Raw genomic sequence first — 276231 nt, forward strand, 5'->3', positions numbered from 1 at the left:
AATATAATTCAAGTTAACACACTCAACAATCACTTTTCACACTCATTCAATTCCAAACAACTTAATAGACTGATGCTTTCAACATTAAAGCCAGACAACAAAGAGTTAACGACGGTCAGTTCTACGGAACACAAGGACAGAACAGAGAGAGAGAGAGAGAAATAAATGGAAAGGGAGATGGAGAATGACATGCAGGGAGTCCGAAACCAGTGAGAGAGAAACTGAGAACAGAGGGTCAGAAATACTGAGAAGGACAGAGAGCGAAATGGAGACATAGAGAGAGAGAGAGAGAGCTGGAGGTGCAGAGAGAGAATGCAGCAGTGATGTAGATATTGAGAAAGATCCCAGACAAAGAGAGAGATGCAGAGACAGAAAGATGTGGAGGACAGAGATACAAAGTGAGATGTGTTTACAGAATAGAGAGGGGTGACCCGGGACAGCGGGGAGGGAAATGCAGAGATAATCTTGCAGGAAAGGAGAAACAGAGATGGAAAGATTCAGGGATTTGGAAGTGAGTGAGAGAAGAAATGGAGTGAGAGAGAGACAGAGGGTCGGGGTCTGGAGCGGGGACGGGAATCTTAGGGTACTGAGGGAGATAAGGTGGCAGTGCAGAGGGAGGGGGCTCGGAAGAGGGAAGGTTGCCGGGAGGCTGACGGCGATCTTTATTCTTAGGGGGCTGATGGCCTTTCGCAATTTCCTTAAATTTATCTAAACACCGGAGCATGTAAGCATTATCCCATTTACCGTGGCGCTTCTGCGTCTTCCTCGAGGGGGCAAACGGACGTGGGCCGCCCTTCTCAGCGGGACATGGTTTACTTGTCCCCGGGGGCAGCCCTTCTTCCTTATGTTTAGAACTCATCGACCCCATCGTTGGACCCTTTGATCACTTCCTCAGTTCCGAACCGCGGATCTACGATCTGTGGAGAAATGAACAAACTTGCGCTGGCGCAAGGTCACCTTAATTAATTACTATTCCCAAACGTTCTACGGCAGCAGTCTTTCCATCCGTCTTGGCACAGCGTCTTTCCCTAACTTGGGATCAGCCTGTGGACTCAGGTCAGGATCACGCAGTCAGCCGCTTCTATAATTTAGGTTCACTCAGGATCCCGTAATTAAGGGATCCTGCCGACTACGCCAGATTGTTGAAGAAATTTGTTACGCCAGATTGTTGAAGAAATTTGATTGTCAAAGAAATTCTTCGGACTCAGACCTTGAGCATTAACAAATTTTATTGCATGATATCATGGGGTGCACACCTTTCCTAATCACGGTCCGGTGCTACTCCAAAGCACTCCAGAACGCCACGGATTTATATAGTACCACAGATGCCGAGCTGACAGTTTCCCAATTATTTACAAAACCACAAGATAAGCACAGGACGGCCTACGTGACTATACACCATGCAGAATCCGAGGTCAGCTTCGCATAAGGCTGTACCTAACAAGCTATTATTTTCCTTAAGTCAATGCATACTCCAGATACCACATTCGCCCGTTGATAACGTCTGTGTGGGTTGTGGTTTTGCTTAGCAGGTTGCTGCAGACAAACGAGTCAATAAAGCAAAGAGCTGTAGACCCCAATGTCAGCAAAACTGCTACCACAGTTACCGACAGACAAACAAGTTAAATTGGTCGCGGGAAGCCAAATTGTTCCCAATCAAAAAGAACAAAATTTCAATCCAGGTTTTCTTGTGGTTCCGTGTGATTGTATTCTAACGGGGAGAAAGCGGGAATAGGGAAAAGTGCAGATGGGACCCTGATGGAAAACACAGAACAAGCTGTGGCTTTAACTGCAGTAAGAGTACAACCCAGGAAGCTTACTACGGCCAGTGCAGGAAAAGTTAATAAGATTCCTGAAGATTATCAGGGTTTTGTATTTGAAGGGAAAGTACCCCCCATATACCTCGAGTGGGGCAAGCAAGCCCATAGTGATTCTCAGGGACACAGGAGCCACTAGATCCCTTTTACTGGGATAGGATGATCAGCCATGGTCGTATTGAATGGCAGTGCAGGCTTGAAGGGCCGAATGGCCTACTCCTGCTTCAATTTTTCCATGTTTCTATGTCTGCAACTGAAACGAGTTACTCCCCAAGCCAGGGTGAAGTAATTTGGGATAAGTTAAAAGCACTGTCTATGGAGGAGTTGAGAAAAATGGCTGAGCAGTGTGGGATCACGGTACATGGCAAGGCAAGGAAGTCTGAGCTCCGAGGGCTGGTGGCCAGCCAATTTTCCCTTAAATCGGAAGAAGTAAAAACATGGTTAGAAGCAGAATCCGACAGGGCATTGTTAGCAAAGATACAATTAGAACAGAGGAAACTTGAATTTGAGGAAAGAGAGAGGGAGAAAGAAAGAGCCTTCCAGATGGAACGTGAGGAAAAACAAAGACAGAAGAGGGAACGAGAGAGAGAGAGAGGAGTGAGAGAAAGAAAGACAGGAGAAGGAAAGAGAGAGGAGAGAGAGAAAGAAAGAAAATTCCGGAAAGAATCCGAAGAGCAAGAGCTGAAGAGGCTTGAGTTAATTAGGGGACGACAGAGTAACCCGAGTGAATGCATGGCCAATATGGAGGAATATAACACAGGGCTCGGTACAAGATTGCTAAAGCTCACTCAATTAATTCCAAAATTCGATGAGGAAGATGTGGAAGTGTTTTTGTGTCCTTCGAGAAGCTGAAAAGGCAGCTAAAATGGCCAGCTGAGACCTGGTCTCTTTTACTGCAAAGCAAACTAACTGGAAAAGACCACAAGGTTTATTCCCTGATACCAAATGAGAGTTCATCAAATTATGAACTGACCAAAAATGCTATCCTTGGGGCATATGAATTTGTACCTGAAGCCTACTGTCAAAAGTTTAGAACCCTCAGAAAGCAAGCAAATCAAACTTATCTGGAGTTTGAAAGAAGCAAGCAGCTGGCTTTTGACCAGTGACTGGGGACTTTAAAAATACAGCTCAGCTATGAGACGCTGAGAGAAGTAATCCTGTTAGAGGGATTTAAAAACTCTCTCCCATTCTCAATAAAGACCCATGTAGAGGAGCAGCGGGTTCAGCGAACCCGGCAAGCAGCCGTTCTGGCCGATGAGTTTGCTTTAATTTATAAGTCAGTTTCCCAGGGGAGAACCTTTCCTAATCACCCCCACAAATCCAAAAAGGACAAAGGGTGGGAAGGTGATATCTGCCCAGGCAGTAATGGAAGAGAAAGGAAAGCAGGAGATACAGTGGCCCTGTGAGCAAGTGTGAGCCACGGAGACCTGTTTGCTTCCATTGTAATAGAGCAGGGCATTTAAAAACTGATTGCTGGAAACTAAAAGGGAAACCTGGTCGGCTTAATCAGGGCACACCCGCTCAATGCAGACGGGACCCTGATGGAAAACACAGAACAAGCTGTGGCTTTAACTGCAGTAAGAATGCAACCCAGGAAGCTTACTACGGCCAGTGCAGGAAAAGTTATAAGATTCCTGAAGATTATCAGGGTTTTGTATTTGAAGGGAAAGTACCCCCCATATACCTCGAGTGGGGTAAGCAAGCCCATAGTGATTCTCAGGGACACAGGAGCCACTAGGTCCCTTTTACTGGGAAAAGTCCTGACCTTTCCCCCAGAGAGTGCAGTGAACACCAGAATGGTGGGGAATGGTACTGGAGGGCAGTGTATGCCTGTACCTGTACACCGGGTATACCTAGAGTGCGACCTAGTTTTGGGACCATGACCGTAGGGATTGTCCCTAGTTTGCCTGTGGACAGGGTTGACCTGCTCCTAGGTAATGATCTGGTGGGGGTGAAGGTGGTAGCCGCCCCCCGAAGTACTGAGAGAAAGACCACAGAAGGTCTGAGTGACAGGGCAGTGTCGGGAGACGGACCCCTGCAGTTTCCCTGAATGTCTAGTGGATCAGGCCATGATCAAACCAGCTCCCCCAGAGGACACTGCATTGGCACTGCAGGCAGATGACCAGGTCTGTCTGACTGAGACTTTCTTTGGAAAGTTAGGAGACCCAGGGAATGAATTAAATGGATTTTTCCTAGCTGAGGCACAGTGAGCTGACCCAGTATTGTGAGAATTAGCACAGGCTGCCCAGTCTGAAAGTGAAGCAGAGGGTAACATAGAAACATATAAAATAGGAGCAGGAGTAGGCCATTCAGCCCTTCGAGCCTGCTCCACCATTCATTATGATCATGGCTGATCATCCAACTCAGTAACCTGTCCCCGCTTTCACCCCATACCCTTTGATCCCTTTCGCCCCAAGAGCTATATCTAACTCCTTCTTGAAGACATACAATGTTTAGGCCTCAACTGCTTTCTGTGGTAGCGAATTCCACAGGCTCACCACTCTCTGGGTGAAGAAATTTCTCCTCATCTCAGTCCTGAAAGGTTTACCCCGTATCCTTAGACTATGACCCCTGGTTCTGGACTCCCCCACCATCGGGAACATCCTTCCTGCATCTACCCTGTCAAGTCCTGTTAGAATTTTATAGGTTTCTATGAGATCCCCCTTCACTCTTCTGAACTCCAGTGAATATAATCCTAACCGATTCAATCTCTCCTCTTACGTCAGTCCAGCCGTCCCAGGAATCAGTCTGGTAAACCTTCGCTGCACTCCCTCTATTGCAAGATCATCCTTCCTCAGATAAGGAGACCAAAACTGCACACAATATTCCAGGTGTGGCCTCATCAAGGCCCTGTATAGTTGCAGCAAGACATCCCTGCTTCTGTACTCGAAATCAGGGAGTCCCTGATTGCTACTATTTAAAGAATGAGGTACTGATGAGGAAATGGAGTTCTCCTCACAGACCTGAGGGCAAGGAGTGGACAGTAGTTCACCAGTTAGTGATGCTGCAGAGGTACAGGAGAGAAATATTAAGAAGGGCCCACGAGACGAAAGTGGCTGTACATGCTGGTATATGAAAGACCAAAGCCCACATATGACAGCAGTTTAACTGGCCAAAACTCCACAAAGATTTCGTGGAGTACTGCAGGAGTTGCCACATGTGTCAGGTTGAGGGGAAACCCCAACCTACAGTGAAACCTGCACCCCGAAGTCCTGTACTGGTGTTTGGAGAACCCTCCAGCAGAAGGCTGGTGAACTGTAAGGGACCCCCTCCGAGAACAACAGGGAACAGGTAGGCACACGGCTGGCAAAAGTTAAGAAAGAGATGGGGAAACAGTGACCAAGAGGGCAGGTTAAAGGAAGTCCGGGGAAAATCCTGGATGAAACCCCTACTGTGCAGTCAACCAACCCCAGAAAATGTGAAAAGTTAGACCCTACATCCTCCTAAGTGAATGCAGACTCTAGAAGCATCCCACCAGAGTTGCTAACAACATTTACAGGAACCTGCAGAGACACAGAGAGACCTCTTGAGGGCAGAGAAACTGTGAGGATGATGCCTCACCTAGTCGAAGTGTCACAGGAGAATGTAGTTAAGTCTGCACAAATACCTGCAGGTAGGAGTGTCCCAGAGAACAAAGTAACAAAGAATCCTCCCCCACGGTCAGTGGAAAAGGGACCCTGAAGTCAAAAGTCTTTAGAAAGCAGTCCTGGCACCGAGAATAGACCAGTTTTAATAAGCTTAAGATTGGTGAATGAATGGAAATGAATGAGTGAAATGCATGGTTTTTCTTTCTATATCTTATATTTCTCTCAAACTCTGTAATGAAATGCATTGTTTGTCTTCAAATCACATTTCATTCCCTTGGGTGTGGAGGTGTCAGACAAACCCCCAACTGCCAAGACTGAGGCACATGTTATTTCACCACATGAACATTAACACTTAAAAATTGCAAGTTATTGACTGGAAAGACATTTGAATAGTACCAGACAATGTGGAAACAAAGGGAGCCAGTCCCTGTCCCTAATACACAGAAAGAGACCTGGTCAGACCAGTTGGTCATGTGACCACCTGTTGGCCAACTAGGGGAGTTTTAAACTGGAAAAACAGATTTTGAGCTCAGAATGCCGTGTGCTCCTGGACTGAGAACATCTCCTCTCCTGTCTGCCTGCTTCCATCTCCTTCCCACGGAACTGAATCTTGTGAAAACACGTGATATTCAAAGAGAGAAAGGTTTCCTACGTGAACAAGGTTTTAAGAAGACTATTGGGCCCCAACGAAAAGCAAGACTACTGACAAAAGCACCGTAACAAGATATTGCCTCAAACTGTTCCACCTTGCCCTTTCTTCTCTTTTCTGTCCCTATTTGCATGTGTGTATCGCGTGTGCATGTGAGTGTGGGCGCGTCGAATACCTGTTGGCGTGAACCGTATTAGAATTTCAGTTTTTAGTTTTAATAAAACTTCATATTTCTTCTTTAAACCTAAGAAAGCCTGTGTGAATTGGTTTTTTTGTCTTATAACTGGAAAACTGTGAACTAGGATTCACAAAAAGTGAGCTCAAAACACAGTGTGTTTAAAATTAAACCCTGTTACAATCAGACCAGGTGAAGATAGTAACAGACATCTAGACACATTGCTCACCTGGTCGTAACACTTCATTTACTGAGTCTGTCTCCTGTCCATATCCTCGCTGTGGCCCCCCTCGATCTCTCTCTCTGTCTCTGACTTAGAGCCTGTGGGTTTTGGGAGGGGGCGGAGGGTTGGGGGGTGGTGGATGTTCATGTCAGGATAAGTGCAGCCGAGGGACTCGGGTGGGGAGATGGGACCCGGGATGAGGGAGTGCGGTAGAGCTCAGCACAGGATCCAGCAGCCCCGGTGCCTCTGCTTGCCGGCTGCTCAGATGGATGGGGCCGAGTCCCTTCCTGGTCCCCATGTTAGCTGATATTGTTAATCGTTCCCTCTCCTCAGGTATCCAGGTTGGACAACGCAGGGTGAAGGGAAGGGTCTCTCACCTCCGGGTCAGCAGCTTAGGTGTTCCAGCAGCAAAACTGACACTCAGTGCTGAGGGAGTGCTGCACTGCCAGAGGGTCAGTACTGAGGGAGTGCTGCACTGTCAGAGGGTCAGTACTGAGGGAGCGCAGCACTGTCAGAGGGTCAGTACTGAGGGATGCTGCACTGTCAGAGGGTCAGTACTGAAGCAGGGCTGCACTGTCAGAGGGTCAGTGCTGTGGGAATGCTGCACTGTCAGAGGGTCAGTACTGAAGGAGTGCTGCACTGTCAGAGGGTCAGTGCTGTGGGAGTGCTGCACTGTCAGAGGATCAAAGAACGGCTGTCAGCTTAAAGGGTTAATCCTCTGATTGTTTACACAGGGGTGGAGGAAGCTTCTCATAAGCAGACAATTGCATCACTTGATGTAACTTGTTCCCGATCAAAGATGAACCAAATACCATTTTAAACTATCTTCCCATGTCTTGGTATCTTATTAAACTTGGACGAGTATTTTGTTTTATCCATAGGAATTGAAAACAACAAAAATATTGGTAACATTCTCAGTCCAAAGGAAAGCATTCTCGTCAGGACAGGCAGCATTCTGGATTTAACTCCAATTGTTTCCAAACATTTTAGCACTTTTGTTAGAGGTTTCTAACCCAAGATTTCTTTTTTATTTTGTTGCAATCAAGATGAATAAACAGCCAGAATCACTTCAAATATCCCAAATTCCAATTCATAGAACTGAACATTTAAAAAATTCAATACTGCCAATTTGATGTGTGAAAGTCTGAAGATCTAAAGACCCCCACATACCTTGACTTAATAACCAGAATATCACAGTGGCTGCAATGGAAGTCTAGTTTTCACAATTTAACAGGTTAGTTAACCTTAATAATTCCAATTTAATTCAGACTAATATTTAACGAAACACAGAAAAGAACAGCACGTGCATTATGAAAAAGATGACTTAGGTACTTTTTCTTGTTCTTTCTTCAAACACCTTTCCAAATGCTGTAATGAAACTAAAGGAAAAGTTCACTTTCAGAGTTAAACAAAACCTTCAACATTCTTACACCAAAGGGTTAAATTCAGCAGAGTTTCCCACAGCTTGCAAGCTCTGAAACGTTCACTTAAAGAGACAACAATACAACCTTGCAGTCTTTTGCAGTGGAAAAGGGGACAGAATCATTCCCATTTCTCCTTTATTTATTCTTTTCCTCACTGAAACCAATTTTCAATTTCTGGTACAAAAACAAAAAGTGCTGGAAATACTCAGCAGGTCTGACAGTATCTGTGGAGAGAGAAGCCAAGTTAACGTTTCTTGTCAGTGACCTTTCATCAGATGGTCTGAAACGTTAACTCTGCTTCTCTCTCCACAAATGCTGCCAGACCTGCTGAGTATTTCCAGCACTTTTGGTTTTTGTTTCAGATTTCCAGCATCTGCGGTATTTTGCTTTTATTTAAATTTCTGATATTTTCTACTTAACCTCATTTGAAAAAACAGTCAGTAAGACATGTCTTTGATTTACACTGCAAAAAAGCAGTTTCTTTAAAAAAAAATCAGTCTAGTTAAAGTAAAGTGTTTTGAAAGTTCAAATTGGATTTCTACTTCTTAGTGAACATAACTTCAAGGCTTCAAGACTGAAGCTCATCTTTAATGAAAAACATTCTTTGGTGCCTTTCATGGTTGCAAAACTAAATTTTAATCATAATAAATCCACACCTGCACCTTTAACTTAAACTGTAATTCGATTTTTAATATCCCATTTCTGGGTGCACAATCTTAAATTGAAATGAACACACGCAACGATCACATTCACACATAATTCTGTATGTGTGCGTGTGTGCATGTGTGTGTGTATGTGTGTGTGTTTGTATGTGTGTGTGTTTGTATGTGTGTCTGTCAGTGTGTGTGTGTGTGCATGTGTTTGTGTGTGTATGTGTGTTTGTGTGTGCGTGTATGTGTGTGCATGTGTATGTGTGTGTGTATATGTGTGTATTTGTGTATATGTGTGTATTTGTGTATGTGTGTGTGTATGTGTGTGTATTTGTGTGTGTATGTCTGTGTATTTGTGTGTGTATGTTTGTGTGTGTATGTGTGTTTGTGTGTGTGTATATTTGTGTGTATATGTGTGTGTTTATTTGTGTGTGTGTATATGTGTGTGTTTGTATATGTGTCTGTGTGTATATATATGTGTGTGTGTGTGTGTGTGTTGTGTATATTTGTGTGCATATGTGTGTCTGTATTTGTGTGTGTGTCCGTGAGTGTATGTGACAATTTTGCGATAAGGCATATTGATAAATAATAATTGATTTTCTATTTTAAAGCTACAAGAAAACCTGTCACTCTCTGGTTATTTGACAGAGAAAACACAAAGGGGTTAAAATCCTAATAATAAAAAAAACACTTGCTGCAGTCAAGTGGGAGTTGAACAATGGGAAGCACCCACACCCCTCACTTGGTGGCCATAATATAGCCATGAAGTTGAGGCCGTGGGGATACTTGCAGGATGGGTGATAGATCAGTCCAAGCTGTCAGGTGCTGAGGGAACTTCAATCGTTCAAGTACTTGTTCTGGGATCTTCAGTGATACAGTCACCAAATCAGCCCCATGTTGAGATTTCAGAGGAAGAGGTGTTCATTGCAGGAGTCAGGATGTACCAGCAGCTCAACATGATAGGCAGCTCAATCCTCTGGATTTGAACAGACAAGAGGTGACGAGTCTTTGTCAGGAGATGAGGGAGTTGAAGACGAGTCTCTGTCAGGAGGTGAGGGAGTTGAAGACGAGTCATTGTCAGGAGGTGAGGGAGTTGAAGACGAGTCTTTGTCAGGAGGTGAGGGAGTCGAAGACGAGTCTTTGTCAGGAGGTGAGGGAGTTGAAGACGAGTCTCTGTCAGGAGGTGAGGGAGTTGAAGACGAGTGTCTGTCAGGAGGTGAGGGAGTTGAAGACGAGTCACTGTCAGGAGGTGAGGGAGTTGAAGACGAGTCTTTGTCAGGAAGTGAGGGAGTTGAAGACGAGTCTCTGTCAGGAGGTGAGGGAGTTGAAGATGAGTCTTTGTCAGGAGGTGAGGGAGTTGAAGACGAGTCTTTGTCAGGAGGTGAGTGAGTTGAAGACGAGTCTTTGTCAGGAGGTGAGGGAGTTCAAGACGAATCTTTGTCAGGAGGTGAGGGAGTTGAAGACGAGTCTTTGTCAGGAGGTGAGGGAGTTGAAGATGAGTCTTTGTCAGGAGGTGAGGGGATTTGAGGAAAAGAATTTTTACTCAGAGGGTGGTTGGTATCTGGAACACACTGACTGAAGAGGTGGTAGAGGCAGGAACCCTCACAACATTTAAGAAGTATTTAGATGAGCACTTGAAATGCCATAGCATACAAGGCTACGGGCCAAGTGCTGGAAAATGGGATTAGAATAGTTAGGTGCTTGATGGCCCGCACAGACACGATGGGCCGAAGGGCCTGTTTCTGTGTAGTATAAATCCACGACTCTATGACCCCCACCCCAGGGCCGCTCGACCTGGATTGCTGAGCAGAGGGAACAATATCAGCTAACATGGGAGCAGGACGGAACCCAACCCTGTCCATACAAGCAACCGTCAAGCTGAGGCACCAGTGCTGTTGGGTCCTTTGCTGAACCGGGGCACAATCTCTCGCATTGGGTTCCATCTCCCTGCCTCAGCCCCTCTGCTGGGCTTGTCCAGACATTGTCATGCAGGCCCCCACATGCCAGGAATGAGGCACATTAATTTCACCAGATGGACATTAAATTTCAAATTGCTGCTGGAAAGAAGAGAAGGCCTGTGACAAGGGTTTGCCAGGCCCCTGGCTGGAAAGATATTTTTACATATTAACAAACAGTGCGCGGAACACAGGAGCTATCCGCTGCTTCAATATAATCCACAAACAGACGTGGTCAAACCAGTTAGTCACATGACTAACCTGCTTGGCAATCTGGGTTTCTTTCTGAATTTCAGCCTTTGAACTGGCAGAAAGCTGTTTGATCCTGGAAAAAAAGACCTCGCCTCGCTGGCTCGCCACAGCCTTGCCTGTCTGCTCCCATCTCTTTCTTTGGGAACTCCAAAACCCACTGAAGACACATGAACTCCAAGAGAGAAAAGTCTTTGACAGTGAACAAGGTTTGAGAAGAATACTGGACCCCAACGAAAAGCAAGATCTACCGACAAGCAAGAACTCTACAGTGAGCTCGAAGAACCGTAACAACAACTCTTCAGATATTGCCTCAAACTTTTCAACTTAATTTTCTTCTGCTCTTTTCTGTCTCTATTTGCATGTGTGTATCACATGTGCATGCTAGCGTGGGCGCGTTGTGTATCCGTAGGCGTTAACCGAATTATAGTTTAAGTTCAAGTTTAATAAATTTCAACTTTTCTTCTTTAAACCTAAGAAAGCCTGTTTGTGCTGGTTTCTTTGCCTTATAATTGGAAAGCGGTGAACAATGATTCACCAAGCGGGAGCTAAAAACACAGTGTGTTTAAAATTAAACCCTGCTACGGTAAGACCAGGTGAAGGCTGAAAGGGAACCCTAGACCTCTTTCTCACCTGGTCGTGACAACGTGAACACACCCATCCCATCCCCACCGGCTGTCTAAGAGAGAAAGATAGAGGGAGAGATATACCAGAGTGACTGACTGGGCAGAGGGAATGAAAGGGAGATGAGCTCAATAAAGTGTCTCCAAAATTAAACAAAATAAAAATAATCAGTTCACGCAAGAGGATTTCAGTATCTGTAGCATTTTGACTTTTGTAAAAAAAAATCATTCTGAGCAGGGGTGAGGAGCTGAGAATCGAACCAGTGGCGGCAGTGGAGAGACTGTGGCTGCTATTTCCCCTCCTATCCTGCAGGGGGCGCTCTGACTCTCCTCCTGCCCCCTCCCTCCGCACCTGGCCACTGGGGGTATTTTCAGATCCCAGTGATTCCTGATGCCATTCATTTCATGGAAATCGGGGGATAAATCTTCCAATCATGGGCTGGAAACACTGGGACCCGCCTCTGGGCTGCTCTCAGTTGTTTTGTTTGTGGATTAATTGAATCATTGATGTAATCGGATATATCACCAAAATCTTCAACTTCTCTCTGAACTTGGACAGAGTCCAAGTCGAACTTATTAGCGAGAGGCAGCATGGTTTTGTGAAGGGGAGGTCGTGTCTCACTAACTTGATTGAGTTTTTTGAGGAAGTGACGAAGATGTTTGATGAAGGAAGGGCAGTGGCTGTTATTTATATGGACTTCAGTAAAGCCTTTGACAAGGTCCCTCATGGCAGACTGGTACAAAAGGTGAAGTCACACGGGATGAGAGGTGAGCTGGCAAGATGGATACAGAACTGGCTCGGTCATAGAAGACAGAGGGTAGCAGTGGAAGGGTGCTTTTCTGAATGGAGGGATGTGACTAGTGGTGTTCCGCAGGGATCAGTGCTGGGACCTTTGCTGTTTGTAGTATATATAAATGATTTGGAGGAAAATGTAGCTGGTCTGATTAGTAAGTTTGCGGACGACACAAAGGTTGGTGGAGTTGCGGATAGTGATGAGGATTGTCAGAGGATACAGCAGGATATAGATCGGTTGGAGACCTGGGCGGAGAAATGGCAGATGGAGTTTAATCTGGACAAATGTGAGGTAATGCATTTTGGAAAGTCTAATGCAGGTGGGAAGTATACAGTAAATGGCAGAATCCTGAGGAGTATTGACAGGCAGAGAGATCTGGGTCACTTAAAGTGGCAACGCAGGTGGATAAGGTAGTCAAGAAGGCATACAGCATGCTTGCCTTCATCGGTCGGGGCATAGAGTATAAAAATTGGCAAGTCATGCTGCAGCTGCACAGAACTTTAGTTAGGCCACACTTAGAATATTGCGTGCAATTCTGGTCGCCACACTACCAGAGGGACGTGGAGGCTTTGGAGAGGGTACAGAGGAGGTTTACTCGGATGTTGCCTGGTCTGGAGGGCATTAGCTATGAGGAGAGGTTGGATAAACTCGGATTGTTTTCACTGGAATGATGGAGTTGGAGGGGCGACATGATAGAGGTTTACAAAGTTATGAGCGGCATGGACAGAGTGGATAGTCAGAAGCTATTTCCCAGGGTGGAAGAGTCAGTTACTAGGGAACATAGGTTTAAGGTGAGAGGGGCAAAGTTTAGAGGGAATGTGTGAGGCAAGTTCTCTATACAGAGGGTGGTGAGTGCCTGGAACTTGCTGCCAGGGGAGGTGGTGGAAGCAGGTACGATAGCGACGTTTAAGAGGCTTCTTGACAAATGCATGAATAGGATGGGAATAGAGGGATACGGTCCCCAGAAGTGCAGAAGATTATAGTTTAGGCAGGCATCAAGATCGGTGCAGGCTTGGAGGGCCGAATGGCTTGTTCCTATGCTGTACTGTTCTTTGTTCTTTGTTTCACTGTTCTTTGAGTTACTCCATAAATAAATGTGTTTGTGCAGCAACTTAAAACCTGCAGCATATATCCAACATCTTCAAATATATATTCAGAATTGTTGTAATCCCTGGGATCAGTTCCTGTAATCTTATATATTCTTCCAAAATGAAAGTATACGAGAGTATGCTCCTGGCCGGCAGCATGTCAGAATCCATGAGGAAAGGCATCATCACCCTCATCTACAAGCGGAAGAGGGAGAGGGCAGAAATCAGAAATTGGCAGCCCATCTCATTGCTTCATGTTGATTACAAGATTCTGCCTGGCTTCCCGGAGCTGAGGTGCACCAAATGTGTCTTTGCTCTTGGTGTCCCGGAGCTGGGTTGTGTTGGCCATGTCGTTAGGTGTGGCGCCTTGGGGTTGGGGTATGTCGGGCCCATCACAGCTTCCCGTGCCCGGGGGCTTTATCTTCCATCTCCTTTCAGTTCTGCCGTCTCTTTTGAAGGGGCTGTCGTTCCAGCACTTCTTCGTTCAGTGAAAAGGAGCTGCTATAGTCAACACTTGATCTTAGCCAAAAGACCGAGAAGCAATAACCTGCAAACTGCGGTTCTTGTGTGCGTCAGGCCCGGCGTCCGGCCTCTACGTCAAAGTAACCATGGGGTGGGCGAGCTGAGGGTGAAAGAGGGGACGGCAGGCGATCTTTGAGCAAGAGCTCCTTTTGTTGCTGGGCCTTGCAACCAGAAAGGAAAGCACGCGTGCATGCGCAGCCATTCCTTGCGCTTCTGTGCGAGACATTGCATCGAAAAAAAAGCACATGCGACTGGGAGCAAAGGGCAGCCTGCAGCTGCTCGATAATCCAACAGGGGGCAGCATGGGGCCCTGTCGCGACCTCACGGCGCAGATGGAGGCCCGCACAGAAGTTGAGCTCAGCAGCACAGCCAAGCAAAGAAAGCATCTGAAAATGCGACCGAGCAGCAGCGCAGTTGCTTTTCCAAATTCTATTTTTCAGCAGAGTTCTCGCCCCCATGGAGTGGGGAAGCTGCACCGCTCCTGGAGACACTGCAATACCAGGCCGATGCATGGAGTGGACGGAGAAAGCCCCTGTTCCATCTCCCTGTCCCAAAAATCAAAGCTCGGTGGAACGGTAAGCTGCAGGAAGGACATAGAGAGGCTGCAAAGAGATAGAGACAGGTTAAGTAAGTGGGCAACAAGATGGAAAATGGTGTATAATGTCGGGAAATGTGAAGTTGATCACTTCGGTTGTAAAAATAGAAAAGCAGAATTTTTTTCAAAGGTGTGAATCTGCCGAGTGTTGATGTTCAGACAGACTTGGGAATATTTGTCCAAGAAATGCACAAAGTTAACATGGAGCTGCAGCAGGCTATTAGGAAGGCAAATGGCATGTTGGCCTTTATTGCAAGAGGGTTGGAGTACAGGAATAAAGAAGTCTTACTAAAATTGTGCCAATCTTTGCTGAGACCGCACCTGGAATATTGTGTGCAGTTTTGGTCTCCACTTTTAAGAAAGGATATACTTGCACTGGAGGCAGTGCAGCGAAGATTTACTAAATTGGTCCCTGGGATGAGGCGGTGGTCCTATTTTGAGAGGCTGAGTAAATTGGGCCTATATTCTCTGGAGTTTAGAAGAATGAGAGGTGATCTAATTGAGACATACAACATTATGAAAGGGCTTGATAGGGTAGAAGCTGAGGGATTATTTCTGCTGGTCGGGGAATCTAGAACACGGGGGCACAGTCTCAGGATAAGGGGCCGATCATTCAGGACTGAGATGAAGAGAAATTACTGCATTCAAAGAGTTGTGAATCTTTGGAATTCTCTACCCCTGACGGTTGTGGATGCTCCGACATTGTATATATTTAAGGCTGGGATAGATAGATTTTTGGTCTTGTTGGGAATTAAGGGATATGGGAAGCAGGCAGGAAAGTGGAATTGAAGCCCAAGATCAGCCATGATCATATTAAATGGTGCGGATGGACCATATGGTCTATTCCTGCTCCTATTTCTTGTGTTTTTGAGAACAAGTTTATTAAGTTTCATGCAAACTATTGCAATAAATTCAGGCAGTGCTATACATTCTAACGTGGGCGAGATACTTCCTGGATGAGGAAGGCACATTTTTTTATTGCAGCTTTCTCCTTGTTTCTCTCTCTTGCCTTTTCCCTTTGTTTTCTTGTTTCTGGTTCTCTCCACCATGCAGAACTGACCAGTAGTTTCTCTTTTATCCTGGGTCTTATCCAATTAACCTTCTCAAGGTCTTTGCATCCTGTGCCTTCTTATCAACTTGAGAGAGACCTGCTAGACAGTTCTCAGCCAGCTCTTCAAGGACTATTAGCTCCAGGTGCAGTGGGCTTGTTACAGTTTGACATAATTTGCCACAGTGCCTCTGCCTTGGCATCTTTTGTATTATGCCCCATTTTTTCTACTTTTTTATACGACAAGAATTCTTTCGTAGGGTTAAAGGTTTAATAATCTTACAGGTTTTAGAAACAATAATCAGGGAAAAAAATCAACAGACATTTGGAGAGGTTTCAATTAATTAAGGATAGCCAGCACAGATTTGTAAAAGGCAGATCATGCTTGACAAATCGAATTACATTTTTTAATGAAGTAACAGAGACGGTTGATGAAGGAAATGCGGTGAATGTTCTTGAGATGGATTTTAAGAAAGCATTCGATAAGGTACCACCGTGTCCAATTGGATAAAAATGGCTAAAGGAAAGAAAAGAGCAAGTTGTGGTAAATGGTTGTTTTTCACCCTGGAAGATGGTAGACAGTGGTGTTCTCCAAATGTCAGTGCTAGAACCACTGCATTTTTTGCTATATATAAATGACTTGGATCTTGGAATACAGAGTAGAATCTCAAAATTTGTTAATGATACCAAACTTGGAGCTGTGGCAAACAGTGAGGATGATACAAATTGCCTGTAACAATACATAGATAGGCTAGCAGAATGGGCAGACAAGTGGCAAATAGAATCGAATACAGACCAGTGTGAGGTGATGTATTTTGGTAGAAGGGATGGGTGAGCCATTATAGACTTAATGGCCGTGCAATCTAAAGATGTAGGAAGGAACAGAGGGACTTGGGGGTGCATGAGCATCGAAGTTTGAAGGTAGCAGAACATAGGGTTAGCAAAGCATATGGGATCTTGGGTTTCATAAATAGAGGCATTGAGTACAAAAGCAGGAAAGTTATGCTGAACCTTTATAAAGCTCTGGCTAGGCCCCAACTGGAGAACTGTGTCTAGTTCTGGTCACCACACTTTAGGAAGGATGTGAGAATCCTTGAGAGGGTGCAGAGGAGATTTAGCAGAATGGTACCTGGGATGGGGGATTTTAGTTACAAAGTTAGGTTGGAAAAGTTGGGCTTGTTCTCCCTCGAGCAAAGGAGATTGAGGGGAGATTTGATAGAGGTGTACAAGAGCATGACAGGCTTAGGTAAGTTAGACAAGGTAAAACGGTTCCCATTAACTGCTGGTACAAGGTCTAGGGAACGCTGATTGAAGGTTTTGGACAAGAGAGGCAGGTGGAATGTGAGGAAGAAGCTTTTTTTATTCAGCAAGTGGGAATGACCTGGAACTCGCTGCCCACGAGGGCGGTAGAAAGGGAGACACTCAATGATTTCAAAAGTAAATTGTATGGACACTTGAAGGGCTATGGGAATCGAGCAGAGGAGTGAGTCTGACTGGATTGCTCCATGGAACGCCAGTATGGACTGATGGGCTGAATAGCCTCCTTATATCCGGTAAATGACTCTATGGCTCTAATTCATAATCATAAGATCATAAGAACTAGGAGCAGGAGTCGGCCGTCCGGCCCGTCGAGCCTGCTCCGCCATTCAATAAGATCATGGCTGATCTTTTTGTGGACTCAGATCCACTTACCCGCGCTCTCACCGTATCCCTTAATTCCTTTATTGTTCAAAAAGATATCTACCTTAGCTTTAAAGACGTTTACTGAAGAAGCGTCAACTACTTCACTGGGCAAAGAATTCCATAGATTAACAACCCTCTGGGTGAAGAAGTTCCTTCTTAATTCAGTCCTAAATCTGCTCCCTCTAATCTTGAGGCTATGCCCTCTTGTCCTCGCTTCACCTGCCAGTGGAAACATCCTCTCTCCTTGTATCTTATCTATTCCCTTCATGATTTTATATGTTTCTATAAGATCCCCCCTCATTCTTCTGAACTCCAATGAATATAATCCCAACGTCTTGCCACTGGTTTGGGTGGTGGCTTTGGGATGTTTTTTCTTTGTGGTTTTCCTCTGGACCACTTGCCACTGACCTGTTTGTCCATCTGCTGCCTCCTCCTCCATTGATTCTGTCTGTGGAGTCGGGGTTTCCAGGCGCTGGGTAGGTGCTGGGTCGTTGGTTTCAGCTGCCTCTCCTTCCTTCTCAGGTTGAAGTTCCTCACTGAGGAGAAAGTTGCTGGTCTCCTTTCGAACAGCGGACGCCTTCGTCGAACCTTCTCCCGGCCTATCCTTGGACCTTGCCGCCTGAGCATAGCTGAGGCAACGTTTGGGGCAGGTCTTGTAGAGATGGCCTGCCGCACCGCACAAGTTGCAACACTTCGTCTGCTTACAGTCCTTGGTCTGATGGCCTTCCTCCTTGCAGTTCTTGCAAACAACCGTGCTGCAGTTGGCTGCCATGTGACCAGATTTGCCACAGGTGCGGCAAACTCTGGGCTGTCCAGCGTAGACCAAGAAGCCTCGACTTCCCCCGATAGCTAAGCTGGAGGGAGGGTGGATGATGGCTCCACTGGGATCCACCTTCAAGATCACCTTGACCCGCCGCTTGCTGGTCCAGATCCCAGAGGGGTCCTTGACATCAGTACTGCTGCCGGCCACCTCGACGTACCTGGCGAGAAAGGTGAGTTCATCCACCACCGGAACATGGGGGTTGTAGAGGTGAATCGTCACCACCCGGTCCCGTTGTGACGGAAGCGTGAAGAGCGGCTCCGCTGTGAGGATCGACAGTGGCGCCCGGTCCCCTTTCTCCTTGAACGCCTTCAGGAACTTGATGCATCCCGCCACGTTCCGGAACGTCACGTCGAAGTATCCACTGCTGGGGAAATCCTGCAGGCAGAAGACGTCCGTCGCTTGAAATCCGCAGCAATCGAAGAGAATTTTCTTGATGAAGAAGGTGCGATCGACCGGTGCATCTCCTTCCTTGTCCTTCACGACCACTCGAACGGTGTTGCGCACTCCCTGGCCCGAAGCTCGAAAATTGGTTATAGCCATTTTACTCAAAGCTTCCCCAGGATCAAAAGGCAATGATCATGGTCTCTTCTCAATCAAATAAGCACTGATAAGAACAGATTTTTTTTTTTATTTCCAAAATATACTTTATTCATAAAAATCTGTAAAAATTACATTGCCAAACAGTTTCCAAACAGCACCAAAAAATACAAACATTGCAAGGGAGATCAGTTTCCTTCAATACTGTCATGAGTTTCTTCCCAACCCTTCCGTTTCACAATTGTCATGTCAATTACAGTTTTACATTTACAGCAATTGAGAATATTAACAATACAGTTGGAGGGGTTTCCCATTGATCCAGCCCCTCAGTCCAGCTTGGTGGGGGAACCTAACACTGTGGTCTTTCCCCATTGAGCCTTTGCTGCGGCTGCCCCAAGCTTTAGTGCGTCCCTCAGCACGTAGTCCTGGACCTTGGAATGTGCCAGTCTGCAACATTCGGTGGTGGACAACTCTTTGCGCTGGAAGACCAGCAAGTTTCGGGCAACAGTTTTTTTTTTATATTTCCAAAATATACTTTATTCATAAAAATCTGTAAAAATTACATTGACAAACAGTTTCCAAACAGCACGAAAAAATACAAACATTGCAAGGGAGATCAGTTTCTTTCAATAATGTCATGAGTTTCTTCCCAACCCTTCCGTTTCACAATTGTCATGTCAATTACAGTTTTACATTTACAGCAATTGAGAATATTAACGATACAGTTCGAGGGGTTTCCCATGGTTCCAGCCCCTCAGTCCAGCTTGGTGGGGGAACCTTACACTGTGGTCTTTCCCCATTGAGCCTTTGCTGCGGCTGCCCCAAGCTTTAGTGCGTCCCTCAGCACGTAGTCCTGGACCTTGGAATGTGCCAGTCTGCAACATTCGCTGGTGGACAACTCTTTGCGCTGGAAGACTAGCAAGTTTCGGGCAGACTAAAGGGCGTCTTTCACCAAATTGATAGTCCTCCAGCAGCAGTTGATGTTTGTCTCGGTGTGCGTCCCTGGGAACAGCCCGTAGAGCACAGACTCCTGTGTTACAGAGCTGCTTGGGATGAACCTTGACAAAAACCACTGCATCTCTTTCCACACCTGCTTTGCAAAGGCACATTCCAGGAGGAGGTGGGCGACCGTCTCTACCCCACCACAGCCAACGCGGGGGCACTGTGCGGAGGGGGCGAGACTTCGGGTGTGCATGAAGGATCTGACGGGGAGGGCCCTTCTCACCACCAGCCAAGCTACGTCTTGGTGCTTGTTTGAAAGTTCTGGTGATGAGGCATTCCGCCAAATGACTTTGACGGTCTGCTCGGGGAACCATCCGACAGGATCCACCGTTTCCTTTTCCCGTAGGGCCTTGAGGACATTCCGTGCAGACCACTGCCTGATGGACCGGTGGTCAAAGGTGTTTTTCCGCAGAAACTGCTCCACGAAGGATAGGTGGTACGGCGCCGCCCAACTGCATGGTGCGTTCCGCGGCAATGTGACCAGGCCCATCCTTCGCAACACCGGGGACAGATAGAACCTCAGCACGTAGTGACACTTGGAGTTTGCGTACTGGGGATCTACACATAGCTTGATGCAGCCGCACACGAAGGTGGTCATCAGGATGAGGGCCACGTTGGGTACATTTTTCCCGCCCATGTCCAGAGATTTGAACATCGTGTCCCTCCGGACCCGGTCCATTTTAGATCCCCAGACGAAGCGGAAAATGGCTCGGGTGACTGCCACGGCGCAGGAGTGGGGTATGGGCCAGACCTGCGCCACGTAGAGCAACAACGTGAGCGCCTCGCACCTGATGACCAGGTTCTTACCCACAATGGAGAGAGATCGCAGCCCCCACATGCCCAACTTTTGTCGTACCTTGGCTACTCGCTCCTCCCATGTTTTGGTGCACGCCCCGGCACTTCCGAACCATTTCCCCAGCACCTTCAGGTAATCTGACCTGACGGTGAAGGGGACAAAGGATCGGTCAGCCCAGTTCCCAAAGAACATGGCCTCGCTCTTGCCGTGGTTAACTTTGGCTCCCGAGGCCAGTTCGAACTGGTCGCAGATGCTCATCAGTCTGCGCACGGACAGCGGATCCGAGCAGAAGACGGCGACGTCATCCATGTACAGGGAGGTTTTGACCTGAGTGCCTCCGCTGCCTGGGATTGTCACCCCTCTTATGCTCGCATCCTTCCTAATAGACTCAGCAAAGGGTTCAATACAGCAAACAAACAAGACCGGGGACAGAGGACAGCCCTGTCTGACTCCAGATTTGATCGGGAAACTTTCAGATTCCCACCCGTTGATTGACACTGCGCTACTGATGTTTGTGTAGAGCAGTTGGATCCAATTGCAGATTTCCTCCCCAAACCCCATTTTGGAAAGCACGTCCATCATGTAGGTGTGCGATATCCTGTCAAAAGCCTTCTCCTGGTCCAGACTGATGAGGCAGGTGTCCACCCTCCTGTCCTGTACGTAGGCGATCGTATCCCTGAGTAGCGCGAGACTATCAGAGATCTTCCTGCCGGGTACAGTACAGGTCTGATCGGGGTGAATCACCAACTCCAGAGCAGACTTGACTCGACTGGCTATGACTTTGGACAGAATCTTGTAATCAACATTAAGCAGTGAGATGGGCCGCCAATTTCTGATTTCTGCCCTCTCCCCCTTCTGCTTGTAAATGAGGGTGATGATGCCTCTTCTCATGGATTCTGACATGCTGCCGGCCAGGAGCATACTCTCGTATACTTCCAGCAGGTCCGGGCCGACCCAGTCCCACAGGGACGAGTACAACTCGACCGGTAAGCCGTCGCTCCCGGGAGTTTTACTCGTCTCGAAAGACTCGACGGCCTTTGTCAGCTCGTCCAGAATTAGCGGCTTGTCCAGTCTCTCCCTCCTGCTGTCATCTAGGACCTCTGTGATAGATGACAGGAAGGACTGGGAGGCTCTGCTGTCTGTGGGCTTCGCGTCATACAGCCCAGCATAAAAGGATTTGCTGATCCTTAGTATGTCGGACTGCGAAGACGTTACCGAGCCATCTTCTTCCTTCAGGCTGCTGATAACAGAGCTCTCTCTGTGTACCTTTTGGAAGAAGTAATGCGAGCACGTCTCATCCTGCTCGATGGAGCGGACTCTGGACCGGAAGATGATCTTGGAGGCCTCCTTGGCAAAGAGCGAGGCCTGCTGGCTCTTCACCTCTTGGAGGTCCTCCTTGACCTCGACCCCCATTGACTGCAACCGGAGTAGATTTTGCATAATTTTCTGGAGTCGGGACAGTTCCCTCTGTCTCTCTCTCGCCTTCTGAACACCTTTGTGGATGAAGAACCTCTTGATGTTCTCCTTTATCGCTTCCCACCAGTGAACTGGAGACTCAAAGAGGGGTTTCACGGTCCTCCAACCTTTGTAATCCCTTTTGAGTTCCTCAACGTTCTCTGGGGTCAGCAGTGTCGCATTGAGCTTCCACGTCCCTCTGCCAACCCGCTGGTCGTCCTGTAAGTGACAGTCGGCCAGTAAGAGGCAGTGGTCGGAGAAGAACACCGGCTTGACGTCGGTGGATCCGACCGTGACAGCACGGGACACAAACAGGAAGTCAATCCTGGAACGGGCAGACCCGTCCGATCTTGACCATGTGTATCTGCGCTGCGCTCCGTCTGCAGGTTTGCTGAAGACGTCGTGCAGTTTGGCATCCTTAACTGTTTCTACTAGGAATCAGGACGTAGCGTCCAGTTTGCTGTCGTCACTGCCGGATCGTCCAGCCGCATCGATGATGCAGTTGAAGTCACCGCCTAGGATGACCGGCCTGGACGTCGCCAGCAGCAGTGGGAGCTGCTGGAAGACGGTCAGCCGCTCGCTGCGTTGTACCGGGGCGTACACGTTGATCAACCGGAGCGGAGCGTTGTTGTACATCACGTCTGCTACGAGGAGGCGGCCGCCCACCACCTCCTTAACTTCGGAGATGGTGAAGTTACCTCCCCGCAGCAGAATACCCAGGCCGGAGGAACGGCAGTCATTACCCCCCGACCAGATCGATGGCCCGTGGGACCACCATCGCGACCACTGCCTGTAGGTGCTGAGGTGTGGTATTCCACACTCCTGCAGAAACAGTAGGTCAGCTTTGACCTTGGCAAGGTAATCCAAGGTTGAAAAGTTTCGGGCAACAGTTACTACACTTGATCTTAGCCAAAAGGCCGAGAAGCGATGGCTGTAAATCTGCGTTTGCTGCGCGCGTCAGGCCCGGCGTGCGGCCTCTACGTCAAAGTAGCCGCCGGGTGGGCGAGCCTAGGGCGAAAGAGGCGATGGCGGGCGGTCTTTGAGCCAGAGCTCCTTTTGTTGCCGGGCCTTGCAAGCAGAAAGGAAAGCACGCGTGCATGCCACGCGCAGCCATTCCTTGCGCTTCTGCGCGAGGCATTGCGCAGGAAAAAAGACACGCGCGCGCTGGGCAGCAAAGGGCGGCCTGCAACTGCGGGGCAATCCAACAGGGGGCAGCGTAGCGCCCACGGAAAACTGCAGCAAAGTCAGCCGAGCAGCAGCGCCGTCACTATTGCGAATTCTATTTTTGAGCAGGGGTCTCGCCCCCATGGAGGGGGGAAGCTGCACCGCTCCTGGAAACACTGCAATACCAGGTGGATGCATGGAGTGGACGGGGCAAGCCCCTGCTCCATCTCCCTGTCCCAAAAATCAATTTAATATTTGGTCCCCAGATAGGGGACGTATCAGATATTAAACTGATAAGAACAGATTTTTTTTTTTTTTTTATTTCCAAAATATACTTTATTCATAAAAATCTGTAAAAATTACATTGCCAAACAGTTTCCAAACAGCACGAAAAAATACAAACATTGCAAAAGAGATCAGTTTCTTTCAATAATGTCATGAGTTTCTTCCCAACCCTTCCGTTTCACAATTGTCATGTCAATTACAGTTTTACATTTACAGCAATTGAGAATATTAACGATACAGTTCGAGGGGCTTCCCATGGTTCCAGCCCCTCAGTCCAGCTTGGTGGGGGAACCTTACACTGTGGTCTTTCCCCATTGAGCCTTTGCTGCGGCTGCCCCAAGCTTTAGTGCGTCCCTCAGCACGTAGTCCTGGACCTTGGAATGTGCCAGTCTGCAACATTCGGCGGTGGACAACTCTTTGCGCTGGAAGACCAGCAAGTTTCGGGCAGACCAAAGGGCGTCTTTCACCGAATTGATAGTCCTCCAGCAGCAGTTGATGTTTGTCTCGGTGTGCGTCCCTGTGAACAGCCCGCAGAGCACAGACTCCTGTGTTACAGAGCTGCTTGGGATGAAGCTTGACAAAAACCACTGCATCTCTTTCCACACCTGCTTTGCAAAGGCACATTCCAGGAGGAGGTGGGCGACCGTCTCTTCCCCACCACAGCCAACGCGGGGGCACTGTGCGGAGGGGGCGAGACTTCGGGTGTGCATGAAGGATCTGACGGGGAGGGCCCTTCTCACCACCAGCCAAGCTACGTCTTGGTGCTTGTTTGAAAGTTCTGGTGATGAGGCATTCCGCCAAATGACTTTGACGGTCTGCTCGGGGAACCATCCGACAGGATCCACCGTTTCCTTTTCCCGTAGGGCCTTGAGGACATTCCGTGCAGACCACTGCCTGATGGACCGGTGGTCAAAGGTGTTTTCCCGCAGAAACTGCTCCACGAAGGATAGGTGGTACGGCTCCGCCCAACTGCATGGTGCGTTCCGCGGCAATGTGACCAGGCCCATCCTTCGCAACACCGGGGACAGATAGAACCTCAGCACGTAGTGACACTTGGAGTTTGCGTACTGGGGATCTACACATAGCTTGATGCAGCCGCACACGAAGGTGGTCATCAGGATGAGGGCCACGTTGGGTACATTTTTCCCGCCCTTGTCCAGAGATTTGAACATCGTGTCCCTCCGGACCCGGTCCATTTTAGATCCCCAGACGAAGCGGAAAATGGCTCGGGTGACTGCCACGGCGCAGGAGTGGGGTATGGGCCAGACCTGCGCCACGTAGAGCAACAACGTGAGCGCCTCGCACCTGATGACCAGGTTCTTACCCACAATGGAGAGAGATCGCTGCCCCCACATGCCCAACTTTTGTCGTACCTTGGCTACTCGCTCCTCCCAGGTTTTGGTGCACGCCCCGGCACTTCCGAACCATGTCCCCAGCACCTTCAGGTAATCTGACCTGACGGTGAAGGGGACAAAGGATCGGTCAGCCCAGTTCCCAAAGAACATGGCCTCGCTCTTGCCGTGGTTAACTTTGGCTCCCGAGGCCAGATCGAACTGGTCGCAGATGCTCATCAGTCTGCGCACGGACAGCGGATCCGAGCAGAAGACGGCGACGTCATCCATGTACAGGGAGGTTTTGACCTGAGTGCCTCCGCTGCCTGGGATTGTCACCCCTCTTATGCTCGCATCCTTCCTAATAGACTCAGCAAAGGGTTCAATACAGCAAACAAACAAGACCGGGGACAGAGGGCAGCCCTGTCTGACTCCAGATTTGATCGGGAAACTTTCCGATTCCCACCCGTTGATTGAGACTGCGCTACTGATGTTTGTGTCGAGCAGTTGGATCCAATTGCAGATTCCCTCCCCAAACCCCATTTTGGAAAGCACGTCCATCATGTAGGTGTGCGATATCCTGTCAAAAGCCTTCTCCTGGTCCAGGCTGATGAGGCAGGTGTCCACCCTCCTGTCCCGTACGTAGGCGATCGTATCCCTGAGTAGCGCGAGGCTATCAGAAATCTTCCTGCCGGGTACAGTACAGGTCTGATCGGGGTGAATCACCAGCTCCAGAGCAGACTTGACTCGACTGGCTATGACTTTGGACAGAATTTTGTAATCAACATTAAGCAGTGAAATGGCCGCCAATTTCTGATTTCTACCCTCTCCCCCTTCTGCTTGTAAATGAGGGTGATGATGCCTTTTCTCATGGATTCTGACATGCTAATAAGAACAGATACACTTGATCTTAGCCAAAAGGCCGAGAAGCGATGGCCGTAAAACTGCGTTTGCTGCGCGCGTCAGGCCCGGCGTGCGGCCTCTATGTCAAAGTAGCCGCCGGGTGGGCGAGCCTAGGGCGAAAGAGGCGACGGCGGGCGGTCTTTGAGCCAGAGCTCCTTTTGTTGCCGGGCCTTGCAAGCAGAAAGGAAAGCACGCGTGCATGCCACGCGCAGCCATTCCTTGCGCTTCTGCGCGAGGCATTGCGCAGGAAAAAAGACACGCGCGCGCGCTGGGCAGCAAAGGGCGGCCTGCAACTGCGGGGCAATCAAACAGGGGGCAGCGTAGCGCCCACGGAAAACTGCAGCAAAGTCAGCCGAGCAGCAGCGCCGTCACTATTGCGAATTCTATTTTTCAGCAGGGGTCTCGCCCCCATGGAGGGGGGAAGCTGCACCGCTCCTGGAAACACTGCAATACCAGGTGGATGCATGGAGTGGACGGTGCAAGCCCCTGTTCCATCTCCCTATCCCAAAAATCAATTTAATATTTGGTCCCCAGATAGGGGACGTATCAGATATTAAACTAATAAGAACAGATTTTTTTTTTTTTATTTCCAAAATATACTTTATTCATAAAAATCTGTAAAAATTACATTGCCAACCAGTTTCCAAACAGCACGAAAAAATACAAACATTGCAAAAGAGATCAGTTTCTTTCAATAATGTCATGAGTTTCTTCCCAACCCTTCCGTTTCACAATTGTCATGTCAATTACAGTTTTACATTTACAGCAATTGAGAATATTAACGATACAGTTCGAGGGGCTTCCCATGGTTCCAGCCCCTCAGTCCAGCTTGGTGGGGGAACCTTACACTGTGGTCTTTCCCCATTGAGCCTTTGCTGCGGCTGCCCCAAGCTTTAGTGCGTCCCTCAGCACGTAGTCCTGGACCTTGGAATGTGCCAGTCTGCAACATTCGGTGGTGGACAACTCTTTGCGCTGGAAGACCAGCAAGTTTCGGGCAGACCAAAGGGCGTCTTTCACCGAATTGATAGCCCTCCAGCAGCAGTTGATGTTTGTCTCGGTGTGTGTCCCTGGGAACAGCCCGTAGAGCACAGACTCCTGTGTTCCAGAGCTGCTTGGGATGAACCTTGACAAAAACCACTGCATCTCTTTCCACACCTGCTTTGCAAAGGCACATTCCAGGAGGAGGTGGGCGACCGTCTCTTCCCCACCACAGCCAACGCGGGGGCACTGTGCGGAGGGGGCGAGACTTCGGGTGTGCATGAAGGATCTGACGGGGAGGGCCCTTCTCACCACCAGCCAAGCTACGTCTTGGTGCTTGTTTGAAAGTTCTGGTGATGAGGCATTCCGCCAAATGACTTTGACGGTCTGCTCGGGGAACCATCCGACAGGATCCACCGTTTCCTTTTCCCGTAGGGCCTTGAGGACATTCCGTGCAGACCACTGCCTGATGGACCGGTGGTCAAAGGTGTTTTTCCGCAGAAACTGCTCCACGAAGGATAGGTGGTACGGCGCCGCCCAACTGCACGGAGCGTTCCGCGGCAATGTGACCAGGCCCATCCTTCGCAACACCGGGGACAGATAGAACCTCAGCACGTAGTGACACTTGGAGTTTGCGTACTGGGGATCTACACATAGCTTGATGCAGCCGCACACGAAGGTGGTCATCAGGATGAGGGCCACGTTGGGTACATTTTTCCCGCCCATGTCCAGAGATTTGAACATCGTGTCCCTCCGGACCCGGTCCATTTTAGATCCCCAGACGAAGCGGAAAATGGCTCGGGTGACTGCCACGGCGCAGGAGTGGGGTATGGGCCAGACCTGCGCCACGTAGAGCAACAACGTGAGCGCCTCGCACCTGATGACCAGGTTCTTACCCACAATGGAGAGAGATCGCTGCCCCCACATGCCCAACTTTTGTCGTACCTTGGCTACTCGCTCCTCCCATGTTTTGGTGCACGCCCCGGCACTTCCGAATCATTTCCCCAGCACCTTCAGGTAATCTGACCTGACGGTGAAGGGGACAAAGGATCGGTCAGCCCAGTTCCCAAAGAACATGGCCTCGCTCTTGCCGTGGTTAACTTTGGCTCCCGAGGCCAGTTCGAACTGGTCGCAGATGCTCATCAGTCTGCGCACGGACAGCGGATCCGAGCAGAAGACGGCGACGTCATCCATGTACAGGGAGGTTTTGACCTGAGTGCCTCCGCTGCCTGGGATTGTCACCCCTCTTATGCTCGCATCCTTCCTAATAGACTCAGCAAAGGGTTCAATACAGCAAACAAACAAGACCGGGGACAGAGGACAGCCCTGTCTGACTCCAGATTTGATCGGGAAACTTTCAGATTCCCACCCGTTGATTGACACTGCGCTACTGATGTTTGTGTAGAGCAGTTGGATCCAATTGCAGATTCCCTCCCCAAACCCCATTTTGGAAAGCACGTCCATCATGTAGGTGTGCGATATCCTGTCAAAAGCCTTCTCCTGGTCCAGGCTGATAAGGCAGGTGTCCACCCTCCTGTCCCGTACGTAGGCGATCGTATCCCTGAGTAGCTCGAGGCTATCAGAGATCTTCCTGCCGGGTACAGTACAGGTCTGATCGGGGTGAATCACCAGCTCCAGAGCAGACTTGACTCGACTGGCTATGACTTTGGACAGAATCTTGTAATCAACATTAAGCAGTGAGATGGGCCGCCAATTTCTGATTTCTACCCTCTCCCCCTTCTGCTTGTAAATGAGGGTGATGATGCCTTTTCTCATGGATTCTGACATGCTACCGGCCAGGAGCATACTCTCGTATACTTCCAGCAGGTCCGGGCCGACCCAGTCCCACAGGGCCGAGTACAACTCGACCGGTAAGCCGTCGCTCCCGGGAGTTTTACTCGCCTCGAAAGACTCGACGGCCTTTGTCAGCTCGTCCAGAGTTAGCGGCTTGTCCAGTCCCTCCCTCCTGCTGTCATCTAAGACCTCTGTGATAGATGACAGGAAGGACTGGGAGGCTCTGCTGTCTGTGGGCTTCGCGTCATACAGCCCAGCATAAAAGGATTTGCTGATCCTTAGTATGTCGGACTGCGAAGACGTTACCGAGCCATCTTCTTCCTTCAGGCTGCTGATAACAGAGCTCTCTCTGTGTACCTTTTGGAAGAAGTAACGCGAGCACGTCTCATCCTGCTCGATGGAGCGGACTCTGGACCGGAAGATGATCTTGGAGGCCTCCTTGGCAAAGAGCGAGGCCTGCTGGTTCTTCACCTCTTGGAGGTCCTCCTTGACCTCGACCCCCATTGACTGCAACCGGAGTAGATTTTGCATAATTTTCTGGAGTCGGGACAGTTCCCTCTGTCTCTCTCTCGCCTTCTGAACACCTTTGTGGATGAAGAACCTCTTGATGTTCTCCTTAATCGCTTCCCACCAGTGAACTGGAGACTCAAAGAGGGGTTTCACGGTCCTCCAACCATTGTAATCCCTTTTGAGTTCCTCAACGTTCTCTGGGGTCAGCAGTGTCGCATTGAGCTTCCACGTCCCTCTGCCAACCCGCTGGTCGTCCTGTAAGTGACAGTCGGCCAGTAAGAGGCAGTGGTCGGAGAAGAACACCGGCTTGACGTCGGTGGATCCGACCGTGACAGCACGGGACACAAACAGGAAGTCAATCCTGGAACGGGCAGACCCGTCCGATCTTGACCATGTGTATCTGCGCTGCGCTCCGTCTGCAGGTTTGCTGAAGACGTCGTGCAGTTTGGCATCCTTAACTGTTTCTATGAGGAATCTGGACGTAGCGTCCAGTTTGCTGTCGTCACTGCCGGATCGTCCAGCCGCATCGATGATGCAGTTGAAGTCACCGCCTAGGATGACCGGCCTGGACGTCGCCAGCAGCAGTGGGAGCTGCTGGAAGACGGTCAGCCGCTCGCTGCGTTGTACCGGGGCGTACACGTTGATCAACCGGAGCGGAGCGTTGTTGTACATCACGTCTGCTACGAGGAGGCGGCCGCCCACCACCTCCTTAACTTCGGAGATGGTGATGTTACCTCCCCGCAGCAGAATACCCAGGCCGGAGGAACGGCAGTCATTACCCCCCGACCAGATCGATGGCCCGTGGGACCACCATCGCGACCACTGCCTGTAGGTGCTGAGGTGTGGTATTCCACACTCCTGCAGAAACAGTAGGTCAGCTTTGACCTTGGCAAGGTAATCCAAGGTTGAAACACATCGCGTAGTCGATTTAATGCTACGCACATTAATGGAAGCAATTCTTACACCCATTTTTTACTAAAAATTAGTTGTTGCTTCCCATACCATTTGTCCTCGCTAGTCCCAGTCCTTCCCCTTCGGGATGTTCCTGCATACCCATCGTATGCGCAAGCAGTTTCACGTTGGTTGGGCTCAGAAACCCCTCCTGATTTTTCATGCAGGGTTTGTGCCGCTCGGGTGACATCGGGGGGGGTCTTGTAGGCAGAGAGGATTGGGTTGTCCTCAGCTGCTTCCATCTGTTCCTCCTCGAAAACATCACAGCTCCCGGTCTCCCGGAGCTCAGGTGCGCCAGACGTGTCTTTGCTCCCGGTGTCCCGGAGCTGAGATGCGTTGGCCACGTCGTTACGTGTGGGGAATTGGGGTTGGGGCACGCCGGGCCCATCACACTTCCAGTGCCCGGGGGCTGGGACGCTTGATCATCCATCTCGGAGTTCTGCCGCCTCTTTTGAAGGGGCTGTCGTTCCAGCATTTCCCCGTCCAGTGAAGAGGAGTTGTTGCAGTCTGATTCAGAAGAGAGCCTCCTCTTGCCACTGGTTTGGGTGGTGGCTTTGGGATGTTTTTTCTTTGTGGTTTTCCTCTGGACCACTTGCCACTGACCTGTTTGTCCATCTGCTGCCTCCTCCTCCATTGATTCTGTCTGTGGAGGAGGGGTTTCCGGGCGCTGGGTAGGTGCTGGGTCGTTGGTTTCAGCTGCCTCCCCTTCCTTCTCAGGTTGAAGTTCCTCACTGCGGAGAAGGTTGCTGGTCTCCTTTCGAACAGCGGACGCCTTCGTCGAACCTTCGCCCGGCCATTCCTTGGACCTTGCCGCCTGAGCATAGCTGAGACAACGTTTGGGGCAGGTCTTGTAGAGATGGCCTGCCGCACCGCACAAGTTGCAACACTTAGTCTGCTTACAGTCCTTGGTCTGATGGCCTTCCTCCTTGCAGTTCTTGCAAACAACCGTGCTGCAGTTGGCTGCCATGTGACCAGATTTGCCACAGGTGCGACAAACTCTGGTCTGCCCAGCGTAGACCAAGAAGCCTCGACTTCCCCCGAAAGCGAAGCTGGAGGGAGGGTGGATGATGGCTCCACTGGGATCTACCTTCAAGGTCACCTTGACCTGCCGCTTGCTGGTCCAGATCCCAAAGGGGTCCTTGACATCAGTGCTGCTGCCGGCCACCTCGACGTACCTGGCGAGAAAGGTGAGTACATCCACCACCGGAACATGGGGGTTGTAGAGGTGAATCGTCACCACCCGGTCCCGTTGTGACGGAAGCGTGAAGAGCGGCTCCGCTGTGAGGATCGACAGTGGAGCCCGGTCCCCTTTCTCCTTGAACGCCTTCAGGAACTTGATGCATCCCGCCACGTTCCGGAACGTCACGTCGAAGTATCCACTGCTGGGGAAATCCTGCAGGCAGAAGACGTCCGTCGCTTGAAATCCGCAGCAATCGAAGAGAATTTTCTTGATGAAGAAGGTGCGATCGACCGGTGCATCTCCTTCCTTGTCCTTCACGACCACCCGAACGGTGTTGCGCACTCCCTGGCCCGAAGCTCGAAAATTGGTTATCGCCATTTTACTCAAAGCTTCCCCAGGATCAAAAGGCAATGATCATGGTCTCTTCTCAATCAAATAAGCACTGATAAGAACAGATACTACACTTGATCTTAGCCAAAAGGCCGAGAAGCGATGGCCGTAAAACTGCGTTTGCTGCGCGCGTCAGGCCCGGCGTGCGGCCTCTACGTCAAAGTAGCCGCCGGGTGGGCGAGCCGAGGGCGAAAGAGGCGACGGCGGGCGGTCTTTGAGCCAGAGCTCCTTTTGTTGCCGGGCCTTGCAAGCAGAAAGGAAAGCACGCGTGCATGCCACGCGCAGCCATTCCTTGCGCTTCTGAGCGAGGCATTGCGCAGGAAAAAAGACAACCGCGCGCGCTGGGCAGCAAAGGGCGGCCTGCAACTGCGGGGCAATCCAACAGGGGGCAGCGTAGTGCCCACGGAAAACTGCAGCAAAGTCAGCCGAGCAGCAGCGCCGTCACTATTGCGAATTCTATTTTTCAGCAGGGGTCTCGCCCCCATGGAGGGGGGAAGCTGCACCGCTCCTGGAAACACTGCAATACCAGGTGGATGCATGGAGTGGACGGGGCAAGCCCCTGCTCCATCTCCCTGTCCCAAAAATCAATTTAATATTTGGTCCCCAGATAGGGGACGTATCAGATATTAAACTGATAAGAACAGATACTTTTTTTTTTTATTTCCAAAATATACTTTATTCATAAAAATCTGTAAAAATTACATTGCCGAACAGTTTCCAAACAGCACGAAAAAATACAAACATTGCAAAAGAGATCAGTTTCTTTCAATAATGTCATGAGTTTCTTCCCAACCCTTCCGTTTCACAATTGTCATGTCAATTACAGTTTTACATTTACAGCAATTGAGAATATTAACGATACAGTTCGAGGGGCTTCCCATGGTTCCAGCCCCTCAGTCCAGCTTGGTGGGGGAACCTTACACTGTGGTCTTTCCCCATTGAGCCTTTGCTGCGGCTGCCCCAAGCTTTAGTGCGTCCCTCAGCACGTAGTCCTGGACCTTGGAATATGCCAGTCTGCAACATTCGGTGGTGGACAACTCTTTGCGCTGGAAGACCAGCAAGTTTCGGGCAGACCAAAGGGCGTCTTTCACCGAATTGATAGTCCTCCAGCAGCAGTTGATGTTTGTCTCGGTGTGCGTCCCTGGGAACAGCCCGTAGAGCACAGACTCCTGTGTTACAGAGCTGCTTGGGATGAACCTTGACAAAAACCACTGCATCTCTTTCCACACCTGCTTTGCAAAGGCACATTCCAGGAGGAGGTGGGCGACCGTCTCTTCCCCACCACAGCCAACGCGGGGGCACTGTGCGGAGGGGGCGAGACTTCGGGTGTGCATGAAGGATCTGACGGGGAGGGCCCTTCTCACCACCAGCCAAGCTACGTCTTGGTGCTTGTTTGAAAGTTCTGGTGATGAGGCATTCCGCCAAATGACTTTGACGGTCTGCTCGGGGAACCATCCGACAGGATCCACCGTTTCCTTTTCCCGTAGGGCCTTGAGGACATTCCGTGCAGACCACTGCCTGATGGACCGGTGGTCAAAGGTGTTTTTCCGCAGAAACTGCTCCACGAAGGATAGGTGGTACGGCGCCGCCCAACTGCATGGTGCGTTCCGCGGCAATGTGACCAGGCCCATCCTTCGCAACACCGGGGACAGATAGAACCTCAGCACGTAGTGACACTTGGAGTTTGCGTACTGGGGATCTACACATAGCTTGATGCAGCCGCACACGAAGGTGGTCATCAGGATGAGGGCCACGTTGGGTACATTTTTCCCGCCCATGTCCAGAGATTTGAACATCGTGTCCCTCCGGACCCGGTCCATTTTAGATCCCCAGACGAAGCGGAAAATGGCTCGGGTGACTGCCACGGCGCAGGAGTGGGGTATGGGCCAGACGGGCGCCACGTAAAGCAACAACGTGAGCGCCTCGCACCTGATGACCAGGTTCTTACCCACAATGGAGAGAGATCGCTGCCCCCACATGCCCAACTTTTGTCGTACCTTGGCTACTCGCTCCTCCCATGTTTTGGTGCACGCCCCGGCACTTCCGAACCATGTCCCCAGCACCTTCAGGTAATCTGACCTGACGGTGAAGGGGACAAAGGATCGGTCAGCCCAGTTCCCAAAGAACATGGCCTCGCTCTTGCCGTGGTTAACTTTGGCTCCCGAGGCCAGTTCGAACTGGTCGCAGATGCTCATCAGTCTGCGCACGGACAGCGGATCCGAGCAGAAGACGACGACGTCATCCATGTACAGGGAGGTTTTGACCTGAGTGCCTCCGCTGACTGGGATTGTCACCCCTCTTATGCTCGCATCCTTCCTAATAGACTCAGCAAAGGGTTCAAGACAGCAAACAAACAAGACCGGGGACAGAGGACAGCCCTGTCTGACTCCAGATTTGATCGGGAAACTTTCAGATTCCCACCCGTTGATTGACACTGCGCTACTGATGTTTGTGTAGAGCAGTTGGATCCAATTGCAGATTCCCTCCCCAAACCCCATTTTGGAAAGCACGTCCATCATGTAGGTGTGCGATATCCTGTCAAAAGCCTTCTCCTGGTCCAGGCTGATGAGGCAGGTGTCCACCCTCCTGTCCCGTACGTAGGCGATCGTATCCCTGAGTAGCGCGAGACTATCAGAGATCTTCCTGCCGGGTACAGTACAGGTCTGATCGGGGTGAATCACCAACTCCAGAGCAGACTTGACTCGACTGGCTATGACTTTGGACAGAATCTTGTAATCAACATTAAGCAGTGAGATGGGCCGCCAATTTCTGATTTCTGCCCTCTCCCCCTTCTGCTTGTAAATGAGGGTGATGATGCCTTTTCTCATGGTCTCTGACATGCTACCGGCCAGGAGCATACTCTCGTATACTTCCAGCAGGTCCGGGCCGACCCAGTCCCACAGGGCCGAGTACAACTCGACCGGTAAGCCGTCGCTCCCGGGGGTTTTACTCGTCTCGAAAGACTCGACGGCCTTTGTCAGCTCGTCCAGAATTAGCGGCTTGTCCAGTCTCTCCCTCCTGCTGTCATCTAGGACCTCTGTGATAGATGACAGGAAGGACTGGGAGGCTCTGCTGTCTGTGGGCTTCGCGTCATACAGCCCAGCATAAAAGGATTTGCTGATCCTTAGTATGTCAGACTGCGAAGACGTTACCGAGCCATCTTCTTCCTTCAGGCTGCTGATAACAGAGCTCTCTCTGTGTACCTTTTGGAAGAAGTAACGCGAGCACGTCTCATCCTGCTCGATGGAGCGGACTCTGGACCGGAAGATGATCTTGGAGGCCTCCTTGGCAAAGAGCGAGGCCTGCTGGCTCTTCACCTCTTGGAGGTCCTCCTTGACCTCGACCCCCATTGACTGCAACCGGAGTAGATTTTGCATAATTTTCTGGAGTCGGGACAGTTCCCTCTGTCTCTCTCTCGCCTTCTGAACACCTTTGTGGATGAAGAACCTCTTGATGTTCTCCTTTATCGCTTCCCACCAGTGAACTGGAGACTCAAAGAGGGGTTTCACGGTCCTCCAACCTTTGTAATCCTTTTTGAGTTCCTCAACGTTCTCTGGGGTCAGCAGTGTCGCATTGAGCTTCCACGTCCCTCTGCCAACCCGCTGGTCGTCCTGTAAGTGACAGTCGGCCAGTAAGAGGCAGTGGTCGGAGAAGAACACCGGCTTGACGTCGGTGGATCCGACCGTGACAGCACGGGACACAAACAGGAAGTCAATCCTGGAACGGGCAGACCCGTCCGATCTTGACCATGTGTATCTGCGCTGCGCTCCGTCTGCAGGTTTGCTGAAGACGTCGTGCAGTTTGGCATCCTTAACTGTTTCTACTAGGAATCTGGACGTAGCGTCCAGTTTGCTGTCGTCACTGCCGGTTCGTCCAGCCGCATCGATGATGCAGTTGAAGTCACCGCCTAGGATGACCGGCCTGGACGTCGCCAGCAGCAGTGGGAGCTGCTGGAAGACGGTCAGCCGCTCGCTGCGTTGTACCGGGGCGTACACGTTGATCAACCGGAGCGGAGCGTTGTTGTACATCACGTCTGCTACGAGGAGGCGGCCGTCCACCACCTCCTTAACTTCGGAGATGGTGAAGTTACCTCCCCGCAGCAGAATACCCAGGCCGGAGGAACGGCAGTCATTACCCCCCGACCAGATCGATGGCCCGTGGGACCACCATCGCGACCACTGCCTGTAGGTGCTGAGGTGTGGTATTCCACACTCCTGCAGAAACAGTAGGTCAGCTTTGACCTTGGCAAGGTAATCCAAGGTTGAAACCCATCGCGTAGTCGATTTAATGCTACGCACATTAATGGAAGCAATTCTTACACCCATTTTTTACTAAAAATTAGTTGTTGCTTCCCATACCATTTGTCCTCGCTAGTCCCAGTCCTTCCCCTTCGGGAAGTTCCTGCATACCCATCGTATGCGCAAGCAGTTTCACGTTGGTTGGGCTCAGAAACCCCTCCTGATTTTTCATGCAGGGTTTGTGCCGCTCGGGTGACATCGGGGGGGTCTTGTAGGCAGAGAGGATTGGGTTGTCCTCAGCTGCTTCCATCTGTTCCTCCTCGAAAACATCACAGCTCCCGGTCTCCCGGAGCTCAGGTGCGCCAGACGTGTCTTTGCTCCCGGTGTCGCAGAGCTGAGATGCGTTGGCCACGTCGTTACGTGTGGGGAATTGGGGTTGGGGCACGCCGGGCCCATCACAGCTTCCAGTGCCCGGGGGCTGGGATGCTTTCTCATCCATCTCGGAGTTCTGCCGCCTCTTTTGAAGGGGCTGTCGTTCCAGCATTTCCCCGTCCAGTGAAGCGGAGTTGTTGCAGTCTGATTCAGAAGAGAGCCTCCTCTTGCCACTGGTTTGGGTGGTGGCTTTGGGATGTTTTTTCTTTGTGGTTTTCCTCTGGACCACTTGCCACTGACCTGTTTGTCCATCTGCTGCCTCCTCCTCCATTGATTCTGTCTGTGGAGGAGGGGTTTCCGGGCGCTGGGTAGGTGCTGGGTCGTTGGTTTCAGCTGCCTCCCCTTACTTCTCAGGTTGAAGTTCCTCACTGCGGAGAAGGTTGCTGGTCTCCTTTCGAACAGCGGACCCCTTCGTCGAACCTTCGCCCGGCCATTCCTTGGACCTTGCCGCCTGAGCATAGCTGAGACAACGTTTGGGGCAGGTCTTGTAGAAATGGCCTGCCGCACCGCACAAGTTGCAACACTTAGTCTGCTTACAGTCCTTGGTCTGATGGCCTTCCTCCTTGCAGTTCTTGCAAACAACCGTGCTGCAGTTGGCTGCCATGTGACCAGATTTGCATTTGCCACAGGTGCAGCAAACTCTGGGCTGCCCAGCGTAGACCAAGAAGCCTCGACTTCCCCCGATAGCGAAGCTGGAGGGAGGGTGGATGATGGCTCCACTGGGATCTACCTTCAAGGTCACCTTGACCTGCCGCTTGCTGGTCCAGATCCCAAAGGGGTCCTTGACATCAGTGCTGCTGCCGGCCACCTCGACGTACCTGGCGAGAAAGGTGAGTACATCCACCACCAGAACATGGGGGTTGTAGAGGTGAATCGTCACCACCCGGTCCCGTTGTGACGGAAGCGTGAAGAGCGGCTCTGCTGTGAGGATCGACAGTGGCGCCCAGTCCCCTTTCTCCTTGAACGCCTTCAGGAGCTTGATGCATCCCGCCACGTTCCGGAACGTCACGTCGAAGTATCCACTGCTGGGGAAATCCTGCAGGCAGAAGACGTCCGTCGCTTGAAATCCGCAGCAATCGAAGAGAATTTTCTTGATGAAGAAGGTGCGATCGACCGGTGCATCTCCTTCCTTGTCCTTCACGACCACCCGAACGGTGTTGCGCACTCCCTGGCCCGAAGCTCGAAAATTGGTTATAGCCATTTTACTCAAAGCTTCCCCAGGATCAAAAGGCAATGATCATGGTCTCTTCTCAATCAAATAAGCACTGATAAGAACAGATACTACACTTGATCTTAGCCAAAAGGCCGAGAAGCGATGACCGTAAAACTGCGTTTGCTGCTCGCGTCAGGCCCGGCGTGCGGCCTCTACCTCAAAGTAGCCGCCGGGTGGGCGAGCCTAGGGCGAAAGAGGCGACGGCGGGCGGTCTTTGAGCCAGAGCTCGTTTTGTTGCCGGGCCTTGCAAGCAGAAAGGAAAGCACGCGTGCATGCCACACGCAGCCATTCCTTGCGCTTCTGCGCGAGGCATTGCGCAGGAAAAAAGACACGCGCGCGCTGGGCAGCAAAGGGCGGCCTGCAACTGCGGGGCAATCCAACAGGGGGCAGCGTAGCGCCCACGGAAAACTGCAGCAAAGTCAGCCGAGCAGCAGCGCCGTCACTATTGCGAATTCTATTTTTCAGCAGGGGTCTCGCCCCCATGGAGGGGGGAAGCTGCACCGCTCCTGGAAACACTGCAATACCAGGTGGATGCATGGAGTGGACGGGGCAAGCCCCTGTTCCATCTCCCTGTCCCAAAAATCAATTTAATATTTGGTCCCCAGATAGGGGACGTATCAGATATTAAACTGATAAGAACAGATACTTTTTTTTCCAAAATATACTTTATTCATAAAAATCTGTAAAAATTACATTGCCAAACAGTTTCCAAACAGCACGAAAAAATACAAACATTGCAAAAGAGATCAGTTTCTTTCAATAATGTCATGAGTTTCTTCCCAACCCTTCCGTTTCACAATTGTCATGTCAATTACAGTTTTACATTTACAGCAATTGAGAATATTAACGATACAGTTCGAGGGGCTTCCCATGGTTCCAGCCCCTCAGTCCAGCTTGGTGGGGGAACCTTACACTGTGGTCTTTCCCCATTGAGCCTTTGCTGCGGCTGCCCCAAGCTTTAGTGCGTCCCTCAGCACGTAGTCCTGGACCTTGGAATGTGCCAGTCTGCAACATTCGGTGGTGGACAACTCTTTGCGCTGGAAGACCAGCAAGTTTCGGGCAGACCAAAGGGCGTCTTTCACCGAATTGATAGTCCTCCAGCAGCAGTTGATGTTTGTCTCGGTGTGCGTCCCTGGGAACAGCCCGTAGAGCACAGACTCCTGTGTTACAGAGTTGCTTGGGATGAACCTTGACAAAAACCACTGCATCTCTTTCCACACCTGCTTTGCAAAGGCACATTCCAGGAGGAGGTGGGCGACCGTCTCTTCCCCACCACAGCCAACGCGGGGGCACTGTGCGGAGGGGGCGAGACTTCGGGTGTGCATGAAGGATCTGACGGGGAGGGCCCTTCTCACCACCAGCCAAGCTACGTCTTGGTGCTTGTTTGAAAGTTCTGGTGATGAGGCATTCCGCCAAATGACTTTGACGGTCTGCTCGGGGAACCATCCGACAGGATCCACCGTTTCCTTTTCCCGTCGGGCCTTGAGGACATTCTGTGCAGACCACTGCCTGATGGACCGGTGGTCAAAAGTGTTTTTCCGCAGAAACTGCTCCACGAAGGATAGGTGGTACGGCGCCGCCCAACTGCACGGAGCGTTCCGCGGCAATGTGACCAGGCCCATCCTTCGCAACACCGGGGACAGATAGAACCTCAGCACGTAGTGACACTTGGAGTTTGCGTACTGGGGATCTACACATAGCTTGATGCAGCCGCACACGAAGGTGGTCATCAGGATGAGGGCCACATTGGGTACATTTTTCCCGCCCATGTCCAGAGATTTGAACATCGTGTCCCTCCGGACCCGGTCCATTTTAGATCCCCAGACGAAGCGGAAAATGGCTCGGGTGACTGCCACGGCGCAGGAGTGGGGTATGGGCCAGACCTGCGCCACGTAGAGCAACAACATGAGCGCCTCGCACCTGATGACCAGGTTCTTACCCACAATGGAGAGAGATCGCTGCCCCCACATGCCCAACTTTTGTCGTACCTTGGCTACTCGCTCCTCCCATGTTTTGGTGCACGCCCCGGCCCTTCCGAACCATATCCCCAGCACCTTCAGGTAATCTGACCTGACGGTGAAGGGGACAAAGGATCGGTCAGCCCAGTTGCCAAAGAACATGGCCTCGCTCTTGCCGTGGTTAACTTTGGCTCCCGAGGCCAGTTCGAACTGGTCGCAGATGCTCATCAGTCTGCGCACGGACAGCGGATCCGAGCAGAAGACGGCGACGTCATCCATGTACAGGGAGGTTTTGACCTGAGTGCCTCCGCTGCCTGGGATTGTCACCCCTCTTATGCTCGCATCCTTCCTAATAGACTCAGCAAAGGGTTCAATACAGCAAACAAACAAGACCGGGGACAGAGGACAGCCCTGTCTGACTCCAGATTTGATCGGGAAACTTTCAGATTCCCACCCGTTGATTGACACTGCGCTACTGATGTTTGTGTAGAGCAGTTGGATCCAATTGCAGATTCCCTCCCCAAACCCCATTTTGGAAAGCACGTCCATCATGTAGGTGTGCGATATCCTGTCAAAAGCCTTCTCCTGGTCCAGGCTGATGAGGCAGGTGTCCACCCTCCTGTCCCGTACGTAGGCGATCGTATCCCTGAGTAGCGCGAGACTATCAGAGATCTTCCTGCCAGGTACAGTACAGGTCTGATCGGGGTGAATCACCAACTCCAGAGCAGTCTTGACTCGACTGGCTATGACTTTGGACAGAATCTTGTAATCAACATTAAGCAGTGAGATGGGCCGCCAATTTCTGATTTCTGCCCTCTCCCCCTTCTGCTTGGAAATGAGGGTGATGATGCCTTTTCTCATGGTCTCTGACATGCTGCCGGCCAGGAGCATACTCTCGTATACTTCCAGCAGGTCCGGGCCGACCCAGTCCCACAGGGCCGAGTACAACTCGACCGGTAAGCCGTCGCTCCCGGGGGTTTTACTCGTCTCGAAAGACTCGACGGCCTTTGTCAGCTCGTCCAGAATTAGCGGCTTGTCCAGTCTCTCCCTCCTGCTGTCATCTAGGACCTCTGTGATAGATGACAGGAAGGACTGGGAGGCTCTGCTGTCTGTGGGCTTCGCATCATACAGCCCAGCATAAAAGGATTTGCTGATCCTTAGTATGTCGGACTGCGAAGACGTTACCGAGCCATCTTCTTCCTTCAGGCTGCTGATAACAGAGCTCTCTCTGTGTACCTTTTGGAAGAAGTAACGCGAGCACGTCTCATCCTGCTCGATGGAGCGGACTCTGGACCGGAAGATGATCTTGGAGGCCTCCTTGGCAAAGAGCGAGGCCTGCTGGCTCTTCACCTCTTGGAGGTCCTCCTTAACCTCGACCCCCATTGACTGCAACCGGAGTAGATTTTGCATAATTTTCTGGAGTCGGGACAGTTCCCTCTGTCTCTCTCTCGCCTTCTGAACACCTTTGTGGATGAAGAACCTCTTGATGTTCTCCTTTATTGCTTCCCACCAGTGAACTGGAGACTCAAAGAGGGGTTTCACGGTCCTCCAACCTTTGTAATCCCTTTTGAGTTCCTCAACGTTCTCTGGGGTCAGCAGTGTCGCATTGAGCTTCCACGTCCCTCTGCCAACCCGCTGGTCGTCCTGTAAGTGACAGTCGGCCAGTAAGAGGGAGTGGTCGGAGAAGAACACCGGCTTGACGTCGGTGGATCCGACCGTGACAGCACGGGACACAAACAGGAAGTCAATCCTGGAACGGGCAGACCCGTCCGATCTTGACCATGTGTATCTGCGCTGCGCTCCGTCTGCAGGTTTGCTGAAGACGTCGTGCAGTTTGGCATCCTTAACTGTTTCTACTAGGAATCTGGACGTAGCGTCCAGTTTGCTGTCGTCACTGCCGGATCGTCCAGCCGCATCGATGATGCAGTTGAAGTCACCGCCTAGGATGACCGGCCTGGACGTCGCCAGCAGCAGTGGGAGCTGCTGGAAGACGGTCAGCCGCTCGCTGCGTTGTACCGGGGCGTACACGTTGATCAACCGGAGCGGAGCGTTGTTGTACATCACGTCTGCTACGAGGAGGCGGCCGCCCACCACCTCCTTAACTTCGGAGATGGTGAAGTTACCTCCCCGCAGCAGAATACCCAGGCCGGAGGAACGGCAGTCATTACCCCCCGACCAGATCGATGGCCCGTGGGACCACCATCGCGACCACTGCCTGTAGGTGCTGAGGTGTGGTATTCCACACTCCTGCAGAAACAGTAGGTCAGCTTTGACCTTGGCAAGGTAATCCAAGGTTGAAACACATCGCGTAGTAGATTTAATGCTACGCACATTAATGGAAGCAATTCTTACACCCATTTTTTACTAAAAATTAGTTGTTGCTTCCCATACCATTTGTCCTCGCTAGTCCCAGTCCTTCCCCTTCGGGATGTTCCTGCATACCCATCGTATGCGCAAGCAGTTTCACGTTGGTTGGGCTCAGAAACCCCTCCTGATTTTTCATGCAGGGTTTGTGCCGCTCGGGTGACATCGGGGGGGTCTTGTAGGCAGAGAGGATTGGGTTGTCCTCAGCTGCTTCCATCTGTTCCTCCTCGAAAACATCACAGCTCCCGGTCTCCCGGAGCTCAGGTGCGCCAGACGTGTCTTTGCTCCCGGTGTCGCAGAGCTGAGATGCGTTGGCCACTTCGTTACGTGTGGGGCATTGGGGTTGGGGCACGCTGGGCCCATCACAGCTTCCAGTGCCCGGGGCCTGGGATGCTTTATCATCCATCTCGGAGTTCTGCCGCCTCTTTTGAAGGGGCTGTCGTTCCAGCAGTTCCCCGTCCAGTGAAGAGGAGTTGTTGCAGTCTGATTCAGAAGAGAGCCTCCTCTTGCCACTGGTTTGGGTGGTGGCTTTGGGATGTTTTTTCTTTGTGGTTTTCCTCTGGACCACTTGCCACTGACCTGTTTGTCCATCTGCTGCCTCCTCCTCCATTGATTCTGTCTGTGGAGGAGGGGTATCCGGGCGCTGGGTAGGTGCTGGGTCGTTGGTTTCAGCCGCCTCCCCTTCCTTCTCAGGTTGAAGTTCCTCACTGCGGAGAAGGTTGCTGGTCTCCTTTCGAACAGCGGACGCCTTCGTCGAACCTTCTCCCGGCCTTTCCTTGGACCTTGCCGCCTGAGCATAGCTGAGGCAACGTTTGGGGCAGGTCTTGTAGAGATGGCCTGCCGCACCGCACAAGTTGCAACACTTAGTTTGCTTACAGTCCTTGGTCTGATGGCCTTCCTCCTTGCAGTTCTTGCAAACAACCGTGCTGCAGTTGGCTGCCATGTGACCAGATTTGCCACAGGTGCGGCAAACTCTGGGCTGCCCAGCGTAGACCAAGAAGCCTCGACTTCCCCCGATAGCGAAGCTGGAGGGAGGGTGGATGATGGCTCCACTGGGATCTACCTTCAAGGTCACCTTGACCTGCCGCTTGCTGGTCCAGATCCCAAAGGGGTCCTTGACATCAGTGCTGCTGCCGGCCACCTCGACGTACCTGGCGAGAAAGGTGAGTACATCCACCACCGGAACATGGGGGTTGTAGAGGTGAATCGTCACCACCCGGTCCCGTTGTGACGGAAGCGTGAAGAGCGGCTCCGCTGTGAGGATCGACAGTGGCGCCCGGTCCCCTTTCTCCTTGAACGCCTTCAGGAACTTGATGCATCCCGCCACGTTCCGGAACGTCACGTCGAAGTATCCACTGCTGGGGAAATCCTGCAGGCAGAAGACGTCCGTCGCTTGAAATCCGCAGCAATCGAAGAGAATTTTCTTGATGAAGAAGGTGCGATCGACCGGTGCATCTCCTTCCTTGTCCTTCACGACCACCCGAACGGTGTTGCGCACTCCCTGGCCCGAAGCTCAAAAATTGGTTATAGCCATTTTACTCAAAGCTTCCCCAGGATCAAAAGGCAATGATCATGGTCTCTTCTCAATCAAATAAGCACTGATAAGAACAGATACTACACTTGATCTTAGCCAAAAGGCCGAGAAGCGATGGCCGTAAAATTGCGTTTGCTGCGCGCGTCAGGCCCGGCGTGCGGCCTCTACCTCAAAGTAGCCGCCGGGTGGGCGAGCCTAGGGCGAAAGAGGCGACGGCGGGCGGTCTTTGAGCCAGAGCTCCTTTTGTTGCCGGGCCTTGCAAGCAGAAAAGAAAGCACGCGTGCATGCCACGCGCAGCCACTCCTTGCGCTTCTGCGCGAGGCATTGCGCAGGAAAAAAGACACGCGCGCGCTGGGCAGCAAAGGGCGGCCTGCAACTGCGGGGCAATCCAACAGGGGGCAGCGTAGCGCCCACGGAAAACTGCAGCAAAGTCAGCCGAGCAGCAGCGCCGTCACTATTGCGAATTCTATTTTTCAGCAGGGGTCTCGCCCCCATGGAGGGGGGAAGCTGCACCGCTCCTGGAAACACTGCAATACCAGGTGGATGCATGGAGTGGATGGGGCAAGCCCCTGTTCCATCTCCCTGTCCCAAAAATCAATTTAATATTTGGTCCCCAGATAGGGGACGTATCAGATATTAAACTGATAAGAACAGATTTTTTTTTTTTATTTCCAAAATATACTTTATTCATAAAAATCTGTAAAAATTACATTGCCAAACAGTTTCCAAACAGCACCAAAAAATACAAACATTGCAAGGGAGATCAGTTTCCTTCAATACTGTCATGAGTTTCTTCCCAACCCTTCCGTTTCTCAATTGTCATGTCAATTACAGTTTTACATTTACAGCAATTCAGAATATTAACGATACAGTTCGAGGGGTTTCCCATGGATCCAGCCCCTCAGTCTAGCTTGGTGGGGGAACCTTACACTGTGGTCTTTCCCCATTGAGCCTTTGCTGCGGCTGCCCCAAGCTTTAGTGCGTCCCTCAGCACGTAGTCCTGGACCTTGGAATGTGCCAGTCTGCAACATTCGGTGGTGGACAACTCTTTGCGCTGGAAGACCAGCAAGTTTCGGGCAGACCAAAGGGCGTCTTTCACCGAATTGATAGTCCTCCAGCAGCAGTTGATGTTTGTCTCGGTGTGCGTCCCTGGGAACAGCCCGTAGAGCACAGACTCCTGTGTTACAGAGTTGCTTGGGATGAACCTTGACAAAAACCACTGCATCTCTTTCCACACCTGCTTTGCAAAGGCACATTCCAGGAGGAGGTGGGCGACCGTCTCTTCCCCACCACAGCCAACGCGGGGGCACTGTGCGGAGGGGGCGAGACTTCGGGTGTGCATGAAGGATCTGACGGGGAGGGCCCTTCTCACCACCAGCCAAGCTACGTCTTGGTGCTTGTTTGAAAGTTCTGGTGATGAGGCATTCCGCCAAATGACTTTGACGGTCTGCTCGGGGAACCATCCGACAGGATCCACCGTTTCCTTTTCCCGTCGGGCCTTGAGGACATTCTGTGCAGACCACTGCCTGATGGACCGGTGGTCAAAAGTGTTTTTCCGCAGAAACTGCTCCACGAAGGATAGGTGGTACGGCGCCGCCCAACTGCACGGAGCGTTCCGCGGCAATGTGACCAGGCCCATCCTTCGCAACACCGGGGACAGATAGAACCTCAGCACGTAGTGACACTTGGAGTTTGCGTACTGGGGATCTACACATAGCTTGATGCAGCCGCACACGAAGGTGGTCATCAGGATGAGGGCCACATTGGGTACATTTTTCCCGCCCATGTCCAGAGATTTGAACATCGTGTCCCTCCGGACCCGGTCCATTTTAGATCCCCAGACGAAGCGGAAAATGGCTCGGGTGACTGCCACGGCGCAGGAGTGGGGTATGGGCCAGACCTGCGCCACGTAGAGCAACAACATGAGCGCCTCGCACCTGATGACCAGGTTCTTACCCACAATGGAGAGAGATCGCTGCCCCCACATGCCCAACTTTTGTCGTACCTTGGCTACTCGCTCCTCCCATGTTTTGGTGCACGCCCCGGCCCTTCCGAACCATATCCCCAGCACCTTCAGGTAATCTGACCTGACGGTGAAGGGGACAAAGGATCGGTCAGCCCAGTTGCCAAAGAACATGGCCTCGCTCTTGCCGTGGTTAACTTTGGCTCCCGAGGCCAGTTCGAACTGGTCGCAGATGCTCATCAGTCTGCGCACGGACAGCGGATCCGAGCAGAAGACGGCGACGTCATCCATGTACAGGGAGGTTTTGACCTGAGTGCCTCCGCTGCCTGGGATTGTCACCCCTCTTATGCTCGCATCCTTCCTAATAGACTCAGCAAAGGGTTCAATACAGCAAACAAACAAGACCGGGGACAGAGGACAGCCCTGTCTGACTCCAGATTTGATCGGGAAACTTTCAGATTCCCACCCGTTGATTGACACTGCGCTACTGATGTTTGTGTAGAGCAGTTGGATCCAATTGCAGATTCCCTCCCCAAACCCCATTTTGGAAAGCACGTCCATCATGTAGGTGTGCGATATCCTGTCAAAAGCCTTCTCCTGGTCCAGGCTGATGAGGCAGGTGTCCACCCTCCTGTCCCGTACGTAGGCGATCGTATCCCTGAGTAGCGCGAGACTATCAGAGATCTTCCTGCCAGGTACAGTACAGGTCTGATCGGGGTGAATCACCAACTCCAGAGCAGTCTTGACTCGACTGGCTATGACTTTGGACAGAATCTTGTAATCAACATTAAGCAGTGAGATGGGCCGCCAATTTCTGATTTCTGCCCTCTCCCCCTTCTGCTTGGAAATGAGGGTGATGATGCCTTTTCTCATGGTCTCTGACATGCTGCCGGCCAGGAGCATACTCTCGTATACTTCCAGCAGGTCCGGGCCGACCCAGTCCCACAGGGCCGAGTACAACTCGACCGGTAAGCCGTCGCTCCCGGGGGTTTTACTCGTCTCGAAAGACTCGACGGCCTTTGTCAGCTCGTCCAGAATTAGCGGCTTGTCCAGTCTCTCCCTCCTGCTGTCATCTAGGACCTCTGTGATAGATGACAGGAAGGACTGGGAGGCTCTGCTGTCTGTGGGCTTCGCATCATACAGCCCAGCATAAAAGGATTTGCTGATCCTTAGTATGTCGGACTGCGAAGACGTTACCGAGCCATCTTCTTCCTTCAGGCTGCTGATAACAGAGCTCTCTCTGTGTACCTTTTGGAAGAAGTAACGCGAGCACGTCTCATCCTGCTCGATGGAGCGGACTCTGGACCGGAAGATGATCTTGGAGGCCTCCTTGGCAAAGAGCGAGGCCTGCTGGCTCTTCACCTCTTGGAGGTCCTCCTTAACCTCGACCCCCATTGACTGCAACCGGAGTAGATTTTGCATAATTTTCTGGAGTCGGGACAGTTCCCTCTGTCTCTCTCTCGCCTTCTGAACACCTTTGTGGATGAAGAACCTCTTGATGTTCTCCTTTATTGCTTCCCACCAGTGAACTGGAGACTCAAAGAGGGGTTTCACGGTCCTCCAACCTTTGTAATCCCTTTTGAGTTCCTCAACGTTCTCTGGGGTCAGCAGTGTCGCATTGAGCTTCCACGTCCCTCTGCCAACCCGCTGGTCGTCCTGTAAGTGACAGTCGGCCAGTAAGAGGGAGTGGTCGGAGAAGAACACCGGCTTGACGTCGGTGGATCCGACCGTGACAGCACGGGACACAAACAGGAAGTCAATCCTGGAACGGGCAGACCCGTCCGATCTTGACCATGTGTATCTGCGCTGCGCTCCGTCTGCAGGTTTGCTGAAGACGTCGTGCAGTTTGGCATCCTTAACTGTTTCTACTAGGAATCTGGACGTAGCGTCCAGTTTGCTGTCGTCACTGCCGGATCGTCCAGCCGCATCGATGATGCAGTTGAAGTCACCGCCTAGGATGACCGGCCTGGACGTCGCCAGCAGCAGTGGGAGCTGCTGGAAGACGGTCAGCCGCTCGCTGCGTTGTACCGGGGCGTACACGTTGATCAACCGGAGCGGAGCGTTGTTGTACATCACGTCTGCTACGAGGAGGCGGCCGCCCACCACCTCCTTAACTTCGGAGATGGTGAAGTTACCTCCCCGCAGCAGAATACCCAGGCCGGAGGAACGGCAGTCATTACCCCCCGACCAGATCGATGGCCCGTGGGACCACCATCGCGACCACTGCCTGTAGGTGCTGAGGTGTGGTATTCCACACTCCTGCAGAAACAGTAGGTCAGCTTTGACCTTGGCAAGGTAATCCAAGGTTGAAACACATCGCGTAGTAGATTTAATGCTACGCACATTAATGGAAGCAATTCTTACACCCATTTTTTACTAAAAATTAGTTGTTGCTTCCCATACCATTTGTCCTCGCTAGTCCCAGTCCTTCCCCTTCGGGATGTTCCTGCATACCCATCGTATGCGCAAGCAGTTTCACGTTGGTTGGGCTCAGAAACCCCTCCTGATTTTTCATGCAGGGTTTGTGCCGCTCGGGTGACATCGGGGGGGTCTTGTAGGCAGAGAGGATTGGGTTGTCCTCAGCTGCTTCCATCTGTTCCTCCTCGAAAACATCACAGCTCCCGGTCTCCCGGAGCTCAGGTGCGCCAGACGTGTCTTTGCTCCCGGTGTCGCAGAGCTGAGATGCGTTGGCCACTTCGTTACGTGTGGGGCATTGGGGTTGGGGCACGCTGGGCCCATCACAGCTTCCAGTGCCCGGGGCCTGGGATGCTTTATCATCCATCTCGGAGTTCTGCCGCCTCTTTTGAAGGGGCTGTCGTTCCAGCAGTTCCCCGTCCAGTGAAGAGGAGTTGTTGCAGTCTGATTCAGAAGAGAGCCTCCTCTTGCCACTGGTTTGGGTGGTGGCTTTGGGATGTTTTTTCTTTGTGGTTTTCCTCTGGACCACTTGCCACTGACCTGTTTGTCCATCTGCTGCCTCCTCCTCCATTGATTCTGTCTGTGGAGGAGGGGTATCCGGGCGCTGGGTAGGTGCTGGGTCGTTGGTTTCAGCCGCCTCCCCTTCCTTCTCAGGTTGAAGTTCCTCACTGCGGAGAAGGTTGCTGGTCTCCTTTCGAACAGCGGACGCCTTCGTCGAACCTTCTCCCGGCCTTTCCTTGGACCTTGCCGCCTGAGCATAGCTGAGGCAACGTTTGGGGCAGGTCTTGTAGAGATGGCCTGCCGCACCGCGCAAGTTGCAACACTTAGTTTGCTTACAGTCCTTGGTCTGATGGCCTTCCTCCTTGCAGTTCTTGCAAACAACCGTGCTGCAGTTGGCTGCCATGTGACCAGATTTGCCACAGGTGCGGCAAACTCTGGGCTGCCCAGCGTAGACCAAGAAGCCTCGACTTCCCCCGATAGCGAAGCTGGAGGGAGGGTGGATGATGGCTCCACTGGGATCTACCTTCAAGGTCACCTTGACCTGCCGCTTGCTGGTCCAGATCCCAAAGGGGTCCTTGACATCAGTGCTGCTGCCGGCCACCTCGACGTACCTGGCGAGAAAGGTGAGTACATCCACCACCGGAACATGGGGGTTGTAGAGGTGAATCGTCACCACCCGGTCCCGTTGTGACGGAAGCGTGAAGAGCGGCTCCGCTGTGAGGATCGACAGTGGCGCCCGGTCCCCTTTCTCCTTGAACGCCTTCAGGAACTTGATGCATCCCGCCACGTTCCGGAACGTCACGTCGAAGTATCCACTGCTGGGGAAATCCTGCAGGCAGAAGACGTCCGTCGCTTGAAATCCGCAGCAATCGAAGAGAATTTTCTTGATGAAGAAGGTGCGATCGACCGGTGCATCTCCTTCCTTGTCCTTCACGACCACCCGAACGGTGTTGCGCACTCCCTGGCCCGAAGCTCAAAAATTGGTTATAGCCATTTTACTCAAAGCTTCCCCAGGATCAAAAGGCAATGATCATGGTCTCTTCTCAATCAAATAAGCACTGATAAGAACAGATACTACACTTGATCTTAGCCAAAAGGCCGAGAAGCGATGGCCGTAAAATTGCGTTTGCTGCGCGCGTCAGGCCCGGCGTGCGGCCTCTACCTCAAAGTAGCCGCCGGGTGGGCGAGCCTAGGGCGAAAGAGGCGACGGCGGGCGGTCTTTGAGCCAGAGCTCCTTTTGTTGCCGGGCCTTGCAAGCAGAAAAGAAAGCACGCGTGCATGCCACGCGCAGCCACTCCTTGCGCTTCTGCGCGAGGCATTGCGCAGGAAAAAAGACACGCGCGCGCTGGGCAGCAAAGGGCGGCCTGCAACTGCGGGGCAATCCAACAGGGGGCAGCGTAGCGCCCACGGAAAACTGCAGCAAAGTCAGCCGAGCAGCAGCGCCGTCACTATTGCGAATTCTATTTTTCAGCAGGGGTCTCGCCCCCATGGAGGGGGGAAGCTGCACCGCTCCTGGAAACACTGCAATACCAGGTGGATGCATGGAGTGGATGGGGCAAGCCCCTGTTCCATCTCCCTGTCCCAAAAATCAATTTAATATTTGGTCCCCAGATAGGGGACGTATCAGATATTAAACTGATAAGAACAGATTTTTTTTTTTTATTTCCAAAATATACTTTATTCATAAAAATCTGTAAAAATTACATTGCCAAACAGTTTCCAAACAGCACCAAAAAATACAAACATTGCAAGGGAGATCAGTTTCCTTCAATACTGTCATGAGTTTCTTCCCAACCCTTCCGTTTCTCAATTGTCATGTCAATTACAGTTTTACATTTACAGCAATTCAGAATATTAACGATACAGTTCGAGGGGTTTCCCATGGATCCAGCCCCTCAGTCTAGCTTGGTGGGGGAACCTTACACTGTGGTCTTTCCCCATTGAGCCTTTGCTGCGGCTGCCCCAAGCTTTAGTGCGTCCCTCAGCACGTAGTCCTGGACCTTGGAATGTGCCAGTCTGCAACATTCGGTGGTGGACAACTCTTTGCGCTGGAAGACCAGCAAGTTTCGGGCAGACCAAAGGGCGTCTTTCACCGAATTGATAGTCCTCCAGCAGCAGTTGATGTTTGTCTCGGTGTGCGTCCCTGGGAACAGCCCGTAGAGCACAGACTCCTGTGTTACAGAGTTGCTTGGGATGAACCTTGACAAAAACCACTGCATCTCTTTCCACACCTGCTTTGCAAAGGCACATTCCAGGAGGAGGTGGGCGACCGTCTCTTCCCCACCACAGCCAACGCGGGGGCACTGTGCGGAGGGGGCGAGACTTCGGGTGTGCATGAAGGATCTGACGGGGAGGGCCCTTCTCACCACCAGCCAAGCTACGTCTTGGTGCTTGTTTGAAAGTTCTGGTGATGAGGCATTCCGCCAAATGACTTTGACGGTCTGCTCGGGGAACCATCCGACAGGATCCACCGTTTCCTTTTCCCGTCGGGCCTTGAGGACATTCTGTGCAGACCACTGCCTGATGGACCGGTGGTCAAAAGTGTTTTTCCGCAGAAACTGCTCCACGAAGGATAGGTGGTACGGCGCCGCCCAACTGCACGGAGCGTTCCGCGGCAATGTGACCAGGCCCATCCTTCGCAACACCGGGGACAGATAGAACCTCAGCACGTAGTGACACTTGGAGTTTGCGTACTGGGGATCTACACATAGCTTGATGCAGCCGCACACGAAGGTGGTCATCAGGATGAGGGCCACATTGGGTACATTTTTCCCGCCCATGTCCAGAGATTTGAACATCGTGTCCCTCCGGACCCGGTCCATTTTAGATCCCCAGACGAAGCGGAAAATGGCTCGGGTGACTGCCACGGCGCAGGAGTGGGGTATGGGCCAGACCTGCGCCACGTAGAGCAACAACATGAGCGCCTCGCACCTGATGACCAGGTTCTTACCCACAATGGAGAGAGATCGCTGCCCCCACATGCCCAACTTTTGTCGTACCTTGGCTACTCGCTCCTCCCATGTTTTGGTGCACGCCCCGGCCCTTCCGAACCATATCCCCAGCACCTTCAGGTAATCTGACCTGACGGTGAAGGGGACAAAGGATCGGTCAGCCCAGTTGCCAAAGAACATGGCCTCGCTCTTGCCGTGGTTAACTTTGGCTCCCGAGGCCAGTTCGAACTGGTCGCAGATGCTCATCAGTCTGCGCACGGACAGCGGATCCGAGCAGAAGACGGCGACGTCATCCATGTACAGGGAGGTTTTGACCTGAGTGCCTCCGCTGCCTGGGATTGTCACCCCTCTTATGCTCGCATCCTTCCTAATAGACTCAGCAAAGGGTTCAATACAGCAAACAAACAAGACCGGGGACAGAGGACAGCCCTGTCTGACTCCAGATTTGATCGGGAAACTTTCAGATTCCCACCCGTTGATTGACACTGCGCTACTGATGTTTGTGTAGAGCAGTTGGATCCAATTGCAGATTCCCTCCCCAAACCCCATTTTGGAAAGCACGTCCATCATGTAGGTGTGCGATATCCTGTCAAAAGCCTTCTCCTGGTCCAGGCTGATGAGGCAGGTGTCCACCCTCCTGTCCCGTACGTAGGCGATCGTATCCCTGAGTAGCGCGAGACTATCAGAGATCTTCCTGCCAGGTACAGTACAGGTCTGATCGGGGTGAATCACCAACTCCAGAGCAGTCTTGACTCGACTGGCTATGACTTTGGACAGAATCTTGTAATCAACATTAAGCAGTGAGATGGGCCGCCAATTTCTGATTTCTGCCCTCTCCCCCTTCTGCTTGGAAATGAGGGTGATGATGCCTTTTCTCATGGTCTCTGACATGCTGCCGGCCAGGAGCATACTCTCGTATACTTCCAGCAGGTCCGGGCCGACCCAGTCCCACAGGGCCGAGTACAACTCGACCGGTAAGCCGTCGCTCCCGGGGGTTTTACTCGTCTCGAAAGACTCGACGGCCTTTGTCAGCTCGTCCAGAATTAGCGGCTTGTCCAGTCTCTCCCTCCTGCTGTCATCTAGGACCTCTGTGATAGATGACAGGAAGGACTGGGAGGCTCTGCTGTCTGTGGGCTTCGCATCATACAGCCCAGCATAAAAGGATTTGCTGATCCTTAGTATGTCGGACTGCGAAGACGTTACCGAGCCATCTTCTTCCTTCAGGCTGCTGATAACAGAGCTCTCTCTGTGTACCTTTTGGAAGAAGTAACGCGAGCACGTCTCATCCTGCTCGATGGAGCGGACTCTGGACCGGAAGATGATCTTGGAGGCCTCCTTGGCAAAGAGCGAGGCCTGCTGGCTCTTCACCTCTTGGAGGTCCTCCTTAACCTCGACCCCCATTGACTGCAACCGGAGTAGATTTTGCATAATTTTCTGGAGTCGGGACAGTTCCCTCTGTCTCTCTCTCGCCTTCTGAACACCTTTGTGGATGAAGAACCTCTTGATGTTCTCCTTTATTGCTTCCCACCAGTGAACTGGAGACTCAAAGAGGGGTTTCACGGTCCTCCAACCTTTGTAATCCCTTTTGAGTTCCTCAACGTTCTCTGGGGTCAGCAGTGTCGCATTGAGCTTCCACGTCCCTCTGCCAACCCGCTGGTCGTCCTGTAAGTGACAGTCGGCCAGTAAGAGGGAGTGGTCGGAGAAGAACACCGGCTTGACGTCGGTGGATCCGACCGTGACAGCACGGGACACAAACAGGAAGTCAATCCTGGAACGGGCAGACCCGTCCGATCTTGACCATGTGTATCTGCGCTGCGCTCCGTCTGCAGGTTTGCTGAAGACGTCGTGCAGTTTGGCATCCTTAACTGTTTCTACTAGGAATCTGGACGTAGCGTCCAGTTTGCTGTCGTCACTGCCGGATCGTCCAGCCGCATCGATGATGCAGTTGAAGTCACCGCCTAGGATGACCGGCCTGGACGTCGCCAGCAGCAGTGGGAGCTGCTGGAAGACGGTCAGCCGCTCGCTGCGTTGTACCGGGGCGTACACGTTGATCAACCGGAGCGGAGCGTTGTTGTACATCACGTCTGCTACGAGGAGGCGGCCGCCCACCACCTCCTTAACTTCGGAGATGGTGAAGTTACCTCCCCGCAGCAGAATACCCAGGCCGGAGGAACGGCAGTCATTACCCCCCGACCAGATCGATGGCCCGTGGGACCACCATCGCGACCACTGCCTGTAGGTGCTGAGGTGTGGTATTCCACACTCCTGCAGAAACAGTAGGTCAGCTTTGACCTTGGCAAGGTAATCCAAGGTTGAAACACATCGCGTAGTAGATTTAATGCTACGCACATTAATGGAAGCAATTCTTACACCCATTTTTTACTAAAAATTAGTTGTTGCTTCCCATACCATTTGTCCTCGCTAGTCCCAGTCCTTCCCCTTCGGGATGTTCCTGCATACCCATCGTATGCGCAAGCAGTTTCACGTTGGTTGGGCTCAGAAACCCCTCCTGATTTTTCATGCAGGGTTTGTGCCGCTCGGGTGACATCGGGGGGGTCTTGTAGGCAGAGAGGATTGGGTTGTCCTCAGCTGCTTCCATCTGTTCCTCCTCGAAAACATCACAGCTCCCGGTCTCCCGGAGCTCAGGTGCGCCAGACGTGTCTTTGCTCCCGGTGTCGCAGAGCTGAGATGCGTTGGCCACTTCGTTACGTGTGGGGCATTGGGGTTGGGGCACGCTGGGCCCATCACAGCTTCCAGTGCCCGGGGCCTGGGATGCTTTATCATCCATCTCGGAGTTCTGCCGCCTCTTTTGAAGGGGCTGTCGTTCCAGCAGTTCCCCGTCCAGTGAAGAGGAGTTGTTGCAGTCTGATTCAGAAGAGAGCCTCCTCTTGCCACTGGTTTGGGTGGTGGCTTTGGGATGTTTTTTCTTTGTGGTTTTCCTCTGGACCACTTGCCACTGACCTGTTTGTCCATCTGCTGCCTCCTCCTCCATTGATTCTGTCTGTGGAGGAGGGGTATCCGGGCGCTGGGTAGGTGCTGGGTCGTTGGTTTCAGCCGCCTCCCCTTCCTTCTCAGGTTGAAGTTCCTCACTGCGGAGAAGGTTGCTGGTCTCCTTTCGAACAGCGGACGCCTTCGTCGAACCTTCTCCCGGCCTTTCCTTGGACCTTGCCGCCTGAGCATAGCTGAGGCAACGTTTGGGGCAGGTCTTGTAGAGATGGCCTGCCGCACCGCACAAGTTGCAACACTTAGTTTGCTTACAGTCCTTGGTCTGATGGCCTTCCTCCTTGCAGTTCTTGCAAACAACCGTGCTGCAGTTGGCTGCCATGTGACCAGATTTGCCACAGGTGCGGCAAACTCTGGGCTGCCCAGCGTAGACCAAGAAGCCTCGACTTCCCCCGATAGCGAAGCTGGAGGGAGGGTGGATGATGGCTCCACTGGGATCTACCTTCAAGGTCACCTTGACCTGCCGCTTGCTGGTCCAGATCCCAAAGGGGTCCTTGACATCAGTGCTGCTGCCGGCCACCTCGACGTACCTGGCGAGAAAGGTGAGTACATCCACCACCGGAACATGGGGGTTGTAGAGGTGAATCGTCACCACCCGGTCCCGTTGTGACGGAAGCGTGAAGAGCGGCTCCGCTGTGAGGATCGACAGTGGCGCCCGGTCCCCTTTCTCCTTGAACGCCTTCAGGAACTTGATGCATCCCGCCACGTTCCGGAACGTCACGTCGAAGTATCCACTGCTGGGGAAATCCTGCAGGCAGAAGACGTCCGTCGCTTGAAATCCGCAGCAATCGAAGAGAATTTTCTTGATGAAGAAGGTGCGATCGACCGGTGCATCTCCTTCCTTGTCCTTCACGACCACCCGAACGGTGTTGCGCACTCCCTGGCCCGAAGCTCAAAAATTGGTTATAGCCATTTTACTCAAAGCTTCCCCAGGATCAAAAGGCAATGATCATGGTCTCTTCTCAATCAAATAAGCACTGATAAGAACAGATACTACACTTGATCTTAGCCAAAAGGCCGAGAAGCGATGGCCGTAAAATTGCGTTTGCTGCGCGCGTCAGGCCCGGCGTGCGGCCTCTACCTCAAAGTAGCCGCCGGGTGGGCGAGCCTAGGGCGAAAGAGGCGACGGCGGGCGGTCTTTGAGCCAGAGCTCCTTTTGTTGCCGGGCCTTGCAAGCAGAAAAGAAAGCACGCGTGCATGCCACGCGCAGCCACTCCTTGCGCTTCTGCGCGAGGCATTGCGCAGGAAAAAAGACACGCGCGCGCTGGGCAGCAAAGGGCGGCCTGCAACTGCGGGGCAATCCAACAGGGGGCAGCGTAGCGCCCACGGAAAACTGCAGCAAAGTCAGCCGAGCAGCAGCGCCGTCACTATTGCGAATTCTATTTTTCAGCAGGGGTCTCGCCCCCATGGAGGGGGGAAGCTGCACCGCTCCTGGAAACACTGCAATACCAGGTGGATGCATGGAGTGGATGGGGCAAGCCCCTGTTCCATCTCCCTGTCCCAAAAATCAATTTAATATTTGGTCCCCAGATAGGGGACGTATCAGATATTAAACTGATAAGAACAGATTTTTTTTTTTTATTTCCAAAATATACTTTATTCATAAAAATCTGTAAAAATTACATTGCCAAACAGTTTCCAAACAGCACCAAAAAATACAAACATTGCAAGGGAGATCAGTTTCCTTCAATACTGTCATGAGTTTCTTCCCAACCCTTCCGTTTCTCAATTGTCATGTCAATTACAGTTTTACATTTACAGCAATTCAGAATATTAACGATACAGTTCGAGGGGTTTCCCATGGATCCAGCCCCTCAGTCTAGCTTGGTGGGGGAACCTTACACTGTGGTCTTTCCCCATTGAGCCTTTGCTGCGGCTGCCCCAAGCTTTAGTGCGTCCCTCAGCACGTAGTCCTGGACCTTGGAATGTGCCAGTCTGCAACATTCGGTGGTGGACAACTCTTTGCGCTGGAAGACCAGCAAGTTTCGGGCAGACCAAAGGGCGTCTTTCACCGAATTGATAGTCCTCCAGCAGCAGTTGATGTTTGTCTCGGTGTGCGTCCCTGGGAACAGCCCGTAGAGCACAGACTCCTGTGTTACAGAGCTGCTTGGGATGAACCTTGACAAAAACCACTGCATCTCTTTCCACACCTGCTTTGCAAAGGCACATTCCAGGAGGAGGTGGGCGACCGTCTCTTCCCCACCACAGCCAACGCGGGGGCACTGTGCGGAGGGGGCGAGACTTCGGGTGTGCATGAAGGATCTGACGGGGAGGGCCCTTCTCACCACCAGCCAAGCTACGTCTTGGTGCTTGTTTGAAAGTTCTGGTGATGAGGCATTCCGCCAAATGACTTTGACGGTCTGCTCGGGGAACCATCCGACAGGATCCACCGTTTCCTTTTCCCGTAGGGCCTTGAGGACATTCCGTGCAGACCACTGCCTGATGGACCGGTGGTCAAAGGTGTTTTTCCGCAGAAACTGCTCCACGAAGGATAGGTGGTACGGCACGTCCCAACTGCACGGAGCGTTCCGCGGCAATGTGACCAGGCCCATCCTTCGCAACACCGGGGACAGATAGAACCTCAGCACGTAGTGACACTTGGAGTTTGCGTACTGGGGATCGACACATAGCTTGATGCAGCCGCACACGAAGGTGGTCATCAGGATGAGGGCCACGTTGGGTACATTTTTCCCGCCCATGTCCAGATATTTGAACATCGTGTCCCTCCGGACCCGGTCCATTTTAGATCCCCAGACGAAGCGGAAAATGGCTCGGGTGACTGCCACGGCGCAGGAGTGGGGTATGGGCCAGACCTGCGCCACGTAGAGCAACAACGTGAGCGCCTCGCACCTGATGACCAGGTTCTTACCCACAATGGAGAGAGATCGCTGCCCCCACATGCCCAACTTTTGTCGTACCTTGGCTACTCGCTCCTCCCATGTTTTGGTGCACGCCCCGGCCCTTCCGAACCATATCCCCAGCACCTTCAGGTAATCTGACCTGACGGTGAAGGGGACAAAGGATCGGTCAGCCCAGATCCCAAAGAACATGGCCTCGCTCTTGCCGTGGTTAACTTTGGCTCCCGAGGCCAGTTCGAACTGGTCGCAGATGCTCATCAGTCTGCGCACGGACAGCGGATCCGAGCAGAAGACGGCGACGTCATCCATGTACAGGGAGGTTTTGACCTGAGTGCCTCCGCTGCCTGGGATTGTCACCCCTCTTATGCTCGCATCCTTCCTAATAGACTCAGCAAAGGGTTCAATACAGCAAACAAACAAGACCGGGGAAAGAGGACAGCCCTGTCTGACTCCAGATTTGATCGGGAAACTTTCAGATTCCCACCCGTTGATTGAGACTGCGCTACTGATGTTTGTGTAGAGCAGTTGGATCCAATTGCAGATTCCCTCCCCAAACTCCATTTTGAAAAGCACGTCCATCATGTAGGTGTGCGATATCCTGTCAAAAGCCTTCTCCTGGTCCAGGCTGATGAGGCAGGTGTCCACCCTCCTGTCCCGTACGTAGGCGATCGTATCCCTGAGTAGCGCGAGGCTATCAGAGATCTTCCTGCCGGGTACAGTACAGGTCTGATCGGGGTGAATCACCAGCTCCAGAGCAGACTTGACTCGACTGGCTATGACTTTGGACAGAATCCTGTAATCAACATTAAGCAGTGAGATGGGCCGCCAATTTCTGATTTCTACCCTCTCCCCCTTCTGCTTGTAAATGAGGGTGATGATGCCTTTTCTCATGGATTCTGACATGCTACCGGCCAGGAGCATACTCTCGTATACTTCCAGCAGGTCCGGGCCGACCCAGTCCCACAGGGCCGAGTACAACTCGACCGGTAAGCCGTCGCTCCCGGGAGTTTTACTCGCCTCGAAAGACTCGACGGCCTTTGTCAGCTCGTCCAGAGTTAGCGGCTTGTCCAGTCCCTCCCTCCTGCTGTCATCTAAGACCTCTGTGATAGATGACAGGAAGGACTGGGAGGCTCTGCTGTCTGTGGGCTTCGCGTCATACAGCCCAGCATAAAAGGATTTTCTGATCCTTAGTATGTCGGACTGCGAAGACGTTACCGAGCCATCTTCTTCCTTCAGGCTGCTGATAACAGAGCTCTCTCTGTGTACCTTTTGGAAGAAGTAACGCGAGCACGTCTCATCCTGCTCGATGTAGCGGACTCTGGACCGGAAGATGATCTTGGAGGCCTCCTTGGCAAAGAGCGAGGCCTGCTGGCTCTTCACCTCTTGGAGGTCCTCCTTGACCTCGACCCCCATTGACTGCAACCGGAGTAGATTTTGCATAATTTTCTGGAGTCGGGACAGTTCCCTCTGTCTCTCTCTCGCCTTCTGAACACCTTTGTGGATGAAGAACCTCTTGATGTTCTCCTTAATCGCTTCCCACCAGTGAACTGGAGACTCAAAGAGGGGTTTCACGGTCCTCCAACCTTTGTAATCCCTTTTGAGTTCCTCAACGTTCTCTGGGGTCAGCAGTGTCGCATTGAGCTTCCACGTCCCTCTGCCAACCCGCTGGTCGTCCTGTAAGTGACAGTCGGCCAGTAAGAGGCAGTGGTCGGAGAAGAACACCGGCTTGACGTCGGTGGATCCGACCGTGACAGCACGGGACACAAACAGGAAGTCAATCCTGGAACGGGCAGACCCGTCCGATCTTGACCATGTGTATCTGCGCTGCGCTCCGTCTGCAGGTTTGCTGAAGACGTCGTGCAGTTTGGCATCCTTAACTGTTTCTACTAGGAATCTGGACGTAGCGTCCAGTTTGCTGTCGTCACTGCCGGATCGTCCAGCCGCATCGATGATGCAGTTGAAGTCACCGCCTAGGATGACCGGCCTGGACGTCGCCAGCAGCAGTGGGAGCTGCTGGAAGACGGTCAGCCGCTCGCTGCGTTGTACCGGGGCGTACACGTTGATCAACCGGAGCGGAGCGTTGTTGTACATCACGTCTGCTACGAGGAGGCGGCCGCCCACCACCTCCTTAACTTCAGAGATGGTGAAGTTACCTCCCCGCAGCAGAATACCCAGGCCGGAGGAACGGCAGTCATTACCCCCCGACCAGATCGATGGCCCGTGGGACCACCATCGCGACCACTGCCTGTAGGTGCTGAGGTGTGGTATTCCACACTCCTGCAGAAACAGTAGGTCAGCTTTGACCTTGGCAAGGTAATCCAAGGTTGAAACACATCGCGTAGTCGATTTAATGCTACGCACATTAATGGAAGCAATTCTTATACCCATTTTTTACTAAAAATTAGTTGTTGCTTCCCATACCATTTGTCCTCGCTAGTCCCAGTCCTTCCCCTTCGGGATGTTCCTGCATACCCATCGTATGCGCAAGCAGTTTCACGTTGGTTGGGCTCAGAAACCCCTCCTGATTTTTCATGCAGGGTTTGTGCCGCTCGGGTGACATCGGGGGGGTCTTGTAGGCAGAGAGCATTGGGTTGTCCTCAGCTGCTTCCATCTGTTCCTCCACGAAAACATCACAGCTCCCGGTCTCCCGGAGCTCAGGTGCGCCAGACGTGTCTTTGCTCCCGGTGTCCCGGAGCTGAGATGCGTTGGCCACGTCGTTACGTGTGGGGAATTGGGGTTGGGGCACGCCGGGCCCATCACAGCTTCCAGTGCCCGGGGGCTGGGATGCTTTATCATCCATCTCGGAGTTCTGCCGCCTCTTTTGAAGGGGCTGTCGTTCCAGCACTTCCCCATCCAGTGAAGAGGAGTTGTTGCAGTCTGATTCAGAAGAGAGCCTCCTCTTGCCACTGGTTTGGGTGGTGGCTTTGGGATGTTTTTTCTTTGTGGTTTTCCTCTGGACCACTTGCCACTGACCTGTTTGTCCATCTGCTGCCTCCTCCTCCATTGATTCTGTCTGCGGAGGAGGCGTTTCCGGGCACTGGGTAGGTGCTGGGTCGTTGGTTTCAGCCGCCTCCCCTTCCTTCTCAGGTTGAAGTTCCTCACTGCGGAGAAGGTTGCTGGTCTGCTTTCGAACAGCGGACGCCTTCGTCGAACTTTCGCCCGGCCATTCCTTGGACCTTGCCGCCTGAGCATAGCTGAGACAATGTTTGGGGCAGGTCTTGTAGAGATTGCCTGCCGCACCGCACAAGTTGCAACACTTAGTCTGCTTACAGTCCTTGGTCTGATGGCCTTCCTCCTTGCAGTTCTTGCCACCGTGCTGCAGTTGGCTGCCATGTGACCAGATTTGCCACAGGTGCGGCAAACTCTGGACTGCCCAGCATAGAGCAAGAAGCCTCGACTTCCCTCGATAGCGAAGCTGGAGGGAGGGTGGATGATGGCTCCACTGGGATCTACCTTCAAGGTCACCTTGACCTGCCGCTTGCTGGTCCAGATCCCAAAGGGGTCCTTGACATCAGTGCTGCTGCCCGCCACCTCGACGTACCTGGCGAGAAAGGTGAGTACATCCACCACCGGAACATGGGGGTTGTAGAGGTGAATCGTCACCACCCGGTCCCGTTGTGACGGAAGCGTGAAGAGCGGCTCCGCTGTGAGGATCGACAGTGGCGCGCAGTCCCCTTTCTCCTTGAACGCCTTCAGGAACTTGATGCATCCCGCCACGTTCCGGAACGTCACGTCGAAGTATCCACTGCTGGGGAAATCCTGCAGGCAGAAGACGTCCGTGGCTTGAAATCCGCAGCAATCGAAGAGAATTTTCTTGATGAAGAAGGTGCGATCGACCGGTGCATCTCCTTCCTTGTCCTTCACGACCACCCGAACGGTGTTGCGCACTCCCTGGCCCGAAGCTCGAAAATTGGTTATAGCCATTTTACTCAAAGCTTCCCCAGGATCAAAAGGCAATGATCATGGTCTCTTCTCAATCAAATAAGCACTGATAAGAACAGATACTACACTTGATCTTAGCCAAAAGGCCGAGAAGCGATGACCGTAAAACTGCGTTTGCTGCTCGCGTCAGGCCCGGCGTGCGGCCTCTACCTCAAAGTAGCCGCCGGGTGGGCGAGCCTAGGGCGAAAGAGGCGACGGCGGGCGGTCTTTGAGCCAGAGCTCCTTTTGTTGCCGGGCCTTGCAAGCAGAAAGGAAAGCACGCGTGCATGCCACGCGCAGCCATTCCTCGCGCTTCTGCGCGAGGCATTGCGCAGGAAAAAAGACACGCGCGCGCTGGGCAGCAAAGGGCGGCCTGCAACTGCGGGGCAATCCAACAGGGGGCAGCGTAGCGCCCAGGGAAAACTGCAGCAAAGTCAGCCGAGCAGCAGCGCCGTCACGATTGCGAATTCTATTTTTCAGCAGGGGTCTCGCCCCCATGGAGGGGGGAAGCTGCACCGCTCCTGGAAACACTGCAATACCAGGTGGATGCATGGAGTGGACGGGGCAAGCCCCTGATCCATCTCCCTGTCCCAAAAATCAATTTAATATTTGGTCCCCAGATAGGGGACGTATCAGATATTAAACTGATAAGAATAGATACTACACTTGATCTTAGCCAAAAGGCCGAGAAGCGATGGCCCTAAAACTGCGTTTGCTGCGCGCGTCAGGCCCGGCGTGCGGCCTCTACCTCAAAGTAGCCGCCGGGTGGGCGAGCCTAGGGCGAAAGAGGCGACGGCGGGCGGTCTTTGAGCCAGAGCTCCTTTTGTTGCCGGGCCTTGCAAGCAGAAAGGAAAGCACGCGTGCATGCCACGCGCAGCCATTCCTTGCGCTTCTGCGCGAGGCATTGCGCAGGAAAAAAGACACGCGCGCGCTGGGCAGCAAAGGGCGGCCTGCAACTGCGGGGCAATCCAACAGGGGGCAGCGTAGCGCCCACGGAAAACTGCAGCAAAGTCAGCCGAGCAGCAGCGCCATCACTATTGCGAATTCTATTTTTCAGCAGGGGTCTCGCCCCCATGGAGGGGGGAAGCTGCACCGCTCCTGGAAACACTGCAATACCAGGTGGATGCATGGAGTGGACGGGGCAAGCCCCTGTTCCATCTCCCTGTCCCAAAAATCAATTTAATATTTGGTCCCCAGATAGGGGACGTATCAGATATTAAACTGATAAGAACAGATACTACACTTGATCTTAGCCAAAAGGCCGAGAAGCGATGGCCGTAAAACTGCGTTTGCTGCGCGCTTCAGGCCCGGCGTGCGGCCTCTACCTCAAAGTAGCCGCCGGGTGGGCGAGCCGAGGGCGAAAGAGGCGACGGCGGGCGGTCTTTGAGCCAGAGCTCCTTTTGTTGCCGGGCCTTGCAAGCAGAAAGGAAAGCACACGTGCATGCCACGCGCAGCCATTCCTCGCGCTTCTGCGCGAGGCATTGCGCAGGAAAAAAGACACGCGCGCGCTGGGCAGCAAAGGGCGGCCTGCAACTGCGGGGCAATCCAACAGGGGGCAGCGTAGCGCCCAAGGAAAACTGCAGCAAAGTCAGCCGAGCAGCAGCGCCGTCACTATTGCGAATTCTATTTTTCAGCAGGGGTCTCGCCCCCATGGAGGGGAGAAGCTGCACCGCTCCTGGAAACACTGCAATACCAGGTGGATGCATGGAGTAGACGGGGCAAGCCCCTGTTCCATCTCCCTGTCCCAAAAATCAATTTAATATTTGGTCCCCAGATAGGGGACGTATCAGATATTAAACTGATAAGAACAGATACTACACTTGATCTTAGCCAAAAGGCCGAGAAGCGATGGCCGTAAAACTGCGTTTGCTGCGCGCGTCAGGCCCGGCGTGCGGCCTCTCCCTCAAAGTAGCCGCCGGGTGGGCGAGCCTAGGGCGAAAGAGGCGACGGCGGGCGGTCTTTGAGCCAGAGCTCCTTTTGTTGCCGGGCCTTGCAAGCAGAAAGGAAAGCACGCGTGCATGCCACGCGCAGCCATTCCTTGCGCTTCTGCGCGAGGCATTGCGCAGGAAAAAAGACACGCGCGCGCTGGGCAGCAAAGGGCGGCCTGCAACTGCGGGGCAATCCAACAGGGGGCAGCGTAGCGCCCACGGAAAACTGCAGCAAAGTCAGCCGAGCAGCAGCGCCGTCACTATTGCGAATTCTATTTTTCAGCAGGGGTCTCGCCCCCATGGAGGGGGGAAGCTGCACCGCTCCTGGAAACACTGCAATACCAGGTGGATGCATGGAGTGGACGGGGCAAGCCCCTGTTCCATCTCCCTGTCCCAAAAATCAATTTAATATTTGGTCCCCAGATAGGGGACGTATCAGATATTAAACTGATAAGAACAGATACTACACTTGATCTTAGCCAAAAGGCCGAGAAGCGATGGCCGTAAAACTGCGTTTGCTGCGCGCGTCAGGCCCGGCGTGCGGCCTCTCCCTCAAAGTAGCCGCCGGGTGGGCGAGCCTAGGGCGAAAGAGGCGACGGCGGGCGGTCTTTGAGCCAGAGCTCCTTTTGTTGCCGGGCCTTGCAAGCAGAAAGGAAAGCACGCGTGCATGCCACGCGCAGCCATTCCTTGCGCTTCTGCGCGAGGCATTGCGCAGGAAAAAAGACACGCGCGCGCTGGGCAGCAAAGGGCGGCCTGCAACTGCGGGGCAATCCAACAGGGGGCAGCGTAGCGCCCACGGAAAACTGCAGCAAAGTCAGCCGAGCAGCAGCGCCGTCACTATTGCGAATTCTATTTTTCAGCAGGGGTCTCGCCCCCATGGAGGGGGGAAGCTGCACCGCTCCTGGAAACACAGCAATACCAGGTGGATGCATGGAGTGGACGGGGCAAGCCCCTGTTCCATCTCCCTGTCCCAAAAATCAATTTAATATTTGGTCCCCAGATAGGGGACGTATCAGATATTAAACTGATAAGAACAGATACTACACTTGATCTTAGCCAAAAGGCCGAGAAGCGATGGCCGTAAAACTGCGTTTGCTGCTCGCGTCAGGCCCGGCGTGCGGCCTCTACCTCCCCGCCGGGTGGGCGAGCCTAGGGCGAAAGAGGCGACGGCGGGCGGTCTTTGAGCCAGAGCTCCTTTTGTTGCCGGGCCTTGCAAGCAGAAAGGAAAGCACGCGTGTATGCCACGCGCAGCCATTCCTTGCGCTTCTGCGCGAGGCATTGCGCAGGAAAAAAGACACGCGCGCGCTGGGCAGCAAAGGGCGGCCTGCAACTGCGGGGCAATCCAACAGGGGGCAGCGTAGCGCCCACGGAAAACTGCAGCAAAGTCAGCCGAGCAGCAGCGCCGTCACTATTGCGAATTCTATTTTTCAGCAGGGGTCTCACCCCCATGGAGGGGGGAAGCTGCACCGCTCCTGGAAACACTGCAATACCAGGTGGATGCATGGAGTGGACGGGGCAAGCCCCTGTTCCATCTCCCTGTCCCAAAAATCAATTTAATATTTGGTCCCCAGATAGGGGACGTATCAGATATTAAACTGATAAGAACAGATACTACACTTGATCTTAGCCAAAAGGCCGAGAAGCGATGGCCGTAAAACTGCGTTTGCTGCGCGCGTCAGGCCCGGCGTGCGGCCTCTCCCTCAAAGTAGCCGCCGGGTGGGCGAGCCTAGGGCGAAAGAGGCGACGGCGGGCGGTCTTTGAGCCAGAGCTCCTTTTGTTGCCGGGCCTTGCAAGCAGAAAGGAAAGCACGCGTGCATGCCACGCGCAGCCATTCCTTGCGCTTCTGCGCGAGGCATTGCGCAGGAAAAAAGACACGCGTGCGCTGGGCAGCAAAGGGCGGCCTGCAACTGCGGGGCAATCCAACAGGGGGCAGCGTAGCGCCCACGGAAAACTGCAGCAAAGTCAGCCGAGCAGCAGCGCCGTCACTATTGCGAATTCTATTTTTCAGCAGGGGTCTCGCCCCCATGGAGGGGGGAAGCTGCACCGCTCCTGGAAACACTGCAATACCAGGTGGATGCATGGAGTGAACGGGGCAAGCCCCTGTTCCATCTCCCTGTCCCAAAAATCAATTTGATATGTGGTCCCCAGATAGGGGACGTATCAGATATTAAACTGATAAGAACAGATACTACACTTGATCTTAGCCAAAAGGCCGAGAAGCGATGGCCGTAAAACTGCGTTTGCTGCGCGCGTCAGGCCCGGCGTGCGGCCTCTCCCTCAAAGTAGCCGCCGGGTGGGCGAGCCTAGGGCGAAAGAGGCGACGGCGGGCGGTCTTTGAGCCAGAGCTCCTTTTGTTGCCGGGCCTTGCAAGCAGAAAGGAAAGCACGCGTGCATGCCACGCGCAGCCATTCCTTGCGCTTCTGCGCGAGGCATTGCGCAGGAAAAAAGACACGCGCGCGCTGGGCAGCAAAGGGCGGCATGCAACTGCGGGGCAATCCAACAGGGGGCAGCGTAGCGCCCACGGAAAACTGCAGCAAAGTCAGCCGAGCAGCAGCGCCGTCACTATTGCGAATTCTATTTTTCAGCAGGGGTCTCGCCCCCATGGAGGGGGGAAGCTGCACCGCTCCTGGAAACACTGCAATACCAGGTGGATGCATGGAGTGAACGGGGCAAGCCCCTGTTCCATCTCCCTGTCCCAAAAATCAATTTGATATGTGGTCCCCAGATAGGGGACGTATCAGATATTAAACTGATAAGAACAGATACTACACTTGATCTTAGCCAAAAGGCCGAGAAGCGATGGCCGTAAAACTGCGTTTGCTGCGCGCGTCAGGCCCGGCGTGCGGCCTCTACCTCAAAGTAGCCGCCGGGTGGGCGAGCCTAGGGCGAAAGAGGCGACGGCGGGCGGTCTTTGAGCCAGAGCTCCTTTTGTTGCCGGGCCTTGCAAGCAGAAAGGAAAGCACGCGTGCATGCCACGCGCAGCCATTCCTTGCGCTTCTGCGCGAGGCATTGCGCAGGAAAAAAGACACGCGCGCGCTGGGCAGCAAAGGGCGGCCTGCAACTGCGGGGCAATCCAACAGGGGGCAGCGTAGCGCCCACAGAAAACTGCAGCAAAGTCAGCCGAGCAGCAGCGCCGTCACTATAGCGAATTCTATTTTTCAGCAGGGGTCTCGCCCCCATGGAGGGGGGAAGCTGCACCGCTCCTGGAAACACTGCAATACCAGGTGGATGCATGGAGTGAACGGGGCAAGCCCCTGTTCCATCTCCCTGTCCCAAAAATCAATTTAATATTTGGTCCCCTGATAGGGGACGTATCAGATATTAAACTGATAAGAACAGATACTTTTTTTTTTTTATTTCCAAAATATACTTTATTCATAAAAATCTGTAAAAATTACATTGCCAAACAGTTTCCAAACAGCACGAAAAAATACAAACATTGCAAAAGAGATCAGTTTCTTTCAATAATGTCATGAGTTTCTTCCCAACCCTTCCGTTTCACAATTGTCATGTCAATTACAGTTTTACATTTACAGCAATTGAGAATATTAACGATACAGTTCGAGGGGCTTCCCATGGTTCCAGCCCCTCAGTCCAGCTTGGTGGGGAACCTTACACTGTGGTCTTTCCCCATTGAGCCTTTGCTGCGGCTGCCCCAAGCTTTAGTGCGTCCCTCAGCACGTAGTCCTGGACCTTGGAATGTGCCAGTCTGCAACATTCGGTGGTGGACAACTCTTTGCGCTGGAAGACCAGCAAGTTTCGGGCAGACCAAAGGGCGTCTTTCACCGAATTGATAGCCCTCCAGCAGCAGTTGATGTTTGTCTCGGTGTGCGTCCCTGGGAACAGCCCGTAGAGCACAGACTCCTGTGTTACAGAGCTGCTTGGGATGAACCTTGACAAAAACCACTGCATCTCTTTCCACACCTGCTTTGCAAAGGCACATTCCAGGAGGAGGTGGGCGACCGTCTCTTCCCCACCACAGCCAACGCGGGGGCACTGTGCGGAGGGGGCGAGACTTCGGGTGTGCATGAAGGATCTGACGGGGAGGGCCCTTCTCACCACCAGCCAAGCTACGTCTTGGTGCTTGTTTGAAAGTTCTGGTGATGAGGCATTCCGCCAAATGACTTTGACGGTCTGCTCGGGGAACCATCCGACAGGATCCACCGTTTCCTTTTCCCGTAGGGCCTTGAGGACATTCCGTGCAGACCACTGCCTGATGGACCGGTGGTCAAATGTGTTTTTCCGCAGAAACTGCTCCACGAAGGATAGGTGGTACGGCGCCGCCCAACTGCACGGAGCGTTCCGCGGCAATGTGACCAGGCCCATCCTTCGCAACACCGGGGACAGATAGAACCTCAGCACGTAGTGACACTTGGAGTTTGCGTACTGGGGATCGACACATAGCTTGATGCAGCCGCACACGAAGGTGGTCATCAGGATGAGGGCCACGTTGGGTACATTTTTCCCGCCCTTGTCCAGAGATTTGAACATCGTGTCCCTCCGGACCCGGTCCATTTTAGATCCCCAGACGAAGCGGAAAATGGCTCGGGTGACTGCCACGGCGCAGGAGTGGGGTATGGGCCAGACCTGCGCCACGTAGAGCAACAACGTGAGCGCCTCGCACCTGATGACCAGGTTCTTACCCACAATGGAGAGAGACCGCTGCCCCCACATGCCCAACTTTTGTCGTACCTTGGCTACTCGCTCCTCCCATGTTTTGGTGCACGCCCCGGCCCTTCCGAACCATATCCCCAGCACCTTCAGGTAATCTGACCTGACGGTGAAGGGGACAAAGGATCGGTCAGCCCAGTTCCCAAAGAACATGGCCTCGCTCTTGCCGTGGTTAACTTTGGCTCCCGAGGCCAGTTCGAACTGGTCGCAGATGCTCATCAGTCTGCGCACGGACAGCGGATCCGAGCAGAAGACGGCGACGTCATCCATGTACAGGGAGGTTTTGACCTGAGTGCCTCCGCTGCCTGGGATTGTCACCCCTCTTATGCTCGCATCCTTCCTAATAGACTCAGCAAAGGGTTCAATACAGCAAACAAACAAGACCGGGGAAAGAGGACAGCCCTGTCTGACTCCAGATTTGATCGGGAAACTTTCAGATTCCCACCCGTTGATTGACACTGCGCTACTGATGTTTGTGTACAGCAGTTGGATCCAATTGCAGATTCCCTCCCCAAACCCCATTTTGGAAAGCACGTCCATCATGTAGGTGTGCGATATCCTGTCAAAAGCCTTCTCCTGGTCCAGGCTGATGAGGCAGGTGTCCACCCTCCTGTCCCGTACGTAGGCGATCGTATCCCTGAGTAGCGCGAGGCTATCAGAGATCTTCCTGCCGGGTACAGTACAGGTCTGATCGGGGTGAATCACCAACTCCAGAGCAGACTTGACTCGACTGGCTATGACTTTGGACAGAATCTTGTAATCAACATTAAGCAGTGAGATGGGCCGCCAATTTCTGATTTCTGCCCTCTCCCCCTTCTGCTTGTAAATGAGGGTGATGATGCCTTTTCTCATGGTCTCTGACATGCTGCCGGCCAGGAGCATACTCTTGTTAAACTGATAAGAACAGATACTACACTTGATCTTAGCCAAAAGGCCGAGAAGCGATGGCCGTAAAACTGCGTTTGCTGCGCGCGTCAGGCCCGGCGTGCGGCCTCTACCTCAAAGTAGCCGCCGGGTGGGCGAGCCTAGGGCGAAAGAGGCGACGGCGGGCGGTCTTTGAGCCAGAGCTCCTTTTGTTGCCGGGCCTTGCAAGCAGAAAGGAAAGCACGCGTGCATGCCACGCGCAGCCATTCCTCGCGCTTCTGCGCGAGGCATTGTGCAGGAAAAAAGACACGCGTGCGCTGGGCAGCAAAAGGCGGCCTGCAACTGCGGGGCAATCCAACAGGGGGCAGCGTAGCGCCTACGGAAAACTGCAGCAAAGTCAGCCGAGCAGCAGCGCCGTCACTATTGCGAATTCTATTTTTCAGCAGGGGTCTCGCCCCCATGGAGGGGGGAAGCTGCACCGCTCCTGGAAACACTGCAACACCAGGTGGATGCATGGAGTGGACGGGGCAATCCCCTGCTCCATCTCCCTGTCCCAAAAATCAATTTAATATTTGGTCCCCAGATAGGGGACGCATCAGATATTAAACTGATAAGAACAGATTTTTTTTTTTTTTTTTTTTTTTTTTCCCAAAATATACTTTATTCATAAAAATCTGTAAAAATTACATTGCCAAACAGTTTCCAAACAGCACCAAAAAATACAAACATTGCAAAAGAGATCTGTTTCTTTCAATAATGTCATGAGTTTCTTCCCAACCCTTCCGTTTCACAATTGTCATGTCAATTACAGTTTTACATTTACAGCAATTGAGAATATTAACGATACAGTTCGAGGGGCTTCCGATGGTTCCAGCCCCTCAGTCCAGCTTGGTGGGGGATCCTTACACTGTGGTCTTTCCCCATTGAGCCTTTGCTGCGGCTGCCCCAAGCTTTAGTGCGTCCCTCAGCACGTAGTCCTGGACCTTGGAATGTGCCAGTCTGCAACATTCGGTGGTGGACAACTCTTTGCGCTGGAAGACCAGCAAGTTTCGGGCAGACCAAAGGGCGTCTTTCACCGAATTGATAGTCCTCCAGCAGCAGTTGATGTTTGTCTCGGTGTGCGTCCCTGGGAACAGCCCGTAGAGCACAGACTCCTGTGTTACAGAGCTGCTTGGGATGAACCTTGACAAAAACCACTGCATCTCTTTCCACACCTGCTTTGCAAAGGCACATTCCAGGAGGAGGTGGGCGACCGTCTCTTCCCCACCACAGCCAACGCGGGGGCACTGTGCGGAGGGGGCGAGACTTCGGGTGTGCATGAAGGATCTGACGGGGAGGGCCCTTCTCACCACCAGCCAAGCTACGTCTTGGTGCTTGTTTGAAAGTTCTGGTGATGAGGCATTCCGCCAAATGACTTTGACGGTCTGCTCGGGGAACCATCCGACAGGATCCACCGTTTCCTTTTCCCGTAGGGCCTTGAGGATATTCCGTGCAGACCACTGCCTGATGGACCGGTGGTCAAAGGTGTTTTTCCGCAGAAACTGCTCCACGAAGGATAGGTGGTACGGCGCCGCCCAACTGCACGGAGCGTTCCGCGGCAATGTGACCAGGCCCATCCTTCGCAACACCGGGGACAGATAGAACCTCAGCACGTAGTGACACTTGGAGTTTGCGTACTGGGGATCTACACATAGCTTGATGCAGCCGCACACGAAGGTGGTCATCAGGATGAGGGCCACGTTGGGTACATTTTTCCCGCCCTTGTCCAGAGATTTGAACATCGTGTCCCTCTGGACCCGGTCCATTTTAGATCCCCAGACGAAGCGGAAAATGGCTCGGGTGACTGCCACGGCGCAGGAGTGGGGTATGGGCCAGACCTGCGCCACGTAGAGCAACAACGTGAGCGCCTCGCACCTGATGACCAGGTTCTTACCCACAATGGAGAGAGATCGCTGCCCCCACATGCCCAACTTTTGTCGTACCTTGGCTACTCGCTCCTCCCATGTTTTGGTGCACGCCCCGGCACTTCCGAACCATTTCCCCAGCACCTTCAGGTAATCTGACCTGACGCTGAAGGGGACAAAGGATCGGTCAGCCCAGTTCCCAAAGAACATGGCCTCGCTCTTGCCGTGGTTAACTTTGGCTCCCGAGGCCAGTTCGAACTGGTCGCAGATGCTCATCAGTCTGCGCACGGACAGCGGATCCGAGCAGAAGACGGCGACGTCATCCATGTACAGGGAGGTTTTGACCTGAGTGCCTCCGCTGCCTGGGATTGTCACCCCTCTTATGCTCGCATCCTTCCTAATAGACTCAGCAAAGGGTTCAATACAGCAAACAAACAAGACCGGGGACAGAGGACAGCCCTGTCTGACTCCAGATTTGATCGGGAAACTTTCAGATTCCCACCCGTTGATTGACACTGCGCTACTGATGTTTGTGTAGAGCAGTTGGATCCAATTGCAGATTCCCTCCCCAAACCCCATTTTGGAAAGCACGTCCATCATGTAGGTGTGCGATATCCTGTCAAAAGCCTTCTCCTGGTCCAGACTGATGAGGCAGGTGTCCACCCTCCTGTCCCGTACGTAGGCGATCGTATCCCCGAGTAGCGCGAGGCTATCAGAGATCTTCCTGCCGGGTACAGTACAGGTCTGATCGGGGTGAATCACCAGCTCCAGAGCAGACTTGACTCGACTGGCTATGACTTTGGACAGAATCTTGTAATCAACATTAAGCAGTGAGATGGGCCGCCAATTTCTGATTTCTACCCTCTCCCCCTTCTGCTTGTAAATGAGGGTGATGATGCCTTTTCTCATGGATTCTGACATGCTACCGGCCAGGAGCATACTCTCGTATACTTCCAGCAGGTCCGGGCCGACCCAGTCCCACAGGGCCGAGTACAACTCGACCGGTAAGCCGTCGCTCCCGGGAGTTTTACTCGCCTCGAAAGACTCGACGGCCTTTGTCAGCTCGTCCAGAGTTAGCGGCTTGTCCAGTCCCTCCCTCCTGCTGTCATCTAAGACCTCTGTGATAGATGACAGGAAGGACTGGGAGGCTCTGCTGTCTGTGGGCTTCGCGTCATACAGCCCAGCATAAAAGGATTTGCTGATCCTTAGTATGTCGGACTGCGAAGACGTTACCGAGCCATCTTCTTCCTTCAGGCTGCTGATAACAGAGCTCTCTCTGTGTACCTTTTGGAAGAAGTAACGCGAGCACGTCTCATCCTGCTCGATGGAGCGGACTCTGGACCGGAAGATGATCTTGGAGGCCTCCTTGGCAAAGAGCGAGGCCTGCTGGCTCTTCACCTCTTGGAGGTCCTCCTTGACCTCGACCCCCATTGACTGCAACCGGAGTAGATTTTGCATAATTTTCTGGAGTCGGGACAGTTCCCTCTGTCTCTCTCTCGCCTTCTGAACACCTTTGTGGATGAAGAACCTCTTGATGTTCTCCTTTATCGCTTCCCACCAGTGAACTGGAGACTCAAAGAGGGGTTTCACGGTCCTCCAACCTTTGTAATCCCTTTTGAGTTCCTCAACGTTCTCTGGGGTCAGCAGTGTCGCATTGAGCTTCCACGTCCCTCTGCCAACCCGCTGGTCGTCCTGTAAGTGACAGTCGGCCAGTAAGAGGCAGTGGTCGGAGAAGAACACCGGCTTGACGTCGGTGGATCCGACCGTGACAGCACGGGAAACAAACAGGAAGTCAATCCTGGAACGGGCAGACCCGTCCGATCTTGACCATGTGTATCTGCGCTGCGCTCCGTCTGCAGGTTTGCTGAAGACGTCGTGCAGTTTGGCATCCTTAACTGTTTCTATGAGGAATCTGGACGTAGCGTCCAGTTTTCTGTCGTCACTGCCGGATCGTCCAGCCGCATCGATGATGCAGTTGAAGTCACCGCCTAGGATGACCGGCCTGGACGTCGCCAGCAGCAGTGGGAGCTGCTGGAAGACGGTCAGCCGCTCGCTGCGTTGTACCGGGGCGTACACGTTGATCAACCGGAGCGGAGCGTTGTTGTACATCACGTCTGCTACGAGGAGGCGGCCGCCCACCACCTCCTTAACTTCGGAGATGGTGAAGTTACCTCCCCGCAGCAGAATACCCAGGCCGGAGGAACGGCAGTCATTACCCCCCGACCAGATCGATGGCCCGTGGGACCACCATCGCGACCACTGCCTGTAGGTGCTGAGGTGTGGTATTCCACACTCCTGCAGAAACAGTAGGTCAGCTTTGACCTTGGCAAGGTAATCCAAGGTTGAAACACATCGCGTAGTCGATTTAATGCTACGCACATTAATGGAAGCAATTCTTACACCCATTTTTTACTAAAAATTAGTTGTTGCTTCCCATACCATTTGTCCTCGCTAGTCCCAGTCCTTCCCCTTCGGGATGTTCCTGCATACCCATCGTATGCGCAAGCAGTTTCACGTTGGTTGGGCTCAGAAACCCCTCCTGATTTTTCCTGCAGGGTTTGTGCCGCTCGGGTGACATCGGGGGGGTCTTGTAGGCAGAGAGGATTGGGTTGTCCTCAGCTGCTTCCATCTGTTCCTCCTCGAAAACATCACAGCTCCCGGTCTCCCGGAGCTCAGGTGCGCCAGACGTGTCTTTGCTCCCGGTGTCCCGGAGCTGAGATGCGTTGGCCACGTCGTTACGTGTGGGGAATTGGGGTTGGGGCACGCCGGACCCATCACAGCTTCCAGTGCCCGGGGGCTGGGATGCTTGATCATCCATCTCGGAGTTCTGCCGCCTCTTTTGAAGGGGCTGTCGTTCCAGCATTTCCCCGTCCAGTGAAGAGGAGTTGTTGCAGTCTGATTCAGATGAAAGCCTCCTCTTGCCACTGGTTTGGGTGGTGGCTTTGGGATGTTTTTTCTTTGTGGTTTTCCTCTGGACCACTTGCCACTGACCTGTTTGTCCATCTGCTGCCTCCTCCTCCATTGATTCTGTCTGTGGAGGAGGGGTTTCCGGGCGCTGGGTAGGTGCTGGGTCGTTGGTTTCAGCCGCCTCCCCTTCCTTCTCAGGTTGAAGTTCCTCACTGCGGAGAAGGTTGCTGGTCTCCTTTCGAACAGCGGACGCCTTCGTCGAACCTTCGCCCGGCCATTCCTTGGACCTTGCCGCCTGAGCATAGCTGAGACAACGTTTGGGGCAGGTCTTGTAGAGATGGCCTGCCGCACCGCACAAGTTGCAACACTTAGTCTGCTTACAGTCCTTGGTCTGATGGCCTTCCTCCTTGCAGTTCTTGCAAACAACCGTGCTGCAGTTGGCTGCCATGTGACCAGATTTGCCACAGGTGCGACAAACTCTGGGCTGCCCAGCGTAGACCAAGAAGCCTCGACTTCCCCCGATAGCGAAGCTGGAGGGAGGGTGGATGATGGCTCCACTGGGATCTACCTTCAAGGTCACCTTGACCTGCCGCTTGCTGGTCCAGATCCCAAAGGGGTCCTTGACATCAGTGCTGCTGCCGGCCACCTCGACGTACCTGGCGAGAAAGGTGAGTACATCCACCACCGGAACATGGGGGTTGTAGAGGTGAATCGTCACCACCCGGTCCCGTTGTGACGGAAGCGTGAAGAGCGGCTCCGCTGTGAGGATCGACAGTGGAGCCCGGTCCCCTTTCTCCTTGAACGCCTTCAGGAACTTGATGCATCCCGCCACGTTCCGGAACGTCACGTCGAAGTATCCACTGCTGGGGAAATCCTGCAGGCAGAAAACATCCGTCGCTTGAAATCCGCAGCAATCGAAGAGAATTTTCTTGATGAAGAAGGTGCGATCGACCGGTGCATCACCTTCCTTGTCCTTCACGACCACCCGAACGGTGTTGCGCACTCCCTGGCCCGAAGCTTGAAAATTGGTTATAGCCATTTCACTCAAAGCTTCCCCAGGATCAAAAGGTAATGATCATGGTCTCTTCTCAATCAAATAAGCACTGATAAGAACAGATACTACACTTGATCTTAGCCAAAAGGCCGAGAAGCGATGGCCCTAAAACTGCGTTTGCTGCGCGCGTCAGGCCCGGCGTCCGGCCTCTACGTCAAAGTAGCCGCCGGGTGGGCGAGCCTAGGGAGAAAGAGGCGACGGCGGGCGGTCTTTGAGCCAGAGCTCCTTTTGTTGCCGGGCCTTGCAAGCAGAAAGGAAAGCACGCGTGCATGCCACGCGCAGCCATTCCTTGCGCTTCTGCGCGAGGCATTGCGCAGGAATAAAGACAACCGCGCGCGCTGGGCAGCAAAGGGCGGCCTGCAACTGCGGGGCAATCCAACAGGGGGCAGCGTAGCACCCAGGGAAAACTGCAGCAAAGTCAGCCGAGCAGCAGCGCCGTCACTATTGCGAATTCTATTTTTCAGCAGGGGTCTCGCCCCCATGGAGGGGGGAAGCTGCACCGGTCCTGGAAACACTGCAATACCAGGTGGATGCATGGAGTGGACGGGGCAAGCCCCTGCTCCATCTCCCTGTCCCAAAAATCAATTTAATATTTGGTCCCCAGATAGGGGACGCATCAGATATTAAACTGATAAGAACAGATACTACACTTGATCTTAGCCAAAAGGCCGAGAAGCGATGGCCGTAAAACTGCGTTTGCTGCGCGCGTCAGGCCCGGCGTGCGGCCTCTACGTCAAAGTAGCCGCCGGGTGGGCGAGCCTCGGGCGAAAGAGGCGACGGCGGGCGGTCTTTGAGCCAGAGCTCCTTTTGTTGCCGGGCCTTGCAAGCAGAAAGGAAAGCACGCGTGCATGCCACGCGCAGCCATTCCTTGCGCTTCTGCGCGAGGCATTGCGCAGGAATAACGACAACCGCGCGCGCTGGGCAGCAAAGGGCGGCCTGCAACTGCGGGGCAATCCAACAGACGGCAGCGTAGCGCCCACGGAAAACTGCAGCAAAGTCAGCAGCGCCGTCACTATTGCATGCCACGCGCAGCCATTCCTCGCGCTTCTGCGCGAGGCATTGCGCAGGAAAAAAGACACGCGCGCGCTGGGCAGCAAAGGGCGGCATGCAACTGCGGGGCAATCCAACAGGGGGCAGCGTAGCGCCCACGGAAAACTGCAGCAAAGTCAGCCGAGCAGCAGCGCCGTCACTATTGCGAATTCTATTTTTCAGCAGGGGTCTCGCCCCCATGGAGGGGGGAAGCTGCACCGCTCCTGGAAACACTGCAATACCAGGTGGATGCATGGAGTGAACGGGGCAAGCCCCTGTTCCATCTCCCTGTCCCAAAAATCAATTTGATATGTGGTCCCCAGATAGGGGACGTATCAGATATTAAACTGATAAGAACAGATACTACACTTGATCTTAGCCAAAAGGCCGAGAAGCGATGGCCGTAAAACTGCGTTTGCTGCGCGCGTCAGGCCCGGCGTGCGGCCTCTCCCTCAAAGTAGCCGCCGGGTGGGCGAGCCTAGGGCGAAAGAGGCGACGGCGGGCGGTCTTTGAGCCAGAGCTCCTTTTGTTGCCGGGCCTTGCAAGCAGAAAGGAAAGCACGCGTGCATGCCACCCGCAGCCATTCCTTGCGCTTCTGCGCGAGGCATTGCGCAGGAAAAAAGACACGCGCGCGCTGGGCAGCAAAGGGCGGCATGCAACTGCGGGGCAATCCAACAGGGGGCAGCGTAGCGCCCACGGAAAACTGCAGCAAAGTCAGCCGAGCAGCAGCGCCGTCACTATTGCGAATTCTATTTTTCAGCAGGGGTCTCGCCCCCATGGAGGGGGGAAGCTGCACCGCTCCTGGAAACACTGCAATACCAGGTGGATGCATGGAGTGGACGGGGCAAGCCCCTGTTCCATCTCCCTGTCCCAAAAATCAATTTAATATTTGGTCCCCAGATAGGGGACGTATCAGATATTAAACTGATAAGAACAGATACTACACTTGATCTTAGCCAAAAGGCCGAGAAGCGATGGCCGTAAAACTGCGTTTGCTGCGCGCGTCAGGCCCGGCGTGCGGCCTCTACCTCAAAGTAGCCGCCGGGTGGGCGAGCCTAGGGCGAAAGAGGCGACGGCGGGCGGTCTTTGAGCCAGAGCTCCTTTTGTTGCCGGGCCTTGCAAGCAGAAAGGAAAGCACGCGTGCATGCCACGCGCAGCCATTCCTTGCGCTTCTGCGCGAGGCATTGCGCAGGAAAAAAGACACGCGCGCGCTGGGCAGCAAAGGGCGGTCTGCAACTGCGGGGCAATCCAACAGGGGGCAGCGTAGCGCCCACGGAAAACTGCAGCAAAGTCAGCCGAGCAGCAGCGCCGTCACTATTGCGAATTCTATTTTTCAGCAGGGGTCTCACCCCCATGGAGGGGGGAAGCTGCACCGCTCCTGGAAACACTGCAATACCAGGTGGATGCATGGAGTGGACGGGGCAAGCCCCTGTTCCATCTCCCTGTCCCAAAAATCAATTTAATATTTGGTCCCCAGATAGGGGACGTATCAGATATTAAACTGATAAGAACAGATACTACACTTGATCTTAGCCAAAAGGCCGAGAAGCGATGGCCGTAAAACTGCGTTTGCTGCGCGCGTCAGGCCCGGCGTGCGGCCTCTACCTCAAAGTAGCCGCCGGGTGGGCGAGCCTAGGGCGAAAGAGGCGACGGCGGGCGGTCTTTGAGCCAGAGCTCCTTTTGTTGCCGGGCCTTGAAAGCAGAAAGGAAAGCACGCGTGCATGCCACGCGCAGCCATTCCTTGCGCTTCTGCGCGAGGCATTGCGCAGGAAAAAAGACACGCGCGCGCTGGGCAGCAAAGGGCGGCCTGCAACTGCGGGGCAATCCAACAGGGGGCAGCGTAGCGCCCACGGAAAACTGCAGCAAAGTCAGCTGAGCAGCAGCGCCGTCACTATTGCGAATTCTATTTTTCAGCAGGGGTCTCGCCCCCATGGAAGGGGGAAGCTGCACCGCTCCTGGAAACACTGCAATACCAGGTGGATGCATGGAGTGGACGGGGCAAGCCCCTGTTCCATCTCCCTGTCCCAAAAATCAATTTAATATTTGGTCCCCAGATAGGGGACGTATCAGATATTAAACTGATAACAACAGATACTACACTTGATCTTAGCCAAAAGGCCGAGAAGCGATGGCCGTAAAACTGCGTTTGCTGCGCGCGTCAGGCCCGGCGTGCGGCCTCTACCTCAAAGTAGCCGCCGGGTGGGCGAGCCTAGGGCGAAAGAGGCGACGGCGGGCGGTCTTTGAGCCAGAGCTCCTTTTGTTGCCGGGCCTTGCAAGCAGAAAGGAAAGCACGCGTGCATGCCACGCGCAGCCATTCCTTGCGCTTCTGCGCGAGGCATTGCGCAGGAAAAAAGACACGCGCGCGCTGGGCAGCAAAGGGCGGCCTGCAACTGCGGGGCAATCCAACAGGGGGCAGCGTAGCGCCCACAGAAAACTGCAGCAAAGTCAGCCGAGCAGCAGCGCCGTCACTATAGCGAATTCTATTTTTCAGCAGGGGTCTCGCCCCCATGGAGGGGGGAAGCTGCACCGCTCCTGGAAACACTGCAATACCAGGTGGATGCATGGAGTGAACGGGGCAAGCCCCTGTTCCATCTCCCTGTCCCAAAAATCAATTTAATATTTGGTCCCCTGATAGGGGACGTATCAGATATTAAACTGATAAGAACAGATACTTTTTTTTTTTTATTTCCAAAATATACTTTATTCATAAAAATCTGTAAAAATTACATTGCCAAACAGTTTCCAAACAGCACGAAAAAATACAAACATTGCAAAAGAGATCAGTTTCTTTCAATAATGTCATGAGTTTCTTCCCAACCCTTCCGTTTCACAATTGTCATGTCAATTACAGTTTTACATTTACAGCAATTGAGAATATTAACGATACAGTTCGAGGGGCTTCCCATGGTTCCAGCCCCTCAGTCCAGCTTGGTGGGGAACCTTACACTGTGGTCTTTCCCCATTGAGCCTTTGCTGCGGCTGCCCCAAGCTTTAGTGCGTCCCTCAGCACGTAGTCCTGGACCTTGGAATGTGCCAGTCTGCAACATTCGGTGGTGGACAACTCTTTGCGCTGGAAGACCAGCAAGTTTCGGGCAGACCAAAGGGCGTCTTTCACCGAATTGATAGCCCTCCAGCAGCAGTTGATGTTTGTCTCGGTGTGCGTCCCTGGGAACAGCCCGTAGAGCACAGACTCCTGTGTTACAGAGCTGCTTGGGATGAACCTTGACAAAAACCACTGCATCTCTTTCCACACCTGCTTTGCAAAGGCACATTCCAGGAGGAGGTGGGCGACCGTCTCTTCCCCACCACAGCCAACGCGGGGGCACTGTGCGGAGGGGGCGAGACTTCGGGTGTGCATGAAGGATCTGACGGGGAGGGCCCTTCTCACCACCAGCCAAGCTACGTCTTGGTGCTTGTTTGAAAGTTCTGGTGATGAGGCATTCCGCCAAATGACTTTGACGGTCTGCTCGGGGAACCATCCGACAGGATCCACCGTTTCCTTTTCCCGTAGGGCCTTGAGGACATTCCGTGCAGACCACTGCCTGATGGACCGGTGGTCAAATGTGTTTTTCCGCAGAAACTGCTCCACGAAGGATAGGTGGTACGGCGCCGCCCAACTGCACGGAGCGTTCCGCGGCAATGTGACCAGGCCCATCCTTCGCAACACCGGGGACAGATAGAACCTCAGCACGTAGTGACACTTGGAGTTTGCGTACTGGGGATCGACACATAGCTTGATGCAGCCGCACACGAAGGTGGTCATCAGGATGAGGGCCACGTTGGGTACATTTTTCCCGCCCTTGTCCAGAGATTTGAACATCGTGTCCCTCCGGACCCGGTCCATTTTAGATCCCCAGACGAAGCGGAAAATGGCTCGGGTGACTGCCACGGCGCAGGAGTGGGGTATGGGCCAGACCTGCGCCACGTAGAGCAACAACGTGAGCGCCTCGCACCTGATGACCAGGTTCTTACCCACAATGGAGAGAGACCGCTGCCCCCACATGCCCAACTTTTGTCGTACCTTGGCTACTCGCTCCTCCCATGTTTTGGTGCACGCCCCGGCCCTTCCGAACCATATCCCCAGCACCTTCAGGTAATCTGACCTGACGGTGAAGGGGACAAAGGATCGGTCAGCCCAGTTCCCAAAGAACATGGCCTCGCTCTTGCCCTGGTTAACTTTGGCTCCCGAGGCCAGTTCGAACTGGTCGCAGATGCTCATCAGTCTGCGCACGGACAGCGGATCCGAGCAGAAGACGGCGACGTCATCCATGTACAGGGAGGTTTTGACCTGAGTGCCTCCGCTGCCTGGGATTGTCACCCCTCTTATGCTCGCATCCTTCCTAATAGACTCAGCAAAGGGTTCAATACAGCAAACAAACAAGACCGGGGACAGAGGACAGCCCTGTCTGACTCCAGATTTGATCGGGAAACTTTCAGATTCCCACCCGTTGATTGAGACTGCGCTACTGATGTTTGTGTAGAGCAGTTGGATCCAATTGCAGATTCCCTCCCCAAACCCCATTTTGGAAAGCACGTCCATCATGTAGGTGTGCGATATCCTGTCAAAAGCCTTCTCCTGGTCCAGGCTGATGAGGCAGGTGTCCACCCACCTGTCCCGTACGTAGGCGATCGTATCCCTGAGTAGCGCGAGGCTATCAGAGATCTTCCTGCCGGGTACAGTACAGGTCTGATCGGGGTGAATCACCAGCTCCAGAGCAGACTTGACTCGACTGGCTATGACTTTGGACAGAATCTTGTAATCAACATTAAGCAGTGAGATGGGCCGCCAATTTCTGATTTCTACCCTCTCCCCCTTCTGCTTGTAAATGAGGGTGATGATGCCTTTTCTCATGGATTCTGACATGCTACCGGCCAGGAGCATACTCTCGTATACTTCCAGCAGGTCCGGGCCGACCCAGTCCCACAGGGCCGAGTACAACTCGACCGGTAAGCCGTCGCTCCCGGGAGTTTTACTCGCCTCGAAAGACTCGACGGCCTTTGTCAGCTCGTCCAGAGTTAGCGGCTTGTCCAGTCCCTCCCTCCTGCTGTCATCTAAGACCTCTGTGATAGATGACAGGAAGGACTGGGAGGCTCTGCTGTCTGTGGGCTTCGCGTCATACAGCCCAGCATAAAAGGATTTGCTGATCCTTAGTATGTCGGACTGCGAAGACGTTACCGAGCCATCTTCTTCCTTCAGGCTGCTGATAACAGAGCTCTCTCTGTGTACCTTTTGGAAGAAGTAACGCGAGCACGTCTCATCCTGCTCGATGGAGCGGACTCTGGACCGGAAGATGATCTTGGAGGCCTCCTTGGCAAAGAGCGAGGCCTGCTGGCTCTTCACCTCTTGGAGGTCCTCCTTGACCTCGACCCCCATTGACTGCAACCGGAGTAGATTTTGCATAATTTTCTGGAGTCGGGACAGTTCCCTCTGTCTCTCTCTCGCCTTCTGAACACCTTTGTGGATGAAGAACCTCTTGATGTTCTCCTTAATCGCTTCCCACCAGTGAACTGGAGACTCAAAGAGGAGTTTCACGGTCCTCCAACCTTTGTAATCCCTTTTGAGTTCCTCAACGTTCTCTGGGGTCAGCAGTGTCGCATTGAGCTTCCACGTCCCTCTGCCAACCCGCTGGTCGTCCTGTAAGTGACAGTCGGCCAGTAAGAGGCAGTGGTCGGAGAAGAACACCGGCTTGACGTCGGTGGATCCGACCGTGACAGCACGGGACACAAACAGGAAGTCAATCCTGGAACGGGCAGACCCGTCCGATCTTGACCATGTGTATCTGCGCTGCGCTCCGTCTGCAGGTTTGCTGAAGACGTCGTGCAGTTTGGCATCCTTAACTGTTTCTACTAGGAATCTGGACGTAGCGTCCAGTTTGCTGTCGTCACTGCCGGATCGTCCAGCCGCATCGATGATGCAGTTGAAGTCACCGCCTAGGATGACCGGCCTGGACGTCGCCAGCAGCAGTGGGAGCTGCTGGAAGACGGTCAGCCGCTCGCTGCGTTGTACCGGGGCGTACACGTTGATCAACCGGAGCGGAGCGTTGTTGTACATCACGTCTGCTACGAGGAGGCGGCCGCCCACCACCTCCTTAACTTCGGAGATGGTGAAGTTACCTCCCCGCAGCAGAATACCCAGGCCGGAGGAACGGCAGTCATTACCCCCCGACCAGATCGATGGCCCGTGGGACCACCATCGCGACCACTGCCTGTAGGTGCTGAGGTGTGGTATTCCACACTCCTGCAGAAACAGTAGGTCAGCTTTGACCTTGGCAAGGTAATCCAAGGTTGAAACACATCGCGTAGTAGATTTAATGCTACGCACATTAATGGAAGCAATTCTTACACCCATTTTTTACTAAAAATTAGTTGTTGCTTCCCATACCATTTGTCCTCGCTAGTCCCAGTCCTTCCCCTTCGGGATGTTCCTGCATACCCATCGTATGCGCAAGCAGTTTCACGTTGGTTGGGCTCAGAAACCCCTCCTGATTTTTCCTGCAGGGTTTGTGCCGCTCGGGTGACATCGGGGGGGTCTTGTAGGCAGAGAGGATTGGGTTGTCCTCAGCTGCTTCCATCTGTTCCTCCTCGAAAACATCACAGCTCCCGGTCTCCCGGAGCTCAGGTGCGCCTGACGTGTCTTTGCTCCCGGTGTCCTGGAGCTGAGATGCGTTGGCCACGTCGTTACGTGTGGGGCATTGGGGTTGGGGCACGCTGGGCCCATCACAGCTTCCAGTGCCCGGGGGCTGGGATGCTTTATCATCCATCTCGGAGTTCTGCCGCCTCTTTTGAAGGGGCTGTCGTTCCAGCATTTCCCCGTCCAGTGAAGAGGAGTTGTTGCAGTCTGATTCAGAAGAGAGCCTCCTCTTGCCACTGGTTTGGGTGGTGGCTTTGGGATGTTTTTTCTTTGTGGTTCTCCTCTGGACCACTTGCCACTGACCTGTTTGTCCATCTGCTGCCTCCTCCTCCATTGATTCTGTCTCTGGGGGAGGGGTTTCCGGGCGCTGGGTAGGTGCTGGGTCGTTGGTTTCAGCCGCCTCCCCTTCCTTCTCAGGTTGAAGTTCCTCACTGCGGAGAAGGTTGCTGGTCTCCTTTCGAACAGCGGACGCCTTCGTCGAACCTTCGCCCGGCCATTCCTTGGACCTTGCCGCCTGAGCATAGCTTTGACAACGTTTGGGACAGGTCTTGTAGAGATGGCCTGCCGCACCGCACAAGTTGCAACACTTAGTCTGCTTACAGTCCTTGGTCTGATGGCCTTCCTCCTTGCAGTTCTTGCAAACAACCGTGCTGCAGTTGGCTGCCATGAGACCAGATTTGCCACAGGTGCGGCAAACTCTGGGCTGCCCAGCGTAGACCAAGAAGCCTCGACTTCCCCCGATAGCAAAGCTGGAGGGAGGGTGGATGATGGCTCCACTGGGATCTACCTTCAAGGTCACCTTGACCTGCCGCTTGCTGGTCCAGATCCCAAAGGGGTCCTTGACATCAGTGCTGCTGCCGGCCACCTCGACGTACCTGGCGAGAAAGGTGAGTACATCCACCACCGGAACATGGGGGTTGTAGAGGTGAATCGTCACCACCCGGTCCCGTTGTGACGGAAGCGTGAAGAGCGGCTCCGCTGTGAGGATCGACAGTGGCGCCCGGTCCCCTTTCTCCTTGAACGCCTTCAGGAACTTGATGCATCCCGCCACGTTCCAGAACGTCACGTCGAAGTATCCACTGCTGGGGAAATGCTGCAGGCAGAAGACGTCCGTCGCTTGAAATCCGCAGCAATCGAAGAGAATTTTCTTGATGAAGAAGGTGCGATCGACCGGTGCATCTCCTTCCTTGTCCTTCACGACCACCCGAACGGTGTTGCGCACTCCCTGGCCCGAAGCTCGAAAATTGGTTATAGCCGTTTTACTCAAAGCTTCCCCAGGATCAAAAAGCAATGATCATGGTCTCTTCTCAATCAAATAAGAACTGATAAGAACAGATACTACACTTGATCTTAGCCAAAAGGCCGAGAAGCGATGGCCGTAAAACTGCGTTTGCTGCGCGCGTCAGGCCCGGCGTGCGGCCTCTACGTCAAAGTAGCCGCCGGGTGGGCGAGCCTCGGGCGAAAGAGGCGACGGCGGGCGGTCTTTGAGCCAGAGCTCCTTTTGTTGCCGGGCCTTGCATGCAGAAAGGAACGCACGCGTGCATGCCACGCGCAGCCATTCCTTGCGCTTCTGCGCGAGGCATTGCGCAGGAAAAAAGACACGCGCGCGCGCGCTGGGCAGCAAAGGGCGGCCTGCAACTGCGGGGCAATCCAACAGGGGGCAGCGTAGCGCCCACGGAAAACTGCAGCAAAGTCAGCCGAGCAGCAGCGCCGTCACTATTGCGAATTCTATTTTTCAGCAGGGGTCTCGCCCCCATGGAGGGGGGAAGCTGCACCGCTCCTGGAAACACTGCAATACCAGGTGGATGCATGGAGTGGACGGGGCAAGCCCCTGCTCCATCTCCCTGTCCCAAAAATCAATTGAATATTTGGTCCCCAGATAGGGGACGTATCAGATATTAAACTGATAAGAACAGATACTACACTTGATCTTAACCAAAAGGCCGAGAAGCGATGGCCGTAAAACTGCGTTTGCTGCGCGCGTCAGGCCCGGCGTGCGGCCTCTACGTCAAAGTAGCCGCCGGGTGGGCGAGCCTCGGGCGAAAGAGGCGACGGCGGGCGGTCTTTGAGCCAGAGCTCCTTTTGTTGCCGGGCCTTGCAAGCAGAAAGGAAAGCACGCGTGCATGCCACGCGCAGCCATTCCTCGCGCTTCTGCGCGAGGCATTGCGCAGGAACAAAGACACGCGCGCGCGCGCTGGGCAGCAAAGGGCTGCCTGCAACTGCGGGGCAATCCAACAGGGGGCAGCGTAGCGCCCAGGGAAAACTGCAGCAAAGTCAGCCGAGCAGCAGCGCCGTCACTATTGCGAACTCTATTTTTCAGCAGGGGTCTCGCCCCCATGGAGGGGGGAAGCTGCACCGCTCCTGGAAACACTGCAATACCAGGTGGATGCATGGAGTGGACGGGGCAAGCCCCTGCTCCATCTCCCTGTCCCAAAAATCAATTTAATATTTGGTCCCCAGATAGGGGACGTATCAGATATTAAACTGATAAGAACAGATACTTTTTTTTTTTATTTCCAAAATATACTTTATTCATAAAAATCTGTAAAAATTACATTGCCAAACAGTTTCCAAACAGCACGAAAAAATACAAACATTGCAAAAGAGATCAGTTTCTTTCAATAATGTCATGAGTTTCTTCCCAACCCTTCCGTTTCACAATTGTCATGTCAATTACAGTTTTACATTTACAGCAATTGAGAATATTAACGATACAGTTCGAGGGGCTTCCCATGGTTCCAGCCCCTCAGTCCAGCTTGGTGGGGGAACCTTACACTGTGGTCTTTCCCCATTGAGCCTTTGCTGCGGCTGCCCCAAGCTTTAGTGCGTCCCTCAGCACGTAGTCCTGGACCTTGGAATGTGCCAGTCTGCAACATTCGGTGGTGGACAACTCTTTGCGCTGGAAGACCAGCAAGTTTCGGGCAGACCAAAGGGCGTCTTTCACCGAATTGATAGCCCTCCAGCAGCAGTTGATGTTTGTCTCGGTGTGCGTCCCTGGGAACAGCCCGTAGAGCACAGACTCCTGTGTTACAGAGCTGCTGATAAGAACAGATACTACACTTGATCTTAGCCAAAAGGCCGAGAAGCGATGGCCGTAAAACTGCGTTTGCTGCGCGCGTCAGGCCCGGCGTGCGGCCTCTACGTCAAAGTAGCCGCCGGGTGGGCGAGCCTCGGGCGAAAGAGGCGACGGCGGGCAGTCTTTGAGCCAGAGCTCCTTTTGTTGCCGGGCCTTGCAAGCAGAAAGGAAAGCACGCGTGCATGCCACGCGCAGCCATTCCTCGCGCTTCTGCGCGAGGCATTGCGCAGGAACAAAGACACGCGCGCGCGCGCTGGGCAGCAAAGGGCGGCCTGCAACTGCGGGGCAATCCAACAGGGGGCAGCGTAGCGCCCAGGGAAAACTGCAGCAAAGTCAGCCGAGCAGCAGCGCCGTCACTATTGCGAACTCTATTTTTCAGCAGGGGTCTCGCCTCCATGGAGGGGGGGAAGCTGCACCGCTCCTGGAAACACTGCAATACCAGGTGGATGCATGGAGTGGACGGGGCAAGCCCCTGCTCCATCTCCCTGTCCCAAAAATCAATTTAATATTTGGTCCCCAGATAGGGGACGTATCAGATATTAAACTGATAAGAACAGATACTACACTTGATCTTAGCCAAAAGGCCGAGAAGCGATGGCCCTAAAACTGCGTTTGCTGCGCGCGTCAGGCCCGGCGTGCGGCCTCTACGTCAAAGTAGCCGCCGGGTGGGCGAGCCTCGGGCGAAAGAGGCGACGGCGGGCGGTCTTTGAGCCAGAGCTCCTTTTGTTGCCGGGCCTTGCAAGCAGAAAGGAAAGCACGCGTGCATGCCACGCGCAGCCATTCCTCGCGCTTCTGCGCGAGGGCATTGCGCAGGAACAAAGACACGCGCGCGCGCTGGGCAGCAAAGGGCGGCCTGCAACTGCGGGGCAATCCAACAGGGGGCAGCGTAGCGCCCACAGAAAACTGCAGCAAAGTCAGCCGAGCAGCAGCGCCGTCACTATTGCGAACTCTATTTTTCAGCAGGGGTCTCGCCCCCATGGAGGGGGGGAAGCTGCACCGCTCCTGGAAACACTGCAATACCAGGTGGATGCATGGAGTGGACGGGGCAAGCCCCTGCTCCATCTCCCTGTCCCAAAAATCAATTTAATATTTGGTCCCCAGATAGGGGACGTATCACATATTAAACTGATAAGAACAGATTTTTTTTTATTTTTTTTTTTTTATTTCCAAAATATACTTTATTCATAAAAATCTGTAAAAATTACATTGCCAAACAGTTTCCAAACAGCACAAAAAAATACAAACATTGCAAAAGAGATCAGTTTCTTTCAATAATGTCATGAGTTTCTTCCCAACCCTTCCGTTTCACAATTGTCATGTCAATTACAGTTTTACATTTACAGCAATTGAGAATATTAACGATACAGTTCGAGGGGCTTCCCATGGTTCCAGCCCCTCAGTCCAGCTTGGTGGAGGAACCTTACACTGTGGTCTTTCCCCATTGAGCCTTTGCTGCGGCTGCCCCAAGCTTTAGTGCGTCCCTCAGCACGTAGTCCTGGACCTTGGAATGTGCCAGTCTGCAACATTCGGTGGTGGACAACTCTTTGCGCTGGAAGACCAGCAAGTTTCGGGCAGACCAAAGGGCGTCTTTCACCGAATTGATAGTCCTCCAGCAGCAGTTGATGTTTGTCTCGGTGTGCGTCCCTGGGAACAGCCCGTAGAGCACAGACTCCTGTGTTACAGAGCTGCTTGGGATGAACCTTGACAAAAACCACTGCATCTCTTTCCACACCTGCTTTGCAAAGGCACATTCCAGGAGGAGGTGGGCGACCGTCTCTTCCCCACCACAGCCAACGCGGGGGCACTGTGCGGAGGGGGCGAGACTTCGGGTGTGCATGAAGGATCTGACGGGGAGGGCCCTTCTCACCACCAGCCAAGCTACGTCTTGGTGCTTGTTTGAAAGTTCTGGTGATGAGGCATTCCGCCAAATGACTTTGACGGTCTGCTTGGGGAACCATCCGACAGGATCCACCGTTTCCTTTTCCCGTAGGGCCTTGAGGACATTCCGTGCAGACCACTGCCTGATGGACCGGTAGTCAAAGGTGTTTTTCCGCAGAAACTGCTCCACGAAGGATAGGTGGTACGGCACGTCCCAACTGCACGGAGCGTTCCGCGGCAATGTGACCAGGCCCATCCTTCGCAACACCGGGGACAGATAGAACCTCAGCACGTAGTGACACTTGGAGTTTGCGTACTGGGGATCTACACATAGCTTGATGCAGCCGCACACGAAGGTGGTCATCAGGATGAGGGCCACGTTGGGTACATTTTTCCCGCCCTTGTCCAGAGATTTGAACATCGTGTCCCTCTGGACCCGGTCCATTTTAGATCCCCAGACGAAGCGGAAAATGGCTCGGGTGACTGCCACGGCGCAGGAGTGGGGTATGGGCCAGACCTGCGCCACGTAGAGCAACAACGTGAGCGCCTCGCACCTGATGACCAGGTTCTTACCCACAATGGAGAGAGATCGCTGCCCCCACATGCCCAACTTTTGTCGTACCTTGGCTACTCGCTCCTCCCATGTTTTGGTGCACGCCCCGGCACTTCCGAACCATATCCCCAGCACCTTCAGGTAATCTGACCTGACGCTGAAGGGGACAAAGGATCGGTCAGCCCAGTTCCCAAAGAACATGGCCTCGCTCTTGCCGTGGTTAACTTTGGCTCCCGAGGCCAGTTCGAACTGGTCGCAGATGCTCATCAGTCTGCGCACGGACAGCGGATCCGAGCAGAAGACGGCGACGTCATCCATGTACAGGGAGGTTTTGACCTGAGTGCCTCCGCTGCCTGGGATTGTCACCCCTCTTATGCTCGCATCCTTCCTAATAGACTCAGCAAAGGGTTCAATACAGCAAACAAACAAGACCGGGGACAGAGGACAGCCCTGTCTGACTCCAGATTTGATCGGGAAACTTTCAGATTCCCACCCGTTGATTGACACTGCGCTACTGATGTTTGTGTAGAGCAGTTGGATCCAATTGCAGATTCCCTCCCCAAACCCCATTTTGGAAAGCACGTCCATCATGTAGGTGTGCGATATCCTGTCAAAAGCCTTCTCCTGGTCCAGACTGATGAGGCAGGTGTCCACCCTCCTGTCCCGTACGTAGGCGATCGTATCCCTGAGTAGCGCGAGGCTATCAGAGATCTTCCTGCCGGGTACAGTACAGGTCTGATCGGGGTGAATCACCAGCTCCAGAGCAGACTTGACTCGACTGGCTATGACTTTGGACAGAATCTTGTAATCAACATTAAGCAGTGAGATGGGCCGCCAATTTCTGATTTCTACCCTCTCCCCCTTCTGCTTGTAAATGAGGGTGATGATGCCTTTCCTCATGGATTCTGACATGCTACCGGCCAGGAGCATACTCTCGTATACTTCCAGCAGGTCCGGGCCGACCCAGTCCCACAGGGCCGAGTACAACTCGACCGGTAAGCCGTCGCTCCCGGGAGTTTTACTCGCCTCGAAAGACTCGACGGCCTTTGTCAGCTCGTCCAGAGTTAGCGGCTTGTCCAGTCCCTCCCTCCTGCTGTCATCTAAGACCTCTGTGATAGATGACAGGAAGGACTGGGGGGCTCTGCTGTCTGTGGGCTTCGCGTCATACAGCCCAGCATAAAAGGATTTGCTGATCCTTAGTATGTCGGACTGCGAAGACGTTACCGAGCCATCTTCTTCCTTCAGGCTGCTGATAACAGAGCTCTCTCTGTGTACCTTTTGGAAGAAGTAACGCGAGCACGTCTCATCCTGCTCGATGGAGCGGACTCTGGACCGGAAGATGATCTTGGAGGCCTCCTTGGCAAAGAGCGAGGCCTGCTGGCTCTTCACCTCTTGGAGGTCCTCCTTGACCTCGACCCCCATTGACTGCAACCGGAGTAGATTTTGCATAATTTTCTGGAGTCGGGACAGTTCCCTCTGTCTCTCTCTCGCCTTCTGAACACCTTTGTGGATGAAGAACCTCTTGATGTTCTCCTTAATCGCTTCCCACCAGTGAACTGGAGACTCAAAGAGGGGTTTCACGGTCCTCCAACCTTTGTAATCCCTTTTGAGTTCCTCAACGTTCTCTGGGGTCAGCAGTGTCACATTGAGCTTCCACGTCCCTCTGCCAACCCGCTGGTCGTCCTGTAAGTGACAGTCGGCCAGTAAGAGGCAGTGGTCGGAGAAGAACACCGGCTTGACGTCGGTGGATCCGACCGTGACAGCACGGGACACAAACAGGAAGTCAATCCTGGAACGGGCAGACCCGTCCGATCTTGACCATGTGTATCTGCGCTGCGCTCCGTCTGCAGGTTTGCTGAAGACGTCGTGCAGTTTGGCATCCTTAACTGTTTCTATGAGGAATCTGGACGTAGCGTCCAGTTTGCTGTCGTCACTGCCGGATCGTCCAGCCGCATCGATGATGCAGTTGAAGTCACCGCCTAGGATGACCGGCCTGGACGTCGCCAGCAGCAGTGGGAGCTGCTGGAAGACGGTCAGCCGCTCGCTGCGTTGTACCGGGGCGTACACGTTGATCAACCGGAGCGGAGCGTTGTTGTACATCACGTCTGCTACGAGGAGGCGGCCGCCCACCACCTCCTTAACTTCGGAGATGGTGAAGTTACCTCCCCGCAGCAGAATACCCAGGCCGGAGGAACGGCAGTCATTACCCCCCGACCAGATCGATGGCCCGTGGGACCACCATCGCGACCACTGCCTGTAGGTGCTGAGGTGTGGTATTCCACACTCCTGCAGAAACAGTAGGTCAGCTTTGACCTTGGCAAGGTAATCCAAGGTTGAAACACATCGCGTAGTAGATTTAATGCTACGCACATTAATGGAAGCAATTCTTACACCCATTTTTTACTAAAAATTAGTTGTTGCTTCCCATACCATTTGTCCTCGCTAGTCCCAGTCCTTCCCCTTCGGGATGTTCCTGCATACCCATCGTATGCGCAAGCAGTTTTACGTTGGTTGGGCTCAGAAACCCCTCCTGATTTTTCCTGCAGGTTTTGTGCCGCTCGGGTGACATCGGGGGGGTCTTGTAGGCAGAGAGGATTGGGTTGTCCTCAGCTGCTTCCATCTGTTCCTCCTCGAAAACATCACAGCTCCCGGTCTCCCGGAGCTCAGGTGCGCCAGACGTGTCTTTGCTCCCGGTGTCCCGGAGCTGAGATGCGTTGGCCACGTCGTTACGTGTGGGGAATTGGGGTTGGGGCACGCCGGGCCCATCACAGCTTCCAGTGCCCGGGGGCTGGGATGCTTGATCATCCATCTCGGAGTTCTGCCGCCTCTTTTGAAGGGGCTGTCGTTCCAGCATTTCCCCGTCCAGTGAAGAGGAGTTGTTGCAGTCTGATTCAGAAGAAAGCCTCCTCTTGCCACTGGTTTGGGTGGTGGCTTTGGGATGTTTTTTCTTTGTGGTTTTCCTCTGGACCACTTGCCACTGACCTGTTTGTCCATCTGCTGCCTCCTCCTCCATTGATTCTGTCTGTGGAGGAGGGGTTTCCGGGCGCTGGGTAGGTGCTGGGTCGTTGGTTTCAGCCGCCTCCCCTTCCTTCTCAGGTTGAAGTTCCTCACTGCGGAGAAGGTTGCTGGTCTCCTTTCGAACAGCGGACGCCTTCGTCGAACCTTCGCCCGGCCATTCCTTGGACCTTGCCGCCTGAGCATAGCTGAGACAACGTTTGGGGCAGGTCTTGTAGAGATGGCCTGCCGCACCGCACAAGTTGCAACACTTAGTCTGCTTACAGTCCTTGGTCTGATGGCCTTCCTCCTTGCAGTTCTTGCAAACAACCGTGCTGCAGTTGGCTGCCATGTGACCAAATTTGCCACAGGTGCGACAAACTCTGGGCTGCCCAGCGTAGACCAAGAAGCCTCGACTTCCCCCGATAGCGAAGCTGGAGGGAGGGTGGATGATGGCTCCACTGGGATCTACCTTCAAGGTCACCTTGACCTGCCGCTTGCTGGTCCAGATCCCAAAGGGGTCCTTGACATCAGTGCTGCTGCCGGCCACCTCGACGTACCTGGCGAGAAAGGTGAGTACATCCACCACCGGAACATGGGGGTTGTAGAGGTGAATCGTCACCACCCGGTCCCGTTGCGATGGAAGCGTGAAGAGCGGCTCCGCTGTGAGGATCGACAGTGGAGCCCGGTCCCCTTTCTCCTTGAACGCCTTCAGGAACTTGATGCATCCCGCCACGTTCCGGAACGTCACGTCGAAGTATCCACTGCTGGGGAAATCCTGCAGGCAGAAGACATCCGTCGCTTGAAATCCGCAGCAATCGAAGAGAATTTTCTTGATGAAGAAGGTGCGATCGACCGGTGCATCTCCTTCCTTGTCCTTCACGACCACCCGAACGGTGTTGCGCACTCCCTGGCCCGAAGCTCGAAAATTGGTTATAGCCATTTCACTCAAAGCTTCCCCAGGATCAAAAGGCAATGATCATGGTCTTTTCTCAATCAAATAAGCACTGATAAGAACAGATACTTTTTTTTTTTTTTTTTTTATTTCCAAAATATACTTTATTCATAAAAATCTGTAAAAATTACATTGCCAAACAGTTTCCAAACAGCACCAAAAAATACAAACATTGCAAGGGAGATCAGTTTCCTTCAATACTGTCATGAGTTTCTTCCCAACCCTTCCGTTTCTCAATTGTCATGTCAATTACAGTTTTACATTTACAGCAATTCAGAATATTAATGATACAGTTCGAGGGGTTTCCCATGGATCCAGCCCCTCAGTCTAGCTTGGTGGGGGAACCTTACACTGTGGTCTTTCCCCATTGAGCCTTTGCTGCGGCTGCCCCAAGCTTTAGTGCGTCCCTCAGCACGTAGTCCTGGACCTTGGAATGTGCCAGTCTGCAACATTCGGTGGTGGACAACTCTTTGCGCTGGAAGACCAGCAAGTTTCGGGCAGACCAAAGGGCGTCTTTCACCGAATTGATAGTCCTCCAGCAGCAGTTGATGTTTGTCTCGGTGTGCGTCCCTGGGAACAGCCCGTAGAGCACAGACTCCTGTGTTACAGAGCTGCTTGGGACGAACCTTGACAAAAACCACTGCATCTCTTTCCACACCTGCTTTGCAAAGCCACATTCCAGGAGGAGGTGGGCGACCGTCTCTTCCCCACCACAGCCAACGCGGGGGCACTGTGCGGAGGGGGCGAGACTTCGGGTGTGCATGAAGGATCTGACGGGGAGGGCCCTTCTCACCACCAGCCAAGCTACGTCTTGGTGCTTGTTTGAAAGTTCTGGTGATGAGGCATTCCGCCAAATGACTTTGACGGTCTGCTCGGGGAACCATCCGACAGGATCCACCGTTTCCTTTTCCCGTAGGGCCTTGAGGACATTCCGTGCAGACCACTGCCTGATGGACCGGTGGTCAAAGGTGTTTTTCCGCAGAAACTGCTCCACGAAGGATAGGTGGTACGGCACGTCCCAACTGCACGGAGCGTTCCGCGGCAATGTGACCAGGCCCATCCTTCGCAACACCGGGGACAGATAGAACCTCAGCACGTAGTGACACTTGGAGTTTGCGTACTGGGGATCTACACATAGCTTGATGCAGCCGCACACGAAGGTGGTCATCAGGATGAGGGCCACGTTGGGTACATTTTTCCCGCCCATGTCCAGAGATTTGAACATCGTGTCCCTCCGGACCCGGTCCATTTTAGATCCCCAGACGAAGCGGAAAATGGCTCGGGTGACTGCCACGGCGCAGGAGTGGGGTATGGGCCAGACCTGCGCCACGTAGAGCAACAACGTGAGCGCCTCGCACCTGATGACCAGGTTCTTACCCACAATGGAGAGAGATCGCTGCCCCCACATGCCCAACTTTTGTCGTACCTTGGCTACTCGCTCCTCCCATGTTTTGGTGCACGCCCCGGCCCTTCCGAACCATATCCCCAGCACCTTCAGGTAATCTGACCTGACGGTGAAGGGGACAAAGGATCGGTCAGCCCAGTTCCCAAAGAACATGGCCTCGCTCTTGCCGTGGTTAACTTTGGCTCCCGAGGCCAGTTCGAACTGGTCGCAGATGCTCATCAGTCTGCGCACGGACAGCGGATCCGAGCAGAAAACGGCGACGTCATCCATGTACAGGGAGGTTTTGACCTGAGTGCCTCCGCTGCCTGGGATTGTCACCCCTCTTATGCTCGCATCCTTCCTAATAGACTCAGCAAAGGGTTCAAAACAGCAAACAAACAAGACCGGGGACAGAGGACAGCCCTGTCTGACTCCAGATTTGATCGGGAAACTTTCAGATTCCCACCCGTTGATTGACACTGCGCTACTGATGTTTGTGTAGAGCAGTTGGATCCAATTGCAGATTCCCTCCCCAAACCCCATTTTGGAAAGCACGTCCATCATGTAGGTGTGCGATATCCTGTCAAAAGCCTTCTCCTGGTCCAGGCTGATGAGGCAGGTGTCCACCCTCCTGTCCCGTACGTAGGCGATCGTATCCCTGAGTAGCGCGAGGCTATCAGAGATCTTCCTGCCGGGTACAGTACAGGTCTGATCGGGGTGAATCACCAGCTCCAGAGCAGACTTGACTCGACTGGCTATGACTTTGGACAGAATCTTGTAATCAACATTAAGCAGTGAGATGGGCCGCCAATTTCTGATTTCTACCCTCTCCCCCTTCTGCTTGTAAATGAGGGTGATGATGCCTTTTCTCATGGATTCTGACATGCTACCGGCCAGGAGCATACTCTCGTATACTTCCAGCAGGTCCGGGCCGACCCAGTCCCACAGGGCCGAGTACAACTCGACCGGTAAGCCGTCGCTCCCGGGAGTTTTACTCGCCTCGAAAGACTCGACGGCCTTTGTCAGCTCGTCCAGAGTTAGCGGCTTGTCCAGTCCCTCCCTCCTGCTGTCATCTAAGACCTCCGTGATAGATGACAGGAAGGACTGGGAGGCTCTGCTGTCTGTGGGCTTCGCGTCATACAGCCCAGCATAAAAGGATTTGCTGATCCTTAGTATGTCGGACTGCGAAGACGTTACCGAGCCATCTTCTTCCTTCAGGCTGCTGATAACAGAGCTCTCTCTGTGTACCTTTTGGAAGAAGTAACGCGAGCACGTCTCATCCTGCTCGATGGAGCGGACTCTGGACCGGAAGATGATCTTGGAGGCCTCCTTGGCAAAGAGCGAGGCCTGCTGGCTCTTCACCTCTTGGAGGTCCTCCTTGACCTCGACCCCCATTGACTGCAACCGGAGTAGATTTTGCATAATTTTCTGGAGTCGGGACAGTTCCCTCTGTCTCTCTCTCGCCTTCTGAACACCTTTGTGGATGAAGAACCTCTTGATGTTCTCCTTAATCGCTTCCCACCAGTGAACTGGAGACTCAAAGAGGGGTTTCACGGTCCTCCAACCTTTGTAATCCCTTTTGAGTTCCTCAACGTTCTCTGGGGTCAGCAGTGTCGCATTGAGCTTCCACGTCCCTCTGCCAACCCGCTGGTCGTCCTGTAAGTGACAGTCGGCCAGTAAGAGGCAGTGGTCGGAGAAGAACACCGGCTTGACGTCGGTGGATCCGACCGTGACAGCACGGGAAACAAACAGGAAGTCAATCCTGGAACGGGCAGACCCGTCCGATCTTGACCATGTGTATCTGCGCTGCGCTCCGTCTGCAGGTTTGCTGAAGACGTCGTGCAGTTTGGCATCCTTAACTGTTTCTACTAGGAATCTGGACGTAGCGTCCAGTTTGCTGTCGTCACTGCCGGATCGTCCAGCCGCATCGATGATGCAGTTGAAGTCACCGCCGAGGATGACCGGCCTGGACGTCGCCAGCAGCAGTGGGAGCTGCTGGAAGACGGTCAGCCGCTCGCTGCGTTGTACCGGGGCGTACACGTTGATCAACCGGAGCGGAGCGTTGTTGTACATCACGTCTGCTACGAGGAGGCGGCCGCCCACCACCTCCTTAACTTCGGAGATGGTGAAGTTACCTCCCCGCAGCAGAATACCCAGGCCAGAGGAACGGCAGTCATTACCCCCCGACCAGATCGATGGCCCGTGGGACCACCATCGCGACCACTGCCTGTAGGTGCTGAGGTGTGGTATTCCACACTCCTGCAGAAACAGTAGGTCAGCTTTGACCTTGGCAAGGTAATCCAAGGTTGAAACACATCGCGTAGTCGATTTAATGCTACGCACATTAATGGAAGCAATTCTTACACCCATTTTTTACTAAACATTAGTTGTTGCTTCCCATACCATTTGTCCTCGCTAGTCCCAGTCCTTCCCCTTCGGGATGTTCCTGCATACCCATCGTATGCGCAAGCAGTTTCACGTTGGTTGGGCTCAGAAACCCCTCCTGATTTTTCCTGCAGGGTTTGTGCCGCTCGGGTGACATCGGGGGTGTCTTGTAGGCAGAGAGGATTGGGTTGTCCTCAGCTGCTTCCATCTGTTCCTCCTCGAAAACATCACAGCTCCCGGTCTCCCGGAGCTCAGGTGCGCCAGACGTGTCTTTGCTCCCGGTGTCCCGGAGCTGAGATGCGTTGGCCACGTCGTTACGTGTGGGGCATTGGGGTTGGGGCACGCTGGGCCCATCACAGCTTCCAGTGCCCGGGGGCTGGGATGCTTTATCATCCATCTCGGAGTTCTGCCGCCTCTTTTGAAGGGGCTGTCGTTCCAGCATTTCCCCGTCCAGTGAAGAGGAGTTGTTGCAGTCTGATTCAGAAGAGAGCCTCCTCTTGCCACTGGTTTGGGTGGTGGCTTTGGGATGTTTTTTCTTTGTGGTTCTCCTCTGGACCACTTGCCACTGACCTGTTTGTCCATCTGCTGCCTCCTCCTCCATTGATTCTGTCTGTGGGGGAGGGGTTTCCGGGCGCTGGGTAGGTGCTGGGTCGTTGGTTTCAGCCGCCTCCCCTTCCTTCTCAGGTTGAAGTTCCTCACTGCGGAGAAGGTTGCTGGTCTCCTTTCGAACAGCGGACGCCTTCGTCGAACCTTCGCCCGGCCATTCCTTGGACCTTGCCGCCTGAGCATAGCTTTGACAACGTTTGGGACAGGTCTTGTAGAGATGGCCTGCCGCACCGCACAAGTTGCAACACTTAGTCTGCTTACAGTCCTTGGTCTGATGGCCTTCCTCCTTGCAGTTCTTGCAAACAACCGTGCTGCAGTTGGCTGCCATGTGACCAGATTTGCCACAGGTGCGACAAACTCTGGGCTGCCCAGCGTAGACCAAGAAGCCTCGACTTCCCCCGATAGCGAAGCTGGAGGGAGGGTGGATGATGGCTCCACTGGGATCTACCTTCAAGGTCACCTTGACCTGCCGCTTGCTGGTCCAGATCCCAAAGGGGTCCTTGACATCAGTGCTGCTGCCGGCCACCTCGACGTACCTGGCGAGAAAGGTGAGTACATCCACCACCGGAACATGGGGGTTGTAGAGGTGAATCGTCACCACCCGGTCCCGTTGTGACGGAAGCGTGAAGAGCGGCTCCGCTGTGAGGATCGACAGTGGCGCCCGGTCCCCTTTCTCCTTGAACGCCTTCAGGAACTTGATGCATCCCGCCACGTTCCGGAACGTCACGTCGAAGTATCCACTGCTGGGGAAATCCTGCAGGCAGAAGACGTCCGTCGCTTGAAATCCGCAGCAATCGAAGAGAATTTTCTTGATGAAGAAGGTGCGATCGACCGGTGCATCTCCTTCCTTGTCCTTCACGACCACCCGAACGGTGTTGCGCACTCCCTGGCCCGAAGCTCGAAAATTGGTTATAGCCATTTTACTCAAAGCTTCCCCAGGATCAAAAAGCAATGATCATGGTCTCTTCTCAATCAAATAAGCACTGATAAGAACAGATACTACACTTGATCTTAGCCAAAAGGCCGAGAAGCGATGGCCCTAAAACTGCGTTTGCTGCGCGCGTCAGGCCCGGCGTGCGGCCTCTACGTCAAAGTAGCCGCCGGGTGGGCGAGCCTCGGGCGAAAGAGGCGACGGCGGGCGGTCTTTGAGCCAGAGCTCCTTTTGTTGCCGGGCCTTGCAAGCAGAAAGGAAAGCACGCGTGCATGCCACGCGCAGCCATTCCTCGCGCTTCTGCGCGAGGCATTGCGCAGGAACAAAGACACGCGCGCGCGCTGGGCAGCAAAGGGTGGCCTGCAACTGCGGGGCAATCCAACAGGGGGCAGCGTAGCGCCCAGGGAAAACTGCAGCAAAGTCAGCCGAGCAGCAGCGCCGTCACTATTGCGAACTCTATTTTTCAGCAGGGGTCTCGCCCCCATGGAGGGGGGGAAGCTGCACCGCTCCTGGAAACACTGCAATACCAGGTGGATGCATGGAGTGGACGGGGCAAGCCCCTGCTCCATCTCCCTGTCCCAAAAATCAATTTAATATTTGGTCCCCAGATAGGGGACGTATCAGATATTAAACTGATAAGAACAGATTTTTTTTTTTTTTTTTTTTTTATTTCCAAAATATACTTTATTCATAAAAATCTGTAAAAATTACATTGCCAAACAGTTTCCAAACAGCACGAAAAAATACAAACATTGCAAAAGAGATCAGTTTCTTTCAATAATGTCATGAGTTTCTTCCCAACCCTTCCGTTTCACAATTGTCATGTCAATTACAGTTTTACATTTACAGCAATTGAGAATATTAACGATACAGTTCGAGGGGCTTCCCATGGTTCCAGCCCCTCAGTCCAGCTTGGTGGGGGAACCTTACACTGTGGTCTTTCCCCATTGAGCCTTTGCTGCGGCTGCCCCAAGCTTTAGTGCGTCCCTCAGCACGTAGTCCTGGACCTTGGAATGTGCCAGTCTGCAACATTCGGTGGTGGACAACTCTTTGCGCTGGAAGACCAGCAAGTTTCGGGCAGACCAAAGGGCGTCTTTCACCGAATTGATAGTCCTCCAGCAGCAGTTGATGTTTGTCTCGGTGTGCGTCCCTGGGAACAGCCCGTAGAGCACAGACTCCTGTGTTACAGAGCTGCTTGGGATGAACCTTGACAAAACCCACTGCATCTCTTTCCACACCTGCTTTGCAAAGGCACATTCCAGGAGGAGGTGGGCGACCGTCTCTTCCCCACCACAGCCAACGCGGGGGCACTGTGCGGAGGGGGCGAGACTTCGGGTGTGCATGAAGGACCTGACGGGGAGGGCCCTTCTCACCACCAGCCAAGCTACGTCTTGGTGCTTGTTTGAAAGTTCTGGTGATGAGGCATTCCGCCAAATGACTTTGACGGTCTGCTCGGGGAACCATCCGACAGGATCCACCGTTTCCTTTTCCCGTAGGGCCTTGAGGACATTCCGTGCAGACCACTGCCTGATGGACCGGTGGTCAAAGGTGTTTTTCCGCAGAAACTGCTCCACGAAGGATAGGTGGTACGGCGCCGCCCAACTGCACGGTGCGTTCCGCGGCAATGTGACCAGGCCCATCCTTCGCAACACCGGGGACAGATAGAACCTCAGCACGTAGTGACACTTGGAGTTTGCGTACTGGGGATCTACACATAGCTTGATGCAGCCGCACACGAAGGTGGTCATCAGGATGAGGGCCACGTTGGGTACATTTTTCCCGCCCATGTCCAGAGATTTGAACATCGTGTCCCTCCGGACCCGGTCCATTTTAGATCCCCAGACGAAGCGGAAAATGGCTCGGGTGACTGCCACGGCGCAGGAGTGGGGTATGGGCCAGACCTGCGCCACGTAGAGCAACAACGTGAGCGCCTCGCACCTGATGACCAGGTTCTTACCCACAATGGAGAGAGATCGCTGCCCCCACATGCCCAACTTTTGTCGTACCTTGGCTACTCGCTCCTCCCATGTTTTGGTGCACGCCCCGGCACTTCCGAACCATATCCCCAGCACCTTCAGGTAATCTGACCTGACGGTGAAGGGGACAAAGGATCGGTCAGCCCAGTTCCCAAAGAACATGGCCTCGCTCTTGCCGTGGTTAACTTTGGCTCCCGAGGCCAGTTCGAACTGGTCGCAGATGCTCATCAGTCTGCGCACGGACAGCGGATCCGAGCAGAAGACGGCGACGTCATCCATGTACAGGGAGGTTTTGACCTGAGTGCCTCCACTGCCTGGGATTGTCACCCCTCTTATGCTCGCATCCTTCCTAATAGACTCAGCAAAGGGTTCAATACAGCAAACAAACAAGACCGGGGAAAGAGGACAGCCCTGTCTGACTCCAGATTTGATCGGGAAACTTTCAGATTCCCACCCGTTGATTGACACTGCGCTACTGATGTTTGTGTAGAGCAGTTGGATCCAATTGCAGATTCCCTCCCCAAACCCCATTTTGGAAAGCACGTCCATCATGTAGGTGTGCGATATCCTGTCAAAAGCCTTCTCCTGGTCCAGGCTGATGAGGCAGGTGTCCACCCTCCTGTCCCGTACGTAGGCGATCGTATCCCTGAGTAGCGCGAGGCTATCAGAGATCTTCCTGCCGGGTACAGTACAGGTCTGATCGGGGTGAATCACCAGCTCCAGAGCAGACTTGACTCGACTGGCTATGACTTTGGACAGAATCTTGTAATCAACATTAAGCAGTGAGATGGGCCGCCAATTTCTGATTTCTACCCTCTCCCCCTTCTGCTTGTAAATGAGGGTGATGATGCCTTTTCTCATGGATTCTGACATGCTACCGGCCAGGAGCATACTCTCGTATACTTCCAGCAGGTCCGGGCCGACCCAGTCCCACAGGGCCGAGTACAACTCGACCGGTAAGCCATCGCTCCCGGGAGTTTTACTCGCCTCGAAAGACTCGACGGCCTTTGTCAGCTCGTCCAGAGTTAGCGGCTTGTCCAGTCCCTCCCTCCTGCTGTCATCTAAGACCTCTGTGATAGATGACAGGAAGGACTGGGAGGCTCTGCTGTCTGTGGGCTTCGCGTCATACAGCCCAGCATAAAAGGATTTGCTGATCCTTAGTATGTCGGACTGCGAAGACGTTACCGAGCCATCTTCTTCCTTCAGGCTGCTGATAACAGAGCTCTCTCTGTGTACCTTTTGGAAGAAGTAACGCGAGCATGCCTCATCCTGCTCGATGGAGCGGACTCTGGACCGGAAGATGATCTTGGAGGCCTCCTTGGCAAAGAGCGAGGCCTGCTGGCTCTTCACCTCTTGGAGGTCCTCCTTGACCTCGACCCCCATTGACTGCAACCGGAGTAGATTTTGCATAATTTTCTGGAGTCGGGACAGTTCCCTCTGTCTCTCTCTCGCCTTCTGAACACCTTTGTGGATGAAGAACCTCTTGATGTTCTCCTTTATCGCTTCCCACCAGTGAACTGGAGACTCAAAGAGGGGTTTCACGGTCCTCCAACCTTTGTAATCCCTTTTGAGTTCCTCAACGTTCTCTGGGGTCAGCAGTGTCGCATTGAGCTTCCACGTCCCTCTGCCAACCCGCTGGTCGTCCTGTAAGTGACAGTCGGCCAGTAAGAGGCAGTGGTCGGAGAAGAACACCGGCTTGACGTCGGTGGATCCGACCGTGACAGCACGGGAAACAAACAGGAAGTCAATCCTGGAACGGGCAGACCCGTCCGATCTTGACCATGTGTATCTGCGCTGCGCTCCGTCTGCAGGTTTGCTGAAGACGTCGTGCAGTTTGGCATCCTTAACTGTTTCTATGAGGAATCTGGACGTAGCGTCCAGTTTGCTGTCGTCACTGCCGGATCGTCCAGCCGCATCGATGATGCAGTTGAAGTCACCGCCTAGGATGACCGGCCTGGACGTCGCCAGCAGCAGTGGGAGCTGCTGGAAGACGGTCAGCCGCTCGCTGCGTTGTACCGGGGCGTACACGTTGATCAACCGGAGCGGAGCGTTGTTGTACATCACGTCTGCTACGAGGAGGCGGCCGCCCACCACCTCCTTAACTTCGGAGATGGTGAAGTTACCTCCCCGCAGCAGAATACCCAGGCCGGAGGAACGGCAGTCATTACCCCCCGACCAGATCGATGGCCCGTGGGACCACCATCGCGACCACTGCCTGTAGGTGCTGAGGTGTGGTATTCCACACTCCTGCAGAAACAGTAGGTCAGCTTTGACCTTGGCAAGGTAATCCAAGGTTGAAACACATCGCGTAGTCGATTTAATGCTACGCACATTAATGGAAGCAATTCTTACACCCATTTTTTACTAAAAATTAGTTGTTGCTTCCCATACCATTTGTCCTCGCTAGTCCCAGTCCTTCCCCTTCGGGATGTTCCTGCATACCCATCGTATGCGCAAGCAGTTTCACGTTGGTTGGGCTCAGAAACCCCTCCTGATTTTTCCTGCAGGGTTTGTGCCGCTCGGGTGACATCGGGGGGGTCTTGTAGGCAGAGAGGATTGGGTTGTCCTCAGCTGCTTCCATCTGTTCCTCCTCGAAAACATCACAGCTCCCGGTCTCCCGGAGCTCAGGTGCGCCAGACGTGTCTTTGCTCCCGGTGTCCTGGAGCTGAGATGCGTTGGCCACGTCGTTACGTGTGGGGCATTGGGGTTGGGGCACGCTGGGCCCATCACAGCTTCCAGTGCCCGGGGGCTGGGATGCTTTATCATCCATCTCGGAGTTCTGCCGCCTCTTTTGAAGGGGCTGTCGTTCCAGCATTTCCCCGTCCAGTGAAGAGGAGTTGTTGCAGTCTGATTCAGAAGAGAGCCTCCTCTTGCCACTGGTTTGGGTGGTGGCTTTGGGATGTTTTTTCTTTGTGGTTCTCCTCTGGACCACTTGCCACTGACCTGTTTGTCCATCTGCTGCCTCCTCCTCCATTGATTCTGTCTGTGGGGGAGGGGTTTCCGGGCGCTGGGTAGGTGCTGGGTCGTTGGTTTCAGCCGCCTCCCCTTCCTTCTCAGGTTGAAGTTCCTCACTGCGGAGAAGGTTGTTGGTCTCCTTTCGAACAGCGGACGCCTTCGTCGAACCTTCGCCCGGCCATTCCTTGGACCTTGCCGCCTGAGCATAGCTTTGACAACGTTTGGGACAGGTCTTGTAGAGATGGCCTGCCGCACCGCACAAGTTGCAACACTTAGTCTGCTTACAGTCCTTGGTCTGATGGCCTTCCTCCTTGCAGTTCTTGCAAACAACCGTGCTGCAGTTGGCTGCCATGTGACCAGATTTGCCACAGGTGCGACAAACTCTGGGCTGCCCAGCGTAGACCAAGAAGCCTCGACTTCCCCCGATAGCGAAGCTGGAGGGAGGGTGGATGATGGCTCCACTGGGATCTACCTTCAAGGTCACCTTGACCTGCCGCTTGCTGGTCCAGATCCCAAAGGGGTCCTTGACATCAGTGCTGCTGCCGGCCACCTCGACGTACCTGGCGAGAAAGGTGAGTACATCCACCACCGGAACATGGGGGTTGTAGAGGTGAATCGTCACCACCCGGTCCCGTTGTGACGGAAGCGTGAAGAGCGGCTCCGCTGTGAGGATCGACAGTGGTGCCCGGTCCCCTTTCTCCTTGAACGCCTTCAGGAACTTGATGCATCCCGCCACGTTCCGGAACGTCACGTCAAAGTATCCACTGCTGGGGAAATCCTGCAGGCAGAAGACGTCCGTCGCTTGAAATCCGCAGCAATCGAAGAGAATTTTCTTGATGAAGAAGGTGCGATCGACCGGTGCATCTCCTTCCTTGTCCTTCACGACCACCCGAACGGTGTTGCGCACTCCCTGGCCCGAAGCTCGAAAATTGGTTATAGCCATTTTACTCAAAGCTTCCCCAGGATCAAAAAGCAATGATCATGGTCTCTTCTCAATCAAATAAGCACTGATAAGAACAGATTTTTTTTTTTTTTTTTAATTTCCAAAATATACTTTATTCATAAAAATCTGTAAAAATTACATTGCCAAACAGTTTCCAAACAGCACGAAAAAATACAAACATTGCAAAAGAGATCAGTTTCTTTCAATAATGTCATGAGTTTCTTCCCAACCCTTCCGTTTCACAATTGTCATGTCAATTACAGTTTTACATTTACAGCAATTGAGAATATTAACGATACAGTTCGAGGGGCTTCCCATGGTTCCAGCCCCTCAGTCCAGCTTGGTGGGGGAACCTTACACTGTGGTCTTTCCCCATTGAGCCTTTGCTGCGGCTGCCCCAAGCTTTAGTGCGTCCCTCAGCACGTAGTCCTGGACCTTGGAATGTGCCAGTCTGCAACATTCGGTGGTGGACAACTCTTTGCGCTGGAAGACCAGCAAGTTTCGGGCAGACCAAAGGGCGTCTTTCACCGAATTGATAGTCCTCCAGCAGCAGTTGATGTTTGTCTCGGTGTGCGTCCCTGGGAACAGCCCGTAGAGCACAGACTCCTGTGTTACAGAGCTGCTTGGGATGAACCTTGACAAAACCCACTGCATCTCTTTCCACACCTGCTTTGCAAAGGCACATTCCAGGAGGAGGTGGGCGACCGTCTCTTCCCCACTGATAAGAACAGATACTACACTTGATCTTAGCCAAAAGGCCGAGAAGCGATGGCCCTAAAACTGCGTTTGCTGCGCGCGTCAGGCCCGGCGTGCGGCCTCTACGTCAAAGTAGCCGCCGGGTGGGCGAGCCTCGGGCGAAAGAGGCGACGGCGGGCGGTCTTTGAGCCAGAGCTCCTTTTGTTGCCGGGCCTTGCAAGCAGAAAGGAAAGCACGCGTGCATGCCACGCGCAGCCATTCCTCGCGCTTCTGCGCGAGGCATTGCGCAGGAAAAAAGACAACCGCGCGCGCTGGGCAGCAAAGGGCGGCCTGCAACTGCTGGGCAATCCAACAGGGGGCAGCGTAGCGCCCACAGAAAACTGCAGCAAAGTCAGCCGAGCAGCAGCGCCGTCACTATTGCGAACTCTATTTTTCAGCAGGGGTCTCGCCCCCATGGAGGGGGGAAGCTGCACCGCTCCTGGAAACACTGCAATACCAGGTGGATGCATGGAGTGGACGGGGCAAGCCCCTGCTCCATCTCCCTGTCCCAAAAATCAATTTAATATTTGGTCCACAGATAGGGGACGTATCAGATATTAAACTGATAAGAACAGATACTACACTTGATCTTAGCCAAAAGGCCGAGAAGCGATGGCCGTAAAACTGCGTTTGCTGCGCGCGTCAGGCCCGGCGTGCGGCCTCTACGTCAAAGTAGCCGCCGGGTGGGCGAGCCTCGGGCGAAAGAGGCGACGGCGGGCGGTCTTTGAGCCAGAGCTCCTTTTGTTGCCGGGCCTTGCAAGCAGAAAGGAAAGCACGCGTGCATGCCACGCGCAGCCATTCCTCGCGCTTCTGCGCGAGGCATTGCGCAGAAACAAAGACACGCGCGCGCGCGCTGGGCAGCAAAGGGCGGCCTGCAACTGCGGGGCAATCCAACAGGGGGCAGCGTAGCGCCCAGGGAAAACTGCAGCAAAGTCAGCCGAGCAGCAGCGCCGTCACTATTGCGAACTCTATTTTTCAGCAGGAGTCTCGCCCCCATGGAGGGGGGAAGCTGCACCGCTCCTGGAAACACTGCAATACCAGGTGGATGCATGGAGTGGACGGGGCAAGCCCCTGCTCCATCTCCCTGTCCCAAAAATCAATTTAATATTTGGTCCCCAGATAGGGGACGTATCACATATTAAACTGATAAGAACAGATACTACACTTGATCTTAGCCAAAAGGCCGAGAAGCGATGGCCCTAAAACTGCGTTTGCTGCGCGCGTCAGGCCCGGCGTGCGGCCTCTACGTCAAAGTAGCCGCCGGGTGGGCGAGCCTCGGGCGAAAGAGGCGACGGCGGGCGGTCTTTGAGCCAGAGCTCCTTTTGTTGCCGGGCCTTGCAAGCAGAAAGGAAAGCACGCGTGCATGCCACGCGCAGCCATTCCTCGCGCTTCTGCGCGAGGCATTGCGCAGGAACAAAGACACGCGCGCGCGCTGGGCAGCAAAGGGCGGCCTGCAACTGCGGGGCAATCCAACAGGGGGCAGCGTAGCGCCCAGGGAAAACTGCAGCAAAGTCAGCCGAGCAGCAGCGCCGTCACTATTGCGAACTCTATTTTTCAGCAGGGGTCTCGCCCCCATGGAGGGGGGGAAGCTGCACCGCTCCTGGAAACACTGCAATACCAGGTGGATGCATGGAGTGGACGGGGCAAGCCCCTGCTCCATCTCCCTGTCCCAAAAATCAATTTAATATTTGGTCCCCAGATAGGGGACGTATCACATATTTAACTGATAAGAACAGATACTACACTTGATCTTAGCCAAAAGGCCGAGAAGCGATGGCCGTAAAACTGCGTTTGCTGCGCGCGTCAGGCCCGGCGTGCGGCCTCTACGTCAAAGTAGCCGCCGGGTGGGCGAGCCTCGGGCGAAAGAGGCGACGGCGGGCGGTCTTTGAGCCAGAGCTCCTTTTGTTGCCGGGCCTTGCAAGCAGAAAGGAAAGCACGCGTGCATGCCACGCGCAGCCATTCCTCGCGCTTCTGCGCGAGGCATTGCGCAGGAACAAAGACACGCGCGCGCGCTGGGCAGCAAAGGGCGGCCTGCAACTGCGGGGCAATCCAACAGGGGGCAGCGTAGCGCCCAGGGAAAACTGCAGCAAAGTCAGCCGAGCAGCAGCGCCGTCACTATTGCGAATTCTATTTTTCAGCAGGGGTCTCGCCCCCATGGAGGGGGGAAGCTGCACCGCTCCTGGAAACACTGCAATACCAGGTGGATGCATGGAGTGGACGGGGCAAGCCCCTGCTCCATCTCCCTGTCCCAAAAATCAATTTAATATTTGGTCCCCAGATAGGGGACGTATCAGATATTAAACTGATAAGAACAGATACTACACTTGATCTTAGCCAAAAGGCCGAGAAGCGATGGCCCTAAAACTGCGTTTGCTGCGCGCGTCAGGCCCGGCGTGCGGCCTCTACGTCAAAGTAGCCGCCGGGTGGGCGAGCCTCGGGCGAAAGAGGCGACGGCGGGCGGTCTTTGAGCCAGAGCTCCTTTTGTTGCCGGGCCTTGCAAGCAGAAAGGAAAGCACGCGTGCATGCCACGCGCAGCCATTCCTCGCGCTTCTGCGCGAGGGCATTGCGCAGGAACAAAGACACGCGCGCGCTGGGCAGCAAAGGGCGGCCTGCAACTGCGGGGCAATCCAACAGGGGGCAGCGTAGCGCCCACAGAAAACTGCAGCAAAGTCAGCCGAGCAGCAGCGCCGTCACTATTGCGAACTCTATTTTTCAGCAGGGGTCTCGCCCCCATGGAGGGGGGGAAGCTGCACCGCTCCTGGAAACACTGCAATACCAGGTGGATGCATGGAGTGGACGGGGCAAGCCCCTGCTCCATCTCCCTGTCCCAAAAATCAATTTAATATTTGGTCCCCAGATAGGGGACGTATCACATATTAAACTGATAAGGACAGATACTACACTTGATCTTAGCCAAAAGGCCGAGAAGCGATGGCCCTAAAACTGCGTTTGCTGCGCGCGTCAGGCCCAGCGTGCGGCCTCAACGTCAAAGTAGCCGCCGGGTGGGCGAGCCTCGGGCGAAAGAGGCGACGGCGGGCGGTCTTTGAGCCAGAGCTCCTTTTGTTGCCGGGCCTTGCAAGCAGAAAGGAAAGCACGCGTGCATGCCACGCGCAGCCATTCCTCGCGCTTCTGCGCGAGGCATTGCGCAGGAACAAAGACACGCGCGCGCGCTGGGCAGCAAAGGGCGGCCTGCAACTGCGGGGCAATCCAACAGGGGGCAGCGTAGCGCCCAGGGAAAACTGCAGCAAAGTCAGCCGAGCAGCAGCGCCGTCACTATTGCGAACTCTATTTTTCAGCAGGGGTCTCGCCCCCATGGAGGGGGGGAAGCTGCACCGCTCCTGGAAACACTGCAATACCAGGTGGATGCATGGAGTGGACGGGGCAAGCCCCTGCTCCATCTCCCTGTCCCAAAAATCAATTTAATATTTGGTCCCCAGATAGGGGACGTATCACATATTAAACTGATAAGAACAGATACTTTTTTTTTTTTTTTATTTCCAAAATATACTTTATTCATAAAAATCTGTAAAAATTACATTGCCAAACAGTTTCCAAACAGCACCAAAAAATACAAACATTGCAAGGGAGATCAGTTTCCTTCAATACTGTCATGAGTTTCTTCCCAACCCTTCCGTTTCTCAATTGTCATGTCAATTACAGTTTTACATTTACAGCAATTCAGAATATTAATGATACAGTTCGAGGGGTTTCCCATGGATCCAGCCCCTCAGTCTAGCTTGGTGGGGGAACCTTACACTGTGGTCTTTCCCCATTGAGCCTTTGCTGCGGCTGCCCCAAGCTTTAGTGCGTCCCTCAGCACGTAGTCCTGGACCTTGGAATGTGCCAGTCTGCAACATTCGGTGGTGGACAACTCTTTGCGCTGGAAGACCAGCAAGTTTCGGGCAGACCAAAGGGCGTCTTTCACCGAATTGATAGTCCTCCAGCAGCAGTTGATGTTTGTCTCGGTGTGCACAGATACTACACTTGATCTTAGCCAAAAGGCCGAGAAGCGATGGCCCTAAAACTGCGTTTGCTGCGCGCGTCAGGCCCGGCGTGCGGCCTCTACGTCAAAGTAGCCGCCGGGTGGGCGAGCCTCGGGCGAAAGAGGCGACGGCGGGCGGTCTTTGAGCCAGAGCTCCTTTTGTTGCCGGGCCTTGCAAGCAGAAAGGAAAGCACGCGTGCATGCCACGCGCAGCCATTCCTCGCGCTTCTGCGCGAGGCATTGCGCAGGAAAAAAGACAACCGCGCGCGCTGGGCAGCAAAGGGCGGCCTGCAACTGCTGGGCAATCCAACAGGGGGCAGCGTAGCGCCCAAGGAAAACTGCAGCAAAGTCAGCCGAGCAGCAGCGCCGTCACTATTGCGAACTCTATTTTTCAGCAGGGGTCTCGCCCCCATGGAGGGGGGAAGCTGCACCGCTCCTGGAAACACTGCAATACCAGGTGGATGCATGGAGTGGACGGGGCAAGCCCCTGCTCCATCTCCCTGTCCCAAAAATCAATTTAATATTTGGTCCACAGATAGGGGACGTATCAGATATTAAACTGATTTTTTTTTTTATTTCCAAAATATACTTTATTCATAAAAATCTGTAAAAATTACATTGCCAAACAGTTTCCAAACAGCACCAAAAAATACAAACATTGCAAGGGAGATCAGTTTCCTTCAATACTGTCATGAGTTTCTTCCCAACCCTTCCGTTTCTCAATTGTCATGTCAATTACAGTTTTACATTTACAGCAATTCAGAATATTAATGATACAGTTCGAGGGGTTTCCCATGGATCCAGCCCCTCAGTCTAGCTTGGTGGGGGAACCTTACACTGTGGTCTTTCCCCATTGAGCCTTTGCTGCGGCTGCCCCAAGCTTTAGTGCGTCCCTCAGCACGTAGTCCTGGACCTTGGAATGTGCCAGTCTGCAACATTCGGTGGTGGACAACTCTTTGCGCTGGAAGACCAGCAAGTTTCGGGCAGACCAAAGGGCGTCTTTCACCGAATTGATAGTCCTCCAGCAGCAGTTGATGTTTGTCTCGGTGTGCGTCCCTGGGAACAGCCCGTAGAGCACAGACTCCTGTGTTACAGAGCTGCTTGGGACGAACCTTGACAAAAACCACTGCATCTCTTTCCACACCTGCTTTGCAAAGCCACATTCCAGGAGGAGGTGGGCGACCGTCTCTTCCCCACCACAGCCAACGCGGGGGCACTGTGCGGAGGGGGCGAGACTTCGGGTGTGCATGAAGGATCTGACGGGGAGGGCCCTTCTCACCACCAGCCAAGCTACGTCTTGGTGCTTGTTTGAAAGTTCTGGTGATGAGGCATTCCGCCAAATGACTTTGACGGTCTGCTCGGGGAACCATCCGACAGGATCCACCGTTTCCTTTTCCCGTAGGGCCTTGAGGACATTCCGTGCAGACCACTGCCTGATGGACCGGTGGTCAAAGGTGTTTTTCCGCAGAAACTGCTCCACGAAGGATAGGTGGTACGGCACGTCCCAACTGCACGGAGCGTTCCGCGGCAATGTGACCAGGCCCATCCTTCGCAACACCGGGGACAGATAGAACCTCAGCACGTAGTGACACTTGGAGTTTGCGTACTGGGGATCTACACATAGCTTGATGCAGCCGCACACGAAGGTGGTCATCAGGATGAGGGCCACGTTGGGTACATTTTTCCCGCCCATGTCCAGAGATTTGAACATCGTGTCCCTCCGGACCCGGTCCATTTTAGATCCCCAGACGAAGCGGAAAATGGCTCGGGTGACTGCCACGGCGCAGGAGTGGGGTATGGGCCAGACCTGCGCCACGTAGAGCAACAACGTGAGCGCCTCGCACCTGATGACCAGGTTCTTACCCACAATGGAGAGAGATCGCTGCCCCCACATGCCCAACTTTTGTCGTACCTTGGCTACTCGCTCCTCCCATGTTTTGGTGCACGCCCCGGCCCTTCCGAACCATATCCCCAGCACCTTCAGGTAATCTGACCTGACGGTGAAGGGGACAAAGGATCGGTCAGCCCAGTTCCCAAAGAACATGGCCTCGCTCTTGCCGTGGTTAACTTTGGCTCCCGAGGCCAGTTCGAACTGGTCGCAGATGCTCATCAGTCTGCGCACGGACAGCGGATCCGAGCAGAAAACGGCGACGTCATCCATGTACAGGGAGGTTTTGACCTGAGTGCCTCCGCTGCCTGGGATTGTCACCCCTCTTATGCTCGCATCCTTCCTAATAGACTCAGCAAAGGGTTCAAAACAGCAAACAAACAAGACCGGGGACAGAGGACAGCCCTGTCTGACTCCAGATTTGATCGGGAAACTTTCAGATTCCCACCCGTTGATTGACACTGCGCTACTGATGTTTGTGTAGAGCAGTTGGATCCAATTGCAGATTCCCTCCCCAAACCCCATTTTGGAAAGCACGTCCATCATGTAGGTGTGCGATATCCTGTCAAAAGCCTTCTCCTGGTCCAGGCTGATGAGGCAGGTGTCCACCCTCCTGTCCCGTACGTAGGCGATCGTATCCCTGAGTAGCGCGAGGCTATCAGAGATCTTCCTGCCGGGTACAGTACAGGTCTGATCGGGGTGAATCACCAGCTCCAGAGCAGACTTGACTCGACTGGCTATGACTTTGGACAGAATCTTGTAATCAACATTAAGCAGTGAGATGGGCCGCCAATTTCTGATTTCTACCCTCTCCCCCTTCTGCTTGTAAATGAGGGTGATGATGCCTTTTCTCATGGATTCTGACATGCTACCGGCCAGGAGCATACTCTCGTATACTTCCAGCAGGTCCGGGCCGACCCAGTCCCACAGGGCCGAGTACAACTCGACCGGTAAGCCGTCGCTCCCGGGAGTTTTACTCGCCTCGAAAGACTCGACGGCCTTTGTCAGCTCGTCCAGAGTTAGCGGCTTGTCCAGTCCCTCCCTCCTGCTGTCATCTAAGACCTCCGTGATAGATGACAGGAAGGACTGGGAGGCTCTGCTGTCTGTGGGCTTCGCGTCATACAGCCCAGCATAAAAGGATTTGCTGATCCTTAGTATGTCGGACTGCGAAGACGTTACCGAGCCATCTTCTTCCTTCAGGCTGCTGATAACAGAGCTCTCTCTGTGTACCTTTTGGAAGAAGTAACGCGAGCACGTCTCATCCTGCTCGATGGAGCGGACTCTGGACCGGAAGATGATCTTGGAGGCCTCCTTGGCAAAGAGCGAGGCCTGCTGGCTCTTCACCTCTTGGAGGTCCTCCTTGACCTCGACCCCCATTGACTGCAACCGGAGTAGATTTTGCATAATTTTCTGGAGTCGGGACAGTTCCCTCTGTCTCTCTCTCGCCTTCTGAACACCTTTGTGGATGAAGAACCTCTTGATGTTCTCCTTAATCGCTTCCCACCAGTGAACTGGAGACTCAAAGAGGGGTTTCACGGTCCTCCAACCTTTGTAATCCCTTTTGAGTTCCTCAACGTTCTCTGGGGTCAGCAGTGTCGCATTGAGCTTCCACGTCCCTCTGCCAACCCGCTGGTCGTCCTGTAAGTGACAGTCGGCCAGTAAGAGGCAGTGGTCGGAGAAGAACACCGGCTTGACGTCGGTGGATCCGACCGTGACAGCACGGGAAACAAACAGGAAGTCAATCCTGGAACGGGCAGACCCGTCCGATCTTGACCATGTGTATCTGCGCTGCGCTCCGTCTGCAGGTTTGCTGAAGACGTCGTGCAGTTTGGCATCCTTAACTGTTTCTACTAGGAATCTGGACGTAGCGTCCAGTTTGCTGTCGTCACTGCCGGATCGTCCAGCCGCATCGATGATGCAGTTGAAGTCACCGCCGAGGATGACCGGCCTGGACGTCGCCAGCAGCAGTGGGAGCTGCTGGAAGACGGTCAGCCGCTCGCTGCGTTGTACCGGGGCGTACACGTTGATCAACCGGAGCGGAGCGTTGTTGTACATCACGTCTGCTACGAGGAGGCGGCCGCCCACCACCTCCTTAACTTCGGAGATGGTGAAGTTACCTCCCCGCAGCAGAATACCCAGGCCAGAGGAACGGCAGTCATTACCCCCCGACCAGATCGATGGCCCGTGGGACCACCATCGCGACCACTGCCTGTAGGTGCTGAGGTGTGGTATTCCACACTCCTGCAGAAACAGTAGGTCAGCTTTGACCTTGGCAAGGTAATCCAAGGTTGAAACACATCGCGTAGTCGATTTAATGCTACGCACATTAATGGAAGCAATTCTTACACCCATTTTTTACTAAACATTAGTTGTTGCTTCCCATACCATTTGTCCTCGCTAGTCCCAGTCCTTCCCCTTCGGGATGTTCCTGCATACCCATCGTATGCGCAAGCAGTTTCACGTTGGTTGGGCTCAGAAACCCCTCCTGATTTTTCCTGCAGGGTTTGTGCCGCTCGGGTGACATCGGGGGTGTCTTGTAGGCAGAGAGGATTGGGTTGTCCTCAGCTGCTTCCATCTGTTCCTCCTCGAAAACATCACAGCTCCCGGTCTCCCGGAGCTCAGGTGCGCCAGACGTGTCTTTGCTCCCGGTGTCCCGGAGCTGAGATGCGTTGGCCACGTCGTTACGTGTGGGGCATTGGGGTTGGGGCACGCTGGGCCCATCACAGCTTCCAGTGCCCGGGGGCTGGGATGCTTTATCATCCATCTCGGAGTTCTGCCGCCTCTTTTGAAGGGGCTGTCGTTCCAGCATTTCCCCGTCCAGTGAAGAGGAGTTGTTGCAGTCTGATTCAGAAGAGAGCCTCCTCTTGCCACTGGTTTGGGTGGTGGCTTTGGGATGTTTTTTCTTTGTGGTTCTCCTCTGGACCACTTGCCACTGACCTGTTTGTCCATCTGCTGCCTCCTCCTCCATTGATTCTGTCTGTGGGGGAGGGGTTTCCGGGCGCTGGGTAGGTGCTGGGTCGTTGGTTTCAGCCGCCTCCCCTTCCTTCTCAGGTTGAAGTTCCTCACTGCGGAGAAGGTTGCTGGTCTCCTTTCGAACAGCGGACGCCTTCGTCGAACCTTCGCCCGGCCATTCCTTGGACCTTGCCGCCTGAGCATAGCTTTGACAACGTTTGGGACAGGTCTTGTAGAGATGGCCTGCCGCACCGCACAAGTTGCAACACTTAGTCTGCTTACAGTCCTTGGTCTGATGGCCTTCCTCCTTGCAGTTCTTGCAAACAACCGTGCTGCAGTTGGCTGCCATGTGACCAGATTTGCCACAGGTGCGACAAACTCTGGGCTGCCCAGCGTAGACCAAGAAGCCTCGACTTCCCCCGATAGCGAAGCTGGAGGGAGGGTGGATGATGGCTCCACTGGGATCTACCTTCAAGGTCACCTTGACCTGCCGCTTGCTGGTCCAGATCCCAAAGGGGTCCTTGACATCAGTGCTGCTGCCGGCCACCTCGACGTACCTGGCGAGAAAGGTGAGTACATCCACCACCGGAACATGGGGGTTGTAGAGGTGAATCGTCACCACCCGGTCCCGTTGTGACGGAAGCGTGAAGAGCGGCTCCGCTGTGAGGATCGACAGTGGCGCCCGGTCCCCTTTCTCCTTGAACGCCTTCAGGAACTTGATGCATCCCGCCACGTTCCGGAACGTCACGTCGAAGTATCCACTGCTGGGGAAATCCTGCAGGCAGAAGACGTCCGTCGCTTGAAATCCGCAGCAATCGAAGAGAATTTTCTTGATGAAGAAGGTGCGATCGACCGGTGCATCTCCTTCCTTGTCCTTCACGACCACCCGAACGGTGTTGCGCACTCCCTGGCCCGAAGCTCGAAAATTGGTTATAGCCATTTTACTCAAAGCTTCCCCAGGATCAAAAAGCAATGATCATGGTCTCTTCTCAATCAAATAAGCACTGATAAGAACAGATTTTTTTTTTTTTTTTTTTTTTTTTTTTCCAAAATATACTTTATTCATAAAAATCTGTAAAAATTACATTGCCAAACAGTTTCCAAACAGCACGAAAAAATACAAACATTGCAAAAGAGATCAGTTTCTTTCAATAATGTCATGAGTTTCTTCCCAACCCTTCCGTTTCACAATTGTCATGTCAATTACAGTTTTACATTTACAGCAATTGAGAATATTAACGATACAGTTCGAGGGGCTTCCCATGGTTCCAGCCCCTCAGTCCAGCTTGGTGGGGGGACCTTACACTGTGGTCTTTCCCCATTGAGCCTTTGCTGCGGCTGCCCCAAGCTTTAGTGCGTCCCTCAGCACGTAGTCCTGGACCTTGGAATGTGCCAGTCTGCAACATTCGGTGGTGGACAACTCTTTGCGCTGGAAGACCAGCAAGTTTCGGGCAGACCAAAGGGCGTCTTTCACCGAATTGATAGTCCTCCAGCAGCAGTTGATGTTTGTCTCGGTGTGCGTCCCTGGGAACAGCCCGTAGAGCACAGACTCCTGTGTTACAGAGCTGCTTGGGATGAACCTTGACAAAAACCACTGCATCTCTTTCCACACCTGCTTTGCAAAGGCACATTCCAGGAGGAGGTGGGCGACCGTCTCTTCCCCACCACAGCCAACGCGGGGGCACTGTGCGGAGGGGGCGAGACTTCGGGTGTGCATGAAGGATCTGACGGGGAGGGCCCTTCTCACCACCAGCCAAGCTACGTCTTGGTGCTTGTTTGAAAGTTCTGGTGATGAGGCGTTCCGCCAAATGACTTTGACGGTCTGCTCGGGGAACCATCCGACAGGATCCACCGTTTCCTTTTCCCGTAGGGCCTTGAGGACATTCCGTGCAGACCACTGCCTGATGGACCGGTGGTCAAAGGTGTTTTTCCGCAGAAACTGCTCCACGAAGGATAGGTGGTACGGCGCCGCCCAACTGCACGGAGCGTTCCGCGGCAATGTGACCAGGCCCATCCTTCGCAACACCGGGGACAGATAGAACCTCAGCACGTAGTGACACTTGGAGTTTGCGTACTGGGGATCTACACATAGCTTGATGCAGCCGCACACGAAGGTGGTCATCAGGATGAGGGCCACGTTGGGTACATTTTTCCCGCCCATGTCCAGAGATTTGAACATCGTGTCCCTCCGGACCCGGTCCATTTTAGATCCCCAGACGAAGCGGAAAATGGCTCGGGTGACTGCCACGGCGCAGGAGTGGGGTATGGGCCAGACCTGCGCCACGTAGAGCAGCAACGTGAGCGCCTCGCACCTGATGACCAGGTTCTTACCCACAATGGAGAGAGATCGCTGCCCCCACATGTCCAACTTTTGTCGTACCTTGGCTACTCGCTCCTCCCATGTTTTGGTGCACGCCCCGGCCCTTCCGAACCACTGATAAGAACAGATACTACACTTGATCTTAGCCAAAAGGCCGAGAAGCGATGGCCGTAAAACTGCGTTTGCTGCGCGCGTCAGGCCCGGCGTGCGGCCTCTACGTCAAAGTAGCCGCCGGGTGGGCGAGCCTCGGGCAAAAGAGGCGACGGCGGGCGGTCTTTGAGCCAGAGCTCCTTTTGTTGCCGGGCCTTGCAAGCAGAAAGGAAAGCACGCGTGCATGCCACGCGCAGCCATTCCTCGCGCTTCTGCGCGAGGCATTGCGCAGGAACAAAGACACGCGCGCGCGCTGGGCAGCAAAGGGCGGCCTGCAACTGCGGGGCAATCCAACAGGGGGCAGCGTAGCGCCCAGGGAAAACTGCAGCAAAGTCAGCCGAGCAGCAGCGCCGTCACTATTGCGAACTCTATTTTTCAGCAGGGGTCTCGCCTCCATGGAGGGAGGGAAGCTGCACCGCTCCTGGAAACACTGCAATACCAGGTGGATGCATGGAGTGGACGGGGCAAGCCCCTGCTCCATCTCCCTGTCCCAAAAATCAATTTAATATTTGGTCCCCAGATAGGGGACGTATCAGATATTAAACTGATAAGAACAGATTTTTTTTTTTTTTTTTATTTCCAAAATATACTTTATTCATAAAAATCTGTAAAAATTACATTGCCAAACAGTTTCCAAACAGCACCAAAAAATACAAACATTGCAAGGGAGATCAGTTTCCTTCAATACTGTCATGAGTTTCTTCCCAACCCTTCCGTTTCTCAATTGTCATGTCAATTACAGTTTTACATTTACAGCAATTCAGAATATTAACGATACAGTTCGAGGGGTTTCCCATGGATCCAGCCCCTCAGTCCAGCTTGGTGGGGGAACCTTACACTGTGGTCTTTCCCCATTGAGCCTTTGCTGCGGCTGCCCCAAGCTTTAGTGCGTCCCTCAGCACGTAGTCCTGGACCTTGGAATGTGCCAGTCTGCAACATTCGGTGGTGGACAACTCTTTGCGCTGGAAGACCAGCAAGTTTCGGGCAGACCAAAGGGCGTCTTTCACCGAATTGATAGTCCTCCAGCAGCAGTTGATGTTTGTCTCGGTGTGCGTCCCTGGGAACAGCCCGTAGAGCACAGACTCCTGTGTTACAGAGCTGCTTGGGATGAACCTTGACAAAAACCACTGCATCTCTTTCCACACCTGCTTTGCAAAGTCACATTCCAGGAGGAGGTGGGCGACCGTCTCTTCCCCACCACAGCCAACGCGGGGGCACTGTGCGGAGGGGGCGAGACTTCGGGTGTGCATGAAGGATCTGACGGGGAGGGCCCTTCTCACCACCAGCCAAGCTACGTCTTGGTGCTTGTTTGAAAGTTCTGGTGATGAGGCATTCCGCCAAATGACTTTGACGGTCTGCTCGGGGAACCATCCGACAGGATCCACCGTTTCCTTTTCCCGTAGGGCCTTGAGGACATTCCGTGCAGACCACTGCCTGATGGACCGGTGGTCAAAGGTGTTTTTCCGCAGAAACTGCTCCACGAAGGATAGGTGGTACGGCACGTCCCAACTGCACGGAGCGTTCCGCGGCAATGTGACCAGGCCCATCCTTCGCAACACCGGGGACAAGAACAGATACTACACTTGATCTTAGCCAAAAGGCCGAGAAGCGATGGCCCTAAAACTGCGTTTGCTGCGCGCGTCAGGCCCGGCGTGCGGCCTCTACGTCAAAGTAGCCGCCGGGTGGGCGAGCCTCGGGCGAAAGAGGCGACGGCGGGCGGTCTTTGAGCCAGAGCTCCTTTTGTTGCCGGGCCTTGCAAGCAGAAAAGAAAGCACGCGTGCATGCCACGCGCAGCCATTCCTCGCGCTTCTGCGCGAGGCATTGCGCAGGAACAAAGACACGCGCGCGCGCTGGGCAGCAAAGGGCGGCCTGCAACTGCGGGGCAATCCAACAGGGGGCAGCGTAGCGCCCAGGGAAAACTGCAGCAAAGTCAGCCGAGCAGCAGCGCCGTCACTATTGCGAACTCTATTTTTCAGCAGGGGTCTCGCCCCCATGGAGGGGGGGAAGCTGCACCGCTCCTGGAAACACTGCAAAACCAGGTGGATGCATGGAGTGGACGGGGCAAGCCCCTGCTCCATCTCCCTGTCCCAAAAATCAATTTAATATTTGGTCCCCAGATAGGGGACGTATCAGATATTAAACTGATAAGAACAGATTTTTTTTTTTTTTATTTCCAAAATATACTTTATTCATAAAAATCTGTAAAAATTACATTGCCAAACAGTTTCCAAACAGCACCAAAAAATACAAACATTGCAAGGGAGATCAGTTTCCTTCAATACTGTCATGAGTTTCTTCCCAACCCTTCCGTTTCACAATTGTCATGTCAATTACAGTTTTACATTTACAGCAATTCAGAATATTAACGATACAGTTCGAGGGGTTTCCCATGGATCCAGCCCCTCAGTCCAGCTTGGTGGGGGAACCTTACACTGTGGTCTTTCCCCATTGAGCCTTTGCTGCGGCTGCCCCAAGCTTTAGTGCGTCCCTCAGCACGTAGTCCTGGACCTTGGAATGTGCCAGTCTGCAACATTCGGTGGTGGACAACTCTTTGCGCTGGAAGACCAGCAAGTTTCGGGCAGACCAAAGGGCGTCTTTCACCGAATTGATAGTCCTCCAGCAGCAGTTGATGTTTGTCTCGGTGTGCGTCCCTGGGAACAGCCCGTAGAGCACAGACTCCTGTGTTACAGAGCTGCTTGGGATGAACCTTGACAAAAACCACTGCATCTCTTTCCACACCTGCTTTGCAAAGGCACATTCCAGGAGGAGGTGGGCGACCGTCTCTTCCCCACCACAGCCAACGCGGGGGCACTGTGCGGAGGGGGCGAGACTTCGGGTGTGCATGAAGGATCTGACGGGGAGGGCCCTTCTCACCACCAGCCAAGCTACGTCTTGGTGCTTGTTTGAAAGTTCTGGTGATGAGGCATTCCGCCAAATGACTTTGACGGTCTGCTCGGGGAACCATCCGACAGGATCCACCGTTTCCTTTTCCCGTAGGGCCTTGAGGACATTCCGTGCAGACCACTGCCTGATGGACCGGTGGTCAAAGGTGTTTTTCCGCAGAAACTGCTCCACGAAGGATAGGTGGTATGGCGCCGCCCAACTGCACGGAGCGTTCCGCGGCAATGTGACCAGGCCCATCCTTCGCAACACCGGGGACAGATAGAACCTCAGCACGTAGTGACACTTGGAGTTTGCGTACTGGGGATCGACACATAGCTTGATGCAGCCGCACACGAAGGTGGTCATCAGGATGAGGGCCACGTTGGGTACATTTTTCCCGCCCTTGTCCAGAGATTTGAACATCGTGTCCCTCCGGACCCGGTCCATTTTAGATCCCCAGACGAGAACAGATACTACACTTGATCTTAGCCAAAAGGCCGAGAAGCGATGGCCCTAAAACTGCGTTTGCTGCGCGCGTCAGGCCCGGCGTGCGGCCTCTACGTCAAAGTAGCCGCCGGGTGGGCGAGCCTCGGGCGAAAGAGGCGACGGCGGGCGGTCTTTGAGCCAGAGCTCCTTTTGTTGCCGGGCCTTGCAAGCAGAAAGGAAAGCACGCGTGCATGCCACGCGCAGCCATTCCTCGCGCTTCTGCGCGAGGCATTGCGCAGGAACAAAGACACGCGCGCGCGCTGGGCAGCAAAGGGCGGCCTGCAACTGCGGGGCAATCCAACAGGGGGCAGCGTAGCGCCCAGGGAAAACTGCAGCAAAGTCAGCCGAGCAGCAGCGCCGTCACTATTGCGAACTCTATTTTTCAGCAGGGGTCTCGCCCCCATGGAGGGGGGAAGCTGCACCGCTCCTGGAAACACTGCAATACCAGGTGGATGCATGGAGTGGACGGGGCAAGCCCCTGCTCCATCTCCCTGTCCCAAAAATCAATTTAATATTTGGTCCCCAGATAGGGGACGTATCAGATATTAAACTGATAAGAACAGATACCACACTTGATCTTAGCCAAAAGGCCGAGAAGCGATGGCCGTAAAACTGCGTTTGCTGCGCGCGTCAGGCCCGGCGTGCGGCCTCTACGTCAAAGTAGCCGCCGGGTGGGCGAGCCTCGGGCGAAAGAGGCGACGGCGGGCGGTCTTTGAGCCAGAGCTCCTTTTGTTGCCGGGCCTTGCAAGCAGAAAAGAAAGCACGCGTGCATGCCACGCGCAGCCATTCCTCGCGCTTCTGCGCGAGGCATTGCGCAGGAACAAAGACACGCGCGCGCGCTGGGCAGCAAAGGGCGGCCTGCAACTGCGGGGCAATCCAACAGGGGGCAGCGTAGCGCCCAGGGAAAACTGCAGCAAAGTCAGCCGAGCAGCAGCGCCGTCACTATTGCGAACTCTATTTTTCAGCAGGGGTCTCGCCCCCATGGAGGTGGGGAAGCTGCACCGCTCCTGGAAACACTGCAATACCAGGTGGATGCATGGAGTGGACGGGGCAAGCCCCTGCTCCATCTCCCTGTCCCAAAAATCAATTTAATATTTGGTCCCCAGATAGGGGACGTATCAGATATTAAACTGATAAGAACAGATTTTTTTTTTTTTTTTTTTCCCAAAATATACTTTATTCATAAAAATCTGTAAAAATTACATTGCAAACAGTTTCCAAACAGCACGAAAAAATACAAACATTGCAAGGGAGATCAGTTTCCTTCAATACTGTCATGAGTTTCTTCCCAACCCTTCCGTTTCACAATTGTCATGTCAATTACAGTTTTACATTTACAGCAATTCAGAATATTAACGATACAGTTCGAGGGGTTTCCCATGGATCCAGCCCCTCAGTCCAGCTTGGTGGGGGAACCTTACACTGTGGTCTTTCCCCATTGAGCCTTTGCTGCGGCTGCCCCAAGCTTTAGTGCGTCCCTCAGCACGTAGTCCTGGACCTTGGAATGTGCCAGTCTGCAACATTCGGTGGTGGACAACTCTTTGCGCTGGAAGACCAGCAAGTTTCGGGCAGACCAAAGGGCGTCTTTCACCGAATTGATAGTCCTCCAGCAGCAGTTGATGTTTGTCTCGGTGTGCGTCCCTGGGAACAGCCCGTAGAGCACAGACTCCTGTGTTACAGAGCTGCTTGGGATGAACCTTGACAAAAACCACTGCATCTCTTTCCACACCTGCTTTGCAAAGGCACATTCCAGGAGGAGGTGGGCGACCGTCTCTTCCCCACCACAGCCAACGCGGGGGCACTGTGCGGAGGGGGCGAGACTTCGGGTGTGCATGAAGGATCTGACGGGGAGGGCCCTTCTCACCACCAGCCAAGCTACGTCTTGGTGCTTGTTTGAAAGTTCTGGTGATGAGGCATTCCGCCAAATGACTTTGACGGTCTGCTCGGGGAACCATCCGACAGGATCCACCGTTTCCTTTTCCCGTAGGGCCTTGAGGACATTCCGTGCAGACCACTGCCTGATGGACCGGTGGTCAAAGGTGTTTTTCCGCAGAAACTGCTCCACGAAGGATAGGTGGTACGGCGCCGCCCAACTGCACGGAGCGTTCCGCGGCAATGTGACCAGGCCCATCCTTCGCAACACCGGGGACAGATAGAACCTCAGCACGTAGTGACACTTGGAGTTTGCGTACTGGGGATCTACACATAGCTTGATGCAGCCGCACACGAAGGTGGTCATCAGGATGAGGGCCACGTTGGGTACATTTTTCCCGCCCATGTCCAGAGATTTGAACATCGTGTCCCTCCGGACCCGGTCCATTTTAGATCCCCAGACGAAGCGGAAAATGGCTCGGGTGACTGCCACGGCGCAGGAGTGGGGTATGGGCCAGACCTGCGCCACGTAGAGCAACAACGTGAGCGCCTCGCACCTGATGACCAGGTTCTTACCCACAATGGAGAGAGATCGCTGCCCCCACATGTCCAACTTTTGTCGTACCTTGGCTACTCGCTCCTCCCATGTTTTGGTGCACGCCCCGGCCCTTCCGAACCATATCCCCAGCACCTTCAGGTAATCTGACCTGACGGTGAAGGGGACAAAGGATCGTTCAGCCCAGTTCCCAAAGAACATGGCCTCGCTCTTGCCGTGGTTAACTTTGGCTCCCGAGGCCAGTTCGAACTGGTCGCAGATGCTCATCAGTCTGCGCACGGACAGCGGATCCGAGCAGAAGACGGCGACGTCATCCATGTACAGGGAGGTTTTGACCTGAGTGCCTCCGCTGCCTGGGATTGTCACCCCTCTTATGCTCGCATCCTTCCTAATAGACTCAGCAAAGGGTTCAATACAGCAAACAAACAAGACCGGGGAAAGAGGACAGCCCTGTCTGACTCCAGATTTGATCGGGAAACTTTCAGATTCCCACCCGTTGATTGAGACTGCGCTACTGATGTTTGTGTAGAGCAGTTGGATCCAATTGCAGATTCCCTCCCCAAACCCCATTTTGGAAAGCACGTCCATCATGTAGGTGTGCGATATCCTGTCAAAAGCCTTCTCCTGGTCCAGGCTGATGAGGCAGGTGTCCACCCTCCTGTCCCGTACGTAGGCGATCGTATCCCTGAGTAGCGCGAGGCTATCAGAGATCTTCCTGCCGGGTACAGTACAGGTCTGATCGGGGTGAATCACCAGCTCCAGAGCAGACTTGACTCGACTGGCTATGACTTTGGACAGAATCTTGTAATCAACATTAAGCAGTGAGATGGGCCGCCAATTTCTGATTTCTACCCTCTCCCCCTTCTGCTTGTAAATGAGGGTGATGATGCCTTTTCTCATGGATTCTGACATGCTACCGGCCAGGAGCATACTCTCGTATACTTCCAGCAGGTCCGGGCCGACCCAGTCCCACAGGGCCGAGTACAACTCGACCGGTAAGCCGTCGCTCCCGGGAGTTTTACTCGCCTCGAAAGACTCGACGGCCTTTGTCAGCTCGTCCAGAGTTAGCGGCTTGTCCAGTCCCTCCCTCCTGCTGTCATCTAAGACCTCTGTGATAGATGACAGGAAGGACTGGGAGGCTCTGCTGTCTGTGGGCTTCGCGTCATACAGCCCAGCATAAAAGGATTTGCTGATCCTTAGTATGTCGGACTGCGAAGACGTTACCGAGCCATCTTCTTCCTTCAGGCTGCTGATAACAGAGCTCTCTCTGTGTACCTTTTGGAAGAAGTAACGCGAGCACGTCTCATCCTGCTCGATGGAGCGGACTCTGGACCGGAAGATGATCTTGGAGGCCTCCTTGGCAAAGAGCGAGGCCTGCTGGCTCTTCACCTCTTGGAGGTCCTCCTTGACCTCGACCCCCATTGACTGCAACCGGAGTAGATTTTGCATAATTTTCTGGAGTCGGGACAGTTCCCTCTGTCTCTCTCTCGCCTTCTGAACACCTTTGTGGATGAAGAACCTCTTGATGTTCTCCTTTATCGCTTCCCACCAGTGAACTGGAGACTCAAAGAGGGGTTTCACGGTCCTCCAACCTTTGTAATCCCTTTTGAGTTCCTCAACGTTCTCTGGGGTCAGCAGTGTCGCATTGAGCTTCCACGTCCCTCTGCCAACCCGCTGGTCGTCCTGTAAGTGACAGTCGGCCAGTAAGAGGCAGTGGTCGGAGAAGAACACCGGCTTGACGTCGGTGGATCCGACCGTGACAGCACGGGAAACAAACAGGAAGTCAATCCTGGAACGGGCAGACCCGTCCGATCTTGACCATGTGTATCTGCGCTGCGCTCCGTCTGCAGGTTTGCTGAAGACGTCGTGCAGTTTGGCATCCTTAACTGTTTCTATGAGGAATCTGGACGTAGCGTCCAGTTTTCTGTCGTCACTGCCGGATCGTCCAGCCGCATCGATGATGCAGTTGAAGTCACCGCCTAGGATGACCGGCCTGGACGTCGCCAGCAGCAGTGGGAGCTGCTGGAAGACGGTCAGCCGCTCGCTGCGTTGTACCGGGGCGTACACGTTGATCAACCGGAGCGGAGCGTTGTTGTACATCACGTCTGCTACGAGGAGGCGGCCGCCCACCACCTCCTTAACTTCGGAGATGGTGAAGTTACCTCCCCGCAGCAGAATACCCAGGCCGGAGGAACGGCAGTCATTACCCCCCGACCAGATCGATGGCCCGTGGGACCACCATCGCGACCACTGCCTGTAGGTGCTGAGGTGTGGTATTCCACACTCCTGCAGAAACAGTAGGTCAGCTTTGACCTTGGCAAGGTAATCCAAGGTTGAAACACATCGCGTAGTCGATTTAATGCTACGCACATTAATGGAAGCAATTCTTACACCCATTTTTTACTAAAAATTAGTTGTTGCTTCCCATACCATTTGTCCTCGCTAGTCCCAGTCCTTCCCCTTCGGGATGTTCCTGCATACCCATCGTATGCGCAAGCAGTTTCACGTTGGTTGGGCTCAGAAACCCCTCCTGATTTTTCCTGCAGGGTTTGTGCCGCTCGGGTGACATCGGGGGGGTCTTGTAGGCAGAGAGGATTGGGTTGTCCTCAGCTGCTTCCATCTGTTCCTCCTCGAAAACATCACAGCTCCCGGTCTCCCGGAGCTCAGGTGCGCCAGACGTGTCTTTGCTCCCGGTGTCCCGGAGCTGAGATGCGTTGGCCACGTCGTTACGTGTGGGGAATTGGGGTTGGGGCACGCCGGACCCATCACAGCTTCCAGTGCCCGGGGGCTGGGATGCTTGATCATCCATCTCGGAGTTCTGCCGCCTCTTTTGAAGGGGCTGTCGTTCCAGCATTTCCCCGTCCAGTGAAGAGGAGTTGTTGCAGTCTGATTCAGATGAAAGCCTCCTCTTGCCACTGGTTTGGGTGGTGGCTTTGGGATGTTTTTTCTTTGTGGTTTTCCTCTGGACCACTTGCCACTGACCTGTTTGTCCATCTGCTGCCTCCTCCTCCATTGATTCTGTCTGTGGAGGAGGGGTTTCCGGGCGCTGGGTAGGTGCTGGGTCGTTGGTTTCAGCCGCCTCCCCTTCCTTCTCAGGTTGAAGTTCCTCACTGCGGAGAAGGTTGCTGGTCTCCTTTCGAACAGCGGACCCCTTCGTCGAACCTTCGCCCGGCCATTCCTTGGACCTTGCCGCCTGAGCATAGCTGAGACAACGTTTGGGGCAGGTCTTGTAGAGATGGCCTGCCGCACCGCACAAGTTGCAACACTTAGTCTGCTTACAGTCCTTGGTCTGATGGCCTTCCTCCTTGCAGTTCTTGCAAACAACCGTGCTGCAGTTGGCTGCCATGTGACCAGATTTGCCACAGGTGCGACAAACTCTGGGCTGCCCAGCGTAGACCAAGAAGCCTCGACTTCCCCCGATAGCGAAGCTGGAGGGAGGGTGGATGATGGCTCCACTGGGATCTACCTTCAAGGTCACCTTGACCTGCCGCTTGCTGGTCCAGATCCCAAAGGGGTCCTTGACATCAGTGCTGCTGCCGGCCACCTCGACGTACCTGGCGAGAAAGGTGAGTACATCCACCACCGGAACATGGGGGTTGTAGAGGTGAATCGTCACCACCCGGTCCCGTTGTGACGGAAGCGTGAAGAGCGGCTCCGCTGTGAGGATCGACAGTGGAGCCCGGTCCCCTTTCTCCTTGAACGCCTTCAGGAACTTGATGCATCCCGCCACGTTCCGGAACGTCACGTCGAAGTATCCACTGCTGGGGAAATCCTGCAGGCAGAAAACATCCGTCGCTTGAAATCCGCAGCAATCGAAGAGAATTTTCTTGATGAAGAAGGTGCGATCGACCGGTGCATCACCTTCCTTGTCCTTCACGACCACCCGAACGGTGTTGCGCACTCCCTGGCCCGAAGCTTGAAAATTGGTTATAGCCATTTCACTCAAAGCTTCCCCAGGATCAAAAAGCAATGATCATGGTCTCTTCTCAATCAAATAAGCACTGATAAGAACAGATACTACACTTGATCTTAGCCAAAAGGCCGAGAAGCGATGGCCCTAAAACTGCGTTTGCTGCGCGCGTCAGGCCCGGCGTGCGGCCTCTACGTCAAAGTAGCCGCCGGGTGGGCGAGCCTCGGGCGAAAGAGGCGACGGCGGGCGGTCTTTGAGCCAGAGCTCCTTTTGTTGCCGGGCCTTGCAAGCAGAAAGGAAAGCACGCGTGCATGCCACGCGCAGCCATTCCTCGCGCTTCTGCGCGAGGCATTGCGCAGGAACAAAGACACGCGCGCGCGCTGGGCAGCAAAGGGCGGCCTGCAACTGCGGGGCAATCCAACAGGGGGCAGCGTAGCGCCCAGGGAAAACTGCAGCAAAGTCAGCCGAGCAGCAGCGCCGTCACTATTGCGAACTCTATTTTTCAGCAGGGGTCTCGCCCCCATGGAGGGGGGGAAAGCTGCACCGCTCCTGGAAACACTGCAATACCAGGTGGATGCATGGAGTGGACGGGGCAAGCCCCTGCTCCATCTCCCTGTCCCAAAAATCAATTTAATATTTGGTCCCCAGATAGGGGACGTATCAGATATTAAACTGATAAGAACAGATACTACACTTGATCTTAGCCAAAAGGCCGAGAAGCGATGGCCGTAAAACTGCGTTTGCTGCGCGCGTCAGGCCCGGCGTGCGGCCTCTACGTCAAAGTAGCCGCCGGGTAGGCGAGCCTCGGGCGAAAGAGGCGACGGCGGGCGGTCTTTGAGCCAGAGCTCCTTTTGTTGCCGGGCCTTGCAAGCAGAAAGGAAAGCACGCGTGCATGCCACGCGCAGCCATTCCTCGCGCTTCTGCGCGAGGCATTGCGCAGGAACAAAGACACGCGCGCGCGCTGGGCAGCAAAGGGCGGCCTGCAACTGCGGGGCAATCCAACAGGGGGCAGCATAGCGCCCAGGGAAAACTGCAGCAAAGTCAGCCGAGCAGCAGCGCCGTCACTATTGCGAACTCTATTTTTCAGCAGGGGTCTCGCCCCCATGGAGGGGGGAAGCTGCACCGCTCCTGGAAACACTGCAATACCAGGTGGATGCATGGAGTGGACGGGGCAAGCCCCTGCTCCATCTCCCTGTCCCAAAAATCAATTTAATATTTGGTCCCCAGATAGGGGACGTATCAGATATTAAACTGATAAGAACAGATACTACACTTGATCTTAGCCAAAAGGCCGAGAAGCGATGGCCGTAAAACTGCGTTTGCTGCGCGCGTCAGGCCCGGCGTGCGGCCTCTACGTCAAAGTAGCCGCCGAGTGGGCGAGCCTCGGGCGAAAGAGGCGACGGCGGGCGGTCTTTGAGCCAGAGCTCCTTTTGTTGCCGGGCCTTGCAAGCAGAAAGGAAAGCACGCGTGCATGCCACGCGCAGCCATTCCTCGCGCTTCTGCGCGAGGCATTGCGCAGGAACAAAGACACGCGCGCGCGCGCTGGGCAGCAAAGGGCGGCCTGCAACTGCGGGGCAATCCAACAGGGGGCAGCGTAGCGCCCAGGGAAAACTGCAGCAAAGTCAGCCGAGCAGCAGCGCCGTCACTATTGCGAACTCTATTTTTCAGCAGGAGTCTCGCCCCCATGGAGGGGGGAAGCTCCTGGAAACACTGCAATACCAGGTGGATGCATGGAGTGGACGGGGCAAGCCCCTGCTCCATCTCCCTGTCCCAAAAATCAATTTAATATTTGGTCCCCAGATAGGGGACGTATCAGATATTAAACTGATAAGAACAGATACTACACTTGATCTTAGCCAAAAGGCCGAGAAGCGATGGCCCTAAAACTGCGTTTGCTGCGCGCGTCAGGCCCGGCGTGCGGCCTCTACGTCAAAGTAGCCGCCGGGTGGGCGAGCCTCGGGCGAAAGAGGCGACGGCGGGCGGTCTTTGAGCCAGAGCTCCTTTTGTTGCCGGGCCTTGCAAGCAGAAAGGAAAGCACGCGTGCATGCCACGCGCAGCCATTCCTCGCGCTTCTGCGCGAGGCATTGCGCAGGAACAAAGACACGCGCGCGCGCTGGGCAGCAAAGGGCGGCCTGCAACTGCGGGGCAATCCAACAGGGGGCAGCGTAGCGCCCAGGGAAAACTGCAGCAAAGTCAGCCGAGCAGCAGCGCCGTCACTATTGCGAACTCTATTTTTCAGCAGGGGTCTCGCCCCCATGGAGGGGGGGAAAGCTGCACCGCTCCTGGAAACACTGCAATACCAGGTGGATGCATGGAGTGGACGGGGCAAGCCCCTGCTCCATCTCCCTGTCCCAAAAATCAATTTAATATTTGGTCCCCAGATAGGGGACGTATCAGATATTAAACTGATAAGAACAGATACTTTTTTTTTTTTTTTTTATTTCCAAAATATACTTTATTCATAAAAATCTGTAAAAATTACATTGCCAAACAGTTTCCAAACAGCACCAAAAAATACAAACATTGCAAGGGAGATCAGTTTCCTTCAATACTGTCATGAGTTTCTTCCCAACCCTTCCGTTTCTCAATTGTCATGTCAATTACAGTTTTACATTTACAGCAATTCAGAATATTAATGATACAGTTCGAGGGGTTTCCCATGGATCCAGCCCCTCAGTCTAGCTTGGTGGGGGAACCTTACACTGTGGTCTTTCCCCATTGAGCCTTTGCTGCGGCTGCCCCAAGCTTTAGTGCGTCCCTCAGCACGTAGTCCTGGACCTTGGAATGTGCCAGTCTGCAACATTCGGTGGTGGACAACTCTTTGCGCTGGAAGACCAGCAAGTTTCGGGCAGACCAAAGGGCGTCTTTCACCGAATTGATAGTCCTCCAGCAGCAGTTGATGTTTGTCTCGGTGTGCGTCCCTGGGAACAGCCCGTAGAGCACAGACTCCTGTGTTACAGAGCTGCTTGGGATGAACCTTGACAAAAACCACTGCATCTCTTTCCACACCTGCTTTGCAAAGGCACATTCCAGGAGGAGGTGGGCGACCGTCTCTTCCCCACCACAGCCAACGCGGGGGCACTGTGCGGAGGGGGCGAGACTTCGGGTGTGCATGAAGGATCTGACGGGGAGGGCCCTTCTCACCACCAGCCAAGCTACGTCTTGGTGCTTGTTTGAAAGTTCTGGTGATGAGGCATTCCGCCAAATGACTTTGACGGTCTGCTCGGGGAACCATCCGACAGGATCCACCGTTTCCTTTTCCCGTAGGGCCTTGAGGACATTCCGTGCAGACCACTGCCTGATGGACCGGTGGTCAAAGGTGTTTTTCCGCAGAAACTGCTCCACGAAGGATAGGTGGTACGGCACGTCCCAACTGCACGGAGCGTTCCGCGGCAATGTGACCAGGCCCATCCTTCGCAACACCGGGGACAGATAGAACCTCAGCACGTAGTGACACTTGGAGTTTGCGTACTGGGGATCTACACATAGCTTGATGCAGCCGCACACGAAGGTGGTCATCAGGATGAGGGCCACGTTGGGTACATTTTTCCCGCCCATGTCCAGAGATTTGAACATCGTGTCCCTCCGGACCCGGTCCATTTTAGATCCCCAGACGAAGCGGAAAATGGCTCGGGTGACTGCCACGGCGCAGGAGTGGGGTATGGGCCAGACCTGCGCCACGTAGAGCAACAACGTGAGCGCCTCGCACCTGATGACCAGGTTCTTACCCACAATGGAGAGAGATCGCTGCCCCCACATGCCCAACTTTTGTCGTACCTTGGCTACTCGCTCCTCCCATGTTTTGGTGCACGCCCCGGCCCTTCCGAACCATATCCCCAGCACCTTCAGGTAATCTGACCTGACGGTGAAGGGGACAAAGGATCGGTCAGCCCAGTTCCCAAAGAACATGGCCTCGCTCTTGCCGTGGTTAACTTTGGCTCCCGAGGCCAGTTCGAACTGGTCGCAGATGCTCATCAGTCTGCGCACGGACAGCGGATCCGAGCAGAAGACGGCGACGTCATCCATGTACAGGGAGGTTTTGACCTGAGTGCCTCCGCTGCCTGGGATTGTCACCCCTCTTATGCTCGCATCCTTCCTAATAGACTCAGCAAAGGGTTCAATACAGCAAACAAACAAGACCGGGGACAGAGGACAGCCCTGTCTGACTCCAGATTTGATCGGGAAACTTTCAGATTCCCACCCGTTGATTGACACTGCGCTACTGATGTTTGTGTAGAGCAGTTGGATCCAATTGCAGATTCCCTCCCCAAACCCCATTTTGGAAAGCACGTCCATCATGTAGGTGTGCGATATCCTGTCAAAAGCCTTCTCCTGGTCCAGGCTGATGAGGCAGGTGTCCACCCTCCTGTCCCGTACGTAGGCGATCGTATCCCTGAGTAGCGCGAGGCTATCAGAGATCTTCCTGCCGGGTACAGTACAGGTCTGATCGGGGTGAATCACCAGCTCCAGAGCAGACTTGACTCGACTGGCTATGACTTTGGACAGAATCTTGTAATCAACATTAAGCAGTGAGATGGGCCGCCAATTTCTGATTTCTACCCTCTCCCCCTTCTGCTTGTAAATGAGGGTGATGATGCCTTTTCTCATGGTCTCTGACATGCTGCCGGCCAGGAGCATACTCTCGTATACTTCCAGCAGGTCCGGGCCGACCCAGTCCCACAGGGCCGAGTACAACTCGACCGGTAAGCCGTCGCTCCCGGGAGTTTTACTCGCCTCGAAAGACTCGACGGCCTTTGTCAGCTCGTCCAGAGTTAGCGGCTTGTCCAGTCCCTCCCTCCTGCTGTCATCTAAGACCTCCGTGATAGATGACAGGAAGGACTGGGAGGCTCTGCTGTCTGTGGGCTTCGCGTCATACAGCCCAGCATAAAAGGATTTGCTGATCCTTAGTATGTCGGACTGCGAAGACGTTACCGAGCCATCTTCTTCCTTCAGGCTGCTGATAACAGAGCTCTCTCTGTGTACCTTTTGGAAGAAGTAACGCGAGCACGTCTCATCCTGCTCGATGGAGCGGACTCTGGACCGGAAGATGATCTTGGAGGCCTCCTTGGCAAAGAGCGAGGCCTGCTGGCTCTTCACCTCTTGGAGGTCCTCCTTGACCTCGACCCCCATTGACTGCAACCGGAGTAGATTTTGCATAATTTTCTGGAGTCGGGACAGTTCCCTCTGTCTCTCTCTCGCCTTCTGAACACCTTTGTGGATGAAGAACCTCTTGATGTTCTCCTTAATCGCTTCCCACCAGTGAACTGGAGACTCAAAGAGGGGTTTCACGGTCCTCCAACCTTTGTAATCCCTTTTGAGTTCCTCAACGTTCTCTGGGGTCAGCAGTGTCGCATTGAGCTTCCACGTCCCTCTGCCAACCCGCTGGTCGTCCTGTAAGTGACAGTCGGCCAGTAAGAGGCAGTGGTCGGAGAAGAACACCGGCTTGACGTCGGTGGATCCGACCGTGACAGCACGGGACACAAACAGGAAGTCAATCCTGGAACGGGCAGACCCGTCCGATCTTGACCATGTGTATCTGCGCTGCGCTCCGTCTGCAGGTTTGCTGAAGACGTCGTGCAGTTTGGCATCCTTAACTGTTTCTACTAGGAATCTGGACGTAGCGTCCAGTTTGCTGTCGTCACTGCCGGATCGTCCAGCCGCATCGATGATGCAGTTGAAGTCACCGCCGAGGATGACCGGCCTGGACGTCGCCAGCAGCAGTGGGAGCTGCTGGAAGACGGTCAGCCGCTCGCTGCGTTGTACCGGGGCGTACACGTTGATCAACCGGAGCGGAGCGTTGTTGTACATCACGTCTGCTACGAGGAGGCGGCCGCCCACCACCTCCTTAACTTCGGAGATGGTGAAGTTACCTCCCCGCAGCAGAATACCCAGGCCAGAGGAACGGCAGTCATTACCCCCCGACCAGATCGATGGCCCGTGGGACCACCATCGCGACCACTGCCTGTAGGTGCTGAGGTGTGGTATTCCACACTCCTGCAGAAACAGTAGGTCAGCTTTGACCTTGGCAAGGTAATCCAAGGTTGAAACACATCGCGTAGTCGATTTAATGCTACGCACATTAATGGAAGCAATTCTTACACCCATTTTTTACTAAACATTAGTTGTTGCTTCCCATACCATTTGTCCTCGCTAGTCCCAGTCCTTCCCCTTCGGGATGTTCCTGCATACCCATCGTATGCGCAAGCAGTTTCACGTTGGTTGGGCTCAGAAACCCCTCCTGATTTTTCCTGCAGGGTTTGTGCCGCTCGGGTGACATCGGGGGGGTCTTGTAGGCAGAGAGGATTGGGTTGTCCTCAGCTGCTTCCATCTGTTCCTCCTCGAAAACATCACAGCTCCCGGTCTCCCGGAGCTCAGGTGCGCCAGACGTGTCTTTGCTCCCGGTGTCCCGGAGCTGAGATGCGTTGGCCACGTCGTTACGTGTGGGGCATTGGGGTTGGGGCACGCTGGGCCCATCACAGCTTCCAGTGCCCGGGGGCTGGGATGCTTTATCATCCATCTCGGAGTTCTGCCGCCTCTTTTGAAGGGGCTGTCGTTCCAGCATTTCCCCGTCCAGTGAAGAGGAGTTGTTGCAGTCTGATTCAGAAGAGAGCCTCCTCTTGCCACTGGTTTGGGTGGTGGCTTTGGGATGTTTTTTCTTTGTGGTTCTCCTCTGGACCACTTGCCACTGACCTGTTTGTCCATCTGCTGCCTCCTCCTCCATTGATTCTGTCTGTGGGGGAGGGGTTTCCGGGCGCTGGGTAGGTGCTGGGTCGTTGGTTTCAGCCGCCTCCCCTTCCTTCTCAGGTTGAAGTTCCTCACTGCGGAGAAGGTTGCTGGTCTCCTTTCGAACAGCGGACGCCTTCGTCAAACCTTCGCCCGGCCATTCCTTGGACCTTGCCGCCTGAGCATAGCTTTGACAACGTTTGGGACAGGTCTTGTAGAGATGGCCTGCCGCACCGCACAAGTTGCAACACTTAGTCTGCTTACAGTCCTTGGTCTGATGGCCTTCCTCCTTGCAGTTCTTGCAAACAACCGTGCTGCAGTTGGCTGCCATGTGACCAGATTTGCCACAGGTGCGACAAACTCTGGGCTGCCCAGCGTAGACCAAGAAGCCTCGACTTCCCCCGATAGCGAAGCTGGAGGGAGGGTGGATGATGGCTCCACTGGGATCTACCTTCAAGGTCACCTTGACCTGCCGCTTGCTGGTCCAGATCCCAAAGGGGTCCTTGACATCAGTGCTGCTGCCGGCCACCTCGACGTACCTGGCGAGAAAGGTGAGTACATCCACCACCGGAACATGGGGGTTGTAGAGGTGAATCGTCACCACCCGGTCCCGTTGTGACGGAAGCGTGAAGAGCGGCTCCGCTGTGAGGATCGACAGTGGCGCCCGGTCCCCTTTCTCCTTGAACGCCTTCAGGAACTTGATGCATCCCGCCACGTTCCGGAACGTCACGTCGAAGTATCCACTGCTGGGGAAATCCTGCAGGCAGAAGACGTCCGTCGCTTGAAATCCGCAGCAATCGAAGAGAATTTTCTTGATGAAGAAGGTGCGATCGACCGGTGCATCTCCTTCCTTGTCCTTCACGACCACCCGAACGGTGTTGCGCACTCCCTGGCCCGAAGCTCGAAAATTGGTTATAGCCATTTTACTCAAAGCTTCCCCAGGATCAAAAAGCAATGATCATGGTCTCTTCTCAATCAAATAAGCACTGATAAGAACAGATACTACACTTGATCTTAGCCAAAAGGCCGAGAAGCGATGGCCGTAAAACTGCGTTTGCTGCGCGCGTCAGGCCCGGCGTGCGGCCTCTACGTCAAAGTAGCCGCCGGGTGGGCGAGCCTCGGGCGAAAGAGGCGACGGCGGGCGGTCTTTGAGCCAGAGCTCCTTTTGTTGCCGGGCCTTGCAAGCAGAAAGGAAAGCACGCGTGCATGCCACGCGCAGCCATTCCTCGCGCTTCTGCGCGAGGCATTGCGCAGGAACAAAGACACGCGCGCGCGCTGGGCAGCAAAGGGCGGCCTGCAACTGCGGGGCAATCCAACAGGGGGCAGCATAGCGCCCAGGGAAAACTGCAGCAAAGTCAGCCGAGCAGCAGCGCCGTCACTATTGCGAACTCTATTTTTCAGCAGGGGTCTCGCCCCCATGGAGGGGGGAAGCTGCACCGCTCCTGGAAACACTGCAATACCAGGTGGATGCATGGAGTGGACGGGGCAAGCCCCTGCTCCATCTCCCTGTCCCAAAAATCAATTTAATATTTGGTCCCCAGATAGGGGACGTATCAGATATTAAACTGATAAGAACAGATTTTTTTTTTTTTTTTTTTTTTTTTTTATTTCCAAAATATACTTTATTCATAAAAATCTGTAAAAATTACATTGCCAAACAGTTTCCAAACAGCACCAAAAAATACAAACATTGCAAGGGAGATCAGTTTCCTTCAATACTGTCATGAGTTTCTTCCCAACCCTTCCGTTTCTCAATTGTCATGTCAATTACAGTTTTACATTTACAGCAATTCAGAATATTAACGATACAGTTCGAGGGGTTTCCCATGGATCCAGCCCCTCAGTCTAGCTTGGTGGGGGAACCTTACACTGTGGTCTTTCCCCATTGAGCCTTTGCTGCGGCTGCCCCAAGCTTTAGTGCGTCCCTCAGCACGTAGTCCTGGACCTTGGAATGTGCCAGTCTGCAACATTCGGTGGTGGACAACTCTTTGCGCTGGAAGACCAGCAAGTTTCGGGCAGACCAAAGGGCGTCTTTCACCGAATTGATAGTCCTCCAGCAGCAGTTGATGTTTGTCTCGGTGTGCGTCCCTGGGAACAGCCCGTAGAGCACAGACTCCTGTGTTACAGAGCTGCTTGGGATGAACCTTGACAAAAACCACTGCATCTCTTTCCACACCTGCTTTGCAAAGGCACATTCCAGGAGGAGGTGGGCGACCGTCTCTTCCCCACCACAGCCAACGCGGGGGCACTGTGCGGAGGGGGCGAGACTTCGGGTGTGCATGAAGGATCTGACGGGGAGGGCCCTTCTCACCACCAGCCAAGCTACGTCTTGGTGCTTGTTTGAAAGTTCTGGTGATGAGGCATTCCGCCAAATGACTTTGACGGTCTGCTCGGGGAACCATCCGACAGGATCCACCGTTTCCTTTTCCCGTAGGGCCTTGAGGACATTCCATGCAGACCACTGCCTGATGGACCGGTGGTCAAAGGAGTTTTTCCGCAGAAACTGCTCCACGAAGGATAGGTGGTACGGCACGTCCCAACTGCACGGAGCGTTCCGCGGCAATGTGACCAGGCCCATCCTTCGCAACACCGGGGACAGATAGAACCTCAGCACGTAGTGACACTTGGAGTTTGCGTACTGGGGATCTACACATAGCTTGATGCAGCCGCACACGAAGGTGGTCATCAGGATGAGGGCCACGTTGGGTACATTTTTCCCGCCCATGTCCAGAGATTTGAACATCGTGTCCCTCCGGACCCGGTCCATTTTAGATCCCCAGACGAAGCGGAAAATGGCTCGGGTGACTGCCACGGCGCAGGAGTGGGGTATGGGCCAGACCTGCGCCACGTAGAGCAACAACGTGAGCGCCTCGCACCTGATGACCAGGTTCTTACCCACAATGGAGAGAGATCGCTGCCCCCACATGCCCAACTTTTGTCGTACCTTGGCTACTCGCTCCTCCCATGTTTTGGTGCACGCCCCGGCCCTTCCGAACCATATCCCCAGCACCTTCAGGTAATCTGACCTGACGGTGAAGGGGACAAAGGATCGGTCAGCCCAGTTCCCAAAGAACATGGCCTCGCTCTTGCCGTGGTTAACTTTGGCTCCCGAGGCCAGTTCGAACTGGTCGCAGATGCTCATCAGTCTGCGCACGGACAGCGGATCCGAGCAGAAGACGGCGACGTCATCCATGTACAGGGAGGTTTTGACCTGAGTGCCTCCGCTGCCTGGGATTGTCACCCCTCTTATGCTCGCATCCTTCCTAATAGACTCAGCAAAGGGTTCAATACAGCAAACAAACAAGACCGGGGACAGAGGACAGCCCTGTCTGACTCCAGATTTGATCGGGAAACTTTCAGATTCCCACCCGTTGATTGACACGGCGCTACTGATGTTTGTGTTAAACTGATAAGAACAGATACTACACTTGATCTTAGCCAAAAGGCCGAGAAGCGATGGCCGTAAAACTGCGTTTGCTGCGCGCGTCAGGCCCGGCGTGCGGCCTCTACGTCAAAGTAGCCGCCGAGTGGGCGAGCCTCGGGCGAAAGAGGCGACGGCGGGCGGTCTTTGAGCCAGAGCTCCTTTTGTTGCCGGGCCTTGCAAGCAGAAAGGAAAGCACGCGTGCATGCCACGCGCAGCCATTCCTCGCGCTTCTGCGCGAGGCATTGCGCAGGAACAAAGACACGCGCGCGCGCGCTGGGCAGCAAAGGGCGGCCTGCAACTGCGGGGCAATCCAACAGGGGGCAGCGTAGCGCCCAGGGAAAACTGCAGCAAAGTCAGCCGAGCAGCAGCGCCGTCACTATTGCGAACTCTATTTTTCAGCAGGAGTCTCGCCCCCATGGAGGGGGGAAGCTCCTGGAAACACTGCAATACCAGGTGGATGCATGGAGTGGACGGGGCAAGCCCCTGCTCCATCTCCCTGTCCCAAAAATCAATTTAATATTTGGTCCCCAGATAGGGGACGTATCAGATATTAAACTGATAAGAACAGATACTACACTTGATCTTAGCCAAAAGGCCGAGAAGCGATGGCCCTAAAACTGCGTTTGCTGCGCGCGTCAGGCCCGGCGTGCGGCCTCTACGTCAAAGTAGCCGCCGGGTGGGCGAGCCTCGGGCGAAAGAGGCGACGGCGGGCGGTCTTTGAGCCAGAGCTCCTTTTGTTGCCGGGCCTTGCAAGCAGAAAGGAAAGCACGCGTGCATGCCACGCGCAGCCATTCCTCGCGCTTCTGCGCGAGGCATTGCGCAGGAACAAAGACACGCGCGCGCGCTGGGCAGCAAAGGGCGGCCTGCAACTGCGGGGCAATCCAACAGGGGGCAGCGTAGCGCCCAGGGAAAACTGCAGCAAAGTCAGCCGAGCAGCAGCGCCGTCACTATTGCGAACTCTATTTTCCAGCAGGGGTCTCGCCCCCATGGAGGGGGGGAAAGCTGCACCGCTCCTGGAAACACTGCAATACCAGGTGGATGCATGGAGTGGACGGGGCAAGCCCCTGCTCCATCTCCCTGTCCCAAAAATCAATTTAATATTTGGTCCCCAGATAGGGGACGTATCAGATATTAAACTGATAAGAACAGATACTACACTTGATCTTAGCCAAAAGGCCGAGAAGCGATGGCCGTAAAACTGCGTTTGCTGCGCGCGTCAGGCCCGGCGTGCGGCCTCTACGTCAAAGTAGCCGCCGGGTGGGCGAGCCTCGGGCGAAAGAGGCGACGGCGGGCGGTCTTTGAGCCAGAGCTCCTTTTGTTGCCGGGCCTTGCAAGCAGAAAGGAAAGCACGCGTGCATGCCACGCGCAGCCATTCCTCGCGCTTCTGCGCGAGGCATTGCGCAGGAACAAAGACACGCGCGCGCGCTGGGCAGCAAAGGGCGGCCTGCAACTGCGGGGCAATCCAACAGGGGGCAGCGTAGCGCCCAGGGAAAACTGCAGCAAAGTCAGCCGAGCAGCAGCGCCGTCACTATTGCGAACTCTATTTTTCAGCAGGGGTCTCGCCCCCATGGAGGGGGGGAAAGCTGCACCGCTCCTGGAAACACTGCAATACCAGGTGGATGCATGGAGTGGACGGGGCAAGCCCCTGCTCCATCTCCCTGTCCCAAAAATCAATTTAATATTTGGTCCCCAGATAGGGGACGTATCAGATATTAAACTGATAAGAACAGATACTACACTTGATCTTAGCCAAAAGGCCGAGAAGCGATGGCCGTAAAACTGCGTTTGCTGCGCGCGTCAGGCCCGGCGTGCGGCCTCTACGTCAAAGTAGCCGCCGGGTGGGCGAGCCTCGGGCGAAAGAGGCGACGGCGGGCGGTCTTTGAGCCAGAGCTCCTTTTGTTGCCGGGCCTTGCAAGCAGAAAGGAAAGCACGCGTGCATGCCACGCGCAGCCATTCCTCGCGCTTCTGCGCGAGGCATTGCGCAGGAACAAAGACACGCGCGCGCGCTGGGCAGCAAAGGGCGGCCTGCAACTGCGGGGCAATCCAACAGGGGGCAGCATAGCGCCCAGGGAAAACTGCAGCAAAGTCAGCCGAGCAGCAGCGCCGTCACTATTGCGAACTCTATTTTTCAGCAGGGGTCTCGCCCCCATGGAGGGGGGAAGCTGCACCGCTCCTGGAAACACTGCAATACCAGGTGGATGCATGGAGTGGACGGGGCAAGCCCCTGCTCCATCTCCCTGTCCCAAAAATCAATTTAATATTTGGTCCCCAGATAGGGGACGTATCAGATATTAAACTGATAAGAACAGATACTACACTTGATCTTAGCCAAAAGGCCGAGAAGCGATGGCCCTAAAACTGCGTTTGCTGCGCGCGTCAGGCCCGGCGTGCGGCCTCTACGTCAAAGTAGCCGCCGAGTGGGCGAGCCTCGGGCGAAAGAGGCGACGGCGGGCGGTCTTTGAGCCAGAGCTCCTTTTGTTGCCGGGCCTTGCAAGCAGAAAGGAAAGCACGCGTGCATGCCACGCGCAGCCATTCCTCGCGCTTCTGCGCGAGGCATTGCGCAGGAACAAAGACACGCGCGCGCGCGCTGGGCAGCAAAGGGCAGCCTGCAACTGCGGGGCAATCCAACAGGGGGCAGCGTAGCGCCCAGGGAAAACTGCAGCAAAGTCAGCCGAGCAGCAGCGCCGTCACTATTGCGAACTCTATTTTTCAGCAGGAGTCTCGCCCCCATGGAGGGGGGAAGCTCCTGGAAACACTGCAGTACCAGGTGGATGCATGGAGTGGACGGGGCAAGCCCCTGCTCCATCTCCCTGTCCCAAAAATCAATTTAATATTTGGTCCCCAGATAGGGGACGTATCAGATATTAAACTGATAAGAACAGATACTACACTTGATCTTAGCCAAAAGGCCGAGAAGCGATGGCCGTAAAACTGCGTTTGCTGCGCGCGTCAGGCCCGGCGTGCGGCCTCTACGTCAAAGTAGCCGCCGGGTGGGCGAGCCTCGGGCGAAAGAGGCGACGGCGGGCGGTCTTTGAGCCAGAGCTCCTTTTGTTGCCGGGCCTTGCAAGCAGAAAGGAAAGCACGCGTGCATGCCACGCGCAGCCATTCCTCGCGCTTCTGCGCGAGGCATTGCGCAGGAACAAAGACACGCGCGCGCGCGCTGGGCAGCAAAGGGCGGCCTGCAACTGCGGGGCAATCCAACAGGGGGCAGCGTAGCGCCCAGGGAAAACTGCAGCAAAGTCAGCCGAGCAGCAGCGCCGTCACTATTGCGAACTCTATTTTTCAGCAGGGGTCTCGCCCCCATGGAGGGGGGGAAAGCTGCACCGCTCCTGGAAACACTGCAATACCAGGTGGATGCATGGAGTGGACGGGGCAAGCCCCTGCTCCATCTCCCTGTCCCAAAAATCAATTTAATATTTGGTCCCCAGATAGGGGACGTATCAGATATTAAACTGATAAGAACAGATACTACACTTGATCTTAGCCAAAAGGCCGAGAAGCGATGGCCGTAAAACTGCGTTTGCTGCGCGCGTCAGGCCCGGCGTGCGGCCTCTACGTCAAAGTAGCCGCCGGGTGGGCGAGCCTCGGGCGAAAGAGGCGACGGCGGGCGGTCTTTGAGCCAGAGCTCCTTTTGTTGCCGGGCCTTGCAAGCAGAAAGGAAAGCACGCGTGCATGCCACGCGCAGCCATTCCTCGCGCTTCTGCGCGAGGCATTGCGCAGGAACAAAGACACGCGCGCGCGCTGGGCAGCAAAGGGCGGCCTGCAACTGCGGGGCAATCCAACAGGGGGCAGCGTAGCGCCCAGGGAAAACTGCAGCAAAGTCAGCCGAGCAGCAGCGCCGTCACTATTGCGAACTCTATTTTTCAGCAGGGGTCTCGCCCCCATGGAGGGGGGGAAAGCTGCACCGCTCCTGGAAACACTGCAATACCAGGTGGATGCATGGAGTGGACGGGGCAAGCCCCTGCTCCATCTCCCTGTCCCAAAAATCAATTTAATATTTGGTCCCCAGATAGGGGACGTATCAGATATTAAACTGATAAGAACAGATTTTTTTTTTTTTTTTTTTTTATTTCCAAAATATACTTTATTCATAAAAATCTGTAAAAATTACATTGCCAAACAGTTTCCAAACAGCACCAAAAAATACAAACATTGCAAGGGAGATCAGTTTCCTTCAATACTGTCATGAGTTTCTTCCCAACCCTTCCGTTTCACAATTGTCATGTCAATTACAGTTTTACATTTACAGCAATTCAGAATATTAACGATACAGTTCGAGGGGTTTCCCATGGATCCAGCCCCTCAGTCCAGCTTGGTGGGGGAACCTTACACTGTGGTCTTTCCCCATTGAGCCTTTGCTGCGGCTGCCCCAAGCTTTAGTGCGTCCCTCAGCACGTAGTCCTGGACCTTGGAATGTGCCAGTCTGCAACATTCGGCGGTGGACAACTCTTTGCGCTGGAAGACCAGCAAGTTTCGGGCAGACCAAAGGGCGTCTTTCACCGAATTGATAGTCCTCCAGCAGCAGTTGATGTTTGTCTCGGTGTGCGTCCCTGGGAACAGCCCGTAGAGCACAGACTCCTGTGTTACAGAGCTGCTTGGGATGAACCTTGACAAAAACCACTGCATCTCTTTCCACACCTGCTTTGCAAAGGCACATTCCAGGAGGAGGTGGGCGACCGTCTCTTCCCCACCACAGCCAACGCGGGGGCACTGTGCGGAGGGGGCGAGACTTCGGGTGTGCATGAAGGATCTGACGGGGAGGGCCCTTCTCACCACCAGCCAAGCTACGTCTTGGTGCTTGTTTGAAAGTTCTGGTGATGAGGCATTCCGCCAAATGACTTTGACGGTCTGCTCGGGGAACCATCCGACAGGATCCACCGTTTCCTTTTCCCGTAGGGCCTTGAGGACATTCCGTGCAGACCACTGCCTGATGGACCGGTGGTCAAAGGTGTTTTTCCGCAGAAACTGCTCCACGAAGGATAGGTGGTACGGCGCCGCCCAACTGCACGGAGCGTTCCGCGGCAATGTGACCAGGCCCATCCTTCGCAACACCGGGGACAGATAGAACCTCAGCACGTAGTGACACTTGGAGTTTGCGTACTGGGGATCTACACATAGCTTGATGCAGCCGCACACGAAGGTGGTCATCAGGATGAGGGCCACGTTGGGTACATTTTTCCCGCCCATGTCCAGAGATTTGAACATCGTGTCCCTCCGGACCCGGTCCGTTCTTATCTGTTCTTATTAAACTGATAAGAACAGATACTACACTTGATCTTAGCCAAAAGGCCGAGAAGCGATGGCCCTAAAACTGCGTTTGCTGCGCGCGTCAGGCCCGGCGTGCGGCCTCTACGTCAAAGTAGCCGCCGGGTGGGCGAGCCTCGGGCGAAAGAGGCGACGGCGGGCGGTCTTTGAGCCAGAGCTCCTTTTGTTGCCGGGCCTTGCAAGCAGAAAAGAAAGCACGCGTGCATGCCACGCGCAGCCATTCCTCGCGCTTCTGCGCGAGGCATTGCGCAGGAACAAAGACACGCGCGCGCGCTGGGCAGCAAAGGGCGGCCTGCAACTGCGGGGCAATCCAACAGGGGGCAGCGTAGCGCCCAGGGAAAACTGCAGCAAAGTCAGCCGAGCAGCAGCGCCGTCACTATTGCGAACTCTATTTTTCAGCAGGGGTCTCGCCCCCATGGAGGGGGGGAAGCTGCACCGCTCCTGGAAACACTGCAATACCAGGTGGATGCATGGAGTGGACGGGGCAAGCCCCTGCTCCATCTCCCTGTCCCAAAAATCAATTTAATATTTGGTCCCCAGATAGGGGACGTATCAGATATTAAACTGATAAGAACAGATTTTTTTTATTTCCAAAATATACTTTATTCATAAAAATCTGTAAAAATTACATTGCCAAACAGTTTCCAAACAGCACCAAAAAATACAAACATTGCAAGGGAGATCAGTTTCCTTCAATACTGTCATGAGTTTCTTCCCAACCCTTCCGTTTCTCAATTGTCATGTCAATTACAGTTTTACATTTACAGCAATTCAGAATATTAACGATACAGTTCGAGGGGTTTCCCATGGATCCAGCCCCTCAGTCTAGCTTGGTGGGGGAACCTTACACTGTGGTCTTTCCCCATTGAGCCTTTGCTGCGGCTGCCCCAAGCTTTAGTGCGTCCCTCAGCACGTAGTCCTGGACCTTGGAATGTGCCAGTCTGCAACATTCGGCGGTGGACAACTCTTTGCGCTGGAAGACCAGCAAGTTTCGGGCAGACCAAAGGGCGTCTTTCACCGAATTGATAGCCCTCCAGCAGCAGTTGATGTTTGTCTCGGTGTGCGTCCCTGGGAACAGCCCGTAGAGCACAGACTCCTGTGTTACAGAGCTGCTTGGGATGAACCTTGACAAAAACCACTGCATCTCTTTCCACACCTGCTTTGCAAAGGCACATTCCAGGAGGAGGTGGGCGACCGTCTCTTCCCCACCACAGCCAACGCGGGGGCACTGTGCGGAGGGGGCGAGACTTCGGGTGTGCATGAAGGATCTGACGGGGAGGGCCCTTCTCACCACCAGCCAAGCTACGTCTTGGTGCTTGTTTGAAAGTTCTGGTGATGAGGCATTCCGCCAAATGACTTTGACGGTCTGCTCGGGGAACCATCCGACAGGATCCACCGTTTCCTTTTCCCGTAGGGCCTTGAGGACATTCCGTGCAGACCACTGCCTGATGGACCGGTGGTCAAAGGTGTTTTTCCGCAGAAACTGCTCCACGAAGGATAGGTGGTACGGCGCCGCCCAACTGCACGGAGCGTTCCGCGGCAATGTGACCAGGCCCATCCTTCGCAACACCGGGGACAGATAGAACCTCAGCACGTAGTGACACTTGGAGTTTGCGTACTGGGGATCTACACATAGCTTGATGCAGCCGCACACGAAGGTGGTCATCAGGATGAGGGCCACGTTGGGTACATTTTTCCCGCCCTTGTCCAGAGATTTGAACATCGTGTCCCTCCGGACCCGGTCCATTTTAGATCCCCAGACGAAGCGGAAAATGGCTCGGGTGACTGCCCCGGCGCAGGAGTGGGGTATGGGCCAGACCTGCGCCACGTAGAGCAACAACGTGAGCGCCTCGCACCTGATGACCAGGTTCTTACCCACAATGGAGAGAGACCGCTGCCCCCACATGCCCAACTTTTGTCGTACCTTGGCTACTCGCTCCTCCCATGTTTTGGTGCACGCCCCGGCCCTTCCGAACCATATCCCCAGCACCTTCAGGTAATCTGACCTGACGGTGAAGGGGACAAAGGATCGGTCAGCCCAGTTCCCAAAGAACATGGCCTCGCTCTTGCCGTGGTTAACTTTGGCTCCCGAGGCCAGTTCGAACTGGTCGCAGATGCTCATCAGTCTGCGCACGGACAGCGGATCCGAGCAGAAGACGGCGACGTCATCCATGTACAGGGAGGTTTTGACCTGAGTGCCTCCGCTGCCTGGGATTGTCACCCCTCTTATGCTCGCATCCTTCCTAATAGACTCAGCAAAGGGTTCAATACAGCAAACAAACAAGACCGGGGAAAGAGGACAGCCCTGTCTGACTCCAGATTTGATCGGGAAACTTTCAGATTCCCACCCGTTGATTGACACTGCGCTACTGATGTTTGTGTAGAGCAGTTGGATCCAATTGCAGATTCCCTCCCCAAACCCCATTTTGGAAAGCACGTCCATCATGTAGGTGTGCGATATCCTGTCAAAAGCCTTCTCCTGGTCCAGGCTGATGAGGCAGGTGTCCACCCTCCTGTCCCGTACGTAGGCGATCGTATCCCTGAGTAGCGCGAGGCTATCAGAGATCTTCCTGCCGGGTACAGTACAGGTCTGATCGGGGTGAATCACCAGCTCCAGAGCAGACTTGACTCGACTGGCTATGACTTTGGACAGAATCTTGTAATCAACATTAAGCAGTGAGATGGGCCGCCAATTTCTGATTTCTACCCTCTCCCCCTTCTGCTTGTAAATGAGGGTGATGATGCCTTTTCTCATGGATTCTGACATGCTACCGGCCAGGAGCATACTCTCGTATACTTCCAGCAGGTCCGGGCCGACCCAGTCCCACAGGGCCGAGTACAACTCGACCGGTAAGCCGTCGCTCCCGGGAGTTTTACTCGCCTCGAAAGACTCGACGGCCTTTGTCAGCTCGTCCAGAGTTAGCGGCTTGTCCAGTCCCTCCCTCCTGCTGTCATCTAAGACCTCTGTGATAGATGACGGGAAGGACTGGGAGGCTCTGCTGTCTGTGGGCTTCGCGTCATACAGCCCAGCATAAAAGGATTTGCTGATCCTTAGTATGTCGGACTGCGAAGACGTTACCGAGCCATCTTCTTCCTTCAGGCTGCTGATAACAGAGCTCTCTCTGTGTACCTTTTGGAAGAAGTAACGCGAGCACGTCTCATCCTGCTCGATGGAGCGGACTCTGGACCGGAAGATGATCTTGGAGGCCTCCTTGGCAAAGAGCGAGGCCTGCTGGCTCTTCACCTCTTGGAGGTCCTCCTTGACCTCGACCCCCATTGACTGCAACCGGAGTAGATTTTGCATAATTTTCTGGAGTCGGGACAGTTCCCTCTGTCTCTCTCTCGCCTTCTGAACACCTTTGTGGATGAAGAACCTCTTGATGTTCTCCTTAATCGCTTCCCACCAGTGAACTGGAGACTCAAAGAGGGGTTTCACGGTCCTCCAACCATTGTAATCCCTTTTGAGTTCCTCAACGTTCTCTGGGGTCAGCAGTGTCGCATTGAGCTTCCACGTCCCTCTGCCAACCCGCTGGTCGTCCTGTAAGTGACAGTCGGCCAGTAAGAGGCAGTGGTCGGAGAAGAACACCGGCTTGACGTCGGTGGATCCGACCGTGACAGCACGGGAAACAAACAGGAAGTCAATCCTGGAACGGGCAGACCCGTCCGATCTTGACCATGTGTATCTGCGCTGCGCTCCGTCTGCAGGTTTGCTGAAGACGTCGTGCAGTTTGGCATCCTTAACTGTTTCTATGAGGAATCTGGACGTAGCGTCCAGTTTTCTGTCGTCACTGCCGGATCGTCCAGCCGCATCGATGATGCAGTTGAAGTCACCGCCTAGGATGACCGGCCTGGACGTCGCCAGCAGCCGTGGGAGCTGCTGGAAGACGGTCAGCCGCTCGCTGCGTTGTACCGGGGCGTACACGTTGATCAACCGGAGCGGAGCGTTGTTGTACATCACGTCTGCTACGAGGAGGCGGCCGCCCACCACCTCCTTAACTTCGGAGATGGTGAAGTTACCTCCCCGCAGCAGAATACCCAGGCCGGAGGAACGGCAGTCATTACCCCCCGACCAGATCGATGGCCCGTGGGACCACCATCGCGACCACTGCCTGTAGGTGCTGAGGTGTGGTATTCCACACTCCTGCAGAAACAGTAGGTCAGCTTTGACCTTGGCAAGGTAATCCAAGGTTGAAACACATCGCGTAGTCGATTTAATGCTACGCACATTAATGGAAGCAATTCTTACACCCATTTTTAACTAAAAATTAGTTGTTGCTTCCCATACCATTTGTCCTCGCTAGTCCCAGTCCTTCCCCTTCGGGATGTTCCTGCATACCCATCGTATGCGCAAGCAGTTTCACGTTGGTTGGGCTCAGAAACCCCTCCTGATTTTTCATGCAGGGTTTGTGCCGCTCGGGTGACATCGGGGGGGTCTTGTAGGCAGAGAGGATTGGGTTGTCCTCAGCTGCTTCCATCTGTTCCTCCTCGAAAACATCACAGCTCCCGGTCTCCCGGAGCTCAGGTGCGCCAGACGTGTCTTTGCTCCCGGTGTCCCGGAGCTGAGATGCGTTGGCCACGTCGTTACGTGTGGGGAATTGGGGTTGGGGCACGCCGGGCCCATCACAGCTTCCAGTGCCCGGGGGCTGGGATGCTTGATCATCCATCTCGGAGTTCTGCCGCCTCTTTTGAAGGGGCTGTCGTTCCAGCATTTCCCCGTCCAGTGAAGAGGAGTTGTTGCAGTCTGATTCAGAAGAAAGCCTCCTCTTGCCACTGGTTTGGGTGGTGGCTTTGGGATGTTTTTTCTTTGTGGTTTTCCTCTGGACCACTTGCCACTGACCTGTTTGTCCATCTGCTGCCTCCTCCTCCATTGATTCTGTCTGTGGAGGAGGGGTTTCCGGGCGCTGGGTAGGTGCTGGGTCGTTGGTTTCAGCCGCCTCCCCTTCCTTCTCAGGTTGAAGTTCCTCACTGCGGAGAAGGTTGCTGGTCTCCTTTCGAACAGCGGACGCCTTCGTCGAACCTTCGCCCTGCCATTCCTTGGACCTTGCCGCCTGAGCATAGCTGAGACAACGTTTGGGGCAGGTCTTGTAGAGATGGCCTGCCGCACCGCACAAGTTGCAACACTTAGTCTGCTTACAGTCCTTGGTCTGATGGCCTTCCTCCTTGCAGTTCTTGCAAACAACCGTGCTGCAGTTGGCTGCCATGTGACCAGATTTGCCACAGGTGCGACAAACTCTGGGCTGCCCAGCGTAGACCAAGAAGCCTCGACTTCCCCCGATAGCGAAGCTGGAGGGAGGGTGGATGATGGCTCCACTGGGATCTACCTTCAAGGTCACCTTGACCTGCCGCTTGCTGGTCCAGATCCCAAAGGGGTCCTTGACATCAGTGCTGCTGCCGGCCACCTCGACGTACCTGGCGAGAAAGGTGAGTACATCCACCACCGGAACATGGGGGTTGTAGAGGTGAATCGTCACCACCCGGTCCCGTTGTGACGGAAGCGTGAAGAGCGGCTCCGCTGTGAGGATCGACAGTGGAGCCCGGTCCCCTTTCTCCTTGAACGCCTTCAGGAACTTGATGCATCCCGCCACGTTCCGGAACGTCACGTCGAAGTATCCACTGCTGGGGAAATCCTGCAGGCAGAAGACATCCGTCGCTTGAAATCCACAACAATCGAAGAGAATTTTCTTGATGAAGAAGGTGCGATCGACCGGTGCATCTCCTTCCTTGTCCTTCACGACCACCCGAACGGTGTTGCGCACTCCCTGGCCCGAAGCTCGAAAATTGGTTATAGCCATTTTACTCAAAGCTTCCCCAGGATCAAAAGGCAATGATCATGGTCTCTTCTCAATCAAATAAGCACTGATAAGAACAGATACTACACTTGATCTTAGCCAAAAGGCCGAGAAGCGATGGCCGTAAAACTGCGTTTGCTGCGCGCGTCAGGCCCGGCGTGCGGCCTCTACGTCAAAGTAGCCGCCGGGTGGGCGAGCCTCGGGCGAAAGAGGCGACGGCGGGCGGTCTTTGAGCCAGAGCTCCTTTTGTTGCCGGGCCTTGCAAGCAGAAAGGAAAGCACGCGTGCATGCCACGCGCAGCCATTCCTCGCGCTTCTGCGCGAGGCATTGCGCAGGAAAAAAGACAACCGCGCGCGTTGGGCAGCAAAGGGCGGCCTGCAACTGCTGGGCAATCCAACAGGGGGCAGCGTAGCGCCCAAGGAAAACTGCAGCAAAGTCAGCCGAGCAGCAGCGCCGTCACTATTGCGAACTCTATTTTTCAGCAGGGGTCTCGCCCCCATGGAGGGGGGAAGCTGCACCGCTCCTGGAAACACTGCAATACCAGGTGGATGCATGGAGTGGACGGGGCAAGCCCCTGCTCCATCTCCCTGTCCCAAAAATCAATTTAATATTTGGTCCACAGATAGGGGACGTATCAGATATTAAACTGATAAGAACAGATTTTTTTTTTTTTTTTTTTTTATTTCCAAAATATACTTTATTCATAAAAATCTGTAAAAATTACATTGCCAAACAGTTTCCAAACAGCACCAAAAAATACAAACATTGCAAGGGAGATCAGTTTCCTTCAATACTGTCATGAGTTTCTTCCCAACCCTTCCGTTTCTCAATTGTCATGTCAATTACAGTTTTACATTTACAGCAATTCAGAATATTAACGATACAGTTCGAGGGGTTTCCCATGGATCCAGCCCCTCAGTCCAGCTTGGTGGGGGAACCTTACACTGTGGTCTTTCCCCATTGAGCCTTTGCTGCGGCTGCCCCAAGCTTTAGTGCGTCCCTCAGCACGTAGTCCTGGACCTTGGAATGTGCCAGTCTGCAACCTTCGGTGGTGGACAACTCTTTGCGCTGGAAGACCAGCAAGTTTCGGGCAGACCAAAGGGCGTCTTTCACCGAATTGATAGTCCTCCAGCAGCAGTTGATGTTTGTCTCGGTGTGCGTCCCTGGGAACAGCCCGTAGAGCACAGACTCCTGTGTTACAGAGCTGCTTGGGATGAACCTTGACAAAAACCACTGCATCTCTTTCCACACCTGCTTTGCAAAGGCACATTCCAGGAGGAGGTGGGCGACCGTCTCTTCCCCACCACAGCCAACGCGGGGGCACTGTGCGGAGGGGGCGAGACTTCGGGTGTGCATGAAGGATCTGACGGGGAGGGCCCTTCTCACCACCAGCCAAGCTACGTCTTGGTGCTTGTTTGAAAGTTCTGGTGATGAGGCATTCCGCCAAATGACTTTGACGGTCTGCTCGGGGAACCATCCGACAGGATCCACCGTTTCCTTTTCCCGTAGGGCCTTGAGGACATTCCGTGCAGACCACTGCCTGATGGACCGGTGGTCAAAGGTGTATTTCCGCAGAAACTGCTCCACGAAGGATAGGTGGTACGGCACGTCCCAACTGCACGGAGCGTTCCGCGGCAATGTGACCAGGCCCATCCTCCGCAACACCGGGGACAGATAGAACCTCAGCACGTAGTGACACTTGGAGTTTGCGTACTGGGGATCTACACATAGCTTGATGCAGCCGCACACGAAGGTGGTCATCAGGATGAGGGCCACGTTGGGTACATTTTTCCCGCCCATGTCCAGAGATTTGAACATCGTGTCCCTCCGGACCCGGTCCATTTTAGATCCCCAGACGAAGCGGAAAATGGCTCGGGTGACTGCCACGGCGCAGGAGTGGGGTATGGGCCAGACCTGCGCCACGTAGAGCAACAACGTGAGCGCCTCGCACCTGATGACCAGGTTCTTACCCACAATGGAGAGAGATCGCTGCCCCCACATGCCCAACTTTTGTCGTACCTTGGCTACTCGCTCCTCCCATGTTTTGGTGCACGCCCCGGCCCTTCCGAACCATATCCCCAGCACCTTCAGGTAATCTGACCTGACGGTGAAGGGGACAAAGGATCGGTCAGCCCAGTTCCCAAAGAACATGGCCTCGCTCTTGCCGTGGTTAACTTTGGCTCCCGAGGCCAGTTCGAACTGGTCGCAGATGCTCATCAGTCTGCGCACGGACAGCGGATCCGAGCAGAAGACGGCGACGTCATCCATGTACAGGGAGGTTTTGACCTGAGTGCCTCCGCTGCCTGGGATTGTCACCCCTCCTATGCTCGCATCCTTCCTAATAGACTCAGCAAAGGGTTCAATACAGCAAACAAACAAGACCGGGGACAGAGGACAGCCCTGTCTGACTCCAGATTTGATCGGGAAACTTTCAGATTCCCACCCGTTGATTGACACTGCGCTACTGATGTTTGTGTAGAGCAGTTGGATCCAATTGCAGATTCCCTCCCCAAACCCCATTTTGGAAAGCACGTCCATCATGTAGGTGTGCGATATCCTGTCAAAAGCCTTCTCCTGGTCCAGGCTGATGAGGCAGGTGTCCACCCTCCTGTCCCGTACGTAGGCGATCGTATCCCTGAGTAGCGCGAGGCTATCAGAGATCTTCCTGCCGGGTACAGTACAGGTCTGATCGGGGTGAATCACCAGCTCCAGAGCAGACTTGACTCGACTGGCTATGACTTTGGACAGAATCTTGTAATCAACATTAAGCAGTGAGATGGGCCGCCAATTTCTGATTTCTACCCTCTCCCCCTTCTGCTTGTAAATGAGGGTGATGATGCCTTTTCTCATGGATTCTGACATGCTACCGGCCAGGAGCATACTCTCGTATACTTCCAGCAGGTCCGGGCCGACCCAGTCCCACAGGGCCGAGTACAACTCGACCGGTAAGCCGTCGCTCCCGGGAGTTTTACTCGCCTCGAAAGACTCGACGGCCTTTGTCAGCTCGTCCAGAGTTAGCGGCTTGTCCAGTCCCTCCCTCCTGCTGTCATCTAAGACCTCTGTGATAGATGACAGGAAGGACTGGGAGGCTCTGCTGTCTGTGGGCTTCGCGTCATACAGCCCAGCATAAAAGGATTTGCTGATCCTTAGTATGTCGGACTGCGAAGACGTTACCGAGCCATCTTCTTCCTTCAGGCTGCTGATAACAGAGCTCTCTCTGTGTACCTTTTGGAAGAAGTAACGCGAGCACGTCTCATCCTGCTCGATGGAGCGGACTCTGGACCGGAAGATGATCTTGGAGGCCTCCTTGGCAAAGAGCGAGGCCTGCTGGCTCTTCACCTCTTGGAGGTCCTCCTTGACCTCGACCCCCATTGACTGCAACCGGAGTAGATTTTGCATAATTTTCTGGAGTCGGGACAGTTCCCTCTGTCTCTCTCTCGCCTTCTGAACACCTTTGTGGATGAAGAACCTCTTGATGTTCTCCTTAATCGCTTCCCACCAGTGAACTGGAGACTCAAAGAGGGGTTTCACGGTCCTCCAACCTTTGTAATCCCTTTTGAGTTCCTCAACGTTCTCTGGGGTCAGCAGTGTCGCATTGAGCTTCCACGTCCCTCTGCCAACCCGCTGGTCGTCCTGTAAGTGACAGTCGGCCAGTAAGAGGCAGTGGTCGGAGAAGAACACCGGCTTGACGTCGGTGGATCCGACCGTGACAGCACGGGACACAAACAGGAAGTCAATCCTGGAACGGGCAGACCCGTCCGATCTTGACCATGTGTATCTGCGCTGCGCTCCGTCTGCAGGTTTGCTGAAGACGTCGTGCAGTTTGGCATCCTTAACTGTTTCTACTAGGAATCTGGACGTAGCGTCCAGTTTGCTGTCGTCACTGCCGGATCGTCCAGCCGCATCGATGATGCAGTTGAAGTCACCGCCTAGGATGACCGGCCTGGACGTCGCCAGCAGCAGTGGGAGCTGCTGGAAGACGGTCAGCCGCTCGCTGCGTTGTACCGGGGCGTACACGTTGATCAACCGGAGCGGAGCGTTGTTGTACATCACGTCTGCTACGAGGAGGCGGCCGCCCACCACCTCCTTAACTTCGGAGATGGTGAAGTTACCTCCCCGCAGCAGAATACCCAGGCCGGAGGAACGGCAGTCATTACCCCCCGACCAGATCGATGGCCCGTGGGACCACCATCGCGACCACTGCCTGTAGGTGCTGAGGTGTGGTATTCCACACTCCTGCAGAAACAGTAGGTCAGCTTTGACCTTGGCAAGGTAATCCAAGGTTGAAACACATCGCGTAGTAGATTTAATGCTACGCACATTAATGGAAGCAATTCTTACACCCATTTTTTACTAAAAATTAGTTGTTGCTTCCCATACCATTTGTCCTCGCTAGTCCCAGTCCTTCCCCTTCGGGATGTTCCTGCATACCCATCGTATGCGCAAGCAGTTTCACGTTGGTTGGGCTCAGAAACCCCTCCTGATTTTTCCTGCAGGGTTTGTGCCGCTCGGGTGACATCGGGGGGGTCTTGTAGGCAGAGAGGATTGGGTTGTCCTCAGCTGCTTCCATCTGTTCCTCCTCGAAAACATCACAGCTCCCGGTCTCCCGGAGCTCAGGTGCGCCAGACGTGTCTTTGCTCCCGGTGTCCTGGAGCTGAGATGCGTTGGCCACGTCGTTACGTGTGGGGCATTGGGGTTGGGGCACGCTGGGCCCATCACAGCTTCCAGTGCCCGGGGGCTGGGATGCTTTATCATCCATCTCGGAGTTCTGCCGCCTCTTTTGAAGGGGCTGTCGTTCCAGCATTTCCCCGTCCAGTGAAGAGGAGTTGTTGCAGTCTGATTCAGAAGAGAGCCTCCTCTTGCCACTGGTTTGGGTGGTGGCTTTGGGATGTTTTTTCTTTGTGGTTCTCCTCTGGACCACTTGCCACTGACCTGTTTGTCCATCTGCTGCCTCCTCCTCCATTGATTCTGTCTGTGGGGGAGGGGTTTCCGGGCGCTGGGTAGGTGCTGGGTCGTTGGTTTCAGCCGCCTCCCCTTCCTTCTCAGGTTGAAGTTCCTCACTGCGGAGAAGGTTGCTGGTCTCCTTTCGAACAGCGGACGCCTTCGTCGAACCTTCGCCCGGACATTCCTTGGACCTTGCCGCCTGAGCATAGCTTTGACAACGTTTGGGACAGGTCTTGTAGAGATGGCCTGCCGCACCGCACAAGTTGCAACACTTAGTCTGCTTACAGTCCTTGGTCTGATGGCCTTCCTCCTTGCAGTTCTTGCAAACAACCGTGCTGCAGTTGGCTGCCATGTGACCAGATTTGCCACAGGTGCGACAAACTCTGGGCTGCCCAGCGTAGACCAAGAAGCCTCGACTTCCCCCGATAGCGAAGCTGGAGGGAGGGTGGATGATGGCTCCACTGGGATCTACCTTCAAGGTCACCTTGACCTGCCGCTTGCTGGTCCAGATCCCAAAGGGGTCCTTGACATCAGTGCTGCTGCCGGCCACCTCGACGTACCTGGCGAGAAAGGTGAGTACATCCACCACCGGAACATGGGGGTTGTAGAGGTGAATCGTCACCACCCGGTCCCGTTGTGACGGAAGCGTGAAGAGCGGCTCCGCTGTGAGGATCGACAGTGGCGCCCGGTCCCCTTTCTCCTTGAACGCCTTCAGGAACTTGATGCATCCCGCCACGTTCCGGAACGTCACGTCGAAGTATCCACTGCTGGGGAAATCCTGCAGGCAGAAGACGTCCGTCGCTTGAAATCCGCAGCAATCGAAGAGAATTTTCTTGATGAAGAAGGTGCGATCGACCGGTGCATCACCTTCCTTGTCCTTCACGACCACCCGAACGGTGTTGCGCACTCCCTGGCCCGAAGCTCGAAAATTGGTTATAGCCATTTCACTCAAAGCTTCCCCAGGATCAAAAGGCAATGATCATGGTCTCTTCTCAATCAAATAAGCACTGATAAGAACAGATACTACACTTGATCTTAGCCAAAAGGCCGAGAAGCGATGGCCGTAAAACTGCGTTTGCTGCGCGCGTCAGGCCCGGCGTGCGGCCTCTACGTCAAAGTAGCCGCCGGGTGGGCGAGCCTCGGGCGAAAGAGGCGACGGCGGGCGGTCTTTGAGCCAGAGCTCCTTTTGTTGCCGGGCCTTGCAAGCAGAAAGGAAAGCACGCGTGCATGCCACGCGCAGCCATTCCTCGCGCTTCTGCGCGAGGCATTGCGCAGGAACAAAGACACGCGCGCGCGCTGGGCAGCAAAGGGCGGCCTGCAACTGCGGGGCAATCCAACAGGGGGCAGCGTAGCGCCCAGGGAAAACTGCAGCAAAGTCAGCCGAGCAGCAGCGCCGTCACTATTGCGAACTCTATTTTTCAGCAGGAGTCTCGCCCCCATGGAGGGGGGAAGCTGCACCGCTCCTGGAAACACTGCAATACCAGGTGGATGCATGGAGTGGACGGGGCAAGCCCCTGCTCCATCTCCCTGTCCCAAAAATCAATTTAATATTTGGTCCCCAGATAGGGGACGTATCAGATATTAAACTGATAAGAACAGATTTTTTTTTTTTTTTATTTCCAAAATATACTTTATTCATAAAAATCTGTAAAAATTACATTGCCAAACAGTTTCCAAACAGCACGAAAAAATACAAACATTGCAAAAGAGATCAGTTTCTTTCAATAATGTCATGAGTTTCTTCCCAACCCTTCCGTTTCACAATTGTCATGTCAATTACAGTTTTACATTTACAGCAATTGAGAATATTAACGATACAGTTCGAGGGGCTTCCCATGGTTCCAGCCCCTCAGTCCAGCTTGGTGGGGGAACCTTACACTGTGGTCTTTCCCCATTGAGCCTTTGCTGCGGCTGCCCCAAGCTTTAGTGCGTCCCTCAGCACGTAGTCCTGGACCTTGGAATGTGCCAGTCTGCCACATTCGGTGGTGGACAACTCTTTGCGCTGGAAGACCAGCAAGTTTCGGGCAGACCAAAGGGCGTCTTTCACCGAATTGATAGTCCTCCAGCAGCAGTTGATGTTTGTCTCGGTGTGCGTCCCTGGGAACAGCCCGTAGAGCACAGACTCCTGTGTTACAGAGCTGCTTGGGATGAACCTTGACAAAAACCACTGCATCTCTTTCCACACCTGCTTTGCAAAGGCACATTCCAGGAGGAGGTGGGCGACCGTCTCTTCCCCACCACAGCCAACGCGGGGGCACTGTGCGGAGGGGGCGAGACTTCGGGTGTGCATGAAGGACCTGACGGGGAGGGCCCTTCTCACCACCAGCCAAGCTACGTCTTGGTGCTTGTTTGAAAGTTCTGGTGATGAGGCATTCCGCCAAATGACTTTGACGGTCTGCTCGGGGAACCATCCGACAGGATCCACCGTTTCCTTTCCCCGTAGGGCCTTGAGGACATTCCGTGCAGACCACTGCCTGATGGACCGGTGGTCAAAGGTGTTTTTCCGCAGAAACTGCTCCACGAAGGATAGGTGGTACGGCGCCGCCCAACTGCACGGTGCGTTCCGCGGCAATGTGACCAGGCCCATCCTTCGCAACACCGGGGACAGATAGAACCTCAGCACGTAGTGACACTTGGAGTTTGCGTACTGGGGATCTACACATAGCTTGATGCAGCCGCACACGAAGGTGGTCATCAGGATGAGGGTCACGTTGGGTACATTTTTCCCGCCCATGTCCAGAGATTTGAACATCGTGTCCCTCCGGACCCGGTCCATTTTAGATCCCCAGACGAAGCGGAAAATGGCTCGGGTGACTGCCACGGCGCAGGAGTGGGGTATGGGCCAGACCTGCGCCACGTAGAGCAACAACGTGAGCGCCTCGCACCTGATGACCAGGTTCTTACCCACAATGGAGAGAGATCGCTGCCCCCACATTCCCAACTTTTGTCGTACCTTGGCTACTCGCTCCTCCCATGTTTTGGTGCACGCCCCGGCACTTCCGAACCATATCCCCAGCACCTTCAGGTAATCTGACCTGACGGTGAAGGGGACAAAGGATCGGTCAGCCCAGTTCCCAAAGAACATGGCCTCGCTCTTGCCGTGGTTAACTTTGGCTCCCGAGGCCAGTTCGAACTGGTCGCAGATGCTCATCAGTCTGCGCACGGACAGCGGATCCGAGCAGAAGACGGCGACGTCATCCATGTACAGGGAGGTTTTGACCTGAGTGCCTCCGCTGCCTGGGATTGTCACCCCTCTTATGCTCGCATCCTTCCTAATAGACTCAGCAAAGGGTTCAATACAGCAAACAAACAAGACCGGGGAAAGAGGACAGCCCTGTCTGACTCCAGATTTGATCGGGAAACTTTCAGATTCCCACCCGTTGATTGACACTGCGCTACTGATGTTTGTGTAGAGCAGTTGGATCCAATTGCAGATTCCCTCCCCAAACCCCATTTTGGAAAGCACGTCCATCATGTAGGTGTGCGATATCCTGTCAAAAGCCTTCTCCTGGTCCAGGCTGATGAGGCAGGTGTCCACCCTCCTGTCCCGTACGTAGGCGATCGTATCCCTGAGTAGCGCGAGGCTATCAGAGATCTTCCTGCCGGGTACAGTACAGGTCTGATCGGGGTGAATCACCAGCTCCAGAGCAGACTTGACTCGACTGGCTATGACTTTGGACAGAATCTTGTAATCAACATTAAGCAGTGAGATGGGCCGCCAATTTCTGATTTCTACCCTCTCCCCCTTCTGCTTGTAAATGAGGGTGATGATGCCTTTTCTCATGGATTCTGACATGCTACCGGCCAGGAGCATACTCTCGTATACTTCCAGCAGGTCCGGGCCGACCCAGTCCCACAGGGCCGAGTACAACTCGACCGGTAAGCCATCGCTCCCGGGAGTTTTACTCGCCTCGAAAGACTCGACGGCCTTTGTCAGCTCGTCCAGAGTTAGCGGCTTGTCCAGTCCCTCCCTCCTGCTGTCATCTAAGACCTCTGTGATAGATGACAGGAAGGACTGGGAGGCTCTGCTGTCTGTGGGCTTCGCGTCATACAGCCCAGCATAAAAGGATTTGCTGATCCTTAGTATGTCGGACTGCGAAGACGTTACCGAGCCATCTTCTTCCTTCAGGCTGCTGATAACAGAGCTCTCTCTGTGTACCTTTTGGAAGAAGTAACGCGAGCACGTCTCATCCTGCTCGATGGAGCGGACTCTGGACCGGAAGATGATCTTGGAGGCCTCCTTGGCAAAGAGCGAGGCCTGCTGGCTCTTCACCTCTTGGAGGTCCTCCTTGACCTCGACCCCCATTGACTGCAACCGGAGTAGATTTTGCATAATTTCCTGGAGTCGGGACAGTTCCCTCTGTCTCTCTCTCGCCTTCTGAACACCTTTGTGGATGAAGAACCTCTTGATGTTCTCCTTAATCGCTTCCCACCAGTGAACTGGAGACTCAAAGAGGGGTTTCACGGTCCTCCAACCATTGTAATCCCTTTTGAGTTCCTCAACGTTCTCTGGGGTCAGCAGTGTCGCATTGAGCTTCCACGTCCCTCTGCCAACCCGCTGGTCGTCCTGTAAGTGACAGTCGGCCAGTAAGAGGCAGTGGTCGGAGAAGAACACCGGCTTGACGTCGGTGGATCCGACCGTGACAGCACGGGAAACAAACAGGAAGTCAATCCTGGAACGGGCAGACCCGTCCGATCTTGACCATGTGTATCTGCGCTGCGCTCCGTCTGCAGGTTTGCTGAAGACGTCGTGCAGTTTGGCATCCTTAACTGTTTCTACTAGGAATCTGGACGTAGCGTCCAGTTTGCTGTCGTCACTGCCGGATCGTCCAGCCGCATCGATGATGCAGTTGAAGTCACCGCCTAGGATGACCGGCCTGGACGTCGCCAGCAGCAGTGGGAGCTGCTGGAAGACGGTCAGCCGCTCGCTGCGTTGTACCGGGGCGTACACGTTGATCAACCGGAGCGGAGCGTTGTTGTACATCACGTCTGCTACGAGGAGGCGGCCGCCCACCACCTCCTTAACTTCGGAGATGGTGAAGTTACCTCCCCGCAGCAGAATACCCAGGCCGGAGGAACGGCAGTCATTACCCCCCGACCAGATCGATGGCCCGTGGGACCACCATCGCGACCACTGCCTGTAGGTGCTGAGGTGTGGTATTCCACACTCCTGCAGAAACAGTAGGTCAGCTTTGACCTTGGCAAGGTAATCCAAGGTTGAAACACATCGCGTAGTAGATTTAATGCTACGCACATTAATGGAAGCAATTCTTACACCCATTTTTTACTAAAAATTAGTTGTTGCTTCCCATACCATTTGTCCTCGCTAGTCCCAGTCCTTCCCCTTCGGGATGTTCCTGCATACCCATCGTATGCGCAAGCAGTTTCACGTTGGTTGGGCTCAGAAACCCCTCCTGATTTTTCCTGCAGGGTTTGTGCCGCTCGGGTGACATCGGGGGGGTCTTGTAGGCAGAGAGGATTGGGTTGTCCTCAGCTGCTTCCATCTGTTCCTCCTCGAAAACATCACAGCTCCCGGTCTCCCGGAGCTCAGGTGCGCCTGACGTGTCTTTGCTCCCGGTGTCCTGGAGCTGAGATGCGTTGGCCACGTCGTTACGTGTGGGGCATTGGGGTTGGGGCACGCTGGGCCCATCACAGCTTCCAGTGCCCGGGGGCTGGGATGCTTTATCATCCATCTCGGAGTTCTGCCGCCTCTTTTGAAGGGGCTGTCGTTCCAGCATTTCCCCGTCCAGTGAAGAGGAGTTGTTGCAGTCTGATTCAGAAGAGAGCCTCCTCTTGCCACTGGTTTGGGTGGTGGCTTTGGGATGTTTTTTCTTTGTGGTTCTCCTCTGGACCACTTGCCACTGACCTGTTTGTCCATCTGCTGCCTCCTCCTCCATTGATTCTGTCTCTGGGGGAGGGGTTTCCGGGCGCTGGGTAGGTGCTGGGTCGTTGGTTTCAGCCGCCTCCCCTTCCTTCTCAGGTTGAAGTTCCTCACTGCGGAGAAGGTTGCTGGTCTCCTTTCGAACAGCGGACGCCTTCGTCGAACCTTCGCCCGGCCATTCCTTGGACCTTGCCGCCTGAGCATAGCTTTGACAACGTTTGGGACAGGTCTTGTAGAGATGGCCTGCCGCACCGCACAAGTTGCAACACTTAGTCTGCTTACAGTCCTTGGTCTGATGGCCTTCCTCCTTGCAGTTCTTGCAAACAACCGTGCTGCAGTTGGCTGCCATGTGACCAGATTTGCCACAGGTGCGGCAAACTCTGGGCTGCCCAGCGTAGACCAAGAAGCCTCGACTTCCCCCGATAGCGAAGCTGGAGGGAGGGTGGATGATGGCTCCACTGGGATCTACCTTCAAGGTCACCTTGACCTGCCGCTTGCTGGTCCAGATCCCAAAGGGGTCCTTGACATCAGTGCTGCTGCCGGCCACCTCGACGTACCTGGCGAGAAAGGTGAGTACATCCACCACCGGAACATGGGGGTTGTAGAGGTGAATCGTCACCACCCGGTCCCGTTGTGACGGAAGCGTGAAGAGCGGTTCCGCTGTGAGGATCGACAGTGGCGCCCGGTCCCCTTTCTCCTTGAACGCCTTCAGGAACTTGATGCATCCCGCCACGTTCCGGAACGTCACGTCAAAGTATCCACTGCTGGGGAAATCCTGCAGGCAGAAGACGTCCGTCGCTTGAAATCCGCAGCAATCGAAGAGAATTTTCTTGATGAAGAAGGTGCGATCGACCGGTGCATCTCCTTCCTTGTCCTTCACGACCACCCGAACGGTGTTGCGCACTCCCTGGCCCGAAGCTCGAAAATTGGTTATAGCCATTTTACTCAAAGCTTCCCCAGGATCAAAAGGCAATGATCATGGTCTCTTCTCAATCAAATAAGCACTGATAAGAACAGATTTTTTTTTTTTTTTTTTTTTTTTTATTTCCAAAATATACTTTATTCATAAAAATCTGTAAAAATTACATTGCCAAACAGTTTCCAAACAGCACGAAAAAATACAAACATTGCAAAAGAGATCAGTTTCTTTCAATAATGTCATGAGTTTCTTCCCAACCCTTCCGTTTCACAATTGTCATGTCAATTACAGTTTTACATTTACAGCAATTGAGAATATTAACGATACAGTTCGAGGGGCTTCCCATGGTTCCAGCCCCTCAGTCTAGCTTGGTGGGGGAACCTTACACTGTGGTCTTTCCCCATTGAGCCTTTGCTGCGGCTGCCCCAAGCTTTAGTGCGTCCCTCAGCACGTAGTCCTGGACCTTGGAATGTGCCAGTCTGCAACATTCGGTGGTGGACAACTCTTTGCGCTGGAAGACCAGCAAGTTTCGGGCAGACCAAAGGGCGTCTTTCACCGAATTGATAGCCCTCCAGCAGCAGTTGATGTTTGTCTCGGTGTGCGTCCCTGGGAACAGCCCGTAGAGCACAGACTCCTGTGTTACAGAGCTGCTTGGGATGAACCTTGACAAAAACCACTGCATCTCTTTCCACACCTGCTTTGCAAAGGCACATTCCAGGAGGAGGTGGGCGACCGTCTCTTCCCCACCACAGCCAACGCGGGGGCACTGTGCGGAGGGGGCGAGACTTCGGGTGTGCATGAAGGATCTGACGGGGAGGGCCCTTCTCACCACCAGCCAAGCTACGTCTTGGTGCTTGTTTGAAAGTTCTGGTGATGAGGCATTCCGCCAAATGACTTTGACGGTCTGCTCGGGGAACCATCCGACAGGATCTACCGTTTCCTTTTCCCGTAGGGCCTTGAGGACATTCCGTGCAGACCACTGCCTGATGGACCGGTGGTCAAATGTGTTTTTCCGCAGAAACTGCTCCACGAAGGATAGGTGGTACGGCGCCGCCCAACTGCACGGAGCGTTCCGCGGCAATGTGACCAGGCCCATCCTTCGCAACACCGGGGACAGATAGAACCTCAGCACGTAGTGACACTTGGAGTTTGCGTACTGGGGATCGACACATAGCTTGATGCAGCCGCACACGAAGGTGGTCATCAGGATGAGGGCCACGTTGGGTACATTTTTCCCGCCCTTGTCCAGAGATTTGAACATCGTGTCCCTCCGGACCCGGTCCATTTTAGATCCCCAGACGAAGCGGAAAATGGCTCGGGTGACTGCCACGGCGCAGGAGTGGGGTATGGGCCAGACCTGCGCCACGTAGAGCAACAACGTGAGCGCCTCGCACCTGATGACCAGGTTCTTACCCACAATGGAGAGAGACCGCTGCCCCCACATGCCCAACTTTTGTCGTACCTTGGCTACTCGCTCCTCCCATGTTTTGGTGCACGCCCCGGCCCTTCCGAACCATATCCCCAGCACCTTCAGGTAATCTGACCTGACGGTGAAGGGGACAAAGGATCGGTCAGCCCAGTTCCCAAAGAACATGGCCTCGCTCTTGCCCTGGTTAACTTTGGCTCCCGAGGCCAGTTCGAACTGGTCGCAGATGCTCATCAGTCTGCGCACGGACAGCGGATCCGAGCAGAAGACGGCGACGTCATCCATGTACAGGGAGGTTTTGACCTGAGTGCCTCCGCTGCCTGGGATTGTCACCCCTCTTATGCTCGCATCCTTCCTAATAGACTCAGCAAAGGGTTCAATACAGCAAACAAACAAGACCGGGGACAGAGGACAGCCCTGTCTGACTCCAGATTTGATCGGGAAACTTTCAGATTCCCACCCGTTGATTGAGACTGCGCTACTGATGTTTGTGTAGAGCAGTTGGATCCAATTGCAGATTCCCTCCCCAAACCCCATTTTGGAAAGCACGTCCATCATGTAGGTGTGCGATATCCTGTCAAAAGCCTTCTCCTGGTCCAGGCTGATGAGGCAGGTGTCCACCCTCCTGTCCCGTACGTAGGCGATCGTATCCCTGAGTAGCGCGAGGCTATCAGAGATCTTCCTGCCGGGTACAGTACAGGTCTGATCGGGGTGAATCACCAGCTCCAGAGCAGACTTGACTCGACTGGCTATGACTTTGGACAGAATCTTGTAATCAACATTAAGCAGTGAGATGGGCCGCCAATTTCTGATTTCTACCCTCTCCCCCTTCTGCTTGTAAATGAGGGTGATGATGCCTTTTCTCATGGATTCTGACATGCTACCGGCCAGGAGCATACTCTCGTATACTTCCAGCAGGTCCGGGCCGACCCAGTCCCACAGGGCCGAGTACAACTCGACCGGTAAGCCGTCGCTCCCGGGAGTTTTACTCGCCTCGAAAGACTCGACGGCCTTTGTCAGCTCGTCCAGAGTTAGCGGCTTGTCCAGTCCCTCCCTCCTGCTGTCATCTAAGACCTCTGTGATAGATGACAGGAAGGACTGGGAGGCTCTGCTGTCTGTGGGCTTCGCGTCATACAGCCCAGCATAAAAGGATTTGCTGATCCTTAGTATGTCGGACTGCGAAGACGTTACCGAGCCACCTTCTTCCTTCAGGCTGCTGATAACAGAGCTCTCTCTGTGTACCTTTTGGAAGAAGTAACGCGAGCACGTCTCATCCTGCTCGATGGAGCGGACTCTGGACCGGAAGATGATCTTGGAGGCCTCCTTGGCAAAGAGCGAGGCCTGCTGGCTCTTCACCTCTTGGAGGTCCTCCTTGACCTCGACCCCCATTGACTGCAACCGGAGTAGATTTTGCATAATTTTCTGGAGTCGGGACAGTTCCCTCTGTCTCTCTCTCGCCTTCTGAACACCTTTGTGGATGAAGAACCTCTTGATGTTCTCCTTAATCGCTTCCCACCAGTGAACTGGAGACTCAAAGAGGGGTTTCACGGTCCTCCAACCTTTGTAATCCCTTTTGAGTTCCTCAACGTTCTCTGGGGTCAGCAGTGTCGCATTGAGCTTCCACGTCCCTCTGCCAACCCGCTGGTCGTCCTGTAAGTGACAGTCGGCCAGTAAGAGGCAGTGGTCGGAGAAGAACACCGGCTTGACGTCGGTGGATCCGACCGTGACAGCACGGGACACAAACAGGAAGTCAATCCTGGAACGGGCAGACCCGTCCGATCTTGACCATGTGTATCTGCGCTGCGCTCCGTCTGCAGGTTTGCTGAAGACGTCGTGCAGTTTGGCATCCTTAACTGTTTCTACTAGGAATCTGGACGTAGCGTCCAGTTTGCTGTCGTCACTGCCGGATCGTCCAGCCGCATCGATGATGCAGTTGAAGTCACCGCCTAGGATGACCGGCCTGGACGTCGCCAGCAGCAGTGGGAGCTGCTGGAAGACGGTCAGCCGCTCGCTGCGTTGTACCGGGGCGTACACGTTGATCAACCGGAGCGGAGCGTTGTTGTACATCACGTCTGCTACGAGGAGGCGGCCGCCCACCACCTCCTTAACTTCGGAGATGGTGAAGTTACCTCCCCGCAGCAGAATACCCAGGCCGGAGGAACGGCAGTCATTACCCCCCGACCAGATCGATGGCCCGTGGGACCACCATCGCGACCACTGCCTGTAGGTGCTGAGGTGTGGTATTCCACACTCCTGCAGAAACAGTAGGTCAGCTTTGACCTTGGCAAGGTAATCCAAGGTTGAAACACATCGCGTAGTAGATTTAATGCTACGCACATTAATGGAAGCAATTCTTACACCCATTTTTTACTAAAAATTAGTTGTTGCTTCCCATACCATTTGTCCTCGCTAGTCCCAGTCCTTCCCCTTCGGGATGTTCCTGCATACCCATCGTATGCGCAAGCAGTTTCACGTTGGTTGGGCTCAGAAACCCCTCCTGATTTTTCCTGCAGGGTTTGTGCCGCTCGGGTGACATCGGGGGGGTCTTGTAGGCAGAGAGGATTGGGTTGTCCTCAGCTGCTTCCATCTGTTCCTCCTCGAAAACATCACAGCTCCCGGTCTCCCGGAGCTCAGGTGCGCCTGACGTGTCTTTGCTCCCGGTGTCCTGGAGCTGAGATGCGTTGGCCACGTCGTTACGTGTGGGGCATTGGGGTTGGGGCACGCTGGGCCCATCACAGCTTCCAGTGCCCGGGGGCTGGGATGCTTTATCATCCATCTCGGAGTTCTGCCGCCTCTTTTGAAGGGGCTGTCGTTCCAGCATTTCCCCGTCCAGTGAAGAGGAGTTGTTGCAGTCTGATTCAGAAGAGAGCCTCCTCTTGCCACTGGTTTGGGTGGTGGCTTTGGGATGTTTTTTCTTTGTGGTTCTCCTCTGGACCACTTGCCACTGACCTGTTTGTCCATCTGCTGCCTCCTCCTCCATTGATTCTGTCTCTGGGGGAGGGGTTTCCGGGCGCTGGGTAGGTGCTGGGTCGTTGGTTTCAGCCGCCTCCCCTTCCTTCTCAGGTTGAAGTTCCTCACTGCGGAGAAGGTTGCTGGTCTCCTTTCGAACAGCGGACGCCTTCGTCGAACCTTCGCCCGGCCATTCCTTGGACCTTGCCGCCTGAGCATAGCTTTGACAACGTTTGGGACAGGTCTTGTAGAGATGGCCTGCCGCACCGCACAAGTTGCAACACTTAGTCTGCTTACAGTCCTTGGTCTGATGGCCTTCCTCCTTGCAGTTCTTGCAAACAACCGTGCTGCAGTTGGCTGCCATGTGACCAGATTTGCCACAGGTGCGGCAAACTCTGGGCTGCCCAGCGTAGACCAAGAAGCCTCGACTTCCCCCGATAGCGAAGCTGGAGGGAGGGTGGATGATGGCTCCACTGGGATCTACCTTCAAGGTCACCTTGACCTGCCGCTTGCTGGTCCAGATCCCAAAGGGGTCCTTGACATCAGTGCTGCTGCCGGCCACCTCGACGTACCTGGCGAGAAAGGTGAGTACATCCACCACCGGAACATGGGGGTTGTAGAGGTGAATCGTCACCACCCGGTCCCGTTGTGACGGAAGCGTGAAGAGCGGCTCCGCTGTGAGGATCGACAGTGGCGCCCGGTCCCCTTTCTCCTTGAACGCCTTCAGGAACTTGATGCATCCCGCCACGTTCCGGAACGTCACGTCGAAGTATCCACTGCTGGGGAAATCCTGCAGGCAGAAGACGTCCGTCGCTTGAAATCCGCAGCAATCGAATAGAATTTTCTTGATGAAGAAGGTGCGATCGACCGGTGCATCTCCTTCCTTGTCCTTCACGACCACCCGAACGGTGTTGCGCACTCCCTGGCCCGAAGCTCGAAAATTGGTTATAGCCATTTTACTCAAAGCTTCCCCAGGATCAAAAAGCAATGATCATGGTCTCTTCTCAATCAAATAAGCACTGATAAGAACAGATACTACACTTGATCTTAGCCAAAAGGCCGAGAAGCGATGGCCCTAAAACTGCGTTTGCTGCGCGCGTCAGGCCCGGCGTGCGGCCTCTACGTCAAAGTAGCCGCCGGGTGGGCGAGCCTCGGGCGAAAGAGGCGACGGCGGGCGGTCTTTGAGCCAGAGCTCCTTTTGTTGCCGGGCCTTACAAGCAGAAAGGAAAGCACGCGTGCATGCCACGCGCAGCCATTCCTCGCGCTTCTGCGCGAGGCATTGCGCAGGAACAAAGACACGCGCGCGCGCTGGGCAGCAAAGGGCGGCCTGCAACTGCGGGGCAATCCAACAGGGGGCAGCGTAGCGCCCAGGGAAAACTGCAGCAAAGTCAGCCGAGCAGCAGCGCCGTCACTATTGCGAACTCTATTTTTCAGCAGGGGTCTCGCCCCCATGGAGGGGGGGAAGCTGCACCGCTCCTGGAAACACTGCAATACCAGGTGGATGCATGGAGTGGACGGGGCAAGCCCCTGCTCCATCTCCCTGTCCCAAAAATCAATTTAATATTTGGTCCCCAGATAGGGGACGTATCAGATATTAAACTGATAAGAACAGATACTACACTTGATCTTAGCCAAAAGGCCGAGAAGCGATGGCCCTAAAACTGCGTTTGCTGCGCGCGTCAGGCCCGGCGTGCGGCCTCTACGTCAAAGTAGCCGCCGGGTGGGCGAGCCTCGGGCGAAAGAGGCGACGGCGGGCGGTCTTTGAGCCAGAGCTCCTTTTGTTGCCGGGCCTTGCAAGCAGAAAGGAAAGCACGCGTGCATGCCACGCGCAGCCATTCCTCGCGCTTCTGCGCGAGGCATTGCGCAGGAACAAAGACACGCGCGCGCGCGCTGGGCAGCAAAGGGCGGCCTGCAACTGCGGGGCAATCCAACAGGGGGCAGCGTAGCGCCCAGGGAAAACTGCAGCAAAGTCAGCCGAGCAGCAGCGCCGTCACTATTGCGAACTCTATTTTTCAGCAGGGGTCTCGCCCCCATGGAGGGGGGGAAGCTGCACCGCTCCTGGAAACACTGCAATACCAGGTGGATGCATGGAGTGGACGGGGCAAGCCCCTGCTCCATCTCCCTGTCCCAAAAATCAATTTAATATTTGGTCCCCAGATAGGGGACGTATCAGATATTAAACTGATAAGAACAGATTTTTTTTTTTTTATTTCCAAAATATACTTTATTCATAAAAATCTGTAAAAATTACATTGCCAAACAGTTTCCAAACAGCACCAAAAAATACAAACATTGCAAGGGAGATCAGTTTCCTTCAATACTGTCATGAGTTTCTTCCCAACCCTTCCGTTTCTCAATTGTCATGTCAATTACAGTTTTACATTTACAGCAATTCAGAATATTAACGATACAGTTCGAGGGGTTTCCCATGGATCCAGCCCCTCAGTCTAGCTTGGTGGGGGAACCTTACACTGTGGTCTTTCCCCATTGAGCCTTTGCTGCGGCTGCCCCAAGCTTTAGTGCGTCCCTCAGCACGTAGTCCTGGACCTTGGAATGTGCCAGTCTGCAACATTCGGTGGTGGACAACTCTTTGCGCTGGAAGACCAGCAAGTTTCGGGCAGACCAAAGGGCGTCTTTCACCGAATTGATAGTCCTCCAGCAGCAGTTGATGTTTGTCTCGGTGTGCGTCCCTGGGAACAGCCCGTAGAGCACAGACTCCTGTGTTACAGAGCTGCTTGGGATGAACCTTGACAAAAACCACTGCATCTCTTTCCACACCTGCTTTGCAAAGGCACATTCCAGGAGGAGGTGGGCGACCGTCTCTTCCCCACCACAGCCAACGCGGGGGCACTGTGCGGAGGGGGCGAGACTTCGGGTGTGCATGAAGGATCTGACGGGGAGGGCCCTTCTCACCACCAGCCAAGCTACGTCTTGGTGCTTGTTTGAAAGTTCTGGTGATGAGGCATTCCGCCAAATGACTTTGACGGTCTGCTCGGGGAACCATCCGACAGGATCCACCGTTTCCTTTTCCCGTAGGGCCTTGAGGACATTCCGTGCAGACCACTGCCTGATGGACCGGTGGTCAAAGGTGTTTTTCCGCAGAAACTGCTCCACGAAGGATAGGTGGTACGGCACGTCCCAACTGCACGGAGCGTTCCGCGGCAATGTGACCAGGCCCATCCTTCGCAACACCGGGGACAGATAGAACCTCAGCACGTAGTGACACTTGGAGTTTGCGTACTGGGGATCGACACATAGCTTGATGCAGCCGCACACGAAGGTGGTCATCAGGATGAGGGCCACGTTGGGTACATTTCTCCCGCCCATGTCCAGAGATTTGAACATCGTGTCCCTCCGGACCCGGTCCATTTTAGATCCCCAGACGAAGCGGAAAATGGCTCGGGTGACTGCCACGGCGCAGGAGTGGGGTATGGGCCAGACCTGCGCCACGTAGAGCAACAACGTGAGCGCCTCGCACCTGATGACCAGGTTCTTACCCACAATGGAGAGAGATCGCTGCCCCCACATGCCCAACTTTTGTCGTACCTTGGCTACTCGCTCCTCCCATGTTTTGGTGCACGCCCCGGCCCTTCCGAACCATATCCCCAGCACCTTCAGGTAATCTGACCTGACGGTGAAGGGGACAAAGGATCGGTCAGCCCAGTTCCCAAAGAACATGGCCTCGCTCTTGCCGTGGTTAACTTTGGCTCCCGAGGCCAGTTCGAACTGGTCGCAGATGCTCATCAGTCTGCGCACGGACAGCGGATCCGAGCAGAAGACGGCGACGTCATCCATGTACAGGGAGGTTTTGACCTGAGTGCCTCCGCTGCCTGGGATTGTCACCCCTCTTATGCTCGCATCCTTCCTAATAGACTCAGCAAAGGGTTCAATACAGCAAACAAACAAGACCGGGGACAGAGGACAGCCCTGTCTGACTCCAGATTTGATCGGGAAACTTTCAGATTCCCACCCGTTGATTGACACTGCGCTACTGATGTTTGTGTAGAGCAGTTGGATCCAATTGCAGATTCCCTCCCCAAACCCCATTTTGGAAAGCACGTCCATCATGTAGGTGTGCGATATCCTGTCAAAAGCCTTCTCCTGGTCCAGGCTGATGAGGCAGGTGTCCACCCTCCTGTCCCGTACGTAGGCGATCGTATCCCTGAGTAGCGCGAGGCTATCAGAGATCTTCCTGCCGGGTACAGTACAGGTCTGATCGGGGTGAATCACCAGCTCCAGAGCAGACTTGACTCGACTGGCTATGACTTTGGACAGAATCTTGTAATCAACATTAAGCAGTGAGATGGGCCGCCAATTTCTGATTTCTACCCTCTCCCCCTTCTGCTTGTAAATGAGGGTGATGATGCCTTTTCTCATGGATTCTGACATGCTACCGGCCAGGAGCATACTCTCGTATACTTCCAGCAGGTCCGGGCCGACCCAGTCCCACAGGGCCGAGTACAACTCGACCGGTAAGCCGTCGCTCCCGGGAGTTTTACTCGCCTCGAAAGACTCGACGGCCTTTGTCAGCTCGTCCAGAGTTAGCGGCTTGTCCAGTCCCTCCCTCCTGCTGTCATCTAAGACCTCTGTGATAGATGACAGGAAGGACTGGGAGGCTCTGCTGTCTGTGGGCTTCGCGTCATACAGCCCAGCATAAAAGGATTTGCTGATCCTTAGTATGTCGGACTGCGAAGACGTTACCGAGCCATCTTCTTCCTTCAGGCTGCTGATAACAGAGCTCTCTCTGTGTACCTTTTGGAAGAAGTAACGCGAGCACGTCTCATCCTGCTCGATGGAGCGGACTCTGGACCGGAAGATGATCTTGGAGGCCTCCTTGGCAAAGAGCGAGGCCTGCTGGCTCTTCACCTCTTGGAGGTCCTCCTTGACCTCGACCCCCATTGACTGCAACCGGAGTAGATTTTGCATAATTTTCTGGAGTCGGGACAGTTCCCTCTGTCTCTCTCTCGCCTTCTGAACACCTTTGTGGATGAAGAACCTCTTGATGTTCTCCTTGATCGCTTCCCACCAGTGAACTGGAGACTCAAAGAGGGGTTTCACGGTCCTCCAACCTTTGTAATCCCTTTTGAGTTCCTCAACGTTCTCTGGGGTCAGCAGTGTCGCATTGAGCTTCCACGTCCCTCTGCCAACCCGCTGGTCGTCCTGTAAGTGACAGTCGGCCAGTAAGAGGCAGTGGTCGGAGAAGAACACCGGCTTGACGTCGGTGGATCCGACCGTGACAGCACGGGACAGAAACAGGAAGTCAATCCTGGAACGGGCAGACCCGTCCGATCTTGACCATGTGTATCTGCGCTGCGCTCCGTCTGCAGGTTTGCTGAAGACGTCGTGCAGTTTGGCATCCTTAACTGTTTCTACTAGGAATCTGGACGTAGCGTCCAGTTTGCTGTCGTCACTGCCGGATCGTCCAGCCGCATCGATGATGCAGTTGAAGTCACCGCCTAGGATGACCGGCCTGGACGTCGCCAGCAGCAGTGGGAGCTGCTGGAAGACGGTCAGCCGCTCGCTGCGTTGTACCGGGGCGTACACGTTGATCAACCGGAGCGGAGCGTTGTTGTACATCACGTCTGCTACGAGGAGGCGGCCGCCCACCACCTCCTTAACTTCGGAGATGGTGAAGTTACCTCCCCGCAGCAGAATACCCAGGCCGGAGGAACGGCAGTCATTACCCCCCGACCAGATCGATGGCCCGTGGGACCACCATCGCGACCACTGCCTGTAGGTGCTGAGGTGTGGTATTCCACACTCCTGCAGAAACAGTAGGTCAGCTTTGACCTTGGCAAGGTAATCCAAGGTTGAAACACATCGCGTAGTCGATTTAATGCTACGCACATTAATGGAAGCAATTCTTACACCCATTTTTTACTAAAAATTAGTTGTTGCTTCCCATACCATTTGTCCTCGCTAGTCCCAGTCCTTCCCCTTCGGGATGTTCCTGCATACCCATCGTATGCGCAAGCAGTTTCACGTTGGTTGGGCTCAGAAACCCCTCCTGATTTTTCCTGCAGGGTTTGTGCCGCTCGGGTGACATCGGGGGGGTCTTGTAGGCAGAGAGGATTGGGTTGTCCTCAGCTGCTTCCATCTGTTCCTCCTCGAAAACATCACAGCTCCCGGTCTCCCGGAGCTCAGGTGCGCCAGACGTGTCTTTGCTCCCGGTGTCCTGGAGCTGAGATGCGTTGGCCACGTCGTTACGTGTGGGGCATTGGGGTTGGGGCACGCTGGGCCCATCACAGCTTCCAGTGCCCGGGGGCTGGGATGCTTTATCATCCATCTCGGAGTTCTGCCGCCTCTTTTGAAGGGGCTGTCGTTCCAGCATTTCCCCGTCCAGTGAAGAGGAGTTGTTGCAGTCTGATTCAGAAGAGAGCCTCCTCTTGCCACTGGTTTGGGTGGTGGCTTTGGGATGTTTTTTCTTTGTGGTTCTCCTCTGGACCACTTGCCACTGACCTGTTTGTCCATCTGCTGCCTCCTCCTCCATTGATTCTGTCTGTGGGGGAGGGGTTTCCGGGCGCTGGGTAGGTGCTGGGTCGTTGGTTTCAGCCGCCTCCCCTTCCTTCTCAGGTTGAAGTTCCTCACTGCGGAGAAGGTTGCTGGTCTCCTTTCGAACAGCGGACGCCTTCGTCGAACCTTCGCCCGGCCATTCCTTGGACCTTGCCGCCTGAGCATAGCTTTGACAACGTTTGGGACAGGTCTTGTAGAGATGGCCTGCCGCACCGCACAAGTTGCAACACTTAGTCTGCTTACAGTCCTTGGTCTGATGGCCTTCCTCCTTGCAGTTCTTGCAAACAACCGTGTTGCAGTTGGCTGCCATGTGACCAGATTTGCCACAGGTGCGACAAACTCTGGGCTGCCCAGCGTAGACCAAGAAGCCTCGACTTCCCCCGATAGCGAAGCTGGAGGGAGGGTGGATGATGGCTCCACTGGGATCTACCTTCAAGGTCACCTTGACCTGCCGCTTGCTGGTCCAGATCCCAAAGGGGTCCTTGACATCAGTGCTGCTGCCGGCCACCTCGACGTACCTGGCGAGAAAGGTGAGTACATCCACCACCGGAACATGGGGGTTGTAGAGGTGAATCGTCACCACCCGGTCCCGTTGTGACGGAAGCGTGAAGAGCGGCTCCGCTGTGAGGATCGACAGTGGCGCCCGGTCCCCTTTCTCCTTGAACGCCTTCAGGAACTTGATGCATCCCGCCACGTTCCGGAACGTCACGTCGAAGTATCCACTGCTGGGGAAATCCTGCAGGCAGAAGACGTCCGTCGCTTGAAATCCGCAGCAATCGAAGAGAATTTTCTTGATGAAGAAGGTGCGATCGACCGGTGCATCTCCTTCCTTGTCCTTCACGACCACCCGAACGGTGTTGCGCACTCCCTGGCCCGAAGCTCGAAAATTGGTTATAGCCATTTCACTCAAAGCTTCCCCAGGATCAAAAGGCAATGATCATGGTCTCTTCTCAATCAAATAAGCACTGATAAGAACAGATACTACACTTGATCGTAGCCAAAAGGCCGAGAAGCGATGGCCCTAAAACTGCGTTTGCTGCGCGCGTCAGGCCCGGCGTGCGGCCTCTACGTCAAAGTAGCCGCCGGGTGGGCGAGCCTCGGGCAAAAGAGGCGACGGCTGGCGGTCTTTGAGCCAGAGCTCCTTTTGTTGCCGGGCCTTGCAAGCAGAAAGGAAAGCACGCGTGCATGCCACGCGCAGCCATTCCTCGCGCTTCTGCGCGAGGCATTGCGCAGGAACAAAGACACGCGCGCGCGCGCTGGGCAGCAAAGGGCGGCCTGCAACTGCGGGGCAATCCAACAGGGGGCAGCGTAGCGCCCAGGGAAAACTGCAGCAAAGTCAGCCGAGCAGCAGCGCCGTCACTATTGCGAACTCTATTTTTCAGCAGGAGTCTCGCCCCCATGGAGGGGGGAAGCTGCACCGCTCCTGGAAACACTGCAATACCAGGTGGATGCATGGAGTGGACGGGGCAAGCCCCTGCTCCATCTCCCTGTCCCAAAAATCAATTTAATATTTGGTCCCCAGATAGGGGACGTATCAGATATTAAACTGATAAGAACAGATTTTTTTTTTTTTTTTTTATTTCCAAAATATACTTTATTCATAAAAATCTGTAAAAATTACATTGCCAAACAGTTTCCAAACAGCACCAAAAAATACAAACATTGCAAGGGAGATCAGTTTCCTTCAATACTATCATGAGTTTCTTCCCAACCCTTCTGTTTCACAATTGTCATGTCAATTACAGTTTTACATTGACAGCAATTCAGAATATTAACGAAACAGTTCGAGGGGTTTCCCATGGATCCAGCCCCTCAGTCTAGCTTGGTGGGGGAACCTTACACTGTGGTCTTTCCCCATTGAGCCTTTGCTGCGGCTGCCCCAAGCTTTAGTGCGTCCCTCAGCACGTAGTCCTGGACCTTGGAATGTGCCAGTCTGCAACATTCGGTGGTGGACAACTCTTTGCGCTGGAAGACCAGCAAGTTTCGGGCAGACCAAAGGGCGTCTTTCACCGAATTGATAGTCCTCCAGCAGCAGTTGATGTTTGTCTCGGTGTGCGTCCCTGGGAACAGCCCGTAGAGCATAGACTCCTGTGTTACAGAGCTGCTTGGGATGAACCTTGACAAAAACCACTGCATCTCTTTCCACACCTGCTTTGCAAAGGCACATTCCAGGAGGAGGTGGGCGACCGTCTCTTCCCCACCACAGCCAACGCGGGGGCACTGTGCGGAGGGGGCGAGACTTCGGGTGTGCATGAAGGATCTGACGGGGAGGGCCCTTCTCACCACCAGCCAAGCTACGTCTTGGTGCTTGTTTGAAAGTTCTGGTGATGAGGCATTCCGCCAAATGACTTTGACGGTCTGCTCGGGGAACCATCCGACAGGATCCACCGTTTCCTTTTCCTGTAGGGCCTTGAGGACATTCCGTGCAGACCACTGCCTGATGGACCAGTGGTCAAAGGTGTTTTTCCGCAGAAACTGCTCCACGAAGGATAGGTGGTACGGCACGTCCCAACTGCACGGAGCGTTCCGCGGCAATGTGACCAGGCCCATCCTTCGCAACACCGGGGACAGATAGAACCTCAGCACGTAGTGACACTTGGAGTTTGCGTACTGGGGATCTACACATAGCTTGATGCAGCCGCACACGAAGGTGGTCATCAGGATGAGGGCCACGTTGGGTACATTTTTCCCGCCCTTGTCCAGAGATTTGAACATCGTGTCCCTCCGGACCCGGTCCATTTTAGATCCCCAGACGAAGCGGAAAATGGCTCGGGTGACTGCCACGGCGCAGGAGTGGGGTATGGGCCAGACCTGCGCCACGTAGAGCAACAACGTGAGCGCCTCGCACCTGATGACCAGGTTCTTACCCACAATGGAGAGAGACCGCTGCCCCCACATGCCCAACTTTTGTCGTACCTTGGCTACTCGCTCCTCCCATGTTTTGGTGCACGCCCCGGCCCTTCCGAACCATATCCCCAGCACCTTCAGGTAATCTGACCTGACGGTGAAGGGGACAAAGGATCGGTCAGCCCAGTTCCCAAAGAACATGGCCTCGCTCTTGCCGTGGTTAACTTTGGCTCCCGAGGCCAGTTCGAACTGGTCGCAGATGCTCATCAGTCTGCGCACGGACAGCGGATCCGAGCAGAAGACGGCGACGTCATCCATGTACAGGGAGGTTTTGACCTGAGTGCCTCCGCTGCCTGGGATTGTCACCCCTCTTATGCTCGCATCCTTCCTAATAGACTCAGCAAAGGGTTCAATACAGCAAACAAACAAGACCGGGGACAGAGGACAGCCCTGTCTGACTCCAGATTTGATCGGGAAACTTTCAGATTCCCACCCGTTGATTGACACTGCGCTACTGATGTTTGTGTAGAGCAGTTGGATCCAATTGCAGATTCCCTCCCCAAACCCCATTTTGGAAAGCACGTCCATCATGTAGGTGTGCGATATCCTGTCAAAAGCCTTCTCCTGGTCCAGGCTGATGAGGCAGGTGTCCACCCTCCTGTCCCGTACGTAGGCGATCGTATCCCTGAGTAGCGCGAGGCTATCAGAGATCTTCCTGCCGGGTACAGTACAGGTCTGATCGGGGTGAATCACCAGCTCCAGAGCAGACTTGACTCGACTGGCTATGACTTTGGACAGAATCTTGTAATCAACATTAAGCAGTGAGATGGGCCGCCAATTTCTGATTTCTACCCTCTCCCCCTTCTGCTTGTAAATGAGGGTGATGATGCCTTTTCTCATGGATTCTGACATGCTACCGGCCAGGAGCATACTCTCGTATACTTCCAGCAGGTCCGGGCCGACCCAGTCCCACAGGGCCGAGTACAACTCGACCGGTAAGCCGTCGCTCCCGGGAGTTTTACTCGCCTCGAAAGACTCGACGGCCTTTGTCAGCTCGTCCAGAGTTAGCGGCTTGTCCAGTCCCTCCCTCCTGCTGTCATCTATGACCTCTGTGATAGATGACAGGAAGGACTGGGAGGCTCTGCTGTCTGTGGGCTTCGCGTCATACAGCCCAGCATAAAAGGATTTGCTGATCCTTAGTATGTCGGACTGCGAAGACGTTACCGAGCCATCTTCTTCCTTCAGGCTGCTGATAACAGAGCTCTCTCTGTGTACCTTTTGGAAGAAGTAACGCGAGCACGTCTCATCCTGCTCGATGGAGCGGACTCTGGACCGGAAGATGATCTTGGAGGCCTCCTTGGCAAAGAGCGAGGCCTGCTGGCTCTTCACCTCTTGGAGGTCCTCCTTGACCTCGACCCCCATTGACTGCAACCGGAGTAGATTTTGCATAATTTTCTGGAGTCGGGACAGTTCCCTCTGTCTCTCTCTCGCCTTCTGAACACCTTTGTGGATGAAGAACCTCTTGATGTTCTCCTTAATCGCTTCCCACCAGTGAACTGGAGACTCAAAGAGGGGTTTCACGGTCCTCCAACCTTTGTAATCCCTTTTGAGTTCCTCAACGTTCTCTGGGGTCAGCAGTGTCGCATTGAGCTTCCACGTCCCTCTGCCAACCCGCTGGTCGTCCTGTAAGTGACAGTCGGCCAGTAAGAGGCAGTGGTCGGAGAAGAACACCGGCTTGACGTCGGTGGATCCGACCGTGACAGCACGGGAAACAAACAGGAAGTCAATCCTGGAACGGGCAGACCCGTCCGATCTTGACCATGTGTATCTGCGCTGCGCTCCGTCTGCAGGTTTGCTGAAGACGTCGTGCAGTTTGGCATCCTTAACTGTTTCTATGAGGAATCTGGACGTAGCGTCCAGTTTTCTGTCGTCACTGCCGGATCGTCCAGCCGCATCGATGATGCAGTTGAAGTCACCGCCTAGGATGACCGGCCTGGACGTCGCCAGCAGCAGTGGGAGCTGCTGGAAGACGGTCAGCCGCTCGCTGCGTTGTACCGGGGCGTACACGTTGATCAACCGGAGCGGAGCGTTGTTGTACATCACGTCTGCTACGAGGAGGCGGCCGCCCACCACCTCCTTAACTTCGGAGATGGTGAAGTTACCTCCCCGCAGCAGAATACCCAGGCCGGAGGAACGGCAGTCATTACCCCCCGACCAGATCGATGGCCCGTGGGACCACCATCGCGACCACTGCCTGTAGGTGCTGAGGTGTGGTATTCCACACTCCTGCAGAAACAGTAGGTCAGCTTTGACCTTGGCAAGGTAATCCAAGGTTGAAACACATCGCGTAGTCGATTTAATGCTACGCACATTAATGGAAGCAATTCTTACACCCATTTTTAACTAAAAATTAGTTGTTGCTTCCCATACCATTTGTCCTCGCTAGTCCCAGTCCTTCCCCTTCGGGATGTTCCTGCATACCCATCGTATGCGCAAGCAGTTTCACGTTGGTTGGGCTCAGAAACCCCTCCTGATTTTTCCTGCAGGGTTTGTGCCGCTCGGGTGACATCGGGGGGGTCTTGTAGGCAGAGAGGATTGGGTTGTCCTCAGCTGCTTCCATCTGTTCCTCCTCGAAAACATCACAGCTCCCGGTCTCCCGGAGCTCAGGTGCGCCAGACGTGTCTTTGCTCCCGGTGTCCTGGAGCTGAGATGCGTTGGCCACGTCGTTACGTGTGGGGCATTGGGGTTGGGGCACGCTGGGCCCATCACAGCTTCCAGTGCCCGGGGGCTGGGATGCTTTATCATCCATCTCGGAGTTCTGCCGCCTCTTTTGAAGGGGCTGTCGTTCCAGCATTTCCCCGTCCAGTGAAGAGGAGTTGTTGCAGTCTGATTCAGAAGAGAGCCTCCTCTTGCCACTGGTTTGGGTGGTGGCTTTGGGATGTTTTTTCTTTGTGGTTCTCCTCTGGACCACTTGCCACTGACCTGTTTGTCCATCTGCTGCCTCCTCCTCCATTGATTCTGTCTGTGGGGGAGGGGTTTCCGGGCGCTGGGTAGGTGCTGGGTCGTTGGTTTCAGCCGCCTCCCCTTCCTTCTCAGGTTGAAGTTCCTCACTGCGGAGAAGGTTGTTGGTCTCCTTTCGAACAGCGGACGCCTTCGTCGAACCTTCGCCCGGCCATTCCTTGGACCTTGCCGCCTGAGCATAGCTTTGACAACGTTTGGGACAGGTCTTGTAGAGATGGCCTGCCGCACCGCACAAGTTGCAACACTTAGTCTGCTTACAGTCCTTGGTCTGATGGCCTTCCTCCTTGCAGTTCTTGCAAACAACCGTGCTGCAGTTGGCTGCCATGTGACCAGATTTGCCACAGGTGCGACAAACTCTGGGCTGCCCAGCGTAGACCAAGAAGCCTCGACTTCCCCCGATAGCGAAGCTGGAGGGAGGGTGGATGATGGCTCCACTGGGATCTACCTTCAAGGTCACCTTGACCTGCCGCTTGCTGGTCCAGATCCCAAAGGGGTCCTTGACATCAGTGCTGCTGCCGGCCACCTCGACGTACCTGGCGAGAAAGGTGAGTACATCCACCACCGGAACATGGGGGTTGTAGAGGTGAATCGTCACCACCCGGTCCCGTTGTGACGGAAGCGTGAAGAGCGGCTCCGCTGTGAGGATCGACAGTGGTGCCCGGTCCCCTTTCTCCTTGAACGCCTTCAGGAACTTGATGCATCCCGCCACGTTCCGGAACGTCACGTCAAAGTATCCACTGCTGGGGAAATCCTGCAGGCAGAAGACGTCCGTCGCTTGAAATCCGCAGCAATCGAAGAGAATTTTCTTGATGAAGAAGGTGCGATCGACCGGTGCATCTCCTTCCTTGTCCTTCACGACCACCCGAACGGTGTTGCGCACTCCCTGGCCCGAAGCTCGAAAATTGGTTATAGCCATTTTACTCAAAGCTTCCCCAGGATCAAAAAGCAATGATCATGGTCTCTTCTCAATCAAATAAGCACTGATAAGAACAGATACTACACTTGATCTTAGCCAAAAGGCCGAGAAGCGATGGCCCTAAAACTGCGTTTGCTGCGCGCGTCAGGCCCGGCGTGCGGCCTCTACGTCAAAGTAGCCGCCGGGTGGGCGAGCCTCGGGCGAAAGAGGCGACGGCGGGCGGTCTTTGAGCCAGAGCTCCTTTTGTTGCCGGGCCTTGCAAGCAGAAAGGAAAGCACGCGTGCATGCCACGCGCAGCCATTCCTCGCGCTTCTGCGCGAGGGCATTGCGCAGGAACAAAGACACGCGCGCGCGCTGGGCAGCAAAGGGCGGCCTGCAACTGCGGGGCAATCCAACAGGGGGCAGCGTAGCGCCCACAGAAAACTGCAGCAAAGTCAGCCGAGCAGCAGCGCCGTCACTATTGCGAACTCTATTTTTCAGCAGGGGTCTCGCCCCCATGGAGGGGGGGAAGCTGCACCGCTCCTGGAAACACTGCAATACCAGGTGGATGCATGGAGTGGACGGGGCAAGCCCCTGCTCCATCTCCCTGTCCCAAAAATCAATTTAATATTTGGTCCCCAGATAGGGGACGTATCACATATTAAACTGATAAGAACAGATACTACACTTGATCTTAGCCAAAAGGCCGAGAAGCGATGGCCCTAAAACTGCGTTTGCTGCGCGCGTCAGGCCCGGCGTGCGGCCTCTACGTCAAAGTAGCCGCCGGGTGGGCGAGCCTCGGGCGAAAGAGGCGACGGCGGGCGGTCTTTGAGCCAGAGCTCCTTTTGTTGCCGGGCCTTGCAAGCAGAAAGGAAAGCACGCGTGCATGCCACGCGCAGCCATTCCTCGCGCTTCTGCGCGAGGCATTGCGCAGGAACAAAGACACGCGCGCGCGCTGGGCAGCAAAGGGCAGCCTGCAACTGCGGGGCAATCCAACAGGGGGCAGCGTAGCGCCCAGGGAAAACTGCAGCAAAGTCAGCCGAGCAGCAGCGCCGTCACTATTGCGAACTCTATTTTTCAGCAGGGGTCTCGCCCCCATGGAGGGTGGGAAGCTGCACCGCTCCTGGAAACACTGCAATACCAGGTGGATGCATGGAGTGGACGGGGCAAGCCCCTGCTCCATCTCCCTGTCCCAAAAATCAATTTAATATTTGGTCCCCAGATAGGGGACGTATCAGATATTAAACTGATAAGAACAGATACTACACTTGATCTTAGCCAAAAGGCCGAGAAGCGATGGCCCTAAAACTGCGTTTGCTGCGCGCGTCAGGCCCGGCGTGCGGCCTCTACGTCAAAGTAGCCGCCGGGTGGGCGAGCCTCGGGCGAAAGAGGCGACGGCGGGCGGTCTTTGAGCCAGAGCTCCTTTTGTTGCCGGGCCTTGCAAGCAGAAAGGAAAGCACGCGTGCATGCCACGCGCAGCCATTCCTCGCGCTTCTGCGCGAGGCATTGCGCAGGAAAAAAGACAACCGCGCGCGCTGGGCAGCAAAGGGCGGCCTGCAACTGCTGGGCAATCCAACAGGGGGCAGCGTAGCGCCCAAGGAAAACTGCAGCAAAGTCAGCCGAGCAGCAGCGCCGTCACTATTGCGAACTCTATTTTTCAGCAGGGGTCTCGCCCCCATGGAGGGGGGAAGCTGCACCGCTCCTGGAAACACTGCAATACCAGGTGGATGCATGGAGTGGACGGGGCAAGCCCCTGCTCCATCTCCCTGTCCCAAAAATCAATTTAATATTTGGTCCCCAGATAGGGGACGTATCAGATATTAAACTGATAAGAACAGATACTACACTTGATCTTAGCCAAAAGGCCGAGAAGCGATGGCCCTAAAACTGCGTTTGCTGCGCGCGTCAGGCCCGGCGTGCGGCCTCTACGTCAAAGTAGCCGCCGGGTGGGCGAGCCTCGGGCGAAAGAGGCGACGGCGGGCGGTCTTTGAGCCAGAGCTCCTTTTGTTGCCGGGCCTTGCAAGCAGAAAGGAAAGCACGCGTGCATGCCACGCGCAGCCATTCCTCGCGCTTCTGCGCGAGGCATTGCGCAGGAACAAAGACACGCGCGCGCGCGCTGGGCAGCAAAGGGCGGCCTGCAACTGCGGGGCAATCCAACAGGGGGCAGCGTAGCGCCCAGGGAAAACTGCAGCAAAGTCAGCCGAGCAGCAGCGCCGTCACTATTGCGAACTCTATTTTTCAGCAGGGGTCTCGCCCCCATGGAGGGGGGGAAGCTGCACCGCTCCTGGAAACACTGCAATACCAGGTGGATGCATGGAGTGGACGGGGCAAGCCCCTGCTCCATCTCCCTGTCCCAAAAATCAATTTAATATTTGGTCCCCAGATAGGGGACGTATCAGATATTAAACTGATAAGAACAGATACTACACTTGATCGTAGCCAAAAGGCCGAGAAGCGATGGCCCTAAAACTGCGTTTGCTGCGCGCGTCAGGCCCGGCGTGCGGCCTCTACGTCAAAGTAGCCGCCGGGTGGGCGAGCCTCGGGCAAAAGAGGCGACGGCTGGCGGTCTTTGAGCCAGAGCTCCTTTTGTTGCCGGGCCTTGCAAGCAGAAAGGAAAGCACGCGTGCATGCCACGCGCAGCCATTCCTCGCGCTTCTGCGCGAGGCATTGCGCAGGAACAAAGACACGCGCGCGCGCGCTGGGCAGCAAAGGGCGGCCTGCAACTGCGGGGCAATCCAACAGGGGGCAGCGTAGCGCCCAGGGAAAACTGCAGCAAAGTCAGCCGAGCAGCAGCGCCGTCACTATTGCGAACTCTATTTTTCAGCAGGAGTCTCGCCCCCATGGAGGGGGGAAGCTGCACCGCTCCTGGAAACACTGCAATACCAGGTGGATGCATGGAGTGGACGGGGCAAGCCCCTGCTCCATCTCCCTGTCCCAAAAATCAATTTAATATTTGGTCCCCAGATAGGGGACGTATCAGATATTAAACTGATAAGAACAGATTTTTTTTTTTTTTTTTTATTTCCAAAATATACTTTATTCATAAAAATCTGTAAAAATTACATTGCCAAACAGTTTCCAAACAGCACCAAAAAATACAAACATTGCAAGGGAGATCAGTTTCCTTCAATACTATCATGAGTTTCTTCCCAACCCTTCTGTTTCACAATTGTCATGTCAATTACAGTTTTACATTGACAGCAATTCAGAATATTAACGAAACAGTTCGAGGGGTTTCCCATGGATCCAGCCCCTCAGTCTAGCTTGGTGGGGGAACCTTACACTGTGGTCTTTCCCCATTGAGCCTTTGCTGCGGCTGCCCCAAGCTTTAGTGCGTCCCTCAGCACGTAGTCCTGGACCTTGGAATGTGCCAGTCTGCAACATTCGGTGGTGGACAACTCTTTGCGCTGGAAGACCAGCAAGTTTCGGGCAGACCAAAGGGCGTCTTTCACCGAATTGATAGTCCTCCAGCAGCAGTTGATGTTTGTCTCGGTGTGCGTCCCTGGGAACAGCCCGTAGAGCATAGACTCCTGTGTTACAGAGCTGCTTGGGATGAACCTTGACAAAAACCACTGCATCTCTTTCCACACCTGCTTTGCAAAGGCACATTCCAGGAGGAGGTGGGCGACCGTCTCTTCCCCACCACAGCCAACGCGGGGGCACTGTGCGGAGGGGGCGAGACTTCGGGTGTGCATGAAGGATCTGACGGGGAGGGCCCTTCTCACCACCAGCCAAGCTACGTCTTGGTGCTTGTTTGAAAGTTCTGGTGATGAGGCATTCCGCCAAATGACTTTGACGGTCTGCTCGGGGAACCATCCGACAGGATCCACCGTTTCCTTTTCCCGTAGGGCCTTGAGGACATTCCGTGCAGACCACTGCCTGATGGACCAGTGGTCAAAGGTGTTTTTCCGCAGAAACTGCTCCACGAAGGATAGGTGGTACGGCGCCGCCCAACTGCACGGAGCGTTCCGCGGCAATGTGACCAGGCCCATCCTTCGCAACACCGGGGACAGATAGAACCTCAGCACGTAGTGACACTTGGAGTTTGCGTACTGGGGATCTACACATAGCTTGATGCAGCCGCACACGAAGGTGGTCATCAGGATGAGGGCCACGTTGGGTACATTTTTCCCGCCCTTGTCCAGAGATTTGAACATCGTGTCCCTCCGGACCCGGTCCATTTTAGATCCCCAGACGAAGCGGAAAATGGCTCGGGTGACTGCCACGGCGCAGGAGTGGGGTATGGGCCAGACCTGCGCCACGTAGAGCAACAACGTGAGCGCCTCGCACCTGATGACCAGGTTCTTACCCACAATGGAGAGAGACCGCTGCCCCCACATGCCCAACTTTTGTCGTACCTTGGCTACTCGCTCCTCCCATGTTTTGGTGCACGCCCCGGCCCTTCCGAACCATATCCCCAGCACCTTCAGGTAATCTGACCTGACGGTGAAGGGGACAAAGGATCGGTCAGCCCAGTTCCCAAAGAACATGGCCTCGCTCTTGCCGTGGTTAACTTTGGCTCCCGAGGCCAGTTCGAACTGGTCGCAGATGCTCATCAGTCTGCGCACGGACAGCGGATCCGAGCAGAAGACGGCGACGTCATCCATGTACAGGGAGGTTTTGACCTGAGTGCCTCCGCTGCCTGGGATTGTCACCCCTCTTATGCTCGCATCCTTCCTAATAGACTCAGCAAAGGGTTCAATACAGCAAACAAACAAGACCGGGGACAGAGGACAGCCCTGTCTGACTCCAGATTTGATCGGGAAACTTTCAGATTCCCACCCGTTGATTGACACTGCGCTACTGATGTTTGTGTAGAGCAGTTGGATCCAATTGCAGATTCCCTCCCCAAACCCCATTTTGGAAAGCACGTCCATCATGTAGGTGTGCGATATCCTGTCAAAAGCCTTCTCCTGGTCCAGGCTGATGAGGCAGGTGTCCACCCTCCTGTCCCGTACGTAGGCGATCGTATCCCTGAGTAGCGCGAGGCTATCAGAGATCTTCCTGCCGGGTACAGTACAGGTCTGATCGGGGTGAATCACCAGCTCCAGAGCAGACTTGACTCGACTGGCTATGACTTTGGACAGAATCTTGTAATCAACATTAAGCAGTGAGATGGGCCGCCAATTTCTGATTTCTACCCTCTCCCCCTTCTGCTTGTAAATGAGGGTGATGATGCCTTTTCTCATGGATTCTGACATGCTACCGGCCAGGAGCATACTCTCGTATACTTCCAGCAGGTCCGGGCCGACCCAGTCCCACAGGGCCGAGTACAACTCGACCGGTAAGCCGTCGCTCCCGGGAGTTTTACTCGCCTCGAAAGACTCGACGGCCTTTGTCAGCTCGTCCAGAGTTAGCGGCTTGTCCAGTCCCTCCCTCCTGCTGTCATCTAAGACCTCTGTGATAGATGACAGGAAGGACTGGGAGGCTCTGCTGTCTGTGGGCTTCGCGTCATACAGCCCAGCATAAAAGGATTTGCTGATCCTTAGTATGTCGGACTGCGAAGACGTTACCGAGCCATCTTCTTCCTTCAGGCTGCTGATAACAGAGCTCTCTCTGTGTACCTTTTGGAAGAAGTAACGCGAGCACGTCTCATCCTGCTCGATGGAGCGGACTCTGGACCGGAAGATGATCTTGGAGGCCTCCTTGGCAAAGAGCGAGGCCTGCTGGCTCTTCACCTCTTGGAGGTCCTCCTTGACCTCGACCCCCATTGACTGCAACCGGAGTAGATTTTGCATAATTTTCTGGAGTCGGGACAGTTCCCTCTGTCTCTCTCTCGCCTTCTGAACACCTTTGTGGATGAAGAACCTCTTGATGTTCTCCTTAATCGCTTCCCACCAGTGAACTGGAGACTCAAAGAGGGGTTTCACGGTCCTCCAACCTTTGTAATCCCTTTTGAGTTCCTCAACGTTCTCTGGGGTCAGCAGTGTCGCATTGAGCTTCCACGTCCCTCTGCCAACCCGCTGGTCGTCCTGTAAGTGACAGTCGGCCAGTAAGAGGCAGTGGTCGGAGAAGAACACCGGCTTGACGTCGGTGGATCCGACCGTGACAGCACGGGAAACAAACAGGAAGTCAATCCTGGAACGGGCAGACCCGTCCGATCTTGACCATGTGTATCTGCGCTGCGCTCCGTCTGCAGGTTTGCTGAAGACGTCGTGCAGTTTGGCATCCTTAACTGTTTCTATGAGGAATCTGGACGTAGCGTCCAGTTTTCTGTCGTCACTGCCGGATCGTCCAGCCGCATCGATGATGCAGTTGAAGTCACCGCCTAGGATGACCGGCCTGGACGTCGCCAGCAGCAGTGGGAGCTGCTGGAAGACGGTCAGCCGCTCGCTGCGTTGTACCGGGGCGTACACGTTGATCAACCGGAGCGGAGCGTTGTTGTACATCACGTCTGCTACGAGGAGGCGGCCGCCCACCACCTCCTTAACTTCGGAGATGGTGAAGTTACCTCCCCGCAGCAGAATACCCAGGCCGGAGGAACGGCAGTCATTACCCCCCGACCAGATCGATGGCCCGTGGGACCACCATCGCGACCACTGCCTGTAGGTGCTGAGGTGTGGTATTCCACACTCCTGCAGAAACAGTAGGTCAGCTTTGACCTTGGCAAGGTAATCCAAGGTTGAAACACATCGCGTAGTCGATTTAATGCTACGCACATTAATGGAAGCAATTCTTACACCCATTTTTAACTAAAAATTAGTTGTTGCTTCCCATACCATTTGTCCTCGCTAGTCCCAGTCCTTCCCCTTCGGGATGTTCCTGCATACCCATCGTATGCGCAAGCAGTTTCACGTTGGTTGGGCTCAGAAACCCCTCCTGATTTTTCCTGCAGGGTTTGTGCCGCTCGGGTGACATCGGGGGGGTCTTGTAGGCAGAGAGGATTGGGTTGTCCTCAGCTGCTTCCATCTGTTCCTCCTCGAAAACATCACAGCTCCCGGTCTCCCGGAGCTCAGGTGCGCCAGACGTGTCTTTGCTCCCGGTGTCCTGGAGCTGAGATGCGTTGGCCACGTCGTTACGTGTGGGGCATTGGGGTTGGGGCACGCTGGGCCCATCACAGCTTCCAGTGCCCGGGGGCTGGGATGCTTTATCATCCATCTCGGAGTTCTGCCGCCTCTTTTGAAGGGGCTGTCGTTCCAGCATTTCCCCGTCCAGTGAAGAGGAGTTGTTGCAGTCTGATTCAGAAGAGAGCCTCCTCTTGCCACTGGTTTGGGTGGTGGCTTTGGGATGTTTTTTCTTTGTGGTTCTCCTCTGGACCACTTGCCACTGACCTGTTTGTCCATCTGCTGCCTCCTCCTCCATTGATTCTGTCTGTGGGGGAGGGGTTTCCGGGCGCTGGGTAGGTGCTGGGTCGTTGGTTTCAGCCGCCTCCCCTTCCTTCTCAGGTTGAAGTTCCTCACTGCGGAGAAGGTTGTTGGTCTCCTTTCGAACAGCGGACGCCTTCGTCGAACCTTCGCCCGGCCATTCCTTGGACCTTGCCGCCTGAGCATAGCTTTGACAACGTTTGGGACAGGTCTTGTAGAGATGGCCTGCCGCACCGCACAAGTTGCAACACTTAGTCTGCTTACAGTCCTTGGTCTGATGGCCTTCCTCCTTGCAGTTCTTGCAAACAACCGTGCTGCAGTTGGCTGCCATGTGACCAGATTTGCCACAGGTGCGACAAACTCTGGGCTGCCCAGCGTAGACCAAGAAGCCTCGACTTCCCCCGATAGCGAAGCTGGAGGGAGGGTGGATGATGGCTCCACTGGGATCTACCTTCAAGGTCACCTTGACCTGCCGCTTGCTGGTCCAGATCCCAAAGGGGTCCTTGACATCAGTGCTGCTGCCGGCCACCTCGACGTACCTGGCGAGAAAGGTGAGTACATCCACCACCGGAACATGGGGGTTGTAGAGGTGAATCGTCACCACCCGGTCCCGTTGTGACGGAAGCGTGAAGAGCGGCTCCGCTGTGAGGATCGACAGTGGTGCCCGGTCCCCTTTCTCCTTGAACGCCTTCAGGAACTTGATGCATCCCGCCACGTTCCGGAACGTCACGTCAAAGTATCCACTGCTGGGGAAATCCTGCAGGCAGAAGACGTCCGTCGCTTGAAATCCGCAGCAATCGAAGAGAATTTTCTTGATGAAGAAGGTGCGATCGACCGGTGCATCTCCTTCCTTGTCCTTCACGACCACCCGAACGGTGTTGCGCACTCCCTGGCCCGAAGCTCGAAAATTGGTTATAGCCATTTTACTCAAAGCTTCCCCAGGATCAAAAAGCAATGATCATGGTCTCTTCTCAATCAAATAAGCACTGATAAGAACAGATACTACACTTGATCTTAGCCAAAAGGCCGAGAAGCGATGGCCCTAAAACTGCGTTTGCTGCGCGCGTCAGGCCCGGCGTGCGGCCTCTACGTCAAAGTAGCCGCCGGGTGGGCGAGCCTCGGGCGAAAGAGGCGACGGCGGGCGGTCTTTGAGCCAGAGCTCCTTTTGTTGCCGGGCCTTGCAAGCAGAAAAGAAAGCACGCGTGCATGCCACGCGCAGCCATTCCTCGCGCTTCTGCGCGAGGCATTGCGCAGGAACAAAGACACGCGCGCGCGCTGGGCAGCAAAGGGCGGCCTGCAACTGCGGGGCAATCCAACAGGGGGCAGCGTAGCGCCCAAGGAAAACTGCAGCAAAGTCAGCCGAGCAGCAGCGCCGTCACTATTGCGAACTCTATTTTTCAGCAGGGGTCTCGCCCCCATGGAGGGGGGAAGCTGCACCGCTCCTGGAAACACTGCAATACCAGGTGGATGCATGGAGTGGACGGGGCAAGCCCCTGCTCCATCTCCCTGTCCCAAAAATCAATTTAATATTTGGTCCACAGATAGGGGACGTATCAGATATTAAACTGATAAGAACAGATACTACACTTGATCTTAGCCAAAAGGCCGAGAAGCGATGGCCGTAAAACTGCGTTTGCTGCGCGCGTCAGGCCCGGCGTGCGGCCTCTACGTCAAAGTAGCCGCCGGGTGTGCGAGCCTCGGGCGAAAGAGGCGACGGCGGGCGGTCTTTGAGCCAGAGCTCCTTTTGTTGCCGGGCCTTGCAAGCAGAAAGGAAAGCACGCGTGCATGCCACGCGCAGCCATTCCTCGCGCTTCTGCGCGAGGCATTGCGCAGGAACAAAGACACGCGCGCGCGCGCTGGGCAGCAAAGGGCGGCCTGCAACTGCGGGGCAATCCAACAGGGGGCAGCGTAGCGCCCAGGGAAAACTGCAGCAAAGTCAGCCGAGCAGCAGCGCCGTCACTATTGCGAACTCTATTTTTCAGCAGGAGTCTCGCCCCCATGGAGGGGGGAAGCTGCACCGCTCCTGGAAACACTGCAATACCAGGTGGATGCATGGAGTGGACGGGGCAAGCCCCTGCTCCATCTCCCTGTCCCAAAAATCAATTTAATATTTGGTCCCCAGATAGGGGACGTATCAGATATTAAACTGATAAGAACAGATACTACACTTGATCTTAGCCAAAAGGCCGAGAAGCGATGGCCCTAAAACTGCGTTTGCTGCGCGCGTCAGGCCCGGCGTGCGGCCTCTACGTCAAAGTAGCCGCCGGGTGGGCGAGCCTCGGGCGAAAGAGGCGACGGCGGGCGGTCTTTGAGCCAGAGCTCCTTTTGTTGCCGGGCCTTGCAAGCAGAAAAGAAAGCACGCGTGCATGCCACGCGCAGCCATTCCTCGCGCTTCTGCGCGAGGCATTGCGCAGGAACAAAGACACGCGCGCGCGCTGGGCAGCAAAGGGCGGCCTGCAACTGCGGGGCAATCCAACAGGGGGCAGCGTAGCGCCCAGGGAAAACTGCAGCAAAGTCAGCCGAGCAGCAGCGCCGTCACTATTGCGAACTCTATTTTTCAGCAGGGGTCTCGCCCCCATGGAGGGGGGGAAGCTGCACCGCTCCTGGAAACACTGCAATACCAGGTGGATGCATGGAGTGGACGGGGCAAGCCCCTGCTCCATCTCCCTGTCCCAAAAATCAATTTAATATTTGGTCCCCAGATAGGGGACGTATCAGATATTAAACTGATAAGAACAGATACTACACTTGATCTTAGCCAAAAGGCCGAGAAGCGATGGCCCTAAAACTGCGTTTGCTGCGCGCGTCAGGCCCGGCGTGCGGCCTCTACGTCAAAGTAGCCGCCGGGTGGGCGAGCCTCGGGCGAAAGAGGCGACGGCGGGCGGTCTTTGAGCCAGAGCTCCTTTTGTTGCCGGGCCTTGCAAGCAGAAAGGAAAGCACGCGTGCATGCCACGCGCAGCCATTCCTCGCGCTTCTGCGCGAGGCATTGCGCAGGAAAAAAGACAACCGCGCGCGCTGGGCAGCAAAGGGCGGCCTGCAACTGCTGGGCAATCCAACAGGGGGCAGCGTAGCGCCCAAGGAAAACTGCAGCAAAGTCAGCCGAGCAGCAGCGCCGTCACTATTGCGAACTCTATTTTTCAGCAGGGGTCTCGCCCCCATGGAGGGGGGAAGCTGCACCGCTCCTGGAAACACTGCAATACCAGGTGGATGCATGGAGTGGACGGGGCAAGCCCCTGCTCCATCTCCCTGTCCCAAAAATCAATTTAATATTTGGTCCACAGATAGGGGACGTATCAGATATTAAACTGATAAGAACAGATACTACACTTGATCTTAGCCAAAAGGCCGAGAAGCGATGGCCGTAAAACTGCGTTTGCTGCGCGCGTCAGGCCCGGCGTGCGGCCTCTACGTCAAAGTAGCCGCCGGGTGGGCGAGCCTCGGGCGAAAGAGGCGACGGCGGGCGGTCTTTGAGCCAGAGCTCCTTTTGTTGCCGGGCCTTGCAAGCAGAAAGGAAAGCACGCGTGCATGCCACGCGCAGCCATTCCTCGCGCTTCTGCGCGAGGCATTGCGCAGGAACAAAGACACGCGCGCGCGCTGGGCAGCAAAGGGCGGCCTGCAACTGCGGGGCAATCCAACAGGGGGCAGCGTAGCGCCCAAGGAAAACTGCAGCAAAGTCAGCCGAGCAGCAGCGCCATCACTATTGCGAACTCTATTTTTCAGCAGGGGTCTCGCCCCCATGGAGGGGGGAAGCTGCACCGCTCCTGGAAACACTGCAATACCAGGTGGATGCATGGAGTGGACGGGGCAAGCCCCTGCTCCATCTCCCTGTCCCAAAAATCAATTTAATATTTGGTCCCCAGATAGGGGACGTATCAGATATTAAACTGATAAGAACAGATACTTTTTTTTTTTTTTTTATTTCCAAAATATACTTTATTCATAAAAATCTGTAAAAATTACATTGCCAAACAGTTTCCAAACAGCACCAAAAAATACAAACATTGCAAGGGAGATCAGTTTCCTTCAATACTGTCATGAGTTTCTTCCCAACCCTTCCGTTTCACAATTGTCATGTCAATTACAGTTTTACATTTACAGCAATTCAGAATATTAACGATACAGTTCGAGGGGTTTCCCATGGATCCAGCCCCTCAGTCTAGCTTGGTGGGGGAACCTTACACTGTGGTCTTTCCCCATTGAGCCTTTGCTGCGGCTGCCCCAAGCTTTAGTGCGTCCCTCAGCACGTAGTCCTGGACCTTGGAATGTGCCAGTCTGCAACATTCGGTGGTGGACAACTCTTTGCGCTGGAAGACCAGCAAGTTTCGGGCAGACCAAAGGGCGTCTTTCACCGAATTGATAGTCCTCCAGCAGCAGTTGATGTTTGTCTCGGTGTGCGTCCCTGGGAACAGCCCGTAGAGCACAGACTCCTGTGTTACAGAGCTGCTTGGGATGAACCTTGACAAAAACCACTGCATCTCTTTCCACACCTGCTTTGCAAAGGCACATTCCAGGAGGAGGTGGGCGACCGTCTCTTCCCCACCACAGCCAACGCGGGGGCACTGTGCGGAGGGGGCGAGACTTCGGGTGTGCATGAAGGATCTGACGGGGAGGGCCCTTCTCACCACCAGCCAAGCTACGTCTTGGTGCTTGTTTGAAAGTTCTGGTGATGAGGCATTCCGCCAAATGACTTTGACGGTCTGCTCGGGGAACCATCCGACAGGATCCACCGTTTCCTTTTCCCGTAGGGCCTTGAGGACATTCCGTGCAGACCACTGCCTGATGGACCGGTGGTCAAAGGTGTTTTTCCGCAGAAACTGCTCCACGAAGGATAGGTGGTACGGCACGTCCCAACTGCACGGAGCGTTCCGCGGCCATGTGACCAGGCCCATCCTTCGCAACACCGGGGACAGATAGAACCTCAGCACGTAGTGACACTTGGAGTTTGCGTACTGGGGATCTACACATAGCTTGATGCAGCCGCACACGAAGGTGGTCATCAGGATGAGGGCCACGTTGGGTACATTTTTCCCGCCCATGTCCAGAGATTTGAACATCGTGTCCCTCCGGACCCGGTCCATTTTAGATCCCCAGACGAAGCGGAAAATGGCTCGGGTGACTGCCACGGCGCAGGAGTGGGGTATGGGCCAGACCTGCGCCACGTAGAGCAACAACGTGAGCGCCTCGCACCTGATGACCAGGTTCTTACCCACAATGGAGAGAGATCGCTGCCCCCACATGCCCAACTTTTGTCGTACCTTGGCTACTCGCTCCTCCCATGTTTTGGTGCACGCCCCGGCCCTTCCGAACCATATCCCCAGCACCTTCAGGTAATCTGACCTGACGGTGAAGGGGACAAAGGATCGGTCAGCCCAGTTCCCAAAGAACCTGGCCTCGCTCTTGCCGTGGTTAACTTTGGCTCCCGAGGCCAGTTCGAACTGGTCGCAGATGCTCATCAGTCTGCGCACGGACAGCGGATCCGAGCAGAAAACGGCGACGTCATCCATGTACAGGGAGGTTTTGACCTGAGTGCCTCCGCTGCCTGGGATTGTCACCCCTCTTATGCTCGCATCCTTCCTAATAGACTCAGCAAAGGGTTCAATACAGCAAACAAACAAGACCGGGGACAGAGGACAGCCCTGTCTGACTCCAGATTTGATCGGGAAACTTTCAGATTCCCACCCGTTGATTGACACTGCGCTACTGATGTTTGTGTAGAGCAGTTGGATCCAATTGCAGATTCCCTCCCCAAACCCCATTTTGGAAAGCACGTCCATCATGTAGGTGTGCGATATCCTGTCAAAAGCCTTCTCCTGGTCCAGGCTGATGAGGCAGGTGTCCACCCTCCTGTCCCGTACGTAGGCGATCGTATCCCTGAGTAGCGCGAGACTATCAGAGATCTTCCTGCCGGGTACAGTACAGGTCTGATCGGGGTGAATCACCAACTCCAGAGCAGACTTGACTCGACTGGCTATGACTTTGGACAGAATCTTGTAATCAACATTAAGCAGTGAGATGGGCCGCCAATTTCTGATTTCTACCCTCTCCCCCTTCTGCTTGTAAATGAGGGTGATGATGCCTTTTCTCATGGATTCTGACATGCTACCGGCCAGGAGCATACTCTCGTATACTTCCAGCAGGTCCGGGCCGACCCAGTCCCACAGGGCCGAGTACAACTCGACCGGTAAGCCGTCGCTCCCGGGAGTTTTACTCGCCTCGAAAGACTCGACAGCCTTTGTCAGCTCGTCCAGAGTTAGCGGCTTGTCCAGTCCCTCCCTCCTGCTGTCATCTAAGACCTCTGTGATAGATGACAGGAAGGACTGGGAGGCTCTGCTGTCTGTGGGCTTCGCGTCATACAGCCCAGCATAAAAGGATTTGCTGATCCTTAGTATGTCGGACTGCGAAGACGTTACCGAGCCATCTTCTTCCTTCAGGCTGCTGATAACAGAGCTCTCTCTGTGTACCTTTTGGAAGAAAATAAGAACAGATACTACACTTGATCTTAGCCAAAAGGCCGAGAAGCGATGGCCGTAAAACTGCGTTTGCTGCGCGCGTCAGGCCCGGCGTGCGGCCTCTACGTCAAAGTAGCCGCCGGGTGGGCGAGCCTCGGGCGAAAGAGGCGACGGCGGGCGGTCTTTGAGCCAGAGCTCCTTTTGTTGCCGGGCCTTGCAAGCAGAAAGGAAAGCACGCGTGCATGCCACGCGCAGCCATTCCTCGTGCTTCTGCGCGAGGCATTGCGCAGGAACAAAGACACGCGCGCGCGCGCTGGGCAGCAAAGGGCGGCCTGCAACTGCGGGGCAATCCAACAGGGGGCAGCGTAGCGCCCAGGGAAAACTGCAGCAAAGTCAGCCGAGCAGCAGCGCCGTCACTATTGCGAACTCTATTTTTCAGCAGGAGTCTCGCCCCCATGGAGGGGGGAAGCTGCACCGCTCCTGGAAACACTGCAATACCAGGTGGATGCATGGAGTGGACGGGGCAAGCCCCTGCTCCATCTCCCTGTCCCAAAAATCAATTTAATATTTGGTCCCCAGATAGGGGACGTATCAGATATTAAACTGATAAGAACAGATACTACACTTGATCATAGCCAAAAGGCCGAGAAGCGATGGCCGTAAAACTGCGTTTGCTGCGCGCGTCAGGCCCGGCGTGCGGCCTCTACGTCAAAGTAGCCGCCGGGTGGGCGAGCCTCGGGCGAAAGAGGCGACGGCGGGCGGTCTTTGAGCCAGAGCTCCTTTTGTTGCCGGGCCTTGCAAGCAGAAAGGAAAGCACGCGTGCATGCCACGCGCAGCCATTCCTCGCGCTTCTGCGCGAGGCATTGTGCAGGAACAAAGACACGCGCGCGCGCGCTGGGCAGCAAAGGGCGGCCTGCAACTGCGGGGCAATCCAACAGGGGGCAGCGTAGCGCCCAGGGAAAACTGCAGCAAAGTCAGCCGAGCAGCAGCGCCGTCACTATTGCGAACTCTATTTTTCAGCAGGGGTCTCGCCCCCATGGAGGGGGGGAAGCTGCACCGCTCCTGGAAACACTGCAATACCAGGTGGATGCATGGAGTGGACGGGGCAAGCCCCTGCTCCATCTCCCTGTCCCAAAAATCAATTTAATATTTGGTCCCCAGATAGGGGACGTATCAGATATTAAACTGATAAGAACAGATACTACACTTGATCTTAGCCAAAAGGCCGAGAAGCGATGGCCGTAAAACAGCGTTTGCTGCGCGCGTCAGGCCCGGCGTGCGGCCTCTACGTCAAAGTAGCCGCCGGGTGGGCGAGCCTCGGGCGAAAGAGGCGACGGCGGGCGGTCTTTGAGCCAGAGCTCCTTTTGTTGCCGGGCCTTGCAAGCAGAAAGGAAAGCACGCGTGCATGCCACGCGCAGCCATTCCTCGCGCTTCTGCGCGAGGCATTGCGCAGGAACAAAGACACGTGCGCGCGCGCTGGGCAGCAAAGGGCGGCCTGCAACTGCGGGGCAATCCAACAGGGGGCAGCGTAGCGCCCACGGAAAACTGCAGCAAAGTCAGCCGAGCAGCAGCGCCGTCACTATTGCGAACTCTATTTTTCAGCAGGGGTCTCGCCCCCATGGAGGGGGGGAAGCTGCACCGCTCCTGGAAACACTGCAATACCAGGTGGATGCATGGAGTGGACGGGGCAAGCCCCTGCTCCATCTCCCTGTCCCAAAAATCAATTTAATATTTGGTCCCCAGATAGGGGACGTATCAGATATTAAACTGATAAGAACAGATACTACACTTGATCTTAGCCAAAAGGCCGAGAAGCGATGGCCGTAAAACTGCGTTTGCTGCGCGCGTCAGGCCCGGCGTGCGGCCTCTACGTCAAAGTAGCCGCCGGGTGGGCGAGCCTCGGGCGAAAGAGGCGACGGCGGGCGGTCTTTGAGCCAGAGCTCCTTTTGTTGCCGGGCCTTGCAAGCAGAAAGGAAAGCACGCGTGCATGCCACGCGCAGCCATTCCTCGCGCTTCTGCGCGAGGCATTGCGCAGGAACAAAGACACGCGCGCGCGCTGGGCAGCAAAGGGCGGCCTGCAACTGCGGGGCAATCCAACAGGGGGCAGCGTAGCGCCCAGGGAAAACTGCAGCAAAGTCAGCCGAGCAGCAGCGCCGTCACTATTGCGAACTCTATTTTTCAGCAGGGGTCTCGCCCCCATGGAGGGGGGAAGCTGCACCGCTCCTGGAAACACTGCAATACCAGGTGGATGCATGGAGTGGACGGGGCAAGCCCCTGCTCCATCTCCCTGTCCCAAAAATCAATTTAATATTTGGTCCCCAGATAGGGGACGTATCAGATATTAAACTGATTTTTTTTTTTTCCAAAATATACTTTATTCATAAAAATCTGTAAAAATTACATTGCCAAACAGTTTCCAACCAGCACGAAAAAATACAAACATTGCAAAAGAGATCAGTTTCTTTCAATAATGTTTCTTCCCAACCCTTCCGTTTCACAATTGTCATGTCAATTACAGTTTTACATTTACAGCAATTGAGAATATTAACGATACAGTTCGAGGGGCTTCCCATGGTTCCAGCCCCTCAGTCCAGCTTGGTGGGGGAACCTTACACTGTGGTCTTTTCCCATTGAGCCTTTGCTGCGGCTGCCCCAAGCTTTAGTGCGTCCCTCAGCACGTAGTCCTGGACCTTGGAATGTGCCAGTCTGCAACATTCGGTGGTGGACAACTCTTTGCGCTGGAAGACCAGCAAGTTTCGGGCAGACCAAAGGGCGTCTTTCACCGAATTGATAGTCCTCCAGCAGCAGTTGATGTTTGTCTCGGTGTGCGTCCCTGGGAACAGCCCGTAGAGCACAGACTCCTGTGTTACAGAGCTGCTTGGGATGAACCTTGACAAAAACCACTGCATCTCTTTCCACACCTGCTTTGCAAAGGCACATTCCAGGAGGAGGTGGGCGACCGTCTCTTCCCCACCACAGCCAACGCGGGGGCACTGTGCGGAGGGGGCGAGACTTCGGGTGTGCATGAAGGATCTGACGGGGAGGTCCCTTCTCACCACCAGCCAAGCTACGTCTTGGTGCTTGTTTGAAAGTTCTGGTGATGAGGCATTCCGCCAAATGACTTTGACGGTCTGCTCGGGGAACCATCCGACAGGATCCATCGTTTCCTTTTCCCGTAGGGCCTTGAGGACATTCCGTGCAGACCACTGCCTGATGGACCGGTGGTCAAAGGTGTTTCATTAAACTGATAAGAACAGATACTACACTTGATCTTAGCCAAAAGGCCGAGAAGCGATGGCCGTAAAACAGCGTTTGCTGCGCGCGTCAGGCCCGGCGTGCGGCCTCTACGTCAAAGTAGCCGCCGGGTGGGCGAGCCTCGGGCGAAAGAGGCGACGGCGGGCGGTCTTTGAGCCAGAGCTCCTTTTGTTGCCGGGCCTTGCAAGCAGAAAGGAAAGCACGCGTGCATGCCACGCGCAGCCATTCCTCGCGCTTCTGCGCGAGGCATTGCGCAGGAACAAAGACACGTGCGCGCGCGCTGGGCAGCAAAGGGCGGCCTGCAACTGCGGGGCAATCCAACAGGGGGCAGCGTAGCGCCCACGGAAAACTGCAGCAAAGTCAGCCGAGCAGCAGCGCCGTCACTATTGCGAACTCTATTTTTCAGCAGGGGTCTCGCCCCCATGGAGGGGGGGAAGCTGCACCGCTCCTGGAAACACTGCAATACCAGGTGGATGCATGGAGTGGACGGGGCAAGCCCCTGCTCCATCTCCCTGTCCCAAAAATCAATTTAATATTTGGTCCCCAGATAGGGGACGTATCAGATATTAAACTGATAAGAACAGATACTACACTTGATCTTAGCCAAAAGGCCGAGAAGCGATGGCCGTAAAACTGCGTTTGCTGCGCGCGTCAGGCCCGGCGTGCGGCCTCTACGTCAAAGTAGCCGCCGGGTGGGCGAGCCTCGGGCGAAAGAGGCGACGGCGGGCGGTCTTTGAGCCAGAGCTCCTTTTGTTGCCGGGCCTTGCAAGCAGAAAGGAAAGCACGCGTGCATGCCACGCGCAGCCATTCCTCGCGCTTCTGCGCGAGGCATTGCGCAGGAACAAAGACACGTGCGCGCGCGCTGGGCAGCAAAGGGCGGCCTGCAACTGCGGGGCAATCCAACAGGGGGCAGCGTAGCGCCCAGGGAAAACTGCAGCAAAGTCAGCCGAGCAGCAGCGCCGTCACTATTGCGAACTCTATTTTTCAGCAGGGGTCTCGCCCCCATGGAGGGGGGGAAGCTGCACCGCTCCTGGAAACACTGCAATACCAGGTGGATGCATGGAGTGGACGGGGCAAGCCCCTGCTCCATCTCCCTGTCCCAAAAATCAATTTAATATTTGGTCCCCAGATAGGGGACGTATCAGATATTAAACTGATAAGAACAGATACTACACTTGATCTTAGCCAAAAGGCCGAGAAGCGATGGCCGTAAAACAGCGTTTGCTGCGCGCGTCAGGCCCGGCGTGCGGCCTCTACGTCAAAGTAGCCGCCGGGTGGGCGAGCCTCGGGCGAAAGAGGCGACGGCGGGCGGTCTTTGAGCCAGAGCTCCTTTTGTTGCCGGGCCTTGCAAGCAGAAAGGAAAGCACGCGTGCATGCCACGCGCAGCCATTCCTCGCGCTTCTGCGCGAGGCATTGCGCAGGAACAAAGACACGTGCGCGCGCGCTGGGCAGCAAAGGGCGGCCTGCAACTGCGGGGCAATCCAACAGGGGGCAGCGTAGCGCCCACGGAAAACTGCAGCAAAGTCAGCCGAGCAGCAGCGCCGTCACTATTGCGAACTCTATTTTTCAGCAGGGGTCTCGCCCCCATGGAGGGGGGGAAGCTGCACCGCTCCTGGAAACACTGCAATACCAGGTGGATGCATGGAGTGGACGGGGCAAGCCCCTGCTCCATCTCCCTGTCCCAAAAATCAATTTAATATTTGGTCCCCAGATAGGGGACGTATCAGATATTAAACTGATAAGAACAGATACTACACTTGATCTTAGCCAAAAGGCCGAGAAGCGATGGCCGTAAAACTGCGTTTGCTGCGCGCGTCAGGCCCGGCGTGCGGCCTCTACGTCAAAGTAGCCGCCGGGTGGGCGAGCCTCGGGCGAAAGAGGCGACGGCGGGCGGTCTTTGAGCCAGAGCTCCTTTTGTTGCCGGGCCTTGCAAGCAGAAAGGAAAGCACGCGTGCATGCCACGCGCAGCCATTCCTCGCGCTTCTGCGCGAGGCATTGCGCAGGAACAAAGACACGCGCGCGCGCTGGGCAGCAAAGGGCGGCCTGCAACTGCGGGGCAATCCAACAGGGGGCAGCGTAGCGCCCAGGGAAAACTGCAGCAAAGTCAGCCGAGCAGCAGCGCCGTCACTATTGCGAACTCTATTTTTCAGCAGGGGTCTCGCCCCCATGGAGGGGGGAAGCTGCACCGCTCCTGGAAACACTGCAATACCAGGTGGATGCATGGAGTGGACGGGGCAAGCCCCTGCTCCATCTCCCTGTCCCAAAAATCAATTTAATATTTGGTCCCCAGATAGGGGACGTATCAGATATTAAACTGATTTTTTTTTTTTCCAAAATATACTTTATTCATAAAAATCTGTAAAAATTACATTGCCAAACAGTTTCCAACCAGCACGAAAAAATACAAACATTGCAAAAGAGATCAGTTTCTTTCAATAATGTTTCTTCCCAACCCTTCCGTTTCACAATTGTCATGTCAATTACAGTTTTACATTTACAGCAATTGAGAATATTAACGATACAGTTCGAGGGGCTTCCCATGGTTCCAGCCCCTCAGTCCAGCTTGGTGGGGGAACCTTACACTGTGGTCTTTTCCCATTGAGCCTTTGCTGCGGCTGCCCCAAGCTTTAGTGCGTCCCTCAGCACGTAGTCCTGGACCTTGGAATGTGCCAGTCTGCAACATTCGGTGGTGGACAACTCTTTGCGCTGGAAGACCAGCAAGTTTCGGGCAGACCAAAGGGCGTCTTTCACCGAATTGATAGTCCTCCAGCAGCAGTTGATGTTTGTCTCGGTGTGCGTCCCTGGGAACAGCCCGTAGAGCACAGACTCCTGTGTTACAGAGCTGCTTGGGATGAACCTTGACAAAAACCACTGCATCTCTTTCCACACCTGCTTTGCAAAGGCACATTCCAGGAGGAGGTGGGCGACCGTCTCTTCCCCACCACAGCCAACGCGGGGGCACTGTGCGGAGGGGGCGAGACTTCGGGTGTGCATGAAGGATCTGACGGGGAGGTCCCTTCTCACCACCAGCCAAGCTACGTCTTGGTGCTTGTTTGAAAGTTCTGGTGATGAGGCATTCCGCCAAATGACTTTGACGGTCTGCTCGGGGAACCATCCGACAGGATCCATCGTTTCCTTTTCCCGTAGGGCCTTGAGGACATTCCGTGCAGACCACTGCCTGATGGACCGGTGGTCAAAGGTGTTTCATTAAACTGATAAGAACAGATACTACACTTGATCTTAGCCAAAAGGCCGAGAAGCGATGGCCGTAAAACTGCGTTTGCTGCGCGCGTCAGGCCCGGCGTGCGGCCTCTACGTCAAAGTAGCCGCCGGGTGGGCGAGCCTCGGGCGAAAGAGGCGACGGCGGGCGGTCTTTGAGCCAGAGCTCCTTTTGTTGCCGGGCCTTGCAAGCAGAAAGGAAAGCACGCGTGCATGCCACGCGCAGCCATTCCTCGCGCTTCTGCGCGAGGCATTGCGCAGGAAAAAAGACACGCGCGCGCGCGCTGGGCAGCAAAGGGCGGCCTGCAACTGGGGGGCAATCCAACAGGGGGCAGCGTAGCACCCACAGAAAACTGCAGCAAAGTCAGCCGAGCAGCAGCGCCGTCATTATTGCGAATTCTATTTTTCAGCAGGGGTCTCGCCCCCATGGAGGGGGGAAGCTGCACCGCTCCTGGAAACACTGCAATACCAGGTGGATGCATGGAGTGGACGGGGCAAGCCCCTGCTCCATCTCCCTGTCCCAAAAATCAATTTAATATTTGGTCCCCAGATAGGGGACATATCAGATATTAAACTGATAAGAACAGATACTACACTTGATCTTAGCCAAAAGGCCGAGAAGCGATGGCCGTAAAACTGCGTTTGCTGCGTGCGTCAGGCCCGGCGTGCGGCCTCTACGTCAAAGTAGCCGCCGGGTGGGCGAGCCTCGGGCGAAAGAGGCGACGGCGGGCGGTCTTTGAGCCAGAGCTCCTTTTGTTGCCGGGCCTTGCAAGCAGAAAGGAAAGCACGCGTGCATGCCACGCGCAGCCATTCCTCGCGCTTCTGCGCGAGGCATTGCGCAGGAACAAAGACACGCGCGCGCGCTGGGCAGCAAAGGGCGCCCTGCAACTGCGGGGCAATCCAACAGGGGGCAGCGTAGCGCCCAGGGAAAACTGCAGCAAAGTCAGCCGAGCAGCAGCGCCGTCACTATTGCGAACTCTATTTTTCAGCAGGGGTCTCGCCCCCATGGAGGGGGAAAGCTGCACCGCTCCTGGAAACACTGCAATACCAGGTGGATGCATGGAGTGGACGGGGCAAGCCCCTGTCTCATCACCCTCCGCCCTTCAGGAAATCCCAAAGACCCTTTCATCACACTCCCCACGCCAGGAATTCCCAAAGACCCTTTCATCACGCTCCCCCCCGGCATGAAATCCCAAAGATCCTCTCATCAGCCTCCGCCCCAGGAAATACCAAAGACCCTTTCATCACCCTCCCCCCCTTCAGGAAATCCCAAAGAGCCTTTCATTACCCTTCCCCCTCATGAAATCCCGAAGACCCTTTCATCACCCTCACCCCCCACCCCCCGCCAGGAAATCCCAAAGACCCTTTCATCACCCTCACCCTGCCAGGAAATGCTATAGAAACTTTCATCATCCTCCCCCCCAGGAAATCCCAAACAGCCTTTCATCACCCTCCCCCGCCCAGGAAATCCCAAAGATCCACTCATCACCCTCCCCCCCAGAAAATCACAAAGACCCTTTCATCACCCTCCCCCCCTGGAAATCCCAAAGACACTTTCATCACCATCCTCCCCAGGAAATCCCAGAGAACCTTTCATCACCCTCCCCCCCAGGAAATCCCAAAGACCCACTCATCACCCTCCCCCCCAGAAAATCACAAAGACCCTTTCATCACCCTCCCCACCCCAGGAAATCCCACAGAATCTTTCATTACCCTCGCCCCCAGGAAATCCCAAAGAATTTTCATCACCCTCCCCCGCAGGAAATCCCAAAGACCCTCTCATCACCCTCCCCCCGCAGGAAATACCAAAGACCCTTTCATCACACTCCCCACGCAAGGAAATCCCAAAGACCCTTTCATCACGCTCCCCCCCGGCATGAAATCCCAAAGACCCTTTCATCAGCCTCCCCCCCAGGAAATACCAAAGACCCTGTCATCACCCTCCCCCAATTCAGGAAATCCCAAAGACCCTTTCATCATGCTCCCCCCCCAAGGAAATCCCAAAGACCCTTTCATCACCCTCCCCCCAAGGAAATCCCAAAGGCCCTTTCATCACCCTCACCCCCAGGAAATCCCAAAGACCCTTTCGTCACCCTCCCTCCGAGGAAATCCCAAGGAACCTTTCATCACCCTCCCCACCCCAGAAAATCACAAAGACCCTTTCATCACCCTCCCCCCTCAAGGAAATCCCAAAGACACATTCATCACCCACCCCCCCAGGAAATCCAAGAGACCCTTTCTTCACCCTCCCCCCCAGGAAATTCAAAAGAACCTTTCAACACCCTCCCTCCCAAGGAAATTCCAAAGACACATTCATCACCCTCCCCCCAGGAAATCCCAAAGACCCTTGCATCACCCTCCCTCCCTGGAAATCCCAAAGACCCTTTCATCACCCTCCACCCCTTCAGGAAATCCCAAAGACCCTTTCATCACCCTCCCCCCTCATGAAATCCCGAAGACCCTTTCATCACCCTCCCCCCCAGCCAGGAAATCCCAAAGACCCTTTCATCACCCTCACCCCGCCAGGAAATGCGATAGAAACTTTCATCATCCTCCCCTGCAGGAAATCCCAAAGAGCCTTTCCTCACCCTCCCCCACCCAGGAAATCCCAAAGAGCCTTTCATCACCCTTCCCCACCCAGGAAATCACAAAGACCCTTTCTTCACAATCCCCCCCAGGAAATCCCAAAGACCCTTTCATCCCCCTCGCCCCCCAGGTAATCCCAAAGACCCTTTCATCACCCTCCCCCCAGGAAATCCCAAAGACCCTTTTATCACCCTCTCCCGAAGGAAATCCCAAACATCCACTCATCAGCCTCCCCCTCCAGGAAATTCCAAAGACCCTTTCATCACCCTCCCCGCCCAAGGAAATCCCAAAGACACATTCATCACCCTCCCCCCCAGGAAATCCAAGAGACCCTTTCTTCACCCTCCCCACCCCACAAAATACCAAAGACCGGCCATCAGCCATCACTCATCAGCCTCCCCCTCCAGGAAATCCCAAAGAACCTTTCATCAACCTCCAACCCCAGGAAGTCCCAAAGACCCTTTCATCATCCTTCCACCCAAGAAATCCCAAAGACCCTTTCATCACACTCCCCGACAGGAAATCCCAAAGACCCTGTCATCACCCACCCCACCAAGGAAATCCCAAACACCCTTCCATCAACCTCTCCCACAGGAAATCCCAAAGACCCTTTCATCATGCTCCCCTACAGGAAATCCCAAAGACCCTGTCATCAACCACCCCACCAAGGAAATCCCAAACACCCTTTCATCAACCTCTCCCACAGGAAATCCCAAAGACCCTTTCATCATGCTCCCCCCCCAAGGAAATTCCAAAGAACCTTTCATCACCCTCCCCCCCGAGGAAATCCCAAGGAACCTTTCATCACCATCACCCCCAAGGAAATCCCAAAGGCACTTTCATCACCCTCCCCCCCAGGAAACCCCAAAGACCCTTTCATCACCCTCCCCCCCAGGAAATCCCAAAGACCCTTTCGTCACACTCCCCCCGAGGAAATCCCAAGGAACCTTTCATCACCCTCCCCACCCCAGGAAATCCCACAGAATCTTTCATTACCCTCGCCCCCAGGAAATCCCAAAGAATTTTCATCACCCTCACCCGCAGGAAATCCCAAAGACCCTCTCATCACCCTCCCCCCGCAGGAAATACCAAAGACCCTTTCATCACACTCCCCACGCAAGGAAATCCCAAAGACCCTTTCATCACGCTCCCCCCCGGCATGAAATCCCAAAGACCCTTTTATCAGCCTCCCCCCCAGGAAATACCAAAGCCCCTGTCATCACCCTCCCCCAATTCAGGAAATCCCAAAGACCCTTTCATCATGCTCCCCCCCCCAAGGAAATCCCAAACACCCTTTCATCACCCTCCCCCCAAGGAAATTCCAAAGACACTTTCATCACCCTCCCCCCGAGGAAATCCCAAGGAACCTTTCATCACCATCACCCCCAAGGAAATCCCAAAGGCACTTTCATCACCCTCACCCCCAGGAAATCCCAAAGACCCTTTCGTCACCCTCCCTCCGAGGAAATCCCAAGGAACCTTTCATCACGCTCCCCACCCCAGGAAATGACAAAGACCCTTTCATCACCCTCCCCCCCAAGGAAATCACAAAGACCCTTTCTTCACCCTCCCCCCCAGGAAATCCCAAAGACCCTTTCATCCCCCTCGCCCCCCAGGTAATCCCAAAGACCCTTTCATCACCCTCCCCCCAGGAAATCCCAAAGACCCTTTTATCACCCTCTCCCGAAGGAAATCCCAAACATCCACTCATTAGCCTCCCCCTCCAGGAAATTCTAAAGACCCTTTCATCACCCTCCCCGCCCAAGGAAATCCCAAAGACACATTCATCACCCTCCCCCCCAGGAAATCCAAGAGACCCTTTCTTCACCCTCCCCACCCCACAAAATACCAAAGACCAGCCATCAGCCATCACTCATCAGCCTCCCCCTCCAGGAAATCCCAAAGAACCTTTCATCAACCTCCAACCCCAGGAAATCCCAAAGAATCTTTGATTACCCTCGCCCCCAGGAAATCCCAAAGAATTTTCATCACCCTCCCCCGCAGGAAATCCCAAAGACCCTTTCATCACACACCCCCCATCTGGAAATCCCAAAGACCCTCTCATCACCCTCCCAAACTCCAGGAAATCACAAAGACCCTTTCTTCACCCTCCCCCCCAGGAAATCCCAAAGACCCTTTCATCCCCCTCGCCCCCCAGGTAATCCCAAAGACCCTTTCATCATCCTCCCCCCAGGAAATCCCAAAGACCCTTTTATCACCCTCTCCCGAAGGAAATCCCAAATATCCACTCATCAGCCTCCCCTCCAGGAAATTCCAAAGACCCTTTCATCACCCTCCCCGCCCAAGGAAATCCCAAAGACACATTCATCACCCTCCCCCCCAGGAAATCCAAGAGACCCTTTCTTCACCCTCCCCACCCCACAAAATACCAAAGACCAGCCATCAGCCATCACTCATCAGCCTCCCCCTCCAGGAAATCCCAAAGAACCTTTCATCAACCTCCAACCCCAGGAAATCCCAAAGAATCTTTGATTACCCTCGCCCCCAGGAAATCCCAAAGAACTTTCATCACCCTTCCCGCAGGAAATCCCAAAGACCCTTTCATCACACACCCCCCGCCTGGAAATCCCAAAGACCCTTTCATCACCCTCCCCAACTCCAGGAAATCCCAAAGATCCTTTCTTCGCCCTGCCACCCTTCAGAAAATCCCAAAGACCCTTTCATCACCCTCCTGCACAGGAAATCGCAAAGACCCACTCATCACCCTCCACCCCGCAGGAAATCCCAAAGACACTTTCACCACCCTCCCCCACAGGAAATCACAATGACCCTTTCATCATCCTCTACCCCAGGAAATCCCAAAGACCCTTTCATCACCCTCCCCCACAGAAAATCCCAATGACCCTTTCATCAACCTCCCCCGCCATGAAATACCAAAGAGCCTTTCATCAACCTCCCCACCAAGGAAATTCCAAAGACCCTTTCATCAGCCTCCCCCACAGGAAATCCCAAAGACCCTTTCATCACCCTCCCCCCCAGGAAATACCAAAGAATTTTCATCACCCTCCCCCGCAGGAAATCCCAAAGACACTGTCATCACCATCCGTTGCAGGAAATGCCAAAGACCCTCTCATCACACTCCCCCCCGCCAGGTAATCCCAAAGACCCTTTCATCACCATCACCCCCAAGGAAATCCCAAAGGCACTTTCATCACCCTCCCCCCAAGGAAATCCCAAAGACCCTTTCATCACCCTCCCCCCCCAGGAAATCCCAAAGACCCTTTTGTCACCCTCCCCCCGAGGAAATCCCAAGGAACCTTTCATCACCCTCCCCACCCCAGGAAATCCCACAGAATCTTTCATTACCCTCGCCCCCAGGAAATCAAAAAGAATTTTCATCACCCTCCCCCGCAGGAAATCCCAAAGATCCTCTCATCAGCCTCCCCCCCAGGAAACACCAAAGACCCTTTCATCACCCTCCACCCCTTCAGGAAATCCCAAAGACCCTTTCATCACCCTCCCCCCTCATGAAATCCCGAAGACCCTTTCATCACCCTCCCCCCCAGCCAGGAAATCCCAAAGACCCTTTCATCACCCTCACCCCGCCAGGAAATGCTATAGAAACTTTCATCATCCTCCCCTGCAGGAAATCCCACAGAGCCTTTCATCACCCTCCCCCACCCAGGAAATCCCAAAGAGCATTTCATCACCCTCCCCCACCCAGGAAATCACAGACCCTTTCTTCACCCTCCCCCCCAGGAAATCCCAAAGACCCATTCATCCCCCTCGCCCCCCAGGTAATCCCAAAGACCCTTTCATCACACTCCCCACAGGAAATCCCAAAGACCCTTTTATCACCCTCCCCCGAAGGAAATCACAAACATCCACTCATCAGCCTCCCCCTCCAGGAAATTCCAAAGACCCTTTCATCACCCTCCCCGCCCAAGGAAATCCCAAAGACACATTCATCACCCTCCCCCCCAGGAAATCCAGGAGACCCTTTCTTCACCCTCCCCACCCCACAAAATACCAAAGACCAGCCATCAGCCATCACTCATCAGCCTCCCCCTCCAGGAAATCCCAAAGAACCTTTCATCAACCTCCAACCCCAGGAAATCCCAAAGAATCTTTGATTACCCTCGCCCCCAGGAAATCCCAAAGAATTTTCATCACCCTTCCCGCAGGAAATCCCAAAGACCCTTTCATCACACACACCCCGCCTGGAAATCCCAAAGACCCTTTCATCACCCTCCCCAACTCCAGGAAATCCCAAAGACCCTTTCTTCGCCCTGCCACCCTTCAGAAAATCCCAAAGACCCTTTCATCACCTTCCCCCGCAGGAAATCCCAAAGACCATTTTATCACCCTCCCCCCCAGGAAATCCCAAAGACCCTTTCATCACCCTCCCCGCCAGGAAATCCCAAAGACCATTTCATCACCCTCAACCACCCCCCAGGAAATCCCAAAGACCCTCTCATCATCCTCCCCCCCAGGAAATCCCAAAGACCGTCTCATCACCCTCCCGCCCAGAAAATCCCAAAGACCCTTTCATCACCCACCCACAAAGGAAATCGCAAAGCCCCTTTCATCACCCTCCTGCACAGGAAATCCCAAAGACCCACTCATCACACTCCACCCCGCAGGAAATCCCAAAGACACTTTCACCACCCTCCCCCACAGGAAATCCCAAAGACCCTTTCATCACCAACCCCCCCCAAGGAAATCCCAATGACCCTTTCATCATCCTCCACCCCAGGAAATCCCAAAGACCCTTTCATCACCCTCCCCCACAGAAAATCCCAATGACCCTTTCATCAACCTCCCCCGCCATGAAATACCAAAGAGCCTTTCATCATCCTCCCCACCAAGGAAATTCCAAAGACCCTTTCATCAGCCTCCCCCACAGGAAATCCCAAAGACCCTTTCATCACACTCCCCCCGCCTGGAAATCCCAAAGACCCTTTCATCACGCTCCCCCACAGAAAATCCCAAAGACCCTTTCATCACCCTCCCCTACAGGAAATCCCAAAGACCCTGTCATCACCCACCTCACCAAGGAAATCCCAAACACCCTTTCATCAACCTCTCAAACAGGAAATCCCAAAGACCCTTTCATCACCCTCCCCCACAGAAAATCCCAAAGACCCTTTCATCAACCTCCCCCCCCATGAAATACCAAAGAACCTTTCATCAACCTCCCCACCAAGGAAATTCCTAAGACCCTTTCATCAGCCTCCCCCACAGGAAATCCCAAAGACCCTTTCATCACACTCCCCCCGCCTGGAAATCCCAAAGACCCTTTCATCACACTCCCCCACAGAAAATCCCAAAGACCCTTTCATCACCCTCCCCTACAGGAAATCCCAAAGACCCTGTCATCACCCACCCCACCAAGGAAATCCCAAACACCCTTTCATCAACCTCTCCCACAGGAAATCCCAAAGACCCTTTCATCATGCTCCCCACCAAGGAAATCCCAAAGACCCTTTCATCACCCTCCCTCCAAGGAAATTCCAAAGAACCTTTCATCACCCTCCCCCCGAGGAAATCCCAAGGAACCTTTCATCACCATCACCCCCAAGGAAATCCCAAAGGCACTTTCATCACCCTCCCCCCCAGGAAATACCAAAGACCCTTTCATCACCCTCCCCCTCTTCAGGAAATCCCAAAGACCCTTTCATCACCCTCCCCCCCTTCAGGAAATCCCAAAGACCCTTACATCACCCTCCCCCCTCATGAAATCCCGAAGACCCTTTCATCACCCTCCCCCCCCCCCGGACAGGAAATCCCAAAGACCCTTTCATCACCCTCCCCTACAGGAAATCCCAAAGACCCTGTCATCACCCACCCCACCAAGGAAATCCCAAACACCCTTTCATCAACCTCTCCCACAGGAAATCCCAAAGACCCTTTCATCATGCTCCCCCCCAAGGAAATCCCAAAGACCCTTTCATCACCCTCCCCCCAAGGAAATTCCAAAGAACCTTTCATCACCCTCCCCCCGAGGAAATCCCAAGGAACCTTTCATCACCATCACCCCCAAGGAAATCCCAAAGGCACTTTCATCACCCTCCCCCCTCATGAAATCACGAAGACCCTTTCATCACCCTCCGCCCCCCGGACAGGAAATCCCAAAGACCCTTTCATCACCCTCACCCCACCAGGAAATGCAATAGAAACTTTCATCATCCTCCCCCGCAGGAAATCCCAAAGAGCCTTTCATCACCCTCCCCCACCCAGGAAATCCCAAAGACCCTTTCATCACCCTCCCCCACAGAAAATCCCAAAGACCCTTTCATCAACCTCCCCACCAAGGAAATTCCAAAGACCCTTTCATCAGCCTCCCCCACAGGAAATCCCAAAGACCCTTTCATCACACTCCCCCCGCCTGGAAATCCCAAAGACCCTTTCATCACACTCCCCCACAGAAAATCCCAAAGACCCTTTCATCACCCTCCCCTACAGGAAATCCCAAAGACCCTGTCATCACCCACCCCACCAAGGAAATCCCAAACACCCTTTCATCAACCTCTCCCACAGGAAATCCCAAAGACCCTTTCATCATGCTCCCCCCCAAGGAAATCCCAAAGACCCTTTCATCACCCTCCCCCCAAGGAAATTCCAAAGAACCTTTCATCACCCTCCCCCCGAGGAAATCCCAAGGAACCTTTCATCACCATCACCCCCAAGGAAATCCCAAAGGCACTTTCATCACCCTCCCCCCCAGGAAATACCAAAGACCCTTTCATCACCCTCCCCCTCTTCAGGAAATCCCAAAGACCCTTTCATCACCCTCCCCCCTCATGAAATCACGAAGACCCTTTCATCACCCTCCCCCCCAGCCAGGAAATCCCAAAGACCCTTTCATCACCCTCACCCCACCAGGAAATGCAATAGAAACTTTCATCATCCTCCCCCGCAGGAAATCCCAAAGAGCCTTTCATCACCCTCCCCCACCCAGGAAATCCCAAAGACCCTTTCATCACCCTCCCCCACAGAAAATCCCAAAGACCCTTTCATCAACCTCCCCACCAAGGAAATTGCAAAGACCCTTTCATCAGCCTCCCCCACAGGAAATCCCAAAGACCCTTTCATCACACTCCCCCCGCCTGGAAATCCCAAAGACCCTTTCATCACACTCCCCCACAGAAAATCCCAAAGACCCTTTCATCACCCTCCCCTACAGGAAATCCCAAAGACCCTGTCATCACCCACCCCACCAAGGAAATCCCAAACACCCTTTCATCAACCTCTCCCACAGGAAATCCCAAAGACCCTTTCATCACCCTCCCCCACCTTCAGGAAATCCCAAAGACCCTTTCATCACCCTCCCCCCCATCAGGAAATCCCAAAGACCCTTTCATCACCCTCCCCCCTCATGAAATCCCGAAGACCCTTTCATCACCCTCCCGCCCCCGGCCAGGAAATCCCAAAGACCCTTTCATCACCCTCCCCCCCTTCAGGAAATCCCAAAGACCCTTTAATCACCCTCCCCCCTCATGAAATCCCGAAGACCCTTTCATCACCCTCCCCCCCGCCCGGCCAGCAAACCACAAAGACCCTTTCATCACCCTCACCCCCAGGAAATCCCAAAGACCCTTTCATCACCCTCCCCCCCAGCAAATCACAAAGACCCTTTCATCACCCTCCCCCCCAGGAAATCCCAAAGACCCTTTCATCACCATCCCCCCCAGGAAATCCCATAGAACCATTCATCACCCTCCCCCCAGGAAATCCCAAAGACCCTTTTATCACCCTCTCCCGCAGGAAATCCCAAATATCCACTCATCAGCCTCCCTCTCCAGGAAATTGCAAAGACCCTTTCATCACCCTCCCCCCCAGGAAATCCAAGAGACCCTTTCTTCACCCTCCCCCCCAGGAAATTCCAAAGAACCTTTCAACACCCTCCCTCCCAAGGAAATTCCAAAGACACATTCATCACCCTCCCACCAGGAAATCCCAAAGACCCTTTCATCACCCTCCCTCCCAGGAAATTCCAAAGACCCTTTCATCACCCTTTAACACAGGAAATCCCAAAGACCCTTTCATCACCCTCCCCCCCAGGAAATACCAAACAATTTTCATCACCCTCCCCCGCAGGAAATCCCAAAGACACTGTCATCACCCTCCGTCGCAGGAAATGCCAAAGACCCTCTCATCACACTACCCCCCGCCAGGTAATCCCAAAGACCCTTTCATCATCCTCCCCCCCGCAAGGAAATCCCAAATATCCACTCATCAGCCTCCCCGCCACGAAATCCCAAAGACCCTTTCATCACCCTCCCCCCCCAGCCAGGAAATCCCAAAGACCCTTTCATCACCCTCACCCCACCACGAAATGCTATAGAAACTTTCATCATCCTCCCCCGCAGGAAATCCCAAAGAGCCTTTCATCACCCTCCCCCACCCAGGAAATCCCAAAGACCCTTTCTTCACCCTCCCTCCCAGGAAATCCCAAAGACCCTTTCATCCCCCTCGCCCCCCAGGTAATCCCAAAGACCCTTTCATCACCCTTCCCCCCCCGCCCAGGAAATCCCAAAGACCCTCTCATCACCCTGCCCCCTCCCCAGGAAATCCCAAAGACTCTTTCTTCACCCTCCCCCACAGGAAATCCCAAATATCCACTCATCAGCCTCTTCGCCATGAGATCCCAAAGACCCTTTCATCACCATCACCCCCAAGGAAATCCCAAAGGCACTTTCATCACCCTCCCCCACAGGAAATCCCAAAGACCCTTTCATCACCCTCCCCCCCAGGAAATCCCAAAGACCCTTTTGTCACCCTCCCCCACGAGGAAATCCCAAGGAACCTTTCATCACCCTCCCCACCCCAGGAAATCCCACAGAATCTTTCATTACCCTCGCCCTCAGGAAATCCCACAGAATCTTTCATTACCCTCGCCCCCAGGAAATCCCAAAGAATTGTCATCACCCTCCCCCCCCAGGAAATACCAAACTCCCTTTCATCACACTCCCCACGCCAGGAAATCCCAAAGATCCTTTCATCACGCTCCCCCCCGGCATGAAATCCCAAAGATCCTCTCATCAGCCTCCCCCCCAGGAAATACCAAAGACCCTTTCATCACCCTCCCCCATCATGAATTCCCGAAGACCCTTTCATCACCCTCCCCCCCCAGCGAGGAAATCCCAAAGACCCTTTCATCACCCTCACCCCGCAAGGAAATGCGATAGAAACTTTCATCATCCTCCCCCCCAGGTAATCCTAAAGAGCCTTTCATCACCCTCCCCCGCCCAGGAAATCCCAAAGACCCACTCATCACCCTCCCCCCGAGAAAATCACAAAGACCCTTTCATCACCCTCCCCCTCTTCAGGAAATCCCAAAGACCCTTTCATCACCCTCCCCCCCTTCAGGAAATCCCAAAGACCCTTACATCACCCTCCCCCCTCATGAAATCCCGAAGACCCTTTCATCACCCTCCCCCCCCCCGGACAGGAAATCCCAAAGACCCTTTCATCACCCTCCCCCCTCATGAAATCCCAAAGACCCTGTCATCACCCACCCCACCAAGGAAATCCCAAACACCCTTTCATCAACCTCTCCCACAGGAAATCCCAAAGACCCTTTCATCATGCTCCCCCCCAAGGAAATCCCAAAGACCCTTTCATCACCCTCCTCCCAAGGAAATTCCAAAGAACCTTTCATCACCCTCCCCCCGAGGAAATCCCAAGGAACCTTTCATGACCATCACCCCCAAGGAAATCCCAAAGGCACTTTCATCACCCTCCCACTCTTCAGGAAATCCCAAAGACCCTTTCATCACCCTCCCCCCCATCAGGAAATCCCAAAGACCCTTTCATCACCCTCCCCCCTCATGAAATCACGAAGACCCTTTCATCACCCTCCCCCCCATCAGGAAATCCCAAAGACCCTTTCATCACCCTCCCCCCTCATGAAATCACGAAGACCCTTTCATCACCCTCCCCCCCCCGGACAGGAAATCCCAAAGACCCTTTCATCACCCTCACCCCACCAGGAAATGCAATAGAAACTTTCATCATCCTCCCCCGCAGGAAATCCCAAAGAGCCTTTCATCACCCTCCCCCACCCAGGAAATCCCAAAGACCCTTTCATCACCCTCCCCCACAGAAAATCCCAAAGACCCTTTCATCAACCTCCCCACCAAGGAAATTCCAAAGACCCTTTCATCAGCCTCCCCCACAGGAAATCCCAAAGACCCTTTCATCACACTCCCCCCGCCTGGAAATCCCAAAGACCCTTTCATTACACTCCCCCACAGAAAATCCCAAAGACCCTTTCATCACCCTCCCCTACAGGAAATCCCAAAGACCCTGTCATCACCCACCCCACCAAGGAAATCCCAAACACCCTTTCATCAACCTCTCCCACAGGAAATCCCAAAGACCCTTTCATCATGCTCCCCCCCAAGGAAATCCCAAAGACCCTTTCATCACCCTCCCCCCAAGGAAATTCCAAAGAACCTTTCATCACCCTCCCCCCGAGGAAATCCCAAGGAACCTTTCATCACCATCACCCCCAAGGAAATCCCAAAGGCACTTTCATCACCCTCCCCCCCAGGAAATACCAAAGACCCTTTCATCACCCTCCCACTCTTCAGGAAATCCCAAAGACCCTTTCATCACCCTCCCCCCTCATGAAATCACGAAGACCCTTTCATCACCCTCCCCCCCAGCCAGGAAATCCCAAAGACCCTTTCATCACCCTCACCCCACCAGGAAATGCAATAGAAACTTTCATCATCCTCCCCCGCAGGAAATCCCAAAGAGCCTTTCATCACCCTCCCCCACCCAGGAAATCCCAAAGACCCTTTCATCACCCTCCCCCACAGAAAATCCCAAAGACCCTTTCATCAACCTCCCGACCAAGGAAATTGCAAAGACCCTTTCATCAGCCTCCCCCACAGGAAATCCCAAAGACCCTTTCATCACACTCCCCCCGCCTGGAAATCCCAAAGACCCTTTCATCACACTCCCCCACAGAAAATCCCAAAGACCCTTTCATCACCCTCCCCTACAGGAAATCCCAAAGACCCTGTCATCACCCACCCCACCAAGGAAATCCCAAACACCCTTTCATCAACCTCTCCCACAGGAAATCCCAAAGACCCTTTCATCACCCTCCCCCACCTTCAGGAAATCCCAAAGACCCTTTCATCACCCTCCCCCCCATCAGGAAATCCCAAAGACCCTTTCATCACCCTCCTCCCTCATGAAATCCCGAAGACCCTTTCATCACCCTCCCGCCCACGGCCAGGAAATCCCAAAGACCCTTTCATCACCCTCCCCCCCTTCAGGAAATCCCAAAGACCCTTTAATCACCCTCCCCCCTCATGAAATCCCGAAGACCCTTTCATCACCCTCCCCCCCCCCGGCCAGCAAACCACAAAGACCCTTTCATCACCCTCACCCCCAGGAAATCCCAAAGACCCTTTCATCACCCTCCCCCCCAGGAAATCCCATGGAACCATTCATCACCCTCCCCCCAGGAAATCCCAAAGACCCTTTTATCACCCTCTCCCGCAGGAAATCCCAAATATCCACTCATCAGCCTCCCTTTCCAGGAAATTCCAAAGACCCTTTCATCACCCTCCCCCCACAAGGAAATCCCAAAGACACATTCATCATCCTCCCCACCAGGAAATCCAAGAGATCCTTTCTTCACCCTCCACCCGAGGAAATTCCAAAGAACCTTTCAACACCCTCCCTCCCAAGGAAATTCCAAAGACACATTCATCACCCTCCCCCCAGGAAATCCCAAGGACCCTTTCATCACCCTCCCCACCCCAGGAAATCTCACAGAATCTTTCATTACCCTCGCCCCCAGGAAATCCCAAAGAATTGTCATCACCCTCCCCCCCCCAGGAAATACCAAACACCCTTTCATCACACTCCCCACGCCAGGAAATCCCAAAGACCCTTTCATCTCGCTCCCCCCCGGCATGAAATCCCAAAGATCCTCTCATCAGCCTCCCCCCCAGGAAATACCAAAGACCCTTTCATCACCCTCCCCCATCATGAATTCCCGAAGACCCTTTCATCACCCTCCCCCCCCAGCCTGGAAATCCCAAAGACCCTTTCATCACCCTCACCCCGCAAGGAAATGCGATAGAAACTTTCATCATCCTCCCCCCCAGGAAATCCTAAAGAGCCTTTCATCACCCTCCCCCGCCCAGGAAATCCCAAAGACCCACTCATCACCCTCCCCCCCAGAAAATCACAAAGACCCTTTCATCACCCTCACCCCCAGGAAATCCCAAAGACCCTTTCATCACCCTCCCCCCCAGCAAATCACAAAGATCCTTTCATCACCCTCCCCCCCAGGAAATCCCATGGAACCATTCATCACCCTCCCCCCAGGAAATCCCAAAGACCCTTTTATCACCCTCTCCCGCAGGAAATCCCAAATATCCACTCATCAGCCTCCCTTTCCAGGAAATTCCAAAGACCCTTTCATCACCCTCCCCCCACAAGGAAATCCCAAAGACACATTCATCATCCTCCCCACCAGGAAATCCAAGAGATCCTTTCTTCACCCTCCCCCCGAGGAAATTCCAAAGAACCTTTCAACACCCTCCCTCCCAAGGAAATTCCAAAGACACATTCATCACCCTCCCCCCAGGAAATCCCAAAGACCCTTTCATCACCCTCCCTCCCAGGAAATCCCAAAGACCCTTTCATCACCCTTTAACGCAGGAAATCCCAAAGACCCTTTCATCACCCTCCCCGCCAAGGAAATCCCAAAGACCCTTTCATCACCCTCCCCCCCAGGAAATACCAAAGAATTTTCATCACCCTCCCCCGCAGGAAATCCCAAAGACACTGTCATCACCCTCCGTCGCAGGAAATGCCAAAGACCCTCTCATCACACTCCCCCCCGCCAGGTAATCCCAAAGACCCTTTCATCACCCTCCCCCCCGCAAGGAAATCCCAAATATCCACTCATCAGCCTCCCCGCCACGAGATCCCAAAGACCCTTTCATCACCATCACCCCCAAGGAAATCCCAAAGGCACTTTCATCACCCTCCCCCACAGGAAATCCCAAAGACCCTTTCATCACCCTTTAACGCAGGAAATCCCAAAGACCCTTTCATCACCCTCCCCCCGAGGAAATCCCAAGGAACCTTTCATCACCCTCCCCACCCCAGGAAATCCCACAGAATCTTTCATTACCCTCGCCCCCAGGAAATCCCAAAGAATTTTCATCACCCTCCCCCGCAGGAAATCCCAAAGACCCTCTCATCACCCTCCCCCCCCCACAAAATAAGACCCTCTCATCACCCTCCCCCCCCCCCAAAATACCAAAGACCCTTTCTTCACGCTCCCCCCCGGCAGGAAATCCCAAAGATCCTCTCATCAGCATCCCCCCCCAGGAAATATCAAAGACCCTTTCATCACCCTCCACCCCTTCAGGAAATCCCAAAGACCCTTTCATCACCCTCCCCCCTCATGAAATCCCGAAGACCCTTTCATCACCCTCCCCCGCAGCCAGGAAATCCCAAAGACCCTTTCATCACCCTCACCCCGCCAGGAAATGCTATAGAAACTTTCATCATCATCCCCCGCAGGAAATCCCAAAGAGCCTTTCATCACCCTCCCCCACCCAGGAAATCCCAAAGACCCTCTCATCACCCTCCGCCCCAGAAAATCACAAAGACCCTTTCTTCACCCTCCCCCCCAGGAAATCCCAAAGACCCTTTCATCCCCCTCGCCCCCCAGGTAATCCCAAAGACCCTTTCATCAACCTTCCCCACCGCCCAGGAAATCCCAAAGACCGTTTCATCACCCACCGCCCCAGGAAATCCCAAAGACCCTCTCATCACCCTTCCCCCTCCCCAGGAAATCCCAAAGACCCTTTCATCACCCTCCCCCCCAGGAAATCCCAAAGACCATTTCATCACCCTCCCCCCCTTCCAGTAAATGCCAAAGACCCATTCATCAACCTCCCCACCAAGGAAATCCCAAAGACCCTTTCATCAACCTCCCCCGCAGGAAATCCCAAAGACCCTTTCATCAACCTCCCCCACCATGAAATACCAAAGACACTTTCATCAACCTCCCCACCAAGGAAATCCCAAAGACCCTTTCATCACCCTCCCCCCCCAGGAAATCCCAAAGACCCTTTTGTCACCCTCCCCCCCGAGGAAATCCCAAGGAACCTTTCATCACCCTCCCCACCCCAGGAAATCCCACAGAATCTTTCATTACCCTCGCCCTCAGGAAATCCCACAGAATCTTTCATTACCCTCGCCCCCAGGAAATCCCAAAGAATTGTCATCACCCTCCCCCCCCAAGGAAATACCAAACACCCTTTCATCACACTCCCCACGCCAGGAAATCCCAAAGACCCTTTCATCTCGCTCCCCCCCGGCATGAAATCCCAAAGATCCTCTCATCAGCCTCCCCCCCAGGAAATACCAAAGACCCTTTCATCACCCTCCCCCATCATGAATTCCCGAAGACCCTTTCATCACCCTCCCCCCCCAGCCTGGAAATCCCAAAGACCCTTTCATCACCCTCACCCCGCAAGGAAATGCGATAGAAACTTTCATCATCCTCCCCCCCAGGAAATCCTAAAGAGCCTTTCATCACCCTCCCCCGCCCAGGAAATCCCAAAGACCCACTCATCACCCTCCCCCCCAGAAAATCACAAAGACCCTTTCATCACCCTCACCCCCAGGAAATCCCAAAGACCCTTTCATCACCCTCCCCCCCAGCAAATCACAAAGATCCTTTCATCACCCTCCCCCCCAGGAAATCCCATGGAACCATTCATCACCCTCCCCCCAGGAAATCCCAAAGACCCTTTTATCACCCTCTCCCGCAGGAAATCCCAAATATCCACTCATCAGCCTCCCTTTCCAGGAAATTCCAAAGACCCTTTCATCACCCTCCCCCCACAAGGAAATCCCAAAGACACATTCATCATCCTCCCCACCAGGAAATCCAAGAGATCCTTTCTTCACCCTCCCCCCGAGGAAATTCCAAAGAACCTTTCAACACCCTCCCTCCCAAGGAAATTCCAAAGACACATTCATCACCCTCCCCCCAGGAAATCCCAAAGACCCTTTCATCACCCTCCCTCCCAGGAAATCCCAAAGACCCTTTCATCACCCTTTAACGCAGGAAATCCCAAAGACCCTTTCATCACCCTCCCCGCCAAGGAAATCCCAAAGACCCTTTCATCACCCTCCCCCCCAGGAAATACCAAAGAATTTTCATCACCCTCCCCCGCAGGAAATCCCAAAGACACTGTCATCACCCTCCGTCGCAGGAAATGCCAAAGACCCTCTCATCACACTCCCCCCCGCCAGGTAATCCCAAAGACCCTTTCATCACCCTCCCCCCCGCAAGGAAATCCCAAATATCCACTCATCAGCCTCCCCGCCACGAGATCCCAAAGACCCTTTCATCACCATCACCCCCAAGGAAATCCCAAAGGCACTTTCATCACCCTCCCCCACAGTAAATCCCAAAGACCCTTTCATCACCCTTTAACGCAGGAAATCCCAAAGACCCTTTCATCACCCTCCCCCCGAGGAAATCCCAAGGAACCTTTCATCACCCTCCCCACCCCAGGAAATCCCACAGAATCTTTCATTACCCTCGCCCCCAGGAAATCCCAAAGAATTTTCATCACCCTCCCCCGCAGGAAATCCCAAAGACCCTCTCATCACCCTCCCCCCCCCACAAAATAAGACCCTCTCATCACCCTCCCCCCCCCACAAAATACCAAAGACCCTTTCTTCACGCTCCCCCCCGGCAGGAAATCCCAAAGATCCTCTCATCAGCATCCCCCCCCAGGAAATATCAAAGACCCTTTCATCACCCTCCACCCCTTCAGGAAATCCCAAAGACCCTTTCATCACCCTCCCCCCTCATGAAATCCCGAAGACCCTTTCATCACCCTCCCCCGCAGCCAGGAAATCCCAAAGACCCTTTCATCACCCTCACCCCGCCAGGAAATGCTATAGAAACTTTCATCATCATCCCCCGCAGGAAATCCCAAAGAGCCTTTCATCACCCTCCCCCACCCAGGAAATCCCAAAGACCCTCTCATCACCCTCCGCCCCAGAAAATCACAAAGACCCTTTCTTCACCCTCCCCCCCAGGAAATCCCAAAGACCCTTTCATCCCCCTCGCCCCCCAGGTAATCCCAAAGACCCTTTCATCAACCTTCCCCACCGCCCAGGAAATCCCAAAGACCGTTTCATCACCCACCGCCCCAGGAAATCCCAAAGACCCTCTCATCACCCTTCCCCCTCCCCAGGAAATCCCAAAGACCCTTTCATCACCCTCCCCCCCAGGAAATCCCAAAGACCATTTCATCACCCTCCCCCCCTTCCAGTAAATGCCAAAGACACATTCATCAACCTCCCCACCAAGGAAATCCCAAAGACCCTTTCATCAACCTCCCCCGCAGGAAATCCCAAAGACCCTTTCATCAACCTCCCCCACCATGAAATACCAAAGACACTTTCATCAACCTCCCCACCAAGGAAATCCCAAAGACCCTTTCATCACCCTCCCCCCCCAGGAAATCCCAAAGACCCTTTTGTCACCCTCCCCCCCGAGGAAATCCCAAGGAACCTTTCATCACCCTCCCCACCCCAGGAAATCCCACAGAATCTTTCATTACCCTCGCCCTCAGGAAATCCCACAGAATCTTTCATTACCCTCGCCCCCAGGAAATCCCAAAGAATTGTCATCACCCTCCCCCCCCCAGGAAATACCAAACACCCTTTCATCACACTCCCCCCCAGGAAATCCCAAAGACCATTTCATCACCCTCCCCCCCTTCCAGTACATGCCAAAGACCCATTCATCAACCTCCCCCACCATGAAATACCAAAGACACTTTCATCAACCTCCCCACCAAGGAAATCCCAAAGACCCTTTCATCACCCTCCCCCCCCAGGAAATCCCAAAGAATCTTTGATTACCCTCGCCGCCAGGAAATCCCAAAGAATTTTGATCACCATCACCCGCAGGAAATCCCAAAGACCCTTTCATCACACACCCCCCGCCTGGAAATCCCAAAGACCCTCTCATCACCCTCCCCCCTCCCCAGCAAATCACAAAGATCCTTTCATCACCCTCCCCCCCAGGAAATCCCATGGAACCATTCATCACCCTCCCCCCAGGAAATCCCAAAGACCCTTTTATCACCCTCTCCCGCAGGAAATCCCAAATATCCACTCATCAGCCTCCCTTTCCAGGAAATTCCAAAGACCCTTTCATCACCCTCCCCCCACAAGGAAATCCCAAAGACACATTCATCATCCTCCCCACCAGGAAATCCAAGAGATCCTTTCTTCACCCTCCCCCCGAGGAAATTCCAAAGAACCTTTCAACACCCTCCCTCCCAAGGAAATTCCAAAGACACATTCATCACCCTCCCCCCAGGAAATCCCAAGGAACCTTTCATCACCCTCCCCACCCCAGGAAATCTCACAGAATCTTTCAGTACCCTCGCCCCCAGGAAATCCCAAAGACCCTTTCATCACCCTCCCTCCCAGGAAATCCCAAAGACCCTTTCATCACCCTTTAACGCAGTAAATCCCAAAGACCCTTTCATCACTCTCCCCCCCAGGAAATACCAAAGAATTTTCATCACCCTCCCCCGCAGGAAATCCCAAAGACACTGTCATCACCCTCCGTCGCAGGAAATGCCAAAGACCCTCTCATCACACTCCCCCCCGCAAGGAAATCCCAAATATCCACTCATCAGCCTCCCCGCCACGAGATCCCAAAGACCCTTTCATCACCATCGCCCCCAAGGAAATCCCAAAGGCACTTTCATCACCCTCCCCCACAGGAAATCCCAAAGACCCTTTCATCACCCTCCCCCCAAGGAAATCCCAAAGACCCTTTTGTCACCCTCCCCCCGAGGAAATCCCAAGGAACCTTTCATCACCCTCCCCACCCCAGGAAATCCCACAGAATCTTTCATTACCCTCGCCCCCAGGAAATCCCAAAGAATTTTCATCACCCTCCCCCGCAGGAAATCCCAAAGACCCTCTCATCACCCTCCCCCCCCCACAAAATAAGACCCTCTCATCACCCTCCCCCCCCCACAAAATACCAAAGACCCTTTCATCACGCTCCCCCCCGGCATGAAATCCCAAAGATCCTCTCATCAGCCTCCCCCCCAGGAAATACCAAAGACCCTTTCATCACCCTCCCCCATCATGAATTCCCGAAGACCCTTTCATCACCCTCCCCCCCCAGCCTGGAAATCCCAAAGACCCTTTCATCACCCTCACCCCGCAAGGAAATGCGATAGAGACTTTCATCATCCTCCCCCCCAGGAAATCCTAAAGAGCCTTTCATCACCCTCCCCCGCCCAGGAAATCCCAAAGACCCACTCATCACCCTCCCCCCCAGAAAATCACAAAGACCCTTTCATCACCCTCACCCCCAGGAAATCCCAAAGACCCTTTCATCACCCTCCCCCCCAGCAAATCACAAAGATCCTTTCATCACCCTCCCCCCCAGGAAATCCCATGGAACCATTCATCACCCTCCCCCCAGGAAATCCCAAAGACCCTTTTATCACCCTCTCCCGCAGGAAATCCCAAATATCCACTCATCAGCCTCCCTTTCCAGGAAATTCCAAAGACCCTTTCATCACCCTCCCCCCACAAGGAAATCCCAAAGACACATTCATCATCCTCCCCACCAGGAAATCCAAGAGATCCTTTCTTCACCCTCCCCCCGAGGAAATTCCAAAGAACCTTTCAACACCCTCCCTCCCAAGGAAATTCCAAAGACACATTCATCACCCTCCCCCCAGGAAATCCCAAAGACCCTTTCATCACCCTCCCTCCCAGGAAATCCCAAAGACCCTTTCATCACCCTTTAACGCAGGAAATCCCAAAGACCCTTTCATCACCCTCCCCGCCAAGGAAATCCCAAAGACCCTTTCATCACCCTCCCCCCCAGGAAATACCAAAGAATTTTCATCACCCTCCCCCGCAGGAAATCCCAAAGACACTGTCATCACCCTCCGTCGCAGGAAATGCCAAAGACCCTCTCATCACACTCCCCCCCGCCAGGTAATCCCAAAGACCCTTTCATCACCCTCCCCCCCGCAAGGAAATCCCAAATATCCACTCATCAGCCTCCCCGCCACGAGATCCCAAAGACCCTTTCATCACCATCACCCCCAAGGAAATCCCAAAGGCACTTTCATCACCCTCCCCCACAGGAAATCCCAAAGACCCTTTCATCACCCTTTAACGCAGGAAATCCCAAAGACCCTTTCATCACCCTCCCCCCGAGGAAATCCCAAGGAACCTTTCATCACCCTCCCCACCCCAGGAAATCCCACAGAATCTTTCATTACCCTCGCCCCCAGGAAATCCCAAAGAATTTTCATCACCCTCCCCCGCAGGAAATCCCAAAGACCCTCTCATCACCCTCCCCCCCCCACAAAATAAGACCCTCTCATCACCCTCCCCCCCCCACAAAATACCAAAGACCCTTTCTTCACGCTCCCCCCCGGCAGGAAATCCCAAAGATCCTCTCATCAGCATCCCCCCCAGGAAATATCAAAGACCCTTTCATCACCCTCCACCCCTTCAGGAAATCCCAAAGACCCTTTCATCACCCTCCCCCCTCATGAAATCCCGAAGACCCTTTCATCACCCTCCCCCGCAGCCAGGAAATCCCAAAGACCCTTTCATCACCCTCACCCCGCCAGGAAATGCTATAGAAACTTTCATCATCATCCCCCGCAGGAAATCCCAAAGAGCCTTTCATCACCCTCCCCCACCCAGGAAATCCCAAAGACCCTCTCATCACCCTCCGCCCCAGAAAATCACAAAGACCCTTTCTTCACCCTCCCCCCCAGGAAATCCCAAAGACCCTTTCATCCCCCTCGCCCCCCAGGTAATCCCAAAGACCCTTTCATCAACCTTCCCCACCGCCCAGGAAATCCCAAAGACCGTTTCATCACCCACCGCCCCAGGAAATCCCAAAGACCCTCTCATCACCCTTCCCCCTCCCCAGGAAATCCCAAAGACCCTTTCATCACCCTCCCCCCCAGGAAATCCCAAAGACCATTTCATCACCCTCCCCCCCTTCCAGTAAATGCCAAAGACCCATTCATCAACCTCCCCACCAAGGAAATCCCAAAGACCCTTTCATCAACCTCCCCCGCAGGAAATCCCAAAGACCCTTTCATCAACCTCCCCCACCATGAAATACCAAAGACACTTTCATCAACCTCCCCACCAAGGAAATCCCAAAGACCCTTTCATCACCCTCCCCCCCCAGGAAATCCCAAAGACCCTTTTGTCACCCTCCCCCCCGAGGAAATCCCAAGGAACCTTTCATCACCCTCCCCACCCCAGGAAATCCCACAGAATCTTTCATTACCCTCGCCCTCAGGAAATCCCACAGAATCTTTCATTACCCTCGCCCCCAGGAAATCCCAAAGAATTGTCATCACCCTCCCCCCCCCAGGAAATACCAAACACCCTTTCATCACACTGCCCCCCAGGAAATCCCAAAGACCATTTCATCACCCTCCCCCCCTTCCAGTACATGCCAAAGACCCATTCATCAACCTCCCCCACCATGAAATACCAAAGACACTTTCATCAACCTCCCCACCAAGGAAATCCCAAAGACCCTTTCATCACCCTCCCCCCCCAGGAAATCCCAAAGAATCTTTGATTACCCTCGCCGCCAGGAAATCCCAAAGAATTTTGATCACCATCACCCGCAGGAAATCCCAAAGACCCTTTCATCACACACCCCCCGCCTGGAAATCCCAAAGACCCTCTCATCACCCTCCCCCCTCCCCAGCAAATCACAAAGATCCTTTCATCACCCTCCCCCCCAGGAAATCCCATGGAACCATTCATCACCCTCCCCCCAGGAAATCCCAAAGACCCTTTTATCACCCTCTCCCGCAGGAAATCCCAAATATCCACTCATCAGCCTCCCTTTCCAGGAAATTCCAAAGACCCTTTCATCACCCTCCCCCCACAAGGAAATCCCAAAGACACATTCATCATCCTCCCCACCAGGAAATCCAAGAGATCCTTTCTTCACCCTCCCCCCGAGGAAATTCCAAAGAACCTTTCAACACCCTCCCTCCCAAGGAAATTCCAAAGACACATTCATCACCCTCCCCCCAGGAAATCCCAAGGAACCTTTCATCACCCTCCCCACCCCAGGAAATCTCACAGAATCTTTCAGTACCCTCGCCCCCAGGAAATCCCAAAGACCCTTTCATCACCCTCCCTCCCAGGAAATCCCAAAGACCCTTTCATCACCCTTTAACGCAGTAAATCCCAAAGACCCTTTCATCACCCTCCCCCCCAGGAAATACCAAAGAATTTTCATCACCCTCCCCCGCAGGAAATCCCAAAGACACTGTCATCACCCTCCGTCGCAGGAAATGCCAAAGACCCTCTCATCACACTCCCCCCCGCAAGGAAATCCCAAATATCCACTCATCAGCCTCCCCGCCACGAGATCCCAAAGACCCTTTCATCACCATCGCCCCCAAGGAAATCCCAAAGGCACTTTCATCACCCTCCCCCACAGGAAATCCCAAAGACCCTTTCATCACCCTCCCCCCAAGGAAATCCCAAAGACCCTTTTGTCACCCTCCCCCCGAGGAAATCCCAAGGAACCTTTCATCACCCTCCCCACCCCAGGAAATCCCACAGAATCTTTCATTACCCTCGCCCCCAGGAAATCCCAAAGAATTTTCATCACCCTCCCCCGCAGGAAATCCCAAAGACCCTCTCATCTCCCTCCCCCCCCCACAAAATAAGACCCTCTCATCACCCTCCACCCCCCCCACAAAATACCAAAGACCCTTTCATCACGCTCCCCCCCGGCAGGAAATCCCAAAGATCCTCTCATCAGCATCCCCCCCAGGAAATATCAAAGACCCTTTCATCACCCTCCACCCCTTCAGGAAATCCCAAAGACCCTTTCATCACCCTCCCCCCTCATGAAATCCCGAAGACCCTTTCATCACCCTCCCCCGCAGCCAGGAAATCCCAAAGACCCTTTCATCACCCTCACCCCGCCAGGAAATGCTATAGAAACTTTCATCATCATCCCCCGCAGGAAATCCCAAAGAGCCTTTCATCACCCTCCCCCACCCAGGAAATCCCAAAGACCCTCTCATCACCCTCCGCCCCAGAAAATCACAAAGACCCTTTTTTCACCCTCCCCCCCAGGAAATCCCAAAGACCCTTTCATCCCCCTCGCCCCCCAGGTAATCCCAAAGACCCTTTCATCAACCTTCCCCACCGCCCAGGAAATCCCAAAGACCGTTTCATCACCAACCGCCCCAGGAAATCCCAAAGACCCTCTCATCACCCTTCCCCCTCCCCAGGAAATCCCAAAGACCCTTTCATCACCCTCCCCCCCAGGAAATCCCAAAGACCATTTCATCACCCTCCCCCCCTTCCAGTAAATGCCAAAGACCCATTCATCAACCTCCCCACCAAGGAAATCCCAAAGACCCTTTCATCAACCTCCCCCGCAGGAAATCCCAAAGACCCTTTCATCAACCTCCCCCACCATGAAATACCAAAGACCCTTTCATCAACCTCCCCACCAAGGAAATCCCAAAGACCCTTTCATCACCCTCCCCCCCCAGGAAATCCCAAAGAATCTTGGATTACCCTCGCCGCCAGGAAATCCCAAAGAATTTTGATCACCATCCCCCGCAGGAAATCCCAAAGACCCTTTCATCACACACCCCCCGCCTGGAAATCCCAAAGACCCTCTCATCACCCTCCCCCCTCCCCAGGAAATCCCAAAGACCATTTTATCACCCTCCCCGCCAGGAAATCCCAAAGACCCTTTCATCACCCTCTCCCCAAGGAAATACCAAAGACCCTTTCATCACCCTCCCCCACCAGGAGATCCCAAAGACCCTTTCATCACCCTCCCCCACCAGGAAATCCCAAAGAACCTTTCATCAACTTCCACCGCCAGGAAATCCCAAATAATCTTTGATTACCCTCGCCCCCAGGAAATCCCAAATAATCTTTGATTACCCTCGCCCCCAGGAAATCCCAAAGAATTTTCATCACCCTCCCCCGCAGGAAATCCCAAAGACCCTTTCATCACACACCTCCCGCCTGGAAATCCCAAAGACCCTTTCATCACCCTCCCCAACTCCAGGAAATCCCAAAGACCCCTTCTTCGCCCTGCCACCCTTCAGAAAATCCCAAAGACCCTTTCATCACCCTCCCCGACCCGAGGAAATCCCAAAGACCCTTTCATCTCCCTCCACCCCACCAGGATATCCCAAAGACCCTTTCATCACCCTCTCCCCAGGAAATTCCAAAGACCGTTTCATCACCCTCCCCGCCAGGAAATCCCAAAGACCATTTCATCACCCTCAACCACCCCCCAGGAAATCCCAAAGACCCTCTCATCATCCTCCCCCCCAGGAAATGCCAAAGACCGTCTCATCACCCTCCCGCCCAGAAAATCCCAAAGACCCTTTCATCTCCCTCCCACAAAGGAAATCGCAAAGCCCCTTTCATCAGCCTCCTGCACAGGAAATCGCAAAGACCCACTCATCACCCTCCACCCCCCAGGAAATCCCAAAGACACTTTCACCACCCTCCCCCACAGGAAATCCCAAAGACCCTTTCATCACCAACACCCCCAAGGAAATCCCAATGACCCTTTCATCATCCTCCACCCCAGGAAATCTCAAAGACCCTTTCATCACCCTCCCCCACAGAAAATCCCAAAGACCCTTTCATCAACCTCCCCCCCCCATGAAATACCAAAGACCCTTTCATCAACCTCCCCACCAAGGAAATTTCAAAGACCCTTTCATCAGCCTCCCCCACAGGAAATCCCAAAGACCCTTTCATCACCCTCCCCCCGCCTGGAAATCCCAAAGACACTTTCATCACCCTCCCTACCCCAGGAAATCCCAAAGACCCTTTCATCACCCTCCTCAATGCCAGGAAATCCCAAAGACCCTATCCTCACCCTCCCCCCCTTCAAGAAATCCCAAAGACACTTTCATCACCCTCCCTTCCACAGGAAATCCCAAAGACCCTTTCATCACCCTCCCCAACGCCAGGAAATCCCAACGATCCTTTCATCACCCTCCCTGCCCCAGGAAATCCCAAAGACCCTTTCATCACCCTCCTCAATGCCAGGAAATCCCAAAGACCCTATCCTCACCCTTCCCCCCCTTCAAGAAATCCCAAAGACCCTTTCATCAGCCTCCCCCACAGGAAATCCCAAAGACCCTTTCATCAGCCTCCGCTCCCGCCAGGAAATCCCAAAGACACTTTCATCACCCTCCCTGCCCCAGGAAATCCCAAAGACCCTTTCATCACCCTCCTCAATGCCAGGAAATCCCAAAGACCCTATCCTCACCCTCCCCCCCTTCAAGAAATCCCAAAGACACTTTCATCACCCTCCCTTCCACAGGAAATCCCAAAGACCCTTTCATCACCCTCCCCAACGCCCCAGGAAATCCCAACGATCCTTTCATCACCCTCCCCCCCACCCCACAGGAAATCCCAAAGACCATTTCATCACGCTCCCCCCTTCCAGTAAATGCCAAAGACCCATTCATCAACCTCCCCACCAAGGAAATCCCAAAGACCCTTTCATCAACCTCCCCCACCAGGAGATCCCAAGGACCCTTTCATCAACCTCCCCCACCATGAAATACCAAAGACCCTTTCATCAACCTCCCCACCAAGGAAATCCCAAAGACCCTTTCATCACCCTCCCCCCCCAGGAAATCCCAAAGAATCTTTGATTACCCTCGCCGCCAGGAAATCCCAAAGAATTTTGATCACCATCCCCCGCAGGAAATCCCAAAGACCCTTTCATCACACACCCCCCGCCTGGAAATCCCAAAGACCCTCTCATCATCCTCCCCCCTCCCCAGGAAATCCCAAAGACCATTTTATCACCCTCCCCGCCAGGAAATCCCAAAGACCCTTTCATCACCCTCTCCCCAAGGAAATACCAAAGACCCTTTCATCACCCTCCCCCACCAGGAGATCCCAAAGACCCTTTCATCACCCTCCCCCACCAGGAAATCCCAAAGAACCTTTCATCAACTTCCACCGCCAGGAAATCCCAAAGAATCTTTGATTACCCTCGCCCCCAGGAAATCCCAAAGAATTTTCATCACCCTCCCCCGCAGGAAATCCCAAAGACCCTTTCATCACACACCTCCCGCCTGGAAATCCCAAAGACCCTTTCATCACCCTCCCCAACTCCAGGAAATCCCAAAGACCCTTTCTTCGCCCTGCCACCCTTCAGAAAATCCCAAAGACCCTTTCATCACCCTCCCCGACCCGAGGAAATCCCAAAGACCCTTTCATCTCCCTCCACCCCACCAGGAAATCCCAAAGACCCTTTCATCACCCTCTCCCCAGGAAATTCCAAAGACCGTTTCATCACCCTCCCCGCCAGGAAATCCCAAAGACCATTTCATCACCCTCAACCACCCCCCAGGAAATCCCAAAGACCCTCTCATCATCCTCCCCCCCAGGAAATGCCAAAGACCGTCTCATCACCCTCCCGCCCAGAAAATCCCAAAGACCCATTCATCTCCCTCCCACAAAGGAAATCGCAAAGCCCCTTTCATCAGCCTCCTGCACAGGAAATCGCAAAGACCCACTCATCACCCTCCACCCCCCAGGAAATCCCAAAGACACTTTCACCACCCTCCCCCACAGGAAATCCCAAAGACCCTTTCATCACCAACCCACCCAAGGAAATCCCAATGACCCTTTCATCATCCTCCACCCCAGGAAATCTCAAAGACCCTTTCATCACCCTCCCCCACAGAAAATCCCAAAGACCCTTTCATCAACCTCCCCCCCCATGAAATACCAAAGACCCTTTCATCAACCTCCCCACCAAGGAAATTCCAAAGACCCTTTCATCAGCCTCCCCCACAGGAAATCCCAAAGACCCTTTCATCACCCTCCCCCCGCCTGGAAATCCCAAAGACCCTTTCATCAGCCTCCGCTCCCGCCAGGAAATCCCAAAGACACTTTCATCACCCTCCCTGCCCCAGGAAATCCCAAAGACCCTTTCATCACCCTCCTCAATGCCAGGAAATCCCAAAGACCCTATCCTCACCCTCCCCCCCTTCAAGAAATCCCAAAGACACTTTCATCACCCTCCCTTTCACAGGAAATCCCAAAGACCCTTTCATCACCCTCCCCAACGCCAGGAAATCCCAACGATCCTTTCATCACCCTCCCCCCCACCCCACAGGAAATCCCAAAGACCATTTCATCACCCTCCCCCCTTCCAGTAAATGCCAAAGACCCATTCATCAACCTCCCCACCAAGGAAATCCCAAAGACCCTTTCATCAACCTCCCCCGCAGGAAATCCCAAAGACCCCTTCATCAACCTCCCCCACCATGAAATACCAAAGTCCCTTTCATGAACCTCCCCACCAAGGAAATCCCAAAGACCCTTTCATCACCCTCCCCCCGCAGGAAATCCCAAAGAATCTTTGATTACCCTCGCTGCCAGGAAATCCCAAAGAATTTTCATCACCATCCCCCGCAGGAAATCCCAAAGACCCTTTCATCACACACCCCCCGCCTGGAAATCCCAAAGACCCTTTCATCACCCTCCCCAACGCCAGGAAATCCCAACGATCCTTTCATCACCCTCCCCCCCACCCCACAGGAAATCCCAAAGACCATTTCATCACCCTCCCCCCTTCCAGTAAATGCCAAAGACCCATTCATCAACCTCCCCACCAAGGAAATCCCAAAGACCCTTTCATCAACCTCCCCCGCAGGAAATCCCAAAGTCCCCTTCATCAACCTCCCCCACCATGAAATACCAAAGTCCCTTTCATCAACCTCCCCACCAAGGAAATCCCAAAGACCCTTTCATCACCCTCCCCCCCCAGGAAATCCCAAAGAATCTTTGATTACCCTCGCTGCCAGGAAATCCCAAAGAATTTTCATCACCATCCCCCGCAGGAAATCCCAAAGACCCTTTCATCACACACCCCCCGCCTGGAAATCCCAAAGACCCTCTCATCACCCTCCCCAACTCCAGGAAATCCCAAAGACCCTTTCTTCGCCCTGCCACCCTTCAGAAAATCCCAAAGACCCTTTCATCACCCTCCACCCAGGAAATCCCAAAGACCCTTTCTTCACCCTCCCCGCCAGGAAATCCCAAAGACCATTTCATCACCCCCAACCACCCCCCAGGAAATCCCAAAGACCCTCTCATCATCCTCCCCCCCAGGAAATCCCAAAGACCGTCTCATCAACCTCCCGCCCAGAAAATCCCTAAGACCCTTTCATCACCCTCCCACAAAGGAAATCGCAAAGCCCCTTTCATCACCCTCCTGCACAGGAAATCGCAAAGACCCACTCATCACCCTCCACCCCCCAGGAAATCCCAAAGACACTTTCACCACCCTCCCCCACAGGAAATCCCAAAGACCCTTTCATCACCAACCCCCCCAAGGAAATCCCAATGACCCTTTCATCATCCTCCACCCCAGGAAATCCCAAACACCCTTCCATCACCCTCCCCCACAGAAAATCCCAAAGACCCTTTCATCAACCTCCCCCCCCATGAAATACCAAAGACCCTTTCATCATGCTCCCACCCAAGGAAATCCCAAAGACCCTTTCATCACCCTCCCCCCAAGGCAATTCCAAAGACCCTTTCATCACCCTCCCCCCGAGGAAATCCCAAGGAACCTTTCATCACCATCACCCCCAAGGAAATCCCAAAGGCACTTTCATCACCCTCCCCCCCAGGAAATCCCAAAGACCCTTTCATCACCCTCCCCCCCAGGAATTCCCAAAGACCCTTTCGTCACCCTCCCCCTCAGGAAATCCCAAAGACACTGTCATCACCCTCCGTCGCAGGAAATGCCAAAGACCCTTTCGTCACCCTCCCCCCGAGGAAATCCCAAAGACTCTTACATCACCCTCCCCCACAGGAAATCCCAAAGGCACTTTCATCACCCTCCCCCCCAGGAAATCCCAAAGACCCTTTCATCACTCTCCCCCCAGCAAGGAAATCCCAAATATCCACTCATCAGCCTCCCCCCCACGAAATCCCAAAGACCCTTTCATCACCCTCCCCCCAGGAAATTCCAAAGACCCTTTCAACACCCTCCCCACCCCCAGGAAATCCCAAAGACCCTCTCATCACCAGCCCCCCCAGAAAATCCCAAAGACCCTTTCATCACCCTCCCCTCAGGAAATCCCAAAGACCCTTTCTTCTTTTTCTATTCATTCATGGGATGTTGGCGTCGCTGGCCAAGCCAGCATTTATTGCCCATCCCTAATTGCCCTGACTGAGTGGCTTGCTTGGCCATTTCAGAGGGCATGTAAGAGCCAACCACATTGCTGTGGGTCTGGAGTCACATGTAGGCCAGACCAGGGAAGGACAGCAGATTTCCTTCCCTAAAGGACATTAGTGAACCAGATGGGTTTTTACAACAATCGACAATGGTTTCATGGCCATCATTAGACGAGCTTTAATTCCAGATTTATTAATTGAATTCAAATTCCACCTTCTGCTGTGGTGTGTTTTGAACCCATGTCCCCAGAGCAATACCCTGGGTCTCTGGGTTACTAGTCCAGTGACAATACCACTACGCCACAGCCTCGCCATCACCCTCCCACCACAGGAAGTCCCAAAGACGCTTTCATCACACTCCAATCCCTCTCCCAGGAAATGCCAAAGACCCTTTCATCACCCTCCCCACCAAGGAAATTCCAAAAACCCTTACATCACCCTCCCCCACAGGAAATCCCAAAAACCCTTACATCACCCTCCCCCACAGGAAATCCCAAAGACCCTTACATCACCCACCACCCCAGGAAATCCCAAAGACCCTCTCATCATCCTCCCACCCAGGAAATCCCAAAGACCCTTTCATCACCCTCCCCCACAAGGAAATCCCAAAGACCCTTTCATCACCCTCCCCCACAGGAAATCCCAAAGACCCTTTCATCACCCTCCCCCCCAAGGAAATCCCAAAGACCCTTTCATCACCCTCCCCCACAGGAAATCCCAAAGACCCTTTCATCACCCTCCCCCACAGGAAATCCCAAAGACCCTTTCAACACCCACCCCCCCAGGAAATCCCAAAGACCATTTCATCATCCTTCCACCCAGGAAATCCCAAAGACCTTTTCAGAACCCTACCCCAAAGGAAATTCCAAAGACCCTTACATCACCCACCCCCCAGGAAATTCCAAACACCCTTTCATCACCCTTCCAACAAGTAAATCCCTAAGACTATTTCATCACCCTCACCCCCAAAGAAATCTCAAAGACCCTTTCATCACCCTCCCCCACAGGAAATCCCAAAGACCCTTTCATCAACATTTCACCCAGGAAATCCGAAAGACCCTTTCATCACCCTCCCCCCCCCAGGAAATCCCAAATACCCTTTCATCACCCTCCCCCCAGGAAGTCCCAAAGACACATTCATCACTCTCCCCCCCCAGGAAATCCAAGAGACCCTTTTTTGACCCTCAACCCCCCACCCAGGAAATCCCAAAGCCCCTTTCATCACCATCACCCCCAAGGAAATCCCAAAGGCACTTTCATCACCCTCCCCCACAGGAAATCCCAAAGACCCTTTCATCACCCTCCCCCAGAGGAAATCCCAAAGACCCTTTCAACACCTAACCCCCCAGGAAATCCCAAAGACCCACTCATCATCCTCCCACCCAGGAAATCCCAAAGACCCTTTCATCACCCTCCCCCACAGGAAATCCCAAAGACCCTTTCAACACCCACCCCCACAGGGAATCCCAAAGACCCTTTCATCATCCTTCCACCCAGGAAATTCCAAAGACCCTTTCACCACCCTTCCAACAAGTAAATCCCAAAGACCCTTTCAACACCCACCCCCACAGGGAATCCCAAAGACCCTTTCATCACCCTCCCCCACAGGAAATCCCAAAGACCCTTTCATCAACATTCCACCCAGGAAATCCAAAAGACCCTTTCATCACCTCCCCCACAAGGAAGTCCCAAAGACCCTTTCATCTCCGTCGCCCCCAGGAAATCCAAGAGACACTTTCATCACCCTGCCCCCCAAGGAAATTCCAAAGACCCTTTCATCACCCTCTCCACCAGGAAATCCCAAAGACCCTTTCATCACCCTCCCACAAAGGAAATTCAAAAGACCCTTTCAACAACCTCCCCCACAAAGAAATCCCAAAGACCCTTTCATCACCATCCCCCCCAAGAAATCTCAAAGACCCTTTCATCACCCTCCCCAACCCCCAGGAAATCCCAAAGAATTTTCATCACCCTCTCCCGCAGGAAATCCCAAATATCCACTCATCAGCCTCCCCCTCCAGGAAATTCCAAAGACCCTTTCATCACCCTCCCCCCCACAAGGAAATCCCAAAGACACATTCATCACCCTCCCCCCCCAGGAAATCCAAGAGACCCTTTTTTCACCCTCCCCCACCCCCAGGAAATCCCAAAGCCCCTTTCATCACCCTCCCCGACCAGGAAATCCCAAAGACCATTTCATCATCCTCCCCCCACAGGAAATCCAAAAGACCCTTTCATCACCCTCCCCCCCAGGAAATCCCAAAGACCCTTTCATTACCCACCCCCCCCAGGAAATCCCAACGACCCTATCGTCACCCTCCCCCTCCAGGAAATTCCAAAGACCCTTTCATCATCCTCCACCCCCCAAGGAAATCCCAAAGACACATTCATCACCCTCCCCGCCCAGGAAATCCAAGAGACCCTTTTTTCATCCTCCCCCCCCAGGAAATCCCAAAGCCCCTTTCATCACCCTCCAACACAGGATTTCCCAAAGACCCTTTCATCACCCACCCCCACAGGAAATCCCAAAGACCTTTTCAACACCCAACCCCCCAGGAAATCCCAAAGACCCTTTCAACACCCACCCCCACAGGGAATCCCAAAGACCCTTTCATCATCCTTCCACCCAGGAAATCCCAAAGACCTTTTCATCACCCTCCCCCCAGGAAATTCCAAAGACCCTTTCATCACCCTTCCAGCAAGCAAATCCCAAAGACTATTTCATCACCCTCACCCCCAAAGAAATGTCAAAGCCCCTTTCATCACCCTCCCCCACAGGAAGTCCCAAAGACCCTCTCATCAACATTTCACCCAGGAAATCCGAAAGACCCTTTCATCACCCTCCCCCACAGGAAATCCCAAAGACACTTTCATCAACATTCCACCCAGGAAATCCCAAAGACCCTTTCATCACTCTCCAACCCCCCTCCCATTAAATCCCAAAGACCCTTTCATCATACTCCCCCCCAGGAAAACCCAAAGACCCTTTCATCATCCTCCCCCCCCAGGAAATCCCAAAGAACCATTCATCACCCTCCCCCCACCCCAGGAAATCCCAAAGAACCTTTCATCACCCTCCCCCCCAGGAAATCCCAAAGACCCTTTCATTACCCTCCGCCCGCCAGGAAATCCAAAAGACCCTTTCATCACCCTCCCCTCCGCCTGGAAATCCCAAAGAAACTTTCATCATCCTCCCCCCCAGGAAATCCCAAAGAGCATTTCATCACCATCCCCGCCCCACAAAATCCCAAAGACACTCTCATCAACCTCCCCCCACAAGGATTCCCAAAGACCCATTCATCACCTGCCCCCCAGGAAATCCCAAAGAACCTTTTATCACCCTCACTCCCAGGAAATCCCAAAGACCCTTTCATCACCCTCCCCCACCCCCAGGAAATCCCAAAGAGACTTTCATCACCCTCCCCACCCCTGGAAATCCCAAAGACCCTTTCATCACCCACCCCTCAGGAAATCCCAAAGAGCCTTTCATCACCCTACCGCCACAGGAAATCCCAAAGACCCTGACATCACCCTTCCCCGCCCCCCCAGGAAATCCCAAAGACCCTTACATCACCCTTCCCCCCAGTAAATCCCAAAGACCCTTTCATCACCATCCCCCGCAGAAAATCCCAAAGACCCTTTCATCACCCTCCCCCCCAGGAAATCCCAAAGACTATTTTATCACCCTCCCCCCAAGGAAATCCCAAAGACCCTTTCATCACCCTCCCCCGACAGGAGATCCCAAAGACCCTTTCATCACTCTCCAACCCCCCTCCCATTAAATCCCAAAGACCCTTTCATCACCATACCCCCCAGTAAATCCCAAAGACCCTTACATCACCCTCCCCGCCCCACAAAATCCCAAAGACACTCTCATCACCCTCCCCCCGCAAGGAATCCCAAAGACCCATTCATCACCTTCCCCTCAGCAAATCCCAAAGAACCTTTTATCACCCTCCCTCCCAGGAAATCCCAAAGACCCTTTCATCACCCTCCCCCACCCCCAGGAAATCCCAAAGAGACTTTCATCACCCTCCAACCCCCTCCCAGGAAATGTCTAAGACCGTTTCATCACCCTCCCTCCGAGGAAATCCCAAAAACCCTTTCATCACCCTCCCCCCAGGAAATCCCAAAGACCTTTAAATCACCCTCACCCCGAGGAAATCACGAAGATCCTTTAATCACACTCACCTCCCAGGAAATCCCAAAGACCATTTCATCACCCTCCCCACAAGGGAATCTCGAAGTCCCTTTCATCACCCTCCCCCCCCCCCAGCAAATCCCAAAGACCCTTTCATCACCCTCCCCTCAGGAAATCCCAAAGACACTCGCATCACCCTCCCCACCCAGGAAATCCCAAAGACCCTTTCATCACCCTCCCCTCAGGAAATCACAAAACCCTTTCATCACCCTCCCCCCACAGGAAATCCCAAAGACCCTTTCATCACTCTCCGCCCTCCCTCCCAGGAAATCCCAAAGACCCTTTCATCACCCTCCCCCCAGGAAATCCCAAAGACCCTTACATCACGCTCCCCCTCAGGAAATCCCAAAGACCCTTTCATCACCCTCCCCTCCCAGGAAATCCCAACGACCATTTCATCGCCCTCCCCCCCAGGAAATCCCAAAGATCCTTTGATCACCCTCCCCCACTTCAGGAAATCCCAAAGACCCTTTCATCACCTTCCCCCCAGGAAATCCCAAAGAGCCTTTCATCACCCTCCCCTCAGGAAATCCCAAAGAGCCTATCATCACCCTGCCCCCACAGGAAATCACAAAGATACTTTCATCACCCTCCCCTCAGGAAATCCCAAAGAGCCTTACATCACCCACCCCCCACAGGAAATCCCAAAGGCCCTTTCATCACCCCCCACAACACCCCCCATGAAATCCCGAAGACCCTTTCATCAACCTCCCCACCAGGAAATCCCAAAGACCCTTTTATCACCCTCATCTAAAGAAATCCAAAAGAGCCTTTCATCACCCTCCACCCCCACTCCCAGGAAATCCCAAAGACCCTTTCATGACCCTCCACCCCCACACCCAGGAAATCCCAAAGACCCTTTCATCACTCTCCCCCCCAGGTAATCCCAAAGATCCTTTCATCACCCTCCCCTCCCAGGAAATCCCAAAGACCCTTCATCACCCTCGCCCCCAGGAAATCCCAAAGACCCTTTCATCACCCCACCCCCAGGAAATTCCAAAGACCCTTTCATCACCCTCCCCCAGGAAATCCCAAAGACCCTTTCATCACCCTCACCCCAGGAAATCCCAAAGACACTTTCATCACCTCCCCAGGAAATCCCAAAGACTCTTTCATCACCCTCCCTCCCAGGAACTCCCAAAGATCCTTTCTTCACCCTCCCCACCCCAGGAAAATTCAAAGACCCTTTCATCACCCACCCCCCCAGGAAATCCCAAAGACCCTTTCATCACCCTCCCATCCAGGAAATCCCAAAGAACCTTTCATCACCCTCCCCAACAGGAAATCCCAAAGACCCTTTCATCACCCTCCCCCTCCAGGAAATCCCAAAGACACTTTCATCAACCTCCACCCCGAGGAAATCCCAAAGAACCTTTCATCACCCTCCCCACAGGAAATCCCAAAGACTATTTTATCACCCTCCCCCCAAGGAAATCCCAAAGACCCTTTCATCACCCTCCCCCGACAGGAGATCACAAAGACCCTTTCATCACTCTCCAACCCCCCTCCCATTAAATCCCAAAGACCCTTTCATCACCATACCCCCCAGTAAATCCCAAAGACCCTTACATCACCCTCCCCGCCCCACAAAATCCCAAAGACACTCTCATCACCCTCCCCCCCAGGAAATCCCAAAGACTATTTTATCACCCTCCCCCCAAGGAAATCCCAAAGACCCTTTCATCACCCTCCCCCGACAGGAGATCCCAAAGACCCTTTCATCACTCTCCAACCCCCCTCCCATTAAATCCCAAAGACCCTTTCATCACCATACCCCCCAGTAAATCCCAAAGACCCTTACATCACCCTCCCCGCCCCACAAAATCCCAAAGACACTCTCATCACCCTCCGCCCGCAAGGAATCCCAAAGACCCATTCATCACCTTCCCCCCAGGAAATCCCAAAGAACCTTTTATCACCCTCCCTCCCAGGAAATCCCAAAGACCCTTTCATCACCCTCCCCCACCCCCAGGAAATCCCAAAGAGACTTTCATCACCCTCCAACCCCCTCCCAGGAAATGTCTAAGACCGTTTCATCACCCTCCCTCCGAGGAAATCCCAAAGACCCTTTCATCACCCTCCCCCCCAGGAAATCCCAAAGACCTTTAAATCACCCTCACCCCGAGGAAATCACGAAGATCCTTTAATCACACTCACCTCCCAGGAAATCCCAAAGACCATTTCATCACCCTCCCCACAAGGGAATCTCGAAGTCCCTTTCATCACCCTCCCCCCCCCCCAGCAAATCCCAAAGACCCTTTCATCACCCTCCCCTCAGGAAATCCCAAAGACACTCGCATCACCCTCCACACCCAGGAAATCCCAAAGACCCTTTCATCACCCTCCCCTCAGGAAATCACAAAACCCTTTCATCACCCTCCCCCCACAGGAAATCCCAAAGACCCTTTCATCACTCTCCGCCCTCCCTCCCAGGAAATCCCAAAGACCCTTTCATCACCCTCCCCCCCAGGAAATCCCAAAGACCCTTACATCACGCTCCCCCTCAGGAAATCCCAAAGACCCTTTCATCACCCTCCCCTCCCAGGAAATCCCAACGACCATTTCATCGCCCTCCCCCCCAGGAAATCCCAAAGATCCTTTGATCACCCTCCCCCACTTCAGGAAATCCCAAAGACCCTTTCATCACCTTCCCCCCAGGAAATCCCAAAGAGCCTTTCATCACCCTCCCCTCAGGAAATCCCAAAGAGCCTATCATCACCCTGCCCCCACAGGAAATCACAAAGATACTTTCATCACCCTCCCCTCAGGAAATCCCAAAGAGCCTTACATCACCCACCCCCCACAGGAAATCCCAAAGGCCCTTTCATCACCCCCCACAACACCCCCCATGAAATCCCGAAGACCCTTTCATCAACCTCCCCACCAGGAAATCCCAAAGACCCTTTTATCACCCTCATCTAAAGAAATCCAAAAGGGCCTTTCATCACCCTCCACCCCCACTCCCAGGAAATCCCAAAGACCCTTTCATGACCCTCCACCCCCACTCCCAGGAAATCCCAAAGACCCTTTCATCACCCTCCCCCCCAGGTAATCCCAAAGATCCTTTCATCACCCTCCCCTCCCAGGAAATCCCAAAGACCCTTCATCACCCTCGCCCCCAGGAAATCCCAAAGACCCTTTCATCACCCCACCCCCAGGAAATTCCAAAGACCCTTTCATCACCCTCCCCCAGGAAATCCCAAAGACCCTTTCATCACCCTCAACCCAGGAAATCCCAAAGACACTTTCATCACCTCCCCAGGAAATCCCAAAGACCCTTTCATCACCCTCCCTCCCAGGAACTCCCAAAGATCCTTTCTTCACCCTCCCCACCCCAGGAAAATTCAAAGACCCTTTCATCACCCACCCCCCCAGGAAATCCCAAAGACCCTTTCATCACCCTCCCATCCAGGAAATCCCAAGGAACCTTTCATCACCCTCCCCAACAGGAAATCCCAAAGACCCTTTCATCACCCTCCCCCTCCAGGAAATCCCAAAGACACTTTCATCAACCTCCACCCCAAGGAAATCCCAAAGAACCTTTCATCACCCTCCCCACAGGAAATCCCAAAGACTATTTTATCACCCTCCCCCCAAGGAAATCCCAAAGACCCTTTCATCACCCTCCCCCGACAGGAGATCCCAAAGACCCTTTCATCACTCTCCAACCCCCCTCCCATTAAATCCCAAAGACCCTTTCATCACCATACCCCCCAGTAAATCCCAAAGACCCTTACATCACCCTCCCCGCCCCACAAAATCCCAAAGACACTCTCATCACCCTCCCCCCCAGGAAATCCCAAAGACTATTTTATCACCCTCCCCCCAAGGAAATCCCAAAGACCCTTTCATCACCCTCCCCCGACAGGAGATCCCAAAGACCCTTTCATCACTCTCCAACCCCCCTCCCATTAAATCCCAAAGACCCTTTCATCACCATACCCCCCCAGTAAATCCCAAAGACCCTTACATCACCCTCCCCGCCCCACAAAATCCCAAAGACACTCTCATCACCCTCCCCCCGCAAGGAATCCCAAAGACCCATTCATCACCTTCCCCCCAGGAAATCCCAAAGAACCTTTTATCACCCTCCCTCCCAGGAAATCCCAAAGACCCTTTCATCACCCTCCCCCACCCCCAGGAAATCCCAAAGAGACTTTCATCACCCTCCAACCCCCTCCCAGGAAATGTCTAAGACCGTTTCATCACCCTCCCTCCGAGGAAATCCCAAAGACCCTTTCATCACCCTCCCCCCCAGGAAATCCCAAAGACCTTTAAATCACCCTCACCCCGAGGAAATCACGAAGATCCTTTAATCACACTCACCTCCCAGGAAATCCCAAAGACCATTTCATCACCCTCCCCCCAAGAGAATCTCGAAGTCCCTTTCATCACCCTCCACCCCCCCCAGCAAATCCCAAAGACCCTTTCATCACCCTCCCCTCAGGAAATCCCAAAGACACTCGCATCACCCTCCCCACCCAGGAAATCCCAAAGACCCTTTCATCACCCTCCCCTCAGGAAATCACAAAACCCTTTCATCACCCTCCCCCCACAGGAAATCCCAAAGACCCTTTCATCACTCTCCGCCCTCCCTCCCAGGAAATCCCAAAGACCCTTTCATCACCCTCCCCCCCAGGAAATCCCAAAGACCCTTACATCACGCTCCCCCTCAGGAAATCCCAAAGACCCTTTCATCACCCTCCCCTCCCAGGAAATCCCAACGACCATTTCATCGCCCTCCACCCCAGGAAATCCCAAAGATCCTTTGATCACCCTCCCCCACTTCAGGAAATCCCAAAGACCCTTTCATCACCTTCCCCCCAGGAAATCCCAAAGAGCCTTTCATCACCCTCCCCTCTGGAAATCCCAAAGAGCCTATCATCACCCTGCCCCCACAGGAAATCACAAAGATACTTTCATCACCCTCCCCTCAGGAAATCCCAAAGAGCCTTACATCACCCACCCCCCACAGGAAATCCCAAAGGCCCTTTCATCACCCCCCACAACACCCCCCATGAAATCCCGAAGACCCTTTCATCAACCTCCCCACCAGGAAATCCCAAAGACCCTTTTATCACCCTCATCTAAAGAAATCCAAAAGAGCCTTTCATCACCCTCCACCCCCACTCCCAGGAAATCCCAAAGACCCTTTCATGACCCTCCACCCCCACTCCCAGGAAATCCCAAAGACCCTTTCATCACCCTCCCCCCCAGGTAATCCCAAAGATCCTTTCATCACCCTCCCCTCCCAGGAAATCCCAAAGACCCTTCATCACCCTCGCCCCCAGGAAATCCCAAAGACCCTTTCATCACCCCACCCCCAGGAAATTCCAAAGACCCTTTCATCACCCTCCCCCAGGAAATCCCAAAGACCCTTTCATCACCCTCACCCCAGGAAATCCCAAAGACACTTTCATCACCTCCCCAGGAAATCCCAAAGACCCTTTCATCACCCTCCCTCCCAGGAACTCCCAAAGATCCTTTCTTCACCCTCCCCACCCCACGAAAATTCAAAGACCCTTTCATCACCCACCCCCCCAGGAAATCCCAAAGACCCTTTCATCACCCTCCCCAACAGGAAATCCCAAAGACCCTTTCATCACCCTCCCCCTCCAGGAAATCCCAAAGACACTTTCATCAACCTCCACCCCGAGGAAATCCCAAAGAACCTTTCATCACCCTCCCCACAGAAAATTCCAAAGAGCCTTTCATCACTCTCCCCCCACAGCAAATCCCAAAGACCCTTTCATCACCCTCCACCCCCACTCCCAGGAAATCCCTAAGACCCTTTCATTACCCTCCCCCGCAGCAAATCCCAAAGACCCTTTCATCACCCTCTCCCCCCCGGAAATCCCAAGGATCCTTTCATCACCCTCACCGCCAGGAAATCCCAAAGATCCTTGATTCACACTCTCCTCCCAGGAGTTCCCAAAGACCATTTCTTCACCCTCCACCCCAGGAACTCCCAAAGATCCTTTCTTCACCCTCCCCTCCCCGGAAAGTTCAAAGACCCTTTCATCACCTTCCCCCCCCAGGAAATCCCAAAGACCCGATCATGACCCTCCGCCCCCAGGAAATCCCAAAGACCCTTTCATCACCCTCCACCCCAGGAAATCCCAAAGACCCTTTCATCACCCTCCCCAACAGGAAATCCCAAAGACCCTCATATCACCATCCCCCCCCCAAGGAAATACCAAAGTCCCTTTCATCACCATCCCCCCCCTGGAAATCCCAAGACCCTTTCATCACTCTCCCCCTCAGGAAATCCCAAAGATCCTTTCATCACCCTCCCCTCAAGGGAAATCCCAAAGAACATTTCATCACCCTCCCCCCACAGGAAATCCCAAAGATCCTTTCATCACCCTCCCCCCCCCTTCTGGAAATCCTAAAGACCCTTTCATCACCCTCCCCCACCAGGAAATCCCAAAGACCCTATCATCACCCTCCCCCCCACCAGGATATCTCAAAGAAAATTGCATCATCCTCACCCCCAGGAAATCCCAAAGACACTCTCATCACACTCCCCCCAGGAAATCTCAAAGGCCCTTTCATTACCCTCGCCCCAGGAAATCCCAAAGACCTTTTCATCACACTCCCCTACCCCCAGCAAATCCCAAAGACCCTTTCATCATCCTCCCCGCCAGGAAATCAAAAGAACCTTCCATCACCCTCCCCCTCCAGGAAATCCCAAAGACCCTTTCATCACCCTCCCCCCAGGAAATCCCAAAGACCCTTTCATCACTCGCCCCCACAGGAAATCCCAAAGAGCCATCCATCACCCTCCCCCTCCAGGAAGTCCCAAAGACCCTTTCATCACCCTTCCCTCAAGGAAATCCCAAAGACCCTTTCATCACCCTCCCACTCCAGGAAATCCCAAAGACACTCGCATCACCCTCCACCCCCAGGAAATCCCAAGGACCCTTTCATCATCCTCCCCCCCCCATGAAATCAAAAGAACCTTCCATCACCCTCCCCCTCCAGGAAATCCCAAAGACCCTTTCATCACCCTCCCCCCAGGAAATCCCAAAGACCCTTTCATCACCCTGACCCACAAGAAATCCCAACGTCCCTTTCATCACGCTCCCCCACTTTAGGAAATCCAGGAGACCCTTTCATCACCCCCCCCCCGCCAGGAAATCCCAAAGACCCTATCATCACCATCCCCCCCGCCTGGAAATCCCAAAGAAACTTTCATCATCCTCCCCCCCAGGAAATCCCAAGGAGCGTTTCATCGCCCTCCCCGCCCCACAAAATCCCAAAGACACTCTCATCACCCTCCCCCGGCAAGGAATCCCAAAGACCCATTCATCACCTTCCCCCCAGGAAATCCCAAAGAACCTTTTATCACCCTCCCTCCCAGGAAATCCCAAAGACCCTTTCATCACCCTCCCCCACCCCCAGGAAATCCCAAAGAGACTTTCATCACCCTCCAACCCCCTCCCAGGAAATGTCTAAGACCGTTTCATCACCCTCCCTCCGAGGAAATCCCAAAGACTCTTTCATCACCCTCCCCCCCAGGAAATCCCGAAGATCCTTTAATCACACTCACCTCCCAGGAAATCCCAAAGACCCTTTCATCATCCTCCCCGCCAGGAAATCAAAAGAACCTTCCATCACCCTCCCCCTCCAGGAAATCCCAAAGACCCTTTCATCACCCTCCCCCCAGGAAATCCCAAAGACCCTTTCATCACCCTCCTCTCACCCCCAGCAAATCCCAAAGACCCTTTCATCATCCTCCCCCACAGGAAATCCCAAAGAACCTTCCATCACCCTCCCCCTCCAGGAAGTCCCAAAGACCCTTTCATCACCCTTCCCTCAAGGAAATCCCAAAGACCCTTTCATCACCTTCCCACTCCAGGAAATCCCAAAGACACTCGCATCACCCTCCACCCCCAGGAAATCCCAAGGACCCTTTCATCATCCTCCCCCCCCATGAAATCAAAAGAACCTTCCATCACCCTCCCCCTCCAGGACATCCCAAAGACCCTTTCATCACCCTCCCCCCAGGAAATCCCAAGGACCCTTTCATCACCCTCCCCTCACCGCCAGCAAATCCCAAAGACCCTTTCATCATCCTCCCCCACAAGAAATCCCAACGTCCCTTTCATCACGCTCCCCCCCTTTAGGAAATCCAGAAGACCCTTTCATCACCCTCCCCCCCGCCAGGAAATCCCAAAGACCCGATCATCACCCTCCCCCCCGCCTGGAAATCCAAAAGAAACTTTCATCATCCTCCCCCCCAGGAAATCCCAAAGAGCGTTTCATCGCCCTCCCCGCCCCACAAAATCCCAAAGACACCCTCATCACCCTCCCCCCGCAAGGAATCCCAAAGACCCATTCATCACCTTCCCCCCAGGAAATCCCAAAGAACCTTTTATCACCCTCCTTCCCAGGAAATCCCAAAGACCCTTTCATCACCCTCCCCCACCCCCAGGAAATCCCAAAGAGACTTTCATCACCCTCCAACCCCCTCCCAGGAAATGTCCAAGACCGTTTCATCACCCTCCCTCCGAGGAAATCCCAAAGACCTTTTCATCACCCTCCCCCCAAGGGAATCTTGAAGCCCCTTTCATCACCCTCCCCCCCCCCAGCAAATCCCAAAGACCCTTTCATCACCCTCCCCTCAGGAAATCCCAAAGACACTCGCATCACCCTCCCCACCCAGGAAATCCGAAAGACCCTTTCATCACCCTCCCCTCAGGAAATCCCAAAACCCTTTCATCACCCTCCCCCCTCAGGAAATCCCAAAGACCCTTTCATCACTCTCCGCCCTCCCTCCCTGGAAATCCCAAAGACCCTTTCATCACCCTCCCCCCCAGGAAATCCCAAAGACCCTGACATCACGCTCCCCCTCAGGAAATCCCAAAGACCCTTTCATCACCCTCCCCTCCCAGGAAATCCCAACGACCATTTCATCGCCCTCCCCCCCAGGAAATCCCAAAGATCCTTTGATCACCCTCCCCCACTTCAGGAAATCCCAAAGACCCTTTCATCGCCTTCCCCCCAGGAAATCCCAAAGAGCCTTTCATCACCATCCCCTCAGGAAATCCCAAAGAGCCTATCATCACCCTGCCCCCACAGGAAATCACAAAGATACTTTCATCACCCTCCCCTCAGGAAATCCCAAAGAGTCTTTCATCACCCATCCCCCACAGGAAATCCCAAAGGCCCTTTCATCACCCCCCACAACACCCCCCATGAAATCCCGAAGACCCTTTCAACAACCTCCCCACCAGGAAATCCCAAAGACCCTTTCATCACCCTCCCCCCACAGGAAATCCCAAAGACCCTTTCAACACCCTCACCCCCAGGAAATCCCAAAGATCCTTTAATCACACTCCCCTCCCAGGAAATCCCCAATACCATTTCATCACCCTCCCCCCCAAGGAAATCCCAAAGACCCTTTCATCACCCTCCCCTCCCCAGTAAATCCCAAAGACCCTTTCATCACCCTCATCTAAAGAAATCCAAAAGAGCCTTTCATCACCCTCCACCCCCACTCCCAGGAAATCCCAAAGACCCTTTCATCATCCTCCACCCCCACTCCCAGGAAATCCCAAAGACCCTTTCATCACCCTCCCACTCCAGGAAATCCCAAAGACACTCGCATCACCCTCCACTCCCAGGAAATCCCAAAGACCCTTTCATCACCCTCCCCTCACCCCCAGCAAATCCCAAAGACCCTTTCATCATCCTCCCCCCCCATGAAATCAAAAGAACCTTCCATCACCCTCCCCCTCCAGGAAATCCCAAAGACCCTTTCATCACCCTCCCCCCAGGAAATCCCAAAGACCCTTTCATCACCCTCCCCTCACCCCCAGCAAATCCCAAAGACCCTTTCATCATCCTCCCCCACAAGAAATCCCAACGTCCCTTTCATCACGCTCCCCCCCTTTAGGAAATCCAGAAGACCCTTTCATCACCCCCCCACCGGGAAATCCCAAAGACCCTTTCATCACCCTCCCCCCCACCAGGAAATCCCAAAGACCCTATCATCACCCTCCCCCTCGCCTGGAAATCCCAAAGAAACTTTCATCATCCTCCCCCCCAGGAAATCCCAAAGAGCGTTTCATCGCCATCCCCGCCCCACAAAATCCCAAAGACACTCTCATCACCCTCACCCCGCAAGGAATCCCAAAGACCCATTCATCACCTTCCCCCCAGGAAATCCCAAAGAACCTTTTATCACCCTCCCTCCCAGGAAATCCCAAAGACCCTTTCATCACCCACCCCTCAGGAAATCCCAAAGAGCCTTTCATCACCCTACCGCCACAGGAAATCCCAAAGACCCTTACATCACCCTCCAACCCCCTCCAAGGAAATGTCTAAGACCGTTTCATCACCCTCCCCCCCAGGAAATCCCAAAGACCTTTTCATCACCCTCACCCCGAGGAAATCCCGAAGATCCTTTAATCACACTCACCTCCCAGGAAATCCCAAAGACCATTTCATCACCCTCCCCCCAAGGGAATCCCAAAGACCCTTTCATCACCCTCCCCACCGCAGCAAATCCCAAAGACCCTTTCATCATCCTCCCCCACAAGAAATCCCAACGTCCCTTTCATCACCCTCCCCCCACAGGAAATCCCAAAGACCCTTACATCACGCTCCCCCTCAGGAAATCCAAAAGTGCCTTTCATCACCCTCCACCCCCACTCCCAGGAAATCCCAAAGACCCTTTCATCACCCTCCACCCCCACTCCCAGGAAATCCCAAAGGCGCTTTCATCACCCTCCCCCCCAGGTAATCCCGAAGATCATTTCATCACCCTCCCCTCCCAGAAAATCCCAAAGACCCTTTCATCACCCTCGCCCCCAGGAAATCCCAAAGACCCTTACATCACGCTCCCCTCCCAGGAAATCCCAACGACCATTTCATCGCCCTCCCCCCCAGTAAATCCCAAAGATCCTTTGATCACCCTCCCCCACTTCAGGAAATTCCAAAGACCCTTTCATCACGCTCCCCCCATCCCCGCGAGGAAATCCCAAAGTCCCTTTCATCATCCTACCTCCCGCCAGGAAATTTGAAAGAAACTTTCATCGTCCTCCCCACCAGGAATTCTAAAAGAGCCTTTCAACGCCCTGCACCCTCTCACCCCACGAATTCCCAAAGACACTCTCATCACCATCCCCCCCCAGGAAATCCCAAAGACCCATTCATCACCCTCCCCCCCAGGATATCCCAAAGAACCTTTCATCACACTCCCCCACCCCCAGGAAATCCCAAAGAGCCTTTCATCTCCCTCCCCCCAACAGGAAATCCCAAAGACCCTTTCATCACTCTCCGCCCACCCTCTCAGGAAATCCCAAAGACCCTTTCATTACCCTCTCCCCCGCAGGAAATCCCAAAGAAACATTCATCACCCTCCCCTCAGGAAATCCCAAAGAACCTTTCATCACCCACCCCCCACAGGAAATCCCAAAGGTCCTATCATCACCCCCCACAACACCCCCCATGAAATCCCGAAGACCCTTTCATCAACCTCCCCCCCAGGAAATCCCAAAGACCCTTTCATCACCCTCCCCCCACAGGAAATCCCAAAGACCCTTTCATCACCCTCCCCTCAAGGAAATCCCAAAGACCCTTTCATCACCCACCACCCCCAGGAAATCCCAAAGACCCTTTCATCATCCTCCCCCCAATGAAATCAAAAGAACCTTCCATCACCCTCCCCCTCCAGGAAATCCCAAAGACCCTTTCATCACCCTCCCCCCAGGAAATCCCAAAGACCCTTTCATCACCCTCCCCTCACCCCCAGCAAATCCCAAAGACCCTTTCATCATCCTCCCCCACAAGAAATCCCAACGTCCCTTTCATCACGCTCCCCCCCTTTAGGAAATCCAGAAGACCCTTTCATCACCCCCCCCCCCACCGGGAAATCCCAAAGACCCTTTCATCACCCTCCCCCCCTCCAGGAAATCCAAAAGACCCTTTCATCACCCTGCCCCCCCCCCGCCTGGAAATCCCAAAGAAACTTTCATCATCCTCCCCCCCAGGAAATCCCAAAGAGCGTTTCATCACCCTCCCCGCCCCACAAAATCCCAAAGACACTCTCATCACCCTCCCCCCGCAAGGAATCCCAAAGACCCATTCATCACCTTCCCCCCAGTAAATCCCAAAGAACCTTTTATCACCCTCCCTCCCAGGAAATCCCAAAGAGCCTTTCATCACCCTACCGCCACAGGAAATCCCAAAGACCCTTACATCACCCTCCAACCCCCTCCCAGGAAATCCCAAAGACCATTTCATCACCCTCCCCCCAAGGGAATCCCAAAGTCCCTTTCATCACCCTCCCCACCCCAGCAAATCACAAAGACCCTTTCATCACCCTCCCCTCAGGAAATCCCAAAGAAACTCGCATCACCCTCCCCACCCAGGAAATCCCAAAGACCCTTTCATCACCCTCCCCTCAGGAAATCCCAAAGACCCTTTCATCACCCTCCCCCCACAGGAAATCCCGAAGACCCTTACATCACGCTCCCCCTCAGGAAATCCCAAAGACCCTTTCATCACCCTCCCCTCCCAGGAAATCCCAACGACCATTTCATCGCCCTCCCCCCCAGTAAATCCCAAAGATCCTTTGATCACCCTCCCCCTCTTCAGGAAATTCCAAAGACCCTTTCATCACGCTCCCCCCACCCCCGCGAGGAAATCCCAAAGTCCCTTTCATCATCCTACCTCCCGCCAGGAAATTTGAAAGAAACTTTCATCGTCCTCCCCACCAAGAATTCTAAAAGAGCCTTTCAACGCCCTGCACCCCCTCACCCCACGAATTCCCAAAGACACTCTCATCACCATCCCCCCCCAGGAAATCCCAAAGACCCATTCATCACCCTCCCCCCCGGGATATCCCAAAGAACCTTTCATCACACTCCCCCACCCCCAGGAAATCCCAAAGAGCCTTTCATCTCCCTCCCCCCAACAGGAAATCCCAAAGACCCTTTCATCACTCTCCGCCCACCCTCTCAGGAAATCCCAAAGACCCTTTCATTACCCTCTCCCCCGCAGGAAATCCCAAAGAAACATTCATCACCTACCCCCCAGGAAATCCCAAAGAGCCTTTCATCACCCTCCCCTCAGGAAATCCCAAAGAGCCTTTCATCACCCACCCCCCACAGGAAATCCCAAAGGCCCGATCATCACCCCCCACAACACCCACCATGAAATCCCGAAGACCCTTTCATCAACCTCCCCCCCAGGAAATCCCAAAGACCCTTTCATCACCCTCCCCCCACAGGAAATCCCAAAGACCCTTTCATCACCCTCACTCCCAGGAAATCCCAAAGATCCTTGAATCACACTCCCCTCCCAGGAAATCCCAAATACCATTTCATCACCCTCCCCCGCCAGGAAATCCCAAAGACCCTTTCATCACACTCCCCTCCCCAGTAAATCCCAAACACCCTTTCATCACCCTCCCCTAAGGAAATCCAAAAGAGCCTTTCATCACCCTCCACCCCCACTCCCAGGAAATCCCAAAGACCCTTTCATCACCCTCCACCCCCACTCCCAGGAAATCCCAAAGACGCTTTCATCACCCTCCCCCCCAGGTAATCCCAAAGATCATTTCATCAATCTCCCCTCCCAGAAAATCCCAAAGACCCTTTCATCACCCTTGCTCCCAGGAATTCCCAAAGACCCTTTCATCACCCCACCCCCAGGAAATTCCAAAGACCCTTTCATCACCCTCCCCCAGGAAATCCCAAAGACCCTTTCATCACCCACACCCCAGGAAATCCCAAAGACACTTTCATCACCCTCGCCTAAGAAATCCCAAAGACCCTTTCATCACCCTCACCCCAGGAAATCCCAAAGACACTTTCATCACCCCCCCAGGAAATCCCAAAGACCCTTTCATCACCCTCCCTCCCAGGAACTCCCAAAGATCCTTTCTTCACCCTCCCCACCCCAGGAAAATCCAAAGACCCTTTCATCACCCACCCCCCCAGGAAATCCCAAAGACCCATTCAGCTCACTCCCCCCGCCAGGAAATCCCAAAGATCCTTTCATCAGCCTCCCCGCCAGGAAATCCCAACGTCCCTTTCATCACCCTCCCCCCCTTTAGGAAATCCAGAAGACCCTTTCATCACACCCCCCACCGGGAAATCCCAAAGACCCTTTCATCACCCTCTCCCCCGCAGGAAATCCCAAAGAAACATTCATCACCCTCCCCTCAGGAAATCCCAAAGAACCTTTCATCACCCACCCCCCACAGGAAATCCCAAAGGTCCTATCATCACCCCCCACAACACCCCCCATGAAATCCCGAAGACCCTTTCATCAACCTCCCCCCCAGGAAATCCCAAAGACCCTTTCATCACCCTCCCCCCACAGGAAATCCCAAAGACCCTTTCATCACCCTCCCCTCAAGGAAATCCCAAAGACCCTTTCATCACCCACCACCCCCAGGAAATCCCAAAGACCCTTTCATCATCCTCCCCCCAATGAAATCAAAAGAACCTTCCATCACCCTCCCCCTCCAGGAAATCCCAAAGACCCTTTCATCACCCTCCCCCCAGGAAATCCCAAAGACCCTTTCATCACCCTCCCCTCACCCCCAGCAAATCCCAAAGACCCTTTCATCATCCTCCCCCACAAGAAATCCCAACGTCCCTTTCATCACGCTCCCCCCCTTTAGGAAATCCAGAAGACCCTTTCATCACCCCCCCCACCGGGAAATCCCAAAGACCCTTTCATCACCCACCCCCCCTCCAGGAAATCCAAAAGACCCTTTCATCACCCTCCCCCCCCCCCGCCTGGAAATCCCAAAGAAACTTTCATCATCCTCCCCCCCAGGAAATCCCAAAGAGCGTTTCATCACCCTCCCCGCCCCACAAAATCCCAAAGACACTCTCATCACCCTCCCCCCGCAAGGAATCCCAAAGACCCATTCATCACCTTCCCCCCAGTAAATCCCAAAGAACCTTTTATCACCCTCCCTCCCAGGAAATCCCAAAGAGCCTTTCATCACCCTACCGCCACAGGAAATCCCAAAGACCCTTACATCACCCTCCAACCCCCTCCCAGGAAATCCCAAAGACCATTTCATCACCCTCCCCCCAAGGGAATCCCAAAGTCCCTTTCATCACCCTCCCCACCCCAGCAAATCACAAAGATCCTTTCATCACCCTCCCCTCAGGAAATCCCAAAGAAACTCGCATCACCCTCCCCACCCAGGAAATCCCAAAGACCCTTTCATCACCCTCCCCTCAGGAAATCCCAAAGACCCTTTCATCACCCTCCCCCCACAGGAAATCCCGAAGACCCTTACATCACGCTCCCCCTCAGGAAATCCCAAAGACCCTTTCATCACCCTCCCCTCCCAGGAAATCCCAACGACCATTTCATCGCCCTCCCCCCCAGTAAATCCCAAAGATCCTTTGATCACCCTCCCCCTCTTCAGGAAATTCCAAAGACCCTTTCATCACGCTCCCCCCACCCCCGCGAGGAAATCCCAAAGTCCCTTTCATCATCCTACCTCCCGCCAGGAAATTTGAAAGAAACTTTCATTGTCCTCCCCACCAAGAATTCTAAAAGAGCCTTTCAACGCCCTGCACCCCCTCACCCCACGAATTCCCAAAGACACTCTCATCACCATCCCCCCCCAGGAAATCCCAAAGACCCATTCATCACCCTCCCCCCCGGGATATCCCAAAGAACCTTTCATCACACTCCCCCACCCCCAGGAAATCCCAAAGAGCCTTTCATCTCCCTCCCCCCAACAGGAAATCCCAAAGACCCTTTCATCACTCTCCGCCCACCCTCTCAGGAAATCCCAAAGACCCTTTCATTACCCTCTCCCCCGCAGGAAATCCCAAAGAAACATTCATCACCTACCCCCCAGGAAATCCCAAAGAGCCTTTCATCACCCTCCCCTCAGGAAATCCCAAAGAGCCTTTCATCACCCACCCCCCACAGGAAATCCCAAAGGCCCGTTCATCACCCCCCACAACACCCACCATGAAATCCCGAAGACCCTTTCATCAACCTCCCCCCCAGGAAATCCCAAAGACCCTTTCATCACCCTCCCCCCACAGGAAATCCCAAAGACCCTTTCATCACCCTCACTCCCAGGAAATCCCAAAGATCCTTGAATCACACTCCCCTCCCAGGAAATCCCAAATACCATTTCATCACCCTCCCCCGCCAGGAAATCCCAAAGACCCTTTCATCACACTCCCCTCCCCAGTAAATCCCAAACACCCTTTCATCACCCTCCCCTAAGGAAATCCAAAAGAGCCTTTCATCACCCTCCACCCCCACTCCCAGGAAATCCCAAAGACCCTTTCATCACCCTCCACCCCCACTCCCAGGAAATCCCAAAGACGCTTTCATCACCCTCCCCCCCAGGTAATCCCAAAGATCATTTCATCAATCTCCCCTCCCAGAAAATCCCAAAGACCCTTTCATCACCCTTGCTCCCAGGAATTCCCAAAGACCCTTTCATCACCCCACCCCCAGGAAATTCCAAAGACCCTTTCATCACCCTCCCCCAGGAAATCCCAAAGACCCTTTCATCACCCACACCCCAGGAAATCCCAAAGACACTTTCATCACCCTCGCCTAAGAAATCCCAAAGACCCTTTCATCACCCTCACCCCAGGAAATCCCAAAGACACTTTCATCACCCCCCCAGGAAATCCCAAAGACCCTTTCATCACCCTCCCTCCCAGGAACTCCCAAAGATCCTTTCTTCACCCTCCCCACCCCAGGAAAATCCAAAGACCCTTTCATCACCCACCCCCCCAGGAAATCCCAAAGACCCATTCAGCTCACTCCCCCCGCCAGGAAATCCCAAAGATCCTTTCATCAGCCTCCCCGCCAGGAAATCCCAACGTCCCTTTCATCACCCTCCCCCCCTTTAGGAAATCCAGAAGACCCTTTCATCACACCCCCCACCGGGAAATCCCAAAGACCCTTTCATCACCCTCCCCCCCGAGAGGAAATCCAAAAGACCCTTTCATCACCCTCGCCCCCGCCTGGAAATCCCAAAGAAACATTCATCATCCTCCCCCCCAGGAAATCCCAAAGAGCGTTTCATCACCCTCCCCGCCCCACAAAATCCCAAAGACACTCTCATCACCCTCCGCCCGCAAGGAATCCCAAAGACCCATTCATCACCTTCCCCCCAGTAAATCCCAAAGAACCTTTTATCACCCTCCCTCCCCCAGGAAATCCCAAAGACCCTTTCATCACCCTCCCCCACCCCCAGGAAATCCCAAAGAGACTTTCATCACCCTCCAACCCCCTCCCAGGAAATGTCTAAGACCGTTTCATCACCCTCCCTCCGAGGAAATCACAAAGACCTTTTCATCACCCTCACCCCGAGGAAATCCCGAAGATCCTTTAATCACACTCACCTCCCAGGAAATCCCAAAGACCATTTCATCACCCTCCCCCCAAGGGAATCTCGAAGTCCCTTTCATCACCCTCCCCCCCCCAGCAAATCCCAAAGACCCTTTCATCACCCTCCCCTCAGGAAATCCCAAAACCCTTTCATCACCCTCCCCCCACAGGAAATCCCAAAGACCCTTTCATCACTCTCCGCCCTCCCTCCCAGGAAATCCCAAAGACCCTTTCATCACCCTCCCCCCCCAGGAAATCCCAAAGACCCTTACATCACGCTCCCCCTCAGGAAATCCCAAAGACCCTTTCATCACCCTCCCCTCCCAGGAAATCCCAACGACCATTTCATCAACCTCCCCCCCCAGGAAATCCCAAAGATCCTTTGATCACCCTCCCCCACTTCAGGAAATCCCAAAGACCCTTTCATCACCTTCCCCCCAGGAACTCCCAAAGAGCCTTTCATCACCCTGCCCTCAGGAAATCCAAAAGAGCCCATCATCACCCTGCCCCCACAGGAAATCACAAAGATACTTTCATCACCCTCCCCTCAGGAGATCCCAAAGAGCCTTTCATCACCCTCCCCCCACAGGAAATCCCAAAGACCCTTTCATCACTCTCCGCCCTCCCTCCCAGGAAATCCCAAAGACCCTTTCATCACCCCCCACAAAACCCCCCATGAAATCCCGAAGACCCTTTCATCAACCTCCCCACCAGGAAATCCCAAAGACCCTTTCATCACCCTGCCCCCACAGGAAATCCCAAAGACCCTTTCATCACCCTCACCCCCAGGAAATTCCAAAGATCCTTTCATCACCCTCCACCCCCACTCCCAGGAAATCCCAAAGACCCTTTCATCACCCTCCACCCCCACTCCCAGGAAATCCCAAAGACCCTTTCATCACCCTCCCCCCCAGGTAATCCCAAAGATCCTTTCATCACCCTCCCCTCCCAGGAAATCCCACAGAACCTTCATCACCCTCGACCCCAGGAAATCCCAAAGGCCCTTTCATCACCCCACCCCCAGGAAATCCCAAAGACCCTTTCATCACCCTCCCTCCCAGGAAATCCCAAAGGCCCTTTCATCACCCTCACCCCAGGAAATCCCAAAGACACTTTCATCACCCCCCCAGGAAATCCCAAAGACCCTTTCATCACCCACCCTCCCAGGAACTCCCAAAGATCCTTTCTTCACCCTCCCCACCCCAGGAAAATTCAAAGACCCTTTCATCACCCCCCCCCCCCAGGAAATCCCAAAGACCCTTTCATCACCCTCCCACCCAGGAAATCCCAAAGAACCTTTCATCACCCTCCCCAACAGGAAATTCCAAAGACCCTTCCATCACCCTCCCCCTCCAGGAAATCCCAAAGACGCTTTCATCAACCTCCACCCCCAGGAAATCCCAAAGAGCCTTTCATCACCCTCCCCCCACAGCAAATCCCAAAGACCATTTCATCACCCTCCACCCCCACTCCCAGGAAATCCCTAAGACCCTTTCATCACCCTCCCCCCCAGCAAATACCAAAGACCCTTTCATCACCCTCTCCCCCCCGGAAATCCCAAGGACCCTTTCATCACCCTCACCCCCAGGAAATCCCAAAGATCCTTGATTCACACTCTCCTCCCAGGAAATCCCAAATACCATTTCATCACCCTCCCCCCCCAGGAAATCCCAAAGACCCTTTCATCACCCTCCCCTCCCCAGTAAATCCCAAAGACCCTTTCATCACCCTCATCTAAGGAAATCCAAAAGAGCCTTTCATCACCCTCCACCCCCACTCCCAGGAAATCCCAAAGACCCTTTCATCACCCTCCACCCCCACTCCCAGGAAATCCCAAAGACCCTTTCATCACCCTCCCCCCCAGGTAATCCCAAAGATCCTTTCATCACCCTCCCCTCCCAGGAAATCCCAAAGACCCTTCATCACCCCACCCCCAGGAAATTCCAAAGACCCTTTCATCACCCTCCCCCAGGAAATCCCAAAGACCCTTTCATCACCCACACCCCAGGAAATCCCAAAGACACTTTCATCACCCTCGCCTAAGAAATCCCAAAGACCCTTTCATCACCCTCACCCCAGGAAATCCCAAAGACACTTTCATCACCCCCCCAGGAAATCCCAAAGACCCTTTCATCACCCTCCCTCCCAGGAACTCCCAAAGATCCTTTCTTCACCCTCCCCACCCCAGGAAAATCCAAAGACCCTTTCATCACCCACCCCCCCAGGAAATCCCAAAGACCCATTCAGCTCACTCCCCCCGCCAGGAAATCCCAAAGATCCTTTCATCAGCCTCCCCGCCAGGAAATCCCAACGTCCCTTTCATCACCCTCCCCCCCTTTAGGAAATCCAGAAGACCCTTTCATCACACCCCCCACCGGGAAATCCCAAAGACCCTTTCATCACCCTCCCCCCCGAGAGGAAATCCAAAAGACCCTTTCATCACCCTCGCCCCCGCCTGGAAATCCCAAAGAAACATTCATCATCCTCCCCCCCAGGAAATCCCAAAGAGCGTTTCATCACCCTCCCCGCCCCACAAAATCCCAAAGACACTCTCATCACCCTCCCCCCGCAAGGAATCCCAAAGACCCATTCATCACCTTCCCCCCAGTAAATCCCAAAGAACCTTTTATCACCCTCCCTCCCAGGAAATCCCAAAGACCCTTTCATCACCCTCCCCCACCCCCAGGAAATCCCAAAGAGACTTTCATCACCCTCCAACCCCCTCCCAGGAAATGTCTAAGACCGTTTCATCACCCTCCCTCCGAGGAAATCACAAAGACCTTTTCATCACCCTCACCCCGAGGAAATCCCGAAGATCCTTTAATCACACTCACCTCCCAGGAAATCCCAAAGACCATTTCATCACCCTCCCCCCCAAGGGAATCTCGAAGTCCCTTTCATCACCCTCCCCCCCCCCCCAGCAAATCCCAAAGACCCTTTCATCACCCTCCCCTCAGGAAATCCCAAAACCCTTTCATCACCCTCCCCCCACAGGAAATCCCAAAGACCCTTTCATCACTCTCCGCCCTCCCTCCCAGGAAATCCCAAAGACCCTTTCATCACCCTCCCCCCCCAGGAAATCCCAAAGACCCTTACATCACGCTCCCCCTCAGGAAATCCCAAAGACCCTTTCATCACCCTCCCCTCCCAGGAAATCCCAACGACCATTTCATCAACCTCCCCCCCCAGGAAATCCCAAAGATCCTTTGATCACCCTCCCCCACTTCAGGAAATCCCAAAGACCCTTTCATCACCTTCCCCCCAGGAACTCCCAAAGAGCCTTTCATCACCCTGCCCTCAGGAAATCCAAAAGAGCCCATCATCACCCTGCCCCCACAGGAAATCACAAAGATACTTTCATCACCCTCCCCTCAGGAGATCCCAAAGAGCCTTTCATCACCCTCCCCCCACAGGAAATCCCAAAGACCCTTTCATCACTCTCCGCCCTCCCTCCCAGGAAATCCCAAAGACCCTTTCATCACCCCCCACAAAACCCCCCATGAAATCCCGAAGACCCTTTCATCAACCTCCCCACCAGGAAATCCCAAAGACCCTTTCATCACCCTGCCCCCACAGGAAATCCCAAAGACCCTTTCATCACCCTCACCCCCAGGAAATTCCAAAGATCCTTTAATCACACTCCCCTCCCAGGAAATCCCAAAGACCCTTTCATCACCCTCCACCCCCACTCCCAGGAAATCCCAAAGACCCTTTCATCACCCTCCACCCCCACTCCCAGGAAATCCCAAAGACCCTTTCATCACCCTCCCCCCCAGGTAATCCCAAAGATCCTTTCATCACCCTCCCCTCCCAGGAAATCCCACAGAACCTTCATCACCCTCGACCCCAGGAAATCCCAAAGGCCCTTTCATCACCCCACCCCCAGGAAATCCCAAAGACCCTTTCATCACCCTCCCTCCCAGGAAATCCCAAAGGCCCTTTCATCACCCTCACCCCAGGAAATCCCAAAGACACTTTCATCACCCCCCCAGGAAATCCCAAAGACCCTTTCATCACCCACCCTCCCAGGAACTCCCAAAGATCCTTTCTTCACCCTCCCCACCCCAGGAAAATTCAAAGACCCTTTCATCACCCCCCCCCCCCAGGAAATCCCAAAGACCCTTTCATCACCCTCCCACCCAGGAAATCCCAAAGAACCTTTCATCACCCTCCCCAACAGGAAATTCCAAAGACCCTTTCATCACCCTCCCCCTCCAGGAAATCCCAAAGACGCTTTCATCAACCTCCACCCCCAGGAAATCCCAAAGAGCCTTTCATCACCCTCCCCCCACAGCAAATCCCAAAGACCATTTCATCACCCTCCACCCCCACTCCCAGGAAATCCCTAAGACCCTTTCATCACCCTCCCCCCCAGCAAATACCAAAGACCCTTTCATCACCCTCTCCCCCCCGGAAATCCCAAGGACCCTTTCATCACCCTCACCCCCAGGAAATCCCAAAGATCCTTGATTCACACTCTCCTCCCAGGAAATCCCAAATACCATTTCATCACCCTCCCCCCCCAGGAAATCCCAAAGACCCTTTCATCACCCTCCCCTCCCCAGTAAATCCCAAAGACCCTTTCATCACCCTCATCTAAGGAAATCCAAAAGAGCCTTTCATCACCCTCCACCCCCACTCCCAGGAAATCCCAAAGACCCTTTCATCACCCTCCACCCCCACTCCCAGGAAATCCCAAAGACCCTTTCATCACCCTCCCCCCCAGGTAATCCCAAAGATCCTTTCATCACCCTCCCCTCCCAGGAAATCCCAAAGACCCTTCATCACCCTCGCCCCCAGGAAATCCCAAAGACCCTTTCATCACCCCACCCCCAGGAAATTCCAAAGACCCATTCATCACCCTCCCCCAGGAAATCCCAAAGACCCTTTCATCACCCTCACCCCAGGAAATCCCAAAGCCACTTTCATCACCCCCCCAGGAAATCCCAAAGACCCTTTCATCACCCTCCCTCCCAGGAACTCCCAAAGATCCTTTCTTCACCCTCGCCACCCCAGGAAAATTCAAAGACCCTTTCATCACCCACGCCCCCCAGGAAATCCCAAAGACCCTTTCATCACCCTCCCACCCAGGAAATCCCAAAGAACCTTTCATCACCCTCCCCAACAGGAAATCCCAAAGACCCTTTCATCACCCTCCCCCTCCAGGAAATCCCAAAGACACTTTCATCAACCTCCACCCACAGGAAATCCCAAAGAGCATTTCATCACCCTCCCCCCACAGCAAATCCCAAAGACCCTTTCATCACCCTCCACCCCCACTCCCAGGAAATCCCTAAGACCCTTTCATCACCCTCCCCCCCAGCAAATACGAAAGACCCTTTCATCACCCTCTCCCCCCCCGGAAATCCCAAGGACCCTTTCATCACCCTCACCGCCAGGAACTCCCAAAGATCCTTTCTTCACCCTCCCCTCCACGGAAAGTTCAAAGACCCTTTCATCACCCTCCCCCCCACAGGAAATCCCAAAGACCCTATCATGACCGTCCCCCCCCCCCCCCAGGAAATCCCAAAGACCCTTTCATCACCCTCCACCCCAGGAAATCCCAAAGAACCTTTCATCACCCTCCACAACAGGAAATCCCAAAGACCCTCATATCACCATCTCCCCCCCCAAGAAATACCAAAGTCCCTTTCATCACCCTCCCCCCCAGGAAATCCCAAAGACCCTTACATCACACTTCCCCTCAGGAAATCCCAAACACCCTTTCATCACTCTCCCCCCCTGGAAATCCCAAAGACCCTTTCATCACACCTCCCCCCAAGAAATTTCAAAAACCCTTTCATCACCCTCCCCCACCCCAGGAAATCCCAAAGACCCTTTCATCACTCTCCCCTCCAGGAAATCCCAGAGACCCTTTCATCAACCTCCCCCTCAGGAAATCCCAAAGACCCTTTCATCACCCAACCCCCGAGGAAATCCCAAACACCCCTTCATCATCCTCCCCCCAGGAAATCCCACAGACCCTTTTTAGACCCTCCCTCGTCGCCCAGGAAATCCCAAACACCCTTTAATCACCCTCCCTCTCAGGAAGTCTCAAAGACCCTTTAATCACCCACCCCCTCAGGAATTCCCAAAGACCCTTTCATCACCATCCCACCCAGGAAATCCCAAAGACCCTTACATCACCCACCCCCTCAGGAAATCCCAAAGACCCTTTCATCACCCTCCCTTCCCAGGTAATCCCAAAGACCCTATCATCACCCTACCCTCCCACGGAATCCCAAAGCACCTTACATCACCCTCCCCTCCCAGGAAATCCCAAAGACCCTTTCAACCACCCCCCCCCCCCCGCACCCCAGGAAATCAGAAAGACCCCTTCATCACCCTCCCCCACAGGAAATCCCAGAGACCCATTCATCACCCTCCCCCCCACAAGAAATGCCAAAGACATATTCATCACCCTCCCCACCCCAGGAAATCCCAAAAACCCTTTCATCACCCTCCCCCCTCAGGAAATCCCAAAGACCCCTTCATCACCCTCCCGCCAAGAAATTCCAAAGACCCTTTCATCACCCTCCCCGACCCCAGGATATCCCAAAGACCCTTTCATCACTCTCCCCTCCAGGAAATCCCAAAGACACTTTCATCACCCTCCCCCTCAGGAAATCCCAAAGACCATTTCATCACCCAACCCCCGAGGAAATCCCAAACACCCCTTCATCATCCTCCCCCCAGGAAATCCCAAAGACCCTTTTTAGACCCTCCCTCCCCGTCCGGGAAATCCCAAAGACCCTTTAATCACCCTTCCTCTCAGGAAATCTCAAAGACCCTTTCATCACCCTCCACCCCCAGGAAATCCCAAAGCCCCTTCATCGCCCTCCCCCCCAGGGAATACCAAAGACCCTTTCATCACCCTGCCTCTCAGGAAATCCCAAAGACCCTTTCATCATCCTCCCCCCAGGAAATCCCACAGACCCTTTTTAGACCCTCCCTCCTCGCCCAGGAAATCCCAAAGACCCTTTAATCACCCTCCCTCTCAGGAAATCTCAAAGACCCTTTCATCACCCTCCCCCCACAAGAAATCCCAAAGACCCTTTCATCACTGTCCCCCTCAGGAAATCCCAAAGACCCTTTCATCACCATCCCCCTCAGGAATTCCCAAAGACCCTTTCATCACCCTCACCTCCCAGGAAATCCCAAAGACCCTATCATCACCCTACCCTCCCATGGAATCCCAAAGCCCCTTACATCACCATCCCCTCCCAGGAAATCCCAAAGACCCTTACATCACACACACCCCAGGAAAGCCCAAAGACCCTTTCATCACACTCCCACCAGAAAATCCCAAAGACCCTTTCATCACCCTCCACCCCCAGGAAATCCCAAAGCCCCTTCATCACCCTCCCCCCCCAGGGAATCCCAAAGACCTTTTCATCACCCTGCCTCTCAGGAAATCCCAAAGACCATTTCATCACCCTCCCTTCCCAGGTAATCCCAAAGACCCTACCATCACCCTACCCTCCCACGGAATCCCAAAGCCACTTACATCACCCTCCCCTCCCAGGAAATCCCAAAGACCCTTTCAACCACCACACCCCCCCCGCACCCCAGGAAATCAGAAAGACCCCTTCATCACCCTCCCCCACAGGAAATCCCAAAGACCCATTCATCACCCTCCCCCCCACAAGAAATGCCAAAGACATATTCATCACCCTCCCCACCCCAGGAAATCCCAAAAACCCTTTCATCACCCTCCCCCCTCAGGAAATCCCAAAGACCCCTTCATCACCCTCCCCCCAAGAAATTCCAAAGACCCTTTCATCACCCTCCCCGACCCCAGGATATCCCAAAGACCCTTTCATCACTCTCCCCTCCAGGAAATCCCAAAGACACTTTCATCACCCTCCCCCTCAGGAAATCCCAAAGACCATTTCATCACCCAACCCCCGAGGAAATCCCAAACACCCCTTCATCATCCTCCCCCCAGGAAATCCCAAAGACCCTTTTTAGACCCTCCCTCCCCGTCCGGGAAATCCCAAAGACCCTTTAATCACCCTTCCTCTCAGGAAATCTCAAAGACCCTTTCATCACCCTCCCCCCCAGGAAATCCCAAAGACCCTTTCATCACCCTCCCCCCACAGGAAATCCCAAAGACCCTTTCATCACCCTCCCCCTTCTCCCAGGAAATCCCAAAGACACTTTCATCACACTCACCACCCCAGGAAATCCCAAAGACCCTTTCATCACCCTCCACGCCCAGGAAATCCCAAATACCCTTTCATCACCCTCCCCCCCCAGGAAATCCGAAATACCCCTTCATCACACACCCCCCCCCGGAAATCCCAAAGACCCTTTCATCACCCTCCCCCCAGGAAATCCCAAAGACCCTTTCATCATCCTCCTCCCAGGAAATCCCAAAGACCCTTTCATCACTCTCCCCCTTTGGAAATCCCAAAGACCCTTTCATCAATCTCCCCTCCCAGGAAATCCCATAGACCGTTTCAACACCCTCCCCCCACAGGAAATCCAAAAGACCCCTTCATCACACACCCCCCAGGAAATCCCAAAGACCCTTTCATCACCCTCCCCCCAGGAAATCCCAAAGACCCTTTCATCACCCTCCCACCCAGGAAATCCCAAAGACCCTTACATCACACACCCCCCAGAAAAGCCCAAAGACCCTTTCATCACACTCCCACCAGAAAATCCCAAAGACCCTTTCATCACCCTCCACCCCCAGGAAATCCCAAAGCCCCTTCATCACCCCCCCCCCCCCAGGGAATCCCAAAGACCTTTTCATCACCCTGCCTCTCAGGAAATCCCAAAGACCATTTCATCACCCTCCCTTCCCAGGTAATCCCAAAGACCCTACCATCACCCTACCCTCCCACGGAATCCCAAAGCCATTTACATCACCCTCCCCTCCCAGGAAATCCCAAAGACCCTTTCAACCACCCCCCACCCCGCACCCCAGGAAATCAGAAAGACCCCTTCATCACCCTCCCCCACAGGAAATCCCAAAGACCCATTCATCACCCTCCCCCCCACAAGAAATGCCAAAGACATATTCATCACCCTCCCCACCCCAGGAAATCCCAAAAACCCTTTCATCACCCTCCCCCCTCAGGAAATCCCAAAGACCCCTTCATCACCCTCCCCCCAAGAAATTCCAAAGACCCTTTCATCACCCTCCCCGACCCCAGGATATCCCAAAGACCCTTTCATCACTCTCCCCTCCAGGAAATCCCAAAGACACTTTCATCACCCTCCCCCTCAGGAAATCCCAAAGACCATTTCATCACCCAACCCCCGAGGAAATCCCAAACACCCCTTCATCATCCTCCCCCCAGGAAATCCCAAAGACCCTTTTTAGACCCTCCCTCCCCGTCCGGGAAATCCCAAAGACCCTTTAATCACCCTTCCTCTCAGGAAATCTCAAAGACCCTTTCATCACCCTCCCCCCCAGGAAATCCCAAAGACCCTTTCATCACCCTCCACCCACAGGAAATCCCAAAGACCCTTTCATCACCCTCCCCCTTCTCCCAGGAAATCCCCAAGACACTTTCATCACACTCACCACCCCAGGAAATCCCAAAGACCCTTTCATCACCCTCCACGCCCAGGAAATCCCAAATACCCTTTCATCACCCTCCCCCCCCAGGAAATCCGAAATACCCCTTCATCACACACCCCCCAGGAAATCCCAAAGACCCTTTCATCGCCCTCCCCCCAGGAAATCCCAAAGACCCTTTCATCATCCTCCTCCCAGGAAACCCCAAAGACCCTTTCATCACTCTCCCCCTTTGGAAATCCCAAAGACCCTTTCATCAATCTCCCCTCCCAGGAAATCCCATAGACCGTTTCAACACCCTCCCCCCACAGGAAATCCAAAAGACCCCTTCATCACACACCCCCCAGGAAATCCCAAAGACCCTTTCATCACCCTCCCCCCAGGAAATCCCAAAGACCCTTTCATCACCCTCCCACCCAGGAAATCCCAAAGACCCTTACATCACACACCCCCCAGGAAAGCCCAAAGACCCTTTCATCACACTCCCACCAGAAAATCCCAAAGACCCTTTCATCACCCTCCACCCCCAGGAAATCCCAAAGCCCCTTCATCACCCTCCCCCCCCCAGGGAATCCCAAAGACCTTTTCATCACCCTGCCTCTCAGGAAATCCCAAAGACCCTTTCATCACCCTCCCTTCCCAGGTAATCCCAAAGACCCTATCATCACCCTACCCTCCCACGGAATCCCAAAGCACCTTACATCACCCTCCCCTCCCAGGAAATCCCAAAGACCCTTTCAACCAACCCCACCCGCCCCCCCGCACCCCAGGAAATCAGAAAGACCCCTTCATCACCCTCCCCCACAGGAAATCCCAAAGACCCATTCATCACCCTCCCCCCCACAAGAAATGCCAAAGACATATTCATCACCCTCCCCACCCCAGGAAATCCCAAAAACCCTTTCATCACCCTCCCCCCTCAGGAAATCCCAAAGACCCCTTCATCACCCTCCCCCCAAGAAATTCCAAAGACCCTTTCATCACCCTCCCCGACCCCAGGATATCCCAAAGACCCTTTCATCACTCTCCCCTCCAGGAAATCCCAAAGACACTTTCAGCACCCTCCCCCTCAGGAAATCCCAAAGACCATTTCATCAACCAACCCCCGAGGAAATCCCAAACACCCCTTCATCATCCTCCCCCCAGGAAATCCCAAAGACCCTTTTTAGACCCTCCCTCCCCGTCCGGGAAATCCCAAAGACCCTTTAATCACCCTTCCTCTCAGGAGATCTCAAAGACCCTTTCATCACCCTCCACCCCCAGGAAATCCCAAAGCCCCTTCATCGCCCTCCCCCCCAGGGAATCCCAAAGACCCTTTCATCACCCTGCCTCTCAGGAAATCCCAAAGACCCTTTCATCATCCTCCCCCCAGGAAATCCCACAGACCCTTTTTAGACCCTCCCTCCTCGCCCAGGAAATCCCAAAGACCCTTTAATCACCCTCCCTCTCAGGAAATCTCAAAGACCCTTTCATCACCCTCACCCCACAAGAAATCCCAAAGACCCTTTCATCACTGTCCCCCTCAGGAAATCCCAAAGACCCTTTCATCACCATCCCCCTCAGGAATTCCCAAAGACCCTTTCATCACCCTCACCTCCCAGGAAATCCCAAAGACCCTATCATCACCCTACCCTCCCATGGAATCCCAAAGCCCCTTACATCACCATCCCCTCCCAGGAAATCCCAAAGACCCTTACATCACACACCCCCCAGGAAAGCCCAAAGACCCTTTCATCACACTCCCACCAGAAAATCCCAAAGACCCTTTCATCACCCTCCACCCCCAGGAAATCCCAAAGCCCCTTCATCACCCTCCCCGCCCAGGGAATCCCAAAGACCTTTTCATCACCCTGCGCTTCAGGAAATCCCAAAGACCATTTCATCACCCTCCCTTCCCAGGTAATCCCAAAGACCCTATCATCACCCTACCCTCCCACGGAATCCCAAAGCACCTTACATCACCCTCCCCTCCCAGGAAATCCCAAAGACCCTTTCAACCAACCCCACCCCCCCCCCGCACCCCAGGAAATCAGAAAGACCCCTTCATCACCCTCCCCCACAGGAAATCCCAAAGACCCATTCATCACCCTCCCCCCCACAAGAAATGCCAAAGACATATTCATCACCCTCCCCACCCCAGGAAATCCCAAAAACCCTTTCATCACCCTCCCCCCTCAGGAAATCCCAAAGACCCCTTCATCACCCTCCCCCCAAGAAATTCCAAAGACCCTTTCATCACCCTCCCCGACCCCAGGATATCCCAAAGACCCTTTCATCACTCTCCCCTCCAGGAAATCCCAAAGACACTTTCAGCACCCTCCCCCTCAGGAAATCCCAAAGACCATTTCATCAACCAACCCCCGAGGAAATCCCAAACACCCCTTCATCATCCTCCCCCCAGGAAATCCCAAAGACCCTTTTTAGACCCTCCCTCCCCGTCCGGGAAATCCCAAAGACCCTTTAATCACCCTTCCTCTCAGGAGATCTCAAAGACCCTTTCATCACCCTCCACCCCCAGGAAATCCCAAAGCCCCTTCATCGCCCTCCCCCCCAGGGAATCCCAAAGACCCTTTCATCACCCTGCCTCTCAGGAAATCCCAAAGACCCTTTCATCATCCTCCCCCCAGGAAATCCCACAGACCCTTTTTAGACCCTCCCTCCTCGCCCAGGAAATCCCAAAGACCCTTTAATCACCCTCCCTCTCAGGAAATCTCAAAGACCCTTTCATCACCCTCACCCCACAAGAAATCCCAAAGACCCTTTCATCACTGTCCCCCTCAGGAAATCCCAAAGACCCTTTCATCACCATCCCCCTCAGGAATTCCCAAAGACCCTTTCATCACCCTCACCTCCCAGGAAATCCCAAAGACCCTATCATCACCCTACCCTCCCATGGAATCCCAAAGCCCCTTACATCACCATCCCCTCCCAGGAAATCCCAAAGACCCTTACATCACACACCCCCCAGGAAAGCCCAAAGACCCTTTCATCACACTCCCACCAGAAAATCCCAAAGACCCTTTCATCACCCTCCACCCCCAGGAAATCCCAAAGCCCCTTCATCACCCTCCCCGCCCAGGGAATCCCAAAGACCTTTTCATCACCCTGCGCTTCAGGAAATCCCAAAGACCATTTCATCACCCTCCCTTCCCAGGTAATCCCAAAGACCCTATCATCACCCTCCCCTCCCAGGAAATCCCAAAGACCCTTTCAACCAACCCCCCCCCCCCGCACCCCAGGAAATCAGAAAGACCCCTTCATCATCCTCCCCCACAGGAAATCCCAAAGACCCATTCATCACCCTCCCCCCCACAAGAAATGCCAAAGACATATTCATCACCCTCCCCACCCCAGGAAATCCCAAAAACCCTTTCATCACCCTCCCCCCTCAGGAAATCCCAAAGACCCCTTCATCACCCTCCCCCCAAGAAATTCCAAAGACCCTTTCATCACCCTCCCCGACCCCAGGATATCCCAAAGACACTTTCATCACTCTCCCCTCCAGGAAATCCCTAAGACACTTTCATCACCCTCCCCCTCAGGAAATCCCAAAGACCATTTCATCACCCAACCCCCGAGGAAATCCCAAACACCCCTTCATCATCCTCCCCCCAGGAAATCCCAAAGACCCTTTTTAGACCCACCCTCCCCGTCCGGGAAATCCCAAAGACCCTTTAATCACCCTTCCTCTCAGGAAATCTCAAAGACCCTTTCATCACCCTCCCCCCGAGGAAATCCCAAAGACCCTTTCATCCCCTCCCCCCACAGGAAATCCCAAAGACCCTTTCATCACCCTCCCCCTTCTCCCAGGAAATCCCAAAGACACTTTCATCACACTCACCACCCCAGGAAATCCCAAAGACCCTTTCATCACCCTCCACGCCCAGGAAATCCCAAATACCCTTTCATCACCCTCCCCCCCCAGCAAATCCGAAATACCCCTTCATCACACACCCCCCAGGAAATCCCAAAGACCCTTTCATCACCCTCCCCCCAGGAAATCCCAAAGACCCTTTCATCATCCTCCTCCCAGGAAATCCCAAAGACCCTTTCATCACTCTCCCCCTTTGGAAATCCCAAAGACCCTTTCATCAATCTCCCCACCCAGGAAATCCCATAGACCGTTTCAACACCCTCCCCCCACAGGAAATCCAAAAGACCCCTTCATCACACACCCCCCAGGAAATCCCAAAGACCCTTTCATCACCCTCCCCCCAGGAAATCCCAAAGACCCTTTCATCACCCTCCCACCCAGGAAATCCCAAAGACCTCTTCATCACCCTCCCCACTCAGGAAATCCCAAAGACCCTTTCATCACCCTCCCCCCCAATAAATTCCAAAGACCCTTTCATCACCCTCCCCCCCAGGAAATCCCAAAGTCCCTTTCATCACTCTCCCCTCCAGGAAATCCAAAAGACCCCTTCATCACACACTCCCCAGGAAATCCCAAAGACCCTTTCATCACCCTCCCCCCAGGAAATCCCAAAGACCCTTTCATCATCCTCCTCCCAGGAAATCCCAAAGATCCTTTCCTCACTCTCCCCCTTTGGAAATCCCAAAGACCCTTTCATCAATCTACCCTCCCAGGAAATCCCAAAGACCCTTTCATCTCCCTCCCACCCAGGAAATCCCAAAGACCTCTTCATCTCCCTCCCACCCAGGAAATCCCAAAGACCCTTTCATCACCCTCCCCCTCAATAAATTCCAAAGACCCTTTCATCACCCTCCCCCCCAGGAAATCCCAAAGTCCCTTTCATCACTCTCCCCTCCAGGAAATCCAAAAGACCCCTTCATCACACACCCCCCAGGAAATCCCAAAGACCCTTTCATCACCCTCCCCCCAGGAAATCCCGAAGACCCTTTCATCATCCTCCTCCTAGGAAATCCCAAAGACCCTTTCATCACTCTCCCCCTTTGGAAATCCCAAAGACCCTTTCATCATTCTCCCCTCCCAGGAAATCCCAAAGACCATTTCAACACCCTCCCCCCGCAGGAAATCCGAAAGACCCCTTCATCACACACCACACAGGAAATCCCAAAGATCTTTCAACACCCTCCGCCCAGGCAATCCCAAAGACCCTTTCATCATCCTCCCCCCATCAAATCCCAAAAACCCTTTCATCACTCTCCCCCTTAGGAAATCCCAAAGACCCTTTCATCACCCTCCCCTCCCAGGAAATCCCAAAGACCCTTTCATCACCCTCCCCTCCCAGGAAATCCCAAAGACCCTTTCATCATCCTCCCCCCATCAAATCCCAAAAACCCTTTCATCACTCTCCCCCTTAGGAAATCCCAAAGACCCTTTCATCACCCTCCCCTCCCAGGAAATCCCAAAGACCCTTTCAACACCCTCCCCCCCAGGAAATCCGAAAGACCCCTTCATCACACACCCCCCCCCGGAAATCCCAAAGACCCTTTAATCACTCTCCCCCTTAGGAAATCCCAAAGACCCTTTCATCACCCTCCCCTCCCAGGAAATCCCAAAGACCGTTTCAACACCCTCCCCCCCCAGGAAATCCAAAAGACCCCTTCATCACACACCCCCCAGGAAATCGCAAAGACCCTTTCATCACCCTCCCCGCAGGAAATCCCAAAGACCCTTTCATCTCCCTCCCACCCAGGAAATCCCAAAGACCCTTTCATCTCCCTCCCACCCAGGAAATCCCAAAGATCTCTTCATCACCCTCCCCCCTCAGGAAATCCCAAAGACCCTTTCATCACCCTCCCCCCCAATAAATTCCAAAGACCCTTTCATCACCCTCCCCCCCAGGAAATCCCAAAGTCCCTTTCATCACTCTCCCCTCCAGGAAATCCAAAAGACCCCTTCATCACACACCCCCCAGGAAATCCCAAAGACCCTTTCATCACCCTCCCCCCAGGAAATCCCAAAGACCCTTTCATCATCCTCCTCCCAGGAAATCCCAAAGACCCTTTCATCACTCTCCCCCTTTGGAAATCCCAAAGACCCTTTCATCATTCTCCCCTACCAGGAAATCCCAAAGACCGTTTCAACACCCTCCCCCCCAGGAAATCCGAAAGACCTCTTCATCACACACCACACAGGAAATCCCAAAGATCTTTCAACACCCTCCGCCCAGGCAATCCCAAAGACCCTTTCATCATCCTCCCCCCATCAAATCCCAAAAACCCTTTCATCACCCTCCCCCCTCAGGAAATCCCAAAGACCCCTTCATCACCCTCCCCCCAAGAAATTCCAAAGACCCTTTCATCACCCTCCCCGACCCCAGGATATCCCAAAGACCCTTTCATCACTCTCCCCTCCAGGAAATCCCAAAGACACTTTCATCACCCTCCCCCTCAGGAAATCCCAAAGACCATTTCATCACCCAACCCCCGAGGAAATCCCAAACACCCCTTCATCATCCTCCCCCCAGGAAATCCCAAAGACCCTTTTTAGACCCTCCCTCCCTGTCCGGGAAATCCCAAAGACCCTTTAATCACCCTTCCTCTCAGGAAATCTCAAAGACCCTTTCATCACCCTCCCCCCCAGGAAATCCCAAAGACCCTTTCATCACCCTCCCCCCACAGGAAATCCCAAAGACCCTTTCATCACCCTCCCCCTTCTCCCAGGAAATCCCAAAGACACTTTCATCACACTCACCACCCCAGGAAATCCCAAAGACCCTTTCATCACCCTCCACGCCCAGGAAATCCCAAAGTCCCTTTCAACACCCTCCCCCCCCAGGAAATCCGAAATACCCCTTCATCACACACCCCCCAGGAAATCCCAAAGACCCTTTCATCACCCTCCCCACAGGAAATCCCAAAGACCCTTTCATCATCCTCCTCCCAGGAAATCCCAAAGACCCTTTCATCACTCTCCCACTTTGGAAATCCCAAAGACCCTTTCATCATTCTCCCCTCCCAGGAAATCCCAAAGACCGTTTCAACACCCTCCCCCCACAGGAAATCCGAAAGACCCCTTCATCACACACCACACAGGAAATCCCAAAGATCTTTCAACACCCTCTGCCCAGGCAATCCCAAAGATCCTTTCATCATCCTCCCCCCATCAAATCCCAAAAACCCTTTCATCACTCTCCCCCTTAGGAAATCCCAAAGACCCTTTCATCACCCTCCCCTCCCAGGAAATCCCAAAGACCCTTTCAACACCCTCCCCCCCAGGAAATCCGAAAGACCCCTTCATCACACACACCCCCCCCCGGAAATCCCAAAGACCCTTTCATCACTCCCCCCCTTAGGAAATCCCAAAGACCCTTTCATCACCCTCCCCTCCCAGGAAATCCCAAAGACCGTTTCAACACCCTCCCCCCCCAGGAAATCCAAAAGACCCCTTCATCACACACCCTCCAGGAAATCGCAAAGACCCTTTCATCACACTCCCCGCAGGAAATCCCAAAGACCCTTTCATCTCCCTCCCACCCAGGAAATCCCAAAGACCTCTTCATCACCCTCCCCACTCAGGAAATCCCAAAGACCCTTTCATCACCCTCCCCCCCAATAAATTCCAAAGACCCTTTCATCACCCTCACCCCCAGGAAATCCCAAAGTCCCTTTCATCACTCTCCCCTCCAGGAAATCCAAAAGACCCCTTCATCACACACCCCCCAGGAAATCCCAAAGACCCTTTCATCACCCTCCCCCCAGGAAATCCCGAAGACCCTTTCATCATCCTCCTCCCAGGAAATCCCAAAGACCCTTTCATCACTCTCCCCCTTTGGAAATCCCAAAGACCCTTTCATCATTCTCCCCTCCCAGGAAATCCCAAAGACCGTTTCAACACCCTCCCCCCCAGGAAATCCGAAAGACCCCTTCATCACACACCACACAGGAAATCCCAAAGATCTTTCAACACCCTCCGCCCAGGCAATCCCAAAGACCCTTTCATCATCCTCCCCCCATCAAATCCCAAAAACCCTTTCATCACTCTCACCCTTAGGAAATCCCAAAGACCCTTGCATCACCCTCCCCTCCCAGGAAATCCCAAAGACCCTTTCAACACCCTCCCCCCCAGGAAATCCGAAAGACCCCTTCATCACACACCCCCCAGGAAAGCCCAAAGACCCTTTCATCACACTCCCACCAGAAAATCCCAAAGACCCTTTCATCACACTCCACCCCCAGGAAATCCCAAAGCCCCTTCATCACCCTCCCCCCCAGGGAATCCCAAAGACCCTTTCATCACCCTGCCTCTCAGGAAATCCCAAAGACCCTTTCATCACCCTCCCTTCCCAGGTCATCCCAAAGACCCTATCATCACCCTACCCTCCCACAGAATCCCAAAGCCCCTTACATCACCCTCCACTCCCAGGAAATCCCAAAGACCCTTTCAACCACCCCACCCCGCACCCCAGAAAATCAGAAAGACCCCTTCATCACCCTCCCCCACAGGAAATCCCGAAGACCCATTCATCACCCTCCCCCCCACAAGAAATGCCAAAGACATATCCATCACCCTTCCCACCCCAGGAAATCCCAAAAACCCTTTCATCACCCTCCCCCCTCAGGAAATCCCAAAGACCCCTTCATCACCCTCCCCCCAAGAAATTCCAAAGACCCTTTCATCACCCTCCCCGACCCCAGGATATCCCAAAGACCCTTTCATCACTCTCCCCTCCAGGAAATCCCAAAGACACTTTCATCACCCTCCCCCTCAGGAAATCCCAAAGACCATTTCATCACCCAACCCCCGAGGAAATCCCAAACACCCTTTCATCATCCTCCCCCCAGGAAATCCCAAAGACCCTTTTTAGACCCTCCCTCCCTGTCCGGGAAATCCCAAAGACCCTTTAATCACCCTTCCTCTCAGGAAATCTCAAAGACCCTTTCATCACCCTCCCCCCCAGGAAATCCCAAAGACCCTTTCATCACCCTCCCCCCACAGGAAATCCCAAAGACCCTTTCATCACCCTCCCCCTTCTCCCAGGAAATCCCAAAGACACTTTCATCACACTCACCACCCCAGGAAATCCCAAAGACCCTTTCATCACCCTCCATGCCCAGGAAATCCCAAATACCCTTTCAACACCCTCCCCCCCCAGGAAATCCGAAATACCCCTTCATCACACACCCCCCAGGAAATCCCAAAGACCCTTTCATCACCCTCCCCACAGGAAATCCCAAAGACCCTTTCATCATCCTCCTCCCAGGAAATCCCAAAGACCCTTTCATCACTCTCCCCCTTTGGAAATCCCAAAGACCCTTTCATCAATCTCCCCTCCCAGGAAATCCCATAGACCGTTTCAACACCCTCCCCCCACAGGAAATCCAAAAGACCCCTTCATCACACACCCCCCAGGAAATCCCAAAGACCCTTTCATCACCCTCCCCCCAGGAAATCCCAAAGACCCTTTCATCACCCTCCCACCCAGGAAATCCAAAAGACCCCTTCATCACACACCCCCCAGGAAATCGCAAAGACCCTTTCATCACCCTCCCCCCAGGAAATCCCAAAGACCCTTTCATCTCCCTCCCACCCAGGAAATCCCAAAGACCTCTTCATCACCCTCCCCACTCAGGAAATCCCAAAGACCCTTTCATCACCCTCCCCCCCAATAAATTCCAAAGACCCTTTCATCACCCTCCCCCCCAGGAAATCCCAAAGTCCCTTTCATCACTCTCCCCTCCAGGAAATCCAAAAGACCCCTTCATCACACACCCCCCAGGAAATCCCAAAGACCCTTTCATCACCCTCCCTCCAGGAAATCCCGAAGACCCTTTCATCATCCTCCTCCCAGGAAATCCCAAAGACCCTTTCATCACTCTCCCTCTTTGGAAATCCCAAAGACCCTTTCATCATTCTCCCCTCCCAGGAAATCCCAAAGACCGTTTCAACACCCTCCCCCCCAGGAAATCCGAAAGACCCCTTCATCACACACCACACAGGAAATCCCAAAGATCTTTCAACACCCTCTGCCCAGGCAATCCCAAAGACCCTTTCATCATCCTCCCCCCATCAAATCCCAAAACCCCTTTCATCACTCTCCCCCTTAGGAAATCCCAAAGACCCTTTCATCACCCTCCCCTCCCAGGAAATCCCAAAGACCCTTTCAACAACCTCCCCCCCAGGAAATCCGAAAGACCCCTTCATCACACACCCCCCAGGAAAGCCCAAAGACCCTTTCATCACACTCCCACCAGAAAATCCCAAAGACCCTTTCATCACACTCCACCCCCAGGAAATCCCAAAGCCCCTTCATCACCCTCCCCCCCAGGGAATCCCAAAGACCCTTTCATCACCCTGCCTCTCAGGAAATCCCAAAGACCCTTTCATCACCCTCCCTTCCCAGGTCATCCCAAAGACCCTATCATCACCCTACCCTCCCACAGAATCCCAAAGCCCCTTACATCACCCCTCCCCTCCCAGGAAATCCCAAAGACCCTTTCAACCACCCCACTCCGCACCCCAGGAAATCAGAAAGACCCCTTCATCACCCTCCCCCACAGGAAATCCCAAAGACCCATTCATCACCCTCCCCCCCACAAGAAATGCCAAAGACATATTCATCACCCTCCCCACCCCAGGAAATCCCAAAAACCCTTTCATCACCCTCCCCCCTCAGGAAATCCCAAAGACCCCTTCATCACCCTCCCCCCAAGAAATTCCAAAGACCCTTTCATCACCCTCCCCGACCCCAGGATATCCCAAAGACCCTTTCATCACTCTCCCCTCCAGGAAATCCCAAAGACACTTTCATCACCCTCCCCCTCAGGAAATCCCAAAGACCATTTCATCACCCAACCCCCGAGGAAATCCCAAACACCCCTTCATCATCCTCCCCCCAGGAAATCCCAAAGACCCTTTTTAGACCCTCCCTCCCCATCCGGGAAATCCCAAAGACCCTTTAATCACCCTTCCTCTCAGGAAATCTCAAAGACCCTTTCATCACCCTCCCCCCCAGGAAATCCCAAAGACCCTTTCATCACCCTCCACCCACAGGAAATCCCAAAGACCCTTTCATCACCCTCCCCCTTCTCCCAGGAAATCCCAAAGACACTTTCATCACACTCACCACCCCAGGAAATCCCAAAGACCCTTTCATCACCCTCCACGCCCAGGAAATCCCAAATACCCTTTCAACACCCTCCCCCCCCAGGAAATCCGAAATACCCCTTCATCACACACCCCCCAGGAAATCCCAAAGACCCTTTCATCACCCTCCCCAAAGGAAATCCCAAAGACCCTTTCATCATCCTCCTCCCAGGAAATCCCAAAGACCCTTTCATCACTTGCCCACTTTGGAAATCCCAAAGACCCTTTCATCAATCTCCCCTCCCAGGAAATCCCATAGACCGTTTCAACACCCTCCCCCCACAGGAAATCCAAAAGACCCCTTCATCACACACCCCCCAGGAAATCCCAAAGACCCTTTCATCACCCTCCCCCCAGGAAATCCCAAAGACCCTTTCATCACCCTCCCACCCAGGAAATCCCAAAGACCTCTTCATCACCCTCCCCACTCAGGAAATCCCAAAGACCCTTTCATCACCCTCCCCCCCAATAAATTCCAAAGACCCTTTCAACACCCTCCCCCCCAGGAAATCCGAAAGACCCCTTCATCACACACACCCCCCCCCCCCCCCCCGGAAATCCCAAAGACCCTTTCATCACTCTCCCCCTTAGGAAATCCCAAAGACCCTTTCATCATCCTCCTCCCAGGAAATCCCAAAGACCCTTTCATCACCCTCCCTTCCCAGGTAATCCCAAAGACCCTTTCATCACCCTCCCCTCCCAGGAAATCCCAAAGCCCCTTACATCATCCCTCCCCTCCCAGGAAATCCCAAAGACCCTTTCAACCACCACCCCCCCTAGGAAATCAGAAAGACCCCTTCATCACCCTCCCCCACAGGAAATCCCAAAGACCCATTCATCACCCTCCCGCCCACATGAAATGCCAAAGACATATTCATCACCCTCCCCACCCCAGGAAATCCCAAAAACCCTTTCATCACCCTCCCCCCTCAGGAAATCCCAAAGACCCCTTCATCACCCTCCCCCCAAGAAATTCCAAAGACCCTTTCATCACCCTCCCCGACCCCAGGAAATCCCAAAGACCCTTTCATCACTCTCCCCTCCAGGAAATCCCAAAGACCCTTTCATCACCCTCCCCCTCAGGAAATCCCAAAGACCCTTTCATCACCCAACCCCCGAAAAAATCCCAAACACCCCTTCATCATCCTCCCCCCAGGAAATCCCAAAGACCCTTTTTAGACCCTCCCTCCCCGTCCGGGAAATCCCAAAGACCCTTTAATCACCCTTCCTCTCAGGAAATCTCAAAGACCCTTTCATCACCCTCCCCCCCAGGAAATCCCAAAGACCCTTTCATCACCCTCCCCCCACAGGAAATCCAAAAGACCATTTCATCACTCTCCCCCTCAGGAAGTCCCAAAGACCCTTTCATCACCCTCCCACCCCCGCAGGAAATCCCAAAGACCCCTTCATCTCCCTCCACCCCCACGGAAATCCCAAATTCCCCATCATCACCCTCCCCCCCAGGAAATCCCAAGGACCCTTTCATCACCCTCCCCCCCTCCCAGGAAATCCCAAAGACACTTTCATCACACTCACCACCCCAGGAAATCCCAAAGACCCTTTCATCACCCTCCCCCCCCAGGAAATCCGAAAGACCCCTTCATCACACACCCCCCAGGAAATCCCAAAGAACCTTTCATCACCCTCCCCCCAGGAAATCCCAAAGACCCTTTCATCATCCTCCTCCCAGGAAATCCCAAAGACCCTTTCATCACTCTCCCCCTTTGGAAATCCCAAAGACCCTTTCATCACCCTCCCACCCAGGAAATCCCAAAGACCTCTTCATCACCCTCCCCACTCAGGAAATCCCAAAGACCCTTTCATCACCCTCCCCCCCAATAAATTCCAAAGACCCTTTCATCACCCTCCCCCCCAGGAAATCCCAAAGTCCCTTTCATCACTCTCCCCTCCAGGAAATCCAAAAGACCCCTTCATCACACACTCCCCAGGAAATCCCAAAGACCCTTTCATCACCCTCCCCCCAGGAAATCCCAAAGACCCTTTCATCATCCTCCTCCCAGGAAATCCCAAAGATCCTTTCCTCACTCACCCCCTTTGGAAATCCCAAAGACCCTTTCATCAATCTACCCTCCCAGGAAATCCCAAAGACCGTTTCAACACCCTCCCCCCCACAGGAAATCCGAAAGACCCCTTCATCACACACCTCCCAGGAAATCCCAAAGATCTTTCAACACCCTCCACCCAGGACATCCCAAAGACCCTTTCATCACCCTCCACGCCCAGGAAATCCCAAATACCCTTTCAACACCCTCCCCCCCCAGGAAATCCGAAATACCCCTTCATCACACACCCCCCAGGAAATCCCAAAGACCCTTTCATCACCCTCCCCACAGGAAATCCCAAAGACCCTTTCATCATCCTCCTCCCAGGAAATCCCAAAGACCCTTTCATCACTCTCCCCCTTTGGAAATCCCAAAGACCCTTTCATCAATCTCCCCTCCCAGGAAATCCCATAGACCGTTTCAACACCCTCCCCCCACAGGAAATCCAAAAGACCCCTTCATCACACACCCCCCAGGAAATCCCAAAGACCCTTTCATCACCCTCCCCCCAGGAAATCCCAAAGACCCTTTCATCACCCTCCCACCCAGGAAATCCCAAAGACCTCTTCATCACCCTCCCCACTCAGGAAATCCCAAAGACCCTTTCATCACCCTCCCCCCCAATAAATTCCAAAGACCCTTTCATCACCCTCCCCCCCAGGAAATCCCAAAGTCCCTTTCATCACTCTCTCCTCCAGGAAATCCAAAAGACCCCTTCATCACACACTCCCCAGGAAATCCCAAAGACCCTTTCATCACCCTCCCCCCAGGAAATCCCAAAGACCCTTTCATCATCCTCCTCCCAGGAAATCCCAAAGACCCTTTCCTCACTCTCCCCTCCAGGAAATCCAAAAGACCCCTTCATCACACACCCCCCAGGAAATCCCAAAGACCCTTTCATCACCCTCCCTCCAGGAAATCCCGAAGACCCTTTCATCATCCTCCTCCCAGGAAATCCCAAAGACCCTTTCATCATTCTCCCCTCCCAGGAAATCCCAAAGACCGTTTCAACACCCTCCCCCCCAGGAAATCCGAAAGACCCCTTCATCACACACCACACAGGAAATCCCAAAGATCTTTCAATACCCTCCGCCCAGGCAATCCCAAAGACCCTTTCATCATCCTCCCCCCATCAAATCCCAAAACCCCTTTCATCACTCTCCCCCTTAGGAAATCCCAAAGACCCTTTCATCACCCTCCCCTCCCAGGAAATCCCAAAGACCCTTTCAACACCCTCCCCCCCAGGAAATCCGAAAGACCCCTTCATCACACACCCCCCAGGAAAGCCCAAAGACCCTTTCATCACACTCCCACCAGAAAATCCCAAAGACCCTTTCATCACACTCCACCCCCAGGAAATCCCAAAGCCCCTTCATCACCCTCCCCCCCAGGGAATCCCAAAGACCCTTTCATCACCCTGCCTCTCAGGAAATCCCAAAGACCCTTTCATCACCCTCCCTTCCCAGGTCATCCCAAAGACCCTATCATCACCCTACCCTCCCACAGAATCCCAAAGCCCCTTACATCACCCCTCCCCTCCCAGGAAATCCCAAAGACCCTTTCAACCACCCCACTCCGCACCCCAGGAAATCAGAAAGACCCCTTCATCACCCTCCCCCACAGGAAATCCCAAAGACCCATTCATCACCCTCCCCCCCACAAGAAATGCCAAAGACATATTCATCACCCTCCCCACCCCAGGAAATCCCAAAAACCCTTTCATCACCCTCCCCCCTCAGGAAATCCCAAAGACCCCTTCATCACCCTCCCCCCAAGAAATTCCAAAGACCCTTTCATCACCCTCCCCGACCCCAGGATATCCCAAAGACCCTTTCATCACTCTCCCCTCCAGGAAATCCCAAAGACACTTTCATCACCCTCCCCCTCAGGAAATCCCAAAGACCATTTCATCACCCAACCCCCGAGGAAATCCCAAACACCCCTTCATCATCCTCCCCCCAGGAAATCCCAAAGACCCTTTTTAGACCCTCCCTCCCCGTCCGGGAAATCCCAAAGACCCTTTAATCACCCTTCCTCTCAGGAAATCTCAAAGACCCTTTCATCACCCTCCCCCCCAGGAAATCCCAAAGACCCTTTCATCACCCTCCACCCACAGGAAATCCCAAAGACCCTTTCATCACCCTCCCCCTTCTCCCAGGAAATCCCAAAGACACTTTCATCACACTCACCACCCCAGGAAATCCCAAAGACCCTTTCATCACCCTCCACGCCCAGGAAATCCCAAATACCCTTTCAACACCCTCCCCCCCCAGGAAATCCGAAATACCCCTTCATCACACACCCCCCAGGAAATCCCAAAGACCCTTTCATCACCCTCCCCAAAGGAAATCCCAAAGACCCTTTCATCATCCTCCTCCCAGGAAATCCCAAAGACCCTTTCATCACTCGCCCACTTTGGAAATCCCAAAGACCCTTTCATCAATCTCCCCTCCCAGGAAATCCCATAGACCGTTTCAACACCCTCCCCCCACAGGAAATCCAAAAGACCCCTTCATCACACACCCCCCAGGAAATCCCAAAGACCCTTTCATCACCCTCCCCCCAGGAAATCCCAAAGACCCTTTCATCACCCTCCCACCCAGGAAATCCCAAAGACCTCTTCATCACCCTCCCCACTCAGGAAATCCCAAAGACCCTTTCATCACCCTCCCCCCCAATAAATTCCAAAGACCCTTTCAACACCCTCCCCCCCAGGAAATCCGAAAGACCCCTTCATCACACACACCCCCCCCCCGGAAATCCCAAAGACCCTTTCATCACTCTCCCCCTTAGGAAATCCCAAAGACCCTTTCATCATCCTCCTCCCAGGAAATCCCAAAGACCCTTTCATCACCCTCCCTTCCCAGGTAATCCCAAAGACCCTTTCATCACCCTCCCCTCCCAGGAAATCCCAAAGCCCCTTACATCATCCCTCCCCTCCCAGGAAATCCCAAAGACCCTTTCAACCACCACCCCCCCTAGGAAATCAGAAAGACCCCTTCATCACCCTCCCCCACAGGAAATCCCAAAGACCCATTCATCACCCTCCCCCCCACACGAAATGCCAAAGACATATTCATCACCCTCCCCACCCCAGGAAATCCCAAAAACCCTTTCATCACCCTCCCCCCTCAGGAAATCCCAAAGACCCCTTCATCACCCTCCCCCCAAGAAATTCCAAAGACCCTTTCATCACCCTCCCCGACCCCAGGAAATCCCAAAGACCCTTTCATCACTCTCCCCTCCAGGAAATCCCAAAGACCCTTTCATCACCCTCCCCCTCAGGAAATCCCAAAGACCCTTTCATCACCCAACCCCCGAAAAAATCCCAAACACCCCTTCATCATCCTCCCCCCAGGAAATCCCAAAGACCCTTTTTAGACCCTCCCTCCCCGTCCGGGAAATCCCAAAGACCCTTTAATCACCCTTCCTCTCAGGAAATCTCAAAGACCCTTTCATCACCCTCCCCCCCAGGAAATCCCAAAGACCCTTTCATCATCCTCCCCCCACAGGAAATCCAAAAGACCATTTCATCACTCTCCCCCTCAGGAAGTCCCAAAGACCCTTTCATCACCCTCCCACCCCCGCAGGAAATCCCAAAGACCCCTTCATCTCCCGCCACCCCCACGGAAATCCCAAATTCCCCATCATCACCCTCCCCCCCAGGAAATCCCAAGGACCCTTTCATCACCCTCCCCCCCTCCCAGGAAATCCCAAAGACACTTTCATCACACTCACCACCCCAGGAAATCCCAAAGACCCTTTCATCACCCTCCCCCCCTAGGAAATCCGAAAGACCCCTTCATCACACACCCCCCAGGAAATCCCAAAGAACCTTTCATCACCCTCCCCCCAGGAAATCCCAAAGACCCTTTCATCATCCTCCTCCCAGGAAATCCCAAAGACCCTTTCATCACTCTCCCCCTTTGGAAATCCCAAAGACCCTTTCATCACCCTCCCACCCATGAAATCCCAAAGACCTCTTCATCACCCTCCCCACTCAGGAAATCCCAAAGACCCTTTCATCACCCTCCCCCCCAATAAATTCCAAAGACCCTTTCATCACCCTCCCCCCCAGGAAATCCCAAAGTCCCTTTCATCACTCTCCCCTCCAGGAAATCCAAAAGACCCCTTCATCACACACTCCCCAGGAAATCCCAAAGACCCTTTCATCACCCTCCCCCCAGGAAATCCCAAAGACCCTTTCATCATCCTCCTCCCAGGAAATCCCAAAGATCCTTTCCTCACTCACCCCCTTTGGAAATCCCAAAGACCCTTTCATCAATCTCCCCTCCCAGGAAATCCCATAGACCGTTTCAACACCCTCCCCCCACAGGAAATCCAAAAGACCCCTTCATCACACACCCCCCAGGAAATCCCAAAGACCCTTTCATCACCCTCCCCCCAGGAAATCCCAAAGACCCTTTCATCACCCTCCCACCCAGGAAATCCCAAAGACCTCTTCATCACCCTCCCCACTCAGGAAATCCCAAAGACCCTTTCATCACCCTCCCCCCCAATAAATTCCAAAGACCCTTTCATCACCCTCCCCCCCAGGAAATCCCAAAGTCCCTTTCATCACTCTCTCCTCCAGGAAATCCAAAAGACCCCTTCATCACACACTCCCCAGGAAATCCCAAAGACCCTTTCATCACCCTCCCCCCAGGAAATCCCAAAGACCCTTTCATCATCCTCCTCCCAGGAAATCCCAAAGACCCTTTCCTCACTCTCCCCCTTTGGAAATCCCAAAGACCCTTTCATCACCCTCCCCTCCCAGGAAATCCCAAAGACCCTTTCAACACCCTCCCCCCCAGGAAATCCGAAAGACCCCTTCATCACACACCCCCCCCCCCGGAAATCCCAAAGACCCTTTCATCACTCTCCCCCTTCGGAAATCCCAAAGACCCTTTCATCATCCTCCTCCCAGGAAATCCCAAAGACCCTTTCATCACCCTCCCTTCCCAGGTAATCCCAAAGACCCTTTCATCACCCTCCCCTCCCAGGAAATCCCAAAGCCCCTTACATCATCCCTCCCCTCCCAGGAAATCCCAAAGACCCTTCCAACCACCCCCCCCCCCAGGAAATCAGAAAGACCCCTTCATCACCCTCCCCCACAGGAAATCCCAAAGACCCATTCATCACCCTCCCCCCCACAAGAAATGCCAAAGACATATTCATCACCCTCCCCACCCCAGGAAATCCCAAAAACCCTTTCATCACCCTCCCCCCTCAGGAAATCCCAAAGACCCCTTCATCACCCTCCCCCCAAGAAATTCCAAAGACCCTTTCATCACCCTCCCCGACCCCAGGAAATCCCAAAGACCCTTTCATCACTCTCCCCTCCAGGAAATCCCAAAGACCCTTTCATCACCCTCCCCCTCAGGAATTCCCAAAGACCCTTTCATCACCCAACCCCCGAAAAAATCCCAAACACCCCTTCATCATCCTCCCCCCAGGAAATCCCAAAGACCCTTTTTAGACCCTCCCTCCCCGTCCGGGAAATCCCAAAGACCCTTTAATCACCCTTCCTCTCAGGAAATCTCAAAGACCCTTTCATCACCCTCCCCCCCAGGAAATCCCAAAGACCCTTTCATCACCCTCCCCCCACAGGAAATCCCAAAGACCATTTCATCACTCTCCCCCTCAGGAAGTCCCAAAGACCCTTTCATCACCCTCCCACCCCCGCAGGAAATCCCAAAGACCCCTTCATCTCCCTCCCCCCCCCCACGGAAATCCCAAATTCCCCATCATCACCCTCCCCCCCAGGAAATCCCAAGGACCCTTTCATCACCCTCCCCCCCTCCCAGGAAATCCCAAAGACACTTTCATCACACTCACCACCCCAGGAAATCCCAAAGACCCTTTCATCACCCTCCCCCCCCAGGAAATCCGAAAGACCCCTTCATCACACACCTCCCAGGAAATCCCAAAGATCTTTCAACACCCTCCACCCAGGACATCCCAAAGACCCTTTCATCATCCTCCCCCCATCAAATCCCAAAGACCCTTTCATCACTCTCCCCCTTAGGAAATCCCAAAGACCCTTTCATCACCCTCCCCTCCCAGGAAATCCCAAAGACCCTTTCAACACCCTCCCCCCCAGGAAATCCGAAAGACCCCTTCATCACACACCCCCCAGGAAAGCCCAAAGACCCTTTCATCACACTCCCACCAGAAAATCCCAAAGACCCTTTCATCACACTCCACCCCCAGGAAATCCCAAAGCCCCTTCATCACCCTCCCCCCCAGGGAATCCCAAAGACCCTTTCATCACCCTGCCTCTCAGGAAATCCCAAAGACCCTTTCATCACCCTCCCTTCCCAGGTCATCCCAAAGACCCTATCATCACCCTACCCTCCCACAGAATCCCAAAGCCCCTTACATCACCCTCCCCTCCCAGGAAATCCCAAAGACCCTTTGAACCACCCCACTCCGCACCCCAGGAAATCAGAAAGACCCCTTCATCACCCTCCCCCACAGGAAATC

General features: G+C 54.0%; 61 non-coding genes and 46 pseudogenes across 61 annotated transcripts; all 107 read right to left on the reverse strand.

Annotated features, from left to right (window-relative positions):
• Positions 1–22527: 22527 nt before the first annotated feature.
• Positions 22528–22624, reverse strand: LOC137354821 (U2 spliceosomal RNA; annotated as a pseudogene).
• Positions 22625–23010: 386 nt separating this feature from the next.
• Positions 23011–23192, reverse strand: LOC137354296 (U2 spliceosomal RNA). Its single transcript, XR_010970350.1, has one exon. It is a non-coding gene; the product is annotated as a U2 spliceosomal RNA (small nuclear RNA).
• Positions 23193–25322: 2130 nt separating this feature from the next.
• Positions 25323–25409, reverse strand: LOC137354842 (U2 spliceosomal RNA; annotated as a pseudogene).
• A 388-nt stretch (positions 25410–25797) lies between these two features.
• LOC137354449 (U2 spliceosomal RNA) lies at positions 25798–25976 on the reverse strand (annotated as a pseudogene).
• Positions 25977–31176: 5200 nt separating this feature from the next.
• On the reverse strand, positions 31177–31285 carry LOC137354606 (U2 spliceosomal RNA; annotated as a pseudogene).
• Positions 31286–31673: 388 nt separating this feature from the next.
• On the reverse strand, positions 31674–31853 carry LOC137354208 (U2 spliceosomal RNA; annotated as a pseudogene).
• Positions 31854–37059: 5206 nt separating this feature from the next.
• On the reverse strand, positions 37060–37168 carry LOC137354657 (U2 spliceosomal RNA; annotated as a pseudogene).
• Positions 37169–37554: 386 nt separating this feature from the next.
• LOC137354201 (U2 spliceosomal RNA) lies at positions 37555–37727 on the reverse strand (annotated as a pseudogene).
• Positions 37728–42927: 5200 nt separating this feature from the next.
• On the reverse strand, positions 42928–43036 carry LOC137354694 (U2 spliceosomal RNA; annotated as a pseudogene).
• Positions 43037–43422: 386 nt separating this feature from the next.
• LOC137354262 (U2 spliceosomal RNA) lies at positions 43423–43600 on the reverse strand (annotated as a pseudogene).
• Positions 43601–48800: 5200 nt separating this feature from the next.
• LOC137354695 (U2 spliceosomal RNA) lies at positions 48801–48909 on the reverse strand (annotated as a pseudogene).
• Positions 48910–49295: 386 nt separating this feature from the next.
• On the reverse strand, positions 49296–49473 carry LOC137354263 (U2 spliceosomal RNA; annotated as a pseudogene).
• Positions 49474–54673: 5200 nt separating this feature from the next.
• Positions 54674–54782, reverse strand: LOC137354696 (U2 spliceosomal RNA; annotated as a pseudogene).
• Positions 54783–55168: 386 nt separating this feature from the next.
• Positions 55169–55346, reverse strand: LOC137354265 (U2 spliceosomal RNA; annotated as a pseudogene).
• A 5196-nt stretch (positions 55347–60542) lies between these two features.
• LOC137354658 (U2 spliceosomal RNA) lies at positions 60543–60651 on the reverse strand (annotated as a pseudogene).
• A 386-nt stretch (positions 60652–61037) lies between these two features.
• On the reverse strand, positions 61038–61228 carry LOC137353874 (U2 spliceosomal RNA). The gene has a single exon (XR_010970026.1). It is a non-coding gene; the product is annotated as a U2 spliceosomal RNA (small nuclear RNA).
• Positions 61229–61614: 386 nt separating this feature from the next.
• LOC137355067 (U2 spliceosomal RNA) lies at positions 61615–61805 on the reverse strand. The gene has a single exon (XR_010970712.1). It is a non-coding gene; the product is annotated as a U2 spliceosomal RNA (small nuclear RNA).
• Positions 61806–62191: 386 nt separating this feature from the next.
• LOC137353980 (U2 spliceosomal RNA) lies at positions 62192–62382 on the reverse strand. Its single transcript, XR_010970130.1, has one exon. It is a non-coding gene; the product is annotated as a U2 spliceosomal RNA (small nuclear RNA).
• A 386-nt stretch (positions 62383–62768) lies between these two features.
• On the reverse strand, positions 62769–62959 carry LOC137355068 (U2 spliceosomal RNA). Its single transcript, XR_010970713.1, has one exon. It is a non-coding gene; the product is annotated as a U2 spliceosomal RNA (small nuclear RNA).
• A 386-nt stretch (positions 62960–63345) lies between these two features.
• Positions 63346–63536, reverse strand: LOC137353753 (U2 spliceosomal RNA). The gene has a single exon (XR_010969905.1). It is a non-coding gene; the product is annotated as a U2 spliceosomal RNA (small nuclear RNA).
• Positions 63537–63916: 380 nt separating this feature from the next.
• On the reverse strand, positions 63917–64107 carry LOC137355069 (U2 spliceosomal RNA). Its single transcript, XR_010970714.1, has one exon. It is a non-coding gene; the product is annotated as a U2 spliceosomal RNA (small nuclear RNA).
• A 386-nt stretch (positions 64108–64493) lies between these two features.
• On the reverse strand, positions 64494–64684 carry LOC137353819 (U2 spliceosomal RNA). Its single transcript, XR_010969971.1, has one exon. It is a non-coding gene; the product is annotated as a U2 spliceosomal RNA (small nuclear RNA).
• A 386-nt stretch (positions 64685–65070) lies between these two features.
• On the reverse strand, positions 65071–65261 carry LOC137353820 (U2 spliceosomal RNA). The gene has a single exon (XR_010969972.1). It is a non-coding gene; the product is annotated as a U2 spliceosomal RNA (small nuclear RNA).
• Positions 65262–65647: 386 nt separating this feature from the next.
• Positions 65648–65828, reverse strand: LOC137354193 (U2 spliceosomal RNA; annotated as a pseudogene).
• A 2130-nt stretch (positions 65829–67958) lies between these two features.
• On the reverse strand, positions 67959–68077 carry LOC137354518 (U2 spliceosomal RNA; annotated as a pseudogene).
• Positions 68078–68463: 386 nt separating this feature from the next.
• On the reverse strand, positions 68464–68652 carry LOC137354461 (U2 spliceosomal RNA). Its single transcript, XR_010970451.1, has one exon. It is a non-coding gene; the product is annotated as a U2 spliceosomal RNA (small nuclear RNA).
• A 5200-nt stretch (positions 68653–73852) lies between these two features.
• Positions 73853–73961, reverse strand: LOC137354588 (U2 spliceosomal RNA; annotated as a pseudogene).
• Positions 73962–74349: 388 nt separating this feature from the next.
• On the reverse strand, positions 74350–74540 carry LOC137353873 (U2 spliceosomal RNA). Its single transcript, XR_010970025.1, has one exon. It is a non-coding gene; the product is annotated as a U2 spliceosomal RNA (small nuclear RNA).
• Positions 74541–75097: 557 nt separating this feature from the next.
• On the reverse strand, positions 75098–75288 carry LOC137353821 (U2 spliceosomal RNA). The gene has a single exon (XR_010969973.1). It is a non-coding gene; the product is annotated as a U2 spliceosomal RNA (small nuclear RNA).
• Positions 75289–75674: 386 nt separating this feature from the next.
• Positions 75675–75865, reverse strand: LOC137355070 (U2 spliceosomal RNA). The gene has a single exon (XR_010970715.1). It is a non-coding gene; the product is annotated as a U2 spliceosomal RNA (small nuclear RNA).
• A 386-nt stretch (positions 75866–76251) lies between these two features.
• Positions 76252–76442, reverse strand: LOC137355071 (U2 spliceosomal RNA). The gene has a single exon (XR_010970716.1). It is a non-coding gene; the product is annotated as a U2 spliceosomal RNA (small nuclear RNA).
• Positions 76443–76828: 386 nt separating this feature from the next.
• Positions 76829–77019, reverse strand: LOC137353912 (U2 spliceosomal RNA). Its single transcript, XR_010970062.1, has one exon. It is a non-coding gene; the product is annotated as a U2 spliceosomal RNA (small nuclear RNA).
• A 386-nt stretch (positions 77020–77405) lies between these two features.
• LOC137354194 (U2 spliceosomal RNA) lies at positions 77406–77586 on the reverse strand (annotated as a pseudogene).
• A 5199-nt stretch (positions 77587–82785) lies between these two features.
• LOC137354525 (U2 spliceosomal RNA) lies at positions 82786–82894 on the reverse strand (annotated as a pseudogene).
• Positions 82895–83284: 390 nt separating this feature from the next.
• On the reverse strand, positions 83285–83475 carry LOC137354078 (U2 spliceosomal RNA). The gene has a single exon (XR_010970227.1). It is a non-coding gene; the product is annotated as a U2 spliceosomal RNA (small nuclear RNA).
• A 390-nt stretch (positions 83476–83865) lies between these two features.
• Positions 83866–84045, reverse strand: LOC137354209 (U2 spliceosomal RNA; annotated as a pseudogene).
• A 460-nt stretch (positions 84046–84505) lies between these two features.
• On the reverse strand, positions 84506–84610 carry LOC137354722 (U2 spliceosomal RNA; annotated as a pseudogene).
• A 391-nt stretch (positions 84611–85001) lies between these two features.
• LOC137355211 (U2 spliceosomal RNA) lies at positions 85002–85192 on the reverse strand. The gene has a single exon (XR_010970847.1). It is a non-coding gene; the product is annotated as a U2 spliceosomal RNA (small nuclear RNA).
• Positions 85193–85582: 390 nt separating this feature from the next.
• LOC137354454 (U2 spliceosomal RNA) lies at positions 85583–85771 on the reverse strand. Its single transcript, XR_010970447.1, has one exon. It is a non-coding gene; the product is annotated as a U2 spliceosomal RNA (small nuclear RNA).
• Positions 85772–96277: 10506 nt separating this feature from the next.
• LOC137354566 (U2 spliceosomal RNA) lies at positions 96278–96386 on the reverse strand (annotated as a pseudogene).
• A 389-nt stretch (positions 96387–96775) lies between these two features.
• Positions 96776–96963, reverse strand: LOC137354376 (U2 spliceosomal RNA). The gene has a single exon (XR_010970403.1). It is a non-coding gene; the product is annotated as a U2 spliceosomal RNA (small nuclear RNA).
• A 5816-nt stretch (positions 96964–102779) lies between these two features.
• Positions 102780–102926, reverse strand: LOC137354715 (U2 spliceosomal RNA; annotated as a pseudogene).
• A 388-nt stretch (positions 102927–103314) lies between these two features.
• Positions 103315–103505, reverse strand: LOC137353931 (U2 spliceosomal RNA). Its single transcript, XR_010970081.1, has one exon. It is a non-coding gene; the product is annotated as a U2 spliceosomal RNA (small nuclear RNA).
• Positions 103506–103895: 390 nt separating this feature from the next.
• Positions 103896–104086, reverse strand: LOC137354074 (U2 spliceosomal RNA). Its single transcript, XR_010970223.1, has one exon. It is a non-coding gene; the product is annotated as a U2 spliceosomal RNA (small nuclear RNA).
• A 389-nt stretch (positions 104087–104475) lies between these two features.
• LOC137354122 (U2 spliceosomal RNA) lies at positions 104476–104666 on the reverse strand. The gene has a single exon (XR_010970271.1). It is a non-coding gene; the product is annotated as a U2 spliceosomal RNA (small nuclear RNA).
• Positions 104667–105054: 388 nt separating this feature from the next.
• LOC137355213 (U2 spliceosomal RNA) lies at positions 105055–105245 on the reverse strand. Its single transcript, XR_010970849.1, has one exon. It is a non-coding gene; the product is annotated as a U2 spliceosomal RNA (small nuclear RNA).
• Positions 105246–105633: 388 nt separating this feature from the next.
• Positions 105634–105824, reverse strand: LOC137354105 (U2 spliceosomal RNA). The gene has a single exon (XR_010970254.1). It is a non-coding gene; the product is annotated as a U2 spliceosomal RNA (small nuclear RNA).
• Positions 105825–106213: 389 nt separating this feature from the next.
• LOC137354397 (U2 spliceosomal RNA) lies at positions 106214–106397 on the reverse strand. Its single transcript, XR_010970410.1, has one exon. It is a non-coding gene; the product is annotated as a U2 spliceosomal RNA (small nuclear RNA).
• Positions 106398–106818: 421 nt separating this feature from the next.
• On the reverse strand, positions 106819–106905 carry LOC137354827 (U2 spliceosomal RNA; annotated as a pseudogene).
• A 388-nt stretch (positions 106906–107293) lies between these two features.
• LOC137354486 (U2 spliceosomal RNA) lies at positions 107294–107460 on the reverse strand (annotated as a pseudogene).
• A 6656-nt stretch (positions 107461–114116) lies between these two features.
• Positions 114117–114199, reverse strand: LOC137354810 (U2 spliceosomal RNA; annotated as a pseudogene).
• A 389-nt stretch (positions 114200–114588) lies between these two features.
• On the reverse strand, positions 114589–114771 carry LOC137354331 (U2 spliceosomal RNA). Its single transcript, XR_010970365.1, has one exon. It is a non-coding gene; the product is annotated as a U2 spliceosomal RNA (small nuclear RNA).
• An 893-nt stretch (positions 114772–115664) lies between these two features.
• LOC137354791 (U2 spliceosomal RNA) lies at positions 115665–115796 on the reverse strand (annotated as a pseudogene).
• Positions 115797–116185: 389 nt separating this feature from the next.
• LOC137354361 (U2 spliceosomal RNA) lies at positions 116186–116365 on the reverse strand (annotated as a pseudogene).
• Positions 116366–117447: 1082 nt separating this feature from the next.
• Positions 117448–117575, reverse strand: LOC137354779 (U2 spliceosomal RNA; annotated as a pseudogene).
• Positions 117576–117963: 388 nt separating this feature from the next.
• Positions 117964–118154, reverse strand: LOC137353926 (U2 spliceosomal RNA). Its single transcript, XR_010970076.1, has one exon. It is a non-coding gene; the product is annotated as a U2 spliceosomal RNA (small nuclear RNA).
• A 389-nt stretch (positions 118155–118543) lies between these two features.
• On the reverse strand, positions 118544–118725 carry LOC137354349 (U2 spliceosomal RNA). The gene has a single exon (XR_010970380.1). It is a non-coding gene; the product is annotated as a U2 spliceosomal RNA (small nuclear RNA).
• A 5199-nt stretch (positions 118726–123924) lies between these two features.
• Positions 123925–124033, reverse strand: LOC137354587 (U2 spliceosomal RNA; annotated as a pseudogene).
• Positions 124034–124423: 390 nt separating this feature from the next.
• LOC137355105 (U2 spliceosomal RNA) lies at positions 124424–124614 on the reverse strand. Its single transcript, XR_010970746.1, has one exon. It is a non-coding gene; the product is annotated as a U2 spliceosomal RNA (small nuclear RNA).
• A 388-nt stretch (positions 124615–125002) lies between these two features.
• On the reverse strand, positions 125003–125193 carry LOC137355215 (U2 spliceosomal RNA). Its single transcript, XR_010970850.1, has one exon. It is a non-coding gene; the product is annotated as a U2 spliceosomal RNA (small nuclear RNA).
• A 383-nt stretch (positions 125194–125576) lies between these two features.
• LOC137354125 (U2 spliceosomal RNA) lies at positions 125577–125766 on the reverse strand. Its single transcript, XR_010970274.1, has one exon. It is a non-coding gene; the product is annotated as a U2 spliceosomal RNA (small nuclear RNA).
• Positions 125767–126156: 390 nt separating this feature from the next.
• Positions 126157–126342, reverse strand: LOC137354214 (U2 spliceosomal RNA). Its single transcript, XR_010970316.1, has one exon. It is a non-coding gene; the product is annotated as a U2 spliceosomal RNA (small nuclear RNA).
• Positions 126343–131542: 5200 nt separating this feature from the next.
• Positions 131543–131651, reverse strand: LOC137354567 (U2 spliceosomal RNA; annotated as a pseudogene).
• Positions 131652–132039: 388 nt separating this feature from the next.
• Positions 132040–132232, reverse strand: LOC137354391 (U2 spliceosomal RNA). The gene has a single exon (XR_010970407.1). It is a non-coding gene; the product is annotated as a U2 spliceosomal RNA (small nuclear RNA).
• Positions 132233–133879: 1647 nt separating this feature from the next.
• LOC137354491 (U2 spliceosomal RNA) lies at positions 133880–134071 on the reverse strand. Its single transcript, XR_010970461.1, has one exon. It is a non-coding gene; the product is annotated as a U2 spliceosomal RNA (small nuclear RNA).
• A 383-nt stretch (positions 134072–134454) lies between these two features.
• On the reverse strand, positions 134455–134644 carry LOC137354127 (U2 spliceosomal RNA). Its single transcript, XR_010970276.1, has one exon. It is a non-coding gene; the product is annotated as a U2 spliceosomal RNA (small nuclear RNA).
• A 390-nt stretch (positions 134645–135034) lies between these two features.
• On the reverse strand, positions 135035–135225 carry LOC137355106 (U2 spliceosomal RNA). The gene has a single exon (XR_010970747.1). It is a non-coding gene; the product is annotated as a U2 spliceosomal RNA (small nuclear RNA).
• Positions 135226–135615: 390 nt separating this feature from the next.
• On the reverse strand, positions 135616–135806 carry LOC137355107 (U2 spliceosomal RNA). Its single transcript, XR_010970748.1, has one exon. It is a non-coding gene; the product is annotated as a U2 spliceosomal RNA (small nuclear RNA).
• A 388-nt stretch (positions 135807–136194) lies between these two features.
• Positions 136195–136385, reverse strand: LOC137355216 (U2 spliceosomal RNA). The gene has a single exon (XR_010970851.1). It is a non-coding gene; the product is annotated as a U2 spliceosomal RNA (small nuclear RNA).
• Positions 136386–136768: 383 nt separating this feature from the next.
• Positions 136769–136958, reverse strand: LOC137354132 (U2 spliceosomal RNA). Its single transcript, XR_010970281.1, has one exon. It is a non-coding gene; the product is annotated as a U2 spliceosomal RNA (small nuclear RNA).
• A 392-nt stretch (positions 136959–137350) lies between these two features.
• Positions 137351–137541, reverse strand: LOC137355109 (U2 spliceosomal RNA). The gene has a single exon (XR_010970749.1). It is a non-coding gene; the product is annotated as a U2 spliceosomal RNA (small nuclear RNA).
• A 390-nt stretch (positions 137542–137931) lies between these two features.
• On the reverse strand, positions 137932–138118 carry LOC137354346 (U2 spliceosomal RNA). The gene has a single exon (XR_010970377.1). It is a non-coding gene; the product is annotated as a U2 spliceosomal RNA (small nuclear RNA).
• Positions 138119–139228: 1110 nt separating this feature from the next.
• Positions 139229–139338, reverse strand: LOC137354496 (U2 spliceosomal RNA; annotated as a pseudogene).
• Positions 139339–139727: 389 nt separating this feature from the next.
• LOC137354288 (U2 spliceosomal RNA) lies at positions 139728–139901 on the reverse strand (annotated as a pseudogene).
• A 5200-nt stretch (positions 139902–145101) lies between these two features.
• On the reverse strand, positions 145102–145210 carry LOC137354659 (U2 spliceosomal RNA; annotated as a pseudogene).
• A 388-nt stretch (positions 145211–145598) lies between these two features.
• Positions 145599–145785, reverse strand: LOC137354448 (U2 spliceosomal RNA). Its single transcript, XR_010970443.1, has one exon. It is a non-coding gene; the product is annotated as a U2 spliceosomal RNA (small nuclear RNA).
• Positions 145786–150985: 5200 nt separating this feature from the next.
• LOC137354671 (U2 spliceosomal RNA) lies at positions 150986–151094 on the reverse strand (annotated as a pseudogene).
• A 388-nt stretch (positions 151095–151482) lies between these two features.
• On the reverse strand, positions 151483–151663 carry LOC137354320 (U2 spliceosomal RNA; annotated as a pseudogene).
• Positions 151664–162172: 10509 nt separating this feature from the next.
• Positions 162173–162281, reverse strand: LOC137354569 (U2 spliceosomal RNA; annotated as a pseudogene).
• Positions 162282–162670: 389 nt separating this feature from the next.
• On the reverse strand, positions 162671–162861 carry LOC137355217 (U2 spliceosomal RNA). Its single transcript, XR_010970852.1, has one exon. It is a non-coding gene; the product is annotated as a U2 spliceosomal RNA (small nuclear RNA).
• A 391-nt stretch (positions 162862–163252) lies between these two features.
• Positions 163253–163431, reverse strand: LOC137354307 (U2 spliceosomal RNA; annotated as a pseudogene).
• Positions 163432–168631: 5200 nt separating this feature from the next.
• LOC137354775 (U2 spliceosomal RNA) lies at positions 168632–168740 on the reverse strand (annotated as a pseudogene).
• Positions 168741–169130: 390 nt separating this feature from the next.
• On the reverse strand, positions 169131–169314 carry LOC137354338 (U2 spliceosomal RNA). Its single transcript, XR_010970372.1, has one exon. It is a non-coding gene; the product is annotated as a U2 spliceosomal RNA (small nuclear RNA).
• Positions 169315–174514: 5200 nt separating this feature from the next.
• Positions 174515–174623, reverse strand: LOC137354570 (U2 spliceosomal RNA; annotated as a pseudogene).
• Positions 174624–175013: 390 nt separating this feature from the next.
• LOC137354075 (U2 spliceosomal RNA) lies at positions 175014–175204 on the reverse strand. The gene has a single exon (XR_010970224.1). It is a non-coding gene; the product is annotated as a U2 spliceosomal RNA (small nuclear RNA).
• Positions 175205–175593: 389 nt separating this feature from the next.
• On the reverse strand, positions 175594–175784 carry LOC137355218 (U2 spliceosomal RNA). Its single transcript, XR_010970853.1, has one exon. It is a non-coding gene; the product is annotated as a U2 spliceosomal RNA (small nuclear RNA).
• A 388-nt stretch (positions 175785–176172) lies between these two features.
• LOC137355219 (U2 spliceosomal RNA) lies at positions 176173–176363 on the reverse strand. Its single transcript, XR_010970854.1, has one exon. It is a non-coding gene; the product is annotated as a U2 spliceosomal RNA (small nuclear RNA).
• A 391-nt stretch (positions 176364–176754) lies between these two features.
• LOC137353934 (U2 spliceosomal RNA) lies at positions 176755–176945 on the reverse strand. The gene has a single exon (XR_010970084.1). It is a non-coding gene; the product is annotated as a U2 spliceosomal RNA (small nuclear RNA).
• Positions 176946–177335: 390 nt separating this feature from the next.
• On the reverse strand, positions 177336–177519 carry LOC137354339 (U2 spliceosomal RNA). The gene has a single exon (XR_010970373.1). It is a non-coding gene; the product is annotated as a U2 spliceosomal RNA (small nuclear RNA).
• Positions 177520–182719: 5200 nt separating this feature from the next.
• LOC137354571 (U2 spliceosomal RNA) lies at positions 182720–182828 on the reverse strand (annotated as a pseudogene).
• Positions 182829–183216: 388 nt separating this feature from the next.
• LOC137353932 (U2 spliceosomal RNA) lies at positions 183217–183407 on the reverse strand. The gene has a single exon (XR_010970082.1). It is a non-coding gene; the product is annotated as a U2 spliceosomal RNA (small nuclear RNA).
• A 390-nt stretch (positions 183408–183797) lies between these two features.
• Positions 183798–183988, reverse strand: LOC137355220 (U2 spliceosomal RNA). Its single transcript, XR_010970855.1, has one exon. It is a non-coding gene; the product is annotated as a U2 spliceosomal RNA (small nuclear RNA).
• Positions 183989–184377: 389 nt separating this feature from the next.
• Positions 184378–184568, reverse strand: LOC137355221 (U2 spliceosomal RNA). Its single transcript, XR_010970856.1, has one exon. It is a non-coding gene; the product is annotated as a U2 spliceosomal RNA (small nuclear RNA).
• Positions 184569–184956: 388 nt separating this feature from the next.
• On the reverse strand, positions 184957–185147 carry LOC137353933 (U2 spliceosomal RNA). Its single transcript, XR_010970083.1, has one exon. It is a non-coding gene; the product is annotated as a U2 spliceosomal RNA (small nuclear RNA).
• A 388-nt stretch (positions 185148–185535) lies between these two features.
• LOC137354218 (U2 spliceosomal RNA) lies at positions 185536–185720 on the reverse strand. The gene has a single exon (XR_010970320.1). It is a non-coding gene; the product is annotated as a U2 spliceosomal RNA (small nuclear RNA).
• Positions 185721–188217: 2497 nt separating this feature from the next.
• LOC137354597 (U2 spliceosomal RNA) lies at positions 188218–188313 on the reverse strand (annotated as a pseudogene).
• A 390-nt stretch (positions 188314–188703) lies between these two features.
• On the reverse strand, positions 188704–188894 carry LOC137353827 (U2 spliceosomal RNA). The gene has a single exon (XR_010969979.1). It is a non-coding gene; the product is annotated as a U2 spliceosomal RNA (small nuclear RNA).
• Positions 188895–189285: 391 nt separating this feature from the next.
• On the reverse strand, positions 189286–189476 carry LOC137355222 (U2 spliceosomal RNA). Its single transcript, XR_010970857.1, has one exon. It is a non-coding gene; the product is annotated as a U2 spliceosomal RNA (small nuclear RNA).
• Positions 189477–189867: 391 nt separating this feature from the next.
• LOC137355223 (U2 spliceosomal RNA) lies at positions 189868–190058 on the reverse strand. Its single transcript, XR_010970858.1, has one exon. It is a non-coding gene; the product is annotated as a U2 spliceosomal RNA (small nuclear RNA).
• A 388-nt stretch (positions 190059–190446) lies between these two features.
• LOC137354479 (U2 spliceosomal RNA) lies at positions 190447–190610 on the reverse strand (annotated as a pseudogene).
• An 816-nt stretch (positions 190611–191426) lies between these two features.
• Positions 191427–191535, reverse strand: LOC137354703 (U2 spliceosomal RNA; annotated as a pseudogene).
• A 391-nt stretch (positions 191536–191926) lies between these two features.
• Positions 191927–192117, reverse strand: LOC137355225 (U2 spliceosomal RNA). The gene has a single exon (XR_010970860.1). It is a non-coding gene; the product is annotated as a U2 spliceosomal RNA (small nuclear RNA).
• Positions 192118–192508: 391 nt separating this feature from the next.
• LOC137355226 (U2 spliceosomal RNA) lies at positions 192509–192699 on the reverse strand. Its single transcript, XR_010970861.1, has one exon. It is a non-coding gene; the product is annotated as a U2 spliceosomal RNA (small nuclear RNA).
• A 391-nt stretch (positions 192700–193090) lies between these two features.
• LOC137355227 (U2 spliceosomal RNA) lies at positions 193091–193281 on the reverse strand. The gene has a single exon (XR_010970862.1). It is a non-coding gene; the product is annotated as a U2 spliceosomal RNA (small nuclear RNA).
• A 388-nt stretch (positions 193282–193669) lies between these two features.
• On the reverse strand, positions 193670–193833 carry LOC137354480 (U2 spliceosomal RNA; annotated as a pseudogene).
• Positions 193834–194649: 816 nt separating this feature from the next.
• LOC137354704 (U2 spliceosomal RNA) lies at positions 194650–194758 on the reverse strand (annotated as a pseudogene).
• Positions 194759–195148: 390 nt separating this feature from the next.
• Positions 195149–195339, reverse strand: LOC137355111 (U2 spliceosomal RNA). The gene has a single exon (XR_010970751.1). It is a non-coding gene; the product is annotated as a U2 spliceosomal RNA (small nuclear RNA).
• Between the last annotated feature and the right edge of the window lie 80892 nt (positions 195340–276231).

This window comes from Heterodontus francisci, chromosome 41 (assembly GCF_036365525.1).
Source record: "Heterodontus francisci isolate sHetFra1 chromosome 41, sHetFra1.hap1, whole genome shotgun sequence".
NCBI lineage: Eukaryota > Metazoa > Chordata > Chondrichthyes > Heterodontiformes > Heterodontidae > Heterodontus > Heterodontus francisci.